The following is a 221,439-nucleotide window of genomic DNA, read 5'->3' on the forward strand; positions in this document are numbered from 1 at the left end:
GAAAGACACTGAGAGACCCGTGGGAGTGTGGGGCAGCGGCAGCCGTGGGCAGGATGCTCCGAGGCGGGAGGGATGGATGCTCCGGGGCAGGATGGGGTGATCTTCCAGGGCAGGATGGATGCTCGGGGGTGGGATGGATGCTCCGGTGGGACCCAGCTCCCACCCCTTACACTTCCCAGCTGTCTCACCGCCGTGGCCGGCGCGCTCTCTCTCTCCAGATGTGCAGCTCCACATCTGGAGCCGCCCACCCGCAGCTCCCGGGCGGCCGAGGCCGGATCTCTGCCTGCGCCCCACGCCCCCGCGCAGGATCGGGGCCTCGGCACCGCCTGGGTGGGGGGTCTGGGCTGCCCCAGCCCACCGAGCCAAGCCGCCGGCATGGGGATGGCACAGCTCCCGGCCCCATCAGCTACCGGGGCTGGCTGCCACAGGACACAGCCGCAGCTCTTTTCTCATTATTATCACTATTATTATTAATATTAACATAATTATTATTTTTAGCAGCAGGCGAGTCAGTGGGTAGGGGCTCTGGCAGGGCAGGCAGGAGACCCCTGGCCCTGGCACTGCCTGCTCCTGCTGGGGTCTTCCCTGTCCTCCCAGTTGGGAGGGAGTGGCCAGGAATTTTGTAAATAAAAAAAAAAGGGAAAAAAAAAAACCACAACCCCACTCCCCCCCGCTCCGCATCCCACCTGTGGGGGCGGCCCGTGTCCCCCCCTGCCCTTGTCTTGTGCCACTGTGTGCCACAGTGATGGTGACGCTGCCGTGCCCTGCTCAGTGTCGGCACGTGTGTCCCCCCCCGCGCTGCCCCCATTGCCCCTTGCTGGGCGCTGGGTCCTCACCCAATGGCCCCAGCCCCTGCCTGGGGTGACCGTGGGGGTCCCAGGGCCAGGGGCACCCCCCCCACACCTGCCCTTGGGGACAGGGTGCCCCTGCCGTGGTCCCGGTCCCCCCACAGCAGTGGCGCAGGACAGCGGTGCTGGGGTCCCTCAGAGCAAGGGGGGGGCTTTCTGACATGGAAATAAAAGGCCTTGCAGAAGGGCACCGGCTCTGGGGGGTCTGTGAGTGGGGAGGGGGTGACATGTGGGGACACCCCCAGGGACAGTGATACCGGTCCTGCAGCAGCAGAAGTGCGTGGGGGTCCCACATACAGCCCCAGGGAGGGGGGGGGGCTTCACCCCCACACCCCACCCTCAGCACCTAGCTGCCCTGTACTGGCAGCACCCACCCTGTGCCCCACAGCCACCCAGGGTCCTTCCCCTGCACCCTGGGGTGACTCGGGGTCCCAGCGATGGTCCCAGCCCCCCCCTCCCCCCCCAGCTGGAAGCGCTCAGCCCCGGCTCAGCCCCCCCAGCTTGTTCCCATTGCCAGAGTCCCGGAAAGGCGGGCGCAGTGCTCCCTCCCACGCCGGACCCACGGGACTCCCTGGGAAGCTGCCCCTGCCCCCACGCCCTGCGGGGTCAGACCCCCGGGGGATGTGGGGTCATGTCCCCCCCCCTCAGCCCCTCAGCAACCTCTCTGACCGGGCAGGTTTGGGGCGGTCTCCATGCCCCCCGCCGCTACCACCCAGGCCTGCCTGCGTGGGCAGCATGTGTGCGAGGACCCCCTCGAAGGCAGCTGAGACCTTGCAGCTCATTGCATGCTAGGGGAGCGAACAGACGCCCACCGGTACTGCTGTGGGGCTGAATGGGGAGCCCAGACCCCCCCACGGCCAGGGCCAGCCTATCCCAGCTGAAACTGCGGTCCTGATGGATCCCAACCCCCCTCCCCAGCCTGCTCCGAAGCCTCCAGGTGGGGACCCCCCTCCAGAGGTGTTGTACCCACGGGAGGGGGCACCAGTCAGTGCCTGCGGCAGCACTGCCCAAGACCCCAAAACCAGGGTGGGTCGGGGGCACAGCCCTCCCCTCCAAGAGCATTGCTGGGCACATTGGCAGGGATGGCTTGGGGGGGCTCTAGGGAGGCAGGGGCACCTAAAACGGGGGCCCAGCCCCTACCCAGGCACCCTGGGCAGAGCAGGGTGGGTAGGGGGCTGTGCTTCCCCTGGGACCCAGCATGGGGAGGTGGGGGGGAACCCCAAAATCCCAGCCCCTGCCACCTCCAGAGCCCCAGAGGAAGGAGCGTCACCCCCGACTGTGGGGGTCCCCGGCCGGCACGGCTGCTCCAGCCCTGCCAGGAGGGTTTCACCAACACGGCGGCATCTGGCAACAGGGGCTGGCAGGGCTCTGCTGCGATGGCTGAGCCTGGCGGCATGCCCTGGGTGTGAGCAAGGGGGGGCACGGAGCTGCCTTGGGGGGGTCCCGTCCCACACTTGGATGTGACCATACACGTGGCAGGGACGTGCACACATGGCACACGCCATAGGGACATGCACACGCAGTGGGGATGAGAACACGGGGTGGGGACGCACACATGGCACACGTTGGTGGGGACACGCACACCCACCCAGCCCTGCCCACCCGTGCGTTGGCACCCGTTTTCCTTAGGGAGCCACTGCCTGGCTCCTGGGAAGGTCCCTGCTCTGTCACCTCTCGTGTCCCCATGGCTCTGGACTCCATTCCCCAGCCCAGCCCAAACCCTGCTCCCAGGCTGTCCCTTGACACCCCGAGCCACCGAGGCAGCCCCACCGTGCCCAGCCCCCTCCCCAGCCCCCTCCTCCCCTCCCTCCTGGCTGGGGTCCCCTGGTAAGGAGCAGACCACCAGTGCATGCGTGAGCACCCGTCGCAGCTGGCAGGGGTGCAGCCAAGGGTCTCCCACCGGCGGTGACCCCAGGGGAGGGACGTGACCCCATGGGGCAGCCCCAGGGCCAGGCAGGGAGCCAGGGTCACCCAGCACCCCCAGGCTCTCGGCTTTGGCTCCTGGCACCAGCTTTGGCCTTTCCCTGCCGCCACACCTCCCGGTGCCGCCGGCAGCTTGCCCGGCACACGACGGTGCCGGAGGAGCCGGGGCGCTGGGGAACGGCGTGCATGGCCGCACTAACAGCCCCCTCCCATCCCACCGATGCTGAGAACATCTACCACCCATAAATATTTATCATCCCTGACACAGGCAGCGGCTCCTGGGGTGCACCCGCCAGCCCACCCAGCTCCCCCCGGTTCCCTTGGCTGGGGGGGTCCCTCCTGCAGGGATGGGGCATCCCATGCGAGGATGCAGGACTCAGTCGCACAACCAGGAAGGCGAGCACCACAGCCGGCCGGAGCCCCCAGCCCCATGCAGGGGTCTCCTCCAGCCCCTGGGGGACACAGGGGGCTGCCCCCATGGGGGAACAGCTGGGATGGGGGCTCCCGCGAGCCGTGGTCATCCCAAGGACCCTCCCTGGCCCCTCCTCACACCCCACCCCTTTGCAGGGAGGTCTCTGCCTGCCGGTCTGGGACAAGGCAGGGCAGGGAGGGGACCCCCACCTGGGGACCCCAGCGACACCCCTCCATCCTGCCCTGCCAGCATCCCCCGCAGCACACAGCCCCTCCAGCTGTGGGTGCCAGCTCCCGCCCCCAGCCCCCCCCGGAGCAGCGCAGCCGCGATGTTTAGATTAGAGGATAATGTGCTGGAAATAATTGCCTTAATCAAGAAAGGTTAATGAGGCTGCCTGTGCGTACAACGGTGGCGGGCTCCAGCACAGCCCGGGGTGAGCGGGAGCGTTCGGCAAGCAGCAGCCGTGGCACAGCCGGCACTGGGCCCGGTGCCGAGAACAAACCGGCAGCCCCTGCCCACGGTGGGCACCCGCTGCCGGCTGCTGCCTGCTAGGGCCCTCCTGCAGCCGCCGGATGCCGGAGGGTGGTGGCACGAAGCGTGGCACACTCTGGGCAACCAACACGAGTTTGGGGTCACCTCGTCCCCGTGACCGCCTTGAGGATGTGCCGCATCATTGCCACGGGACGTGGGCTGCCACCAAGGCCAGGCTGGGTTCTGGCAGCCTCAGGATGCTGCCACGTGCTGGGGGTCTGCCCCGGAGACCCCCCTGCCCACATGGGGATCCCCACCCTGCAGCCAAGGCATCCCCCTGGGGTGTCCGTGACCTGCTGGGTGCCACGGCTGTCCCCAGAGGGAACGGGGGCTGCGGGTGCAGCCACCCCCCGGCGTCTGGCCCAGCGCCGCGGTGCAGCTTGTGCCGGAATTGGCACTTCATGGTGAGCAAGCGCTCGATGGCTCTTCAGGCTGCACTCGAGGGAGCTGCGGCGCAGGGCGAGAGCTGGAGCGGGGGAGGACATGCCCCCCACGGCCCCTCGCTTCAGGGTACCGGGGTCCCCTCCTGCCACCCCCCCAGGACCTGCTGCCTCTGCCAGCAAGGGCCTCGGCTGAGCAGGGCAGGGGCACCCAGCTGCTATGGGGGTCCGCACCCCCCTGGGACCACCCAGGCCTGTCCCCAAATCCTCAGGGACCTTGTGCCACAAGGGGCTTTGGCCGGGCTTCTCCCAGGCTGCGGGACCCAGCGGGACACTGGAGCCAGGCTCTGGGAGAGAGCTGGAGCCAGGGGTCCGGGCAGGGACCCTGCTGTGCCCCAGCTGCTGCTGCCACCCGCTCCGCTGCGCAGGGCCCCGCACGCTTGCAATGGTGCCCCGCACGCTTGTACGCTGCAATGGGGTCACCCGTGCTTACATACTGTTCTGCATGCTCACACGCTGCAATGGTGCCCTGCACGCTTGCAATGGTGCCCTGCGTTTGCACACTGCAATGGGGCCCTGCACACTTACACGCTGCAGCAGCAGCACCCTGCGCTGGCAACAGTGCCCTGCATGCTCACACACTGCAGCGGTGCATCAGATGCTCGCAACAGTGCCTTTGCGCACTCATGTGCTGCAACCGTGCCCCTCGCCCATGCACCGCAGCGGCACACTGATGCTCGCAATGGCTCTGCGCACACTTGCACGCTGCAACAGTGCCCTGCACACTTTGCAAGCGGCAATGGTGCCCTGAATGTTCGCACACTCACAGTGGTGGCCTGCTTGCACACCCCACTCGTGCTCACAATTATGCTCTGCACACCCCCCCTGCTCACAGGCTCACATTTGCGCCCACCACACACGCCCCACTCACATGCTTGCAACAGTGCCTTCCACATGCATACTGCCCTGCACACAGCCCCTGCTTGCACAAGCACACAAGCTCGCATTGATGCCCTGCATTTGCACCCTACCTGTGTGAGCAATGTGCTCACATCGGTGCCCCACAAGCACACCCCACTCACGAGTACTGTGCTTGCACCCACGCCCTGCACACACAGCCCATTGCACAAGCAACACGCTCACAACAGGACCCTGCGCATGCATCCCACTTGCACGAGCACCGCACTCACGTCGGCGCCCCACACGGCACCCCGCTGACGAGTCGTGCGCTCACGTTGGCGCGCACGTCCCGCTTGCGCAAGCGCCATGCTCACGCTGGCGCCCTGCACACATCCTGCTTGCACGAGTGCTGTGTTCTTATCTGTGCCCCACACGCAATTCCCACTTGCACAAGCGACCCGCTCACCACACACACCCCTGCCAGTGCCTGCCCATCACCCTGGCCTCTGGCCTCCGCTCGGTCTCTGCAGGCTCCCTGGTCCCCAGGAACGCTGGCAGCGCGGCCCGGCGCTGAGACAGGGTGCTCAGCCACGCGTCGTGGGGAGAGCACCCCATCGCTGCATGTGCACGTGCGTGCGTGCATGTGTGCATGTGCGTGTGCACATGTGTGCACGTACATGCCTCCGTGCCCAGCACACGCACCCGCTCCTTGCGGCGGGCTGAGGAGGGACAGACCGGAGCGGGGCCCCGGGGGGCGGCGGTGCCCGGTGCCCGCTGAGCCCCCCACGGCTGCAGCGGGACCCACCGCTGCGGGGAGGAGCTGGAAACCCCACGGGGACACTTCCCCATCCCCGTCCCCTCCCCAGCCGCACCAGGACCACAAGAGGGCTGTCGCGGCCCGCGGATTGTGCCTGCACCCCTGCCTGCCCTTGCACCCCAACACAAATCCCTACCTGCATCTCTGCCCTGCCCGGCACCCCAGTCTGCACCCCTGGCTCTGCACCCCAACACGCAACCCTGCCTGCACCCCTCGTCCTGCACCCCTGCCCATGACCTGATGCCTGCGCCCCAGGCCACGTGCCCCAACCCGCACCCCGGCACGCGTGGCTTCGGGTCCCTGAAGCCGAGGGGTTCAGCTGGCTCCCCTGGAGATCCTGAGGGATCTGGGGGGGTCTGCAGGCTGGGGGCAACGCTGGGAGGGCAACATACCCGGCACAGCCTGGGCGCATCCACCCTGCACAGCCGTCTCGCTGCGGCTCTCCCACCCTGGAGCACCGCTCTCCCGTTCCCCGGAGCACCCCATAACCCTTCCCCGGAGCACCCCATAACCCTTCCAGCCGCCAGCCTGTGGCCCTGGAGGGCCCCAGCACCTGGCAGCCTTTGCCGTGCTGCATTTAAGAGCCATGCTGACATTTCCAGCTTTCGGGACGTGTCGGGAGCTCTCAGCCGCTCCTCGTGGCTCATTAACAGCCAGACGAGCTGCAGCAGTAATTGCTTTAATTTATTTGCTTACGGCTGGGGCAGAGGGGAGAGGCATGTGGCACTCGCTGCCTTTATGGGGACCATATGGAAAACATTTATCACCATTTGCTGCAGCGGGGCAGGCGAGGGAAGGAAAGACTTTTATTAACTCTCTTGTAACATCAAACTTTTCTTATCAAGCCCCTGCTGCGAGCAACGGGGCTGGCGACACGGCCCGTGGGCCAGAGCACGGCCAATGCCCAGGGGTGGCCGTGCGGCACCACAGAGCCGAGGAGGGGCCGAGGCAAGCGTGGGTGCTGCGGGATGCAGCCCACGCACCAGCCCCGCTCCAGCCCTTGCACGGCCCCACGCACCATCCCGTGCCCAGCCCTTGCCGAAGAGGGCAGGGTGCGGGGAGGGGGTGGCACGGATGCAGACCCCCAGCTCTCTCCTGTCCTGGGGCAGAGGTTCTCAGGGCGCAGGGGATGGTGCCCCGGGGCTGCTCCTTCTCCTCTGCAGAGCAGAGCCTCGTTCGAGCAGGGGAGAGAAGGCAGCACCCCGTGCCTGGGACAGTCATGGCTGGGGGGCTCAGGCCCTCTCCCAGCTCTGGGGCAACGTGAGCCCCTCACAGCCCTCAGTGGCCCCAACCACCCCAGCAGCACGCAAGCCCTGCGTTGCCAGCAGCCTCCAGGCTCCCACCGGTCCAGCATGCCCAGGTCCCCCCAACCCGGCACCCCCACCCTCAGGGTGCCCCATCCCTGTGGCCGACCCCCCCCCGCCAGGCAGCCCACCCCTGGGTGCCCAGTAGCCACCGGCCTCCAGCTGGGCACGCACCCACCTTCTGCCCCATGGCATCTCTTTGGAGATGAACAAACCAAGGGGGAGACGGCTAATACCCCACAGCTCATGGCCCCCCAGCACCCCTGCCTAGCGCTGACCACAGCAGCCCCCCTCACCCCACTGGCTCCATTACAGCCTGGGCTCTACAACGATTCAAGAGCCAGAGGGATTCGGAAGCTGCGAGCTCATCTCTCATGCAAGGAAACAAGCCATGTGCTAAAAAGCTGCACCCAGGATAAATTAATTTACTCCAATTAGCGAGGGCTGTCAGGCTGCAGCGTTGTTTTGCTGGGAACTTAACAGCAACAAACTGGGGAGGCGGCTGCACTGCAAGGGAATGCCCCTGGAGCCCCTGGGCCCTGGAGAGCAGGGTGCACGGGCCGTACGGGGTGCGTGGGCTGCACAGTGTGTATGGGGTGCGTGGGTTGCACAGGCTGTACAAGCTGCACAGGGCGTGTGGGGTACATAGGGTGCATGAGCTGCCCCGGGTGCTGGGGAGCACCCATCCTGCACCCTCCCGGGCACAGTCTCATCTCGCACCTTCGGAGCGGTGCAGAGAGGAGCAGGGAGGGACGTGGCCCCTGCCATCACCTCCCTGGAGGCATCCGTCTGTCCGGGAGCTGAGAGCCCGACTGATTCCGGCGCTGGCCCTGGAGCCGCCGTCCCCGGTGCTGCCCAGTGGCTCTGCTCTCACCGAGGCACCGGGGCTCACCGGGGGGCACAGGATGGGCCGACAGCGCCCATGTGGAGGGGCTGACCCCCGCGGCACAGGGGCTCGCCAAGACGCAGAGCTCTGGCAGCCTCTGCAGGGGATCTCCTGGCTGTGGGGCAGAAAGAGCACGTGTCCCCCCGATACCCCCCTGGAACCCCTCCCAGGCACGGGTCCCCCTCAGCAGAGGTGCAAGGAGGGGGTAGCTGTGGGGGCTGTATTGAGGCGGGGGGTCTCGGGCACCACTCAGCAGCCGAGCGCGAAGGCCCGGCCGGGCGGTGGCACCGGCAGATGCGTGACGCCGAGGAAGAGGAGGATGGGCGGGAAGAGCACGGTGAGGAAGGCGGCCAGGGCTGGCAGCAGGTGGGTGAGGAAGATGCCGGCGACGGAGAGCACAAGCACGGCTCTCCCGAGGATGAGCAGGGCCGGCGGCACGTGGTCCTGCAGCACAAAGAGGGGCAGGAGCAGGACGAAGAGGAAGAGGAAGGTGAAGCAGAGCAGGTCATCGAAAGCCGCTGTGAGGCTGAAGAAGAGGAACCTGCAGAACAGCCAGAGGAAGCTCTGGAGGGTGGCACGCATGCTGCCGGCTCCGGCTTGCTCCTGGCTCGCTCACGCGTGCTTGCTGTGCCTGGGAGAAGTGGAGACAGGGCTCGGTCCCCAGCCTGCCTGGGGCTGCCCAAGGCAGCAGTGGGGCCAGCGCTGCCGGGTCACAGCCCCTTTGGGACAGTCCCTGGGCTCACGTCACCAGGGGGGCCAGGGCTGCCCCCACCCACCTCTTACACAGACCGGCCACCACTGAGGCATCCCCCCTAAAGGCAGCACACTCAGTCCGTCCCAGGGGTCTGCAGCACCTGCTGGTGCTGGTGTGAGGCCACAGGGGCCACAGAGCAGCCAGGGATGGGGAGGGACAGTGCCGGTGTCCTGGGGCATGGGGACCATGCTGGTGTCCTGGGATATGGAGACAGTGCCAGTGCCCTGATGGGGACCTGCAGCAGGGAGTTCCTAATTCCCACCCGACTCCTCAAAAGGCTCCTCTCAAAAGTGAACAAAAGCTGCTGCCCTTCTCTCCTGGGGCACTGCGGTGGACGGCTCCCCCAGGACCATGGGAAGGGCCAGGATCCTTGTCCCAGGTGGTCAGGGCATCGCTGGCAGGTGGCACCTGCCCGCCTGCTCAGGGCCACCCTCGGGAGCCTTCACAGCCCAAAATCCCTGGGAATGCCACAGGGTGACACACTGCTCCCTTGGGGAGGGCACCACTGCCCGGAGGGCATGGGCATGGGCTGGGACACGGAGATGGGCTAGGGATGTGGACATGGTTTGGGGACACGGAGGCCGATTGGGACATGAAAGTGGCCTGGGGACATGGAGGCGGACTGGGATGTGGAGATGGGTTGGGACGTGGAGGTGGTCTGGGACATGGAGACAGGGCAGACCCAGCACAGGAGCCAACAGGCTGGGATATCTCCAGCCCTGGAGACGCGTGCTGGTCCTGGACAGGCGCACCCACGGAACACACCCCCGGCGTCAGCACCACCACGTGCCGGCGGGTCCGCCGGTTCACCGCGCCGGCGCAGGAGATGCAGGAGGAGTCCCTGAGCCAGCAAGCAGCGCAGGGGCAGGAGTGCCAGCTGTGGTGCTGGTAGACGTCGCAGGTGACATGCAGCAACTTTAATTACAGACGTCCTCAGGAGCCTGGGTGACCACAGAGGCAGATGATGACAGCGCCCATGGTTGTCCCTGTGGTCCAGCTGTGGTGAGGCTCACAGGACCCTCCTCTTCCTCCTGCAGTAGTAGACAGTCCTGGCTTTGACACCTGAGGGAGAAGTGGTGCTGTGCAGCTCTGCTTGTCACTGCTCCCACCCCCAGACACGGGGAGCGAGAGCCGGGACCCCTTGGCCGTGGGGCCAGTTGGCATTATCGCCACCAGCCTTCCTGGCACCGCCAACCCCTGCCCGCTCACCCCCCAGCTCTGTCCAACTCCCCCAGCTCTGCCTGGGGTGACCCCCGTGCCCAGCCCTGCCCCAGCCCCTGGTGCCTGACCCCGGCATGATGGGAGAGGGCTCCCCACCAGCCCCAGTGGTGAGCTACTGGTGGCCCCACGAGCTGTGGAGCTGACCCTGCCAGTATGGTAGCAGCCGATGCCAACATGAGACACACAGCCACCGCCGCTGAGCTGACCCCAGCACTGGGCGTCTGCAGAGCCAGCATCCCCGTGACCCCCAGCTGTGGGTGATGGAGTGGGGGGGGTGTTTGGGGCCACCAAGTGTGTTTCCAACACTTGTTCAGGACAGGGTGTGCACATCCCCGTTCACCCAGTGTGCACGTCCAACAGCTGTGGGGATGTGCGTGTCCGGGGTGTGCGTGTCCAGAGGGGCCCCATGTCCAGGACAGGGTGCGCGTGTGTCTGGGGCCAGTGGCTGTGCATGCCCACGGGGTATGCATGACCAAGGCCATGTGGACGTCCCCTACTCCTGCCACTGGTCCCCTGGGCTCCCTGTTTGGGTTCATCCCATCACAAGGTCCCAGGGGTCCGAGCAGAGCCCACACAGAGCAGAGCGCTCGGGGCCTCATGCTCTCTCCCGTGGCACCGCTGGGGCTGCGAGGGCCAGAGGCCGGGCACAGGGCACAGGGCAGCCCCCCTGTGCCTGCGGGGCTGCTCTTGCCCCTCCAGTACATCCCCGGGCAGGACCCTGCCACTCTGCTGACTCTCCCCCCATGGCCCCCCACCCACCCCATGCAACAGCTGCTTTTGGGGGAATCGCCCACTGCCGCTGCCCATGGGGAGCAGGATGGTGCCGGACAGAGCCCAGAGGGGTTGGAGGGACCGACTCTGGAGCCAGCCCTGCTCAGACCGTCCCCGGGCAGGACCCCATCAGCACTGGCTCCTGTCCCTGGCTGCTGCCCCAGCACCGTGGAGGTGGAGGAGAGGAGATGGTCCCAGGTCCCTGGGCTATCCCGGAGTCCTGGATGGACGTGGGTGGGAGGCGGTGGGCGGGCGACAGCAAGATGCTGCCTCCATCCAACACAGACCCCTGGCAGCTGAGCATGGCCATGGGCCCTCCGACAGGACGCCCTCACTGCGCTGGTGGCAGACCCCTGCCCCGGTCCCCAGAAGGGCCAGCTCCTCCATTTCACCTTTGGGCAGGGACCCTGTTTTGGGCAGGGGATGCTGCTGAGAGCATGCAGGGCTGGGGATAGACCTGCTCCCTGCCATCAGTGCCACGCTGCAGGGCGAGGAGAATGGCACCGTGGGCAGGGGAGCAGGAAGGGCTGCAGGAATGAGCGGCAGGGGCATGGAGCTGCTGCCAGGGCCAGGTGCCCACATCCACCCTTCCACCCATACCCAGCAAAGACACCACGCTGGTGAGGGCAGGGCTCCCTATTGAGCAGCACAAGCAAGATCCAGGGCCATCCTCATCTTCCTATGGGCTCTTTGAAGAGGAAGATGAGGGGCAGGAGCAGGTAGAAGAAGAAGAGGTTTGCCTGGCAGAGGCAGCAGGCCAGGACAATGCAGGCCACCACCTCCAGGAGCCTCTGGTTCTTGCCGTGCAACTCCTTCATCCCTCCGCAGCCCTGGGGATCGCATCCATCCTGCAGAGACACCAAGCCATGGAGCATCGCCGGCACTGCAGCCAGGGAGCCCTCCAGGGATGCTCCCAGAGGGCATCTGGCACCCAAGACCCCCCCCAGGACCCCCAGCCCACGTTCGGGCTGATACACATGCAGCTCTGCTCCTACTGGGGTCCCGGGTCCAATCCTGCAGCCGACAGCATCCCCCAGCCCGGCACAGTGGGGTCCTGGTGCAGGGCAGCAGTGGCCGGGGACAGCCCCGAGCAGCCAGGGAAGCCCTTGCAAAGCACCTCAGAGCCTCGCCACTCCCCAGACCACAGTGACCCCCCCACCAGCCCCCACCTCCATCCCTGCCAGCACAGGGCATGCAGGAGGGCTCTGTTCCACGCAGCCCGCCACAGAGCCCATATCCCCCCACTGTGGGACGGGGTGTTCACAGGACAGGGACAAGGAGAGATGGGGCCAGGCTGGCCCGAGGACCCGTCGCCCAGCCCTGGGACCCCTTGCCCAGCCCTGGGACCCAAGCACTTAGCCACTGGGCACCGCTGGGTGGATGTGGCATTGCCAGGTGGTTTGGGCACAAGTCCTGTGGCCGACCTAGCTGCTGCCAAAGCGTTTGCCTTGGCTGACAGCCCCAACCTCGGCAGCAGCCTGCGGTCCCCATGCCGGGGCAGCTCGGGGCAGCAAGCCAGGCAGGCAGCAGTACCGGCATCGGGTGCTGGGCACCGGCATCCCCCGGGGCAGGGTGCTGCAGGACCTAGCATGGGAACATGGGGCTCAGCCATTCCACGCCAAGAGAGAACCCCCCCTTTTGGGACACCCCGTCACTAGGGATCCCCGAGGGGCTTCTCCACACCTACGGAGATCAGCAGACTTTCCCAGGAGCACCAGCACTAGTGATGCCACCAGCTCCAATGCTGAGTCGGTGGGTTTGGCCCTGCTGCCGACCCCGCTCCGGCTGCGGGGTGCCGGTGGGGGCTGCGGCAGCCGTCTGGCAGTATCCCTGCCGGGACAGGCTATGGCGCCTTTAAGGCCTCTCCCGCAGCGGGAGCTGGCAGCCGTCGGCAGTGCGGACGCGGTCAGCTTGACTCCAAGCCAAGCTGCATGGGGAAATTCATAACATCCCTGGAAGTGCTGAGTGGGGCTGAATTGGAGCGCCGGAGCCTGCCGAGCTGTGTGCCTTGGCCCTCGGGGCAGCCGGGAGCGGGGCCAGCCTAGCTGGCCTCTCCTGCCTCGAAGCCAGGCGCTGCGCCCAGCACCCAGGCCAGGAGGGTGCAGGGAGGTGCCAGGTCTTCAGCAAACCTAGAAAGTCCCATCACGTGGAGGCTGAGTCACGCCAGCAAGGGCGGCCACCCCTCCTGGGCCCTTTCCAGAGCCCTCGGCAGGATGCGGGAGATGCCTCAGCTCATAGCAAAACCCTTCCCACCATTCAGCCCCCAGAGACCGGCATGAATCACAGAATCATAGAATCATTTAGGTTGGAAAAGACCTTCAAGATCATCGAGTCCAACCATCATCCATGCCCACTAAACCATGTTCTGGAGTGAAACGAAGCATCATCCTGCGGTCCAGACGCCTGGGCCCCGCGCCAGCGCCAGCCCGCTCCCAGCCGTCCCCTGCTTTCGGCCAGTGATGGAGAAGGAGCATCCCCAGGCGCTGCTGGGACGGAGGACCCCGTCCCACAGGAGCATCCCTGGGTGATACAGGGCTGGAGGACCCCGTCCCACTCCGCCCCCCTCAGCCAAGCACAGCACCCCCCCTGCTTGGTGCTGGCCCGTCCCGGGAGGGCTGCGGCCGGGTGGCCACACAGCCCCCCCGCACCTCCCCGAGTCCTGCCGCCACCTCCGTGGCCCCTGGGGGTCCGGGGACCGTGGGCTGGCTGCAAGTGCCACGGGCTGCGGCGGGCTGTGGGACAGCCCCGCAGGGACCTGGCGGGGGGGACGGACGGACAGGGTGTGAGAGGCTGAAAGAGTTAATGTCTCAAACGTCGTGGTGGGGCAAGTTCTGCTTAAAGACGGACTCTGCACAACAACGAAGCCTGTAGGCAGGGAACCCCAGGTGAAAAGAAAAGCCCATCAGCGCAGACATCGGCAACTGGAGGGGGACGGCGTGCCGGAGGGTGCGCAGCTCCCCGTTCTGATAAGCTGTTCTGATACAAAGATCAAACCGTGGCCACGTCTGCAGGGAAGGGAAAGTTACTCGCCAAACGACCCCCCAAGCCCAAAGGCTCACAAGCTGCTCATTAGCCTAACGAGTTGGGGTGCCCGCCCGAAGGAGGGGCAGGGGTGATAAAAGGACACAAACTGAAGCCCCACGTGCTCAAGCCTGCTGGGACTGGACCCCTCGGCTGACTACACCAATGCTGGACCCAGGACCGGTGAAATCTCTCTCTTTCCTTTCCTCTCTCTGTCTTGTTCTCTCTTTCCTTTTCCACAGTCCCTACGCCTCATCCCTTCAAGACATAAAACTGTTGCCCAAGTCTGGGACTAAGAGTGGATCCAGCTGCCCCCAGGGTCCTCTCTGAGGAGGGGTCTAGAAAGCCGGGGGGTCTGCTCTGAACCTCCTGACTCAATGGGAGGGATCTCCTTATTCCCTGAATTGATGTATATGGTTACCTGGGGTTACACGGTTTACAGAAGTAGTCTCATGCCAATTCTTGTTGTGAGAAACCCCACCACCTACTATCACGCCTCCCCCGTTCAGTTTGCTTCTGTCACGAACAAAATCTTTAACTGATCGTTTGGTGTCCTTTCACCTTTGATTTAGCCCGAGGGAATTTTGAATTCAACACTACTCCCTGGTCTGTCCATTCCGGGTCGTGACACGGGGATGGGGATGGGTCACTCCCTTGCCCACTCCAGCCAGGCATGAGCTGGGTGAACGCGGAGCTGCCACCAAAGGGTGCCAGTGGCCCGCGCCCAGCCCGCTCCCTCCCACCCCCTCAGCCCAGCCCTGTGCTGGAGGCTGTAGAAAATCCCAATAAAAGAAGTAAAAGTCAGGCTGCAAAAGTCCTTTCGGGGTGGAAAATGAGCTCATGGGAGGCTGGCAGCAGTGCCAGCAGCAGCATTGTGGCTTTTTAGAGGATCCTACTCAAGGTGGGCGGAGAGGCAGGACCCAGAGTCCTTCCCCCTCGCTGGGACAGAGGGCCCTGGGCACCCCGACCCGGACCCCCACCTCCCACCCTGGGCACCCCACCGGGCTGCCGACCCCTGCCCGCACCTTTGTCCTTGCGGTGCTTCGTTCCTTCCCTGCGGCAGCAGCCCGGGCAGTGCCGAGCCTGGCACTGCCTGCGCGGGGAAGCGAGTCCAGCACTGCCCGGCCAGCGGCTCCGGCACCGCACACACCTCAAACCTCACCGCGGGCTTCAGCCGGAGGGGCTGGGGGGCAGGCAGGGCAAGGAGGTGACCTGGGGCTCGGCAGGGCCTGCTCACACCTGCCGCAGTGCTGGCACGGCGTTTTGGCACTGCCCGTGCCCCCCCGCCCCGATGCCCTGCTCCCACAGCCCCACTGGGGATGCTCTGGGCACTGTGGGCACCACCTTCCCCAGGGGTCTGTCCCGGGCAGAGCACCGGGCAGGGTATCCCCACCGCCTGGCAGGGCCGGAGGCCACAGCTGGATCTCTCTGCTCGGCGCCTGCTGTACGCCGGGACTTGGCTGCGAAGGCCGGACAGACTCTGCTGCGTGCAGGCGGCTCACGGGGCCTCCCGGGTCCCCGGGCTCGGCCGGCGGCATTGACGGCTGCGGCGAGGCAGGGATGGCAGAGCCCCTCGCAGCCCTCCCTGCCGTCGCTGTGGGAAAGGGCTGACCCTCTCCGGCTGCCTCCGGCCGCCTTGGCTGTGAACGTGGCTGCCTTGGACCGGGAAGCGCTCGGGGTCTCCTGGCAGTGGGGAGCCGGGGCCGGGAGCAGGCGGGGGCCGGGGGAGCACGGCACAGGGCCAATGGTGTGCCCACCCTGGCACGGGGTGCAGCCGCGGCCACCCCAGGATGGCCCGGGGGGAGCGGGAGCAGGCTGGGGGGGGGGAACATGCCAAGCAGCTGATCCCAGCCGGGGAGGGTTTTGCTCCCAGAACTGCTGTGTAATCAGCTCAGGCATTCCGGCAAGGGTGGTGGTGAAACCCCATGGGCAGGCATCGCTGTGGGAACAGCCCCGCAGAGCTGGGGCACATTCCCCGCCAGAGACACCGGCAGCGCCAGGGAATGGTGGGCACCCGCCAGCCCTTTGCCCTGTCACCCCGCAGCCCCCCAGCCACAGCCTGGTGCCCCGGCACATTGCTTCCATGGAGGAAGGGACCGTGGGTTTCCTGTGGGACCGGGGCCAGTGAGTGGCCACAACCCAGCAGGATCCATCCCCTGGGGACTCATCCTGCCGGCGCCCAGCAGTCCCCTCCCCTGCACAGCAGTTCTGGGGGCTGCTGGCACAATCAGCCCCGGGGTGCCGGGTGGCTGGTCCCCTTCAGGCCTGGGAGCAGGGTCAGACGCTGGCTGTTGTGGGACAGCGGGGACATTGGGGGGTACTGGGGACAGTGGGAACACGGTGCAAGGGTGGTGGGGATGCTGCAGGGTGTAAGGACAGGGGGGACACTGTGCAGTGCTGGGGACAGCCAGGACATGGTGGGGACACGGTGCAAGGACAGCAGGGACATGGTGAGGACACGGTGCAAGGACAGCGGGGACGGGGTGGGGATGTGGTGGGGACAGTGCAAGGACAGGGGGGACACTGTACGGTCCTGGGGACAGCAGGGACATGGTGGGGGCACTGTAGGGTCCTGGGGACAGCAGGGACATGGTGGGGGCACTGTAGGGTCCTGGGGACAGCGGGGACATAGTGGGGACACGGTGCAAGGACCGCAGGGAGAGGAGGCTGGACGCGGTGTCCCCTGTTCGAGGGGGCTTTCGGAGCAGCTGGTCGCACGGGGCGGGGGCGGACAGTGCTACCCAACACCTCCGCAGACCCCCGGGCAGCCCGGCGGGACCCCTGCCCGGCCCGGCAGAGCGGGCAGCGGCGGGCTCAGCGGGGGTGGGGGCCCACGGGGGCGCCGGGGGTGGGAGCGTGCGTGACCGGCCCGGCTCCGCCACGGCCCCGAGCGCCCGGTGTGTGTGTCGTGTGTCCCACCCCCCCCCCCCCCGGCCCCGGGGGTCCCGGCCAGGCGGGAGCGGGCGGGGGGACGGGGGCGGAGAGAACGGCGGGGGAGGGCCGGTGCAGGCAGGGCCGGTGCGGGCAGGGCCGGGGGCCGCTCCGCTCCGCTCCGCCGCGGCCATGCCGGGGCTGCCCCTCGCCCCGCTGCTGCTGCTGCTGCTGCTGACCCCCCCGCCGCCCCCTGCCCGGGCGGCGCCCCCCGGCAACCCCCCCCGCCCCCGCGGGCTGGCGGCCGAGCCCGGCCGCCCCGACGCCACGGGGATGGGCACCCCCGCGGGGGCTGCGCCGGGAGGCACCGCGGCGGGACCCCCCGAAGGCACCGGGGCGGCCACCCCGGGGAGCACGGCAGCGGCGGCCCCCCCGAAGGGCACCACCGCCCGCCCCCCCCAAGGCGGCGGGGCGAGCACCTCCAAAAGCACCGCGGCCGCCCCCCCGAAAGGCGCGGCGGGGGGGACCCCCTCCAGCCCCGGCCCCCCCGAGCGCGGGAGGCTGAAGGAGGGGGGTCCCGGGGCCAAAGGTAGGAGCCGCGGGGGGCTGGGGGGGGGGCTGAGCTGTGAGTGTGTGCGCGCACACCCGTGTGCACGGCTCCGTGTGTCGGCGGGGAGTGTGTGTGCGGGGGAGTGTGTGCACAAGTGTGTGTGTGTGTGTGTGTGCACAAATCTGTGTGTGCACGGCTCCGTGTGCAGGGCTGTGTGTGCACAAATTTGTGTGTGTGTGCATGGCTCCGTGTGCAGGGCTGTGTGTGCACAAATTTGTGTGTGCTCAGCTCCCTGTGCAGGGCTGTGTGTGCACAAATTTGTGTGTGTGTGCATGGCTCCGTGTGCAGGGCTGTGTGTGCACAAATTTGTGTGTGCTCAGCTCCCTGTGCAGGGCTGTGTGTGCACAAATTTGTGTGTGTGTGCATGGCTCCGTGTGCAGGGCTGTGTGTGCACAAATTTGTGTGTGCTCAGCTCCCTGTGCAGGGCTGTGTGTGCACAAATTTGTGTGTGTGTGCATGGCTCCGTGTGCAGGGCTGTGTGTGCACAAATCTGTGTGTGTGTGCACGGCTCCGTGTGCAGGGCTGTGTGTGCACAAATTTGTGTGTGCTCAGCTCCGTGTGCAGGGCTGTGTGTGCACAAATCTGTGTGTGTGTGCTCAGCTCTGTGTGCAGGGCTGTGTGTGCACAAATCTGTGTGTGTGTGCTCAGCTCCGTGTGCAGGGCTGTGTGTGCACAAGTTTGGCTGTGTGCGCACAAGTTTTTGCGTGCTGTGTGTGCACGGCTCCGTGTGCAGGGGTGTGTGCGCACGGCTGTGTGTGCAGGGCTGTGTGTGTGCTGGGCTGTATGCACACAACTCTGTGTGTGCAGGGATGCGTGCATAACTGTGTGTGTGCACGGCTGCGTGCAGAGGAATGTGTGCGCACAAAAGTGTGTGTGGAGGGGAGTGGCTTAAAGTGTGTGTGCACGGGTGCATGTGTGGCTGTGTGAGTGTGTGCGTGCAAGTATGGACATGAGTGTGGTTTGTGTGTGTATCTGCATCAGCGTGTGTGAGTGTGCACTCTGTGTGTGCGCGTCTGCATTTGTGTGTTTGTGCGGTGTGGGCACGTGTGTGTGTACTGGGGGCCCTGCACACCTCCGGGGCTGTGCTGCAGCCTCTATAGGGTGAGGGGGTGCCCCAAGGGTGTCCCCATCAGCGTTGGGGATAGTGCAGGGGGGCGGGGGGGCGGTGTGCAAGAATGTGTGGGTCCCTGAGGGCCGACAGGCTCCTGCTCCGGGGTACTGCGTGGGTGGCCCTGGACCCCACCACCCCGGGGGTCCCTTTGCCCGTCTCCAGCCCCGGTGCCTCGGAAGAAGCTGGTGCGGGTTAAAGTCGTGAAGAAGAAAGTGGTGAAGAAGAAGCCGAAGGCTCCGGCCAAGGACTCGGCTGCTCCGCAGGAGCCTCGTATGTATGCTCAGCGCTGGGGGATGGGGCACGGGGACCTGCAGGGCCGCACAGGCACACACGCGTGTGCACATGCCTCCGCGCTGTGCCCACACCTCCACGCCACGCACGTGCACCGAGTCCAGCGTGAGCCGGGTGCTTGGTGCTGGGGTGCACACCCGCACACCTCGGCACGTGCACCCCAGGGTGTGGGGAACGGCCCCAGCCCTTTCCCCCCACTGGGGGGGACACACAGCCGTCACCCTGGCTGGGCACATGCCGCCGCACACACATGGCCCCCGTGCTGTCACACATGCACACCCACAACCGGCAGCGCTGTGCACGCACCCGGAGTGTGACGGCACAGAAACACCCCCTGCACATGCGTGCACGTGCACACGCGTGTGTGGACACACACCCATCCTGCCGTGGGGAGGGGCGTCGCTGGCAGGGCTCCCCCCACACACATCTGCTGTCCTCCCTGCCCCTCTGCGTGACGGGGAGTGGGGTTTGCGTGACGCAGAGTGGGGTTTGCGTGACGCAGAGCAGGGTTTGCCTGACACGGAGCAGGCTTTGCCCCGGCTGCAGTCGTGGCCGCAGCCATGGGGCCTGGCTGCATTCCTGCGCCGGGGGCTGGAGCTTGGGGTCTCGCCCACGTGTTTGGGTCTGGCCCCGCAGAGCCTGGGAGTGGAGCCAGGGTGGGCAGCAGGCGGGGAGCCGGCGCAGGCAGGGCTGCTGCTCCTTGCCGGACGGGCACATGTCCCGCGGCATGGCGTGGCACGGGACGTGCCAGGCATTGCCCCTGGGCTCACAGAGATGGGCAGCCCTTGGGGAAGGCCACCTGCGTGGGGGCAGCTGTGCGTGGGGGGTCTCTGAGCGAGCCCAGCCCCCTCTGCTCTGCCCCCAGAGTGCCCCCCCCTGGGGCTGGAGTCCCTGCGGGTGCTGGACTCCCAGCTCCGAGCCTCAAGCGACAAGCGCTATGGCCTGGGTGCCCACCGCGGGCGCCTCAACATCCAGGTAGGACGCGTGTGCGTGGCGTTTGTGCGATGTTTGGCACGCGCGTGGCGTGCGTGTGCTGTGTGCATGGTGTGTGCATGGCAAATGCAGTGTATGTATGGCGTGTGTGTGGCATATGTGTAGCAGGGGCTCTCCAGCATGGACCCCTCCATCCCACCGCGGCCGGTAGGAGCCAGGCCTGCTGGCAGCACTACGTCCATCTCCATGTTGGATGGGGGGGGGCTCTGCCACAGCCCCTTGAAGCATCCCATTAAACCCCAGACTTGGTCCCCCGGCCAAGTAGTGCCCGTGCAGCTCGGAGCACCGTCCTGGTGCCAGTGCCGTGCCGCTGCCATGGGGGCACAGCAGGGCCAGGGGCACGCAGGCGGTGGGGACGTGTGCCAGGTAGGGTCCTGCGTCCCCTTCCCATCTCTGACACCCCCCACACCACCCACAGTCGGGGCTCTATGACGGGGACTTCTACGACGGCGGCTGGTGTGCGGGGCAGGAGGACACGGAGCAGTGGCTGGAGGTGGATGCCCGCCGGCTCACCAACTTCACCGGCGTCATCACACAGGGGCTCAACTCCATCTGGACGTAAGGCGCCAGGCAGGGCCAGCCCTGGGGGGCCTGGGGGGGGCAGGTCCGGGACCCCACTGACCCTCTTCCCCACGCAGGTACGACTGGGTGACGTCCTACAAAGTCCAGGTCAGCAATGACACACACACGTGGCAGCCGTGCCGCAACGGCACCGAGGAGGCGGTAGGTGCCTGCAGGGTGCAGCCCTGGGCAGGGGTGGTGGGAGTGAGGACCTCCTGGCACCCCTAGCCCACCCAGCTCCGCGAGCAGAGCAAGGGCACAGGGAATTAACCATGCCAGGGGATTAATTGTGCCGGGGGGGTTAACCATGCTGGCTGGCGCTGGGCTGGGACCCAGCTCTGTTGCCTTTGGCCTCCCCACCCTTGAGCATCCTCCAGCGCTTCTCCCCACCGGGCACCAGGCACAAAGGCTGCTTGTCCCTGGCTGCCACCCCGGCCGCCTGCCAGGCTCCCCCGGTGCCCACGCGTGAGCGCGGTGGGGGCACGGCACTGCGTGGCACGGCCGGCTGTGCCGAAAGGCGAACACGGCAGCCTGGTGCTCAGGTGTGTGCCTGTGAGTGCTGCACACGCAGAGTCACACATGTGTGCGAGGACAGAGGGGGTGTGCAAGCACGCCGGTGCGTACACATGTGTGTGTGGGGAGGCCCGAGACGTGGGGGCTGCTGGGGCTGGGACCTGCCAGAGCTGGCCACGCTGTTCCCACAGCTAGCCCAGGCACCGGTGCTCAGGGTCCCTGTGCCAGGGCTGTGCCGGGGCGGGTCTGGGGGTCCCTGGCAGCGGCAGGTTTGTGGGTTTGGGATCCCTGTGCCAGGGCCCATGCCAGGGTCGGGTTTGGGGGTCCCTGTGCTCATTCCTGGGGACCGTCCTGGGGACCCTCCCCTCTGGGTGCTTGGGTGAGGGGTTTGGGGGGCAGAGCAGCAGCACGGGCGCCCCAGGCCCTGTGGCACTGTTAGGGCTCTGGTTCCTCTGTGGTGCTGGGCTCAGCTCCCCCCAGTCAGCCCTGTGTCTGCTCCTCATTAGGAGCTGGAGGGGGGCCAGGGGAGGCCAGGGCTGGATGTGGCTGCGGTGCCTGTAACCCTTTGGGCCCTGGTGCACGGCTCTGCTGCAGCACTCTCCTGTCCCCACAGCCCCCGGACGGGTTCCCCTCCCAGCACAGGGACTCACAGGGGCTGCATCCATCCATCCCCCCTCCCAGGTCTTCCCCGGGAACAAGGACCCCGAGACGCCGGTGCTCAACCTGCTGCCCTCGCCGGTGGTGGCACGTTACCTCCGCATCAACCCCCAGACCTGGTTCCAGAACGGCACTATCTGCCTGCGGGCAGAGGTCCTGGGCTGCCCGCTGCCAGGTGGGTGCCCGCTGCCTGCTGCCCCTCGCCCCGACCCACGAGTGCCTGGGACGGGCACACTCTGCCGGGGCCAACCCCAGGGCTGGGGTCCGGATTGTTCGCATGTCCCGGGATCTCTGACCGTGTCCCCCCCTTGTCCCCTCTATGCCCGCCCGGCTCCCTGCAGACCCGAACAACATCTACGCCTGGCAGAGCCAGCCCCTGCCCACTGACAAGCTGGATTTCCGCCATCACAACTACAAGGAGATGAGAAAGGTGCCTGCCCTGCAGCCCTGGAGTGGGGCAGGGGGGGTTCACACCCCTGCGGGCACCCTGGCATGGGGTAGGGGGTCTTTGCACCCCTGGGGTGCCCACGGACCCTGACCCGGAGCGCTGTGCCCTCGCCAGCTGATGAAGCGGGTGAACGACGAGTGCCCTGACATCACCCGCGTCTACAGCATCGGGAAGAGCTACCTCGGCCTCAAGATGTACGTCATGGAGATCTCCGACAACCCTGGGCAGCACGAAGTGGGTAGGTGCCCTGCGGCTCTGGGGCAGGCAGGGGAGGTGACAGCTGGGGTGGCCAGGGACATCCAGGCTGGTGCAGGATGGGGACGGGGTGGCCGGGGATGCCCAAGCTGGTGTGGGCAGATGGGGGGACGGGGTGACCGGGGATGCCCAGGCTGGCATGGGGCATAGAGGACCAGGGCGGCCAGGGTCCCCGCTGCCACAACGCGCTGTGCCCGGCAGGCGAGCCGGAGTTCCGTTACGTGGCGGGGATGCACGGCAATGAGGTGCTGGGCCGGGAGCTGCTGCTCAACCTGATGGAGTACCTGTGCCGGGAGTTTCGGTTGGGCAACCCCCGCGTGGTGCAGCTGGTCACCGAGACCCGCATCCACCTCCTGCCCTCCATGAACCCCGACGGCTACGAGACCGCCTACAAGCTGGTAGGGTCGGGCTGCCCGGCCCCGGGGTGCTGAGCACCGACCCGCCGCGGGGCGGTCCTGGTGCCAGTCCCCGGTGACCCCGCTCCCCCGGGGCAGGGCTCGGAGCTGTCGGGCTGGGCCATGGGCCGCTGGACCTACGAGGGCATCGACCTCAACCACAACTTTGCCGACCTCAACACGGCGCTGTGGGATGCCGAGGACAATGACCTGGTGCCCCACGAGTTCCCCAACCATTACATCCCCATCCCTGAGTACTACACCTTCGCCAACGCCACGGTGAGCCCAGCCCCGCGGGCACCCCGAAACCCACCCCTCCTCCTGCCCCAGCACACCTCGGTGATTCCCACCCGTGGGCGGGCTGTGCCTGGGACAGACCCCTGGGGTCTCGGCCATGCGCCCTAAAGAGCGGGCAATGGGAGCCTTTCACCCAGCCCGGCGCAGGTTCATCGCTGGGACCCGCCACGGCCCCTTCTGACATGGGGTCTCCCCCCAGGTGGCCCCCGAGACACGGGCAGTGATCGACTGGATGCAGCGGTACCCCTTCGTACTGAGCGCCAACCTGCACGGGGGGGAGCTGGTGGTCACCTACCCCTTCGACATGACCCGCACTTACTGGAAGGCACAGGAGCTGACCCCGACCGCCGACGATGGGGTCTTCCGCTGGCTGGCCACCGTCTACGCCACCTCCAACCTGGCCATGGCCAGCGAGGAGCGGCGACTCTGCCACTACGATGACTTCACCCGCTTCGGCAACATCATCAACGGGGCCAACTGGCACACGGTGCCCGGCAGTGAGTGGGGGGCTGGGAGGGGTGGGAGGGGTGGTGGTGGCCGGGGACCCCTCTGACACCCCCACCCCGTCCTGCACAGGCATGAACGACTTCAGCTACCTGCACACTAACTGCTTCGAGATCACGGTGGAGCTCTCCTGTGACAAATTCCCGCACGCCTCCGAGCTGCCGGCTGAGTGGGAGAACAACCGGGAGTCCCTGCTGCTCTACATGGAGCAGGTCAGGGATGGGGACCCCCCCCCGGGTGACACCATGCTCCTGGGGGGCGACACACACACACTGCAGGGTCCCACAGTGGACGTGGGCACTGAGGGGTCGGGGTTTCGGCAGGGGCCGAGCAGATGGCAGCAGGACACAGCTCGGGGGGGGTCCCCAAACACCCCCAAAGCTCCATGTCCCCCTGCACCCCCTCCCCAGGCATGGAGCGTGGGCTTGGCGTGTGAGGCATGTGTGTGATCTGCAGCATGTGTGTGCTCCGTGCTGGGGGTGGGGCACGTGCCCCAGTGCAGTGCAGATGTGCACCCCACACGTGTGCAGCCCACGGGGCACCCAGGCTCATGCACACTGCATGTGGCAGGGGCACGAGGGTTCATGCGCCTGGCATGCGTGTGCCGTCCGTAGCACGCCAGTGCAGTGGGTGTGTGCTGCCTGCCACGTGTGCCATGGCACCGTGGCCCACACCGGGGTCTGGGCGCACACGGTGCCAAGTGTGGCGCGCACACACACACACACGTGTGTACGCTTGTGTGTGTGTGCCGCCTGCGCACGTACCCACCCCACTGACACCCGCTCCGGCCCACGGTCCCCAGGTGCACCGCGGGATTAAGGGAGTGGTTCGGGACAGAGACACGGAGCAGGGCATCGCCAACGCCATCATCTCTGTGGACGGCATCAACCATGACATCCGGACGGGTACAGTGGGATGGGGACAGGGATGGGGATGGAATGGGAATGGGATTTGGGGATGGGGAGGGGATGGAAGTGGGTATGGGGACGGGAATGGGATAAGGTTGGGAATAGGGATGGGGACAGGAATGTGATTGGGGAGAGGATGGAGCTGGGAATGGAGTAGGGAGGGGATGAGAATGGGGATGGGATGGGGACAGGGAAAGGAATGGGGATGGGAATAGGATGGGGATGGGTTGGGATGGGGATGGGAACAGAAATAGGACAAGAATGAGGATGGGATGGGGACAGGAATGGGCTGGGGGATGGAGATGGGGCTGAGGTGAGGTTGGGGTTGGAGATGGGGATGGGATGGGGACAGGAAAAGGATTGGGGATATGAATGGGGTGAGGATGGGGGCAGTGATGGGGAAGAGGACAAGGGCCCAGGCTGGGGGTAGGCGTGCGGCAGCACCAACGCCCCCCGCGGCACCCGCCCCGCTGTCGCAGCCTTCGACGGGGACTACTGGCGGCTGCTGAACCCGGGCGAGTACGAGGTGACGGCACGGGCCGAGGGCTACGAGGCGGCCACGCAGCCCTGCCGCGTCTCCTACGAGAACGTGCCCACACCCTGCAGCTTCCACTTGGCCCGGGAACGGCGGCAGCGGCTGCGGGGGCGGCTGCCCGGGGGGGCCCGCCTGCCCCCCGACCTGGTGCTGCGGCTGCGGCGCCAGCGCCTGCGCCGCCTTCGTGCCCACCGCCGCGCGCCCTGACCGGGGGGCTGCCCCGGGGCCGCGGGCTCGGCGCGGGGGCCGGGGGCTGGAGCCCGTGCCGTCGGCGGGGCCGGGAAGGCGCGGGGGCCTGCGGGGGGCCAGATCCGGAGCAGGTGCTCCCGGCGTCGCCGCTGTGCGGGACGCCTTCCAGTAAAGTTGGCTGTGCTGCCTCTGCGTCTGCTGCTGGGCCTCTGTCAAGGGGACGGATCCTGCCCCGGTCCAGGAGTCAGGGGGGATGGGGATGGATCCTGTCCCACCCCGGGGGTCAGTGGGGTTGGCGTGGGGGTGGATTCTGCCCCACGTCCCAGCCTGGCCCAAGGTGTTGGTGGGGATGGGATGGAGACAGATCCTGCCCCACGCTCCAGCCCCGGGGGTCTGTGGGGATGGGATGGGGACGGATCCTGCCCCAGCCCCTGGGGTCGGTGGGGATGGGATGGGAACGGCTCCTGCCCCAGCCCCCGGGGTCGGTGGGGATGGGGACGGATCCTGCCCCACGCTCCAGCCCCAGGGGTCGGTGGGGATGGGATGGGGACGGATGCTGCCCCAGCCCGGCCCGCGGCTTCCAGCAAGCCCCGCCCCTCGTGAGCCCCGCCCGCGCTATGCCCCGCCCTTGCCCTAAAGGTCTATGGCGCCTCTACAGACGGAGGCTCCGCCTCCACGCCCTGGCCCCGCCTCTTTGCTCCGCCCCGACGGCGCGCCCAGCCTGCCCCCCCACCAGCTCCAATCCACGTGATCAGCTGCCCCGCCCGCTGGCGTCACCCCGTCTCCTCCGCTGGTCAGTCCCCGCCTCCCCTCTCTGGGCTCCTATTGGTTCGTGGAGGCGGGAGGGGCGTGCCCTCGGAAGGGGCAGCGGCCAATGGGCCGCGAGTCCCGTAAGCGTCAGGCGGGCGCTGGCGGCGGCGCGGGTGCGGGCGGGGGGTGCAGGAGGAGCGGGGCGGGGGGGGGGCACTGGGGGGCTCCGGGGGGTTTGCTGGGAGCATGGGGGTTTTGGGGGGTGCTGGGGGCATGGGGGCACTGGGGGAGTCCGGGGGTGCTAGGGGAATGGGGGGACTGGGGCGGTCCGGTGGGTGATGGGGGCACTGGGGGGGGGGCTGGGAGCATGGGTGCCCTGGGGGGGGTTCTGGGGGTGCTGGGGGCATAGGGGCACTGGCGGGGTCTGGGGGTGCTGGAAGGGTCCCGGGGGGGCTGAGGGGGCCCACGGGGTGCGAGGTGGGGGGACTTATGGGGAGGTGTGCGGGGTCACTCCTGGGTGTGCTGGGGAAGGGTCCTTTGGGGGACAGAGAGGGTTAGGACAAGCCCATGGGGTGCAAGGGGGAGTCGGGGGGGGGGGTCGGGGGGATGGGGGGGTCCATGAGGCCGGGGGCAGCTGGTTCCCTGCCCGCACCGGTCCAGCCCCACAGGCAGCAGGGCCTCACTGGCTCCACAGGACCCCCAAGCCTGCCCCAGCGATGGGGGTCACTTACCAGGGCTGAGCACCCCTCCCCACCATTCCCACCCTAGCGCTCACCATGGTGGAGTACCGGATCCGGCCGTACCGCGACGAAGACTATGAGGCGGTGCGGGAGGTCTTCGCCACCGGCATGAGCGAGTACGCGCCGGCGCTGTGCCTGCACGTGCTGCGGCAGCCCTGGGCGCTGCTGACGCTGGGCTGCACCTTCTGCCTGCTGCTAGCCAGCGCCCGCTCCCTGCTGCTGCCCGTCCTGGCCCTCACCCTGCTGCTGGCCCTGGCCCGGCACCTCCTGGGCTGCGCCTGGAGCACCTACATTGACCGCTGCCTCGGGGACGACCTGCGGGACATCGGGGCCGCCTACGCCGAAAGCGCCGGCGCACGGTTCTGGGTGGCCGAGGCGGACGAGCGGGTGGTGGGCACGGTGGGCGTGCGACCGGCCGACGACGGCGCCGACGGGGAGCTGGCGTTGAAAAGGATGTCGGTGCGGAAGGATTACCGGGGCCTGGGCATCGCCACGGCGCTGGGTCGCACCGCGCTGGCCTTCGCGCGGCAGCGCGGCTGCAGGGCCGTGGTGCTCAACACGCTGATGCTGCAGCACGAGGCTCGCGCCCTTTACGAGCGCCTGGGCTTCCGTCGGCACCGCCACTACGTCCTGCCCACCGCCTACGGCCGCCTGGTCAACTGCACCATCACCACCTACCGCTACGACCTGTCCGGCACACCCTGAGCCTCACCACAGCCCCGGGGAGGGTGGGCATCGTGCCCCGGCATCGGCACAGCCAGGCGTGCTCCCCACGTGGGGCCAAGGGGCACGGGGGGAGCCCGTGCCCGGAGCCCCGCGGTGCTGGCTGTGCCGCGGGCCGCTGCTCTTGACTGTGCCCGCCAGACACGGCGCTGCCACGGGGTGCTGGGTCCCCCTGGCTCCGGCCCGTGCCTCGCCGTGGAGCCACATGGGCATCGCTTCTCAGGGAGTGTGCCGCACGCCGGCACAGAGGTGGCACGGGGGGTAGGGACCCTTGTGCCATGCGCAGTGGGGGGTCTGTGGGGCGCAGAGGAGGGGCTGGGATGGCTGCTCCCACCCTGCCAGGGGGTGCTACGCTGCTCCCCACCAAGCCCTGCCTGGCTGTGCCTTGCCTGGCCCCGATACCTCCGTGTCCCCTGGGGGGCATGTGGGTGCCCGAGGGAGATCCCCTGGCCATGTCCCCCCTCATCCTGGCTGCTCCACGGTGCCTGCGGGTCAGGCACTGCCCCTGTACAGGCTGGAGAAATAAAGGACTGTGCGCAGCGCTGGGCTGGGTCATTCTTCCCGCGCTGGCACGGGGTCCTGGGGTGGCTGCTTCAGTGGGATGTTGGGGGTCCCCAGCACTGTGAGTCTGCCTGTGGCAATCCCCATTGGAAGGGTCCAGCACAAAGCTGGGGGGGGACAGCAGCAAACTGGACCCACGGGGCATCACCATAAGCCCATGGGGACAACCTTCCCATGTTTTCCCCCAGACCCACTCTGCTGGCAGGGGTCCCTGGGCAGGGGACGGTGGTCAGCTGATCGCTGGCCAGTCCTCCACGGTGAGGATACCCGCTCCTGGGGTCTGTCTATCCTCGAGGGCTCCTTGTACCCCCACCTTGGACCCTGATGACCTTCACTCAAGGGATGAAAGGTGACTTGGCCATAAAACGAGCCCCAGCCCTGCTGGCAGGGAGCCCGGCAGCACCAGGCACCGCCGCTGCCTGCGGTTGAGTCTGGGCAAAGTTCCCGGTGGGTCTGAGCTGGGTGAGTTCCATGGGGCTCAGCCCCATCGCTAAAAGGGGAGTTTGCGGCTGGGGTCTACAGAAGCCCTCGGGGGCTGGTAAAGTGGTTAAATGAGCCTGGCGGCCCCCCCCCAGCATCCAGCGAGGCTTCCCCCCACCGGGGGGGGGGTCCAGTGCCAAAGCATCTCTGCCTGTCCCCCACCACTGCCCACAACCCCCATCTCCGCACAGAAGCGCTCCCCCTGCCCCCCCGTTCACGGAGCCAAGGCTGAGCGTAACCCCATAACCTTCTCAAGACTCCGTTTATGGCAGCATCCCGGCATTAGCGGGCGCAGCACTTCCCCTCCGGCGCCTGCGCTTGCTACGTCCCCAGAGCCGCCGTCAGTCCGGGTAAGGACCGAGCTGGGGGTACAGACCGGTGCTGTCACCGGACCCCCCCCCACCAAAGCTGGCTGAGACACCCCTCCCCTTCCCCAAGGGTTGCAGAACGATGGGCTGAAAGCAGCCGACATCTTTCTGCGGCAGCGGCGGAAGCCGCCGGCACAGGCCAGCGTCAGGGCTGCAGGAAGCAAAGGCCCCCACCCTGTACAAGGGGGGGTTGCAGGACCCCCAGGGTCTGGAGAGGGGACTCCCCCCCCCCCCCCGTTTGCCTGGGGGACCTGCACAGCTGTGGTCCCTGGTTTAAGGAGCGGCAGAGCCGGTAGCAGCAGGCGGTGGGGGACAGGGAGTCTGCCAAGGGGGGGGGGATGCGGCGTGCCGGGACCTTGAAGTGGGGGGGCTGAGGTCACACTCCCTCTTAGCTCCCAGCAACGAGGCCACTGCAGACACCCACGGGGTTTTCAGAGCTTGGGGCCCCCAAACCCTTCCCTGGGGCAAGGGGTGCTGTCCCTGCTGGGGGTCCCCATGCCCAGGGTGGCTCAGCCCCCCCACCCTGAGCAGGGCCACAAGCCCATGGCATATCCCGAGCAGCCCCTGGGGGTTTCTGTGCCTGTCGTCCCCCCCCCGTGTCCCTTTGCCCTCCTCCTGCCATAGCACCATGGGGCAAAGGACAGGCACGCAGGCAACTGCCCACCTCTGCCCAGGTTTCATCGTGCCGCGGTTCCTGGGTGGCTGGCACCGCCGCCGGTGAGTGCCGGGGTCCCGGGGCTGCTCGGGAAACGGGAGGGGCAGGCACCCCCAGATCCTTCTGGTCTTCCCTTCGTGTCCCCCCCCCCAGGTCCTGCTGTCACTCCTGCATGTCCCAGCCTGAACCCACTCCCTGCAGCCTGGGGTGGGTGGGATCAATCTCTGAGGCCCCATCAAGGGGGGATGGGATCCCCCTCCCAGCCCACTTCGCCCCTGCCTTCACAGAGACCCCCCATGTGGGACCGACCCCTGGCATGGCCTCGGGAAACAGGGAAATCTGAGATGAGACGGGTGATGCTTGGAGGGGGTTCATGGGATCCCCAAGGGGAAAGAGGGGTGTGGGAAGAGGAGTGGGGCAGGGGGCGGTGGGCAGGGACCCCACAAGGGGCCAGAGTGCCCAGACACCCACCCCAGGCAAGGCTGGTGATGGTTATTTTTAGTGAGAAGAGGGTAATTATGCCAGCGGGGTGATGCAGACTGCAGGCTGGTGTCCCACCGATGGGAGCTAATGCGGCTGCACGGTGCTCGGGCAGCGATTCCTGCCCATTCGCCGGCTGTGCTGTCCCGGCGATGGGGTCTGGGGATACTCTGGGGGTCCCCGTCCGAGGCGGGCACTGCCCTGATACCCCCATGCCATGCCACAGGTTGCTGGCAGCCCATGGCGTCCTATCGCATCCGACAGTACCGGGACCAGGACTACGATGCCGTGAGGACCCTCTTCGCCCGCGGCATCTTGGAGCATGCACCAGCCGGCTACCGCCACTTCCTGCGCTCGGCGTGGGCGCAACTGGGGCTGCTGGTCTTCTTCGTGGCGGTGCGGGTAGCTGCCGGCTACTGGGTGCTGGGGCTGGGGGCCGTGGCACTGGTGCTGGCGGCCACCTGGCTCCTGGTCCGCTCCTTCAGCACCTCTTATGTGCGCCAGGCGCTGAGCACCGACCTCTGCGACATCACCGCCAGCTACCTGTGGGCACCCGACTCCTGCTTCTGGGTGGCGGAGGCTGGGGGGTCCGTGGTGGGCATGGTGGCTGTGGCACCGCCGCAGGATCCGGCCGAGAGAGGGGTGGCCCTGGAACTGAAGCGAATGTCGGTCAGCAAGGACTACCGGGGTCGGGGCGTCTCCAAAGCGCTCTGCGGGGAGGTGCTGCGCTTTGCCCGGGCACGGGGGTACGAGGCGGTGGTCCTCTCCACCTCCATGGTGCAGGTGGCAGCCCAGCGGCTCTATGAGGGCCAGGGCTTCAAGAAGGTGGGCGCCTTCAGCCCCTCGCTGCTCGGCAGCCTGCTCTGCTTCCAGATCTTCCACTACCGCTGCGATCTGCCCGGCCGCACCGCAGCCCCGCCACGCTAGGCAGTGCCGCGGCACCCCGACCCCAGCATGTGAGCCACCGCCACGGCACACCCGACCCCAGCCCCGGCACGTGAGGTACTGCCGCGGCACTCCCGACAGTGGTCCTGGCACCCTAAGCACCACTGGAGCATCCCCACCCCCAGCACACAAGGCACCACTGCAGCATCCCCGGCCCCGGCATGCAAGGCACCGCTGCGGCACACCTGACCCCGGCACGCTAGGCACGGCTGCAGCACCTGCATGGGGTGGGCAATGGGGGACGGAGGCTGCGCCTGGCCAGGCTGCCGGAGCCTTTCCTAGTTTTCTAGCAGTGAGAAATAAAGAGAGACCTGTGGGAAAGCCACGCGGGGTGCGTATGTGGGTACGCGTGTTGCGTGCATGTGCGCGCAAGTCTGCGTGTTGCCTGTGCGCGGCGCGCACGTGGCCGCCGGCAGGGCTGTGCGCACGTGGCCGTGCATGCAAGTTTCCATACATGCACGTGTCTGCATGTCTGCACGCCCGCGTGCGTGCCTGTGTGCCCGTGCGTGCCTGTGCCTCCGTGTGTGCCTGCACACGACTGCTGGCCGCCCGGTCGCCTCGCCTGGCCGCGGGGCTGTGAATAACCCGGGCAGGGATTCGGGGGCAATGCCCACCGGATCGGCAGTGCCCGCTCTGCCGGCGGGAAAGGGCCCAGGGCCATCCCAGCGTTATCCCAGACGCATCCTGGGGGACACCTCTGTTGTCCCACGAGCACGGTTCAGTATTCAGCGTGCAATAAGCCAACCTTACACACAGACCCGAGATATTTCTTTTATTTCATGTTTGCGCAGAGGTGGGTGCCAGGTGGTAACTCCGCAAGAGCTAGCACACCACACCGAAGAACCGCAACGTCTTTATCCTGTTACACCATTAGTAAAAACCCGCCTAAATGTACGCTCCTTGGTTCGTAATCACCACCCCCTCTGTTATTGGTTAGTTACATTTAAATTAGACTTGTTTGCTGTGTAAATTGGCATGCATGCTCCTTATGGGGGGGGGATGGCAGGGGGCAAGTCATCTTGCTCTGGATTTGAGTCTGTGGTCGCAATCTCCCCTGCCGCCTTTACCTCCCCCCCCCAGTTCACGTTTCTTGGGCAATCGCCCGGCTTTCGGTGCTTTTTGGGGCAGGATGTTCCCTTTTCATCAGTCTTCAGCTTCTTCTCCGAGGGTATAGTCCTTAGCAAAGCATATCTTGTTTGCACAAAGTAACCCAGCCTATACGATGAAGCTAGTGTTTAATGTGACACCCTAAATTGAGCTGTGTCATTACGACCGAGGCGTTAACCAACACGCGGGTTTAATTATTCTGCACCTCGGGGGGGGGGGGGGGGGGCAGGGGACATCTTGGGGGGGCAAGGGGACACCATGGGGGACAGGGACATCCCGGCTGCCCACGGGCAGAAGGATCCCCGTGCTGGGGACAGGAGGGACCAGGGACCTCCGGTGTGCTGGGGGGTGGGTGTCACCCAGGGATGGCGGCAGGGGACACCCCGGGGACAAGGGGTGACCTCGCAGCTCGGCAGCAGGCGAGCGGCCGTGCCCTCACTCAAGATGGCGGCGGCGCCGACCCGCCGTGCCCTCACTCAAGATGGCCGCGGTTCCCCGCCCTCTCCGCTGCCTTTCCCCGTGCCCTCACTCAAGATGGCGGCGGCCGAGACGGCGTCGCGGCAGGGCGGGGCGGGCGGGCGGGCGGAAGCGCAGGTAGGAACCGCGTCGCCGGTAGTGCCTGTCCCGGCCCGGCCCGGCCCCGCACGGCCCGGCACCATGGACTGTTACACGGCCAACTGGAACCCGCTGGGCGAGGAGGCCTTCTACCGGTGAGGGGGGGCTTGGCCCGGTACCGGTATCGGTACCGGCGAGAGGCGGCCCCTCCCCGTCCCCGGCCAGGGGGTCCCGGGGCCGGCCGTGGGGCTGCTCGGGGGGGTCTCAGGGCTGGTCATGGGTCTTGGGGCTGGCCGGGGGGGTCCCGGGGCGGCCATGGGTCTTGGGGCTGGCTGGGGGGTGGGCGCTGTCCCTAGTCCCCCATCCCTCGGTCTGCCGCCTGTGTATCCATCCGTCCATCTGTCCGTCCATCCGTTCGTCTGTCGCCTGCAGTAAATTCGAGCTGTACACCATGGAGTGGAGCCTGAAGGAGAACCTGCGGGACTGCCTGGTGGCGGCTGCCCCGTACGGAGGGCCCATAGGTAAGGGCTGGGACCCCCAGGACCCCACGCTGGGGCAGGAGCCCCCCAGGCACACGGGACAGGGGTTGTCCTGCACCCCCGGCAGTGACGGCAGAGGGGCCACAGCTCAGACAGACTGTCCCATCCCTCCCACAGCTCTGCTGAAGAACAATGCCCGGAAGGAGAAATCCCCCGGCGTCCGCCCGCTGCTGGAGATCTACTCGGCCTCGGGGCTTCTCCTGGCCAGCATCCCGGTGAGCTGGCCCGGGGTCAGCCACCCCCTCCTTTAAGCTGTGTTCCGGGTGCTCCTTGGAGGTCTGTGATGTGCCAGGGAGCTTAGGGCAGTCCTAGCTGCCCCTTGGAGAACGCCAGAGACTGTAGCGCTCTGCCCCTCGCAGCGATAAGCCCACGGGCTAGAGGACCGTGGAAGGGCTCACCCGTGGCACCAAAGGCTGGGTTACCAGCTGGGTGTTGTAGGTGAATCACTGGGCTGCAAGACCGGCAGTCACCTCTGGCTGTACCACTTGCTTGCGTGCTCTTGGGCAGCTTCTCTGATCTGTCTGTGGGGAAGCTGGATGCTACGACGTGTCTTCAACACCTTAAGCTCTCTGGGGCAATGGCTCTGTGCAGCTCCCGCAGCCCCCTGAAAGCTTTGGAGAAGCTGCTCAGAAGTGGTGGTGTGTGTAGGAGGTGGAGCAGGGGAGCTGTAGGGAGAAGGAGGCTGCCCAGCCCTGGCAGAAGAGGACAGGGTGGGGACAGGAGCAGCAGGGTTGGTGCCACAGGAGCATCCTCCCTTCCCTGCTGTTTGGGGCTGGGGCAGACGCAGGGCAGTGAGGACGTGGAGGGATGGGGAAAGCTGCCACAACCACAGGACCCTGCAGAACCAGGGGTGTCAGACCTCCGGATGCCCAACCGTGGCTGTTGGGTTCACGTATGTCTCCTGGAGGGACATCTCTGGGGCTGGGCTGGCTGGGAGATGAGCAGCCCTGTGGTACGCTCACGTGTCTCCTGCCCACAGTGGAAGAGCGGCCAGCTGGTGCAGCTGGGCTGGACGGCCAGCGAGGACCTGCTGTGCATCCAGGAGGACGGCACTATTCTCGTCTACAACCTCTTCTGCGAGTTCAAGCGCCACTTCAGCATGGGCAATGTGAGTGGGGCAGGACAGGGAGCTCAAGAGATGCCTGGGGTTGGGTTTGTGCAACGAAGTGAAATGCTGCACGGCTTCCCTGAGTGCTCCCCCAGCCCCACGAGGCACAGCGGGGCTCCTGGGGCCAGAATGATCCTCTCTTCACTGCAGGAGCAAGGCCTGTCTGAGCTGGAACATGTACCAGCAGTGCAGCAAAGGGTTGGGCTCACTCCTCCCTGGGGTGGTTTTGTTCCCAGAGCAGCAGCAGCATGGTGCTGAGCCCTGGCTGCTTTGGCCTGGGCCCAGCTCTCTCTCCGGTGCAGGAGGTGCTGCAGAACCATGTGCTGGAGGCGAAGGTCTTCCACACGGAGTACGGCACCGGCGTGGCCATCCTCACCGGCGCACACCGTTTCTCCCTGACCACCAACATTGACGACCTGAAGCTGCGCAGGATGCCTGAGGTTCCTGGTGCGTCCTTTCCCTGCTGCCCCCCGCTCTGGCCGGGTGCGGGGGCCTGACGCTGGTTCCTGGCAGGTCTGCAGAAGCCACCCTCCTGCTGGGCCGTGCTGTCCCAGGACAGAGTCACCATCATCCTGCTGGCAGTTGGACAGGACCTCTACCTCCTGGACAACACCTCCTGCTCTGTGGTGGTGAGTGAGCCGTGGCGCGTGTCCGTGGGGAGCAGCCTGCACTTGCTGGCAGGTCCTTCCTCCTGCTGTCCACGGGTGGATGTGTACAGCAGGGACATCTGGCCGCATCCTGACCAGGGACAAAGGGATGAGGGTTGGGCGGGCGCAGGTTGGGAAGGGACACCCCCGCTCTGACCAGTTCTCAGCACCTTACGCAGCATTGGTGGTGGTGTGTGGCATGTCCTGTGTCCCCAAGTGTGACCCTCATTCTTTCCCTGTCCCAGACCCCTCCTGGCATGAGTCCCTCCGCCGGTGCTTATCTGCAGATGGCCGTGTCCTTCAACTACCGCTGCCTGGCACTCTTTACCGATACTGGCTACATCTGGATGGGGTTGGCCACACTGAAGGTGAGCGTCTCCCTTCCCTCCTTGTGCTGGGGCATTAGGGTGTCAGCCCACCCCTCCTCTCCCAGTCTGGCAGACAGATCCAGCAGTGTGGGGTGTCAAAGCAAGTTTTCTCGGGGTCCCCGTGGACTTGGGGCTGCAGGTTGGGCTCACTGCCATCCTGCCATCAGGAGATCCACCCTCTTTTATTCTTTACCTGATTTTATCCCTTACTCCCACTTCTTCTATTTCTGCACCCATCTTTTTGCTGGCCTTGCACCTCCCTTTCTCTGTCCAAATTCCCCCCAGATCAACAGCCCACCACTAATTACTTTTTCTCCGCTGGTCACAGTTCTGCTACATCCATACCCAAACTTGCTGGACCTAGTACTATTTTCTGGGCAATCTGATACTTATCATCACTGCAGGTGTGGTCACTTTGGCATAGGGCCCTTGCTTGAGAGTCACGATTCCGCCTTGCAAATTCCACCACGCTGTGCGGCTCATGCTGGTGAGGTGCTGTTTGCCTTCCATGTCCTCCAAGACCAATCCTTGTCCTTTCGCCATTGTTCACTTACCAGACCTCAGTTGAGCATGAGCAATTTTTTGCTCTATGTGCAGGCAGGCTGTGTGCTGCAGCAATGGAGGAATGTTTTTCATGTTTGGTTTAAGCGCTCGTGCAGCATCCTCTCCCTTCGGCTGCATCAGCTGCAGCCCTGGCTGCCTCCAGAGCTAGAGACAGGGCTGGGTGCTCCTGCAGGACCTGCTCGCAGTGCAGCACCCATGCTCCCGATGCCCATCGCAGCCTGGACTGCGCTGTTCGCCCTCCCAGCATCTCCCCTCAGCACATGGCCCTCGTGCATGCGTGATGCCATCTGTCCCTGCACTGCCATCCCCCTGACCCAGCTCTCTCCCACCGCAGGAGAAGCTCTGCGAGTTCAACAGCAGCATCCGATCTCCGCCCAAGCAGATGGTTTGGTGAGTGGTCTCCCCGCTGGCCTCCTTTGCCTCTGGCTGTGCCCACCCATGCTCCTCTGGTACACCGAGCCTTTGCAGGGGTCCACTTGGCTCTGCGGCCACCCTCTACCTCCCTGGGGCAAGCAAGACCCTCTCACGTCCCCGCTCCAGGCATGGGGGGCTGCAGCGGTGCTGGGGTTAAGCCAGGGCTCCCTGGCAGGTGCATGCGTCCCCAGAGCCGGCAGCGTGCCGTGGTGGTGGCCTGGGACCGGCAGCTGATGGTGGTGGGGAACTCCACGGAGTGCATCCAGTATCCTTTGGGGAAGAGGGACCTGCATGGTTTCCGAAGGCCAGCCCAAATTGCGGGCCTCCGCGAGCCCTCCTTGGGTCACTGCCATCTCTGTCATGGACACTGGTGTCCCTGGAGGCCCCCTCGGTGTCAGCAGCCCCCCAGGATGGTCAGAGGAGATTGACCTTGTTCTCTCCTCTGCAGTTCTGCCACGATCTCCCCTGCCCCACCACAGCCAGTCTGGTCCTGTACAGCAGCGAAAGCCCCTCCTGTCTGCCCCCCATGGCCTCTCTTCCCTTTGTCCGAGCCTCCCTGCTGAGGGGAATCTGCTCTCCCTCCAGCAGAGCTGGAGCTGGGAGCCACCAAATCCCCCATGGCTGGGAGCGTTGGTCCTGCTGAGGTCCAGTCCCAATTCCCCGAGGGCAAAGGCTGTCATGGGTGGGGAGGATTCTTGTCCCTCAAAAGTGCCGATCCCATGCCCCGCTGCCTCTCCATGGAAAGGGGGTTCGTGAGCCACAGGCTCATGGGGACGGGGTCTCTGGGCGGTCATTCCATGGCATTGCTGGGGCTGGACTGGCCCTCGGCAGGGTTGGGCTGCACCCAGAGCCGCTTTCCTCCTGCGAGGCCTTAGCGGGGAGTGCAGATTTGTCCTGGATGAGGACTCCTACCTGGTGCCCGAGCTGGATGGGGTCCGGATCTTGTCTCGCACCTCCCACGAGTTCCTGCACGAGATTCCAGGTGAGATGGCACCGAGCGGCGAGGCTGAGTGGGAACCCCTGTGACTGGGCAGGCAGGTCTCTCCTGCACTGCTCGGTGGCCAGGATGCAGTCGGTGACTGTGGCCAGCTCTGAGTGTGGGGGTCCAGCCTGCCCAGCCCTTTCTGGAGGCTCAGGAGGTGCTGAAAGCCCCACGGCAGAGTAGAGCCATGCCTGAGCCCCACCAGCCATCCATTGCAGGGCTCTGAACCCAGTCCCTCGCCTGGCCCTGGGTTCCTTCCTTCCCCAGCACCACGCCAGTTCTGGTCCCCTCCTTTGCCAGCTCTGTCGAGCCCCTGTGTCCTGAGCAGGGCCCTGCAGGCTGCCACCTCCCCCTCCTGCTGCTAGGCAGGGGCTTTGAGCTGAGGCCTGGCACAACTCGGCACTCTGTTGCTCACCTCCCGCACTGCTGCCACCCTTGTGCTTCCAGAGCGGAGGTGCCCAGGAACTGCTGTGGCTCTGGTGGGGATAGTAGCTCCTCAGGATCTTGTGTGTCCTGGCAGCTGCTTCTGTCTTTTGGACCCTTGGGTTGGTGTTTACTGAGGGCTGGAAGAGCAGCCCTGAGCTGTCCATCGCTGCGGCTCTGCCCAGCTCCTCAGGCTGGCGGTGGCCATGCTACCATCCCAACAAAGGACAGTGCTGGCATGGGCCTTCCTGGGGTCCTGAGCTGCAGGCAGAGGTGGTGGGGGAGCAGGGTGCAGCGGGTGCAGGTGACACGCCTGGGCTGAGGCATCCTCTCACATGTTTCCCCCCCCCCCCATCCCGTATCTGCAGAGGCCAGCCAGGAGATCTTCAAGATCGCCTCCATGGCCCCAGGGGCACTTCTATTGGAGGCACAGAAGGAGTACGAGGTACGGCCCGCTGCCCCGCTCTGGGTCCTGCCTGCCCTGAGGAGGTTGGGGTGGCTCCAGTGCAAACCGCTGCCAGTGTTATCCCATGGTGATGGCAAGGGGGACATCCCGGAGGTCCCTGCCAGGGCCAAGGTGCCAGGGCGAGGGCTCCCTTGGCCCCTGGTGCCAGGGGTGCTGGGGCTCCCAGAGCTCACCCTGACAAGTGAACAGCCTGAAACTCACCCCATGGGCCATGCTCCCCTGCAGAAGGAGAGCCAGAAGGCAGACGAATACCTGCGGGAGATCAAGGACCAGAAGCTGCTCCCGGAGGCGGTGAGCCAGTGCATAGAGGCAGCCGGCTACGAGCACGAGCCAGACACCCAGAAGTCGCTGCTGAGAGTGAGTGAGGCGAAGGGAGGCTTTTGGCTGCGGCTGAAGACGTCTCTCTCCCGGGTTGCAGTCACACTGTGGCCGACACAGCCCCAGCACTGGATGCCTCTTGCAGGCAGCCTCCTTTGGGAAGTGCTTCATTGACAAGTTCCCCGCAGAGAGCTTCGTGCACATGTGCCAGGACCTGCGAGTGCTCAATGCCATCCGGGACTACCAGATCGGCATCCCCCTCACCTTCACCCAGTATCCTCTGTGGGATGGTGCATGAATGATGACCCTGGGGCGGGTGCAGGATCTGGCCCAAGCAGGGTCAGTGCTGTTAGGGGCTCCAGGCCCTGCTGGGGTGGCCACCTCATAAGTGGAGCGAGACAGGGTAGAGAAAGCTGCAGAGCTGCTTAGCTGCCATCCCTGCGGTGTTCGGGCACCAGCTGTGCCCTGGGCCCCATGACAGAGGTCTCTAGCTGAGACCTCTGTGTTCATGACACCCTGCAGAGCTGTCTTGTGGTGCTTGCAGAGCTGAGCTGGCCCTTCGGCCATATGTGTCAGGTCTGGCCCAGGGGTGCCAGGCAGGGATGCTGCCAGGAGAGGGGCAGGTGCCCAGCACGCGTTGCCTGCGCTCTGTGGGGTTTTGCAGTCCAAGATGTCCCTTGACTGTCTCCACAGATACAAGCGGCTCACCATCGAGGTCCTGCTGGACAGGTAAGGGTCCCTGCGAGCTGGGCACAACTCCAGGCAGCCAGGGCTGAGGCAGTGTCTGGCCACGCTGCAGTCCCCATCCCCACGGTCCCTGTCCCCCTGACTGGGTGCTGAGCAGGCTCCGAGTGCTCGGGACCTCCTGCGAGGCTGGCCGAGCTGCTCAACTCCTTGGACCCGTGTGGGGTCGTGTCGCTGACACCCCGTATGCCACACCAGGCTGGTCTTGCGGCGGCTCTACCCGCTGGCCATCAGGATCTGCGAGTACCTGCGCCTCTCGGAGATCCAGGGTGTCAGCCGCATCCTGGCCCACTGGGCCTGCTACAAGGTAAGGAGGCAGCTCGTAGGGCTCTGCCTGTCTGGGAATTTGCAGAGACGTCTCTGCTTCTGCCCTTCTAGGTGCAGCAGAAGGACAAGTCTGACGAGGAGGTGGCCCACGCCATCAACCAGAAGCTGGGTGATACGCCGGGCATCTCCTACTCTGAGATCGCCGCCCGGGCTTATGACTGTGGCAGGACGGAGCTGGCCATCAAGGTCTCTTGGCTGGGGCTGTGGCAGGTCCGGCTGGGCAGTAGTGGCGGTGGTGGCCGTGCGCTGACAACCCCTCTGCCGCTTGCAGCTGCTGGAGTATGAGCCGCGCTCCGGGGAGCAGGTCCCACTGCTGCTCAAGATGAAGCGGAGCAAGCTGGCCCTCAGCAAAGCCATTGAGAGCGGGGACACCGACCTGGGTAAGGGTCAGGGCTGGGTGGATGAGGGGGAGGGATTTGGGGTCCGGGGGAGCCTGTTCATAGCTTTGTGCCTTGTGGGATGAGGGTGGCAGGAGCTGCTTGAGCCCTGCGGGGCAGTGCTCGCCCTCAGCACGGGGCTCTGCCCTATGCCTGGACATACCCTCACTCCCCTCCCAGTGCTGCTCCCTGGGGCTGGCCATGTTGGGGGGCAGGAATCCATCCTCCCCTTCCTGAACCGTGCTGTCTGCCCCAGTCTACACCGTTGTGCTCCTCCTGAAGAATGAGCTGAATCGTGGCACCTTCTTCATGACGCTGCAGAACCAGCCGGTAGCCCTGAGCCTGTACCGCCAGGTAGGGAGGGCCACCACACGCCTGGACCCCAGGAGCCACTGTGGTGCAATGGGTGCTGCTCCCCATCCCCACATGCCCTGACTTTCCTGCTCCATCACTCCCCAGTTCTGCAAACACCAGGAGCGGGAGACGCTGAAGGACCTGTATAACCAGGACGACAATCACCAGGAGCTTGGCAACTTCCATGTCCACTCCAGCTACTCGGAGAAGGTCTGTTCCCGGCGGTGGCAGGAGGAGTGGGGAGGAAGGGCTGGTGGGCTCCAAGCTGGCTTCTCCTCACCCACGGAGCCACTTGGCCATCATCCCCTTGGGGCTCTGTGCTAGCAGACACCCAGCCCATCTTGTGTGTGCCAGGAGGTCAAGATCTCACCCAGAGCTAGGCAGGGCCCAGACCTCTGCCTGTCTCTGGGGATCAAAGCAAAGCAGTGCAGAGCCAGAGTTTCGCCTTGGCTGTGTCTCGGCCCCAGACACCTCTCCTGTCCCACCTGGGGGGGCTCTGAGGGTGCTGCCCCATCCCCGCAGTGTGGCATCTGTGCTGGCAGGAGGTGAAGTGGCCGTGCTCTCTATCCTCAGCGCATTGAAGGGCGAGTAGGAGCTCTGCAGAACGCCCTGGATGAGTACTACAAAGCCAAGAACGAGTTTGCTGCCAAGGTGAGCATAGCCAGGGCCGGGGGAGGGGGTGCTCCTGGGGGGGCCCTGCTCTCCTGGGGCTGTGCAGGAGCAGAGCTGGGCATCGCTGGCCGGCACGGGGCTTTGGCTGGGCCACCTCCGCTCTACGTGACACCGCAGGTCCCCCCACCTTGTTCTGTGGCCAAGGTGGGGTCGGCTGCTGCCATCGCTTCCTGGGGCAGGGACCTGCTGGGCCCCATGAGCAGAGCTGGGACAGGGACCCTTTAGGCTGGTGCTTTGTTCCCCAGGCCACAGAAGATCAGATCAAGCTCCTGCGGCTCCAGCGACACCTCCAGGAGGACTTTGACAAGCCCTATCTCGACCTCTCGCTGCACGACACCGTGTCCAACCTCATCCTGGACGGCCACCACAAGCGAGCAGAGCAGCTCTACCGGGAGTTCAAGATCCCTGACAAGAGGTCGGTCCCAGGGTGGTGGGGGGGCTCCTCTGTGCAGCCCTGGGGGCTCACGCAGGGCAGGAGCTGTGCTGTGGGGCTGGGATCAGGGGGCTGTGGGGTGCTAGCAGCTAGAGGAGCTGGCTTGACCTGTGTGCCCAGGTACTGGTGGCTGAAGATCAGCGCCCTGGCCAACCGCGGCGACTGGGAGGAGATGGAGAAGTTCTCCAAGAGCAAGAAGTCACCTATTGGGTACCTGGTAAGAGATTTCCCTGCTCGAGGGTGGGGGGGGGGCAGCCCTGCCCTGTGGGTGGCTGTGGAGCTGGGCCATGCTGTGGAGCAGCCTGAGAAGGCTGGTGTGGGGCAAGGGGGTCCGGGAGGGCCCAGCAGCCAGCTCCCCCCACCCTCCCACCCCATTCCTCTCTGCTTCAGCCTTTCGTGGAGATCTCGGTGAAGCACCACAACCGCTACGAGGCCAAGAAGTACGCGCCCCGTGTGACCCCCGAGCAGCGCGTCAAGGCCTTCGTCCTCGTGGGGTGCGTCTGCTCGCCCCCAACCCGAGGCAGGGGGGAAAGGGGGTGGCTGGGAGGCCAGTTTGGGGGTGTTTGGGGCAGGGTCAGAGCCTGCAGGAGCAGCTAGTTCCTCATGTAGCATCGCTGGGGTCTTGTGGGGCCTCAGGGCAATGAGACCCCCAGGAGCATATGGGGGGGGGGGGCACCCCGAGCCTTGTTCTCTAGCTGCTGAGGGCTGTGCGGGGTGCCTGCCCTTGCTGGGGCTGGTGTCTCCAAGAGGTGGGGGAACGGTAGCTGGGGCTGCTGCCCCCCTCCTGTCCCCACACCGCCCCCAGCTCCCCTGCTCTGCCACAGGGACCTGGACCAGGCGGCCGATGCCGCCATCGAGCACAAGAACGAAACGGAGATGAACTTCGTCCTGTCCAAGTGCACCGCCAGCACTGACGCCGCCGTGGCGGAGAAGCTGAACCGAGCCCGAGCCCAGCTCCTGAAGAAGTGAGCCCCAGTGGTGGGGGGCCCTGCCCTGGCCCCTTGCCCACCGCACGCTCCGGGGCAGGGGTGGCTCCAGCCCCCCTGTCCTGCCACTGGAGCCGCTGTCCTGTCCCCCCACGCCTCCCCCTTGCTCTGGGGGGGTCCGTGGACGAGGGCAGGGTGACAGAAGCGTGTCTGTGTCCTGCACCAGGCCTGGGGTCACCCTGGCAGCATCCCCCTTGCGGCGGCTACGAGGCCGGGGTCTTCCTCGCTGGCTGCAAAATACAGCGGGATGCCACCCCCCCCCCCGTGCCTGCGCAGCCCCCTCTTGCCATGTAGCCCATTCCCTTCTTGTTCAGTAAAGAGAAGAATTCGCTGTCCTGTCTCCTGCTGTAAAATGCTCAGCCCCCACCCCGCCGCCTGCTCAGCACCCATGATGAGGGGGCTCCCGGAGGACACCGGTTAGGGGGGGGGCTGGGGGACATTCATGGTGGGCATTGGGGTGCGGAGAGGGGTGCCAGGGGCCCTGGGGGGGCTTGGGAAGGGATCGCTGGGTGCCCCCCAAGGTGCGCGGCGGGTCCTGGCGGGGGGGGGGGCGGCGGGATGTCTCCTCCGTGCTCCGCCCGCCCGCCAGGGGGCGCCGCAGGGCTAGGGCGGGGGGTCGGCACCGCCCACTCCGCGTCACGTGGTACCGCGGTGCATTGTGGGGCGGCGAGATGGCGGCGCTCAGCGCGGGGCGGGCGGCGGCCGGGGTGAGGGGGGTCGGTCTGGGGTGGGGGGGATCAGTTCGGGCTGCGGGGGTCAGACTGGGTGGGGGGATTTGGGCTGGGGGTGAGGGTTTGGTCTGGATGGCGGTGGTCGGTCTGGGAGGGGGCGGTAAGGCCTGGGCTCCGAGGGTGAGGGGTCTGTCTGGATCGGGGGGGTCAGACTGGATGGGGGGGGGGTCTGGCTTGGGGGGTGAGGGGCCGGGCTGAGGGTGGTCGATGCAGGTCGGGGCGGGAGGGGGGTCAGACTGGGATAGGGCGTAAGGGCTGGACTGGGAGGTGTTCAGGGTGGGGGCTGTGGGGCCAGGGGGTTCAGTGTGGGCTGGCAGGAACGTGCAGGGGGTGGGGGGGTCAGCCCAGAGCATGGGGTTGGTCTGGGTTTGGCGGTGGGGGGCACCTCTAGGCTGGGGTGTCTCACCTTCCCACCGTTTCCACCCCAGGGTCTTCTGCGTGCCCGCAGCCTCAGGGCCTGGAGGGGCCTGCATGCCTCCGCTGCACTCCAGCAGATCCCGCGGGCCAAGGTGAGAGCGGGGGCCCAGTGCCCGCCCTGAGCGCAGTCAGCCCCTGGCACTCGCTGCGGGGCGCAGAGCTGCCGTGGGGAGCAGGGGAATGGGGGAGAGCGAGGGGTGGGCGGCAGCAGTTCCTGGGTGGTGGAAATGCTCCCGGGCTGCTTTTTCGAAGCAGCTTTTCTCACTCTCGGAGCAGCGTGTTCTCCCAGCAGTTCCGCTCTGGCTCCCAGCTCAGCCTCGCCTGCATGCGGGGAGTTGCTGGCAGGGTGGCGATGGCGAGTGTTTTTCTGCTGGTACAGCTAAAACCACTAGTGCAGCCAGAGTGCAGCATTGATTGCAGTAGTGAAAATCGTTTTGATCCAATCCTTGCTATTTAGTGCTAAATTTACTGTAGCTGCCTGTAGTAGTTGACATAAAATAACACAAGAAACAATGCAATAATTATTAAAGCGCAAATAAGGTAAGAGCAAGTGGTAGCTTAGCATGTTATTCAGGCTCTGTTGTCAGGAAATAAGACCTGTGATGGAGAGGTGAGTTGTTTTCTGTGGAACTAAGGGTGGAAGAAACAATCCAAGCACTGGCTGGGGAACTAACATCATGTTTGTCATGTTCAGACCAACGAGATTGTGGGTTCACATTTATAAGCGAAGATGTCTGATGTTAATATTTAAGACACTAAAGGAGAGGGCTCAGCAATGAGGCCGTTGTTTTAGCCTTGAGCTGGGGGGGCCCATGCCATGGTTCCCTCTGCAGGTGCTTTGCTGTTTCTTGAAATTTAGGTAGGTGAGGTTTTCTGCCCTGGAACTTGATTCTAAGATACTAAAAATCAAAAGTAAAGACTATCTCTTATTTCTTTTCTTACTTGCTCTTTCATTTTGCCTTTCCGTGATCACCTACGCTTTGTGTCACTGAGGCATGGGCATTTCTCAAGTCACATTGGCGTTGCTACTTGTTTATTCCTTTTGTTGTCCGATTAAGTTGTTGGGTGAATATGACTGTCTAGTCCCTGAGACTGGTTCTGTGAAATCTCATTCCTGGAGGTCAGCTCTGTACAGGGAATTACTGTCTAAAGAAGGTGGGGATTAGTAAAAGGACTGTGTAAAAATAGGAGGCAGCTATGGTTGGGGAGCAGGCAGCATCGATTTGGAGGTGGATCGCCTGTGGAATGTCTCAAGAATTATCTTGGAGACTGATTTTGTGTTCAGGACCAAAAAAAAAGCATGCTCAACAAAAAGCTGTGAGATGATGTGAATGCAACAAGAAGATGAGTCTCAGGCTTAGGAGATGCTGAGGATATGAAGTAGGAACGAGGGAAGTTTAATAACACAAGATTGGGCTATTAGCTCCCAGTAGGATGAATTTCTGCTGTACAGAGGGAGAAATCATACCTGGAAACGCTGTATGAGGAAAAGGTCTTTAGGTTGCCAGCGGATCACAGGATAGCAGGTGTCTCTGCTGCACGGTGTGTTCATAACAGCACAGGAGCAGAAGCTCTTTAAGTTAAAACTCACTGTTAGTGCTGCAGTAAATTTTTGTTACTAAAAACTGTGCTGTGGGTGCAGATATTCTTCATGTTGTAAGTAACCTTCCTCTAGTTCGCTGCTTGCAGGTTAGGTCTCCTGTTTGGGTCAGGTTCTGGGGTGCAGCAGAAGGTCTGACTCTTCTTTGCTTTCTATGCAGTCAGAAAATGCGAAGTCTGAGGGCACATTCCAGGTCACCATGCTGCCCGGAGACGGGGTGGGCCCGGAGCTCATGCACGCTGTCAAGGAGGTGTTCAAGGTAACGGCTCCGGCCCCTTGGTGGGATGGGGTGGACAGAGAAGGGAGGAGCAGCAGCTGCAGAGTTGGTTAAAGATGCTGCTGATCCAGAGGCCCTCCAGGACCAACCTGTCTGTCTCCTCTGGTGCAGAAGAAAGCCGGTTGTGAAAACCCTGGGATCTCACCCCTTCCATAAATAGGTTCAGCTTGAGCAGCAATCTTGCAAGCTGTCTCATTCATCAGCGTGAAAATATTCCCAGCCTGGGACCATGTCCTGGAGCCAGCAGAGTCTGGGTCCATCCCCTGCTCGGTCCTTCTCCCTCTGCTGAGCAGCAGCAAGCACTGGTGCAGTCCAGGCTGGTGATGGGGAGGACACAGGCCATCCTCACTGCTCCTGTTGGGAACGTGGCCACAGGGCTGTCATTGTCCACCTGTCCAGAACCCTTTATGTCCTTCTGACCTTCCTAACCTGCAATGAGCCCTGTCAGAACTCAGGGAGGAAGTCAGTAGTTAATAGTTGTGTCTTCTAAAAGACAAGTTCTGTCACATCAAAGGCAGCAAACATGGGGTTGTCTGCCAAGGTATAGGTTACGCAGCTGAAACTATAATTACAGTAAGGAAGGGGAGTCCTGGTGTTAATGGTGACAGAAAACATCATTGTTCAGTTGGAACCAAAGTGACCCAGAGGTCCAGGTTCAGCATTTTATGAGCCCAGTTCCCTTTTTCTCACTGAGCCAGCAGTCTGGCTGGTTTAAGGCTTCATGTCCCAGTTCTCCAAGCCCCCTGCCAGCAGCCCACTGTAACGTGTAGCGTAACTTCGCTGCTGAGTCTCTGATCTGACGGGGTGGTGGCTCTGTCTCTGCATCTCTTGCACAGGCTGCCAGTGTGCCTGTGGTCTTTGATGAGCATCACCTGAGTGAAGTGCAGAACATGGCATCGGAAGAAAAACTGGATCAGGTGGTTGACTCTATGAAGGAAAGTAAAGTTGCCCTTATAGGTAAGGACTTGTGGCAGTGGTCTGTCCAGCACAGAGGGGGTCTCTGCTCTGCTTGCAGGAAAGTTGCCTTATCTCAAACGCCATTAGGTGCTTTCAGAGGGCAGGAATTTTTGCGCTTAGGTCCTGGAGAAAGTACTTACTGAACTTACCAAAGGGGAGGTTATATCTGGCTTCTGCTTTTGAAACAAAATCTCCTAGTATGGCCCAGAGAAGCAAAGAGCCTTGTCAGGGTCCCATATAGTGAGAGATCAATCTCCACGCTTGGCTGAGGTTCTGCTGAAGCTCCCCCCCTCCCAACCCTTGCTGCTCTGTCATCTGGGCTCAGGCGATGTCGTTAGCATCTGTCAGCTCTGTGTTCTTACTCCTGCTCAATGTTGTCTGCAGGCAAGATCCACACCCCCATGGAGTACAAGGGAGAGCTGGCTTCTTACGACATGAGGCTGAGGTGAGCTCGGTCCCCTGCTTGGCTGCCAGGGCTGGGCACCGACACGTCAGTCGCTGGGAAAACTCTGTTGTGTTTGGTCATGGTGTTCTGCCACTGAACCGGGGGCTGAAGGAAGTGAGTCTAGACCAGATGGGAAATTAACGTGTCATTGGGAAGCAAAATATCCTGAAGGACTGTCTGTGGCCAGGAGCTGCCTCTCTTGAGTGTGGTCCTGCTGCCTGCTTTCTTGGGAGTCCTGGCGAGGAGGGGGTGGGTGGATGGAAAGCAAACAGTGGTGGCCTGCCTTGACAGAGGGTCATCAAAGCTGTGCTGTGACGAGGTGTTGCTGGCTCATGATCTGTGAGGGGAAGGGTGGCAGATAGATGGATAGATAGGTGGATAGGTAGCTATGGGAAGGTGTCAGGAGGTGGGGAGCTGTTGGCACCATCACCAGCTGTTACTCCCAGTACTTGTAGGGAACAGTCACTGCCCCAGAAATTGCTTATGATGAAATGCTGATTCTGCTGCTGCTTCACTCGCAGGCGCAAATTAGACTTGTTTGCAAACGTTGTCCATGTGAAGAGCTTACCCGGCTATAAAACACGCCACAACAACTTGGACCTTGTGATCATCCGTGAGCAGACGGAGGGGGAGTACAGCTCTCTGGAACATGAGGTACAGTAGCCTCCCTCCAGCACGCGGGTCCTCTGCTTGGGGGTTATGGCTGGCCTCGCTGAGGGACAGGGAAACCTGCCCCGGGATGTGTGGCCTTCCTTGTTGCTGGGGACATGTTCCCGCTTTCTGTACCAGACCTGTTCAGCACCACTAAGAAATTGGCTGGAGCAGCAGTGATGTACTAAGTGACAGTGATGGAATTAGGACAGTAGTGATAGGAATACATGCAGACCCAATAAGGATGGTGGTGGGCTGCAGGAGGGATAATGCCAGAAAAAAGGGATATGGGTGTTAAGGACCCTCTTGGTGGGGGGGTGATCCGGTGTCAGGCAAAGACAGCTCATCTGTCTTGAAGTGCTGGGACTGTCGGCATGGTGTGGGTTGGTGAGGCAGGGTGCTGGGCTGCATGGCATGTGCAACGGCTGCTCACGCTCCCTTTCCTGTCCAGAGTGCAAAGGGAGTCATTGAGTGCCTGAAGATCATCACCCGGGCCAAGTCGCAGCGCATTGCCAAGTTCGCCTTTGACTACGCCACCAAAAAAGGGCGCTCTAAGGTCACGGCTGTGCACAAAGCCAACATTATGTGAGTGCCACAGGAGCAGGTTTGGAGCGCTGTCTTGATTGTCAGACACGCTGTCACATCTGGGACATTTTTGCTCTCAGCTTTTGATCCCAAGAGCGCAGTGCCAGGCTGGTTCCAGAGAGGCTGGGCTTTCCCTGGGGATTGTGTTTTTTCCTCTCTGTATGGTCTCATTTCCAGCATGAGGCCTGACAGCTGCATCCCAGAGGCTGTCAGCTGAGAAGGAGAAGAGCTCTGGCATGGAAAGCTGATCCCTCATTGCTCCCCCTGGGCCCCGAATTCACCACCTGTGGGTGTGTGGTGGTGCAGGGTGCTCTAGGGTTGCTTGCCTTCCCCTGCCCTGCTGCGGTGGGACATTAGTTGCTATTGGATTACCTGCTGCTGTAATGAGTTCACTGCTGAAATGAGTTCACTGTCCTGCAAACCCTTTGATGTGTTTCTCATCTCACAGGAAATTAGGCGATGGGCTCTTCCTGCAGTGCTGTGAAGAAGTGGCAGAACTGTACCCCAAGATCAAATTTGACACCATGATCATTGACAACTGCTGCATGCAGGTGAGGATCCCGTTTCCCTGCCCCACTGCTGTTCTGCACCGCCCACTGCTGCTGGGCCTGCTGAGCCAAGCCATAAAGATCTGAAACCTGAAAAGCTGCTGCTGCCGACACCTTTGCTCCTTGCACAAGGCAGGAGCCTTCTCCTTGCTTTGCTCCAGCTGAGGGCAGGAGCTGCAGGGATTGAAGGTGGCAGGGGCATTTAGAATCATAGAATCACAGAATTATTTAGGTTGGAAAAGACCTTTAAGATCACCGAGTCCACCACTAAACCATGTCCTTAAGTGCCACATCTACACGTCTTTTAAATACCTCCAGGGATGGTGACTCCACCACTTCCCTGGGCAGCCTGTTCCAGTGCTTGACAACCCTTTCGGTGAAGAAATTTTTCGTAATAGCCAATCTAAACCTGCCCTGAGGCAACTATGTCTCATTTGGGCTTGCAAAACTCTACCAGGTGATGTAGGTCTGTGGCTCCTGAGCCATTTCAGCAGGGCTCCCCATGCTCCCAGCTGTCACGAGCACAGTTTGGGGATGTTTTCAGACACAGTGGGTTCTGATGCTCCACCAGATTTGTGCACGCTGCCCTGGCCCAAGGGCTGTCGAGCTGCCTGCAGCCCGTCTTGGGTGTGCAGGGCCTCACGTCCTCCTGTTCCCTCTGTGCAGCTGGTGCAGAATCCCTACCAGTTCGACGTCCTGGTCATGCCAAACCTCTATGGGAACATCATTGATAACCTGGCAGCTGGCTTGGTGGGCGGCGCTGGTGTGGTTCCCGGGGAGAGCTACAGCGCGGAGTACGCCGTGTTTGAGATGGTGAGGAATTTTGGCTCTCTGGAGGCTGCTGTGCCCTACCAGCACCCCGGGTTATTGGGGTGGGGGGCTGCTGGGGACAGGGGTGTGGAAAATGATCCATCACCATGGCTTCTCTTCCTGCAGGGCGCCCGCCACCCCTTTGCCCAGGCCGTGGGCAGGAACATCGCCAATCCCACTGCCATGCTGCTCTCGGCCGCCAACATGCTGCGGCATCTCAAGTGGGTGCCTTTCAGGTGGGGGTGTGGTGGGGTGGGCACCGTGGGCTGACGGAGGGACTGACCCACGGCTCCTTTCCTCTCACCAGCTTGGAATTTCACTCCAATTTGATTGCGGATGCGGTGAAGAAGGTGATCAAAGTTGGAAAAGTGAGTATTGGGCAGCTGGCCTTGCCACCTGTCTGTAGCTGCGTGAGTGTTCGTGGTAGCGAGCTGCTCTGTGTTCTCTCTGACGGACAAGGACGAGTCTCCGACCTCGTCACCCATTTCTGGCTCAGAAACCTCTGTGCGTGCAGCTGTGGCTGTAGTTGGCTGCAGTCAGCCCCTCTGCGCTTGTCCCGGGGTCACTCCTGCTGCCTGTAACAGTGCTTGCTGGCTAGGGAAGGTCTGGCAGGGCTGGGGGACGTCAGACGGCCTTTCTCGCGTGCTGCCCCGCTGGGGTCTCTGGCTGGGTGCACAGAGGGAAGCTGCTCTCCTCTCCCTTCTCACAATCATTTCACTCAGTTCACGATCACGTTTCTCCCTTGTTTCTCCCCTTCCCTGTGTTGGATTTTTAGGTTCGGACACGGGACTTGGGCGGTTACTCCACCACTTCTGACTTCGTGAAGTCTGTGATTGACAACCTGCACCCCCACTATGGTGCCTAGGAACCCCGCTCGCCCCGGGCAGTCGGGGACTTCACCCTGCAGCCGCTTCCCATAGCTTACAGCCCGGCAGCACATCCTTCCCCCTCGCTGCAGCTCGCCCTGGCCAAGGTTCCCTGCTGCCCTGGGGGAGGAGGAGGATGAGGATGGCTCTCCTCCTGACCAGTGCAGGGTCCCATTCGGAGCGAGGATCTGCGGGGTCCCTCCGGTTCGCGTAGGCAGCGTCTTCCCCCCACCCCGTGCCCTCCCTGCGAGGAGGGTGGTGCGGATCTCGGGGCCAGCTGGGGCGACTCGGGGATGAACGGGCAGCGGCCCAAGCTCGGCAGGCAGCTCCCAGGGACGGTGGGACCACTGTGACTGTGGGAGCCTTCCCCTGCCCACAGAGGCTTTAGCAATAAATGGGACCACGGGGCTGAGGCCCCGCAGCTGTGACCCCACAAGGGCAAGCTGCTCGTGCAGAGCGAGGGTTCCCTTTCCGGCACAATCCCATGGGTAGGGAGAGGCGGCTCTGAGGCTTTGTTGCCTCCTGCCTGCTGGGAACTGGTGCAGGGTTGGGGAGAGGGTGGCTGCTCTCTTTGCACATCCCCCCCCTGCTGTGAGTTTGTGGCTGGTCTCTGAGGGCCAGGGAGCACCTGGGGAGCAGAGGGCTCCGAGCTGAGCCCCCCAGGTAGGTCAGCACCTCTGTGCGTAGCCAGTCTTTGTCCCTCAGCAGGCAGCACCCTGAGCTCTTTGCCCAGCAGCGTGAACCCCTGGAGCCTGTGTGGCTCTCTGAGGGGGGGGTGCTGGGGGCCAGCAGCAGTGTGGGGTTGGGCTGTGAAAGCACATGGTGGGACCACAGAAGCACTGCCCTGGCCGGTGACTGCAGGGGCAGGGGACTGTGTGCGTGAGAGAGCGACTGCGACATGTATTTAATGCTGTGCTGTGTACTCATGTTTGCAAATAAAGGGTCCAATGCTTCCCCCCCCCACCACCCCTGCCCGCACAGGTGCCGTTTCCCCTCCACCCCAGCTCTGCCCCTGCCCCACACCACACCGGTGTAGCTCAGGGTTGGCCTAAGGCCCGAGGGGAACCGGGGCAGGTTGTGGAACAGCTGCCAAGGGGGCTTGGCCGGGGCCAGAGCCCAGGCTGGCAGCGTGCACAGGACCCTGCCTGCCATAGTGGGAGCACGGCTTTGGCTGGGGAAGGGCCAGGGCTGAGCCCCAGTCCCACACCACTGCTGCCAGCCCCTCACCGTCCCCTCCAGCCTGCTGGGACAAGTGAGCCCAGGGATCGGCTCTGCTGTGACTCCTCTGCTGCTTCAATTCCAACCCCCCCACTGCAGCAGGGGCTTGGTGTGCTGGAACCAGAGGCAAGAGGCCCGGTGTTTGTGCACACCCAGACACATGCACCAAACGGGGCGCACCGAAGCTCAGGGTGGCCATGGCCCCTCTCAGCTGGCATGGGGCAGATGGTCTGGACACCCAGCAAGGGCTGCAAAGTTGCCTCAGTGGTGGGCCTCCTCCTGCAGCGACAGCACCCAGCACAAGGCCTGGGGGGGGTCCCTGCTGTGCTGCAGGGACCCCCTCCCTCCTTGCTAACGCTCCCCTCTCCTTGCAGGTGCGCACGGCGGACATGGGGGGCTACGCCACATCCCTGGATTTCACCCAAGCCGTGATAGCCGCCCTGGATGTCTAGGGCCCTTCGTCTCATCCTCCCTGCTCCCGCCGTGCCCACCTGGTAATTTATTGCTTCCCTCTAATAAAAACAGCTTCTGCAGCACGACGGGGGTCTGCCCGGAGTGCTCTGAACACACGCGGCCCCACCACTTCCCTCCTAACCCAGGACAGACAGGGCAGCCCCTGTGGTCACCTCCTGCCAGGGCAAGGGAAGCCACAGCCCCTCCCAGGCTCCTGCCCCTTCAGCGGCAGCAGCGGCCACAAAACAAGACCAAAGGGGATCGACAACAACCTCAGCCCTTTATTGAGGGTCACTCATGCCAAGGAGGTTTCCTGCTCCCTGCACCAGACAGGCAGTGGGTGTAGTCCAAGGCCCCCCCAGGGGAAGGGGCTGGGAGGGGGGCCAAGGAGGCAGCGCTGCCTCAGGCTCCTGTGCCACCCAGGGGGCGGCAGGTACCTCGGCCTGTCCAAAGGGACTCACCCAAACCACCAGGTGCCAAAAGGCCTTTAATGCAGCTGCCCCGCTGCGCTACACTGCCGGGGGGGGACAGCTGCCGCAGAATGCCAGCGGCCGGGCAAGAGGCCGCACCGAGCTGAGCTCCCGTCAGTCTGTGAGTCCATACGGCTGGAGCACAGCCCGGCTCTCCTAGTCCTCTGCATCCTTGGCCTTCTCCTTCTTCTTCTTCTTTTTCTTCTTCTTCTCCTCCTCCTCATCAGCCTCTACCATTAGCTTCCTTTTCTTCTTGGGCAAGGCCTCTTCTTCCAGCCCGTTCTCCTCTGGCTCCGAGTCTGTCTCTGGCTCCTGTTGCTGCTTCTTCTTCTTTTTCTTCTTTTTGGGCTCGATGTCATTCTCCTGAGGGTAACGCCCGGGTCAGCAGGAGCCGTGCTTAACCCGGGGAGCCCCATGTCCCAACTGCCTCACCCCCGTGGGGCTGGGGCCCATCCCAGACCCCTCCCACCTGGCAGCCCCCTACCTCCACCTCCTCTGCGGCTGCAGCCAGGGCCTCTAGGCGCCGCTTCTCCCTCTTTTTCTTCTTCTTCTCCTTCTTTTCCTGCTTCCTCTTGACCTCGGCCACCACCTCGCTCGCCTGACGGAGGAGAGGGGGAGCTCAGCACCGCAGGAGAGGTTCCCAGCCCAGGACCCATCCCCACCCAGCACCGCTGGTCGGATCAGCCTCATTAAATCAGTCTTTTGCCTCCACGGCGGGTCAGGACAGCGGTTTGACATCACATCCGACAGCAGGGCCCTGCCTGTCCCCACACAGCCTCACCTCCACCACGGCCTCCTTCATCACCTCCAGGTTCTTGCGGGGCGGCTCTCCCGTCTCGTAGAAGGCCAAGCGCTCCTCCACCTGCTCCCGCAGCTTGTCCCCGAAAACGCTGGTGGGGATTTCTGTGGGGAGGGGAGAGGGGCTCAGCACCCCCTGCCCCACCCTCCCCCACCCCGCCCTGCCCCGCCCCGCGCTCTGCTCAGACCACAGGAGTCACCATTCACACAGTGAAATGCTGTTGACGAAAAATATTACCATCATTGCAGAGGCAGCCCGGGACCCCATCACCCCCTCCCCTGGCACCTGAGAAGCAGTCGATGCGGGAGGCAATGGTGCACTTGTTGGCCAGGTAGCGGGAGATGCGCCCCTTGTTCTTGGCGGCCGCTCGCCCGATGAAGGTGGAGTGGAAGATGAGCCCGTACTTGGGAGTGTTCCCTCGCGTCTTCAGCGCCCTGGAACCGGCCGGCGGAGCAGTCAGGGAGGGGACACGGGAGTGCCCATGGCCGGGGGCACCCCCACATTGAAGCTGCCACTGGCTGCTGCTCCTCCCCCAGTAGCCCCAGCTCTCGCCCGCAAGTGGCCTGGCACGACCCACTGGGACAGACGCCTTCCCCCACGGCCCTGCTAACCTCCAGGGGTGCCCGGGGGCATGGCCCCGCCAGGCGAGACACAAAGCCACAAAGCCACGGTGGTCGCTCAGACACTGGGGCTGGCTGATCACATGCAGCCAAGGCCATGGGGGCCCAGCGCATCACAGCCGGCGGCCCAGGGGCCTGCCATCACCGCAACCACCCCGCAGCGGTACCTGAAGAGGGCTTTCTCAGCCCCCAGGATCTGCACCGTCGAGGCTGGGTACTTGGCCAGGTTCGTCAGGCTGCCGGCATGGGAGATGAGGCGGGCACCCACCTGGGAAGGAGGATGGGGGTTAAGGCTGCCCCCCACCACCATGAGCCCGGCTCTGGGCCGCATGCAGTCCCCCAGGCCAGGGATCAGCAATAAAGATGTCAGCAGCACAGCTCAGGGGATTGACAGATTTGCTCAGACATCATCTCCACAGCCTGGGGCGACCCGGGGTGCACACACGCTTGCACTCACCACCTCCCCGATGAGGGCTGAGAGGCTAGGAGCCACCTGGCTCATCTTGGAGCGGAGATATTCCTGCAGACCCTTGCGGTACTCGGAAAGCGAGATGACACGGCTGGAGAAGCTCTCAATGTTGATGAGGTCGAGGGGAGAAATGTCCATCCCTGGCAAAATGGGTGTCGGGGGCTGAGCGGCACCTCCCAGGGCAGGCATGACCCCCTCCCGCTGCAGCTCACCCACCCTGGGAAGCGCAGCACTCCGGCGGAGCCACCGCCATTGCCTGTCCCCACTCACCCATGGAGGAGCGGGAGGCTTCCAGGATGGCCTGCGCCTTAGCACTGTCCATGACGATCTCCTCCAGCCCCTCCAGGCTCTCCTCACTCAACTCCTTGCGGTTCCCGATGAACTTGGCCAGACGGCAGTAGGTGTAGTTCTCAGAGACGATCTTGATCAGCTCAGGAAAATGGTACCCGTACCACTCCCTGGGGGTGGACAGGGGACAACAGCGTCAGTGCCGCAGCCCAACCCCTTGCCCCATGTGTCCCTCCAGGCATGCTCCGGCCGGGACGCCATCACCCCAGCCGGGTTGTGCCTTTGAGGTGCTGCTCTCCCTCCCCATTCTGTACAGGCAGCCAGAAGGGCGGCTGCCTGCGGTAAGCGTGGGGAGATGGGCCTGTGCTGCCCTTCCGCCCCGGGGACCCCCGCTCACCGCACGCGCATAGAGAAGGTGTTGATGTCCTTGTCCAGCTGGTCCAGGAGACTGATGGACTGGATGATCATGTTGTCCACGCGGTTCACGTTGAACTTCACTTTGGCCCGGGAGTAGCTGTGGCCGAGGCCCAGCTGGGCCTTAGAGGCCGATTGGGCAGTGAGGCCCTTCACCAGCGCATGGAAGTGCAGGCGGATCCCTGGCCGGGGAGCCAGCCGTCACCACGTCGTTGACGGCAGCGGGTGTCCCCCTCTGCGCGGCCAGGGCGTGCCCCTCACATCCCCTCCGCAGCTGGACTCACCCCGCAGGATCTCAGCCACGACCCCCCCGGTCTGGCATTGGTAGCCCAGCTCCTCCAGGATAGCAGCCCCGATCTTGGCATCGGCGACTCCCAGCAGTGCCTTCTTTTTCTTGGCCGGCATGGAGGTCTCCAGCAGGAGCCGCAGGTCCTCATGGAGGATCCCTGCGAGATGGGGGAGGGTGGAGGGGTCAGCAGGACCACGCAATTCCCCGTGGGGGAGGTTACGCCGGTGCTCCTGGCCCCACCGCAGCCCGCTCACCCTCGGAGACGGCATTGATGTTCTCCAGGGCGCTCTGGGCCGACTTGAAGGGGGCGAAGGCCACCAGCTTCACCACGTTGTGGAACTTGCCGATGGTGAGGACGCTCTCCTCCACCTGCAGGGGGTGGGTGTCAGGCCCCTGGGGCACACGGCGGCCACCAGAACGCGCGGCCCACGGGAATGGCGGCACCAGGGTACGAGACCCCCGCCCCAGCCCACCCCCCCCGGTTGCCCCTCCGCGTCCCGTACCTGCGGCAGCAGCAGGCTGATCTCCTCCACCTCCCGCACGGCGAAGAGCGCGTACCCGGCGGCGTGCTCGAACAGCACGTGGAGCAGCACCTGCACCGGTACCGGTCATCGGGGGCTCGGGGCGGCCGCAGGCCCAGCTCCCGGCCCGCCCCGCGCTCCCCCCCTCCCCCGCCCCGGCGCGGCACAGGAGCCCCCGGCCCGGGCTCCGCGGGGCCCCAAGCCCACGCACGCCCATCCCCGGCCCCCACGGGCACCGGCCCGGCCCGATGCAGGCCGATGCACCCGCTCCGGCCCGGCAGACACTCACCATCCTGCCGCTACCGCCGCTGCCGCCCGGAACTGGCAGCGCCCCGCCGGAAGCCCGCCTCACCAGTCCGCGGCCAATCAAAGCATGCTGTCCGCGACGGATCCGCCCCCAGCCAATCAAGTAGAGGAGCTGACGGCCCCGCCTCTCTTTGCCCCCTGTACCAATCAGGCCTAGAAAGTGCCGCGGCCTCCCGCCCCTTCCTCCCCTCCTCCCAATGGCGACCGCCGGCGCTCCTGCCGCCTCTTCCCGCGCTCCGCGCCACCGCCTGCCCCGCCCCACCCCGCGGCCGCACGTGGCGGGACCCGCCCCCCCCCGGTGCCCCGGTGCCGGTGCAGGAAGGCGCCGCGCCGCGGGCAGGTTCAGAGCAGCTTTATTCGAAAGCGGGGGCGCAGGGGGGGTGTCCCGGGGGGGCCGGCGGCGGTTTGTAGTGTCTGACAGCGCTGGCGGCGGCGGGAGGGTGGGAGCCCCCCGGCAGGTCCCGGCTCGCCCCCAGCGGGTAATGGCGGGGAGGGGGGAAGCGGCTCCGGCTACCGACCCACGCGTGGGGGGCGGAGGGCAGGGCCGGTAGCGGGGTAGCACCGGGCTGTGCCAGGGGACGCTCACCGCAGGGGTGGGGAAGGGGGTGTGTGTGTGTGCAATGAACCTGTGCGGGGGTGGGGGGGTCGCGGGGGGGGGGGGGGGGGGGGGGTGCTCCCGGTTTAGGAGATGAAGTAGCTCTGGATCTGGCGGAACAGCTCGGGGGTGACGACCAGCTTGTGTACTCGGCCCTGGCCCGGCTCGCAGGGGAAGGTCACTCTGCCGCAGAGCACCAGGCCCTCCTCCTTCTCCCGCTGGGCCTGCAAGAGCCGAACAGCTGGGGTCAGGATCAGGGTCCGGGGGGGGGGGGGGGGGCAGCTGGTCCCTGCGCCAGCCGGGGCTGCGGGGATGGAGCTGTCCCCTCTCCCCACGCTCCTGCGGTGGGGACAGGACGGGTGCCATGGGTCCTGGGGCCCCAAGCAGCGCAGCAGAGCAAAGGGGATGGAGCACAGAGGTTCCTGAGCCCCCCGGCCCTGTCCTTCGGCCGCTGCCCTAGGAAGAAGGGTCTCACCTTGAGGAAGGAGGGGGAGGGGAAGGTGCCGAAGCTGGTGGGGACGCTGGCACCCGGCTGCTGCTGAACCACCTCTCTCATCACCTCATCCTGGGGGAGGGACAGAGAGCAGAACAAGGTCACCTCCAGAACTGCACCGCTGCCCCACGGCTGCTCCTGCTGCTGCATGTGGGCTCGCTGGCCCCCCCAAGCCCCTCACCCCCCCCCAGAGCCCTTCACCATCCCAAATCCCTGGGGACAAGGCAGAGGGGTCAAACCTGACTTTGTTTTGGAAGGGGAAAGGGGCAGCACCTCATCCCCGACTGCCACAGCCAGAGGTGCCGCAGGGTGCACCTAAGTGCTGGCAGCACCGATGGGACGGCAGCACCAGCTACGGTGCTCACAGGGAGACATGGCCGTTCATTTCCCCCTCCCCAGGCCAGGGGAACAGGAGGGCTGGGCCTGGGGTGCCGCCGGGACACCCACCCTCCCGCCACAGTGCGGGGGGAGCCTGCCTTACCCTTAGGCTGTCGACGCTGTTTTTGAGGGCCAACAGGCGGGCTGTCTGCTCCAGCAGCTGTGCTGACAAGCTCCTTCCTACGGAAGACAGGAGGTGAGACACGCAGGCTGGCAAAGCACGGACAGGGCACTTGTCCAGCGCTCCTTTCCCCAAAAGACTCCAATGAGGAACACTGGGGCCTGCCTCACCCAGCCCTGATGGATGGTGAGCCCTGCGGCTGGGCACAGACCAGCACCACAGCATGAGCGAGGCAACAGCCACCGCTGAGCCGGCTTGTCCGAATGCCGATGCAGGGGAGATGGAGGTTTGCAGGAAGGAGAAGGAGGAAGGTGTCATCCTCCCTGTGGCTCAGGGTCCATTCAGCCATAGGCACACCGCACATGCAGAGTGCCGGCTCAGCCAGCTCAGGTTCTTTGTTACCGGGGGAGATTTGGGGGGGGCAACAGGCTCCTGGCTCAGCCAGCAGTGCCACAGGGAAGATGCTGAGCCACACTGACTCCAGGGAGCAGCTTCAGCCCCTGCGTGCTGAACCGGCGCCACCCTGTCCCCAGACACGAATGCCCGCAGCCAGGGGGATGGCCGCCTCTCAGGGGCACAAGGCCATTCCCTGCTGTGCAGGGAAGCCCCGTCAGCTCGAGCAAGCCGGGATTGCTGCCACCAGAGCAGACCTCTGGCAGGTAGGTCTGAAGGGGTAGGCTGGAGCTCTGCTCTGGAGCAAACCCTGCTCTGGATGCTGGCTGGATGGGAAGGTGCTGGTCCCTCCCCGGGGCAGAGGGAAGATGCGGAGGTTGCTCACAGAGCATGGGCCAAGCTCCCTCCGACTCACAGCTGCCCGTGAGCCCCTGCTCCCCAGGTGCTTCAGCCAAGGAATGTTCGTGTGGGACCTACCCGACTTGGTCTGCTTCAGGTCCACAACCTTCATGGTGGCACTCATATGATAGGCGGTTTCCAGGAGCTGGCTGGCCTTGCGGTACAGCGTCTGTGTGCGCAGACCTTCTCCCTGCCTGTTCATGAGGAGGGAGAGCTTGGGTACCTGCAGAGGCTTCAGGCTGGCCAGCTGCATCTTCATCTGGGCTCCCTGGGACCGACGGGGAGAAGGTCATTAGGGGCAGGGTGTTTATTTGGGAGGAATTGAGCAGAGAAAATGTGGTGTAAAGGCAGCAAAAAGGAGAGCCCAAATGGAAAAAAGGGACTTAAAACTATACTGAAAACAACCAAAGGGTGGATCTTTCAAGGGTGGGAGCATGGATGCCCACGGACAGCAGTGATGTCCCAAACGCACCAGGACACCAGAGGGAAGCCTTTGGACAACCAGCTGAGCATGTGTAAGACTTGGGGAGCAGGAAACAGGTTGGCACCTCAGTACTTACAGAACCGTAACTCGCCAGTGGCCACATATGTGACTCATTACATTTAAGAACTATCATTAACAGCTTCATAGTTGTGCATAATCATCTGCATAATTATATGTCTGTGAATTAATATTACTGGAATGTTATTCAGTTAATTAGATTACTTGCTGCTTTGCCAATTTCCTCATAGTGCGTTCATTAATCAATCAATGCCTTAATCAGTCTGCATCAGCTGGCATTTGGAGCCCCCAGACTGAAGTGAGGGACCAAGGCTAGGCAGCGATGCCACCAGCACCCCCAGCTCTGCCAGCCGCTCTGGCTCCCAGCTGCCAATGCTGCGCTCGGACCAAGCCCACGGCTCGGCCCCTTCCCCAAAGGAGCCAAATCTCATCGCTAGTGGAGAGCTGGCTGCAAGCTCTGCAGCAGAGCTGTGCTCCTGACCACCACCAGATGTGGTGGACTAAGTGCCCTTCCTCCAGCTCGTCCCACGCGGACCGCATCCCACACAGACCTCCCTGGCCTCTTGGGACATGACTTTGTCCAAGACCACCACCCAAAGGCAGGCACCAAGCCAGCACAAGCCCCCAGCCCAGAGCCTGCTGCTGGAGGAAGGCGAATGCCCCTGAGCAGTGCCGCAGCACTGCAGGACGGCCCTTCCCTCGGGCTGCCATGCTCCCAGGGCAGAGCCCAAGCCTCCCACCGCAGGAACAGGAACGGGCACAGCCATGCCCTGACTGGGGTCTTCGCAGAGCCCCTCTCTGTAAAGCAGAGTCCGACATGCCTTGCCATTCCTGTTTCTTTTCCTGAGGAAACCCACAGCGTGGAGGACAGAGCTGCTCTGCGGTGTTGGAGGGAGCACATCACCACCAGCAGTGCTGGCAGCAGCTGGACCCTCAGGCTGCTCTGCCCAGCGCCGTGCTGTGGCATCCAGCTTCCCCCAGCCCTCCCTCTTCTCCTGCTCAACCTCCCAACATACGGCATGTCCAAGCCGTGGGGTCCAGTGTGCCGGGACCCACTGGGACCTGCTCAGCACTGCAGGCACCCAGGGACCTGCTGTAGGGCAAGGCACCTCCCCACACCTCACCTTGAGCCGGCTGTTCTCGTTCCTGAGGTGCCTGATGCAATGCTGCAGGACATCAATTTGCTGGAGAAGAAGAGGCGAGTCCTTCACCTGGATGGGTCCTGAACCGCCTCCCGTCACCTGGTCAGCACCAACACCTGCAGACAGGCACCAACAGCAGCAGCATCACCAACCGTCACATGTGAGCGCGGGGCAGGACTCCTACAGCAGCACTGGATATGCAGACAGGCTCAGCAAAGGGACAAGTGTCTGCAGCATGGGGGGAAGCAGCATCTGCTTGTGTGCACCCAGGCACCGATGGAGCCATCACAAACATGCGGCACCTACCACGGAGAAGGCCAAGACGCCAGCTCGCCAGGGCAGTACCTCACCCCCTCCATGCCTCCTCAGCAGCCCAGCACCAGGCACTCCCGGTGCCCACTTCCCGAAGGCTCGGGGCTGTGCCACGCTCTGGACACTCCAGGGACCCATCTCTCCGCTGCAGGAGTCACACCACTCTGCACCCATAGCAGTTTCATGCTCACCACTCCCTTCCCGGACTCCTGGTACTGTCCAGGAGTGCACCAGCCACGAGCTCCCCTGCAGCACAGGCTGCTGGGGACCCGAGCTGAGCACTGCCCTTGAGCAAGACCTGCATCCTTCCCCCTGCTCCCAAACCAAGCCTTGTCCCAGGGCCATGCTTGGGTGTCTTGGGACGCTAGTCCCCCCCCGGCATGCACTTCTGGGGGCCAGAGGAGGCGGGGAGCACTGGCATGCTGGGGTGCAGTACCGTACCTCTCTGCTGTTCCTCTGCAGTACAAGGAGAGGAGCCAGAAGAAAGACAAGAAGAAGCAGAATTAAAGCCAAGGATCAAGTCTGAGAGGAGCCATGGCCAGAGGAGCTCTGGTCACCCATGGCTGTGTCCTGTGCTGAGCCCGGTCCCCTGACTCCGGGAGCAGCGACCATCCCAGCCGCCCTGCCAGGGCAGTGGGACTCCACGTGCTGCTGCTGCAGGATCTGGCCAGGGCCGGCGAGCCCCAGCCACATGCGCGGCTGTGAGCAACCCAAGTGGGACACGTGCACCCACGGCATGCCTCCTCCAGAGCTGCCCCACAACAGCCGCCTGTTGCTGTGGGTCCGAAGGCACGGTGATCCATGCTGACCTGCTCCGAGGTGCTCTATCCGAGCCTCCCTGTGCAGGGGCAGAGGAGCAGCTCCCGCCGACTGCCCCTCTGCACCGAGTGTGCACTACACCCCTGAGAGCTGGGGTCCCCTCAGGCTGTGCTCCCTGTGCCCCCAGCTTCCCCCTCTGAAACGCAGCACTCGTGAGCAGGCTGGTGCTGGCACAGTGCTCACAGCGCTGCACACACTGTTCGGAACTGAGAACACTCTGTCAGCGTCCCTGAGAGCCAGAGCTCATGGCTGCAGTGACTCCAGGAGCTGCTGCATCCAGGAGCCAGGCTGCATTCAGGTGTCACCCAACACAGATCAGGTCAAAAGGATCAGGAACCTGGACCCACTGGATCGCTGCCACTCTGGGGCCAGAGGACCAGGCTGCTCCACAGCCACCCTGGTCACAGTCCTAAAGGACACCGGGGCTCTCAGTTTGGAAGACCACACAACGTCCTACAGCCAGAGCTCCTGACAAAGATGCCAAAGACCTGGTCCTGCCACCAGGCATTTTTTGTAGGACATTTCCTCCAGAATGACAAGGAAGGTACTAACATCCCTGCTAGCCAGCACAAGGACCTGCAACCTCAGCAAGCACCCATCCTGCACCATCACCCACCCCTTGCTGCTGGGCTTCACAAGAGCCCAGGAGGCACAGAGAAATCAGGTCTCATTCTCCGAGCCAGCCAGGTCAGAGCAGCAGAGCCTGAACAGCCCATCCGTGCCCTGGAGAGGCACAGCAGCAGAGGCAGCAGCTGCCTGCAGCAGCAAGAATGCGCCAGCAGGCAGGCACCAACCACTGAATCTCCACGGGAGCATCCCCATGGGAGGACAGGCCCACAGGCTAGGCCGGGCAGTACCGGCATTCGCCTGCCCCCAGCTGCCAGAGCAGGGTGCCCTGCCACCAAGGGCCCCCCAGCCCCAGCCAGCTGCAGGGACACCACAAGGCTGGCTCCTTAGAGGTGACACCATTGCCCTGTCTGCCCAAGCATGGAGCTGCCAGATGCTGCTGGGGAGCTGCAGGCTCTCCGCACTCCCTGGTCATCATTACAGCCTGAACACCTCCTGTCTTCTCCCCTGCCAGCCACACCAGAGGCTCTGGCTTGCTGCGGGAGGGCTGGGCGGGCAGAGCAGTGAACTGTCAGAGCACCATTCCCAGTTCGAGCTCCTGCGCTGCCTCCCAGGCAGGCGTCACACAGACACTGCAGGGAATCCTCTGCACAGCTCCCGGACTCTGTGTCAGGAGGACATCCCAGGCTCCCTTTCCAGCCCGCAAATACCCCACAGCAGCTGCAGAAGTGTTCCAGCGCTCTGGGGACGCTGGTTACGCACCTCCAGCAATGCCAGACACGATGGAGGCAACTCCAGAGGCAGGGGCGCCACGCAGGCCCTCGATGGTTCGCTTTGACTGGTTGTTCAAGCGCTGCTTCAGCTCTACCTTCTCTGATTCCAGCTGGTCGATATCTGCCTGAAGAGCATCCATGGTCTCCTCAAACTCCCTGGGAAGAGTGTATAGAGTCACAGCTGTCACTGGACATGCTCCTCCAAAGGAAAGAGGCAAGCAGTCCAGGACTCGAGAGCTCCTGGCTTTGTCACGCATCCTGCTACTGCTGTGCTTCAAGCACAAACCTGCTGATCCAGGAGCTGGAGCTCCACCAGCCTCTACTGCAGATTGCAGTATAACACACAAAGAAAGTATTTGTCCATATTGAACACTTAGCCATTTTGCCCAGCTTGCAAGACAGTCCTCCCTCCACCCTGCAAGCCTGCACCTCCCTGCTTGTCTAAGGCCTTGCTCTCCCAATGGACCTGTGGCAAGAGACGCTTGGAGCACAGAAATGGTAGTAATAACATGCCAGGACAATGGCCCTTCCCACAAAAGCATTTGAACTGGACCTTTCCCAGGACCCTCTGCTAGCCTGTGCTCTGCCGTGCACCGTTAAAAAGTGCTGGCTCCCCTTCACCAACATGTCCCGCCGCTAAGCCACAAACCCTGCCAGCCAGCCAGCCCAAAGGACCACCAGCTGTCCAGTCCTCATCAATAGACCCTCCAACAGCAGCCCCATCTCGCACGCACTTCTCTTTCTTTTTGAGCAGCGTCTGGGTCTCATCCAGCTTCGTCTGTATCTTTTCCACACGGTCATCTGCATCCTTGGATGCACTGTCCAGCTTCTTCTCCAGGAGGCTGAGCCGCACATTTGCTTCACTGAGCTCCTCACCCTGGAGCGGCAGGAAAGAAATCAGAGCGCTCCAGGGCCCTGGGAATGGTGGGCCCTAGGAAAAGTTCCTTGCAGCACTTGGTGGGAGCCTGCCCAGAAATCACAACGCCTATCCGCTCTGCACCTATGCTTGGCACACGCACCCATCACCAACACTTGTCATCCCAGAACATCGTGGGGCAAAGGCCAGGACAGTCTCTGGCAGGGAGTCACCAGCCAGACAGCACCTCCCTGACAACTGGAAGAATATTTCCAGGAGGAGATCTAGTTGGGACTCGGGACCGTCAGCTCCACAGGCAACAAGTCACCTGGAGCACAAATGTGACCACTACAGCAGCAAACACCTCTTCACTGACCAGCCAGGAAGGCATAGATTGACTGAAGAACAGCTTACCTTGATCTTGAGGGACTTTTTCAGTTCTTTGATGACCGTCTCCCTGTCCTCCAGCTTAAGCCCCAGCCCCTCAGCATCGGTGATCTCTGCCCGAATAGCTGCTGCCCGTAGGTCAGCAGGTGGGGTGGGCTGTAACGAAGACCAGAGGAACATGATACAAAATCGATATTTTACGAAGAATTCCACTAATTGCAGATGGGGCCACAGGGCAAGAGGGTGACCATTCCCAGTCTCCCTGAATGTTGCAGGCAACTGCTGCACCTCCTCAGCTCTCTGCCCCCCCATCACACCCAGAAGACCCTCCAGCCAGGGGAAGCAGCAGCATGACTGTGGGAGATTATGGAGCAGCTCAGATGCTCTGGCTCTGCCTGAGGGCCCTGCCACAGCCAAAGCCCACCTTGGTCTGTGGTCTATCTGCATCGTATTCTCCCTCTTGCATAGCCGTGGCCATCTTGTTCATGGTCGCGATGAGGATGCTGCAAGACTGACGCAGACACTCATAGGGGTTGATGCCTTGGGTGCCGTAGATCTGCAAAGGACAGGAAGAAAGTGGCAGGTGCCCCTGGGCTGGGCTCACAGTCACCATTACAGCCCCCTCCTGACTCCCCACAATGTGCCACAGGCCTTGAGCGCCCGCAGTCCCTTTGGTGCAGCTGCAGAGCAAAGCCAGCTGCAGGGAAGGACAGCACAAAGCAGGGGACCACAAAGCCCTCCACATTTTGGGTTTCCCTGGCCGTATTCCCAGGAGTTTGTTCCCAGCCTCCACAAGGCTCTCCCATCTGGAGCTGCTCATGGGCAGGTCTGTAGCACTGGAGTGAGACGGTTCCTAGCTTTACCCTGCTGCAGCAGGGAATGAGGGGCAGACGGGAAGGGAGTTTCCTACCTGCTCGCTTGCTTTGAAGGCCAGATCCTCCAGCTTCACTGCCAGCAGCCCCTCATTCTCCGCCAGAGGAGCAATCATCTGTGCCCCAGCAGCAGCCACCTCCTGCAGCACGGCCACCACCCACGTCAGGTGCTTGCGGCAGTCCAGGAGCGTGTCCGACACCTGGAAGTTGGGCGGAAACAGGATGGTTAGGAAAAGCAGAGACAAACAGGTTGCTTTCCAGCTCGCTTCCCAGGCACAATGGCTCCTGGCTGCACAACACTTGCCTTGCCCTAGTCTGACAGCTATTGAGATTTTAACTTGCTTCTGAAGCATCACTAAGAAGATGGGAAACACCAGGAAAGATAGAAAGAAACTCACAGCTGGAGAAGATTAGGTGAAAAAGTCCATGTCTCTGTCCCGACTAGAAACACGAAGCCCAGAGACACTACCTCCCATCTCAGCTCGCACCATTTTCCTCCATCTGTGCAGCGGGCTGCTGCTCAGCTTAAGCAGGGCACACCAGCATGCTCCCTCCCTGGAGCCACCAAGGACAGCAATGATCTAACAGCGTTTGATGCTAGCCCAGTACAGCCCACAGCTCCCAGTATGTGGCCAAGATGGCCCCATGCGGGGCAGTGCTAGGGTGTCCTGCTCTGCCAGCCAGCTCACCTGCTGCCCGAAGCCCAGTGCTGCAGGGATACCCGGAGCGTCTGTCCCAGGCATGCGGCGCCTGATCTTCTTGCAGAACTGGCGAATATCACTGCACGAGGTCTCCAAGTCCTTGAGGAGGATGGCAAGGTCGGATGCCTCCTGCCCAGCCTAGGGTGTAGAGAAAGGACTTCAGAAAAACTGACATAGGTGAGAGGAACCCAGCACAACCCCGCAGAGCCACCCCAAGCATGTCCTACCTGGAGGAAGGATCGCAGCCGGCACACCTCCACCCCCATGCAGTCCAAGGCACTCTGGGTGAACTGCAGGGCACAAACAGCTACCGTCAGCTTGGGGCAAAGCAGAGACCAGGCAAGAGAGCTGCTCTAGGGCAAACTGGAGCTTTGGTCTTGGGCATTTCAGGGCGGACGCTCTGTACACCACCCTGCCACAACTCCAGGATTTACAGGAGCAGGAAAACAGGCTGAGGCATTCAGTCAACTTTTGTTTTACTCTGTGGGGCACAGGACACCAGTACTTCCCTTAGAAGCTCAGGGCAGTACAACACTCCCACTTAGACACTAGGTTCTCCACACTCTCCTTGCTGCTCTTCTCTTTCTACCCAGACATCCACAGGGCAAATTGCCCCATGTCTTCTTCCCCCTTCCGTGACCTGGGAGCCCTCATCACCTCTGTGCCACCACTGGCAGCAGGAGCTGGGGAAAAGTGACAGCACTGGGGAGAGGGGTAGAAGACGCACTTCAACTCACAAAGTGATCTCAGGGGGGAGCAGAAAGGGCAAAGGCAGAAAACACGCAACAGCGAAAGAGTCAGGTTATTTTTCCCCACTTCACCTTGATGTGGTCGGCCAACTGCATCGTGCAGTCTTCAGCCTGGTCAGCCAGGTGGATGCTGTACAGATGCTAGGTGAGGAGAGAGATCAGCAAGAGATCAGTACCCCTCAAACGTTTCCAGACATGCAAGCAAACAAACCAAGTGGGAAAATGCATGACAAAAAATCCCAAACATTGAGGGTTTGGCCTAATTTTTAATTGGAAGTGAAAACTCTTGCAGTGACCCCCACCAGATTCCCTCTGAATGCTCTGCCCTCCAAAAGAGCTCATGGCTCTTAACTCAAAGGGTCAGCAACCCTGGCCTGCAGCACAGAGGTACAGAAATCTAGGACAGGAGAACGACATCCTTTCTGTCTGTGTTCTCCCAGGGACAGAGAACACAGCCCCCAAGTGACACAATCACAGGCTCATGTCCTGTGTGCTCCAGGGGTGAAAAACATCCAAAGGCAAGTGCTTCCAGCGAGCTTATTCACAGCTTGTCAATGTGCCACATGAACGATGTATCCAAGGACATAATTTCCAGCTGTGGCACACGCTGGTGAGGTTGCACCGGTTCCCCACCCTGCAGGTCAGAAACGCCCCAAGCTTGGCCAAGAGCCTGTCGCTCTCGGCTCCGCAGACCCACCTGGTAGTACTTGATGGCTTTGGTCAGTGGCTCCACATTGACCGTCTCGTCCAGCTGGTCCTTGTGCAGCAGCTCGATCAGGAAGTCCAGCGAGCGCTCGTGGACACTCATCTCAGGGTATAGCATCCCCACCTTCTTGTACACCTCTACGCTGCATTTGTTCAGGGCCCTGGTAAGGGAACGCAGGCACAGTCGGCTTGGCTGGGACAGGTGCATGCTCCAGGGCTTTGCTGCTGGGTGCCAATCTCAGACCACTGGACCCCCCCCCAAGGACTGCCAGCCGGACCCCCAGGAACACTGTAGCTAGAGAGCAGCTAACAAAAGTCAAAACGTCTGCAGAAAACCAGGGTATGAGATAGGCTGCCTGGGTGCTACAGGAAGCCACTGAACAGAAAAAACACTCAGTTCTCTAGGCCAGAACTCAGTGCTGGAGGCAGGAGAAGACTTGCTACCTAGCACCATGTCCTGGTTTCGGCTGGGATAGAGTTAATTGTCTTCCCAGTAGCTGGTATAGTGCTGTGTTTTTGAGTTAGGTATGAGAAGAATGTTGATAACACTGATGTTTTCAGTTATTGCTAAGTAATGTTTAGTCTAAACATTTTCAGCTTTTAAAGCGCAGCCAGCAAGAAGGCTGGAAGGCCACAAGAAGTTGGGAGGAGACACAGTCAGGGCAGCTGACCCAAAATGGCCAAATGGGTATTCCACACCATGTGACGTCATGCTCAGTTTATAAACTGGGGGGAGTTGGGGGGGGGGGAATCACCACTCAGGAACTAACTGGGCATTGGTCGGCGGGTGGTGGGCAATTGCATTGTACATCACTTGTATATTCCAGTCCTTTTATTAGTACTATTGTCATTTTATTAGTGTTTTATCATTATTAGTTTCTCCTTTTCTGTTCAATTAAACTGTTCTTATCTCAAGCCATGAGTTTTACTTTTTTTTTTTTTTCCTGATTCTCTCCCCCATCCCAGTGGGTGGGAGGGAGTGAGCTGTTGCATGGTGCTTAGTTGCTGGCTGGGGTTAAACCACGACACACCAGCAATACACCAGGCGATCTAACGAGTTCATCAGCCATGCTAGTGCAGAAGCAAAGGGATGTCTCAGCGCCCTGTTTCAAACTGAGCCACTTTGCTGGGAGAAAAGCTGAGCACACCTCAAGGTGAGTACTTTCCCTGGCCACAGCCATTTTGGTGCCTGACAGCATTTCCCAGTCTCTGAGGAAAGCCCTGGCTTGGCGGTGCTGTCAGGGCACTGCCCAGCAATGGGATCACACTGATCAAGCGTTCAGGCTGACGCTCGGTGAAACCTTCCCCACAGGAGTAAGCCCTGGGCACTCGTGGAAGAGGGCACTGGGCTGCAAGGGAGAGCCTGCTCTTGGGGACTGAAGCCCAGAGCCAACCCCAAACACAATCAATCTCAGCAAGAGACTGCAATGCATCTCCTGGCAGGATAGATGGAAAAAAATTGGTGCAGCAAGGCTACTTCTGGCCTCAAGACACAGTCACAGCTAAATAATGAGCAACACATGCTAGAGGATTGGATCCCTTCACATGTCAATTTTTGGGAGGAAAACAAGGAAGGAGTTCTATTTACAAGAGAAGTAAATACTCCCATCACAAGGCAATAAACGGGATCCCTCAGCTTTCTTCCAGCCTAGCTGCCAAGATATCTTTAACTCCAGTGGGGACCAGGCCTTGCTGCGATGCTGCAGAACTCCTCCATGCTTCCAGATGGTGCAGCAGGTGGGGATCGAGGGTGAGGAGAAGGGCTGGGTACTCACTGTTCATATTTGTGCAGCGTAGCCTGAAGGAGGCTCAGGGAATAGACCAGCCCAGCAGCAAAGCTCAGCTGCTCTCCCGGTGCGCCCCTGAGGCCGGTGCGCTCTGCACAGTTTTCGTTCAGATCAAACTTCTCCTGAGCCTGTTTGCTGATCAGTTCAGCCTGTTAGGGAAGAGGGCAAACCTTCAGAGTCTTCCTATGCTTCCTCTGATCTGTTGCACTTAGCCACAGACCAGCCAAACACCCCCTGCACACTCCCAAAAAGCAAGCTTTCCTGGGAAAGATTTCTGCAGAAGAGAAGGGCAATAAAGAAGGACAGCAGACCACCAATCCCCTGGCCAGTGCTGCAAGACACCGAGGCTCACAGGCCTGCCCTGCCCGAACTGGCAGGCTCGACCCACCAGTACCACAGCTGGATGCTCCAACCACCGACCTACCACCACCTGTGGGCAGGGACTCCTGCTTCCTCCTCCTCCTCCCTCACAATTTCAAAAGTTCTCCAAGTAAACATTCAAAATCCCAACTTCGGCTGGGACAGAAAGGAAAGATATATTTCCCGCAGAGTCGCGGCACAGCCACTGACTCCTGGTTAGCCCCAGTGGCACAGTGGGTTTGAAGAAGACACTCCAAGCCCCATCAGCCCAGCGCAGGAAACAGCCCCAGCTCAAAGCTTCAAAGGAAGAATTAGCACAAGCTCGTGACGAGGCCTAACTCCCCCAGGCAGGCGGGAGCCGAGGCATCCATCCCACCTTGCAGATGAGCCGAGGGATGAGCAGCAGCACCAGGATGCAGTCATGGTCCCCTCCATGGCGCAGGAAGCTATCGGGCATGAAGGATGTGAGGAGGGAGACGTGCCGGTTGGCCTGCTGCACCTCCATCTGCCGCAGCTCCATCTCGATGGCCTGCAGGAGACACGGGGTCAAGGCAGCCCGCTCAGTCCCCTCCCCAGTCCACTGCGTTCCAGCCCGTTCAGTATTTCACAGAGTTGGAGAGTCTTTCCTGCCAGGACACAGCTAACACCTCACTCCCTGGCTGTCACAGGAAACATTTATCATTAGGACCAACGGGTGCTCTGTGGAGGTGCCCAGGGACTGCTCTGGAGCTCTGCTCTAACACCGGGTACAGGGTACACCATGTATCTGTGCTCACAAGCATTCTTTCTTTCCTGCCAGCATATCACAGTGTGATAAAAACAATGCTTACATTGTCAGCTCTGAGCACACTCTTTCACAGAAAACATCCCTTTTTGCACAGCAGTATTTGAACTTTGACATTTCTCTTAGGAGAGAGAAACATCCTGACAGTTGCCTCAGCCTGTTTCCACAGCTGGCACAAGCACCACAGGCCAATGCCAAGACCTGTGCCCCCAGGCCAGCCCCACTGCATGGGGAATACCCACTCTGAGCCTGGCACCCACATGCTGGTGCCGTGCCTCAGTGCCACTGCTTCAGGAGCCTCGCACACGGGAAGGAATGTACTCTGTTCAGTTCACACGCCTGGTGCACAGCTCTCCTGCTGGCCCTACCTTAGCATGGGCTTTCGTCTCTGCAAATTTAATCTTGAAGTCAAACATCTCGGGAGGAGGCTGCTGCTGCTTCTCAGCAGACGCTTCTTGCTGACTCATGAGTTCTCGGTTCATGTCCTGAGCACAGAAAGAAGCTGCAATTACACATAGAGACAAGCAGTACAGAGGAGATCTGTAATCCCACACCCTCTGCAGTACATAGACACCTCACCTCCCAATGCCCCCTTCCTGGGGGAGGGCAGGGGGGGATCACCGGGGGCTCATTGTGCAACACACACAATGATGGATGAAAGTAAGGAAGAGGAATATAAGTGCTTTCCAAATGCTCGGCTGACCACACAATGTATTGAAGCCAAGGAATCCACACAGACTCATTACCCATCTCCTTTCACTGCCAGCAAAGCCCAGGAGAACCAAGCCCAGTGCTGGAACAACCCCACACTATTCTGACTCATCCAGGACTTGGTTCCCAAGCCTGGAGCACAAGCAGCACAGCACAGTAAAAAGCTGAAGCAGCCATGTGTTCAGAAGTATTTTACAGTGCTGACTTCAGCAGGGGCTCTGCCAGCGAGCCCCATCTGGACACAGGCATAAGGACAGGCAGGGCTGTCAGAGGTCACAAGAAGCACATGTGATCTGGTACTGCTGGAGGTCCCCAGGAAAGCTCAATTAGGAACCTGCTCTCCAGCATCAGCCATCTGTGTTCTGCCGTGCCCATCTCCCACAAGAGCAGGAGGCAGTGTGCCATTCCTGCCCCCAGGGACCACCTCCTCTGGTAATGCTCTTGCCTACATATGCTCAGTCTCCTCGTCACCGAGGTGGGCTCCCAGAGGAACACGGCTCCAGCAGGAACTGCCCCGCTGCCATGCCAGGGGCACCAAAGGGCCGCACCTGAAGGCGTGCAGTCAGCTTTCTGTATTTTTTGATGGTCTGCTGGTAGTCGGCCACGGTCTCCTGCGCAGCCTCCACACGCTTCTCTGCCTCGCGGACCCGCGCCGACGCCATATCCAGCTGCTCCCGTAACTCCAGTTCTGTCTCCCGGGCATTTTCCTGCAGCTCGTCATTCATCTCATTCATGGCTTCCTGGCAAGGAGGAGGCAGCATGGGATGCGGTTACACCACAGCCTAGCAAGCGACAGCATTTGGGCATTTTTGGAGCAGGGCAGAGGGGCACCCCAGGGTGTAAGGGGCATATTCTGCAGAGCAGAAGGGTGCACTGTTGGGAAGCAGCACCAAGCGTAATTCCTGCAAAGAGGTTTCCCAGTCCCCTCTGGCACCGCTGCCAGGCAGTTCACAGTGCCTCGGGCAGCCTCACTGCCAGGTGTCGGCTGGACCAGCCCTTGCATCAGCCCAGCCACACACCAGGCATGAAGCAAGCGGCGCAAGCCCTCCAGTACCAGCCCTTACTCAAGAGGAGTCCGTCTTACCAGGTCCCCGACAGTCTCGCGCAGCTCCCGGACCTTCTCCTCCAGGTCTAAGTTTCTCTCCGTCAGAGTCTCCACCATCTCTTCAGCACCCAAAGCAGCATCCACCTGCAAGCACACACCACATCATCAGCACCCAAAGCAGCATCCACCTGCAAGCACACACCACATCATCCTCCAACCTGGAGCTCAACACGCTGCAGCAAGCAGCTCAAAAATCCTTTTATACCACTGGGGGATCACTCTGCTGAGCTGTGGGACATGGCTGATAAATCCATCTCCCCATCCTGAAGTGACAGTTTGCCAGACATTGCTTAAGCTCCCTCCTGATAGCAGAGAACAGCATCCCTCAGGAGAGCAAACAATTCAAACCAGAACGGCCAGCAGCCCCAGAAGGAAAAGCACATGAGAAGAGAGGCTTTGCTTTGGTTCTTAGAGATGTTATGGGCTCTTTAGCTGCAGCATCAGGGCACAAGTTTGAACGGTTCCAGGTCAGTGTAAGTGATGCTGACCTTCAGGCTGAGCCTTGGCAGACTTGTGACAATGCTTTCCAGGCAGACTCGTGACAATGCTTTCCAAGCTCCCTGTCCCCCCAACCTAGGCAAGCAGTTATACACTTAGAGTATTAATGGAGGAATGGGCTTTTCAGTCTTTGCATTTAAGAAGCATCACCTCTGCTAGCAGCCCACCTTCTAACCTAACTCAGGCTAATGCTCAGAGAACATGAGGCCAGCTTCCCTCCAGAACTGCAGTTCAGAGGAATTGCACAGGCTGTTCTGCAGAACCTTCCTAAGGGCTGCACCACACCTGCACCGACATCTCAGCCTAGCCAGGAACAAGCCTCATGAAGATCACCCAGGCAGGAAGATGTGATGGATCAGCACTGAGCGAGCAGCAAACACAGACTAGCCCTGGAAAGCCGGACACATCATCCATGTCCTGTGTTCAAGAGCCACCCTATGGCCAAGCAGAGTCCAGCACAGTTCCGCTGCTGGAACAGGGTTTGCTTTTACACAGGGACGCAGAAGTATTAGTCCCTGCAGATGTATTACCGAGCATGGCTCTCCAAGAGTGACTGACAGAAAGCGTTCTGTGCCAGGAGGTGACCCAAGCTTGCCTGACAGGAATTGCTCAATGCCCCAGATGGCCGCAAACTTCCCCGCCCTGCCTATCCGTCCCCCAACAGACTCACCTGCTCCTTTAGCTCATCAACCATTTTCTCTGCCTGCTTAACCTCTTCCTGAAGCTTCTCTCTCTGCTGACGCAGGGACTCCAGCTCTGTGTTTTTCTTCTCCATTTGCTTTTGAAGCTTCACATGTTCTTGCTTCTCTGATGCAGACAAGTCCCGCATCCTTTGACAGAGCAACCAGACCCATCACAAGCCCAGCAGAGACCCAGGTACCAGAGCAATAGAAGCCATTCCCTCCCCAGACATTGCTCTTGGTTGGCACCAGGAGAGTCAAGACCCCCTGCCTGTGCTGGCGCTGGCTGCCCATCAGCAGTGCGATCAGAGCTCCTTTGGAGCCTCTCAAAGCCCCTCCCTGGGGGGGACACCAGCAGCGTCCCCAGAGAACAGCTCATTAACAGCAAGGGATGGGGGTGAATCAGTGCCTGAGATGGCAACTTCCTTTGAAACAATGAGAGCAACAGCGGATGGAGAGAACAGAAGAGGAGAATGTGGAAAAATAGACAACAGAGACAGGCAGGAAAGAATAGCTGTAAATGGAACAGGCTAAAGCACAGAAAGGAAGAACCCAGTGAGCAAAGAAAAATAAGTCACATTCACAGCCTTTCACAGTGTAAAAGGGAAGGTCAGCAACAGAAAGAAGACAAAGCACAGACAAGGAAAGGTGCTTCATCATGCACTGAGAACAGAGCTTTGCTTATGTGTACATTGAGGAGCCTGTGCGAACAGCTCTGCTAACAGCCCCAAAGTGGCTCTGCCCAGGGAGTGCAGGTGCTGGGAGCTACTCTCACTTGGACCTTCTTTATGTCTCCCACCCCAAACACACACTGGTTTGGAAGTCCTTGCAAGGCAGTTTCTTGTGTTTCCCATCAGGAGGGGATGCTTCCACCTCCTCCACCTCTTCCTGGCCTACAGGAATAATTGTCTTTAAGCACAGGCTGTTCTCTGCACCAAAGGCAACACAGCACGCTGCACACACTGAACCACAGCCACATGGGAGGAGTGAGGTGGGACAGAAAGCAGTGGTGTGGTTACCAGAGGGACCCCACCTGAACTTCCAGAAAGAAAAGCCCCAAAGCCCTAAGCCCTGGCAGATGGGCTTGACCAGGGAAAGGCAACAACCAGGTCCCAGGCTCAAGAAACCTGAAGCAGGACCTGCACAGGAGGCGTCTGGAAAACTGTCCTGTACAGGCTGCTTGAATAAACCTGCAGCTGTGCTGGAGAAGCAGAGCACTGCATGCACAGAGGAATGAAATACAGAAGCTTTCTGAAGTGGATCATTTTCTCCCGATCTACAATAGTGTCCAGTGACAAGAGATTCCCCCTTCTCTGTTGCATGCTTAAAGGAGCACCAGAGCTCAGAAACAACCCCACCTAGCTAGCAGGTGTTACATTGGCTGCTCAGGGGAAGTATTTGGATCACTGCTCTGACACAAACTCCTATTAGGCTAAGAGAGCGTGAGATGCCATAGGAAGGAAGTCACTGGCAGCACCCCAGCCTTTGGGGAGCACAAGTGGTCTCCTACCTTACAAGAGCTTCCTTGAGTCTCGCATTTTGCTCTTCCAACTGTTTGACTTGGTAACTGGATGCTGCTCCATCTGAGCCTGCAGTAGAAAGGAAGCATTATTCTGCTTGTGTAGAAATAGCAGCTGCTAAACAGGTCCAGTTCTCTTAACACTAAGCGACATTACAAACACCAGTAAGAGGACAGCTACATCACACCAAGGGGAAACGCATCAGTCCCTCTCCTGCAACTGAGCAAAACTGAAGCCTGGTGCATACGACTGGTGTTCATAGGCTGAGAGACTCCCACAATGCCACCAAAGCAAGCTAGTGCAGATGAAGAATCACTGTACCAACCTACAGATTATACCCGAGCAGCCACTGGGCTATGGCAGTGGCACGACACTGGATACTGTGAGTGCTCTCAGCTCTCAACCCTCCTGGCCCTCACAATTCAGTGAAAACAAACTCAAATCAAAGACATTGCTCATGTCAGAAATTTCCACATCTCCCTGCAGACTACTCTTGTACTCCTGCGTTTTTCCCAGTTCCTTGACATGTCTACCTTTCTGTCACATCCCTCAGCCTCCCTGATCATCTGCTGCTTCTATGGGTTTGATTTTGTTTTCCAGTGAATGCCAATACTACAAGTGTTTAAAGGCTGGCTTGTTTCCTGCTGTGTATAATTTTAAAGCTCACCTTGAATACCAAGAACTAAGACGCCACAGGGGAATCAAAACAAGGGTAATGCACTGGTTTTGAAGCTGTGCTCAGTGTGAAACTGGGAGGTTGGATCAGTAAGGAACAAAAGCAGTTGTTACCTCCCACATAAAGTCTGTCCCAGTCAAACACTTTTTGTGGTGGGATCCACTGTCCCCAGGAAAATGACAAGCATTAAAACAAAGCCTAAGCTCCTCTAAGCCCAGGACAGGACCACTTGTCCCCAGACTCAAAAGCACAGCAGCACCATCTCTGCCCTTCTCCATGAGGCTGGGACTCCAGTGAAGATGAAGCTGAGCTGCTGCCTGCTGCTGACCTGCCCATGTGTGATGGTTGTACGTCTGCCTGCCAAGCAGGGCTGGGGACGCAGCAGAAAGCACGAGCAGCTGCCAGGGGAAATCACAGAGGCAAAGCCTCAGCCCCACCGCAACGAGCAGTAAGGAGCCACCACTGCTCCAAGGCAGTCAAGTGTTCTCCTCCCCGTTGGGGAGCTACCTTGTGCAGTGGGACCCAGGCTGAGACCACCCAAAAGCTGACCCCTTCCCACCTTTCTCTTCAATCTCATGCTTCAAGATCTCCAGGTCCATCGTGAGATATTCCACCTTCTCTTTCAGGGAGTCCACCTCCTGCTGCAGGGACTCTGCTCGCTCTTCTGCCATCTCCTTGTCCAGAGTTGCCATTTCAATCGCATCAGCAGTGTCTGCCATCTCCTCCATGTAGCGCTCCTTGGCTTCCAAGGCATCTTTGGCTTCCTGTGGTCAAGCACATATGGGTGAGAAGACCCTGGAAACCGAAGGCCAACGATGGAGAGACCCCTCTCACACACAAGGAGCCTTGGACAATTATGTGTCTCATGGCTGTCCCAAAGGAGGATCAACTCCAATTAACAACAGCTTATCTGGGCTGAGAGGGGAAGGCCAGTGCCAGTGCTCCAGGGTGCCCACCTCCCCTCTCCTGAGGCCTCTCCCCTGCTTCACACCTTCTCCCATCCATGAAAGAGCCCAGCAGAAAAACAATCTGCAGGTGAGGACAGACAGATATGAAGACAGAAAATATGTAGGCTTGTACTGGAGCACATAATCAAATAAATCACTGGGGAAACAAACCAAGAATCCACCCTGGAAAACTAGGACAGAGAGAAGCAAAAGCTCAGCTAGGTCCTGCTGTCTGCCTGGGAGCAGCAGGCACGGATGGGAAGAGCAGGTAACCTGTCTTTGGGGAGAAGGGAAAGAGGGAATTCACCAACCTGCAGCAGACATTTCAAATGACACCCCAAGGCAAGGCTCAGCAACAGCAGAGCAGCCACAGGAGAAATGCTGCTTGATAACGAGCAACGCTAAGATTCATTACCTCCAAAGCCCTGTGGCTTTCACTGGCAGTGACTCATATCAACCAGCCCCGCAGGGCAGGAGCTCAAAATGTGTTAGTTTAGCTAAAGGGAGATGAGTTTTAACAGATTAAAGTCTACACTAGACAGTCAGGATCAGGACCCCCCCCTCCAGGAAGCCACTGGAGAGAGGAACCCACTCCAGAGCAGACCAGGAAAGACACAGCATACGGGGAAGGGAGCACCCATTTACGCCCCTGTCACTGGGGCAGGGAGGACTCACGCCCAGCACCCACAGGGGCTGAGGTGGGCTGGGAGCCCTGCAGATCGTCTGCTCCAAGCCCTGCTCAAGCTGGGGCGGCTGAGCCAGCTGCCCAGGACCCTGTCTGATCATGTCTCATACATCCCCAGGGACAGAGACTCCAAACATCTCTGAGTAACCTGCTCCAGTGTTTGATCACCTTCACAAGGAAAAGGTTTTTCCTTATGTTTAAACTGAATTTCCTGTATTTCAGTTTGTGCCCCTTTCTTCTTGCACTCTCAGTGGGCACCACGAAGAAGAGTCTGGCTCTGACTTCTTACTTCCCCCATCAGGTATTTATACACATCGGTAAGACCCCTCACACACCCCTCAGCCTCCCCAGATACCCATCACTGCTTAGCTCAGATGAGACTCCAGGGGACTGGATCACCTCGTCACTGTTTAACAACAGCTCCCAAAATATTCCAGCTTGATTCAGCCCAGTTCCCAAATAGACTTAATGCTGATTATCAACTCAGTACAACAAAACAAAAGCTTATATTAATGCAACTTCCTCTTCAACTATCACAATCTTCATCCCCATCCATTAAAGGAAACCACCTCTAATGTCAACTTATCTTACCCTGCACAAGCATGAAAGTTGCACTGATAGAGGAATCGACTTGGGGACAGATCAGACGTTCCTGCCTCAAAGGTCAGGCTGTCTGACAGGTGGGGCAGGCAGGCAGCAAAAAGCAAAGCAAACCGTGGGATACACATCATCTCTGGTACCTTTGCAGGACTGTGCAAAGTCCACCCAAAGGCTCTGCCTGCTCTGACATGTCGTGTGGTTAGAGAACAAAGCTGTGACTTCAGCTCCAGGACAAGCTGCATGTGCTACCGCCATGATGGACCAGACCCATGCTCGCATGCTGCATTAAACACACAGCATAGTCTGACTGTATCTGGGATTTGCACTGGCAGCTCAATACCTAAATCAATATTTACACTGGAGAGAACAGTGTAAATGTAATATGCGAGGTCAGAGGCCATTTTAGGAGCTGGCATGTATTCAGAAGACAAGAGTCAAGACAGCACACAGTTTAAGGCTAGCTGATACTTCATAAAAAACCCCACACACATTTTCAGCAATTGAATTAGCCCTGGAATCACCTCTCCATATGCAAGCCCCAGGAACAAAGCTGCACAGCTCCCCAGGGACGCTTACCTTTTTGGCCTCCTTTAAACGTTTCTGGAGATCAGCCTGTTGTTCTTGCATTTTGCTCTTCCATTCCTGCACCTGCTCCAGCTGGATCTTGTACTTCTCAAGCTCTTTAAGCTTCGCTTTGTCTTCATTTCGCTTTATCTTCAGAGTCTCCAATTTCTCCTCCAGGTCCTTGACTTGAGAACGCAAATTTTCCTCCTCCTACAACATCAAACCAAGAATTACCAAAAGGAGCAGCAGCACCCTTTGGAGAGAGCTCCAGATACATTAATTTAACCCACACAGAACCTGACCCATCAGCTAGCCTGTATTTTGGCATTGTTACCGTGCAGTTTTAGAAGAACGCATCACTCTACACTTGGAGCTATAGAGTCCGTCTGTCATTTTAATCTGTTGATTTTTACTACATGTACAACGTGTGATAAATGTTCCTTGAGACACTGACATAAACCTTCTGGCTGGCAAAAGGTCCTGAGCAACTTGCTTTTGACTTCACTGCGATCTATGGATGCCTAAATCCTTTAAAAACAAAACCAAAAAAACCCCCACCACTAACATGTCCAAGTTCACCCTTCAGCAACTCTTCTCCTGCTCCTACTCAGAGTAGAGCAATGGCACGCAAGAAACACGTTTTCACAAACAGAACCAGATCTCACAGAAAGGTTCTATCAAAACAACATGCACGATGGTACAGACTTAGAGCAGCCAGTGGATTTAGTTATTAGCGTGTAATTCAGAAACATGCTGACACACACATGTAGGGTGCACCTCAAACTGCACATTCTTGCTGTGACTTCACTGTGCTCTGGGTGAGCTGCTCCCCTTTCTTCATCCCCCAACACCCAACCATCCTACAGAGCACGACAGATATTCGTACGGGGGGGTGGGGTGTCTCCCCCACGCTCCTTGCCCAGGGGGACGGTGCGCATTGTAACTCACAGTGTGTCAGACCCAGGGCAGCTCTACAAGAGCGAACCAGGTACAAGCCTAAAACCTGGGAATCCTCCTGCCCCGGCAGATTGACTCCTGAAAAGGTCTCTGCTGTGCGCCCCTGATCAGGTCGCACGGGCAGCCCAAGACCTTCTCCAAGGCTTTTCTAGCCCGTTACCCACACAGAGGCAGGTGCCTCAGGCCGTTCCCGCAGCACTGCTGGCTGGCCAGCACCCCTCTGCATTCACCTCCTTCTGCTCTAAGCGAATTTGGGCCACGTTAGTTGGGCTTCATCATGAAGCCAGCTCTACCCGTAGTAAAAGATACAGCTTGAGGAGGATACCAACACCAGGATGCAATGGTCCAGGAGTGCCTGCACAGTGACACAGCACTGCAGCTGGGTCCTGCAGCATTATCTTGAGACCAAAGCCAATGGTGGCTGAAATGAAAGCTGGCGCACGGAAAAGGGACACAGGCTGGAGATTTCCAACAAGATGCAAACGCAGCCCCCTCCGGGGTCGCAGCTCCCCCAGCTATAACGGTTCCCTGGCACAAGCCTCTTATGCTCCAAGGGCAAAGGCACACCTGACTCACCTTAAAACACAGGCAAGGTTGGCACTGTGTTTCTAAACAGCTATGCTGCAACTGCAGAACTGCTCATGCAGGAAGGGAAACACCACTCAAGCAGCACAAACTCATAAAGGTATTGCACAGCCACATATGAGCTGTTACTGCAGAGTGAGTTAGGTTGAGGAAAAACCCTTGGCTCCCCATTACGGAGCTGATGGGCCAATTTCCACATGCATGCTCATCAAACCAGAGCCTCGGGGCAGCGGTCACCTGGCCTTCATGGAGACACTGAGACACTGCCAAGCTGTTCTGGAGACAGAGAATACCATCAGTTACACTGGCCTGTCTTGAACACAAATCATACATCTAAAGTACACTTGTGTTTTACAGAATGGGACAATAACTGAGGTTGGAAGAGGGGAGCGGAGGTCTCTGCTCCACCTCCCTGCTCAGTCATGCTGAGCAGATGAGGCTGCTCAGGTCCTCATCCAGCCAAGCTCTTGCTGTCTCCCAAGGACAAGGTCCCACAGCCCCTCTAGACCCATGCCAGTGTTTGACCACCCTCACCATGACAGCTCTTCCCTAACACTGGCCAGAATGTCCTGTGCTGCCACTCATGCCCGTCACCCCATTCCCCATCACTGCACACCTCTGAGGAAAGTCCGGTGTCCATACCATTTAAAGAAAACCCTACCCGAGGTCCCATCTCTTTTAAACTCTGTAAATAAGTGTTGGTGCTGTACGATGCACCCAGGCTCCCCTTGGTACCTGGACTTTACAGTCCCACTTCCCTCACTTGCAGACTGCGCAGCTCCTGTGAGAACCCTCACAAAGAGCAGTGTAGCTGCCTGAAGCCAGGGCGATTCAGTCTTTAAGTGGCATAGCCCAGACAGCCCCTGCCAGAGATGGCCCTGTGCTCTTCGCCAGTGCCCACTTGATCCCACAGCAGCATCCATGTAATCCCCCAGTGAGCTCCCACCAGGGAAAACTGATCCTGTATTTCCTGGTTCAGCTCCTACGGGCAGAGAAAGGCTGATGCAAACCTGGGCAAACGGCTGCGAGCAAGGTCAGGAGAAGGGGATGCAATCCCCCTCTTCTGGCAGTAGCACAGGGTTAAAGCAGCCTCATGGCTAAAGCTTAAAAATCATGAAGCTGGGTGACATTAAGGAACAGATTTTGAAAAAAAATCCTACACAACACCAAGCAGCATAGGAAAGCCACACAGATTGCTCCTCTGCTGCTTTCTCAACCTTGGTCGTGCAGATGCCACCAGTTCTGCCAAATGAATGGTTTTTACACCCATTAGATAAACCTGTTACCAGAGTCCTCATGGGGAACCTGGGGGAGTGGGGACATCCCTTCCTCCCACCCAGTGGTGGCATTTCCAGCCTTTGCCTCAATATACAACCTCAGAGCGAGCTCTTTGTCCTCTCATGCTATTAATTCTTTGCCCTCATGCCCCAAATCTTTCACAAGCTCTAATTTTAACTAATTAATACAAAGCAGGATGGAGGTAATGAAAAACTATTTTAAAGATTGAAAATGGAATAACTATGCTGATATAATTATTAGAAACACCCAAGTTCAGGAAATACTGGACCTCTCTAAGTCATCTTTGTATCTGAAGGCAGGAGCATTCCCAATGCGCATCCACTGCTGGTCCCTCTGCTCCAGTTCACCCAACACCAGTGGGTGGAGCAGGCAGTGTTCAGGTCCTCCTCTGGGTTTAATGCAGTCAAGCTCTCCCCTCACCGGCAGGTTCAAGCTCCGACTCAGAGCCTCGGCCCCCAGCACGTTCACCTGCCAAACTGCTCTGATGCCACATGTATCCCACTGAGACCCGGGAAGGAAGAACGTGCATCAGGAACCAAATTAAGCTATGGCCTCTTCTCTTCAGGAGCGTCTTTCCAGCTTTGGTCTGTCAGCCTCTGCGTTTGTTCTTGGCCAACTCCCTGCCAAGCTGTGCACAGTCCTCTCTGTCCCTTGGGTGCCTGGCTGCTCTGCTCCTCCTGCAGACCGTGGTACCCACACCCCGCACAGCCTTATGGGCGGTCACACAAGCCCTGTGCAGCGACCACCAGCGGGACCCCTCAGAGGATCTCTTGCTCTCCTTCTCCTCCTCCTCCTCCTCCTCCCAGTGCTGGTAGCAGGTTTTCTCTTCTCCTCCCCTCAGGAGCTACCATCCTCCACAGTGGCAGAAGCCGACAGCTTACCTGGGCCACAGCTTACCTTTGTGGGTGAGGGAACCAGAGGTGCCACCGGAGAGGTCAGGGAGGGAGTTGGAATAACCGGGGCCACCAGCGGGGTCTGAGCAGGTGTGCTGGGCTCACTGCTGCTCATCTCCCCGCCGGAGGCAGAAGCTGAGCCCGAGGGTCCAGCCGTGCCGCTGGATGCTGCAGAATTGGGGGTCCGGGTGGGCTGCAAAACAACACGGTCAAGGGAGAAAGTCAGATGTGCATGTTTCATGGGAGACAACGCTTCCACGACCGGCCCATCTCCCTGCACTCTTTGAGACCACTTCATTTCTGGTTTCCTTTCACCAGGGTGTTTCTGTTTCTCCAGGTCAGCCACTGGAGCCACATTTCCAGCACAGATGAAACCCAGAGCATGGCAACAGCAGAGACATCAACAGCAAAACAGCTCTGGCTGGATGGAGTGCATCCGCGCCCTCGCTGTACCCAGACCTGCAGCGTGCTGAGGACCAGCACTACTGCAGAGACTCCCCAGCAGCGCGAACGCTGCGATCTTGCACTGCTCTGGGAGGAGTTTGGCTCGGCCAAAATTCACAGATAATCAGTTGTTGAAGGGAAAGGTAAAATTTTATTACACCACTGACAGTTAAAAACCCAAAATGGATCTTTTTCTGAGCACACAAGCCCTGCTTCAGGCCTGAGACAGGACAAGTCCCTCTCCCTCCTGCAGTAGCAGTGACAACAAAAGATTGCCTCTCCCTACAAACTGTGCTGCATTTATTTTCTTGTACTACCATATCTACCTACGCTGCTGCTGCAGGTACAGACCCATCTCCTTGCTCTTCATGGCAAGACCAGCTCGCACCCCGAAGTCCTGGGACATGAGGGCAGACCCTGCCTATCAAGTGAGCATGTCAGAAGGGATCAGAGCAGGGACTAACAAGGGCCCTCAGTAGTGTTCGCAGAAGTTTTGGTGTTCCAGCTCCAGAGGATGAGACGGCAAAACCCCAAAGCACACCGAGACGGGAGTGGGGAAGGTTTCACCCCGTCCATCGTCCACATCTGGGAACATGACAGGACACATCTGCTGCTCGGCTTTTGCAGGAGCCTGGGTCAGGTGCTGCTGTGCCCACGTGTGCCAGCACCACCGGCAGCTTGTTGGGCACGCACTGCGGCAGGCACCCAAGTCTGCACCCTCTCTCTGCAACTACACCAGCTGGGGGGAAGAAGCACCGAATTTTAGGGAAACAGAAGGAGAAAATGAAAGAATTCACCAGAGTCCAGGGAAAACCAGTGGAGCTTGGAGGAACCAGAGCAGCAGAGAGCTGCTTCATCAGTGCTTATGAGGCTGTTAATTGCTGGCTGGGAACCCAGCAGTGAAGCTGGACACGTAACCCAGGTGACCAAGGGAAGCCGATGTCTGAAGGAAAGTACCAGGTCCATTAGAAACCTCTGCTCTTTTCCTCCCGGACCTGTATTTCTGAGGCACTTACCTCTGTGGCATCTAACACTGTGTAAGTTAATTTCTGGACTTCTTATTTTACTCCTCAAGACTGGCTTTTTGGTGCATTGCAGTTTCCCAAGGCACATGGCTCACCCCAGGCTGGCCAGGCACATGCAAGGACACAGCCGGGACATGCGCAGCATCTACTCCTCTGCACCCGCCTGCTAAAGCGGCAGCAGGACATAGAAACCAGGCGCTCACTTGCCATGCTGTAGTCGGATCTTCTGCCGACTCCTAGCTTATTCTAGGCAAATCTGAGCTAACTCAACTGCGATAGGTAAAACACCCTGTGGACAGGAAGGCAGGTCAGCCCTCCTGTCCCAGGTGCGATCCCGGGCTCTCCCAGGGATGGTGCGAGCCCCTGCCTGGGAACAGTCTCCATGGCACCAAGCCACACACACGCTACCTCCAAGAAATACACTACTCAAAACAAGGACGTGGTTCTTGTTCCTGCTGCTTTAGGGATTAAAAACCCTTCACAGAGTGAGCTTTCAGCTTCTGTGGGGACAGAGCAGCATCACCAGGGACACACCTGGTAGCGTTCCACCGCTCATCACATCTGAAGAGGTGGAAACCTTCGGAGATGCGCAACTTGGCTTTGGCAGCTGAGGTCAGGGAAAGTCCAAGGGATGTACCTTCTTCCAGAGACGGCCAAAATGCAGCATCCCCTAGAGCCCTCTGCACAGCTACTGGACAGCCTTCACTAATGCTTCTTGTTGAAAATCCATTCCCAGGAGCCCAGGAAGGTCCAAGCTGCCAGAAAAAGCAGCCTGCCAACTGACCCAATCTGATGTGGACACATCCGTAAGCCCAACCAGAATAGGATGCAATGGCTTGAGAGGGGCCCACAATGCTGCAGAGTGCCAGAGCAGCTGGTCAACATGGGCAACAGCTCTGATCTCAACACGCATGCAGGAGTGTCTTCAACTCCATCTAATTCCTGCCCAGCATAGATGAGGGGCTAAAGGAGGAGGAGGTCACATAGGACATCCACTCATAGCTTCTCTCCAGCAGAGGTTGCAGAGAACAAGAACACCATTCAAACCGAGGGCAATGGTACGTGATCCCCTGAGAGCTTTCCAGGACTTGCCCTGGTAAAGGGTAAACTCCCAGCTGGGCCTGGAAACTGGCTTAAACTCCACACCAGCACACAAAAGCTGCTTACCTTGAGCTCACTTCTCTACCTCACTGCAAATGCATCACATGGACTCACAGCAAAATCCTTGCTGTGTCTCAAACGTTTGGGGAGGAGACATTTTAGAGGAAAATTTAACCTACAGAAGGAGTGGTGGACTCTCCTCCTCACACTGCACTCATATACTTCTGTCACACTTTCTTCTTCCCCGTGAGGTCCTACCTCAGCCTGGGCTCTGGCCCTACAGTGCCAAAATGACAGTTAACAATATTATTTTTCGGAGGGGAAAACTAGATGCCTGGCAGCTGGGATCCCAGCTGCCCTGGGACTGAATGAATCCATCACTGCCCTGGTTTGCGTTTCTTGTACAAGCCCGTGAAAATAAAGCCCTCCCTGCAATGTACCCCTTCACAGAAGAGAAAAAAAATTGTTCACCATTTACAAACCATAACTTGGCTATGATAGGGTTCTTTGAGGATTCATCTCCCTTGTTTGCTCTCCTTCAACCATGTCCCCCTTCGCAAGGCAAGTCCTGCTGGCTAGGGGCAGACCTCAAAACGTGAGTGATTCTCTGTGCTGGAATTAATCCAGTCCTAGCTGACACCTCTTGGCTCTCGCCTCTCCTCCAACAGATAACCTCAAGATCCCACTGAAAAGTAACCCACATAAGCTGGGAAACGGCAGTCAGTGAGAAGCAAGTAGTAACATTAACAGACACACCAAGCAGCATGCTCTGGGCATTACTACGCTGCTTTTATGCTCCACTCCATTAGATGAGCTCTGGCCAAGAGCACAAAGCTCTTCTATAGCCATCTTGCCCAGGCAGGTTGTCCCCAGTGATTTAGACACGCTCCAGAGGAGCACATGGCTCCTGCGAGCTCCTCCATGAGATGGAAGGACAAGAGCAAGCGCACGTTGTGGTTAGCACTCAGCAAGTTGATATTTAACACAGAGGGGATGCTCAGTGCCCCTGACCGCAGCTGCTCACCTTGGGCCGCCGGGCGGTGGTCTGGAGGGCAACAGGAGTAGAAGGCAGAGGAGGAGAGACATTCATACAGGGACAGACAGGAGCAGAGATACAGACCAGCAGCGCAGCAGCAGATGCAGCAGAGAACAAGGTAAAGGAAACAAAAGACATCACGGCAATTAGTGTGCATGGCATCAGGTGTACGAGCTCATTAACCCACGCTCCCAGGGCAGCTCCAGGTGGAACCCTGCTAGCAGAGCTCCCGCGGACACAGAGACACAGAGCCCGGCAGCAGCACAGCCTCCCGGTCAGGTTCTCTTGCCTAGACCTGAGATCGCTCATCGAGCTCCAGCCCCGCTTCTCTCCCTTTAGCAAGGTGCAGGACCACAGAGCTGGGGAGAAGGCCGACTGCCTGGGTTCACCAGGGTCTGCTGACAAGGAGTGGGTTTAACTCAACGCACCTTTCCGAGAGGCCACTTCAGTGTGAGATTGAAGGGGTTTTGGTTTTAGTTCTTTTTTTTCTCCCTCCCCTTACCCCTTTGGTTTTCTGAAGGCACCAGAGCATCACCAAACCAGCTGCCCACAGAGACGCTGGAGCCCCCAGGCTCTATTTCTCTTTAGTCATAAAACTCGCAGGAACAACATGGAGCTTCTTCTCAAACACTTCCATATTTTCTTTTCATTTCTGGAAGTAAATGCACCCATCTACTTCAAGGCAGGACCCTCCACCCCCTCAAATACACCCACCGTTTGCTCATGCAGCATAGCAGTAACATAACCATCACCAAGTCGGTGCTCTTGGGTCGAAGGCTGGGGAGGCCACACCACCCATCTCAGCACATCCTTGCTGTGCACTTACACATCAGTTAACAAATATTTTTCCTGTTAACAAATAATCCAACCGTAACTGATTTAACAACAGGTAACAGTGAAGCTGGCAGCACTCTTCTGCTGGCCGGCAGCGGGGAAAGCTGGACGGGCAGCGCTCTGGGTGCAGGCAGGGAGCCTTCAGGTGCTGGAAGCCATCTGACCGGGCAGAGGGAACTGCTGGGAGGGGCATCTGCTTTCCAGCTGCAGCTTTAAAACACTGGAGCGTGTTTTGAAGCTTTTCACATTCTGCTTCATTTTTTATTCTATTACCTAATCCACAGCTTAAAGTAACCAAGAACAGAAAAGATCAATAAAAACACTGCCATGTGATCCTACCCAAGGATGCAGTCATGAGTGAAACATTTGGTCATACCAAGCCCATCAGCAAACGCTCAGCCCCTGCAACCCAGCAGCAGACCCGTCCCAGACCAGCGCAACACCACACCCACCACCACAGCTTCTCTCTGATATTCAGAAGCAACGGTCATATTCCCCCCACAAGGCCTTGATAAACTAGCCAAGAGACCTTATAGCTACTTTTTTTTTTTTTTTAATATAGAACTGGATGGGTTATCACTTCTAAATAGCCGATTACCTATTGCATTACTTAGGCTAAATCCTATTTTGCTCACTTCCAGCCTTTTCTAAAAGGCTGCACTCAACAGGACGCTCATTTCAATACTGAGGGAAGATACCCATCTTCCATAACATTTTCTGCTTGGCAAAATTTGCCAGGAAAATGTAACGACAACAGTAAAAGCTTAAAACCCTCAGATAAATGCAGGGCTGATTTAGGAGCAGTGGTATAAGCTCTTCAGGAGTACTCCAACATCTTTGAAGAGTCCTGCTAAATAAAGATTACATCGAGTGGCACCAAAAATCTGAAAAACGCTCTGAAAAACCCCTCCCTCGGGGACTCTGCAAGCCACATGCAGGGAGATGCTTCCACTCCTTGCCAAGCACGTGCCTCCCAACGCAGCACGTTGTGGGGGAACTCCAGAGAGCCCCCACCACTGGCCACAGTGCTCCCTGCCATCCTGCTGCCTGCTCTGCACAGTCAGCACTGAAAGCACCCTGGTGCGTGGCAGACACAAGCAGCCAAGGTCTGGGGTGTTTCACATCAACAACCAAGTCTCTGCATTCAAAATACAGCTTAGTGCTGCCTGCCGCAGCAGCCGGACATCGGGGGAAATGCTCAACAAGCGACCACTGAACCTCTCCCTAGCTGGGCGATGGGGTGGGGAGACGCCGAGCATCTTCCCCTACTCGAACCACACCAAACCCTTCAAAAAGGGAGAAACCTCTAAGCCTTCTCTAAAAGCTAGCCACACTAAATGACGGAGATTAATCCTGGTTTCACACCTCCTCTGGTGTAAGGCCATTTTGGTCCCCCTCCACGTAACACCACGTGAAGACTATAAAAAGCTGAAGTGTCAGCTCTGAGATCCCCGGGTGAGCGGCTCCTTGGCGAGGGGCTCTGCTGCTCTCTGGCAGGACTGGACGGTGACCGGGCTCCCTGCCACCCCAGCCGTCCTCCTCTCCATCCAGCTGTCACACAGCATGCCTCGTGTCAGCAATTCACCCGCTGTGCTCCAGGGAACACTCGCAAGTGTCTGGCAGAAAGGCGGCTGGACTGGGACACTGGCTTCTCCCCCTTCTAGCCGTTAGGGTATGGCATCCAGCTGGCGAAGAGACGGCGTGCAGGAGGCAGGCAGCAGGACTCCATCAGCAAAGCTCTTCACAGCTACGGGAGCATCCAGGAGCCCTGCTCGGGAGCTGGGAGCAGATGCCCAAACCTCCACCAGGCTCCAGACTATGTAGTAGCTTAATACAAAAACTTTGGGCCTTCCTGGATCCTGGGATGCTCTGCACCACGCAGCTGTGGCTATTAGTATTTCAGTTGGCGGTTCTGAACTCTGCTGCATAATGTTGCTGCATAAATATTTGATGACATTACACAACCTTTGTTCCCTTGGCAGGTCCTGCACTCAGGAGCACGGAGAGCATCTGGGGCTCAGAACAGATGCACTCAGATACAAACTTCACTTCTAGCAGCAAGAACTCTGGCAAAAGTCCTCCCGGCTACCAACAACTGCCTGCGGTGGGGCTGGCATTGCCCGTCTCGAATGTGGGGCTGCAGATCGCAGGTCCCTCCTAACTCAGTTCTGTTCCGAGTGCAGGAGTCTTGACCCGGACCCAGCCGGGAGCACTGAATGGTGGCACTATCATGACTACGGATGAGCACACTTGTATTTAGCATCACCTTGCACCAGGCAGGACTGATACTGTATTGCTAAACACTTCTGCTGGACAAAGTTTGAGGGCTTCGCATGCAGAAAAGCAGAACTTCTCAGACTGCAACTGCTGCTGCAGAGATTTCCACGCAGTTTCCACAAGGGTTTCCAGCAGCGGGTGGAGGGGGCCAGCGTGCACCCCCGAGCAGGGCTGGCAGCTGCTGGAGTTGATGCCTGGGCATTAACTGAGCAAAGGCCAGCACTGCCCACCTGAGCAGGCAGGATGCCATCCTGCTCAGCGTCAGGGAACTCAGCCTCTCGGAGGAACCAAGCCTTCTCCAGACAAAACCTGTTGGCATTAACACTGTCTCTACCCCCACAGCACTCCACCAGCAGAAGGACAAGCTCCCTTGGGGTGTTTTTCCCACAGTGATGTTACCTGCGTTATTGCTGGGTATACACTACAAGAAATTTTGCCTTTTAAATAACCGGCAACACCTTGTGCATGCACTCTCTTACAGGCATGATCATGTACAGAGACAGCATGTGCAAGGGGAAGAAACAACAGGAAAAGCAGGATTAAATCAAGCGGCGGTCAGATTTGCAAAGCTCCCTGCTAGATAGACAGAGTGCTGAGCACTGGGCTGGCCCCACTGCTCCACCCTTCTGCCAGAGGCAGAGGAAAATCAGCGTTTGTAAAACTTTTCATTTGGAAGTGGATTAAACAGGAGCTCTTAAAGTAATCACCACATAACAAAGTATTTCACTGTATTTGGTGAGCTCAAGGAACCACAGACATAAATCAAGAGCATTTACTGTAATGTTAATAAAACAGCAAAGTCTTCTCGCTGACACAGCATGGTCAGTGAAGTTGCACGTTTGTGCCTTTGGTTATTTTTATTTTCACTTCTTCTTTAAGATCAGGCAAAAATTCTCAGGATTTCTCTTTAAGCTGAACAATGATATCCTGGTTATGCTAAAAATAAACATATAGGACACTACCAGAGCACAAACCAGAGTCCGTGCTGTAACCTGCAAATGCCAGCTTGACAGGGAATCCAGATACGACAAGCCTTTGGAAATGTTAAAAGCAGAACCCAACAGCATGGCTAGCATCACTAAGGCAGGAAAAATGTTATTATTAACATGCAACTTCAACAAGCCAAGCACCCTCTGGCAGCCAGGAAGCCACCGGAGCCCATGCTCCAGCCGAGCTGCAGAGATGCTGCATGCAACACAGGCACAGACAGGTGAAATGGAGAAATGACTTGAACGGAAACTTGAAAGGAAAAGCCAGACATTAAATGATGCTGCTTTCTCATTCAGCAACCTCCCCCCACCCTGTCTGTCCACAGGCACCTGAAACCGGGTCAAACTCACAATTAAAGCTCAGCAGCATTAACATACAAAAAAGGAAAAAAAACAGAGCAAAACAAGGTACGTTCAGAAGCAGCGTTAGCAATGACGGTGTGGATACAGCAGCAGATTGTACCTTCCGTGTTGCCGGGGCCTGCCTCATCATTGCAGAAAAGACAGTCGAGAGAGAGAGAGAGAGAGAAAGGGAAACAGGGAGGCAGAGAGAGACTGTTAGCACACTCGGTCACAACAATGCGGCTCTCGGCGGCTCTGTCTCGGGAGCACGGGCTGCCCGGCAGCGCTTGCAAATGGCTGCAGCTTCCCTCTATCCGCTCGCCATCTGCCCCAATAATCCAGCAAATGCCTCTCCCAAAGCGCCGGCTGCTACGGACGCGGCTGCTCAGCGGGGCTGCGATGCGCCGAGGCCGTGGGGGCCCATGCCAGCCACCGGAGCCACGGCCGCTTGTCCTCTCTCTGCCGGTGTCTCCAACCACCGCCCCGGCGGCTCATTACATCACCGCCGGTGGGTCTCTCCTCCCCGCGCCGTGCGCCGGGGATGCTGCACCGAGCCGGTGGCGGCAGGCGATGCTCCTCTCGGGTGAGGGGTCCTCAGTAGCTTAGCAACACCCCGGCTCGGCCACCTTGCCGGTGGGTCCAGCCAGCTCCGTCCCTCCGCTCGCCATTCACGCGTGCACAGGATGCCCTCCAACCTCTCTTGCCCACAGCCCAGCCCACCCCATGTCTACGCGCCGCCGCGGCCACGCCGGCCCAAGGGGCGGCTGGGACCTCGTGAGCAAATCCCCTGAGCCCGGACAGACGGACAGAGCTAAGCCCAGACAGACAGACAGATGTCTGCGCGGAGCCACGTCCATCTTGCGATGCTGCTGTTCACCACCCAGCCCGACTCCCACCCTCGCAGCCGCCCAGCTCAGCCCCAGCCACGCGCCTCCTGCCAACAAGGGGATTTTTTTCCAAGGAGCTCAATGCACCCCTGCCCAGCCAAGGATGCCAGCAAAACCCCCACAGCAGGACTGGCCTCGGAGAACCCCTGCCCTAAAAAAAACCCCCGCCAGCAAGTACTAGCACCCAGCACGGCTTCCGGCACGTCAGCCAGACGACTGTGTCTGAGTCTTATGACACTGCCGAGCTCAAACCCTGAATTCCTGCTTGGCATCCTTGTTGCCCCTGGACCAGCTCCCCATCAGAACCGCAACACGGGGGTCCAAATGCCAAAGGAAGCAGTAACACTCAGAGCAAGATCTCGCTGCAAACTCTTTACAAATCTCAATGCCCTGAGCCCACTGCACACTAGAGATCCCAGCCCTTTGGATATCAATTCCTTTTACATACACACACATCTTTTATTCTGTGTATTGTATTATATGTGCGTGAACACGGACCTTCTTTTCCAATATTGACAACTCCCATTCCAATTCCATTATTTTCCAATACCTCCACACTAAGGCAGCAGGAAGGAGGGGAGCTCAGGCTGACCCAGGCTCGCACAGAGCAGCAACTATCCTTCTTAAATAGTATGTACATATACAAACCTCTACACACAAAGCGTATTTTTAGCACCAATAGTTATGGACACTCAGTACAATGCTTGCAATCTCTTGGAAAAAGTCCTTAAAGGCAATTTTTACTGCATATACAAACCTCTACACACAAAGCGTATTTTTAGCACCAATAGTTATGGACACTCAGTACAATGCTTGCAATCTCTTGGAAAAAGTCCTTAAAGGCAATTTTTACCGGCAGGTTAAAATTTCCTGGAGCCTTGAGGCAGTCCCACAGTTTGCCATGCCACAGACAGTCTGCACGCAACTGCAAGAGCTATTATCTGCAGTGAGTTTTGATTTCTGAATTAAGAAAATGAACATCTGTTGTGCCTTGCACAGATGTTCTCCCTGGACTGAGGTTATGAAAGTTGAGAGCATTAAAATATGTATATAGATATACGTATCTAGGGGGTGTGTGTAAATATATATTCTAAAAATCAAACCCTGTGTTTTTACAAGACTCTTAAAAGTCTTCTAACCCAACAAAAGCCATCCCCCCCCCCCCAGTGCCCATTAACTTAATTTTCTCCAGAGACAGAGGACGGGAAGTTTCAGACTAAAAATTAGCATTTGGGACAGAACAGAGAAGCTGGAGTCAATCAGAAGGAGCTAAGGAAGAAAACTGCCAACCCTAAGACAACTGTGCGTGTGCGCCAGGTGCCCTAGTGTTTCTGTGGGATGGAGAAGCAGAGCTGAGCAGACCCAAATGGACCCATGCTGCTCCAGGGAGGTGTTGGGAGCAGGGGAAACGGTGTCTGCCCCTTCTCCTCAGCCTCGCTGCTGTGCCCATCCATGGGGGACAGCCAGCCACGTCCCCCGCTGCTGCAGGAACCCCCCAGGAACACCCCACAGCTGCAGCTCCCACAGACACCAGCCCACGGCACAGAAGGTACCTCCTGCACAAGGCGTCCCCAGGCGCAGGGACCTGCTGCACCTCCAACTCCAGCAGCACCCAGTCAAGGAGGGAAGGTGGCGGCCGCTGCACCCAGCCCCTGGAGGAACAGCATCACCTAATTTAACCATCACAGCAGCAAAGCAGAGCCCTCGCAGTTCCTCTCAGCCCTATGTTCCTGTTACACTGTAGGAAGCCTCCAGGATGATTCCACAAGAGCTTAAAAACACTTACCCTGCCCAAGGTAGCAAAATAAAGGCTAAGTGAAGGTTCAATTGCTTTGTAATTACATCCGAGGGGCGGACACAAGCAAAGGGAAAAGCTAAAGGGCAATTTGGCATATTAACCACAGGTAATAACTGACCAGGAGTAAACAGGGTGGGAATTAGGAGATTTCTTAACAGCAGAGTGAGACAGTTTGGAGACAGCCTCCCAAGAGCAGCCGTGGGGACAGGAGACCCCAGGTTCAGGCACCCGCTGACAAGAGGGGCTGCTGCACGAGGGTCCAAGTGCCACAGCCACATCCCGATCACAAAGCAAGTGGAGAGGTCTGGGGAGTGGGGACAGGGGCCAAGCAGACCAAGGCTCCCCTCCAATTTTTCTTCCCTTTCCTTCCAGCCAAAGTTCAAAACTCAGATACACCTTTTAAGAGACTCAAGGGACACTTCAGATAGCCCAAAATTCACTAGTTACATACATGGAATTTCCTACTCTATGAGGCTCATACTTGAAACATGCATATCGGGGTTTTATTCTGTTTGATACACTTAAAAACTCTCACAGTATTTTTGCTCTGAAAGTGATTTCAATACTTGTCAGGAAAGACAGCATGTCCAAACTCTACGGTGACGGTTTCCAAAATCTGCTCTTCTGGGGTCCTCCAGTCTCATAGTAAGTGGGCTGCAATTGTGCTACAGAAATACTGACTGGTACGGACTTTAACTGAAAGCCTGCACAAATTTCATGTCAGTTCACAAAAAACCCACCCTGGGAGTTGAGTATCATCTATTTGCCTGAAATATCTCCATCACTGCTGCTCTAAACTGCTGTGAAGACCAAGGCGACCGACTGCAGTGGCAGTGCAAATGCTGCACAGCCAGGAGCTGAATCACACACACATCTGCCCATATCCTCATTTTATTATTGGACTCCAAAGTCCTTGGGGTAACTGAAAAGCACTTAGCGCACTGAGTTCAGGTTACACACTCCAATCAATCGCCTAAAAAGGATGGCAGAGTCCGGGTTTCATTACACATTAAAACCGAGTAGTGCTGGCTGGAGAAAAGCTGCACACCGACCCCCCCAGGCCTCCCAGCACAGCCCGATTTGGGCCTGATGGGACAGATCACTGCCAGCTGCTCTGGTTAACGGGGGGAAAGCTGTCATCTTGCTGGATTTTACCTGGCTGAAAGAAAGGGTGAGAACTCCCCGTGCTGAAATGCCGTTGGGCCTGGACAGCACCTTTACCCTGTGGCCAGATGCAGTCTCGTTTTGTTCATCTCCATCACAGGGAAACATTGCCTGAGGCCCAAAAGGAAAATAAATGGTGCAAGGCTTCAGTAAATGTGGTACAGAAACACTGGTCATGGTGGGGGCCCGCTCCACCTGCGCTAGTTACAATCAGCAACTCCCACGCCAGTGTGGGGTTAGTCAGTCTGGGTCTTCAGTTCCTCTAAAACTCTCCAAGTCCTGGTTTTTGTTTTGGTTTGGTTTTAACCCGTGAAGTTCTTCCAGAGCCTTAAGTATCATTTAACTGGCAGCTCAAGCAGCACGTGGTTGGGTGCCAAACACAGAACAAGGGTGCAGCTTGTGAGATTTTCGCACAGGATAAAAGATTATGCCGCTGGATTAAGTCATAGAGCAAACGTGGATATCCCACAAAAAGAGTGAGAAAGATAATTAATGTAGGAAGCAAGGCATGTCATTTTGTTCTAATACTTCAAGCACTTTCTCTACCAGCAGCTAAGATTGATCACTGGTAATTTCAGTGATGCGTCCACTCTTGATCTACAGCCTGACGTCAGACCTTCTAGAATTACTGACCCTGGGACCCAACCTGCCCACAGTTTATAGTCAAGATCTCCTGTAACACATGTGGTCTTTTGTACCTGCGGGTGACTCCTCCATTCAGGATGAAGGCTGCTGTCCTCCCTCTATCGTGCAGTTTAGATGTGGCCATCCGGCTCGCAGAAGGCTGCCAGAGCCTCCGCCACACTCCTCGCCCAAAGGCACCAGTGAAGGAGGCAGGACTTGAGCGGTGCTCAGCAGGGGAGAGGGGATGACCCCAGAAGACCCCTGCAGATGACACAGCTGGGCAGGGGGTGAGGGTCCTTCCGTCTCACTCGCTGCTACAGAGCATCCTGAGGGAGGGTGAATGGCTGCACTGGCCGTTCAGAAGGGAGCACACATAAGCTTTGGTCCCTGTGCAAGGTACTTCTCCTTCCCCACCAATTTATCTCCCCAAAGCACAGGTGGGCTTTCACCAGCCTCCAAGCAGTTAAAACTGTCTCTCTTCAATCAACATCAAGAATTTTGGGGTATCTGGCAAGCCTCGAAGCATCCTTCTTGGCATTTCCCCTCTCAGCAGCACCTCTCATGCTACAGAGAGGATCACGGATTAAAGGCTGGGCTGTGTTGTTGGTACATAGATCTCCTGGCTTGTGCTGAAGAACCAGAGTCAGGTCAGCAACCTCCCAACTCCTTCTGCAGAAGATGGCTGTCAAAAACCTGTCTAACATTCATCCCAGATCCTGGTAACAGCAAACCCCTCCACGTTGAGGCCTCTTACCCAACCACCACTATATCAGACATGAGGTTTTCCTGGGGAACCAGGAGACAGTGATGGGTCACCCTGTGAAGAGACATGCTTTCTCTGTACCGGAGCAGGGACAAACGTACCTTCTACTGTTTTAACTGCACAGCAAATACGTGCAAACTTCACAAAATACATTAGGGTGCAAAAAGCAGGTGACAGTTGTATTCTAGATGTATTGTAGACCTAAGTTTATACAAAGGTGCTTCTGGCAACAATGGGGCTGCCTCAACCTTTGAGAATTTCTAAAGAAAGAAAAAAAAATTTTAAAAAATTTTAAACAGCTACAGAACATAAACACTGAGGAAAGACTAGCTCCTCCAGCATGGAGTTACTTCCAGCTGTGGTAACATTGACCTCTAGTACTTTCTATGCATGACAGGCTAAAAAAAAAGAATAAATGATCGTCCTCAAGAAAATGCCTCTGATCCCACAGCAATTTATTAAAACAAGCCAGATACTGTTCTAATGAGCTGAGAGATGGCTAAATATTCAGATCAAGGGCCAAAAGGAAGTGCTTAGGCAAGCTCTCAAAAGCTGAAGCACCAAGACAAACCAGCAGATTTCAGGAGTTAACCAAAAGAAGCGGTTTCAGGAGTCCAGACACCGCAGCACTCCACACCAGTGCTGCAGGCACAGCTATGGGCAGCTCAGACCTGCCCCATGCCCCACATGGAGACGGGAGCCAGATGTTTCTGCCCGTGTCAAACAACAGGTAACTAAAAGCCAGGAAGAAAGAGGCACAGCCCATGCCAAAGGCAGCGCTGAGCCTCAGACCCAGTGGGGAACCCTCCCTCCAGGAGCCACATCCGAGGGCTGGGAACCCTCCAGTGGTGGGCAACTCCCCTGGCTCCACAGCGCGAAAGCCCTGTGCAAACGTCCAGAGAAGAGGAGCTAAGAGTGCTGCCTCTCAGATAACCGGGGTGGGGATATTACACATCCTCACAGGCAAACAGACACTGCTCCCATTTGCAAAGTTAATTAAGAACAGAATTTATCCAGATAGCTATGCATACCAAGTTAGCCTAGTTTTTATTGTACTGTCTTTCACATAAGCCTAGATTAAAATCACTCCTTTTCAAGCAATTAACAATTTTCTGTTGCTCAAAGGAGAATGGCACTGGGTGACCCCAAAGGAAACTTGCTGAGGTTTCCCCAGGGGGATTTAAAGACACGTTATGCTTTCAGCACACCAGGGGCATCCTGCACCACAGCCCTGCTCCCCAAGGCAATGTGCGCTCTGCCATTTACTGCCTGCCTCCAGGCAGAGCCGACAGCTTGTGCAGACACACACCGCCTTGACTTCCAGACCAGCAAATACAAACTGGACCCGCAGCCCAACTGGATTTGTCCTCAGAAATCCGAACTCAACATTACAAGACTTCGACCACAGCCCACATGAGAAAAATCAATGAATACTCCAGGGAGCACTGAGCTGGCAAAAGCCATTAACTGTGTAAGGGCAGAGGTGGCTCACTCGGGATAGTTACCCGCTCACGCCATACCCGAGCACTCACTTTATCACCAGTCCAAGCACAGACTATTCTCAGTCCCAGCAGTGCTTCCCACCTGCCTGTGCCAAGCAGTTTTTCCTACAGTGAAGCCTTGAGTGTCCAGACAAGTTACAGACACTCACAAATTCAGGGCACCGAGGCAGAGAGCATCAGTCTCAAGATCTCCACTCTCACACTGGCTGTGGTAACCCCTCTCTTGCCTTGCACTTGGGTTTTCACTCTCAGCTCTGCTCCCAGCTTGCAGTTGCCAAACCTGTTGTTGGTGAGTATGCCTGAGCCTGGCGAACTGTTCTGTGAGACACCTGCTGCTGTGACAAGTCTTGTGCAAGGATCCGCTCACCACTGGGTTTCACTCTGCTCCTCTGGGATGCTCAGAGCTCTCTTTGGTTTCTGCATTGGCCTTCCAACCACCTTCAACGCTTGGGCTGCCCGGTCTGCTGAGTTGGGTCACACTTTCCTGGTAACAGATTACACTCCCAACCCATCAGGACCAGAGCGGCTCACCAGCCCCATCACCAGCCAGCTCCTTCCTCCTCGGCTTTGACGATGATTCTTCAGGGCTAGCAGAGAAAGAGCTTATTCTAGGTCAGCAGAGTCAGCCCATCAGTCCACAAAGGGCTGAATTGTCAGACAGGATGGTACTGCATCCACGGAAACAAAACACATCTAGTATCCAAACCTAAATGCCTTTTGATTCCTTGTAATTGGCTATGACTTATGCAGAGCCCCCATGGACAGTAAAAGGTAGCAAACAAATCTGAACACCGACGAGAGCAGAGGTCAGGATTCCACCAGCATCCCCTCTCCCCCAACAGCTCTTCTGCTGGCTGCAGATGGGCAAATGGTGTTAGCAGGGCAAGGGTTTCCAAGTGGCATTTTAAAAGCTCTATAAGCATATGTTAATGAAGAACCACTGAGTTTCATTGCCCCGAGCATGTCACAGTAAAGCCTGTTTTGGATCAAGAGCTGATTTATACAGAGATGGCTTTTAAGTTATCTGAAGGCATTCAAAAGCTCCAGTAGAAACTCTCTCCAACTCCAGATCGGCCCAGAGGACGTAGGCTTTCCTCTACCATGCAAGTTCAACCGTTACCCAAACTCGTCCGGCAAAAGGGCCACATATGTATTAAGCATTCTCAGACAGAAGCAACCTTGACTCGTGGCTGTAAGTCCCTTAGTGAACAAAGTGTCATATATATTGCTAAGGAGTCACATGAAAGCTTACACAGATTTAACATTCAGTTAAGAGAATTAAGGGTATTACAGTAAGGGGGGCAGGGCAGTAGCTGCGCTAATGAGCCAACTCCTCTCCTAATGCACATCTCTGTTTTCTAAATCTAGAATATTTAAATTCTTTCCACATCCAGGATTCAATAAACACCAACATGGGGCTGGCCACACACCTTGCAGAGCTGCCCACTTAAGCAGAAGCAGCAGATGAGAAAATGCAATTTAACAACGGGGCGGGGGAAGGTGTCAGATGCTTTAGGGCTGTCCTTTAAAAACGCTCAGTGGTATGTAAGAGAAGTTACTTATCTTAAAGCCATGCAGAGTAACAAGGAGCTTTTAGCACCATCACAGATAAGAAGATTGCTGAATCTTATCTGCGTTTAGAGCAGGAGCAGCCTGTGATGCTGCCGGGGTTAACTCCGGCTCATTTCCATCGTACCACCAGCTTGCGGCGCCAGATGCTGCTCAGCTCACAGCTCCGTAGGTTTGCTGGCCCTTCCCTTGATCAACAGCAAAATAACCACCATTCTGCGGCACGGACCTTGCCGCAAGTTCCCAAGAACGTCCCTCAGAGGCATGAAGAACTACCACGACAGTTTGTCAGCCAGCCAAGAGGAACACTAGCCGTGTAAAAATCGGCACACAGGTTCATTTAGACCCTTTTGTAGGACATGTTTTCTGCAGTTCAGATGTGAGGCACGTTTTATGAGATAATCAGATTACTCTTTCCTTTAAAGGATTAATAGGGCTTGGGTCGGCCCCTCTTCTTTAAAAAGAAAGCATCTGGAAGCAGATCGCCCCGTGCCCTCGTCAGGCTGAAACAGGCCATCTGCTCCCCGCACAGAGACACTGCCGCTGAACCCAGCTAACGATCGGGCACAATGACAAACGGGAGGACAAGAGAGGATCAGAGCAAGATCAAGTGCCCAACAGAGAGGGAGATGAAGTCATGCTCATTACAGAGCTCAAAACACTTGAGATCCAGCTCTGGCACACGGAATGCCAGCTGGGATGATGAAAGGAATGGGAATGTTACTGGAGCTGGGACAAAGCCAATCCATTAGAGGCGGGGGGGGAAAAACCAGGCATCAAACTGGCTTTAGCTCATGCTGTCACAGGATAGGTGACCTGTAGTGAGAGACAGCACCGTTGGGCAAGACAGTTATTTATCATCATGGTCACATACCTCAGGCATACAGGGACAGTGCTGGACGCATGTTACCTGTAGATGTGGTACTTAGGGACACGGCAGTGTTAGGTTTACAGTTGGACTCCATGATCTTAAAGGTCTTTTCCAATCTAAAGGATTCTATGATTCCTACTCCAGAGAAGGGCTCATAGCCACTCACACTTGAGCTTGCTGCAAACGTAACCAACAAACCCTGTGGGACCAACATTCTCCCACCTACCACCAGTTAAGAACTTGCTCCCTGCTTCAGCTGATCTGGGACTCCGCGCTCGGTGTCTCCAAAGATCTTCAGACACACCCAGGCACCGCAGACAAGCCCATTTCACCTGCGAGCTGCGGACACATCTCTGGGCCCGTTCCCTTCCAGCTGGAGCTCTGCACAATTCGACCATCACCGCACAGTCGGGGCAGGATTATGCTGCCCAGTGGGACCACGACCCAGGGAGCAACTGTCCAAACTGTGCCGGTACGGGACAGTGGAGGCTGAGCCAGGCACCTGGCACAGCCACATTACAGACCAGTTGGGACTAGACTAGGTAAAGCAAACAGGACACGACCCACTGAGAAGGCAGAGCGTGTTCAGACACTGGCATCCTTCCCCCGATGTCCCCACCACCCAGGCAGAGCTCATGGCACAGAAGCCATGAAACAGGGAATCCAGTGGTGACTTTTGGGGAGAAGGAAGCCAGCTCTCCACCATCATCCCACCAGCTGGTGCGTTAACACAGACCAGCTGAAGGGGCCTCTGGACCCCTGCTCCCACCCCACAGCCACAGGACCCCAGGGCTGAGTTGGAAGCCCACACACAAACAAGGAGCCACCGCGGTGCCAGCCAGAGCCACCATACCCAGGCCAAGGCTAGCAGCTCCCATCAGGATGGTGGTCGTGGCACCTTAGACCGCAGGGCAGAGCAGGGTGCCCAGGGAGGACACCTGAGGAATACTCTGGCTGCTCTCCCAGGCTCCGAACACCCGCAGCTCAAGGACTCCCCGAGCCAAATATAATTTACGTGCACTTTGTATTTCTTAAGATTTAACTTTAGAGAACCTGTCCAGTCCTTCTCTGCATCCCTGAAAGTCCTCACCACCCCCAGCATCCTGGGGCAAGAGTGGCGCAGGTTCGTCACACACGGGATGATGAAGTCCCCCCTCGGCTCACTCTCAGCCTGGGGAGGCAGGTCCCACCACAGCCCTGGGCAGTGGACCCAGCACCTCTGTCTCACTGGAAGGTGACACAGCATAATCCCAAGCACATCAGTAAGAGGCAGGCTCGCTGACCACACAGTCAGTTCAACGCCAACCCAGGTAGCACAGAGGAGATAAAGGAGCACACAACCCATTTCACTCTGAAACTTAGCAGAAAAACACCCTTTTACTGCTTTTTAAAAAGATATTTGGTGTTCTTCCCATCCCACCCAGCATACCAGCAGCCTCGGCAGCCCAGCCCAGGCAGGGGCTGGCAAACCCTTCCGAGACAGGCCAGCACCTCCCCACGTGCCAGGGGACAGCCTGGACCACCAGCTCCCAAGCAGCCGCTGGCACCCTGCAGCGATCCCAAGCAAGGTACACATGGCAGATGCCTGCGTGAGGAACGAGGATAGCCCCTGACAGCCCGCACCCCTACACAGCATCGCAGCTAACAGGAAGGATCTCCAGCTTCGGGTGGCCCCAGAGGTGACCCAACAGCTGCCCACCATGCTTTGGAGCCCCGTGGGGCTGCCAGCCCTGACAATAGCACAATCTGTGCGACCGACAGCAAAAGCCAGAACAGCCACACGACCTCATCGGCGAGAGGCCCTACCCCATTGCTCCCGACAAGCTCAAAGACAGTAGCAGAACCAAGGCAAACAGAGAAGGACAATAGCTGGGAGGATAAGGGCCATCTGGCACAAAAAAAGCAGCAAGCAGCAGCTTTTAATACGATTAAAGTCTATATTTAACATGCAAAGAGCTACCTTAATCTCATGAATAAGGATTTATGTGCTAATCATGTTAGTTATTTTGTGATCCTACCAACTGGACTGCAATTTTCACACGCTTGTGTAAGGTCAAGAGCTGCAAGGGAGGGGAGCGGAGAGCTGACAAATTTATTAACAGCCAAAAACTTAAATTCTGAGGCGACATCAGCAAAAACGTGGCACTGGCTTGTCCCTCTGAGAAAAGCTGTGACGTACGTGTCTGAGCCCATCTCCACACATCACTACTCAGGAAGGGTTCTCTGGACAGCTATTAACATACAACCACTTCTTTTAAAAGCAATACACAGCTAAAGCTCTGAGCAGATGGCAGCATACGTAGGGCAACCTGCAATCAACCTAACTGCCTGGAAACCACAGGTAACGGGGACGAGAAAGTAAAGAAATACAACATTCAAAATCAGAAGTTCTTCCCATCCACGTAACAGAGCCAGCTGGGTACAAGTCAGAGTTGCATGTGAAACAGCAGCAGTGACAGCTCGCAGGACCGAGACGCAGGGCAGATGCATGCAACGCCTGTAAAGCCTCAGAGACATGCAAAGACCTTGGACTAGAGGGGTTGTGGAGAGGGTCAGGAGAAAGAGGGCACCCAGTAATAGCTGTTCCTGGCCATCCCTCTACAGTGCCTTGGCAGCTTCTCCTTATGTTTCTGCATTGCTCCTCGCCTGTGGACTATCTGCATACAAATGCTGCTGTTTGGATCATCTCTCCACTCAAAAATCAAAATTAAAGTGGCTGGAAACAAAAGATCTGTCGAAGATACCACCGATCGGCATCGTGTACACCAAGGACTCAGCAGGTACCATACCAGTTTCTCTCTAGTGCTTGTACTGTGCCTGTTCCAAGTGTCGAGTGGTCAGATTTGCTCTTCTCTTGGCAAGATTTCCATGGCAAAAAAATATTCCCCAAACAGCCTACAGGAAATGATGATTCTATGCCAAGACCTTTGTAGTTTTAGTTCATTTTGGTAGTAAGCGATACAAAAGATTTTTGGCTTTGAGAAGTGTTATAAGCAAGCTGGTTGTGGAGTGTTCTTACCTTGGGAGAAGCATGGGAAGCTGTAGCCCCAGGAGAGGACAAGTACCACATATGAGCAAAACAGTGACTTGCCTCCAACTCACCAAAGCATATTACTTCTCAGCAGTGCAGTATCTTTTTCCAAACTCTTGGGGTTTGTTCTTTCACTACAGCAGCTCCCTGTTCTACCGCTGCTCAGCTACAGATTAGAACTGCTCATGAGAAAATTCATTAAGTAGTGTTGTCTTGTATTGTTTAGAAAACTGCTATATATTGGCCAATAATGGGCCACATAACAGCCCTGTGATAATGCACCTGGTTACCAAATTAGGAGTTTTAAATGTTTCCATGTCAGACAGTGAGCATGGAGGAGCACTGCTTATGCTTCCCCACAGCATGTAAAGCACTTAACCTGTAGCTGGTACTGCCAACACCCACAGGTCGGGGAACATACACTATATTAAAATGTTAGTTAAGGGAAGAGAAGGCAGAAGGCGGTGAAAGCCAGGCTGAGATGTGCCAGTCAGTCCTTCAGGTGGAAGCAGCAATACGTGGGCTGCCTCTGGTGTCCAAGACTTACAGTCAGTTGATGCAAAAACTCTGTGCAGATGTGTTGGGAGCGATGCTAGGCACAGCCCACGGGTATCACAGTAACCGGCACCCAGCGCTGACTTGAAAACACGACTGTGGTTAACTGGAACAGTAGAACATCTCACAATTGAGCATCAAGCATAAAGCTGGGTTGCCAGCCTCCGTGCCTCCCTCAAACAGTGGTGGGGCAGCAGTACCGCAATGCAAACCCTTTCCCCACGCTGTGGTCTGGCTCAGAAGCAATCGGTTTTGCTGCATTTGCCTCCCATCCTCTGAGCAAGCTGGGGGCAGGCGAAGGGGAGCACATGCAATGAGCAAACATGCAACGGTACGATGGAGGCACAGCAGCAATGGGTGACAATGAACTGGGATGCACTGGAGGGCTTTTCATGCGGCCAGAAGACTTGGCAACACACAGATTAATTGTCAAAAAAGCACCACCTTTTTAGGTTTCACTCCACGCTGCATGAAGAGGGAATAAAAGGGTACAAAGTTAGAGCTCAAATCATATCAACAGTGGTGATGAGAAGCGATCTGCTTTCTGTTCAAACATCGCAAGTTTCAGAGCTAGCTATTCATGGAAGAGAACATGTCTCAATAAAGTCATCAGGCTGCAAAAACATGTACAATCAGAAAGGAAAATACATTCAGGTAAATTTAAACAAATGTAAGGTGGCTTAAGAGAGGAAAGCAGACAACAGAGCTTCTTTTCAACCCTCCGATTTACGAGCTTTACTCCAGTGTCATTGATCCACCTTCCATTCCTCCAGCACAAAACCATTTTAGATGCTAAGACATATTCAGAGGAAAATAAATTCACTTAATGGTAGCCATCAGCACTTGCAAAGAAGAGTTAACCAACATGCTTAGCTGACCGAAACCTGGAATCCCTGGGGAGGAGGGATCCCACCTCAAATCCAGCTCTCATAAATACCACTCACCTCCCACACTGACCCACCTTGGATCAGACACTGCAAAGAGAAGAAGATGCTGTATCCAACTTTTTTTTTTTTAACATTTTTTATGAGTGCACTTCTGCCACACCTCAGGTCACAAAGACTGCTCACAACTTACAGTAACATGTTATTTTGCTTTCAAAATGCAATTTTTGATCACACCAAGGCAAAGCCCTGCATCAGCTGCTGCCCTAAGGGAAGAAATCCCATTTCATCCAAAGTGTGCTGGAAATCTCCTCCAGTTTCTTGCCACTCAGGGCCCCTCTACACGCAGGAAAGAAGCTCTATTCCCCATTTTCGGAAGTCCCCATGACACAGCCTGGTAGAGCAGAGGTAACACCTTCTTGGGTCCAGCCACGAAGGACTTGGGGTTTGATGCCAGGATCTCCCAGGATGAAGGGGAACAGGATGCCAGGGGACGATGGTCTCAAAGCAGGTACAGGGAGTGGGTCTCTGCCTCAACCACCGTGCTCGGCACCAGAGCGGCAGTCAAGGCAGGGTCCCACTCCCTGCGCCTGCTTTGAGACCTGCCAGTAGCATCCAGGAAGGGACGGGCTTTCCAGTGCTTTGGGCAGCGATTTGCCCTAGTGTAGGTGGGCTGCAGGGCAATGCTAGGAGAGCAGGAGAACCCAGTCCAGAGTTGGTGGTACCTTTATACTTTCTTCTTGCAAAGGCAGGTGAACCTGAGCCCAGATCCAGTGATACCTCTATACCCACTTCTTGCAGAGCCTTTATCATTTTTGCAATCCATGAGACTCCCTGGCTGCACAGACCAGCCTCGTCTGCTCTCCAGCCCACCCGGCTCCCAACAAAACCCGTTCCGACTCTCCTCATTTTTCTCAGATGCCTTTCTCGGAAGATGCAAACACAGAGCTGACAAGTCCTGCCACAAAGGCCCCCCACTCAATACCTGCCCTCGTGAGCGGAGGTGGTAATAGGAGTGAGTGACAGGTCAGCCAACGGCAGCTAGGGAAGGGCCAGCAAAAGCAGAGGTGCTCCTGTTTCTGTGGGATTTGCACCCAGAACACAGCAGACCACTTGTGAAAAGCCATGCTCCCACACTGCATGCAGCAGTGCCCACAGCCTCGCACCAGGCTGCTGCTGCGGAGCTAGCCTTCAGGAGCATCTAAGGAAATCGAGAGCTCTTGGCTGATTTTCTAGTTTCAGAGAACATGATGCAGTACCACAGAAAACACACCTTTTGCAGCAGCATTAAGTACGCATTCAGGACGGAAAACACCCAAAATACTGCACGGCAGAGGTTTTACTCTCAGAAAACAGCAACTCTTCCTTAGACAAACTGTGACAACGGTCACCATGTAGTCGAGCCAACACACATACGGATAAGGCAAAAAAGGATTGGGAGGACCACAGCCACCTCTGGGCCTGGAGAGCTTGGCCATTTTTCAAGGGGCAGGAGATAGCCATTCTCGGGGAGGGACAGGCTGCTGTCGCACTGCTGTGAAGTAACCTGCCCAGACTCTCACTACCTGGACTACAAACCATTTCAGCAAACAACCTCAGCACCCTTTAATAGGTCTGGAAAACAAATGACGCTGGAGAATGCTCACCCTAGAGCTCAGGCTTTGCACGAGGTAAAATTGTATCCCAGGTGTTCGTTTGCCTCCCATCACTGCAGCCTCTCTGGAAGGAGCAGGCTCTCTGCCTCTCAGAGGCACTGGCAGTGACTCCTCAAGGGGCAGCAGTTACTTTTGTTCCCTTCTGCAGCGTGCCGTGATGCTGGCTTGAAGATAGACTCTTCGGTGTTTGATCAGACTTGCACACAGGAAACCAGGACCCTTCACGGTGTCAGCATGTAAAGGACTGAAGGACTGAAGTCCTGCAGGACTATTCCCAACCCACTCTGCGGGCCCTGCGTTTGACAGGCAGCCAGCCTGTGAGCTGCACGTTCAACAGAGCAAAGATACCTGTTTGGGCTGAAATACTGGGCAAGTGGCTCAAAGCGCTTTTCCAGCACCTAATTTCCATGTTTCTGCGCAGCAGTTGCAGGAGCTCCTGGGAGGAGCTGTGTAATCCCAGCAGGGAAACAGCAAAGCCCAAATTCGCCTTTCTAACATGCAAGGCAGAAGACAAATCTGCATGTGCCCATCACAGTGGCATCGCTCAAGTTACCTTTGGGAGCCTGTCCCACCACCAACAGTATTTGAAAGGCAGCGGGATGTTCATTTTGAACTCTAGCATTTTCCATAATGACAAACCAGAGCGAATGTCCCAGAGCACAGCAGCGCATCAAGCAGCAGCACCCCAGCTCAGAACAGCACAGAGCTCCATCTACCAAAACATTTTGCTTCCAACAGTAGCCAGCATGAAATTCTCAACCTCTTATGCAGAAAAAAAAAAAAGAAAAAAAAAAAAGCTATGCTTAAGGACAGAAGGTACATTAGCTATTTAATCTGGGGTTTCTTAAACCTTCTGGGTGCAAACCCTTTTGGCTCATCTTCTTTCCTGCAACCTCCTCAGAATGTGAGCAGCATAAAGAATTTAAAGAATGATTCCTATTTTAGCATCCTGATTTCATGAACAATAAGATTTTTTCCACTTCATAAATATTATACTTGTCTTTTCATTCAAATGTTCTGAAACAATTTAAAAATTTCTCTTCCAACACTTCATGACACCCTTTTGCAGCCTTTATTTTAAGGAAGGGTAGTCTGGTCTGACCTCCTTTACAAGGCATGCTGTTCAGTTTCACCTAGCAACTCGCACATTAATTCCAGTGTATAATTAAAACAGGAGACTAAATGTCATGCATCACGGGCAGAGAACACAATGGGAAAAGATGCCACCAGTGCCAGAGGCCCTGCAATGGAAAAGGCCAGTCAGACCAGACATGCCAGTAGGTAAGTCAAGACCCACTCAGCAGAAAAAAGCACTCCCTGCAAAATTCTGCAAATCCCTTTAATATGACGAGAGGGATTTCTTCTCCACCCTCTACTCTGGCAGTCAGCTTGACTCAGAGTGCAGGCAAGGCACAACCTCCCAGGCACCTGAGCCCGATTAACCCCTGGAGCACCTCAAAGTGCTGGTCCATCACCCATTTCCAACTGTGGCCAAATCCCGACACTGCACAGGCTGACCAGGATCCACACACAGCTCTGCATCAAGGTGGGGAAAAGTATTCCCACTCCCAGTAATGACCTGAAACTTCAAGGAATGAGACTGGGCTCACAAGCTGCCCTAATGCAGAACTGCAGGTGTCATGCAGCTGAGAGGACAACAAGGAGAAGCCCCTTATCTCCAGATAAGCTATTTACTTTTTCACAGCTGCCAACACACAAGATGGACCAGTCTGTCCCTAAGAAATATCCAGCTTCTATCCCAAAGCACACACAAACCAAACTCACTGTGTTGCTCAGCACGACCACACATTCCTCAGTATCCATATACATGCATGGCCATTTTTGTGGTTTTAATCTTAAGTACCTATTTAATTGTGCTTGTCTGGGGATCAAAAGTATTTGAAGATAGGTACCTATCTCCAATTTTCTGTTCCGTAGGAAATACCCATCACATTCAGATACAACATGTACCCATTTATGCCTCAAGAGCTATTGAAATTTCTGGATAGTCAGAAGTATACATTGTTTTCTGTAAACCAAACATGTAAGCCAGAGAAAGCTAATTTCAAATATCCCGAGGAATACGCTCTTCCTGCAGGCTGTAAGGGTCATTCTTTAAAGAAACACAGCCAAGAGGCATGCAGGGCATGAATGTTGCAATATTGATTGAACTTAGATAAAACGTGTAATACAGGAAACTGTGCTGGGGTTTTATTCCTCCGTAACTTACTGATTTCTGGTCATTAGCTGAAAATTACTTTTTATATGGCCTTGTTTCCCATGGGTTTCAGAAGAAATGCACTTCACCATGGGCATTTTTATTATAGAGCACTGAACTGAAAAGGGCTAACTAAGAGACAGGCTGGCAAAACTGTGTCCTTTCTGTATGTTTTGTGTGTGTGTGTGTGTGTCTCCATGTGCTCTTCCTGCAGGGTTGAAAAATGGAGCTTTTAGAGAGGTGATAAAAGTTAATGGTAAGTCAGTAAGAGTGGCATGTGCGAGTCTACCTCTTCCCCTAATCATACGCTGCAAAGGGAATTTGTTTCAGCAGCCTACAGAGACATGGGCTCAGCACTCACCAGTTTGCTGGCTTTGGTGGCATCCAAGGAATCTGTAAAGAAAAAGAGAAACAGAACCATGAGCTTTGGCCCAAAGGATGCCTCTGGCCTGACCTGCATACTAAGTGTCTCTGCAGTCCAGGAAGCATCAAGGCATAGTGAAAGGACCGTTTACGCGTGTTCTTAGGGAAGTGGGCATGAAGGAGAGACCAGCATAAACCAGGAAACGGTAGTACAATAGGGTATGGGTTTGGAGGAACAGGGACTCCCTTATTAGATCTGCTGGCACAGTTTGAGAAAGCCAAACATTCAGACACATGTGTCAGAACTAGGTCAGGCTACACTGCTTTTCTTGAGTTAAACTACTGCAATTCAGAGAACCCCAAGCCATCTTCAGAGCACGGCAGTCTATCAGTCCATATGACCACATCGAATCAGCTGGATTCCAAATGAGAACCTAATGTGAGCATCAACAGAAATACAGGTCCAGAGACCATTTATTTCACACAGCAAAATAAAAGGTTTCCATCCCGGTCCGTATGTGGTCAGGAATCTAAACACGCACGAGGTCGATGTATAAGAGACCACTCGGAAAAAACCCCAAACTGACCAGCTGCAGCTCTGCTCCCTCTGCTCTCCACCTGGGCTCAGGGAACCTCCCCGAGCAGGGCACCCACAGCCCTGACAGGGCTCGAGCTCAGCAGACTGGTCCTTCCCATTTCTCAGAACGCAAACCTCCTGCGGCACAGGAGGCCGCCAGGAACAGGAGGCCGCCAGGAACATCTACCGACAATTCAGCCGCTGGCCTTCCCCAGGTCACTGAACGCGTGGGGTGCCGGCTGTTACGACGTGCTCCCATTTTATCACCCTGACAGAGGGCTGATGGAGCACCCCATTACAGAGCCTGGCTGTCATGGCAGGATGGCAGGTGTCAGTGGGCTAAACCCCAGTGCTCAAACAACTCCTCCCCCCCGCCCAAATTCAGGATCTCTCCCTCGTTCTCTGGGTTACTGGTGTGCACAGTTGGACAGCACAGTGAGTGCCACAGACATGACTGTGGAGGAACAAGATTGCACAATCTTGGCTTGTGTGCATCAGAGACACAGGTAACCACTGCAGATTTGGCTAAATTACATCCTCTGCTCCATTTCTGGATGTGCGGGGGGTCCACGAGCTGCTTGCCCCCCTCCTCTCCCAGCTGCAATTCCACCAGGGTTTAATATTTCTAACGGTGACACTGATCACCCCAACAGCAAACGCTGCAGAAGTGCCTCATAAAAAAACATAGGAGCTGCCCCCACCAGGTACCTCACACCTCTGCTAGCCTGGGAGAGGAAGGTGCTGGATCTATGGGAAGAGCAATCTCTGCATCACCCACCGCAGTCAGACTGCAGCAGCCGGCGCTGCCGTTTCCATGGAAACTCCTGGCAAGCAGCTGCATCCCAGCGCCCGCATCCCTACCAAAGAGCATCGCGGCCAACACCGAGCCTGCGTGTCTGGGCTCCCTTTTCCTCCCGCCACGGGACCCCGAGGGGGCTTGCCCCCCAAGACCTGGCCAGTGTTGACCCACCATGCCCCTGCTGCCTGGCCCGACCTGGTGCTGCTCTGGCACAGCCCCTTTGCTCACCAGTTCAACCATGGACCACTAACTGGAGCTCGTGAGTGTGTCCCACCCTCACAAGCAATGCCCCCTTCCCACAGTACAAGTGTCACTTGGTGGTACTCAAGGCCAGCTGCCTGCAGACAGCAGTGAAAAATGCTGGTGACACCCATCTTGCAACCCTCAAACCTGAGCTAAACACACCCATTTCTCCTCCTGCACGGTGTTCATGGGCTCCTGCCCCGAAACAGGCTCTGAGCAGCAAGAGGCAGAGGAAGCAATGCTGATCTGCACGCCAGGAGGGGTAACCTGAACTGCTTGTGCTTTACTCATTTCTCTATTTGAGTGGAAGAACCAGCAGCTGGCAAAAAGGGGCCAGAGCATCACTGTAGAAGTTCAGTGAATGCTGCTGGGCAGCAACAACAAACCTCAGCATGTACTGAGAAAGGAGAGACAGTACTGAAAATACTACACCGGTGTGCTGTGAGAAAGCAGCCGTACACCTCTGGATGCTGCAGTCACTGCTGGTTGCCCCAGACAAAGGTTTTAGAAGAACCAGAGACAACTCTGCAGTAGACAGTGTAGATTAGAGCTTTGGAAAGACTTCCAGATAATGAGGGGGTAGATGGCACAGGATTTAGAGATTCATTGTACAGACACACACAGAGGTAGTGAAATTAAAAGGCAGCAACATTTGCTGAAGAGCCACACTAAACCTGGAGGTTTGGTTTGTTGCTTTTTCCAAGGCTACCCTGTCTCTATGTAGTTAACATATTTCTGGTCTCTACGTTCCCGTCCGCCAGCTCAAGGAAGCATCAGCTGCTACTGAATTCTCAGGATGTTAAGTGAGGGTCTAAAGAGCCCTTGCCTTTTCTCCCTAGATCCTAATAACTGCAGGATGAGAAAAACGACAGCGGACTTCCAGCGCTGGAAGGCTTGTGGCTTTTGCACATGTTCAGCACTCAAAGGGGCGATGTCCACCAACACACATCCAGAAAACTCAGACCTACAGGAGCATCAGGGAAAAAAAAACGCTTGCATGGCTCCACACAAGCTCCTTATCCTAAGTGAGTACAGAATTCTAACAAGGAAAACTGAATTTTCAGCTGGAAAGTCTGAATTGAGAAAGAGTGAAAAGACCATAAAAACATTAAGGAATATTTTCATTGACTATTAATATCAAGTACATACAAAGAACAGGCTGAAGCTGCACATGAAAGGTTGGTCTTTCTTGCACTCTGGAAAAAAAACCCCAAACACTCAGACTAATATACTAAGCAGAAAAGTTTCCCTTTTTTTGCATTTAATTCAGGGGTGGGGGTTTAAACTGGCTTCCTTTAAATGTTTCTCTGTTCAGCTGCACATGCTAATCGCAGGATCCAAAGCAGAGATGAATTAAAGTGGCTGGGCTGTACCAAACCCAAGCTCTCCGCAGTGGCAGTGAGCTGTTGGAGCCTGGAGCTCCCTGCAGGAGAAGGTGAAGGCAGAATGCCAAAGGACATGAATGCCAATTCAAACTTCCCTTCCACTCATGGGACAGACAAAAATTAATGTCTTATGGGAACACCCCACTTCTCAGGCTAATCATCACCCCCTTCTGATGCCTTTGGGCATGTTTTATACAGCTGAAGGGTAGATTTCGTTTTGCCAAGCAAAGGGGAATTTTAGTTTCTACTGGCCAGGAGAGGGGAAAAAACAACAAAAAATCAAACCCTATTCTGAACTGTTAAGCATGTGTTCCACAAACGCTTCACACACCAGAAATCCCCAGCTTGGCACGCATTGCCGACAGAGCGTCCAGGACAGGAAGCTATCGGAGCTTTTTCCACAAGCTGCTAGGATCCCTAAGTGTACCACTAAATAATTACTCAACAAAAACAGACCTCAAAGGGAGGCAAGCCTGTCAAAGTACCAAACAAAGCGAGCTGTTACAGAGCTGCCTGACAATGGAAGAAGTGGAAGGAACGCTGAGCACAGAGCGGAAAGCATTCACTGCCAAAGAGGTGGGAATAAGGCACAGCCTGGAGGGACTAGTGACCTGTAAGCTGCAATTTCACAGCACCAGAGCAGTTCAAGTCTTCCTTCCATGTGCCTACCCCTCCAGGAAGGATTTCCCACTTGCTTCCCACCAGACAGACTTTCATGGTAAGGACAGAACTGCCTGGAACAACTTTTGCATGCAGTGCTTCCTTCTGTGGTCCCCAAAGACTACGTAGGACCATGCAGAGAGGACAATGGAAGAGGTGGATGAGCCGGGGGGAGGTGAGTGCATACCCAAACCAGGGACAGAGCCCCGGAATACAGGCTATTGCCCCTCGGCAGCTGGTGCCCACCTCCCCAGCGTGTGGACCCCTGACGCCTGTTCAGGAGTGGAACCTTGTCTGGTCCAGACCAAGGGAGAGATGAGGTTTCAGGGCAAAATGGACCAGCCATACCTCTTTTGGGGACTTTCAAGGCAGCAGATTCTGGCGTTTCTGGGGATGTTGTATCAGCTCCATCTTCAAAGACCTGGATCTGGAAAAAGTATAACGACTATTATTACAAACAAACAAAAAAAAATCCAGAATGTGGTCATTCACCATAAAAAAAAGTCAAAATTCAGGATTCGACAGCCCAGAACATCTTTAACAGTTCCATGATCACTTTACACGGAAATCAGTTCATGAATCTTGGTCTGACAGTTATTCCAAGTTACTGACACTTGACAGAAAGCTCTTTTTTTGTCTTTTTGTGTTGTCTTAGCAAAAGTTGATTTAAAACTCTTCTTTCTCTTCATAAGGAAAACTGTTTTTCTCTGAAACTGAGCAACTTCAGTGATTCAGAATGCAACACTGCCAACAGAGGGGGTTTGGTTTTGTTTTTTTTTAATCTGAAAGCTGCCCAGCTCTCTAGGGAACCTTAGGAGGCACAGACAGGAATACTTTCAGGTTTGAGCCCTGTTAAGCTATCTAAGGGTTGAAGGTTTAGGGTTTTCTCTTTGTTAACTATTTTTTGACACATTTTTGCTTGATAAATATAGAAAACAAGACTGGAAAGGATTAGATCACTTCTTGAGAACCATCCCTTCATCTTAGAAGATCAACACTACCCAAGTAGTTCCTGACAGGTATTTGCCCTATCCATTCTGTGACAACCTTAAGCCTGGGAGTTCAGTTTAAAAATAAAAATAAATCTGTAGACCTGTCAGTCACAGTTTCTATTTTGGGAAGATGCCCAAGTACCAGGAATGTATTCTTAAATTAAAAGAAGCAAGGAGACTGAGCAAAATTATGCCATGGAAATCATGACAACTGCACCAAGGCTGAGAATACTCAAACCACGGTTTTAAAAGCGAGGACAAGGCAAGTGCCCCTTGGATCCTGCTGGAAGTGGGTATCTGACACAGCCAGGCGCACCTGATCTTCGGAGTGACTTGGCAATGCACGGATTTTCACGTTTCACTAAACACAGCAGCGTGACAAAACCAGACCCAAGGACTATGGAAATGGCATCCCAGGGGATCTGCTCTACCAGGTCATGCACAGGAGTTTATCCAAAGCGAGGGTGGGATTTTGAGTGGTCTTTGGGTTCCCCACCAGGTACAACTCAGCTGGCCACACCAGACTTGCTGGGAGATGGATAATGACAAGAAGGTGGCAGGAAGCAGAACAGGGCTTGCTTTTGGGTTAGACTGGAGAAGTGCAACAACATACCAGATGTGCTGCTGCAGCAGATTTAAGCTGATGAGCTCCTATGCCAAGCAGGAGCAGAAAAGGAGTTCCACTTGAGGTCAAAATCAAGGATAATGTTTCCACACACCATAAAAGAATACTCATGTTCAAAATTAGTAGCCCAAATACAAGTCCCAGGCAGGCAAAATGTTAAGGTTGCCAAAAGATAATGAGCAAACACTTCGTTGGAAACGCCTGTCCATGTTGACACAGCTGCTCGAAAGAGTGCTCCAGCCCCCTGCTAACTGGAAAACAAGCAGGGAGGGGATGGTCAGAAGCAGAGAGACAGCAGCCCCTCCACGGCACCCACCCTCTGCACAGCAAGCCAAAACACCCCCGGCTCGGTCCCGCAGCCCAAGGCGGCGAGTGCCTCCATCACAGCTCCACTGAGCTCCAACCCCCCCGCAGCCAGCTTCCCTCCCCTCCAGCTGGCCGGGACACTGAGTAGGCTGCTCTCAGGGGGATGGTGTGACACGGCTATGGGACGGCCACTCTGCCAGGAAACATTAACATCCCCAGAGCTACCACACTTAAGAGTCTCCACCATGAAACTCTATACCACCTCTCAGCTAGAGATACCCACCCTGCTTCCCTGTAGGATGCTGCTTCAAGCACAGGCGCAACAGTGAGAAATGGTTTAGTGATTATTTCAGTTCTTTTGGCTCTCTACTTCCTTTAGAGCATGGCGAGGCATTGCTGGGACGCACACCTCCCCTGCAGTGGGCAGTAACTCCAGCGGTCTGGAGCAGATGCATTGCATAGGTTCGATCTATACGCTTGTTATATAGATAAAGCACAACATCAAATCCCTGTGTGGGATCTACTTTGATGATTGGATGAAACAGAGAAAAAATATTACCTAACATCTTTGAAATTTCCCCACCAGTACATTTTTAAAGCTGAAACTCCACAATGAAAGGCTAAGAATACTGCTAGGCTTTATTGATGCTGGTATTACTGGTGCTCATTTCTTGAAATATGTTTTTAAGTGGAGGGGAGAACAGAAAGTTACTTAATCTTGGAAATTCTTAAAAACACTTTACAAGTGTTTAACAAAATGTGTTTCCATTGATGCAGGTGATCTGCTTCATAAGCAATGAGAAAAACATTTCTCATTTATAAATTTTTTCCCCCCGAGAAAGATTATTTATTATTGACATTCAGTGTCTGACACCATGTGTAACCACAGGAAAGCCACCCACTATGCTGGGGAGACCTAGAAATGAAATATGGGAGGAAGCAGCAGACAGATTTAGAACGGAAAGCACAAGCAGATCATTAACTGTGCTGAAAGGGAATCCTGCCGTTTTCCATTTATATCTTAAACCCGGTTCTTGAAAAATTAATGCCTAAATCGTAATGGTCACTTAGGTGACCGGCCACCCACACCCTGGGCAGCTTCCTCCACCGCCTCTGCTGGGCTTCTGTTTTGGTGCAGGCTGACTCACCAGCTCACTAAGCCCCGGTGCTGGAAGCCCTCTGGGAAGCTGCGCTCTGCAATAAGAGCTTGAGAAAAAGGCTGGAGAGCACAGAGCCATGGCCCTGCGCCGATTCGGCAGCTGCTGCACAAGGCAGGTGTAGGAATTGCTGCGATTTGCAATCCATGCTGGATACGCTCTGCAAAGACTGCACTCCCCTGTGCTCATCAAGTTCACCTTTCCACACACATCATGGTTTCAGAGGGACGGTCAGTGCTACTGCCACTGGCACATCTTCTCCGCACACACACACAAACCAGGGATTTGCTCTTTTGCAGGGTCTTGCGGGCAGAGACAAACTACTCACCATCACCATGGAAAAGCAGCTTATTTTTAAGCAAACTGTGTGCTGCTCAGCAGGGGACACGTGAGACAAAGACCCCAACCGTTCCAAGACCAGAACAAGAAAAGGGAAGCACAACAAGGGGTGGCTGTCGGACCCTGGAACAAGCCTCAGCCCTCCTATACAGCTCCCTCGGGCCAGCTCCTGCAACCCAGCAGTTTTCGAGTCCCAGGAGAAGATACTACAGAGCACCCTTCAGTTTGACCCCCAAACACCCCAGTGCAAAGTCATACACAGGAACCTTTGCACCACCACCCTGCTGTCACCAGGAGATGAGATGGAAACTCCTCTGAAGGTCCCAGGCAAGCACAGCAACACTGACCTGCCCACACCAGCACCACGGGACATACGTGTACCACTGCACATCACCAGATGTCCGATGGGTGCAGAGGGCCACACTACACCTGGAGCATGGTAACTGCCCACGTATTTCCCCTGGTCTGCCAGCACTGGGATTTTGTAAGTGCTTGATGGGTAGAGACCTGCCAACAGGCTGCCCTGTGTGATGAGCTCCTCTCCAGCCACCCGGTCTGAGTGCCACGCGTCCTGGTCCTGCAGACCAAAACTTTTAATTGTAAACTACTTATTTACTTTTCCAGCTGGCAGGCCAGGCTGAGAGACGGAGCAAGGAAGCCAGGTCCACGAGTCTCAGCAAAACAGCCAGCAGAGAACATTCACTTCTCATCAGTGAACCGTTACTGCACCCCCTGACCACACGTGAGCTGAAGGCCCTTCTGATGGCCCGGACAGAGGATGCTGGGATCCACCCCAGGACTTCTGCTCCTAAAATCCCTTATTTCATGTTCAGCTTCCTCAGCTGCCCACTGCCAACGTCCTGGAAGCAAGTCACCAGGTCTGGTGGGGCAGAAGGAAGGTCTGCGGAAGTGGGAAGGAGCTCTCTTGGCACTCTGCTGCCGAGATGCGACAGGGTGGAACTTAAACAAGTCATTTTGTGCCAGGGAAGGAGAAAAGGAGTGTCTCTCACTGTGACACCGGGCTTGGAGCACACCAGCCTGTGGGACTCAAGAGCAGTGTCACTGTGCTGTGCTTGTGCTGTTTCAAGATTACACAGAGGAAATTAAAATGGAGGAGACTTGTTTGTACATAAACGAGCTCCTAGTTCCTACCTATGGTACATAAATGGCAAAAGCTCAACAACTAAACCCAAGTCATGCATTCTATATACCTTAAGGTAAACATTATTTAATTAAAATTCTGACTTTACTTCCAGGTAAATACCCAGATACTGGTCCCAAACTTCATCTGCTACAGATGATGCAGCTGGTAACTCTCTGAGGCAGCAGACAGTGGAAAGACTTTACTCTTCATTTTGGAGGCAAAATAAAACCATTCCATGCTCTCTGGAATTCACCAAACTTTTTTCACCCAATTCACCTGAAAATATTTCATGATAACCCCATGAACTGGGCTAATTGAGACACACAATGAAATGTGCAGAGAAGCTGCGTGTCAGACTGGAACAAACCACAGCTCTGGCAGCAGCACAGCCTCCAGGCAAGGCTTCTGTCCGCGTTTGGAGCTGTTTTGTTCCCTCGCACAATGGAAGATGGAGAATCCCAGAAACATCATGCTCTCTGGAAGCAAAGGAAACTTATTTTATCTCTCCCCACCTGGGTGCAAAGGGCTATTTTCCTCTATTTAAGCAAGCAACCCATGAGCCACATATACCCAAGACAAGCCCAGCAAGCAGAAGGAAGCATACCTGTGACTGCCGCACAAAGATGCCATGGTTTTCTTCACAGGTGAAGTATCTCCTGCCCTGCACAGTCCCATCGTTCTTGCCCTTTGCTTCATCCAGGATGACACCGACCCACTTTCCCGTGGCAAACAGAGTGGCACCGACATAAGCCACTGTACCGCGGTGCCCTTTCCCAATGACTTCGACTCTGGAGCCCACCTTCAGGGGCTTGCTGCTCCCTTCCACACTCATCCTGGTGCCGGTGCTGGATGCCTGAGGACAGAGAGGAGATGCGCAGCAAGTTAAACACAGCTAGTGCAAAGAGATGGACCCACGGTTCAGACGTCAGTGTCTCATTCCTCTCCAGCACCCTTCACTCCGGGCTCTGCAGGGTCCCACACAGCCTGAGGGGTTGGTCCCCATTCAACTCCACCAGCCTTTCTTTTCGGGAGCCAGCAAAAGGTAACTCTTTCCATTACAGCTGCCAAACGGGAATCACAAACAATGGCAAAAACACCATTAACTACTATTCTTCTTTTAATAGATATGCCAGGCTCACAAACCCAACTTATAAGGTTTTTTTTATAAGCTTTGGGGGGAAAAGAAAAAAAACCCAACCGTGAAGTAGCAGATGTTAGTGCAGTCACATTTGCCTTAACCTACACTTGCTCCATCCTTTTTTCATTATACCAGAAACTGCCGACAGCTTTCCAGCCTCTTGCATTACATGCTCAGTAACAGACAACCCATCTCTGATATAGTTTACTTTCCTACCCCGTCTTATTGTTGGGATTTAAGAGGACCTGGTGGCCCACCACCAGCCGCAGAGTTAGACCACCCGCTCACACCAGTTTCCCACTGTATTCCTGACACCCACTCTGTGCCAGGACTCTGGGGTGCCCATTGGTAACGGCACTTCCTATCAGGATGCTGATAAGCAGAAAATACTGGTAGTAAACTCATTAGGCTTTCAAGGCATTATCATCGTAAATATTAATCCACACTTAAATTTCAGTGTGCATCATTACATTTCAAGCTTGCCATCCCTGATACGTACCCCTCTGTTTAGAGAAAGTTAACTACACTGATCAATTCTTTTAGAGCATCGATAAGGTGATGGGTGTGAGGAACACGAGACTTAAATGAGACTCAGTCTTACTTAAATGGTAATGAGGTTGGGGGGGGGGGGGGGGCACAGACAAGTAAGGCATTGGGATCCTCCCCCTGCCCCCAAAGCCTCCTCCTCTAAAATAAGCCCAAAATAGATGATGTTTATACTGTCCTGCCATAGAGCTAAATTAACTATATGTTTTTAGTTGTTTAAAAGTCCCTCCCCAAATGTTGATGCCTTTAAAAGGCTACTGCTTTTAAATACAGTTAAGAAGGGAGAGGGTATTTGACTGCCTTGCTCAGCTCAAGTTCCATAGTTCAGTCCGACAGGGCAGCATTGTCCTTACAGCGGTCTCTAAAATGAAGCATGTTTGGCATTTACATCATCCCATTTGTCAGTAGTTCTGTTTATTGTGTAGAAAATATTTTGTTTTGATTGCTGCTGGGCTTGGCTTCAGTGAAAGAATATACTTTTTATTCAGATGAGAACAGAAGGCTGCTTTCACTCCCCCAAACCACGACACAGAAAACAGTTGAGGAAGGGCACTCTCAAGCTGATGGACGTGAAGACAAGTCTCAGCAGCAGCCAGACACCAAGTGGGGTTTTCAGCAGTTGCAATGGCAGGGAGGCTTCAGCCTGTACAAAGATCCAAGGGTATTTTGAAAGCTTCTGGCTGGCACATGCAGAAACCCGAATCACCACTGCTAACAGACAAACCAACAAATTATTGCCTTCCTTTGCATACTGATGCATTGGGTTTGAATACAGAATATACCCATCACGCTCAGGAGGTTTTGTGACTAAGAACTGTGACGCCAGTTTTCCACACAAAACTGAATTCCACTTTTCATCCAAATACAATTGGCAGAAATCAACAACACAAAATAATCTTTTCATAAAAACCAAAATCAATCACCATTTTGTAGCAAACAAACAAAAACAAGACCTCACATCTAAAACTTATGCCACATAAATAAATGTCTACCAAAATATTGGATCGTTTCAGTTGCCAGAAGGACTAGCAACAATATTCTGCAAAATACTTGCAGCTGTAAAATCAACATGTCCCACTTGCTATAAAAAATGAGACCAAAACTCTAAGAAAACAAGAAGCCAGGAAAAGCAAGATTCACCATTTGAATAGAAAGGTTCCTGCCTGGCAGTTTTAAAACCAATTGCTATCCTTTTTATCCATCCTGGTTTATGTTTGCCAGTTTCCTGGCCAGTCTGGTGGCCGTGGGCAGCTGCAGCCCAGGTAAGATCTATACATGTGTTAAACACCATGAGCTGGAAATCGAAGCTGCACTGCTGCGGGTAACACCTGCCCGGAGTATGGCACGGCTCCCCGGGCACACACGCTGCCCCAGGGATAAGGGACCTTATGCTTGTACTAACAGTTAAACGATAGTGGAAAATCCATACCATGAGTGTTCACACACGACTTCAACATGTGTTGGCTAAGGTTAAAACACGGAATGTGCTCACAGAGGAAATAAGGAAGCAAGATTATAAACTGAAGGTATCGGACTTGTACCAGCACAGTGTTGTCTCCACCGATTTGATAAATAATGCACCTAGTTAACAGAAAGCAGGAAGGTTTACTGCTAATTCATAAGGTAAAAGTGTCACACTGTCTTCCTGCAGCTAAGTTCAGCTCCAGTCCTGCAAACTCTTTTTTCAAATCATGGTATTTTGATTTTTGTTATTTTAAGGATGATACATCCCATCTTAGGTTCAGCTTGCACTAGTGACTTTCCAAATCACAAAACTGGGACATGTCTCAGGTAAACTTCTGGAGATGCTCCCGGCCACCCTCTCGCAGCTGCACTGCCAGGAGAGGAGCACGGACGGTGAAGCAGGACAAAACCACGTGTGCCAGCAGCAGCACGCAGAGCAGATGCTCACGACCAAGGAGGCAGCCGACAGCAGAACCAGCAGACAAAAGCCCAGGGACACGTTTCAGGAGGAGCAGAGCACGACTTGCAGGAACCAGCCTCTCAGCTGCATTGAGTGGGACAAGACAAGAAGCTCAGAGCACAGAGATAACCCAGCCAGGCTTTCACCTTACAAGCAGTATCGTTTGTATTTTTCTATAGTGTCAGTCTGTAGAGCGGTAGCAGATAAACTGGCCTCAAAAATCAACTACTTCACCGTTTCTGCTGCAGCAACATCATGTTTGGTGTTGTGGGCTGCACGTGGGCGTCTGGGGAACGCTTTCTGCAGAGCACTCGCATGGGGGCTGAGGGAGAGCTTGTCTTCCTCCCTTCCTTTCCAAAGAGTAATCCGAGTAAAAGCACATACTAACAGGAACCAAAACACCTAGATTTTTAAGCCATCAGACACAGGATACAGCATGGCTCCACATTACAGCTTTTCTGACAGCAAAGCCAATTTATGAGGCTCCTGACCTTCTCCACAGCTTCTCACCCATTCTCCATCATGGATGACCAGCCTCCCCAGCGTGCTGCCCCAACCGATTTTAAAAACACCATCTCACGAGCAGGTTTCGATGTGGCTACAGACAGACACCTGCAGACAGATGCCCACCACAAGGAAGGGACAGCTAGCAGAGCTGGAGGTGAGGAGTCTTGTAAGCCAGATTTGCCAGTTTGGGGCAATTACTGGTGGAGCCACAGCAGAAGAGCCCACCACCGGCCTCTCAGTGCCATTTTTCTCCTCATCAGCAGTCGCATAAATTCTCCAGGGAAGAAAAAACTGGGGCTTCACATGGAAAAAGAATTTCCTGATTTTTTTTAAACCACAAAAGCTCTTCAGGGCCTGTTTTACAAATTATGAAGCAGAGATGCATAATAAAGCAAGCAGCACATCTTTGTTCCTTGCAAAACCATCTCCAGAGACCATCTCCTAAGAATTAGCAGCAGAGTCAAACGAATGAATCACCCCATCAGCCTATTTGGAAGTTCCACCACATTTCACTTGCAATATGCTCCAGCACCGATTTTCTGCCACAGTGACTCCTTTCCATGCAGTTGTTTAAAAGAAAAGACCTTTTCCCCACATCAAACCGCCCTGAGATTGCAGCAAACTACCCAATTAGTGCAGTAGAAAGAAACTAACACCAGACTTTACTGAAAAGGAGAGTAAAACCATCATGCAGCTCAGTGCCTGGCAAGTCCTTCACACCCTAGCCGTCCTGGCACCAGAAAGCCTCTGCTCTGCAGTCAAGTAACTGGAAAAAATCAAAATGCAGGTAAAAGCCTCCAGGATGTGCAATTTTCCCGACTATAAATAGATACCCAGTGCAGGATTCTTCTCTGTAGTGGTATGAAAGGGTAGACCAAAATAATTTACATTACCACAGCAAAACAGAAAATTATGCAAATTACTGTAAATCTGTTGAGTAGTCTGAAAAAAATGCCAACTCAGGTAGCGTCCCCTTTGAAAGATTCATTTAAATGAGTTCTAGCATTTTCATTAGCAAATAAGACAGAGAGCTTCGTATTTCTTCTCTACGTACTCAGTCACACAGGCAAAGCATTTGAAGGTTACTTTTTACATGGTAAAACAACTGAAAATCCCCTAGGAGCCACAAAACCCCAATTTTCTCTCTGGAGGTGCCCACGGACAGCCAGGAGAAGGGGCTGCAGGTATTTTTTATATTTTATTTTGGGCACCTGTCCATCCCTCCTAGGCAATCCAGCCCCTGCTCACCCTGGGGTGGTAGTGCCGTACCCCGGTGAGCGTGGCCACCCCGGTGCACGCAGGTGAACTCAGCCCTCCGGGTCATCTCCGCTGGCAGAGACCTGAGCTGGGTAAATAAATGGCTTTTGGTACGCACTGGCAGGTAATTTATGGCTGCAGCATTAGGTTCAGACTAAGCCTCCAAGTCATAAACATAAAATTTCTGGGGGTGTTGACCTAAAAAAATAAAACCACACATATATAGATAGCTGTCCCAGCTGCTGTGTTCCAGTAAATCCCAAAAGGCACTTAGCTGCAATGAGCACGATGCGTCCAGTCCCGGACGAAGGACACTTTTTCCATTGTACTGCCTACTTCTGCAGTGTGTCCGCTGGCTTTGGCACATTGCTGTGTTTGTCCCAGGAACAACAGAACTTCACCCAAAGCTGCTGGTCAATAAAACCATGGAAATTCAGCCTTTGGCATCCGTTCCCATCTCTAATATTTGCACACTTCAGAAAGAGAGAACCAATGTCTGCAAAGCACTACTGAAACACTGCATCAGTCAAAAACAACGCCCAAACTAGCATTAGCTGCTTCTTAGCTCCTTTCCCTCAACTTACCTCCTTCTTTCCCAGCAAAGCCCTGCCCAGACCAAAGAGAGCATCTCCCTGCAGACACTGCCTGTATCCCAATGGGGTAACAGCATTTGTAAAGCAATGCTATGCTCTCACCTACCCAAGTGGGGCCAGCAGCAAAAAGGGCACAGTACAGACTTCACCAGGTCTGTGGAAGCCCAGCTGGGACCTCAGCTGCCCAGCAGTCCACGCACAACACCTCTGCTGCTAACAGTGCCCACGTTTGCTGGATTTAAAGTCAGCGGTGCCGGCATCCACAGTCCCACCGGCAGCGTGGACGTGCTCCCTCGACCGAGCAGAGCAACGGCTGCCTGTGCTGAGCCCAGGGACGGGGCTGGAGAGGCTCGTGAAGACACGGAGCCGACAGATCCATGTGCGTTTCAGTACTCCAGGAAAGACATGAGCATGCAACCCAAAACTCCACCCAAGTCCTGGCTGTCAGGCTTAGGGAGGGCTGCAGCCCCCTGCGCTCCACAAGCCACTGTCCACCTCCAGGTAACAGATTTATTTACCAATATTTCATTTCCAGATAATGGATTTCGTTAGCAATAGCAACATCTCAAATAAGTTTTGTCTTGGTTTGCCTCGTGACTCCCCTCAGCCTATATGAACATGGGTCAGTCTCAGGGTTTATTTGTCACTCAGGTCATTAGTTAGATGTTATAATTAACATAGCAGCCAATTAGTAACATATGGGTATGCATCACCACAAGAAAGTAATAAAACAGGTCGTTAACATCTTTCTCGCATGTCTGCGATCTCATTAGTGCTGAATAAGGAAAGTTAATGCAATTAAATCTGCCAAAAGTAGATAACCATGTTTTCAGTCTCAAATATAAAGTTATTATAATTTTATAAATCTATCAAAAAAGGTTTCATTTTAAAAAACAGAATGCTTATTAATTCCATGGTATTCTTGTGCCGTGTTCTCCCTTCCCAAGAAAGCCCATAATTTGTAACATCAGCAAAAAAGCATTTCAGAATAACTTTTTCCAAACACACTTTGCTTACAACGTCTCGCCAAGGAACTTTCGGAGTAGTGTCCTGCCCCAGACAGTGTCCTGCCCTAACCCTATTCCCCAGTTCCACTTCCTAAGTGGGACCTCACTATTCACAAAATGAAGAGGTTACAAATCACACTTCAAAAGTCCAGAAGCTCCTTCTCCACTGGCACACTGTGACTTTTGGGAATCTAGAAGATAACTTCCACCAATACAAAACTCATCCCAAATAAAATGGCAACAATAAGACTGATTATAAAGGAAAATTCATAAGATGCATATCTACCAGAGCAAGGATTTCCTAATGTAAGTTACTGCTCAGCCCCACTTGAGAAAAAAGAACAAAAAAATAAATTTGCCAAGATAGTTAGAGAAGTTAAGGGCTGCTGGGCATTTGAGAACAGAGCCCTACCTATAAAATATGGCACAATCATCACTGGGGAGAAGGAAATTCCTGGACAGGCACATGCAAGGCACGCAGCCTGGCTTCTGCAAAGCCACGTGCACGCAACACGTGGATCGATGCAGCTCTCTGAAACTGTCTGTAGGAAACGTCCGCCGGGTCAAATGTGTTTCCACCCCACAGAAAGCTCCCATTCTGCAAACAGACAACCAGTGTGAGCCCCCGGCTGGGCAGGGGGTTGATGGGGATACGGAGGGTATGGGCAATGCACGGTACCTGCCTGTGATGTGCTCCTCCTTCTCCTCCTCCTCAGCAGGAGCCAGCAAGCTCCCCCAGGCAGCTGGGCAGCCCGAAGCAAGTGAGTGGCCCCTGCACAAGAGCACCTCGGCCTTCTGCCTCCTACGAGCAGTTTTTACAAGTTTTATGATGTTCTCCAAATAAATAAATAAATCGGGGTGTAGAGCCCACACTCACACATCCTTATGTGGTCAACTTGACACAACGATGAAACTTCCTTCCGTCACTCAGTGATCATATAAAAGGCCCTTCTGCAGTAACAAAGGGAGTTCTGCAGGGTCAATGGGGTGGATGTGGTGCTAACTGGAAAAAAAGGTCTGTTTCTCTACTTTACAACGCCTGTGAAGGTACGCGAGTATTCTGTACTCCCTGAACCTGCTGGGACACAGCATGAGGGGTAGAAAAGGACTTCAAGGGGTTCAGCAAGGTCCACCCCAGAGCTTTGCACCACGGCTTCAGCTTCCCAGGACCCAGCAGAAACTGGACCATCCCAAGTCTATCCATCTCTCAGCGGGAAGGACAGACTGCTGCCCATCTAAGGCCAGAGGGGTTCAGAATGGACACCATGGTGGGGTGATAGGTACGGTCACAGCCATTACAAAGGGAACAAATGGAACACTTGCCCCAACTCACATCAACACCGAAACACCTCCTATGCCTGGGAAGGGCTCTTTGCATGGCCACAGAGTTCGAGCAGAAAGGCCAAGCCTACTGAGTATAACACCATCACAGCATGCTCCCACAAAACGTCCACAGACCCTTTACCTACAGGTCTTTTTTTAGGGCAGGATCTCAACCATCGTTCCACAAGATCATTAATGTCACACCAGGGCCTTCACCTGCTTCTCCCAGCACTGCTCACTGCAGTTCAAACTGAGAAGCACCACGCTCCTTGGCACCAAAGCAGATCTCACACCAACTGCCCCACTCAGATAGCCTGTTCAATACACGTGTGATTGCTGCAATATCCATTCTTAAATTCAGTAATTCTTCTTGAGCTTAACAACAAGCTATGCCTCTGAAGAGCACAGATAACATGGAGGTAGTGCCATACGTTCTACAAGTAAGTCTGGCCGCTACAGAAACCTATCAAAACTTACATCCTGAAGGTCCATTTGTCAATCAGCAGTAATTTTAATAGAAATGTTTCCTGAATCCTTAACATTCAGGAAAGAAGGGAGAGCACAGAATAAGCCTCTAACATACTCATGCCCTTAAGACAAGGCGATGGCTCTGTAACTTTTGTTTCTAACGAGAAATAAGACAGTAGAACAAGTTGCACTTCTCCAAAGCAAGGATGACAGTTCACACCGTTCACCAGCATCTCCATGTTCTTAAGGTCAGGAGCTCACCATGCTCTTCCCCCAGTGCCGGGGAGCACAGTTTGGTTAACACACACAGCTTTGCTCTGGCCAAAACTGTAAGTAGCAACTCAGACCCAGAGCTACAAAGAGCCCGGTCAGCCATGGGTCCAGCTCCCTGGCCAGGGATCACTGCTGTCCCTGCCTTAGGGCAACGCACCAGCATCAACATTTTCTTCCTCTTGTGTTGCAGCTTGCTGGGTCCCACACTGCTGTCAGTATGTCGGACTGAAGCAAGGATCAAGCTGACTTCTCCGATGACTCTGTCTTGCCTCAGCTCTCCAGTGTTGTTGGACGAGCCAGGGTCTAACCTGCCTGGCTAAACCAGAGACTGCTATTCTCATGAAGACTCAAAACAACGTGATGACCACAATTTCAGATTTTAAAAGGAGAGAAACTGTCCAAGCTAGAAATAGTGCATTCCCATCTACCTTCCCAGCCGGATGACCGTGGACTGGGGACCCGATGGCCTTCCCGAGCAGAGGTGGAAGGGTAGAGCCAGGTCGGTGGTGGGCCAGAGAGGCTGGTGCCCGCCTGCAGCTGTTCCTCTCAGCTGTGGTCACAATCCCTTGCCAGCTGCAGAGGAAGGAGGCAGGGGTGAGAGATACAGCAAACTTAGGGTCAGTCATCCTTGGGGACACCAGAGCACAACAGCACGACACAGCAGCCGGTGACACAACCCAGAACGTCCTCGGGTCTCCAGACACAGTATGATACACCGGCTCCTCGCTGATCTCTTCCTAAGAGCCAGAGTGTGTCTCAAGAGCCGCACCTCACACACCACAGGGTCTGCCCTCAGCTCTGGCGGGCTCCGTCTCCAGGAAAACCGACAGATGGAACTTCAGGTGGGACTGAGTTTTGGGAACTTCTCCCCTGCCACCAGTGACCAAAATGTCATCTTCTGCCAGTGCCAAATGAACAAGGGAAGTATGAGCATCCTCTCCGGCCACACCAGCCTTTCCAGCAGGACACACCAGTGCTCTGGGTACCCAAATTCTGGGCACAGAGAGCAAGGTGGTGATACACCAATGGCAAATAAAGAGGACAGAGGAGCACAGAGCTGTAGGAAGCTCCCACGGACACCAGCCCACCGGAGGAGACAAGGAGTACACACACAAGGCCAGAGAGTTACTCCCTAGGGCCACTCACCCACTGACAGACTCTCCATTAGGCAGGAGCCCTCGGGAAATCTGTGCGAGCATCAGTGTGGACAATTCATAACAGCTCAATCATCACTCCCATGCAGCGATGGTCTAAAGGGTGAATAAGCTGCTAAATTACATGAAATGAGAAATTAGTGCACTCTGATAGCAGAGGCAGCATTCTGTCACCCCACTCTCCCAAACCTACACCGTAGGGTATCAACGGCCAACTCGGGCTACAGGGGAGGTGGTGGGGATTGGGCAGCCGGAGAAGCAACCAGGAACGCTGACCTACCAGAGCAGCCATCACTGCCCGCACAGCACCAGGCCGGGCTGCGGCAGGACAGTCCCTAGGCAGGTGGCTTGGAGGAAGCCATCATGCTTGGAGGAGCACATTGCACAGCCCTGGAGGAGCTCCTCGTCCCACTCACTGAACAGGCAGGGACAGGGCTGGAGAAGAAACCTCCTCCAGGCGAGGAGCAAGCCATGGGGGCTGCGCTTCGACTGCCCACCTGCTCCATTAATAGAAGACCTTGCTCCGCATAACTGCCTACCTGGCACCACTCAAAAACACGTTTTGCCATTTTTACCTGTGTTTAAAGTATTACACACATTTACAGACCATTTCCTCAGTTCTTTGAAAATACTGGTTATTAGTCACTGAAAAATGGATGCAATTCCAAGTGACTTGACTTATGATTTGAGCATGATTTGGGTCACTACTATGTTTCATCCAAGCATGACGGTTTCAGTGTTTTGCTCCATTATAGCAGATAACCCAAGGAATATTTATTGTATTCCTTCCAGAAGCCAGACTCACATCATTACGCCGGCACACAGGGACGCCTCCCTCTGTGCAGATATGACTAATTGAACCTCAAACTGTCATTCAAAATACAGATCAAAAGTTTCAACCAAACCTTGAACACAGCAACCACCTCTGAAAAGCCCCCATGACAAGATTCATGACCACAGGTTAAAATGCTTCTAGCCTCAAATTCAAGATGTGACGCAACACGGCTGGAATACGGAAAGACTTGGAAAGAATTCTAGTTTCTGTTAAGTCTAGTTATTACCAGATAGTGTGTGATGCTGCCATACCATCCCTATTGAAAGGAGGGGATTACCCCAGGATTAAGAGCAGACCCGTCACCCGGTGACACGGTGGGGGTGGCTGCTGTCTCACCCAGCAAAAGCTGGAGCAGCGTGGGTCTGCCGCTGTCAGACTTGCAGATGAGCCAGCAAGGCGTCACCAGGATGAAGCCCCCACCGTGCAAACACCGCCATGGTACTGGACTCATTCTGCTCAAATCTGGGCAGCAAGAAGTCAAATGCAGATGGTTCACATGTTTCCAACAGCAACGACACCGGCCACAGCACTGGTGTATGACCACACGTCCCTATAACACTCGTACAGACACTGCCAGGACAGCCGGTCGCTCCAGCCCAGCCGGAAGGTCTGGCGCAGCTTTGGTCCCCACGGTACCGATTTCAAAATGCAATTTGAGTAAAACGCAGATAAGCCTGCTCGCATCCAGGAGACACAGCTGCTGTCCTGCCTGACCGAAATTCAATGCAGTTATCAGGACAGAACTGCCAAGACTCAGTTTGAAATTTCACCTCCTTCGGCCCACTCCCCCCCACTGAAAACAGCAACATTTAGCAAACACACAGCCTGGGAAGCTCAAGCAGTCTGCCTTCGTACGCCTGCAGACATAATTTCCCAGCCCAGGGGCGTGCTCCACAGCCGCATCTCCGCACGGAAACACACTTTGACCTGCACAGGGTGGATAAAGCAACTTTCCAGCCACACGCTATCGCCGGCAGCCCCAAGCCTTTTTCTGAATGGCAGCTGCTCCGTTCAGCAGCCTGTGACTACGCAAGCAAATTGTTTCGGCCAGAGACCAAATCACACATGCACGCCCCACCGGCAACGGGCGGCTCTGGGCTCCGTGCTCTTGCACAACGCCCTTGCCTGGGCAGGCAGAGCAGTCGCAGGTCACACTCCTCCACGGGGGTTTTTTTTGGGCAGCCCCCGGGCTGGACATAAACCTGGTGTAAGGCAGGCGGTGGGAAGGGGTCTGCCCTCCCCGGCACTGCCAAAGTGCAGCCCTCCTGCCCCTGCAACCAGCCCTGGAGTTACAAAGCACTCTGCCAAGTTGGCAAGCACTAACAGAGATGCCGAAAATGCGCTGCCCGGTCCCCAAAACAGCAAGTGTCTGGGACACAATGTCACCACGCCGGCGAGGAAGAACAAAACGACAAAGAAAGAAACTCCAAAGAAAGGCCTCGCTGTAGGGCCAGTGCCCGGCTCCGGTTCTGCTGCCCACCGCACAGCCCAGGGTTAACTGCAATACGGTAAAACCTGGAAATGATTTTCAGGCACTCGGAAGCTCAGTATCTCACCATGAACCTGGAAAATAAGCAAAGAGGAAGGAAAAACACGATGCAGAAAGGAAAACAACCCCGAATCTTTGTGATGAAAAGCCCTAGAAAGATTCTGTCATCACCGGAGGCTCAGCTGATGCCTCGTTGCATTATCAGTGATAATTAACAGCAAAAGCAGACTAACTTAAATCAAAAGGACACGGCCGCTAATATAATTCAGACTATTTATCCACCCACTGTACATCATAACAGATATTGTTAGTGATGAAGCTATCAAATTCCAGAAACATGAAAGCACAGGAAACACAATCTAGATTTCAGTATAAAAATAGATATATTTTTCATTGCAACAGATAGCATTAAGATACATTACAATATTATCTAACAGCATAGCCGGGAGTTTGTAAATAAGTTTCCCTCCCCCCCAACTTACCCGGCTGTATGTGTGTCTCTTGCTCTGGGCCATGCTGCCGCTGGCTTCTCTCTTTATTTTAAAGATTTATTATTTTTAGATAATGGTCTCAGTTCATGGCCAGCGGTAAGTCAGCAGAGGTTTTTCACATTTCAGCCGATCTAACCATCGCTGTGTCCCCCTGGCAAGGCTCTGCTGGGTCGCACAGAAAGGGGAAAAAGCCCTTCTCTGGCAGAGGATTCTTTAATACAGGGATATACAAAAATCCAGCCCAGCTGATGGAGACTACTCTGCGCTAGTGCTGCTCCAGACTTGTCACCGGCACTGCCAGCTCGCTGGGTCCTAACGCTACCCGGCTCCTGGTAGAGCCGCAGGAGGAAAGGCAACCGGCCTCGGCTCAGCCACGGTAAGGCCCCGGCATGGCCACTGGCACAGCCGCCGCTCACCCACCCGCGCCAGGGCACCAGGAAGGACAAAGCCTCCTCCTGCTTGTCCTGCTGTGCAGGCAGCACCCACTGCTGGGTGCTGGGCAGGGGCCATCCTAATTTCCTCCAGCCTGGAGCCAACCAAGACACATCTGGACACCACCATAGGAGCGCTCAGCGTGCCTCCCGTCCCCCTTGCCGATTGCTAAGGTTTGTCCCCATCAGCCATACCTTGCTCTTCCCGCCTGCCCTGACACCACATCCCTCCATGGCAAAGTTTGAGGGAAAATAACACCATGATGCAGGTTCTCTCCCCAACACCCCCCAGCCACGTACAGCACCCCAGCACCGCTGGGTAAAGGTGTGCACGCAACCACAGCGCAGGCAGATGGGAGGCATGGAGACCAAACAGTTAATCGTGGGGCATATTTTAAAATCAATAATTGTTCTTTCCCTGATTGATCTGAATAGATGTCTAATTGAAGTCATCAGCCCCTCTTCTCAGAGCTGTCTGCATGGTTAATTGCTGCCTGTGAAACAGCAAGCGAGGCTAACGGAGGAGCTTTGGCAAGCCACCATGCCCAGCCACCTCGTGCTGCAGCTTCCTCCACAGCTGCAAGACACCAGAACCCACCAGCAGCCTGGGACCCTGCACCCAGCCGTCCCCTCCCGGGACACCAACACATGCGGCCATCTCCAAAACAGGGGGTGCACCATGAATTTTTATGACTGTTTCCATCCTATTTTAGCACCTGATTGCAGTGACCATAACAAAGGCAATGAACTACCTGAAGGGAAAAACCAATGTCATCAGGAAGTTTTTAAGAGGGTCAAGAGGAACCTGCTCGGAAAGTTCTTGATAGGTCAATATGGGGGCTGAATTTTTCGGAATCCTTGTATTAATGAACATATCCTCTGATCCCTTGTTTCCTGCACTGCTGCAGATGACTCCTAACTATTCCATGAAAGGCAAGTAAGAATCAGCTATCTTGATGCCAGTACCTGCGCTGAAACTTTGCTTTAGGAACCAGGCAGAAAAGTTTGAAAACCAGTTATACACCAAAAAGGCAGAGCATGGCACTGAACAGGGGGTGGCACATTCAGACAGACGAAGACCAGAACATCTCACAAAATTAAGCAGGTGGTCTTCAAGGATACAGCAATCACATTCAAAGGAATGAACTTTAGACATACGACAGGGATGAACAACAAAAACTTAGCTAGAAACTAGGACTTTATCACAGGAACAACCAAGAACTCAACCAGAGCAATGCCAGACACTCACTGACCATCACAGCTACAAACTGCCCACGGTGAGCAAACAGAAAGATAACCACACCTGCCGAGCAAACCAGGAGAGGCACTCCCCGACGGATGGGAAAACCCTGCCACTGCTCCAGGAGCTCCACAAGACCGCTCTGAAAAGCTACAGGGTTTTGTCAAAGCACAATTATATTTCTCATGCAAAGCAAAGGTTAATTTATCCATTGGAGAAGCACACTGCAGTCAACAGACCTACTCCACGTTACTCCAGTCAGCCAGCACAAAAGGGAAGTTAAAACCTGTTCGTCACTTCCTAAGTCTCTGAGAAAGTTACAAAAAGGCATGAGTGTCTTCCCACTCCTTTCAACTCTGTCAGCTCTAGGAGAGATCAAGGACATTAGATGCCAAAACCTGCATTATTTGAAGAAAACCCAAGTCAAACACAACCAAAACTAGTCGAACACAATGAAATTATGAAAAACTGAGACTAGCAGCAGCTCAGGTAACCCTGCACCTGTGCGGCTGAGCCAGTGCAGCAGGAGGAACCCAAACTCCAGCCTCTCCCAGCCTTCCCACGCATTGTAAATACTTTTGCATCTGCACAACCTGTCAGGCGAAGGTTCCCAAAGCTCTGCATGACACCCTCCACTCCAGAGAAGGACAGGCCAAACCACAGTGATCACCAGAAGAGAGGAATGCAAAGCAACACCAAAGAGGGCTGGAAAGAGCAGACAGTGATGTGTTGGCTGGTCAGAAACAGGCAGTTTGTCCCAGATCAGGTCACTCTGTCTTTCTCTACCGACTGCAGTATGACCAAAGCCAACCACTTTGGGAAGAGGATCACGGTACTCCCCCTGCACTGATCCATAAATGAAACAAAGGAGGGGTGGGAGGCATCACTGCTGCAGCCCCCAGCAGTGAAGATGGTTTTGGAGCATGGGGGGGGGTCTCCCGTTCACATCCAACAAATCCAACAGCTGTGGGACAAAAAAAAAAAAAAAAAAAAAAAAAAACAGGCTAGAAACACCCCTTCTGTCAAATCTCCCTCATTCCTCTACAAGGACTGTGCACGCTCCCTACTCTGCTCAGGCTCACAAGACTAGGACTCTTGTGGTTCCTCTCTAGTAAGTATTAAACCAAAATTCTTCCCTTTTAGAAAATCTGTCAAGTGCTGCTTTTAACCGCAGAGGGAAGTACCAACTCCAGCTTCGGAAGTCTCCAGCCACTCACTGCAAGAATCTGGGAGGTTACATTGGAGGAAAAATCCATATTTCACCTTTTTCTAATATTCTTCTCCTCTGCAGTCGCTACTGACCACCGTTAAGACAGGCTCCTGGCCAAGATGGGCTTTTGCTCTGACCCAGGACAGACACTGTGCCATGCTCTTCTCTAGCACGAACTACATCCACTCCATTTATTGTATTTTTATTCCTTTTTAGCCAAGGTCCACTGGATTTTACCAATGAGGGAGCTATCTATCTACACACTGCATCTCTGCAGAACCAGGCAAGCCCTGAGCACTTCCCTCAGACTGGGAGATGCAGCAGCACACTTCCAAGTCTCCAGGAGAATGGAAATCTGGTACGTGCCTAATCATAGAACCCTACACACAGCTCAGCTTCAGTTCTGGCTCAGGAGCAGAGGCTGCTACTTGTCTGCCCCAGAACAACAGCAGCAAACTAGCTCAAGATCGGATGATGGCAGAGTAACTCAGAGCTGCACCCCCGAAATGGAAGAGAAACCCGTTACTGGCGTTGGGGATGGGAAGAGCCCCGGGGGAAGTGCTGATTCAGGCTGCTTTCATACATGTAGTTTAATATAAGAGGAAAAAAGGTTCTTGTGATCAAGGTGCGGGACAGACTCAGGAAATCTGGAATCTAAATACTAAAGTTTTTTCTGTTTTCCCGTGTGACCTGGGCCTCCAAGGCTGGGGCAGAGCCAGAGAAACAGCTGGCTGCAGCACGAGACATACGAGAACTGTGGACACAGCCCTTGGCTGAACAGAGGACATGGCCGTCTTGCACAAATATTTGAAGGGTGCTAACCCCAGCAGAGTGACAGTGGTGTTTATATTTGAAGGAGAGGCTGGAACGTCAAGCAGGGACATGAAGTTAAAGAAACCCTTCCTCTAAGTACGAAGGAAACTGGGAAACAGCCACAGAATGTCAGAGGGACTTCAGAAAGTGCAGAAGGGTGAATGGTCCTGTAGCAGCCTGGGAACGGGTGATGTGGGACACTTCCCCCCTCAAGGGATGGGAACTTACCACTGTTCTTCCCACAGAGCCCTAGGAATAACAGGACATACGCTGAAACAAGAAAAAATACTATTAAATATCAGGAAGGCTTTCCTCCCAGCAAGACCAGCTGTAGCTAAAAGAGTATTTTTCCCTTTAAAAAGAAAATGGCAAATGCTACACAACTAATTTCTCCCTCCTCCCCAGTCCTAGTTTTCCATGTTAAACCTGAAGCACAAGGGAGTTTTTCCCACATAAACACACAAATTTTCCTCCGAAGCATCCCAACAGAGCCCGCTCTACCAGTCAGCTCAGCAGCCAGTACCCGAATGACTGACAACGAACTGGCAGGTGGTGGGGCACCGCAGACACACCTGGGCTTCCACCACTGGCATCAATGAACAAGCTTACATCAAATTGCCCAGTTTCCCCTCAGTATCACCCACAAACACAGCAGTGATGGAAATCAAACCTGGGTGAATGAAGCAACACAAAGGAGTATGCAGTAAAGGTATTTCCAGTAAGAACACATATTGAGTTTCTAATATCCAATTAGGGACTCATTACAGTTTCATTGGAAAGCTAAAAACAGTTTTGCATAACTTGAAAATGTTTTACATTTAAAACAAGCCTATGATTAACCCCAAGAGGGACCATAAGTTCGCAGCAATTTTAAGCCTCTGCAGTCTATACAAAAGCTACCAACAAAGAAAGGAGAAGAAGCCTCAATTTCAGGTCACTTAAAGCTAAATTAAAGTATTTGAGAACATTCAAGCTACTTGCTCGAGCACGGGCAGGCTCACAGCAATCAAAGCACACTCTCTCTTTGTCACTACAATGCCAAGGCTGGAACCTGCCTTCATTTTCAAAGGACCCTCTTAAAATACACGATGCTACAGAAGGACTGGAACTACGGCAGACAGTAATGACTGCCAGTGATGCTCCACCAGAGCTCCCCAAAAGCTTCCCACAGAACACCAAAGTCCTACAGCTACTGAAACAGGTCAAGAACGAGAACAGAGCCACCTATACCTCATGCTGATGGGCGCACCTCTGCCATCCAAAAACACCAGCCCTCAAGGGATGCCAAACTTCAGCACCCCCCAAGCCACCCTAACTGGCCCAAAGCCAGCGGGCCAGGCGGCCACCCAGGAAAAGCTGCAACAGCAGCAAGAAACGCTTGTTCCCTCCGAGGGCAAGACACAGGAAAGAGATCCCAACAGCAGCGCCCAAAAGTGCCGGAGCCCAGCACCCAAAAGTGCTAGAAGCACCACACTAGAGCCAATGCACACTGCTGGAGCAGGCTTGCCAGGAGCCCAGGCCACCCGGGGACCACCGACCCCACAGCACTAGAGGGCTCTGCGCTCCCTCCCGCTCAGGGACCCCAGCTTCCCACACCCACAGGACAATGGAGGACACATCTTTGAGCCCAGACCCCACGCTTTTCGCAACTGTACCAGCGGTTCTTCTGTCTGCCAAAAGGCACTTGTGCCTACCCATCCTTCTCCTCTCACCCTCACCACTGGAACGCGGTGGTCAGAAGGTGGGGCATGTGTGGAGGCTGCTCGGCTGCAGCATTGGAGGGTCTTTACAGCCCCAGACCACAGCAAGGACATAAAACGTACCAACTCCAACTCTTTGCATTGAGATTTCCTAAACCCATACTGAAATAAGTACAAACAAAAAAGCAAGAGCCTTTGAAAATGCATTTGTGAACAGATGGAGGCTGAACACTAAAATCACTGTTTTGCCAACCAGGAGGATATAATATCACCACCTTCAAGGAGATACCATTTCTTAACATAACACCGTTATGTAGCACCATTCACCATTTTCTGTTTTAATTTCTCATTTACTGTGTGGAGTTTGGATGAAAATTAAAACTTGACAGAAAGACAAGAAGCCAAGGTTAGACAGTAGTTTTATTAGTTAACTGAAACTGCATTACATGAGGATATGTAAAGCTGTCTGTAATTAAAGAACTTTGAGTCGGTCTTAAGCAATCAGTGCAAACAAGAAAAATATCCTTAAGATGAAGCTGGCTGTTGGCTGCTGCAGCCTCTGTAGAACCAGTAGATTTCGGCCCAAAGCCTGCTCTATAGAGAGGAAAACAATTTAATTTTTTCTCCAAACTCAAGACACTGTCATTTTTGGATGAACTGCTGTTTCAACCAAACAAAATAACTACGATGAATAAATCTTCCTGGCATTTCCAGAGGCTGCCACAGCTACCAGAAAATACAGCATCCCCTTTTCCACAAAAACATACCCAATTAGAGGCTGCCACAGCTACCAGAAAACACAGCATCCCCTTTTCCACAAAAACATACCCACTTTTCTGATTCATGTTAAAGCTTTGAAATAAATTTACTGTTTGAAATAAACTTAGTTTAGCAAATCATAGGAAACACTAGCCTTAATAAAGACTATGGTCCCTCCTCCTACTGCCTGATCCCCAGCTGCACTCAAGGCAGGTCCTGCCCGGTTCATCTCAACTGCACACAATAAACCCCAAGCCTCTGACAGTCCACTGGCATAGTTTATTCCCAAGCAACATCAGTTGCCGGGCAAGCAGATTACCTGCCTCCAGATCCACCTTCACCTTTTAGAGTACTGGCAAGAACATTTCTTGTTATAATAGGGCACTGTGCATCCCAAGCAGGAATGGTTCTAGCAGACCTCCTTGCACCCTCGGTGCTGAAAAGCCAGGACTCCGGAGCAAGGACAAGGACAGGCAAAGGCAGCGTGTTGAGCAGGGGCTGGCACACCAGGGAAGGGACCACTGCAGTGAGCAGTAAAACCCCAGCACAGCCCCTTCTCCAGCATTTAGGTGTTTATTAGGCGATAACACATACCATAAAAGCTGCCTGTGTGTTTGTTCACAAATCCAAGTCAGAGAATCTCAGGAGACATGTATTCACGTGGGAGACCGAACTAGGTCAGCTTGGGGAATACTTCACACATCAAGGTCATTCTTACCCAAGTTTGGGGCAATCTTCATTCACCTGCAAAAAAGTGGCAAATGTTACAGATCTCTGCACATCACCCTTTATGGGTAAGGCACCGATGCTGCAGCACCCTTCCTCCCCAGGGACATGGGCCATCCTGCATGCTGTTCGCAGCCATAGCTTTGCTAGGACCCACAATTGTCTGGTAGCTGCCCAAACTTTCGAGGTAATAATCATCATTACAGAAAAACTATCATAAAAAGGGCAAGGAACATTGAGTTTAGAACCTTCAGACCTTTTGATGAAATCTGGGATAAGAAACAGTCCACGCGCCAGGTAGCTTGAACACTAACAGCTTACTCAGTTTAAGCAAACTGAGCAGGAAGTTTCAAAAACCTGCAGAAAACTCCCCACTATTTATTTAGGAAGAGCAAAATTCCATCTTAGTATATTTTTTAAAATATATATATTTTATATACACACACATCCCCCATGAAATTGCTTCAGCAAAGCTTCTTTTTGATTTATAAGCAGCTTAGTTTTCCAGCAAACTTGTGTTCAGAAAAGAAATTTTAAAAACAGCACTTCAGGGTTCTGTCTTATATTGTGTCAATATAAATCCAGATCGAGTTTGCTGAGTTTAAGACTTTTTTAATTAAACTCTAAGCTATGCATACTCCCCCAGGTGACCTGGAAGTCAGCCTGGCTTCTTTTCTGTTCTTGCCTGAGAAGTGGAACGATTGCATGGAGAACTCGATCTGCCCAGTTATACCTGTACCAGCTCCTTCCTCTTTGAGGTTTGTTCTCAGTTATGAAAGTCAGCACTGTTCAGTGTGACGGGCAGGTATATGAAAGGCAAATTTCAGCCCTGTGGTTGGTGCAAGAGCCAGAGCAAATCTCAACTCCAGCTCCTGTTCCAGCACTGCTAGTAGGAATACAGTCTTATTTCTGTCTCCCAAGAGCCACCTACATGGGCTAATAATACAGAGGAGAATCTGCTGAGCCATTAAAAACCCTGAAGTTCTCCTTTGCAATGACATCCAGTAATGGATGACTGATACTGTGTTGTTATAGTGAGACTGAAGTCCACCACACTGACCGTTACTTCCCCATAAATTCTTCCTATTTTCCATGTGTCCATATCCCAACATGTACTATTTTATATTTAGACTGTGTCTTTTTGGAGCACAGAGCATTGCTCGTCCTGTCCCCTTACACCTACGGCACAGGAAGGTTCTCGTCTGCAGCTCAGGCTGCTGTAGACCACAGCGATGCAGGCACTAGACCAGCCACACAGCCGCTCCTCTATTAGAGGCGTTCACCACCTAAAATAAAGCACTTTAGCCTGTGTCGCTTGTAAACAACATAATCCAATGCATTTTGGTGTTTGAACCACGACTGCCTGACGATAAGAGACAGGGCTTGCAGGGACAGGCACCACCTTTGAAGAGAAAGCAGAAAACACCCAAATCTTGTGCCCCCGCACCCCAGCGCTTGCCACAGCACCCGGGACACAACAGCAGCTCGCCCACTGAAGGCCACACTGCCACCCAAGCACCAGGAGAAAAGTTTTCCAGACCGCTCGCTTATTCAAAAACAGGTCATCAGAACCGGGTGTCCAGCGCAACGCTACCAAACACCAGCCCGGCACGCAGCCAGGCCGCTGGAGGAGGGGACGTAGCCGTCGCCCAAGCCCAGTGTCGGGCTTGCCGCAGGGCACCCACACCAAATTTCCAAGCCAGAATGGATCCAAGGCACTAGGACCCGGCAGGCAGGCGCTGCGAGCCTGCGCCCTGCACAGCTGCACCACTGCACAGCCTCAGCCGCACCGCAGCCGAGCCAGGCAGACGCCGCTCAAGGACGCAGGAGCACCCTCCGGTTGATGTTTCTTACACCACAAATTTAATTCTTTTCTTTTTAGCTAAAACTGAAACTCTCCGGATTGCAATCAATACACCAGCAGCACCACCCGGGAGATGGTAACCATGGCAACGGACCGAAAAGCAAAGGATGCTGCCGACCAGCCCCGGCTCCCCGGTAGCAGGAGGAGGTCAGTCGATTTTAGCTCATCTCCATCAAAACAACTCATTCATTATTTCACAGCTGAGCACCCTTCCACAGTCACCCAGTCCCAGCCATCAACGCGTCTGTGCCATTTAGCCTTCCCTGGGTTTAATTACATCAAGAAAAGCTGATTTAAATATATGCCTGCTCTGCTTTACTGCTCAAAGATTTAGAACAACCAAAACTGTTTATCCCTTGTGAGACTTTGACCAGCTTCTGGAAAAGCAGCTGGTGCATTTCAGCATGCATACAACTACCTTTTCTTTCTTTTCTGAGCAATTATCATCATTAACAAACTTCTCTCCTTCACTCATTATGGAATTCCCAGCCAGCAAGCCCCCTTTCCCTCACAGGGCAGGTAACTGAGGGCACCCACAGTGAGGCACAATGCCCCCCTCACCAATCTGCGGTGGCATTCTCTGGGGCTGCGAGTCATTTTACCATCCATAAAAAACAATCAATCAAAAACCTGGCAGAAGAGCATTCCTCACTGCACCAGGAGGAAGATCTAGCCAAAGAGCTGCGTGCCTAGCTACGACAGTCCCTGCAGGTTCACAGCCCGTTTTCTTCCTTACTGTTTTGCATTCTTTAGGTGTTTTTCAAAGAAACAAGACAGACTTGCAAACTTTTTAGGAATGGGTGCAAAACCCCCTGCAATTTAGCTTCTGCAAGCCCGGCTTGGTATTTGGGGCTTTATTGTGCATTAGTACAACACAACTGCCCAAAGGAAAGCCTCAGTTCCCAAAGCCGTAGCTCCTGAAGCCTCCTTTCTATTAAAAATAAACTAAAATTGCTCACCGCTCCCCCTCAAACATTTCTAAGGAACTTAAAAGTGCCTTGCGTTTAATTTAGCAAGACACCCTCCTGAGTGCCTGGGAAGTAGGTCACAGTCACTGTCTCAGCTTCATGTTTGGGAACTGAGGGAGAAAAAAGGGAAAGAAGAAATTGGTCCAAGGTTACGCAGCAAGACCTTGACAGGATCTTAAAAAAAAAAACAACCCAAACATAACACCCACATCCTATTTAAAGACCAGCCCTTCCTGGTGAAGTCAACAGCTAACAGCAGGGAGCTCCACCAGGCATAGCGCAGGGAATCTCGTGCCAAACATAAATGAACTAGGAGTTTTGTTAACAAAAACACAAGAAGCGCTGTGCTGACTTTTGTGCTTGTCTCTGCAATGCTGCAGAATGCAATGACTCTATGCACAGAGAGGTTTTGCTTGATGCACACTGCAGGAGCTTATCCTGTCTGTGAAACCAGCTGTGATTTACTGACATAGCATGTTGTCAGCAAAGCCACAAAGAAAGGTATAATTTAGCAACAAGAGGTTTAGAATCAAGAGGCTCTCACCTGGCAGAATGGCTGGGTGCAGCCAGAGGGAACGACCCCCAGACAGTTCAGCTGCAACAGAACAGCAGCGTGTCACCACCCAAAACTTACTGCCTTGACACAATGAAAGACCCATTTAACAGCAAAAGCCTGGCACAGCTCCTCAGCTCAGATGCAACTGGCAAATGTTTTGGGGAAACTCCTCTGGGGGAGGCTGGCGGAGTAGGCAGCAGCGCCAGTGAGCAGGGAAGAGGGATTACACTGATGTCTCTGGGAAGAGAACACGGTAGCGCCGGGACTGGTCTCCTCTCTGAGGGTTTGCACCCTCTTGGAGCACTGCTTTACCCCTGGAGCAGAGACATGGCGCTCTTCCTTCGCATATCCACCTCTCTGCACTGCCAGGGCACAGGACTGGCTCTTCCACTGGCCCCAGCACGAGGCCACGGCAGACGTGGGGTGACACCGCAGCAGTGCCAGCAGTGCGAGGCAGTACCACCACAGCCATGGTACGCTTGGGCTGAGCGTGAGGGACGCTCCATGACACAGTTCAAACGTGGGGCTTGTGTCCCTCACGTTGCAGAGGGGAAAATTTGTTCCTTCAAAGGCAAAAATAAATGCATTGATCAGAAAAATTGGAAGACACTGATTAAACACAGCAATGCTAAGCACGAGTGTTACACGTGGGCAGACACACAGCTTTTAAAACACACCGTACAACCTTGCGGACTACAAACAGAAGTACATGGCCCAGCCTTAATTTGATCAATTATTCAAATATTCTGCTGACTAACGAGGGCTCCAGTTTATACTTTCATGTACCCAAGAGACAGAATTCTCAGCTAGAAAAGCTATAGTGGATCTTTACTAGACTACATGAAAGGAAATATTTGGCCATAGCAATTCTGCTTTTCTTCTTGGCCGCTAAACAGCCATAATGCACACATGCAAATTAGCCCACTTATCAATTATCCAAAGGCTGAGTCACTCCTGCCCCTCCTCCAAATCCAAATTTTTCCAATCCAAAAGCTGGTCCCTCCAGCTTGTGCAATTTCCACTCCTTCTTAAATGCTATTTCTTAAATCTTCTCTTCTTTTCTCATAATGTTTCAGCTCAACTTTTAATTTCAAACCAGTATTTCATGCAGATGGGGAAGATGCAGGTTATCTGTACAAACTTCCTGTTCCCCAGCATAGACACCTTCACGGGTCAAAACAGCTCTGCAAGCAGTACCTGCTGCCAGGAAGGGCTGGAAACCACGCTCTGCTCAGAAGCGAGATTTCCTTGCATTTCACAAATAAGAAGCTCCAGCTTGGTGAACATTTAAAGTTAACATTAAGGGTTACAACTGCAAAACAAGCTCTGTCTTTACTGTACTAGCAGAGGAGTTTCCACAGGCAATCCACAGTGACTGTGTGGTTTTTTTTTCCTGTGATGCAGATTCCTTCATCCCAAACGAGTCTGCCATGGAACTGTTCTGCCACACCCTGTGCAAGGAAGCCGGCCACCATTTCTCAGACAGACTGAAGGTTTCCAGCACCACACTGAGGAAAAAGGTGAATTACACTGGAAACAAATCCCAAAACATGTAGCTACAAACAGCAGTTGATTAAACTGAAAGGTGACACTTTTTTTATAAAAAAAAAAAAGTTAATGTGAGCGTCTCTGAATACTGACAGCTCTGCTCCTGTAACACTTCTCAAGGCCCACTGGCCTCTTGGACCTGTCCTCATTGGTCTTTCTATTTGCTGCTGGAAACACCTGCATGAAACAGAATCTTTGTTTCTAGGGGCGACTCACGTGTTTAGTCCCTGGTCTCAGAGGACCGCTGCCGTTACCTGCAAAGGTTTCCTTCTTCCAAAAGACCAACCCCCCCCAAGCCGGGCAATGCTGTCAGGGCCGTAGGCGCTTGTGCCACAACAAACGGCTGTGCCCAGCCTTCCCCAGCAGTCCTGCAGCCCATTGAGGGGTCGGGGGGCTCCAGAGCAGGGAAGAGGAACAAAGATTCTGCCCGCAGCACCGCTGTGAGCCCCATGCTGCCTGTGTGAGCACAGTGCCGGCAACAGGGACCCCAAGGTGGGGGGCTCAGTGCCCACCAGGACAGGCGCTCCCCCTCCCCACAGAGCTGCTCCCCGCCTCTGTGGTGGTAGTGCCCAAATAATGAGAATTGGGGGGGAGATGCAACAGAGCCAGGACGCAGCCTTGCTCTGTAGCTGCCAGTCCCCCCACTCAGCACAGCCCCCCCGGACACCCCGTGGGGGCTGGAGTCCCCCAGCACTGCCCCACACCAGACACCCCATGGGGGATGGAGTCCCTCAGCACTGCACTCCCCACCTCCCAGAAACCCCACGGGAGTTGGGGGTCCCCCAGCACCAACCTTCAGCATCTGCTCCACTTCACGGGGAGCACCCCAACACCGAGCCCCCAACCCACGGGAGGGAATGCCCCCCCCGAACCAACACCACCCCCGCCACGGGGAGGGACACACTTCACCCACCCCAGCACCGACCACCCCTCACACAGCCACCCACGCACCTCAGCACCAACACAACACCCCCAACCCCCCCAAAAAAATACACACACCGGGGAGGGGGGAAATTTCCTTCCCCCCCAACAAGGCCACGCCCGGTACCTGCCGCCCGGCCGCTCCCCAGCGCCGCCTCAACCGGCCGCCTCACCCGGCCGCGGCGAGGCCCCCGCGAGGCCCCCTCGAGGCCGCCGCTAGGCCCGCCTGTCCGCCTCACCGCCCCCCCCACCGCGCCGCCGGCCGAGCTTCACGTCAGGCACGACACAGGGCAGCCCTCGAGGGCGTCAAGAAGGGCGGGAATGGGGAGGCCCTCTCCACCCAACGCGCATGCGCAGTCAAGGTAGCGAAGCCGAACTGGGCAGGCCGCGCTATGGCGGGGGCGAAGGGATATAAAGGGCGGCGGGGCGGGCCCTGGGGCCCAGCAGAATGGGGTGCGGCGGGGTTAGGGCCGGGCAAGGAAGCGGGACGGAACGCGGAACCGCTGGTAAGTGCTCCAGGGATCACCACCACCCCCCATTCCTCCCCGGGGGGGGGGGGGGGGGGCGGCACATTTGGCCTGTGGTGCCACGTTTTTTTCCCCCAAAACCCGAGCAGACCCCCTGGGCCTGGGTGTAGGCCGCGCATACACCCAGGCAGGCTTTTCTCTGCTCGTTTTTTTTTGTTGGGTTTTTTTTTTTCAGAAACGGGTTTTAAAGCTCCCCCAAAATAAACCCGGGCCTTAAGAAGTCGAGGCGCCTGCTGCGGCTCAAGTAGCTCAGGGCCCGTGGTTAACTCTGAATCTGGCTTGGCCGGAGCCCACCGTGCTCAACTGTCTTTCTCCCACAGCAGCCAGATGCCCAGGAGGAAGGGGGTGCCGGCACTGGGCAGCCTTTGCCTGCAGAGCCTGGTCCAGCACATGCAGAGCGTCTGGGTGAAGGACTACAGCGAGAACTACCTGGATGAGTACCAGTTCCGCTTCATCATGGGGCCCTTTAACGACCTGGGTGAGACGTGGGGTCTGGGGACCCCCTCCGTGAGGAGGAGGATGGGTGAGCGGTGCCCGTGCGCTCTCACTGACCTGCGACCATCCCCACAGCCAGCAGTTTGGTGCAGGACCTGATCCGGCTGCTGGGCGAGAGCCGGCGCCTGACACGGGCGGCACTCCACCTGCTCCTGCTGCCTCACCTGCGGGAGCTGAGCCTGCGCCCTTGCTCTGGCCTCGCCAGCAACGCCATTGGCCAGCTCGTCGCCCTGCGCTGCAAGGTCAGCAGGCTGGGGGTGCCTACTGACCATTGGGCTGCAGTGAGGGGGGCAGGGGATGCCCACCCTCCATGGGTAGGTGCAGGGGGGGCAGAGGGGTGTCAGGGTCCCCTTCACCCTGCTGAGGGGGCTCTGTGTGCTTGCGGCAGAGCCTCAGCTCCCTGGACCTGCATGGCTGCAGCCGACTGTCGGCGGACATGCTGGTGGACCTGGTGGAAGGGCTGCCACAGCTGAGCCGCCTGGGGCTAGCGGAGACGCAGGCCAACATCCAGGTGCTCTCGGCCGTTGGCTCCTGCTGCCGGCGCCTGCAGGAGCTGGACGTGTCCCACTGCAAGAAGGTGTCCCCGCGTGCCCTGCAGCACCTGGCCTATGACCCGCTGGCACAGTCCCTCTGCTGCCCCGTGCTCCGCATCCTGCTGGCCCGTGGCCTGGAGCCCACAGAGGATGGTGGCATGGTTGCGGTGCTGGCCTTCCTGCTGCTGGCCCTGCCGTGCCTGAAGTTCCTAGCCCACAGTGCCGTGCCGGATGCCCTTTGCCTCCTCCACGGTCGGCAGCTGGACAGTATGGGGGACACCGAGGGCTTCCCCTCGCTGGAGGAGCTGGGGCGGTGGCGGGGGGCTGCCTCAGGGGGGCCCTGGCTCACCCTGCCCCTGCGGCAGGTGGAGGAGGTGGAGGAGCCTGCCCTGGCTGCCATCCATGCTGTCTGTCCCCAGGCCGAAGAGGTCAGCGTGTGGCTCGGGGACAGCCCAGCAGGCGGCTGGGAGCTGCTGGGCTGGGGCTCCCTAGCCCGGCTGACCCTGGGCTGTGCTGGGCGGCAGGGCCGGGTGCTGGCAGAGGTGCTGCCGCTGGTGCAGAGGCTGGGCCCCCGCCTGCAGACCCTGGCCCTGCATGGCTTCTGCTGCCAGGACGAGCGCTCCTTGGCCGCCCTCCTCGCCAGCTGCCCTGGCCTGCAGGCCTTCAGCGCTGAGCTGCATGCCCTGCCGGACACCAACCCTGACAGGGAGACCCTGGCCAAGCCACCCCACTGGGACACTGACCTGCTGCCCCACGGCCTCCCCCAGCTCCAGAGCTTCTCCCTAGCCCTGGCTGGCACCACCGGCATCTTCTCGGCCCAGCATGGGCTGGTGCTGCGTGCCACGCTAGCCTCACTGCTGTGCCATGCCCCACACCTACAGACCCTCCGCCTGCTCGGCATCCCCTTCCCACTGGACTCAGTGTTCGAGACAGTGCTGGCGGCACCGGGGCCGCCCCTGCTTGAGCTGCAGGAGCTCTCGCTGGCCGAGAGCCGGGTTTCCAGCCAGACTGTATGGCTGCTGCTGGCCTCTGAGGGCCACCTGCACCGCCTAGACCTGTCCCACTGCCGGGACATCCACCGGCGGGACTACGACAGCTTCCTGCAGGCGGTGCGGAAACAGCGGCTGGATCTGGACATTGCCTGGGAGTAGCTGGTGCCGGCTGCACAGGGCTTTTTAATAAAGCATTTACACTGCAGCTGTCAGCACAGTCTATGCGCCATCACAGCAGCTGTCCTGGTGTGGCTGGGCCCTGTGGCCCCTCTCCCTCTTGGGAAGGGGCTTTAGGGCCTGTGCCTGAGGGGCCAGGGGGCTAGCTTAGGTGGGGTGACCCGCCCCTCTGCTGTGCTTTGGGGTGCTGGCACCACTGGGGCCGGGGCAGCTCCCTGGTGGTGGCTGTCCTCCACCTGCATGGCACTGTCCCCCTGGCAGCATCTGACCCCATGTCCTGGGGAGACCGGGGGACCCCAGCACAGCAGCTGGCAGCACCAGGTGGCACTGCCATGTCCCCATGCAGAGCTGCCACCAGCTCAGTGCTGGGGGCCATCAGTGAGCCCTGTCAGCCGCTCTGACTCTTCCCAGAGCTTGCGAGCGAGGCCAGCATCGCGGGCAGCCATGGAGGGCAGTGTCAGCCTGCAGTTGCTGTCGAAGTACTTGCCGGTGATACCGGATACCTCCTCTGAGACGGCACAGTAAATGGTGCTGATGGCTCCCTGCTCTGCGGACTGCCGGGTGAAGGCGGGTGAGGAGGGGGCCCAGCTGCCCCCCGCCCACCCCACCACTGCTGGGGCTGTGGGATGGGAGGCCTGGACAGGATCCGGCCCTGCCGTTTGCCCCCGCTCACCTTTATGAAGGGGCGGATGAGGGTGAAGAGCACCCGGACGGCCCAGCTGAAGTGGTGCATGATGCTGGTGCTCACCACGCCAGGGCTCAGGGTGTTAACGATCACCCCTGCCAAGCCACACCGTCAGCGCTGTGCCGGGGTGTGGGGCTGGGGCCACAGGGACCCTGGCACGGGCTGGGCCCCAGTCCCTGCCTCCAGGGTCCAAATCCCTCGTTGCCATCCCACCTGTAGCTCCAGTAGCCCCAAGCCCAGCCTTGGAGCGGGGGCTCTTCTGTGCCCCGGCACCAGGGCCACCTTGGGGGACGTGGCCATCGCTGGCCAGGAGTCTCCCACCCACGGGGAGCATGGGGGTCCCAGGGAGTATCTACCAGGGCCGAGACCACCTCAGCCCCATTGTGCGGCCCCCGTGTCATGGCGCAGCAGCATGGGGTGGTTGGGATGGGCAGATGGCCCTGGGGTGCAGCCCTCCCTGGGAGCCCCATGGCATGGCACAGCATGGGACGGCTCTGCATGGCATGGCATGGCAAGGGACAGTATGGCACAGCCCAGCGTGGCTCAGCCCAGCACCCACCTGTGCCCTGCAGGCGCCGCGCCAGCTCGGCGGTGAAGAGGATGTTCATCAGCTTGGTGCTGTTGTAGGCGGCATCGAAGCCACCAGGCCACTCCTGCCCGGTGAGGTAGCGGCCGTTGGCAGTGCCCGCACTGTGCCGGAAGGACGAGACGTTGACGACACGGGCGGGCGCTGACGCCTTCAGGAGGTCTGTGCAGAGCAGGGGGTGAGCGGGGAGGGGTCCCCAGAGCCCCCCAGCCCCAGCAGCCCCCAGCAGCTCACCCAGCAGCAGGTTGGTGAGCAGGAACGGTCCCAGGTAGTTGGTGGCGAAGGTCTGCTCCAGCCCCTCTGGCGTAATGGTGAAGGGCAGCCCTGGAAGAGGGGGGCGTGGGGCACCGTGGGGCCGGGAGCCAGGCTGGCATCACCTGCCACAGCAGGACGGGGAGCTGGACCCCAGCCGGGGCCAAGATGTGGGCAGCGGATGCCTGACCCTGACTCCAGCACGTACCTGTGAGGCCAGCGTTGTTCACCAGCACGTCTAGCCGCTTCTCCTCCCGCAGCACAGCCTGGGCAAAGGCACGCACGGAGGCCAGTGATCCGGTGTCCAGCAGCTGCAGCAGCACCGCGGGGTTGCCGGTGGCTGCTCGGATCTCCTCCACTGCTGCCTGGCCCCGCTCCCGGCTCCGGCACGCCAGGATGGTGCGGGCATTCCTGCGGGCCAGGTCCAGGGCCACACACTTGCCAATCCCTGCAGCGTACGGAGCGGGTGCTGGCTGATCCCTGCTGGGTCCCCACGGCAAGGGGTCCCTGGGGGTCTGTGCCCCCGTTCCCAGGGTCTGGACAGCCCATGGGGCAGGGCAGGGCGATGGAGGGGGACCTCATCCCAGGCAGCTCAGCCACTGCCAGGAGCCTAGCACCAAACCCAGGGTGCCCCAGCACCAGAGTGGGAGGTGGTAGTGGGGGGCAGTGGGGCTAGGTTCCTGGCTCTGCAGCACAGTGTGGCTGTGTGGGGACGGGGACAAGGCAGGACAGCCGCCGTGGGGTGTAGGAAGGAGCTGGAGGTGGCAGCTCGCCACAGCTCGGTCAGTGGCTCACCCTGGACCCTGTGAGCAGGATGGCTGCCATGGCCACCAAACCCACCCAGCAGCACTGTACTGGTATGGCTCCACATCGGTGCTCTGGCGCAGCGGGAAATGACAGGCACCCGGAGGGGGACAGACCCCAACACACATGGGGCACCCTGTCCCTGGGCACACAGGAGGACACCCCAGTGCCCTGCATGCGGGGGGACACCCCAACACCAACACATGGGCTCCACTGCACCCCCAGCCCTGCAGGTCCAGCCACCCCCGGCTGTGGCAGCCCCCGCCCCGTACTTTGCAGTGGGATGCGGGTGGGAGCAGCGACCCCATCCCCGGCACTCAGCTCTGGCTCCGGTGCGGTGTGGTGCCCATGGTGGCTGGCAGTGCGGTGGTCGGCTGGGACACAGCCAGCAGCATGGTGGACTTGGCTGTCAGTCATTAACCCAGCCGGGGCAGAGTCCAGCCGTTGAGGCTGGGCTGGGGCTGTGGGTACGGGGGTGCCCAGAGCCCAGCGAGGCCGAACTGCTCCTGGGCAGAGGACGCCAGCCAGCCGGAGCGGCTCGCCAGCGACCAGCTCCCGATCGTGGGCAGAGGATAGCTGATGGCACCCGGAGTGAGCATGCTGTGGGCATGGGGCACCGGCAGCGCATTGTGCATGCCAAGGGTCCAGCTACCAGCCACTCCTGCAGCCGCTTGCACCGCCAAAGCAGAGGCTGTGTGTGGTCCAGTAGCTGGAGAAGGGGGACCCATGTCCCCAGTGAGCCACCCCACAGCACTATCCCATCATGCCGTCACCCACAGACATGCCCCCAGCCCCTTGTCCATCCCGGGGGAGCAGGGAGCTGCCACCACCCCCGGCTCCAGCTGCAAAAGGAGGGTGGCTGGGTCCCATGGCCAGCCAGGACCCACAGCCCTGCACCCATGTCCTGCACGCCCCCGCAGCCCGACAACCCCCGCAGCCCAGCAATCCCCTGCCACCAGTCCCCGCTCACCGCTGTTGGCTCCAGTGACAATCACCGTCTTGCCAGTCAGGTCGGTGGGACACTTGCGGGGGTCCCAGGCGCGTCTCCTCCTGGCCCAGAGGAGCAGCCCCAGGAGCAGCGTGAGCAGGAACCAGCATGGGTGGCTGCAGGCACTCGGCAGCTCCATGGCTGGGGCACGGGCTCCGGCCGGGGCGTGGGGTCCGGCTGGGGCACCAGGGTGTAGCTGGGGGACAGAGTCCGTCTGGGGCCGGAGGTCAGCTGAGAACCTTCGCCCAGCCTGGCAGCCCTGGTACGGCACGGTCCTCTCCTGCTCACCAAGCCTCCAGGAGTGGAGAAGGGACAGCCAGCAGGAAAGTGGCTCACTGGGCACTTACCTTGGGAGGGGCAGAGCAGGCAGGAGGCTGAGCCGCACGTCCCTTGTGCCATCCCAGGGCTGCTCGCCCACACCAGCTGGGGAGCGCCCTGCCAGCCCCGGGGGCAGCCGCTGCAGGAGGGGCAATGCCCACTGGGCAGCCCCAAGGTCCCCGTCCAGCCACGCAGGGACACTCGGCCATGAGCCAGGGCTGGAGCCACGGCCCCTGTGGGAGCAGGGACCTACTGGAGGGGTTCACCGGGATGGGGGGGCAGCCCCAGCAAGGGACGCCACGGTGCCACGCAGCACCCAGAGTATGTGGGGGATGGAGAAGGCCACAGCCCAGGGGTGGCTTCATGGCACAGTGGGTGTCCGGACAGACCCTGCCCACCCCGTCCCACCAGTGCAGCCCTGACTTGAGGTCCCCATCCTCCTAACCAGGCTGGCAGCCTGGGAACGCAGACACGGCTCTTCCCTGGGCATTCTCCCAGCTGGCCCCTTCTGGGGGTTTTAGCAGCCTCAGATGCTTCGCGAAGGAATGGGTCCAGCTTTCCTGAGGCTCCCGCAGCCTCTGAGCCTCCAGCACTGGACGAGCATTGCTGGCCCCAAGCTACAGCTGGACTCGATCTTAACTGCTTTTTCCAACCTAAATGATTCTATGATTCTAAGCTGCTGCTGTTCCCTGGCCACACCAGCCTCAAAAGCCTCTGGCGTTTCCCCAGCACCGATCTCCTGCCCCAGATGAGCCATCCCTGACCTCAGCTGTCCCTGAGCATCACCCCACACCACCACAGCCAAAAACGGGTTCTTTATAGAAAAAACTGGGGTGCTTGTGCAGCCAGAGCACTGTTGCAGCCAGCAAACAGCCCTGCGGTGGCTCGGCCCCGCCAACACCAGTGGCTTTGGGTGCAGGGAGGATAGCTGGGGCCACCCATTGGGGCTGCAGCCAGGCATACTGGTTGCAGCAGGGTGCAGGTGGCCTGGGCTGCACAGGCAGAGCGGCTTGGAGGCGGCCGTGCCTGCAAGGGCAAGGACCTGGGCCAGCACCGCAGCCCGGGAACATGGGGTGATGGCAAACCCCAGAGAGAGCTGACGCGGTAAAGCCACTGGTGGCAAATCAGCTGCAGGGTACCAGTTGCACATGGCTACAAGCTGAAAAACAGAGGGTAGGTTGTTATGTGATGTGTGCCGGAGGGCTGGCGGCTCCATGGGCTGCTGCGGACCATGCTCCCAGCCCTTGCTCCGGTGCAGGAGCTCGTGGTGTGAGACCCACAGGGCTGGTCTTCAGCATGGGACGAGAGCTGAGCGACGGAAACCTCTTTATTTTATTTCTGTTTTCTTTAGCAGCTCGGCCTCGCCAGCAGCTGGCAGAGCCCGCGCTGCTCTGCGACACCGCATTGGTGCCCTGCCCTGCACCAGACCTGGTGCTCATGGTGGTAACTCATGGGGATGCAGGGTCAGGTGGGGACGCAGGGTCAGGTGGAAACGTGCCAAAAGCCACGGGCAAGGAGCCCGCCTAGGACAGGGGTCTCTCCTGGAGCTCGGGCATCCAGCCACCATGCTGAGCTGCAGGGTGAGAACAGCACCCAAACAAACACCCAGCCAAGGAGCTGCTGGAGCCAGTTTCCCAGCAGATGAGCTCTGGGATCGGGCAGGTCTGCTCCCCGGGGTGCAAGGGGGACAACGGAGGGGAAGCCCATGGGACACCACCAGCCTCCCACAGCACCGTGGCTCCTGCCCGGGGCAGTGGCTGCCCTGCCAAAGTGGAGACACAGCACATGGGGAGCCCGGGGGGAACCCGCCCCAGCTGCACCCTCACACTGGGGCTGCCGTGAGCAGTGGGGATGATCCTGGGAAACGCATGGGACACGGCGAGGAGCCAGGCAGGACTGCCAGGGTGGTGGGGACCAGGAGGGGGCTGGTGCCAAGCAGGGGATTCATCCCCCACGCCGCTCACAAGCCTCGGGGCGGTGTGGGGGGTGTGCTGCCTTCAACACTCGCCATCGCCCGTGACCTGCCTGGCCGCAATGGCCGGGAAGGGCACGGTGGGGCAGATGGGTCTCAGGTCCCGCTTGGCCTCCTCCGTCTCCTCACCGTGCGCAGGGATGCAGAGCCCATGCTTCACGCTGCCATCCCGTCTGACGGTCACACCAGGGGCCAGCCGAGCGGAGTCCAGCAAGGAGCTGAGCTGCCGGGGCATGGGGCTGGGGAGCTGTGGGGATGCCAGGGGGGGTGGCTGGAGCTGTCTCCTCCCTGCGGTGGCCAGCCCCTGGGGCAGCCGCCAGCTGCCCAGCTCCGGTCCCTGGCTGCGCCTGCCGGCACCCTGGGGACGTGCTGGCAGCTTGGTCTCCGTGCCCGGGTCCAGCACCTCCACCTGGGGCCTGATCCAGCGCTCAGGCCGGCTGCTGGAACCCCGCCTGGGGACCCCCAGGACGGTGCCAGACCCCTCTCGCTTCGCTCCCATGCTGCGCAGGGGCCTCTCTGACCGGATAGATACCAGGCTGGTGCAGAAGGGAGGCGTCAGCGGTGGCACACGGCTGCTGACCACCACTGCACTGCTCCCCTCCACATCCCCATGGGAGGTCCATGGTGGACACTGTCCCTGCTCCGGCTGCCCCAGGGGCTCAGCCAGGCTTGGGGGTGGGCAGAGGGCTGGTGGCCTGGCCGGGCAGAGCGGGGCTGGCCAGGTGCGGGGAGGTTTTTCGTCAGGGAGACGGGGAGCGATGGCTGCCTTGTCTGGCAGCAGCTCAGGGCAGGACGGCCCTGGCACGGGCAGGACGGTGCTGGTGCTGGTGACCTGGCCGGGACACAGGGTCTGCGTGGGGGGAGCTCCGGCCTCATCTGCGGTGGGGGGGTCCTGCCTTCCGTGCTGGCATGGAGCCTGCACGCTGGAGACCTGCCCAGGAGGGAGCAAAGGGAGACCTGGTGTGGGCTGGGGGCATCAAGGTGCCCGATGGAGGTGACTTGGTGAAAGCAGCACTGACCCCCCGGCCAGCACTAGCAGACGGTGCAGCCCCGACCTCCTCAGTGCACGGGAGCTGTGTGGGTGCTGCTCCTCACCCATGGGAGCTGACAGCTCAGCCATCGGCATCACGGTGCAAGGAACCGTCCCGGCAACAACCAAACACCTCCCAGGGCAGCCCCAGTGAACAAGCCAGAGGTCCCCCTTTCCCCCTGCCCATGCATGCTCCCCCCTGCCCACCTCAGCACGGACCCCCCCCCAGCTCCTCGGGGGGTGTTTAGGGAGGCTGTGCCTTGGCAGGGGCTCTGCAACACCACCCAGAGGACCCCCCTGCCAGGACCAGAGGCTCAGCGGCTGTCCCACAGGCCCAGAGCAGCCCAGGCTCAGCCCTTCCCCATGGGGCTCGCTTGGGACCACAGGGGTGTTTGGGGCACATCTCACCTCTCCCTCACCAGGGGACAGATTGACGCGCAGGACGGGAACGGAGCCCTGCGCCCAGGAGTCCATGGCGCAGGGCTCAGGCTCCTCGTCCTCCTGCCAGGTGCCATCTCCTTCGGGGTCTGTCTCCCCCTCGTCCCGTGCCAGGAAGCGCCACTGGACGATCTGCAGGAGGGCATCCCGTGCCTGGCCCACAGTGAAGGCCACAGTCTGCAGGCAGAGGCAGGGATGAGCCTCCGCGCTCTGGCCTGCTCGGCACCCTGCGCCCTCGGGCACCATCCCACGCCACGGAGCGGAGGCTGCGGGGAACCCACACTCGTCCCGGGTGCCCGGGATCCCCATAAAAGCAGGGTCTGGGCATGCTCACCTGCCGAGCCACATCGGCTTTTGTGCACTCGTCCATCACGCGGCCCAAGAGCTCTGCGAGGATGTCCCCGGCATCCCTGTCCCTCCGTTCAGCCTCGAGCAGGGAAAGCCATTCTGCCTCAGGCAGGCGCCCGGGGACGACGTCTGCTCGGGCAGTGGCGACGGTGGGCAGCCGGGACTTCTCCCCACGTGACTTGGAGGTGGCCACCCGCTCCCGGGGGGTCATTTTCTGCAGGGAGACACGACAGCCCTTGCAGCTCCCATGTCTCCGCACGGTGCCAGGGGAGCAAGAAGAGCCCCCGGGTCGGGGCACCCGCAGCCCAGGGCAGGACAATGGCAGAATGGCCCCAGGGCCATGCGTTCCTGGCCACGGATATGGCCCCCCCTCAGCTTGAGAGGGACCAGAGACAAGGCCCCCCTTGTACATGGCCTGGGGGTCTCTGCTTCCCCAGGTCCCCGGCAGTGACACCGGGGTATGGGGGGAGCAGGGGGAGCCTCCATGCCCTGTCCCAGGGCGGGGGGGGGTGTCTCTGACATGGCATCCCGGTGCCCTCCCTGGCACCTCCCATGTACCTCAGCTCGTCCCAGCACACCCCAAGATACCCCAGTACATCCCAATACACCCCAGCTCATCCTACCACACCCCAAGAAACCCCAGCACACCCCAAGATACCCCAGCGCATCCCAGTACACCCCAGCTCATCCCAGCACACCCCAAGATACCCTAGTACACCCCAGTACACCCCAGTACACCCCAGCTCCTGCCAACCCACCCCCTCGCCCCCCCCCGGCCGTACCCCCCCCCTACCTCGGCCATTCCCCCCCCTCCCCCGAAGCGGGAAGCGTCCCAGTACCCATGGCAACGCTGACCGCGCCCCCGACGCACGGCGCGTGGTGACGCCACCGCTGCGCGCCGCCCGTGACGCCATCACGCCGCGCCGCCGTCTCCATGGCTGCGGCGGTCACCCAGTGAGCGAACGTGGGGTCTCGGGGACGGCGGGAGTCCCGGGAGCGGGGACGGGGGGAACGTCCCTGGGGGGGCGGAACCCGGGAGGCGGGGGACGGGGAGAGCGCTGGCGCAGGGACGACCCTGCCTGGGCCGCTGCTGCGGGGAGTGCGCGGCCGGTGTCTCCGGCGCTGCCCCGGTGTCTCCGGCGCTGCCCCGGTGTCTCCGACGGTGCCCCGGTGTCCCCGGTGCTGCCCCGGTGTCCCTGGCACTGCCCTGACGCCGCCCCGGTGTCCCTGACGCCGCTCCGGTGTGCCTGAAGCTGCTCCGGTGTCCCTGGCGCTGCCCCGGTGCTGCCCCGGTGTGTCTGGAGCCGCCCCGGTGTCCCTGGCGCTGCCCCGGTGCCGCCCCGCAGGATGTACCGCAAGGAGAAGAGCATCCAGCTGAAGAGCAGCAGCGCAGCGCTGTACAACAACCTCAGCGTGCTGCGCCCGCCCGGCCGGCAGCTCGCCTGCTTCAGCGCCGTGCACGGCCCCAGCCTGAGCGTGGTCAGCGCCGACGGGCTCGGCTTCTCCCACCGCCAGCTGCAGGCGAAGGAGGGCGGGATGGCCGTCAGCACCTCCATCCTCACCCAGGTAGAGGCACCCCTTCTTGGGCTGTGGAATCCTCCACGCTGGGTCGTGCAGCTCGGGGAGAGTGAGCGAGCTGCCGGCCTCATTAGCTGCTGCCTTCTTGCTGCCGGCCTTCCAGCAGAGCCCTCGCCGGGGGGGCTGCGACACGCAGCAGCTGTTTAGACAGCTCTGCTCCCCCAACAGCCTAACGGGAAGCAGGTTCCATAGTCTGGGCCGTAAGCAGTGCCCTGCTGCCTCCAAAGCGGAGCCGGAACAACCCTGTAAACTGATTAAACAGCTCCCAATGTGATTGCGGAAGAGGTGGTGGGGAGGGATGGCTGCGCGGAGCGTAGGCGCTGGGTGGAAGGAGCGCGGTGCTGCTGGCAAGTTCACCAGAGATGGTGGGAGCCGAACGGGACAGCATAATGTGACAAAGGGTGCCTGGGGTTTGCCATGACATTGTTTCGCGGTGTTTGCTTCAGTTTCTGTGCCCCGGTGAGGACGATGCTCACCTCGGTAGGGTGCCTTGGCCTTAGCAGAGGTCTGCGCTTTAAAGCCAACCTGCTCTAACTGGGGTGGATGGGACGCATTGACCACAAGGCCCAAACGGGCCATCTGCTGAGTGCAGGGAGGAGCTATGGAGGGGGAAGGAAGGGCCTTCCCAGATGAGTGCACGTGGCTGTAGAACTGCTAGGACAGAAGAAGGAGCCTGCAGTGTCCTAATTACAGGGAAGGGGGGAGGGAATGAGCCTTCTGAGAAGGTTTGTGAGACCTTGGAGAGGTCCTTGAAGATGGTAGGGATCCACCTCCTGTAACCCCTGACAGGAGCCAGAAACACACCCATCTCTGGGTGACTGTGGACTGTCCCTCTCCTGGCAGGTGGGGAGGGCTTTTGCCCTGTCTTCCCCCTCCCTGGAATCCTGCTGAGCTGCCTTTCCTTCCAGGCCGCGTGGTGCGTCCTGCCGTCACGGGTCCTGCTGGTGCTGACCTCTCAGAAAGGGATCCAGGTGAGGTGGTTTTCCACAGAGAAGCAAAGTCATAACGCTGGGAGGATGAGCTTGCTGTGAGGACAGCTGGGCTCCTGGGGACACGGGGGAACCTTCTGGAGGTCCTGCCATGCACCCAGAGGGCTGTCACTCTCGCTTGAAGACCTCTCGGGGCAGCGGTTGAGCCTGAAGCCATAAGAGAAACTTCCCCACCCTCTTAGGCCTTACCTTGTCACTTTCTCTCTCCAGATGTACGAGTCTGATGGCTCCATCATGGTTTATTGGCACGCGCTGGACGTCACAGAGCATCCTCCGGGTAAGTCCCACGGTGGGAGTGGGGAGGAGCCCCCCAGTCCCTCTGCCCGCTCTCCTCCCCTGCATGTGCATGATACCTGTAGTGCAGCCCGATTCCTCCTGGCCTAGAGACCCCCTGCAGCCTTGCTCCTGGACCTGTCTGGGATCAAGCCAGGACAGTCTGACACAGCAGTTTAGCAGAAGGGTCTGGAAGAGGTCATAGTGTCACCCTGACTACTCTGTCCTGGCCCATCGGGTGCCCAGAAAGGGGCTCAGAAGTGTTCTGGCATGGCAGCTATGGGACTAGCCTTAAAGATGAAACTCAAACAGGCACCCTGGTGCCTCATGCCACTGCACCGGTCTCCCCGATCCTGGGAGGTGCTTCAGGTCATGACCGGCTCTTGGTTTCCTTTCAGCACAAGCAGTGTTTGCTCGAGGGATCGCTGCAGCTGGTGGACGCTTCATTTGCGTGGGTGAGCCAAGCCCGGGAGTTTGGGGAAGGACGAGAAGGGGGGTGGGTGTTGCTGAGGCCTAGGGATGGTGTAACAATGTGGGGTGCAGCCAAAGGGGCTGGGTTGCCCTTGGAGCTGCTCTGTAGGAGTGTCTGTGCTGAAAAGAGGGGCAGGTCGGCGAGCGGCATCTGTGAGGAGCGGCCCCGTGGAGGCAGCAGGTCTCAGGGGGAGCGAGGAGCCCAGCTGCAGGCACAGCAAGAGCAGGAGGCTGAGTCCCAGGATGGGGTGGGACAAGTCCATGCTGATGCCTCCTCTGGCCTGTCCGCAGGGACGTCCTCTGGGCTAGTGCTGGTGTTTGACATCCCCCCCAAAGGGACGAACATCACGGTGAGCGAGGTTCTGGAGCAGCACCACGACGCCATCACCGACATTGCGGCAGAGTTGGGCCAGGCTCCGGTACGTGTGCGCTGTCAGCAGCCACTTGGACCAGAGGAGCCAGTGGGGTCCCTGGTACTGGGATGGGGGGCGGATGGGGACTCCGGCAGTCCCCCCAGCCCCACGGCTGTCTTGGAGACGCCTCGCAGGTGCCAGCTCTGGGAGCTGAGGTTTACCCAGGCCCTGGCCATGGCTGAACTGATCCCAGGGTGCAGCCCCTCACCCCAGGAGCCAGTGCTCTCCATGGCCAGCCCAATCCCCGCTGCAGGCAAGCTCTGGGGAGGCTGTGATGTGGCAGAGCTGCCCCAGAGCTGGCTGCTTTCCACAGCGCGGGAGAGTGGGTGACTCTGCCATCCCTCCCTTCACCAGGGACATTGGCTTTTCTGGCTGTCTCTGCAAGAGGAGGGTCTCCCCTGTCAGGGTAGGATACGCCTGGGGGAGGAGGTAGCTTGGGATTGCCACTTCCTTCAGCCCCTGCTCCAAAGAGCCTGTGAGCCATCCTGCCATGGCTTAGTGTGGCATCTCGAGGCGAGGCAAGGCTAACTGGAGTCAAATGTAGTTTAAAACACTACACTTGTACACTGTGGTATTTCAGGGCTGTTCCCTTTGCTGCCCAGGCAGCTGGGAGCAGCCACGCCATCGGTTATCCCACTGTCCCAGTTCCCATTGGCATTCAGCCTGTCTCTGCCTTCTTAGCACCTCAGTCTCCATGTTCTCAGCTGACTGAATCTCAGTCCTGATCACCCAGGCTCTGGGAACGCAAATGCTGAAGCAGAGAGGGGCAAGAAAGGTGGTGAAGGAGCTGATCCCACACACACAGCGTGGCTGCGGGAGCGCAGCTTGTTGCTGGCCCAGAGTATCCCGTGATCCATCAGGCTGAGTGCCAGAGCACAGAAGAGCTGTTGAAGCTAAAGGCCAGTTGTGGTACAAGAGCAAAGGAGCAAAAAAACTGGCTGTGAATTATCCCATGCTAAAGTTTATGCTCCTGCCATCAAAGCAGTGAGATACTACAGCAGACCTTCCTAGCAGGAGTGCGGTGAGAGGAGGGCATGGGACATGTCCTGCCCACGTCTCCGGAGCCATCCCAGGGTACTGAATGGCGGTACAGGACCCTGCTTCTCCTCCCCAAGCTGGGCCCAGGGAGGGGTTGGTGCCTGTAGGTGTGAGGAAGCTGAGGGCAGAGCCATGCCCGCGGGCTAGCTGAAGGGATGAGCCTTTCCCCCCTCATCAGCGGAGGGAGGTAACTGACCCAAGCTGCCAGCAGTACCAGTGACCTATCTCATGGCAGATGAGATAACCACCTGATTACAGAGCACAGTCTGGGAACGGGATGGGGCTTTCTTTAGTTCAGCTCACTCCGGTTGACATCTCTGCAGGTGCACTAATTGGCTGCTTCATTATTAGCTGCTTCCTTCCCAATGAGGACACTTCCTTATACTTTCTCTAATTAGTTACATTTAACTTTCTCTGCATTTGGGACTCCCCTGAACAATTAATTGCTTAGAACTGGTTCCCAATTAGCCTGGATATGGAGCTTGTTTACACAAAAGCTGTTCTGTCATCTACCTCTGTCTGCGGTTACTGTCCTATAACGCGCCTCTCTTGGACTTTGCACCATGGTTTGTTTAAAGACTTCCTAGCGAGGGAGAGATGGAGCCTAGTGTGTGAAATCCCAGGCGCCTGTAAGGTGAAGAGTGAGTGTTGAGACTCGGGTGCAGAAGGAGGGGATGCAGTCATTCTTCCTAGAAATTTATCCTGGGTATAATTAGCGTTGCCAAACACAAACATGTTTGAACTGCAGTGCCTATGAGTGATCCCAGCCAAGCCTTGCTTGTTCACAAAATGTGTCAGCAGTTTCTGTGAGCTGTTAAACTTTAAGCTTGTTCTGCTGCAGGCTCTGGCTTTGCTTTGCAGCAACTTTAGTGGCGCAAGCAACTGGGGCAGCAAGAACCTTCTGCCTGGTGTGAGTCAGCTGCTCGCCACCACTGGCGAAGCCGGCTGCCCCACGAGCAGTGCCGGGGCAGAGGCTGACCCGCCTCTGGCTTCATAGGATGGGGCTGGTGACCTAGTGACCGCCGATGACGCCGGGACCCTCTGCATCTGGAGCACAGGGGAGGAGTTCACCCTGCTCAGCAAAATCCCAGCCTTTGGGTAAGCCCGAGGGGCGGATGGAGCGACACAGCGGGGTCCCATCAGTGGATGATGGCAGGCATCCCTGGTCAGACTGCCTCAGTGTCACACGAGGGACGGGAGGGTGGCAGGAGGGGGACACCCGGCACCAGCTCCTGGCATGTGGGTCTGCAGCCGGGAAGGGAGGAGGTGAAACGTGCCCCTGTGCCCAGCTGCTGCTGCGCCTCTGTGAAGCTGTGGAACGGGATCGTGGCTGCTGGCTATGGAAATGGGCAGATTCGGCTGTACGAGGTGGCGACTGGCCTCCTGCGTGCCGAGGTCAACGCTCACGCTCGATGGATCTACGCCCTGGACCTGGCGCCACAGACAGGAAAGGTACAGCTGGCTGCACTGGGGCACCCTAGCCTGTGTGCAGCATCCCGCCCCGGCATCCTGCCGGCCTGGAGCATGGCAGCTCGTGGATGGCCAGGCAGGGGCTGCTCCCTTGCCCTGGCACACAGCACTGCCACCTCTGTGGCATCCCTGCAGCCTCCTGGTCCCCACGGCCTCTGTCCCGCTCCCTTTGCAGCTGCTGTCGGGCGCAGAGGACTCCTTTGTTCACGTCTGGAAGCTCAGCAGGAACCCGGACACCGACGATGTCGAGGTGAGTCTGGGCAGCGGCAGCCCTCACTGGGGAGCCCGCAGCAAGTATGCAGCACCCCAAGCCGTCGCTGCCCTGTGGGGTCACGGCACAAGTGCTGTTCTGTCCTGCAGCCTCCGGTGAGGCACAATGGCCACGGAGAGGGGCTCCACTGCTCAGTGGAAACCCAGCCGGGCCCAACTGGAGCTGCTGTGGGGTGGCACAGTTCTCCTCTTTCCTCCTGCTATGATCCCCAGTCCTGTCCTGGACTGGTGGAGGTGCAAGCCAGCTGTGGTGGGTTGTACTTTATTCAGTCTGTGCCACTGTTCTGGCTCTTCTCCCTGCTGCAGATCGAGCACTGCCATGCCGAGTGCGTGACTGACACCCAGGTCTGCGGTGCCCGCTTCTGCGACCCCGAGGGAAACTCCTTTGCCGTCACCGGCTATGACCTGAGCGAGATCTACTGCTATGGCCGGGCGTAGGCTGCGAGCTGCGGGGTCTGTCCAGGGCAGCACTGGGGCCACGCAGGGAGAGCTGGGCTACTCCAGCACCGCGGTGCATCGGCACCGAGGCACCGTAAGCAAAGGGGGTTCAGCACAGACCCCCAACTTCTGCTCCGTGGGGCCTGGGCAGGGGCGGTACAGGGCTGTGCCCCCAGCGGGGTGGTAGAAATCTGTGGGAAGGTGGAGCTGAGCCAGGATCCCCCTCACTCCCAAAGCAAAACTGCCCTCGGCGTGGTGTGTCCAGGCACAGGGAACATGGGCTTGGAGCTGCTCTGGCTATGCAGGACCCTGAGCGGGTCCCTGGGCCAGGTGTTCTCCTGCCTGGCCCCCCCCCCCCCCCCCGCCTTCCTGGAGGGAAGGAGGCAGCATGGCTGGGAGCAGAACTGGCTCCCTTCTTCCCAGCGGCAGCTCTCGTTCAGACGGGAGAGGATCCAGGGCAAACCTGTGTTACACGCTGCTCCGGCCAGGAGAGCCTCAGGAGCTGGTCCCAGACGGGGCGGTGGCACTTCGTGGGTGCAGCACCCATGGGGCCGCCCTTCCCCGGGGCGGCATGGTTACCTGGGAGGAGGAGAGGAGCCTCTTCTCCTGTCCGGGGTGCCGTGGGGACCCGTGGGTCCCTGTGGGACCTTGCATCCCAGTGGCTGCTGGCCAGATGTGCAGGGCCGCAGCTGTGCTCTTGGGCTGGAAAAGGCAGAAGCAGCTGCACCGCGCTCCCTGCCAGGACACCCCAGGGACAGTCCTGCGGGTCTCCGCCAGCGGAGCCACCATACTGTCCCCCTGTTCTTGCCCTGCGCCCCCCCCCCCCAAGCTGGCTTTGGCCCTACCTCTTGCCCCAAACAGGCTGTACTGGAAGCAGGGGGGGCAGATGCTGTGCTCAGACTGCTCTGCCTCAGCCCCCCCCTCCCCTGCAGCACTCAGCCCCTTCCCCTGGGGTCTGCCCTGCCCCAGGCCTCCTGTCCCAGCCACAGGAGCTGACCATGGCCCCAGGGACGAGCTCGGTCTCCGGCTCCGCTCCCAGGGCCCTGTGGGGCTGGGGGTGCACAGAGGGCCCCAGCCCCGGTGCTGTAGGGCGAGTTCAGCCCTGGGCAGGGCAGGGGAGAGCTCCCAGCCTGAACCTGGCCCCCACCACAGCCCCCAGCCCCTCCTGCCACACTGGGGTGAAGGCTGCAGCCAGGAATCCAGCTATGGGGCACAGACACACACACCCCCATGTGCCCCAGTCCTTTTTTCCCCCCAAACACACACCACCTATGAGCTGTACCCCCTCAGATAGAGGTCAGTCCCCCCCATGCTCTACCCCCCCACGCTGTGTGCTGTATATCCCCCCAGCTATGGGTCAAGACCCCACGCTCCTGTTCCCCACCCACCCCATGTGCTGTGTACCCCCCACCCATGATAAATGCACCTGAATAGAGCCCCTGCTCTGTCTCTCCTTCCTGCGTGGGGGTGGGGGGCGAGAGCTGAGTCCAGGCCCATTACAAAAGGCTTTATTAAAGGTTAAAACAGCCGATGCTGAGAGGCATGGGCAGCCCCGCTCACAGTGCCGGGGCAGCCGGGGCGCGGGGGGGCCCGAGGGCCGGTGTGCTCGTGGGGCAGGGGGTAAAAAAGTGTAAAAACGGTTGTGCAGTTCAGCCCGGGGACCCCGGGACACCCGGGCCAGGGACGATGGCCCCCACCACAGGGACACAGCCCGTGGCCCTGCAGGGGCACGTCCAAGGCACAGAGATGAGCTGGGGGGGCCGGGCCACCCTCCCCCCCGGGCAGGAGCAGCTCTTACAGCCACAAAAGCACCCAGGGACCCCAGGGACCCCCACGCCCATCCCACCCTCCTGCCCCGCTCACAGCTTGGTGTCCCCCCTCCCCCGCCTCTGTCGGGGAGGGGAGGGGGGAGAAAATACAGCACCGGAGAGCCCTGCCTGGGGGAGCACCTGGCATGGGCTGGGGGACCCCCCCGGGAGGAGGAGGAGGAGGAGGCCGGCAGAGCCCCCGCTCCCTGCCTGCCCCCAGCCTGACAATACTGCTCGGTCAGAGGTAGCACCAGCGTTGGCCGGGGCGGAGGGGACCTTGCCAGCACGGCGCAGCACGGCACAGCTCAGCATGGCCAGCCCCTGCTCCCGTGCCGGGAAAAGGCACGGCGGGGAGAACAGGCCACAACCCAGCGAGCGGCAACGGCGAGCAGCGCCTGTAAACAGCCGGGATGGGGGGATGTAAACGGGCAGCGGCCGGGGAGGGGGGACAGTAGCCCTCGGAGGGGAGAGGGTCCGAGCGGGCAGCCCCCAGCCCGGCCGTGCCCCCCCTCGGCTCAGGAGATGTGGGGCGAGGGCCGCCAGAAGCACCACTTGCTGCGGGTGTGCTGCTTGCGCTGCAGCTGCTCCTCCCGCTCCCGCTCCTTCTTGGAGCGCAGGTACAGGTCCTCCTCCTTCAGGTACCAGACCGGCGGCCAGCGGTGCCGCTCAAAGTGCGCCTGGTTCTCTGCAGGGGCACGGCACCGGCGCGTCAGGGCACGGCATGGCACGGTCCCCATCCCGACCGCGTTCCTGCCCTCGACCGTCCCCCCGCACCGTACCTGGCGACATGAACTTCATCTCCCGGGGGAAGCGGCGGCAGACGCTGTTGTAGTTGGTGCAGATGTAGTGCAGGCACCAGGCGGCCAGCTGCCGGGCGTTGTGGAACTGCGGGCGGAGACGGGGCTGAGCCGGGCACGGTGGGGGCACGAGATGCCGCAGGCTGTTGCCCACACCCCATCACCGGCAGCCCCTGCCCCGCCACCGCCTGCCCCGTGGGGATTTGCATCCCCCCCCAGTCAAGCTGCAGGGCTCACGCCGCGGCAGCCCCTCTGCGTACCTGCGTCATCTCCAGGTAGATGATGACCTGCTCGTCGATCTCCACCCGCTGCATGAAGGCTCGCAGCAGCTCATCCACGGCGTACTGCTCTGGGGGTGGAGAGGGGGGGCTGTCAGCGCTGGAGGGGGGCCGCACACGCTGGGGACGTGCGCCCCAGCAGCCGGGCTGCACCCCGCGGCTAAGCCAGGCTCATCCAGCTCTTACATAAGGACCCCGTTAATGACACACTGGGGACGCATCGATCCCCATCCCAGCAGTTCCGTAATTGTATTGGCAGGTGACGTCAACAGGGGCCGTGGCGGGGGGGGGCCGGGGGCACCCGGGCCTCACCTGTGAGCGCCTGCAGCCGGGGCAGGCAGAGGCGGTTGGTGAGGATGAGGAGCTCCATCGCATCCAGGTCGGGCGTGGGGGTGAAGACGCCAGTGTAGAGGAAGTCAAGGACGGCGCGCAGGCAGGCACAGTTGGTGCCGGGCAGGGAGACCTGTGGGACAGGGGTTCTGGGGGCTGGTTCGGCATGCAGAGCCATTGCCGGCAGCGGGACAGGCTCAGCAGAAAGGACAGACCCTGCCCAGCCACCGGCAGCGCCTGCCACGGCACAGCCCCCCCCACCCTGGGCGCAGCCCCCTGCTTTCTCTCCAGCAAGAGGGAAAGCAGGACTTGCGCATGCCAGGGCCAGGGGTCCAACCCAGCCCCCAGCAGAGCCAGCACTGCCAAGAGACGCCTGTCCTCCCAGCAGCCCCATGGCAGAGCCAGCAGTGATACCCCTCCCGCTGTCCTTGTCCCTCCATGGCCCCTCACCTCGGCAGCATAGCTCTCCCGGAAAGCCCCCCGGAACATGGCCATCATCCAATCGCAGCCAGCGATGAGCAGGGGCTTGTGTGCCGGCACGGCCCCGTCATCCACACGGAAAACCACATCTGGTATGGCAAAGGGACGGCCTCAGTGCAGGGATGGTCACCACTCGGCCACCCCAGCCCCTGACACGGCTGGCCCAGGGACACACACCCCAGGCACTGCCTGCAGCCCCCCCCCCCCAACTATGGCTGACCCAGCCCAGGGAATGTGGCACTGCCACCTGGGTGCCGGGGATGGCACAGTGAAGGGATGAGGGCTCCAGGACCCCAGACCACAACGGCCTCGGTGGAGGGAGAGGGATCAGGGTGGCCGGGAGCCCCAGGTCCACGCAGGGTACCGTGGGAGCTGGGACACCCGGCTGGAGGGGAAGGAGCCGGTTGATGTCCCTGGCCACAGCAGCCCCAGCTCTGCCATCCCCCCGGCCAGGGACCCCCCTACCTGCGAAGACCCCCTTCCCCAGGCACTCCTTGATGCGGTTGGCGCGACGGACGTGGAAAGCCTTGGTGATCTCCTGGTTCATGAAGCTCTCCTTGTTGAGCACGTTGGCCACCATCATGCGCAGGTCGAAGACCTCCAGCAGCTCAGCGATGGTGGCCACCTGCATCAGGTCCCCGCGGGCCTGGTCCAGCCGCCCGGTGTAGAGGTATTCCAGCACGGCGCGGAAGGGTTCCGCCTGCACCCGCCGGTCCATGCACACCACCGCCATCCGCTTCTCCCGCCCGGCCACCGGGTCCGCCACCAGCTCCCAGCGCATGCTGACGAAGCCGCGGCCCCAGGCCGACAGGTCACGGCCGCTGCTGCCAGAGGCCACGCCGTCCCCCGTCGTCGGCCGCAGGGCATCGTCGCTCTGCGAAGTCCGCAGCGGGGCGCGCGCCCCCTCGGCCAGGGCCCCCCGCTCCCCGTCCAGGCTCTTGGTGCGGGCGGCCGGCTCCTTGGCCCCCCCCCGCGGCCCCTCCAGGGTGAAGAGGTCATAGAACTTGGAGCAGGAGGTGGCCAGGTAGACGCGGTGGGCGAAGACCCGCTGGCCGCCCTGCAGCTGGAAGACAACGTCGGCGCAGAGCGGGGTGCAGAAGAGGGCGGCAGGGCCCCAGCCACGGCTTGCCGGCGGGTCGGGGACCTGGATGACAGGTGGTGGGGGCTTGGGGGGCAGGAAGGGGGCCTGCAGCAGCGGCCGCTGCATCTTCTTCAGGTGGGACTTCCAGAACTGGAGGTGCCGGCGGGAGATGAGGGCCGCCCGGATGGCATTGTCGAAGACGTCCTTGATGCCGAACTGGGCCACCACGCTGGTCTCGTAGTAGGGTACCCCCAGCTCCTTGGCCACCTCATGGCCCCGCTCCGGGGGCAGGATGTCCGTGGGCTTGATGGGCCTGGGGGGGACAACACACGGAGTGGGGCTGTGTCATCGTGCACAGAAGGGCCCTGGTCCCCAGCCGGCCCCCCGGCCCCGCCACCCCCCACCCGCCCAGCGCGGCAGCCTCACTTGGCCAAGGGGCGCCGGGCCCGGTTGACGGCCTCCAGGTCGGCATAGCGCAGGTCCAGCTGGCACCCCACCAGCACAATGGGCGTCCGGGGGCAGAAGTGCTTGATCTCAGGGTACCACATCGTCTTCACGTGGCGCAGGGAGTTGGGGTTCGCCAGCGAGAAGCAGAGCACGACCACATCTGACCTGCGGCCAGGAGGAGGAGGAGGACGAAGAAGAAGGTGAGGGCAGCCCTGTCCCTGTGTGACCCACAGTCACCCTGCATCCCCAAGCCACCCTCTGCATCCCACCTTGCTCAGAGAATGGCACTGGGGTCCCATACCTGTCCAGGGACACGCAGCCTGGGACACCCCACCTACCCCGGCAGAGCTCTGTCCCACAGACCCGGGGAGCCTGACGACCCCCGAGAGCCCCATGGCTGCGCATGGGAGCAGCCAAGACCTTGGAGGGAGCCGAGGACACCCGGCTCTAGGTCACCACGGTCGGCCAAGCCAAGGGCTGCCCCAGCTTGGGTACGGCACAGGGCCCCAGAAGCACCCTGCAGAGCACCGGGGCAGCAGCCAAGCACAAGCGGGTGCAAGGAGGGGCCCACGGAGAGCGGCCCGGTGAGTGCCAGAGCGTGTGCCGGCCCCTGGCACCGGCAGGGCTGCAGGGACTGACCCTGCCTGGATGCCCCGAGCCCCTTCCCTGTGCCCAGCATGGGGCTGTCACACCACCGCTGTCATCCCAGCCCTGTGCCGGCACTGTCAGTGGCTCGGGGGAGCCTCCCCGGGCAAGGTGACAGGGGACGCGCGGGAGGTGCCAGCAGCACCCAGGTCCCCACAGCCCCCGGGGCCTTATAAGGCGGCCGGGAGCAGCCACGTGGCCCCAGACCTGGTTTGTTTTTAGTCTGCGCCTTGCCGAGACGTGACCAGGAGGCGCGTTTGGAGCCGGGCCCGTGTCAGGGACCAAGATAGATGCCACCCGCCGCCTCCCGCGGGCCCCCGGCCAGCACAGGAGCCGTCGCTCACCCACAGGTGATGTCGGCCCAGGCTGGGACCCAGCACCCACCGCCCTGCGGGGTCAAAGCCAGCAGTCCCAGCGGGGCAGGCAACACCGAGCACCTCGGGCACCTGTGGCTGGGGCAGCCCCCCACATCCCCCCCAGCCAGGGGTGCCCCCACCCTGCGGCCAGTGCCCCGGCCCCTGGCCCCGGGCAGTGCAGACGGGAGGTTAGAGTGTGCTGAGCCGCGCTGGCACGGTGTGGCAGGCGATAAGAGCCTGGACGTGCCAGTGGCCACGAGGAAGGGGGGTGTTTACAGCACAGGGAGCGTGGGGGGGGCTGGGGGGTGGTGACCGTTCGGCCATGGCCCAGGGGCATCTCCTGCTGCCAGGCCAGCACTCCCAAGGGAAGGGTCCCAGCACCCCAACCAGCACCCCAGAGCCACCCCCCCCTCCCCAAACCGGTCAACCCCGGCGTGCCTGGTGCCGGCTGCCCACCCAGGGAAGCCACGAGTACCGGCGTCTCCCTGCCCCCTGTGGGGGGCTGTCGGGGCCCACAGCCCTGCTGCTGTCCGAGCCGTGGGCCATGGTGCCCCCAGGGTGCTGAGAGCAGCCCCTGGCCGGGGGGTTGGGGGCACGCCCAGCTCCTCCCGCGGGTTTTGGGTGCCAGAGCTGCTCTCTGGGTGCTGGCAGGAGCCACGGGGGCCCCTTCGGCTCCACGTCCCCCCAGGGAAGGCAGGGCTGGGGCGGGGGCGGGGTGCCGGGGGTGGTTTGGGGTGTGGGTGGTGGGCGAGGGTGCCAGTGGTGGGATGGGGCGCTGGCAGTGGTTTGGGGTGCCAGTGGCAGGGCTCGGGGTGCCGGTGGCGGTTTGGGGTGCCGGTGGCAGGGCTCGGGGCGCCCGCGGTCCCACCTGCCATAGGCGAAGCGCCGGTCCTTGTGGTGGTCCCCGAAGGTGTCCCAGAGGCGCAGGGAGACGCTGACCTCGTCCACCACGTCCCGGGAGCGCTCCAGCACCTGCCCGCACAGGGACCGCCGCCGTCACGGCCCCGGCCCCGGGGCCCCGGAGCCCCGGAGCCGTCGTCCCCGCCCCCGCCGCCCCCCGCGCCCCGGTGCCCCGCACCTCCTGGCAGACGCGGTACTGGTCGATGGCCCAGACGGTGGGGACGTGCGTGGCCAGCAGCTGGTACTGGCTGAGCGTGGCGTTGCAGGCGCGGGCGCAGATCAGCCGCGTCTTCCCCACGGCGTTGTCGCCCACCACCACGCACTTGATGGTCTCGACGTTGGGGCGCTCGTAGTCCACGTCCAGGTCCATGGGCGCCGCGGGGACGCCGGGCCCCGGGCAGCGGCCCCGCACGGAGCGGCCGCGCTCAGCGCCGCCCCCCGCCCATGCCCGCGCCGCTCGGCCGCTCCGCCGCCCGCCGCCCGCCGCCGCCCGGGCCCGTTACCCCGCCCCGCCCCGCCCCGCCGCCAATCCGCGCCCGTCTCGCCGCTCCGCCCCGCCCCGCCGGCCCCGCCCCGCCGCCGTCGCCAATCCGGGACCGGGCCGCCCGCCTCGCCCCGCCCCGCCCCGCCCCGCCCCGCCCCGCTGCCGCCAATCCGCGACCGCCCCGCCGCGGCCCCGCCCGCGCGCGGACAAAGGAGCGCCGCCAGGGGGCGCCGCGCCACACGTGACTGCTCCCCCCTCCCTCCCTCAGCACAAACCCCCCCCCCCCCGCCCCGCCCCGCCGGCCCCCGGACACGCCCCCCCGCCCCCCTCCGCGGCCGGCTGCCTTCGGCGGCCACGCCCCTCGCGAGGGGCGGGGCCGGGCACACGCCCCTCTCCCACGCCCCGCCCACCCGCGGGAGAGAGCGGGGACACCGGCGGCACCGGCGACAGCGGCGACAGCGGCGACAGCAGTGACACTGGCGACAGCAGCGACACCAGCAGCACCAGTGACAGCAGTGACACCAGCGGCAGCAGCGACAGCAGCGGCAGCAGCCACAGCAGCAGCACCAGGGACACCAGCGACACCGGCGACACTGGTGACAGCAGCGACACCAGCAGCACCAGGGACACCAGCGACATCAGCGACACCGGTGACAGCAGCGACAGCAGCAGCACCAGTGACAGCAGCGACACCAGCAACAGCAGCAACAGCAGGGACACCAGCGACACCGGCGACACTGGTGACAGCAGCGACAGCAGCGACACTGGTGACAGCAGTGACACCAGCGACACTAGCAACACCAGTGACACCAGCGACAGCAGCGGCACCAGGGACACCAGCGACACCGGCGACACTGGTGACAGCAGCGACACTGGTGACAGCAGTGACACCAGCAACACTAGCGACACCAGCGACACCAGCGGCACAAGGGACACCAGTGACACCGGCGACACTGGTGACAGCAGCGACACTGTTGACAGCAGTGACACTAGCAACACCAGCACCACCAGCGACAGCAGTGGCACCAGTGGCACCGTTCACCCCCCGCAGACCAGCCTCCCGGTAGAGCCAGCGCCCACCTCTCACCAGTGCACACCACCATGAGCAACCAGTACCAGTACGCACGACTGGGAAGAGTGACACCACAGCGCTCAGTACATACCAGCGACACCAGGAACAGCACCAGTCTCCAGCACTGCCCCGTGTCCCCAACACTGCCCCGTGTCCCCCCAGCACTGCCCCGTGTCCCCAGCACCACCCCCAGCCCCATGGCCCCCCACCCATCCCAGGGCCCGGCGGGGAGCTGGGCTGTGCCCACCGTGGGTCTGATCCTGCCCCCCCCCGACAGGCTGCCGACGGCTCCCCCCGCGCCAGCACCGTGACGGTCCTGCCACCCCACCCCAGCACCCATGACCCTCCGTCGGGACCCCCAGGACCCACCGGGACCCCCAGGACGGGCGGCAGGCTGGGTGCAGGCCCTGGGCAGCGGGCGATGGCGGGGGGGGGGATCTTGGAGGGTTAGTGGCCACTATGGGCTGGTGGCCTTGGGTTGGTGGCTGCAGCAGAGGGGTCCCCTTGCTTGGGGGGGGCTGAGGCACATGGGACCTGGCCTTGGGCTGGGGGCATCCCCGGGCCCCCCGGGCTCATGTTCGTGGGCAGGGGAAGCCTGGGGACACCCCCAGCCCCAGGGCCCCATTTTCCAGCCACGGTGAATATTTTCCCTCTCTGGGGCTTTGGGGTTTGGAGGCCGCGGTGACCAAATAAGGGAACGGGCCGAGCGCAGCTTCTCCAGGATGGGGCCGCTGGTGCCCGATGGGGGGACAGGGGACAGGGACCCCCCCCAACGCCAGCCCCAGCCTGGGCTGAGCATCCTGCATCCCAGCTTGCCCACATGGCCCTGCCTGCAGTCCCGCATGTTGTCCCTCTGGGACCTGCACAGCACCCACGTCCCAGTGGGACCCACTTTCCAGTGCTGGATCCTGGCACAGCATCCATGCCCCAGCATGGGACCTTGCACAGCACCCACATCCCGGTGTGGGACCCTGCACAGCACCCATGTCCCAGCACAGGACCCTGTCACAGGACCCATGTCCCAGCACAGGACCCTGGCACAGCACCCATGTCCCAGTGTGGGACCCTCATCCCAGTGCCAGACCCTGGCACCGCACCCATGTCCCAGTGCAGGATCCTACACTGCGCCCATGTCTTGCTGTGGGACCTTGAGACCTGCACCCACATCTCAGCGCAGGACCCTGATGCAGCACCGACATCCCGGTATGGGACGCTGCACAGCACCCCTGTCCCAGTGTCAGACCCTGATCCTAGTGCAGGACCCTGGCACAGCACCAGCGTCCTGGTGCAGGATCCTGCACAGCATCCGTATCCCAGCATGGGACCCTGGCACAGCACCCACATTCCAGTGTGGGACCCTGGGACCTGCACTCTTGCCCCAGCACAGGACTCTGGCACAGCACCCACGTCCTGGTGCAGGACCCTGCACAGCACTCACATCCCAATGGGACCCACTTCCCAGTGCTGGATCCTGGCACAGCACCCATGTCCCAGCATGGGACCCTGGTACCGCACCCACATCCCAGTGTGGGATCCTGGGCAGAGCACCTTCGTCCCAGTGTGGGACCCTGCACAGCACCCACATCACAGTGTGGGATCCTGCACAGCACCCACATCCCAGTGTGGGACCCGGGGGCCTGCACTCGTGTCCCAGCACAGGACCCTGGCACATCACACACGTCCCGGTGCAGGACCCTGCACAGCACCCATGTCCTGGTGTGGGATTCTGGCACAGCAGCCCTGTCCCACTGTGGGACCCTCATCCCAGCGCAGGACCCTGGCACAGCACCCACGTCCCGGTGCAGGATCCTGCACTGCACCCATGTCTTGGCGTGGGACCTTGAGACCTGCACCCGTGTCCCAGCGCAGGACCCCGGCACAGCACCCCTGTCCCGCTGTGGGACCCTGGCACAGCGTCCGCCTCCCGGTGCCGGGTGTCCCGGTTGCCTCCGGGCGGCGGGTCCCCGCCCCGCCCGCCCGCCCGCCCGGCGCCGCCGCCGCCGCCACCGCCCCCCGCCCCGCCCGGTGCCGCCCGGTCCCGCCCGTGGGCGGCGGGGCGGGGGCGGGGCGGGCGCAGGGGCGGCGGGCGCGGGATGGCGGCCCCGGGGCTGGAGCGGCACCGGCTGGCGCTGCTGGCGGCCAAGGAGGACGTGGGCAACCCCCGGGCCGGGACCAACTGGTGAGACTGGGGACGGGACCGGCAACAGGCACCGGTCACCGGGAACGGCCACCGGCACTGGCCACCGGCCACCGGGAATGGGCACCGGCCACCGGCACGGGCCACCGGCAATAGGCACCGGGCACCGGGAACGGCCACCGGGAACGGCTACCGGCCACCGGGAACGGCCACCGGGTACCGGCACGGGGTGGGGGGCTCCGAGACACACCGGACACCGGCACCGGGACGGGGCGGGGGGGACGCGGCGGTCCGGGACACCCGGCCGGGACGCGTGGTGGGGGGTGCCGGGGTAGGGGTTGCCGGGACGGGCCCGCGGTCCCGGGGCTGAGCCCCGCCCGCCGCTGCGCCCGCCGAGCCGCTCTGGGAACCGGGCGCCCGGTCCCGCCCCGCCCCGCCCGGCCCCGCCGCCGCCGGGCTGGGAGCGGCGCCGCCGCCCGGGGCACGGCCCGGAGACGGGGGCGGGGGGGGGGGAGACCGCACAGGGGGCACTGCCGGGGCGGGGGGGGGGGGGGGGGGGTTGCGGCCGGGCACCGGCTCCTGCCGCCGGTCCCCGGCGGGCCGGGGCTGGGGAAGGGGCCGGGACGCACCCGGGGGTGCCCGGGGCGGTCGGGGCGCCCCGCCCGTCTGCACCCCCCACCCTGCCCGGGCAGCCCCCCGGGGGGGAAAAGAGGGGGCGCAGGGTCCCGCCCGCGGGGGTCCCGGGCCGGTCCCGTGTCGGTGCCGCGGGCGCGGGGCCGGAACCGGCCTCCTCCCGGCACGGCGGCCGGGGCCGGGGGGGGCCTCGCCCCACCGGGCTGACATCGGGGCGGGGGGGCGACGGCCGCGGGGCTGCGCCGGCCCCCGCAGCCGCTGCCCCTCGCCCCGCGGCAGCACACCGGGCTCGCTCGGCCCCCGGGCCGCCCGGGCGCTGCCCTCTGCCCCCAAACCGCCATCCCGGGCAGCGTGCCGCCGCGCCGGACCTCGGCTGGCCCAGCTCCGGCACCCGCGCCTGCCGCCGGACAGGCCGGCCGCGTGCGGCCAGCGTGCTGCGGCCTGTCGTGGCGTTTCGTGCCATGCCCTGCCACGCCGTGCCCTGCCCTGTCGTGCCATTTCGTGCCACGCCGTGCCGTGCCGTGCCATGCCATTTCGTGCCGTGCTGCACGTGTGCTCCCAGATCCGGGCCGTGTCCCAGCCGGCACGGCGCGCGGCGTGCCGCCACATGCGCGTGTAATCGGAGCCACGCGGAGACAAAGAGGCGGCAGAGCCGATGGGGAATGCCCGGCCGGGGCCTCCGCCAGCGAGGGGTCCCTGGCCGCAGAGCCTACCCCCCGGCAACAGCCACGGGCAGGGGGTCCCGGCACAGCCGGGGGGCCAGGGCTGCTCCCCCCCTCTCTGGGCAGGCAAGGGGAGGACGGGGCCGGCGGGTCGGGGTCTGCCTGGCCGGTGGGGAGGGGACCCGGGCACCCTGCGAGGTGCCAGCCTGGTGACGGGTGACACCAGCATCGCCCTCGGGGGCTCAGGCCAGGGGCAGCCGGGGGGGGGGCCGGGGGGGGCCCCGTGCTGCTGCGGCACTTCCCGCGGCCCCATTGTCCCCAGGGCGGATGCTGCCGGCGGCACTTCCACGAATTCAAGCCCGGGTGGGCGGCACGGGGTGGGGGGTGCCCCTGGGCTGGCGGGTCCCCGGGCTGCCTCCCCCCGGCCCCCCCAAAGTTCTCCCCGGGGCAGCTCCCAGCTCCCTCCCCCAGGAGAGCCGCTGCCACCGGCCACGCTGCCCTGGGTGGGGGGGGGGCACCCACCGGCCGGCGCTGCCCAGAGCAGGTCGGTGGCCACCGCCTGCCACAGCCGGGGACGTCCGGGTGGCCGTGCTGCCGGCCACAGGTGACCTTGCCAGGACAAGGGCAGCTGCCCGTGCTGCTCCGCTGCAACCCCCAACCCGACCCCCCTCTCCCCCCTCAGGGCCGTCTTTGCCTATGAGAAGCACCATGACCTCAAGCTCCTGGACTCCGGAGGTAACGGGGAGCGATGTCGCTGGGGCGGGTACTGGGGGGTCCCACTGTGCCCACCTCCCCTGACCGCCTCCTCCTTGTAGCTGGGGGTCCGGATGAGCTGGCTGAAAAATTCTCCATCACCAGCATCATGTACGGGCTGTGCCGTCTCCAAGACCCCAGCACCGGCGCTCACCGCATCGTCCTCATCAATTGGGTGAGTAGCAGGGCTTGGGGGGGGGGGTGTCGGTGCTCAGAACATCCTACCCCTCCGCCCGGGATCCCGGGGGACAGGGACATGGCACGAGGTCCCAGCCTAAGCAGTGCATGCTGGTGCCAGGTCGGGGAGAAGGCACCGGAGTCCCAACGTAAGGCGTGTGCTGCGCATCTGCCCGCCATCAGAGCTTTCTTTAGGGTGAGTTTATGGGGGGCACGGGACCCAGTTCCCAGCCCCGGTGCCCCCCAAAGGGGGGCACCGGGGCTGGGAACTGGGTCCCGTGCCCCCTTGTGTATTGTCCCCCCCCCCCATCCCAGCCAGCCCCGACCTTTGCTTGCTGCGCCGGGTGCATTCCTGGCTCTGCTGACTCAGACACTGCTGTTCCCAGTTCCCAGCCTTGGCCGACGATCCGGGGTTGTGGTTGGGCTCCCTGCCCCCCCCCCACCCGCCCTGGCCGGATCCTGCCCTTGCTTGGTGGGATCCTGTGCCCCCCCCCCCCCCCCCCGCTTCTGCTCCCATGTCCCAGCCCCCAGAGATCCGTCTGGCTCCCACATCTGGATCTGGCTCCCACATCTGGATCTGGCTCCCACATCTGGATCCAGCCCCACATCTGAAGCTGGCGAGCTCGGGCAAGGGAATGGCGCCAGGATTCCCTGGGGAGGCTGCAAATCTGTCCCAGGGGGGAGTAGAGCATGGGGGGGGGGGCTGTGGGTGCTCAGGGCGGGGGATGACGCCGTCCCGTCTCGGCGGCAGGAGGCCAGCGTGGTGCTGAGCGCCCGCCGCGCTGAGGAGGTGACGCAGGAGGGGCTGAGCCGAGCGCTGGCACAGATGGCCCCCACCGCCGCCCCCGCCAGGAGGGTGCCCCCCCCAGATGCCCAGGAGCTGGTGGTGAGTTGGGGGTCCCGAGGGGGGGGGTGAGGTGCCCATGGGGATGGGGACCAGCCAGGAGGGCACCTGGTGGGGTGATGGGGCTCTCGCCCACCCTTACCAGTGCCCTCCCTGGGGGTTCTGTGGCTGGGGAGGGGCCCCGGGGCTCCTGCCCTGAGACCCCGGCTCGGTCCCCGCAGGGCACCAACTACCGCAAGACCAACCCGGCGCTGGAGATCCACCGGACCAAGCGGGACTCCTTCTGGGCCCAGGCTGAGGTGAGGGGCAGGGGGCATGGCGGGGGGGCATGGGTGAATCCCTGAGAGCCCCCCCGGCATCTCCGGGACCAGGGTCCCGGCTGCTGGCTCAGGCCATGAGGGTACCGGGGGCTGAGCCCGGCGGGGGTCCCGGTGCTGAGCGCGGTGCGGCCACAGCGCGAGGAAGAGCAACGCAAGGAGGAGGAGCGGCGGCGGGCGCTGGAGGAGCGCAAGCGCTGGGAGCGGGAGCGGATGGAAGAGGAGAGGCGGGAGGCAGCCGAGCGCGAGCTCCGCTTCAGGGAGAAGGAGCGGATGATCGAGGAGCAGCGGTGAGGGCAGGGGCACGGGACGGGACCCGTGAGCCTGGCCCTGGCACATGTGCCCATGGTGGGACCCCCAGCCCCCTGCACCCCACAGCGCCCCCAGCCCCATCAGCAAGCACTCTCACCACGGGTGCCCATGGTGGGACCCCCAGCCCACCGCACCCCCAGCTTCCCCATCCCAGTGCCCCCAGTCCCACGTGGCTCCGAGCACGGAGACCCACAGCAGGACCCAGAGGCTCCTGCGCCCCACGGCCGCTCCCCCCGTGCCCCCTCTGACGCTCCCTGCCCTCGCAGGAAGGAGCAGGCACGGCTGGAGGCGGAGGAGCGCAGGAAGGAGAAGGCACGATGGGTGAGCGAGGCAGCCGGGCTGGGGGCGGCCGGGGGGGCCGGGGGGGGGGGGGAACGTGGGCTGCCCCACTGTGCTCCGTGCCTGCAGGAGCAGCAGCAGCGGGAGCACGAGGAGGCCATGCGGGACCGCGGCCGGCGCAGCGAGTCCATCGAGAAGGCGGCCGTGAGTGCCGGGGCCGAGCGCCCCGTCCTGCCCCGTGTGCCCCCAGCCGTGCCACAGGCTGTGCCGCAGGCCGAGCACCCCGCCAGCCGTGCCGTGGTGCCGCACGGCCGTGCCGTGGCCCCACTGACGGGTCTCCATGCCGGCAGGAGGCGGCTGTCCTGGTCTCCCAGCGCTCGCAGAACCCCCGGGATTTCTTCCGGCAACGCGAACGCTCGGGGTCCACTTCTGGCACCCCGCTGCCAGCATCCCCCGTTGGCACCAGGACCGGTAGGTGCCCCCATGGCGGGAGGTGACGAGGCCAGGTCCGGGGGTGTGGGGCAGCAGTGGGGGTCGCTGCCCCCCCGGGCGGGCAGGGCCGGCTGCTGACCCCTGCCCCGTGCGTGCCCCAGGTGCCCGTCGGCCATTCCTGCGGTACCAGCGCAGCCTGACGGAGTCAGCCTTCATCTTCCGCCGGCCGGACCCCCCACCCTCACCCGGACCCCTCCACCCTGGGGCATTCAGGGCTGCACCCCCCCCCAGCCCCCACCGACCCCAGCCTCCCCTCCCCACCAGCCCCACGGGGAGGGGGACCCCTCCTTGTGCCACCTTGGGGAGCCCCCCCAGCCCCATGGGGACAGGGACACCTCAATGTGCCACCACTGGGACCCCCACCAGCCCCATAGGGAGGGGGATCCCTCCTTGTACCACCTTGGAGAGCCCCCCCAGCCCCATGGGGACAGGGACACCTCAATGTGCCATCACTGGGACCCCCACCAGCCCCATAGGGAGGGGGACCCCTCCTTGTGCCACCTTGGGGAGCCCCCCCGGTCCCATGGGGACAGGGACACCTCAATGTGCCACCACTGGGACCCCCACCAGCCCCACAGCGAGGGGGACCCCTCCCTCTGCCCTCACCGGGAGCCCCACAGGCGCTGTGGGAAGGGGGACCCCTCCCTGTGCCACCCTGGGGAGCCCCCCCAGCCCAGCCGGGGCAGGGCCACCCCATGCTACCAGCCCCACAGGGACAAAGCTCCCTCCCTGTGCCACCATGGGGATCGCCCCCAGCCCTGTGGGGACAGGACCCCCCCCTCTGGCCAGCCCAGCAGGGGCAGGGTCCCCCCTTGATGTGCCTGGGCCAGGGTCCCTGCTCCCCACCAGTCCCCCCAGGACGGGGTGCCCCCCTGGCCCTCTTGGGTCGGCATCCCCTGACAGCACTTGTGGGGCAGAGCCGCTGCCCCCCTGCAGCACTCTCGGGCTGGGGCCCCCCGGCAGCCCCCCCTGGCAGCCCCCTCTTGGCATCGAGGAGGCTGTGACTCTGCCTCCCCCCAGCCCCCCCGGCACCTCCCAGGATGAGGATGGACCCCCCCTGGACACCTACCCCCTCCCCAGCCCCCCCGCATGGGTGTCTCTGGGGCTGTTGGCGGGGACAGGCGAGGGGGTCCCGAGCCCCCGGGGGGGTTCCCCCTTACCCGGGCTGACACCTGCCCCGGTGCCCCACACCGGGACCCCCCCGCGCAGCCCCAGCCCCCCCAGCCTGCCGGAGGATCCAGCCCTTCCCTGCCTGGCACCCCAGGAACCGCAGCCAGGTGGGTGGCAGGGGACCCCCGTATGGGTCTGGTGGGGCTGATTCCTGCACCCCAGACCCCCTGCCCAGATGTGGGGGCTGGCGTGGGGCTCAGCCTGCCCCTCTCCCCATAGGGCCTGTGGGGCAGCAGGGGCAGGAGCCAGTCTGGGGTGACTCGGGGCACAACAGCATTGGGGGCCAAGAGCAGGGGGGCTGGCCGGCCCCCTGGGAGCAGGACCCCCCCCCGAGGCAGGTATGGCAGCGGTTGGGGCAGCGTGGGGCTGGGGGTGGCGGGACGGGGCTGGGGGCGGCGTGGGGCTGAGGGGTGACGGGGCTGGGGGCTGAGGATGGGGGAGGATGGTTTTGGGACTGGGGGCGATGGCTGGGAGGGGGCAGGTGGGGGATAAGGCTGGGGGGTTGGTTCTTGGGGTCAGGATGGGGCTGGGGGAGATGGGACAGGACTGGAGGCTGAAGTTGGGGGGCAGGGTGTGGGGGACAATGCTGGGGGGGGCAGGATGAGGTTGGAGTCAGGGGCAGGGCTGGGTGGTGGGGCTGGGGGGAGTCCCCTGGGCAGGGGGACAGGCACAGGCATGGCTGGGCATCCTGGGGACCCCTCAGGGCCCCCTTGTCTTGCAGGGAGACGAGGACGACAGCATCCTCCTCCCGCAGCCCCTGCACAAAACCAAGCCAGGTACCCCCCAACCCCATACCCCCCCTCCATACACCCCCCCAGTACCCCTCTGCCCAGCTCAGCCCCCATCCCTCTCTCTGCCCAGGCTTCGCCCTGCTGCTGGCCCGAGACACCCCCCACCCGCAGCTGCCCGGGGGCACCAGCCCCCCCACCGAGGACGAGGACCTCTCCCCCCACGCCGTGTAGCCGGGGTGGGGGCCGGCAGCCACTTGGGGGAGTCATCTGTATGGCACCACGGCCACCAGTCCTGTGCCCCCTTGGAGCCCCTTCCCCACACATCACAGCCCCCCCCACTCACCCCCAGCACTGGGGCTGCAGCTGCAGCCCACCCCCAAAACCCCTGGTTTGCACCCCAATAAGCAGCTTTGGGGGGGAGCTGGTGCCCCCACCCCCCACCTCACTGGTGTCAGCACGGGGGGGGGGCACAGACACCCCCCCCCACTTACCCTCAGCCACCCCCCAATCAGACAGAGCAGCTGTTAAATAAATTTTAATGCATATTAATGAGGTGGCAGCTTTGGGTCCCTGGCCTGGGGGGGCCAGGGCTGGTCCCTGCCAGGGGACTCTGCACCCCCCTCCCAGGAGGGGCTGCCCCCAGGGTTAGAGGTGAGGGAAAGTGGAGCTGGGGGGGTCCCTGCACGCCCCCCCCACCCCAGGGTTAGACCCGCACCCACTGTACATGGGGGTTTGCCCTGAGCACCCCCCCGCCCGGGGGAACCCAGCACCCACACTACAAGGGGAGGGGGTCAGCCCCCAGCACCCACGCTGGGGGGGGGAACAGCCCCCCCTCCCCCCCCCCCAATTCTGGGTGGGTTCAGCCCTGAGGTCACCCTGCAATGGCAGTGTTGGCCCCCCGGCCCCCCCCCAGCACAGGGTGGCAGAAATTCCAGTTTCTCCCCAAGAAAAGAAGCTGGGAGCCCCTGACCGCCCCCCCCCCCCCCCCCCCGAGCACGACCCCCTGCAGTGTCACCCCTCCACAGCCACCCTGGGGGCTGGAGGGTGGGGGTCATGCCCCCCCCCGCCCCGGGTCCTGCAGGTCCCCAGGCTCAGACCCGGGACTGGAGGGGGCTGGGGGGCATGGGGGGGTTATGGTCCGTGACCGGGCTGCTGCTGCCGCTGCTGGAGGAACCGGAGCTGGGAGGCGAGGGCCGTGGGGGGTGGGCTGCCTGCCGGGACCCCCGTCCCTTCAGGGTGCTGAGCTTGGCGTCGAGGGAGAGGGTGCGGGGACGGCCCCAGGGGCGGCGGGCAGGGGGGCTGGGGCTGCCCGCCCGGCCGGATCGAGGGGCACGCGGGGGGGGGCCCTCGAAGAGGGAGACCCACGGGGGGGTCCCCGGCACCCGTCCCCCCGCCCGCCGCGTCAGGATGTCCGTCACCGCCTCGATGTCGTCGGCCGGATCAATAGCTGTGGGGAAAAGCGGGGGGTCAGCCGGACTCCCCCCGGACCCCCGTCCTGCTCCTGCGCCGTGGGGACGGGACCCGCCAACGGCCAGGACGGGGCGGCCCCATGGCAGGGACGTGCCCCACGGCTGGTGGATGTGTCCCATGGCCGGGACGTGAACCGGAGCCGGGGCAGCCAGGACACGCTCTGTGGCCAAGGTGGCCGGGATTTGCCCCACGGCTGGGACGTGGCCCGGTACGTGCCCTGTGGCTGCTGGGACACGCACCGGAGCCAGGGCAAGTGGGACGTGGCCAAGATGGCCAGGATGTGCCCCGTGGCCGGGCCATCCCCACGGCCGTCCCCAGCGGTGCCACGGGCCGTGGCACGGTGGGCTCACCCCGCCGGCCCCCTGCCCGTCACCTGTCGCTGTAATAGGAGGAGAGCAGAGCTCGGATCTCCGCCGAGACGGCGTTATCCTGCAGCAGGAGCCCTTCGCAGGCGGAGGGGGGCACAGCCGGGCCGGGCAGGGCTGGAGCCACCGGAGATGGGGGGACGGAGAGATGGGGGGACGACACAGAGAGACAGCAGGGACAGAGGAAGGCAGGAGAGGACAGAGGAAGGCAGGAGTGGGGACACGGGGGGGGGGGGGGGGGACAGAGAGAGAGATGGCGGGGACAGAGAGGCAGTGGAGAGAACAGCGACATTAGGGAGATGCCAGGGCGGCGAGGACGGGGCCGCCTGGCAGAAGGTTAGCGGAGAGCAGAAAGGAAGGAGACAGAGGCAGAGCCCCCCCAGTCCCCCCCGGCCCCAGCGCTCACCCATCTCGTGGTAGAGCGAGCCCTGCCGGGGCAGCATGGCGGGCGGCCGGCGCGGCGGCGGCACCTCGATCCTCATCAGCTCATCACAGCACTGCTTCCACTGACCTGGGGGCACGGGGTAGGGGTCAGCGCCACCGCGACTGCGTCCTGTTGGGTTGGGGGTCCCGCCGGGCTGGGGGGTCCCACTGCGCCTCCCCCGTCCGCGCTCACTCATGTCGTAGAAGTGCTGCCAGAAGGCTTCCATCCATCGCTGCGCCTCGGCCCGGCTCTCGGCCAGCAGCGTGTGGGTCACCTCCTCGCCACCGTAGCGGTTGGTGACGGCCATGCCGTGGGGCTGCCCGCGCCCCTCCCGCTCTGTCGCGCGGATGCGGGTCTCCTGCGGTGGCGGCAGCCCTTAGACCCTGCAGCCTCCCATGGCCCCCATAGCCCCCCAGCCGCCCCGGCTGTACCTTGTTGACGGCGATGGTGAGTGCCGGCTCCAGCCCGGCCTCGGCCTCGCCGGGACCGCGGTAGCAGAGGAGGTCGGTGCCGCGCAGGACGCAGTACAGACGGGCCCCGCTCTGTGCCTCGGCCCCCGGCTGCTGCCCGTAGAGATGGCACCGTCAGCGTGGCAGGCGCCGGCGGGCACCGTGCCACCCCAGTCCCCCGGGGTCATCCCCAGCCCTACCGGGACCCCCAGCCCCACCGCACCCCATCCCCTGCCCGGCCTGGGGGGATGGAGACAGCCCCCTCCCCAGCACAGGGATCCCCCATTCTCCATCCCCACCCCGGTCCAGAGCCCACCAGCAGGGACTGCCGAGACCCAGTGGGCTCGTGCCACCACCCGTCGCCATCCTCCTCCCTGTCCCCATCCCGTCCCTGTCCCCATCCCTGTCCATGTCCCCGTCCCCACCCCTGTCGCATTCCTGTCCCCGTCTCCCGCGCTCACCTGCAGCCGGAGGAAGCCGCTCGTCACCGGGGCGGCCATGCAGCGGGGCTGGGCAGCCAGGCGGCAGCACATGCTGCCGTAGAGGGGCAGCCAGAAGGAGCTCTCCTCTGGGGGGGGGGCACGCTCGCCTGGGGCGCCTGGGCACGGACCCCCCACCTGCACACACCCCACAACCCCCCGCAACCCTGCCGGGACCCCAGACCCATCTCCCCACCAAACCCACCCCCCGCCACGCCAAGCCCCCAGACCCCTCTCCCCACCGCACTGGGCCCCCAGACTCCTCTCCCCTCCAACCCACCCGGGACCCCCCAGACCCTTCTCCCCGCACTCCATCAGTCCCCAGACCCCTCCCTCCCCACCCTGCCAGGACCCCAGCCCCATCACCCGTGCCGCGCCGTGCCGCACGCTCACCGTTGCTGGTGATGGCGAGGTCGTGGGTGCGGAAGCCGTCCTGCACCTCGGCCAGGGAGAGGACGGCGTGTGCCAGCAGATGGAACTTGGGACCCCTGGGGGGACGGCGGGTGAGGGGAGGGGGGGCATAAGGGGACACAGAGGGGGGGACAGTGGAGGGACAGGTACTCACGGCACGCTGGGGGCTGGCAGCAGGAGGGGGCTGGTGGCCCCGTTACCCGGGGGGCTGCCGGGACCCCCGTCCATGGCGGCGCGCACCCGCTTGCCGGCAGAGCGTCCCAGGGAGGTGCTGAGGCGGGTGGCCAGCTTCCTGGGGGTGCTGCCCTGCGCCGCCCCCCCCCCGCCAGCCCCGCGCTGTACAGCTCCACCTTCAGCTCGAAGTCAGGTCCGGCCTCTGAGCTGGGGGGCACGGGATGAGCGGGGTGGCCGTGGAGTGTGGGGGGGACACCCCTCCCTGCCCCACCGCCCAGCCCGGGACCCTCCGTGCCACCCCACAGGCTGGGGATCCCTCCCGGGGGGAGGTGGGAGAGGGCAGGGGTCCCCCCGGGGAGCACCCGCTCACAAGAGGACGGCGCTCTCGAAGCAGATGTCGGTGAGGGTCCGGTCCACCAGCACCATGGGGGTGTCGTGGATCTCCGCCCCGAGCTGCAGCAGGCAGAAGACGGCGCAGCGGTGCAGTTCTGGGGGGCGGCGGGGGGGTGTCAGGGCAGTGGTGGGGGTGGGGGTGGCGATGCTGCCCCCCCACACCCCCACTCACCTCCCTTGTTCCTGAAGTACTCCGTGTCCTTCCACATCAGCGGGATGCGCAGGTCTGGGGCAGGAGGTGGGTGGTGAGGGGGGCTGAGCCCCCCCGGGGCGGCCCCATGGGGACACCCAAGGGCCCCTCGGTGGCCACCTGCACCCAGGACCCCCCCCCCACCAGCCCCCCACCACGGGAGTGTGCACGGTGCTGGGCGCACCCGCTCCACCCCGGAGGGAGATGGTGGGGGGCAGCCGGCAGGACCCCCCCTCCGCCGTCCCCATACCTGAGACGCAGACGGTGCCCCGGCAGGGCAGACGCTCATCCGCAGGGCCGGCGTCCGAGGGGCTGCGTGGGGAAGCGGGGAGCAGGGTGGGAGCTGTGACGGCCGCCCCAGCAGCATCCCCCCCCCTCATCATCCCCCCCCCCCCCCCCCCCCACACACACCCGGGGATGCTCACCGCCTGGCCGTCCGCCGCAGCACCTGCGCTTCCTTCCTGCGCTGCAGCTCGGCCATGTAGGCCAGGACGCGGCTGTTGCAGACCAGGAGGCTCTTGGCAGCCTCCAACGCCTGCTCCCGACGGCTGCAGGCAGCCAGCAGCTTGCAGGCCCCCTCCCGCAGCCGCAGCTCCCGCTCCATCTTCCGCTGGATCTCCGTGTCCTGGGGAGGAGCGGGGGGAATGGGGCTGGGGGGGGTGGGCTGCGTGGACAGAGCTGGCAGGGGAGTGGGGGGGGGGGGGGGTGTCCCTCCCACTGGGTCCGGATTGGGGCTGCCACGAAGCCACCCAGCCACCCCCAGGTCTGCACGGTTTGGGGGGGGGGGTCCCAGATGCGCACCCCTGGCTCAGCGCAGCTCAGGGGGCGCCCCAAGCGCAGGAGGGGACACCGGGACCGCCGCACAGCTCCGCTCCCACTGGTGGGGACCGGTCCACCCACCCCAAACCAGCCTTCGCTGCAGCCACCAAATGAACACCCTGCGCCCCCCCAGAGCCACGCAGCCACCGGCTCCTGGGGGTCCCCCTCCCCGGCCACCCCACAGCCACCTGCTGGGGTCCCCATCCCACCACCCCAGAATGGCCCCCAGCCCTGGGGGCTGCAGCCCCACTGCCCCCCAACAGCCCACAGGGTAGTCGTGCACCCCACAGAGACAGAGCGTACCCCACAGATGTGCCACGCGCCCCACAGATACATCACGTTCCCTGTGGGGGAACCATGCACCCCACAGATGTGCCACACACCCCACAGAGACAGCGTGTACCCCACGGCGGAGCCACACACTGCACGAATACATCATGTACCCCACGGGGGAACCACACACCCCACAGATACAGCATGTGCCCCACAGGGGAATGACACACCCCATAGATACACCATGTACCCCACGGCGGAACCACGCACCCCACAGATACATCACGTACCCCACAGGGGAACTGTGCACCCCACAGATACATCACATACCCCACGGGAGAACCATGCACCCCACGGATACATCACATACCCCACGGGGGAACCGTGCACCCCACGGATACATCGTGAACCCCCACGGGGGAACAGCACACCCCACAAGTACACCATGCACCCCACGGATGTGCCACGCACCCCACAGATTTGCCATGCATCCCCCAGACGTGCCACGTGCCCCACGGATATATCGTGCACCCCACGGGGGAACCACGTGCCCCACGGATGCACCACATGCCCCACAGATTTGCCACGTGCCCCCCCAGACGTGCCACACTTCCCGGGTACCACAGACACCCCCAGCGCGGGGGGACACACACACACTGACCGGCTCCCCCCCCCTCACTCCCCCCAGACCCCCAACTCACTGCCGGTACCGGTTGCTGCTCCATTCCGGTACCGGCTGCTGCCTGCACCCCCCGCGCTGCCTGCACCCCCCCGGGCCCCCTGCCCATGGAGCCGCAGTGACGTCACCGCCTGCTATAAATAACCCCGAGCAGCGGGCAAGGGGGGGGTGGCAGCAACCGGGAACTCTCGTTCCCCCCCCCAACCTGCCAGGACCACCCCCCCATCATCCAGAGGACCCCCCTGGTGGGATGTGGGGGGATGCTCCCCCCAAGGAGAGGATCGGTGGGGAGTGCTCTCTACCTTCCCAGGACCCCCCGGGATCCCCTGGAGCCCCGGACCCCAGGGAACCCAGGGTCCGGAGCTCCGGAGGGTCCCGGGGGGTCCCGGTGGGGGCCCCCAATTCCTACCTGGAGGCTAATGGCGATCTGTCGGATATAGAGCATGTTGAGATCTTCCAGGATCCGCAGCTTCTCCTGCATCTGAAGGCGTTGCCCCCTCCCCGCCACCTCCATCGGGACCACCGGGACCCCCCCGGTTATTCTGGGGGGGCTGGGGGGGGTGGGGGGGGTTTCCCGCATCCACCCCGGCTCCCCACCCGTGGACCCCACTGCATCCAGCGCCGTCAGGAGTCGGGTCTTTCTGCCTCCCCCCCCCCACTACGGCTGCGGAGAGAAAAGGGCCCTTTCATCGCCCCCCCCGAGTACCGGCTGCCCCCCCCACCCCTTCCCCTCCCCTCCCCACCGGGCACCGGCCGCCCCCTCCCGCCGAACAACCGGACACTGTGCGGGAAAGGGCAGCGGGGGCGGCTGGGGGGGGGGGGGGGGGGGGCTGGGAAGGGGGGAAGGGGGAGAGGGGAACGGCGGGGTGCAGGGAGGGGATCAGGGGTGCAGGGGATGGGCGACAGGATGGGGTGCGGGGGACAAGGTGGGGTGCAGGGGAGGGGGTGCGTGGGCAGGACGGGGTGCAGGGTTCGGGGTGCAGAGGAGGGGGTGCAGGGGTGGGATAAGGGGTGCAGGGGTTGGGGGACGGGATGAGGTGCGGGGGATGGGAACAAGGGGTGCGGGGGTCAGGGTGCAGGGGATGGGGTGCAGGGATGGGACAAGGGGTGCTGCGGACGGGGTGCAGGGACCGGACAGGGCGCGGGGGATGAAGGACAGGAGAAGGGGCGCAGGAGATGGGGTGCAGGGGACAAGATGGGGTGCAGGCACCGGTTGGGGTGTGGGGATGGGAGAAGGGGAGGGAACGGGGGGACGGGATGGGACAGGGGACGGGGGGGGCTGGGGAAGGGGAGCGGGAGGGGGACGGGGTGCCGGGGATGGGGTGCAGGGACGGGACGGAGGGTGCAGGGGACGAGAAAAGGGGTGCTGAGAAGGGGGGGCGAGGGTTAGAGTTAGGGCGCGGGGATGGGACAGGGGGTGCAGGGGTTGGGGGGCAGGGACAGGACAAGGGGTGCAGAGTGGGGGGTGCAGGGGAGGGGGGACAGCAGCCGGGACGGGGTGCAGGGGACAGGAGGGGGTTGCGGGGATCGGGGTGCGAGGAACGGGGGGGGCACAGGGATGGGAAGAGGGGTGCAGGGGTTGGGGTGCAGGACGAGGGGGTGCAGGGGTTGGGGTGCAGCAGGCGGGGGGGGAGGGGGGCAGGACTGGGGGAGGCCGGCGCCGGTTCGAGCTGGGGGGGGGTCGGGCTGAGGAGCAGGAGGACGGATCGGGGTGCGGGGAGGGAACGGGACACCGGTACCGGTACCGGTACCGACACCGGCGGGGGAACGGGAGGGGAGGGAACGGAGTCCCGACACCGGGACAGCCCCCCCCCCCTCCCCCGCGCCGAGCCGGTCCCGGTGCCGCCCGCCGCCCCCTACCGGCCCCGGTGGGCGCAGCAGCGCGTGCCCCCCCCCCGGTACCTTCCGCCGCTCCCGCTCCGCCGCTCCGCCGCGGCGCGCACAGGAAGGCGGCGGCGGCCGCCCGCCCCCGGCCCGCCCCCCCCCCCCAACCCCCCCCTCCCCGCCATTCCTCCGCCGGCTCCGCTTACAGGGGCCGCCCCCCGCCCGCCCCCACACACGGCGGCTCCGGGATACCGGGGCCGGGGGTCCCCTGGCGGGGGGATCCCCCCTCTGCGAGTGCGGCCGGCACCGGGCGACCGGGCCCCCCCGGGCGCATTGAGACCCCCCCCCCCCCCCCATGTGTGGCCGGTACTGGCGACTGGTCCCCCCCAGGTGCACTCAGATCCAAACCCCCGAGTGCAGCCGGTACCGGGTCACCGGGCATCGAGACCCCCCTGCGCCTCGGGCACGGTGGGGGGTGGGCGAGGGTCCCGCTCCCCCAGCCCCGTCCTCTCCCTCGGCCCGGAGCCCCCCGCCAGCGCAGACCCCTCCCCGGGACCCCGCAGCCCACGAAGGGCACCGGCGCGGATCCGGCCCTCGTGCGGTGTCGCCATGCGCCACGCCAGACCCCGGCCCCGCGGGGCTCCCGCCGAGGCCCCCGCCCCGGCACCCCACCGGACCCCAGAACAGGGGGCCCAGCCGGCCCCCCCTGTCTGGGCATCAGCGGGAGAGCCAGGGGGTGCCGGGACAGCGGTCCCGCCACGCCGCCCTGGCACGCTGCCGGTGGCGAGGGCGGCCATGCCGGGGGCACAGGCGATTCCCGCTCTGCCAGCCGGCTGGTGTGGCGGGAAATCCCGGCTGGGCCGGTGGCGGCCGGTGCTGCCGGCGTGACGGGCAGGACGAGGGTGACGGGTGCCGGGAGCAGGGGAGCGGCTGCCGACGTCCTGCCCGTCCTCCTGCCTGCCTGACCGGCCTGGGCGCCGGTGCTAGCACCGGTGCCGGTGCCGGTGCCGTACCTGCGCAGAGTCGGCCAGGAGGCTGAGCCGGCAGCGGCCGCGGCGGATCTCCATCTCCAGCGCCGAGCCACGGGCCACCGTCACCCGGCTCCGCTGGTTGCGGCAGAACATCGTGCCGGTGCCGGTGCCGGTACCGGTGCCGCGGGAACGTTTCCTCGACTCCAAGCCTGGAGCAAACCCCTCCCCGGCCTTGCCGCACCTGGCACGGGGGCGGGACGCACCGGAGTGGCGGGAGGGAAGGGACGGCACCGATCCCGGCCGCCACCGACCGACCCGCACGGGTGCAAAGCTCCCCGGGGAGCGCCGGGGTGACCGGCGGGAGCCGGGGCTGGTGCCGGAGCCGGTACCGGGCAGCTCCTGGCACCGGCGGGACAATGGTCCCAGTCAGAGCGGGCAGCTGTGGGGATGGGGACGGGGGGGAGGGGGGGGGGACGGGGGGGCTGTGCACGTGCTAATTAACGCAGGGCCGCGCGGGCTGGGTGCGCACACGCGTGTGCACCGGCGGCGCGTGCCCACGGGCAGCCCTGAGGCGCGCGCTGCCCGGGCGGAAACCGCCTCCGCGGGCCCTTTGAGCCCGCGGGGGCGGTTTCCGCCCGGGCAGCGCTCCCCCACCCCACCCCACCCCACCCCCCTTGCCCACTTCAAAGATGGCGGCGGCGGCGCCACACCCTCCCCTGCCCATACCGGCTGTGTTCCGCAGAGCCGGGCGGAAGTGGGTCCGCCCGGAATTGGTTCCCCCACACGGCGGGACACCAGCACCGGCGACGCCGGATGAGCAAGGCCTGGCGGCGCGGCAGGATGGAGGGCGGCGAGCACGGTGAGGGCTCCGGGTCCGGTCCGGGGGGGCTGGGGCAGCCAGGGAACCGCAGCTACGGCCCCGTTTGTCGTTCCCCACCGGGACCGGGGCGGGTGGCGGCTCCCCCGGGCCTGTCTAACGGCTGTGTGTCGTCGTCGTCGTCGTCCCCCGCAGGGGAAGAGGCCGAGGCGGGCGGCGGACACGGTTCCCACAAGAAGAAGCACAAGAAGCACAAGAAGAAGCACAAGAAGAAGCACCACCACGAGGCGGTGGGGCCGCCCCCCCCCCCGGCCCCCGAGCCCGCCGCCGGCCTGCGCAAGCCTCAGCTCAAGCTCAAGATCAAGCTGGGGGGGCAGATCCTGGGCACCAAGAGGTGAGGGGGGCCGGGGGGGGGCCGGCCGGTCTCCTCCCCCACCCCACAGGCACCACGGTCCTCGCTTGGATGGGTGTCCCCATGTCCAACCCTTGCTGGGGTCAGGTCCCCCACGTCCCGGTTGGCCCAGCCCGGCCTCACCGGCTCCCCCGCGCTCTCTCTCCGTAGTGTGCCCACCTTCACAGTGGTCCCCGAGGCGCCGCGTTCGCCCTCCCCGCTGATGGTGGTGGATGAAGAAGAGGAGCCCACGGAGGGGGTGCCCATCGAGCAGTACCGGGCCTGGCTGGGTGAGCCCCGGGGGTAGCGGCACCGATGCGGGCGGCAGGGGGCTGCGAGGGAGGGTTTGGCTGAAAGGGAGGATGGTGGGGAGGCCTTGGAGGGCTGGGGCTGGAGGAGGAGCCTGCAAGGACACCCTGGTCCCCTCCGAGGGGGCAGGGACGGTTCCTGCGGGCTGGTCCTGCTGCCCGGGACAGCATGAGTCTCTCTGTCACGGCATTGGGGGTTACAATCCCCCCTCCTGGTGACTCTTCTCCTCCCCGCTGCCCGGCCCAGATGAGGACAGCAACCTGGACCCCTCGCCCCTGCCGGACCTGGACTCGGAAAGCTGCTTTCCTGCCCGCGAGGAGGAGGAGGAGGAGGAAGAGCGTTGGCTTGATGCCCTGGAGAAGGGTGAGCTAGATGACAACGGGGAGCTCAAGAAGGAAGTGGATGAGTCACTGCTGACAGCCCGACAGGTGAGGGGGGGCCACAGAGCCACCTGGGGCAGGGCTGAGGGGTGCAGCCCGGCCTGCCGGGGCCGTAGGCCTGGTGGCCCCAACACTGTGTTGGCTTGGCTGCCCGCTCGGGTGAGATGGTGTGCTGCGGAGGTCCCAGAACTGGTGGGGAGCCAGGTCGGAGCCCTCGCAGGGGCAGGGAGGGCCCTGTCTGGGGTTGTGACAGTGCCCCCATACCCCCGCAGAAAGCCCTCCTGCACAAGCAGCAGAGCCAGCCACTGCTAGAGCTACCCATGGGCTACAAGGCAAAGGAGCTGACGGAGGAGATGCTGGTGAAGCGGGAGGAGCGGGCCCGCAAGCGGCGCCTGCAGGCGGCCAAGAAGGCAGAGGAGAACAAGAACCAGACCATCGAGCGCCTGACCAAGACCAACAAGGCCAAGGTGAAGACGCTGCGAGAGCGCAAGGCCAAGCAAGCCCCCTGCCCCGTCGTCCACTACTGCAACGCCACCGACCGCATCACCGTCTCCTTCCCTGCAGGCATGGCCCTGCCGCTGCTGCCCACCCCGGCCCCCCCTGTGCCACTCCCAGTCCTCTGCGGCGTCGCCGGTTGCTCCAACCACAAGCGTTACTCCTGCTCCCGCACCGGCCTGCCGCTCTGCAGCCTGGCCTGCTACCGGAGGAACCTCCAGCTGCAGGAGGCCGCAGCGTAGGCTGGGGAGAGGGGACACACACACCGGCCCCTCCGCCATGGACAGAAGGGGGGCCGGGGGCTGTGGGGCAGCCCCAGTGGGGACTGAGGCGGGGGGCTCCCCGGACAGTGATGGGGGTCCTGGGGCTGGTCCTACGGTGGTGCCGCTGCCCGGTGCCGCGGAGCTCATTAAAGGCTGTTGGAGAAGGAGCCGTGTGTGGGTCCGCCGGGCAGGGGGGAGACCCTGCCCCCCCCCCACCGGGAGGGCTATGGGATAATCCGGCCCCCCCCCACCGGGAGGGCTATGGGACAGTCCGCCCCCACCACCACCGGCGGGGGCTATGGGACAGCCCGACTTCCCCACCCCTCCACGGGCGGCGTTATGGTGCGGCTCGCCGATCTCGGGGGCGGGGCAGCGGGAAGATCTCTGCCGCAGCGCTCATTGGCTGGGGCTCTGCCCGGCAGAGTGCGGTGGTGCTGGTTGGTCGGCCGTTCCGCCAATCACGCACCAGGGTCGTGGCTGCGCCCCTTCGTCGGGCGTGGCGGCGCGCGGCGAGGCCGTTGTTGGCCCGCGCGCCCGTCAGTCACCGCCGGGTGGGCGGGGCTCCGCCTCCGGTTGGCGGCGGTGGCCGCCAATCCTGGCGGGGGTGGGGCTCGGTCCCTTTGTCTCTGTTGTTGGGCGTGAGGCGCGGGCAGACGGCGCCCGATTGGCGGGGGCAGGGCGGCGGCGGCGGCGCCGATTGGCTGGTGGCGGCGAGGCGGTGTCGGATTGGGCGGCGGCGGCGGCGTCAGGGGGCGGGAGCTTCGGCCCGGGCGTGATGGCGGCGGCGGAGGCTGCGGCCCGGGAGGCGGCGGCGGGCCGGGCGGCCGGGATGGCGGCGACGGCGGCGGCGACGGGGCAGCGGCTGCTGCTGCGGGCGGCGGGGGCCGGGGCCGGGGCGGCCGAGCCGGCGCGGGGCCGCGGCAGGCTGTAGGCGGCGCCATGGAGCGGCCCGGGAGCGGCGGCGCCGAGGGGGCCTGGGCCGCGCTGCTGGGCCGGCAGCACCAGCAGGTACGGCCGGAACCGTGACCGGGGCCGGAGCCGTAACCGGGGGGGGGCGGCCCTGCTGCCGGCGGGCTGGGACGCGGACCCCCGGGACCGGGGTGGCGGCCCCCTTCCCGGCCGGCGTGACGGTGTGGCTGTGCCCGCAGGCCCGGGAGTACTGCCCGGGGGTGAACAACCAGCCCTACGTGTGCGAGACCGGGCACTGCTGCGGGGAGACCGGCTGCTGCACCTACTACTACGAGCTGTGGTGTGAGTGCGGGCGGGGGCTGCGGCCTCACTCCCTGCCGTGTGGGGTTTGGGGGGGGGCGGTTCGAGGGGAAGGTGACCCCGCTCTGCTCCCCGCAGGGTTCTGGCTCCTCTGGACCATCCTCATCCTCTTCAGCTGCTGCTGCGCCTACCGGCACCGCCGGGCCAAGCTGCGCCTGCAGCAGCAGCAGCGGCAGCGGGAGATCAACCTCATCGCCTACCACGGTGCCTGCAACTACCCCGCCTCCATGATGGACCTCAGTGAGTGAGGGGCCCCCCCCCCGTGTGTGTCCCCCTCCCCGTGTCCCTCCTCCAGCCCCACGTCCCTCCCCCCAGGCTCCTTCTGGGGGCGGGTCCCAGTGGCAGCCTGGGTCCTGGGGGGCTGCCCTGACCCACGCACCCCCCTGCTCCCCTCTCACAGGGATGCTGGCTTCCTTCAAGCTGCCTGCCTATGAGGAGGTGGCTCACCGGCCCAGCACGCCGCCGCCGCCGTACAGCGCCATCCTGGCCCAGCTGAGTGGGCCCCGCGGCCGCCTGGGCTCCAGCAGCCTCACCCTCTCGCCCAGCTCAGAGAACTACACCAGCTGCTCCTGCGAGTCGAGCTGCGCCACGTCCCCCAGCAGCACCTCGCTCTCGGTGCAGGTGACGGACGAGACGGAACGTAGCCGGGCCAGCACGCCCAGCGAGGAGGGTGGCACCAGCAGCACCGGTACTGGCACCAGCTGGGATCTGCCCCCCGAGGAGGCACCAGCCCGTGGGGCCCCGCACAAGCACGCCCTCTTCTCCTCCACCGTGGACTTCTTCGAGGCTGACTGCCACCCCTGCTCTGACATCGAGGAGGGCGAGGAGGAGGAGGGTGGTGCGGCCCAGGAGGAAGGTGGCAGCGGCAGCGAGCATTTCCGGCACCGGCGCCTGACGGGGGACTCGGGCATCGAGGTGGGGCGCTGCCAGGAGGAGGAGGAGGGTGAGGGCGAGGGCACCCACCTCCTGGGCAAGGCTGGCCCTGCGCCCCCCTCCCGTTGTGGGCTGCCGGGCCAGGGGGGCGGTGAGGGCCCCAGCTCGCCTGCCCTGCCTGTCTGAGCTGGCACCCGCCGGCTGCGCCCTGCCCTCCCCACTGCCTGCTCGCTTGCCTGGCCCCGTCCTGCTGTCTGCTCCCCCGTCCCCCGTCCCCACCTTGGAGCAGCTGGGGGGGGGATGGGTGCAGCAGGGGTAACACCCCCCCCCCCCCTCCCTCCCCCGCCCTGCTCAGAGGGTGCCCGGTGTGGGGTGGAGCAGGACAGGTGGCACTCCAGTGGGGGCTGCCTTCTCCCTCCTGCTCCCGGTGCTGCCCCGGGGTCTGGACTCTTAAGACAGAGCCCCCGGGGGCCCCTCGCCCCAACTGACTCCCCTGCCCCGTGCCCCATCATGTCCAGTACCTCATGGAGCACAGCTGGGCCCCGAGGGGGTGGCCCCACTCTTGGCGTGGTCCCGCCGGAGCCCCCTCCCCTCTGAACTGCTTCCAGGGGGCTGCAGCTGCCGGGGGCCCTGTGCCCACCCTATCCTGTCCCGGTGCTGCCGGTGCCGTGGGCCCTGGGGCCAGTGCCGCTGCCGGGGGGAGGGGACCCATCTCCGCCAGGGGCCAGGCAGTTCAGGCAGTTCACGTAGCGTTCTCTCACCATTAAAAGAGATGTGAAAGTACGGCAGCCCTGTGCCTGGTGGGGGACACTGTGGGGCGGGGGGAGTGGACAACAGGCCTGAGCTGGGCCCCCCCCAACTCCACAGCAAGGGGGCATGGCCCCCCACCCTGGCCTGGGGGATGCTGCCCCAGCCTGGTGCCAGGCTGGGGAGGGGAGGAAGGGGGGAGGAGGTAGCTGGAGCTATGAGCCCCCTTGACAGAGGCAGCAACAGGCCACGGTGGTGGAGGTTTATTTTCGGGGAGGTAGGCTCTGTGCCTCCACCTGCACCTGAGAAAGATGGGCAGGGCTGGTGGCGCAGGCAGCTGCCAGCGCCGCGGCCGACCCCAGCGGCCCTAGTAGTCCTCAGCCATCACCAGCACAACCAGTGCGGACCAGCCGGCGAAGGGATGGCAGCCCTGGCCGCGGCCGGTGCTGTCACTGTAGTGCTCCCAGAGGAAGCCGCTCTCGGTGTACTGCCGGTACAGGTTGGCCACAAGGTTGTGGCGCAGCTCCTGGTAGAGTTCTGCCGCCTGCTCCCGCTGCGGCCCCTCAGCGTCGGCGTAGCTGCGCAGTGCCCGCAGGGCCAGGTAGTTGACGTTGACCCAGATGGAGCCGCGCCAGTACGGGGGGTCGTGCTGGGTGTTGCGCTGCATGTAGAGGGGGCTGTCGCGGGCCAGGGAGCGCAGCCCAAAGGGCGTCCAGAGCTGGTGCTCGCTGCGCATGGCGGCCAGCATGGCGGGCAGCCGCGGCGAGTCAGGGCGCAGGAGCTGCAGCAGCAGCGGGAAGAGGCTGACGTAGCCCAGGGCCCCCACAAAACGGGGCCGCGGCACCTCCCGCACCTCCCGCACCAGCCGGGGGGCCGGGGGGGGCTGTCCCGGGGCCGCCGGTGCCACCCGCTGCCAGCGCAGCCCCACCGCCACGCTGTGGTTGCCATAGTCGGCGAAGGCACCCAGCTCCGGGGCCCAGTGCAGCTGCTCAAGCAGGCTGTTGTCGCTCAGCACCTCTTCCATCTCCCAGTAGGGCCTGGCCGGCTCCCCCAGCCGCTCGGCCACCTCTGCCAGCACCCGGGAGGCCAGCGCCATCCAGCAGCGCAGGTCCAGGTGCCGCTCCTCGGGCGAGGGGTGGGAGGCACGGGGGTAGTCGTCCAGCCCTGAGGCCAGTGTCTTGGGGTTGAGGAAGCGCTCGAGCTGGGGGTCACGGCCACGCCAGCGGAAGGTGAGGGGCAGGGGTCCGGCCTGCGTCCGGTTGTACCAGTCATACCAGGCACGCAGGCGGGGGAAGAGGCAGCGCAGGTAGGGCAGGGGGGCAGAGGGCAGCAGCCGCTGCAGTGCCAGCAGCAGGGTGGGGGGGTTGGCCGTCTCGCTGTGCTGCACGAGGAACTCGGGGGGCACCTTGGCCCGTGCCTCCTCCCCCAGGATCTGCTCGCGGGGGATCCAGCCCTCGGCATTCATCAGGTCCAGCCAGTGGGCGATCACCTCACGGCTCAGGGCCGGGTCCCAGCGCGCCAGCAGGAGCTGGTGGAAGCCCTCGTCCCAGAGGAAGCCACGGGGGAAGAAGGAGCGGGAGGGGACAGCGGTGAAGAGGGTGGCCTCAGGGGCAGGCACGGGGCGCTCCTGCAGTGGGGACTGCACCAGCGAGCGCCCGTGGAAGTAGCCCATTCCCCCCAGCAGGTCACTGAGGGCAGCCTGGGCGAAGCGTCGTTGCGGCAGGGGGAAGCCCTTGCGGCCCAGCCCGAAGGTCTCCTCGAAGCGCCGCTCAAAGGTGGCCGCGTGCCGCGCCAGCGCCGCCGACAGCGCCCCACCCGCTAGCCGCCCAGGCCGGCCCGCCACGCTGCCCGACTCGAAAGTCACCTCCACCGTAGCGGGCGGCTCCAAAGTCACCTGGTGCAGCAGCAGGCGCCCGCGCGGGGGCTCCCCCGGCAGCCCCCGAAAGGTGTCAACGGCGAAGAAGCGGCGACGCGGCCCTCCCGGCGGGGCAAAGACGAAGCGGTCGCTCAGGCTGCTCCTCACCACCTCGGTCAAGCGGTGCAGCCCCGGGCTCGCCGCCTCCAGGTAGTTGTAGCTGTGGAGGGAGAGAGGGCGTCAGGGGACAGGGACATGGGTGGAGGGGCGGGGGGGGACAGGGCCGCAGTGGTGAAGCACCTGGCGTATTTGGGGTCCTCCCCGCTCTCTGCCATGGGTCGGAGGAAGGTGAGGGTGAAGCGTCCCAGCTCCTCCGTCGTCCCCATCACGGCAGCCAGCCGTGTCCTGTTCTCCAGGTGCGGCTCCAGCGTCCCCTGCTCGTCCGTGGCGACGTAGAAGAAGAGGGAGAGGAGGGGGGCCGGGCCGCCTGCGCCCTGCAGAGGAAGAAGAGGAGAGATGTCAGGAAGGGGGCTGCCTGGCCATTCTCCCGTCAGGTGCAGCCCCTCTACTTCTTCCCCTCACCTCCATCCGTGCGGTGATGCGCCAACTCCAATCCCCTCCGTGTTCCCCACCCGGTCGTTTAACGAATTCAGTTTTCAAGAACAATCCTTCGTCACGGATCTCCTGCACCCCGAAATTTTCCCCGTCGTGCATCAACCAGCCGTACCGCGACAAACCATCGCTCTGCTCACAGGTGTGACGTAAGCTGCCGCCTCCTTCACGTTGCTGAAGCCACATGAGTCCTGGGGATACCGGGGAGGTGGAGTGGGGGGGTTCAGGGGTTCAGCCTCGGTTCTCGGGGCGGGAGCGGGGGCAGGCCGAGCCCCGGGGCAGGGCAAAGCCCTGCCCCGGGGCTCGGCCTGCCCCCGCTCCCGCCCCTATCCCTCACCGGTAACGAGAGCCCGTGGGCTGCGTGTCTTCATCCCGAAGTAAACGTGAGGCCGGTAAGTGCCCCAGAAACGTTGGGGCGAGGCGAGAGGCCCGGTAGAACCCGGGGGAAGAGCGGGGGGAGCGGGGTGGGGGGTAACGAGGAGGGCGGCCGCGTTCCACCGTTTCCATTCAGCCGCCGCCAGGCCCAGGGCCAACGCCGCCGCAGCCGCCGCCGCCGCTATCACCAGCGCTGTGCGTCCCCGGCTCGATCCCCGTTGTTGTTCCTTTTCCCGTTCCCGCCGGGTCCCGCGTTCCCGGGTTCTTTCCCGGGGTCCTTCCCCGCCGCGTCGGCGCCGCTCGCCCGCCATGACCCGTCCCCGCCGTTGGCGTCATCACGGCGCGACGCGGCGGCGGCGGCGGCGGGAGACAGGCGCGCTGGTGCGGGGGGGCAGTGGCGCCCCCTGGCGGGCGGGAGGGGAAACGGCAGTGTCGGTCCTCCACTGCCCCCCCCACCCGCGTCAAACCCGGCCCCGAGTGGACAAGGACCCCCCCTGCGACCCACACAGGCCAGACTCAGCACGTCTTTGGAAGCTGCTTTATTGTGTCCCTTCGTCGACCCCACAGCCGGGCCGGGGGGGTGGTCCCAGGGCAGCCCCACAGACAGGCAGGGGTCCCGGGCACAAGGCAGTGGCTGCGGGGGGGCTGGGGCTGCCCCTGCCCCACGGAGTGGGGGGGACAGCAGGCTCTGCCCCCCATTCCCCTCAAACCGCCAGCCCGCTGCGGGGGGGCCGATGGCCAGCAGCGCCCCGGTTCACTGCTTGACCTGTCCCCCATCGCCCTCGCTCATGAAGCGCTTCCGGCCCCTGCGGAGGAGGAGGATGAGGATGAAGGGGGGGAGCACACCCACGGACCCCCACCCTCCCACACAGCTCCCCCGGCACTGGTACCTGGCGGGGCAGGCATCCCGCAGGGCCCTGGTGATGATGCCGCGGTCGAAGCAGAGCTCCACCAGCCGCTCCAGGAGGCTGTGAGCCAGCGGCACGTCCAGGCTGATGTCCCCCAGCTCCTCGTACACCCGCTGGAAGCCCTGGGAGGGGGAGACACACACAGCAGTGTCAGCCCTGGGGGTGGGCTGCTCACCGCCCCCCCCCACGCACACCCCACACTCACCCGGTTCATCTGGTCCAGCGTCACCAGCCCCGTCTCCCACAGCACCTTCAGAAGCGTCACCATCATGGCCACGGGCCCCTCCCCGGAGCCTTCCAGCACCATCACCACCGCCTGTGGGCAGCGGGTGTCAGCAGGGCTGCAGGGGGGGACCCCCCCAAGACCCCCGGGACCCCCAGCCCTCACCTTGTACACCAGCTCGTGGTGGAAGTGAGGCACCTCTACCCCCCCCCAGGACCCCTGGGACCCCCAGACCTCACCTCATACACCAGCTCGTGGTGGAAGTGAGGCACCTCCAGCTCCCGCAGGCAGTGCTCGGCCTCCGACACCTCCCCGGAGAGCAGGTATTCCCGCAGCAGTAGGTTCATCTGGGGACAGAGGCAGGTGGGGTAGGGGCACGGGGACATGAAGTGGGGATGGCTGGGGGGGGGTTTGGTCCTGACGTGGGGAGGGCACAGGGACAGCCAGGGTCACTGCTGCCCTGGGTAGGCACGGGGACGTGTCTGGGGGGACGCCACAGCCAGGGTCACATCCCGAGGGACATAGAGGGGGGTGTCCATGGGACATCTGGGGGCAGATCCAGAGGCGAGGGGGTACAGGCACGACAGACGGAGCAGGGGGATGCGTCCAGGGGACCAGGACACCGGCAGGGATGGGGGACACAGTGTGGAATGCAACTGGGGGGGTCGGACAGGCGCTGACCTCCTTGACGAGGTGCTTGACAGGGCGCTGGCCGCCCCCCACGCCCCAGACGTTGTCCAGCCGGTTGACGTCGCGCTTGATGCGCAGCAGGACGGCGGCGCGGTCGAGGGCGGCCCTGTGGGAGAGGCGGGTGAGGGCGGCACGCGGTGGGGGCGGCGGGGGCCGGGGCGGCGCTTACCTGGCGTGCTCGCAGTCCACGCGCCCCTTGTAGCGCTCCAGGAAATCCAGGGGCAGCGCGTGGTCGGCCACCGCACGGGCGATGAACTGACCCAGCATCTGGGGACGGAGCATCAGCACCCTGCCCTGCCTAGTCCCACTGTCCGTCTGCATCCTACAGCTGCCGGGCATCCCCCAGCACGGCCACGGCCCCCCCGGTGTGGCTGTGGCTCCTCCGAGCATCCCCCCAGCATGGCCACGTCCCCTCAGAGCATCCCCCGGCACAGCCGTGTCCCCAGCCCCAGCACGTCCCCATCCCATCCCCACGTCTGCTGACACCTGGGGGGCCTCGGGGGTGTCGAGGATGAGGTCGGGCAGGTCCCGCAGCATCTTGTCGAAGGCCCAGGCAATGTCCTCGGGGGTGACGACGTGGCCCACCAGGTCGGAGAGGAGGCGGGAGGTCAGCTCGCGGTGGCTGGCCTTGCCCTCCAGCGCCAGGGCCACCGCCAGCGAGGGCACCGCGTGCCGACGGCTGCCCAGGTTCAGCCCCCGCAGCAGCTCCTGTGCCCGGCATGTTAGTTACCCCCCACCGGCCGCCCCAGGAGACCCCCAGCCCCTCCTCAGGGGACCCCTGACCTCCCCCAGGGACACTCCCCAGCCCCAAGGGACCCCCTTCCTCTCCCCCAGGACCCTGCCCCATGCCAGCCTCGCACCCCTGAATGTCCCCATCAGCAATGGATCCCCAGTCCCTCCCCAAGGGACCCTTCCCCGTCCCAGCCTGTCTGTCCCATCCCTGAGGGTCCATGTCCCCAAGGGACCCCTGTTCCCTCCCCAGGGACACTCCCCATTCCCACAGGACCCCCTTTCTCCCCTGCACCAGTCTGACCCCCCTGAAGGTCCCCACCACCAAGGGATTCCCCCTCCCCAGGGGCCTGTGCCCCTTCCCGAAGGGTCCCTATCAGCAATGGACCCCCAACTGCTCCCAAGGGACCCTTCCCATCCCAGTCTCCCCGTCCCTAAAGGTCCTTGTCACTGAGGGGCCCCTGTCCCCTCCCCGAGGACCCCAACCCATGCCAGCCCACCCCGTCTCGCAGACCCCTGCCCCGACGCACCATGACCTCGCTGGTGTCCCCATGCTCAAAGTACTCCAGCACCATGGGCTGCACGTTCTTCTCCAGCTCCCCCTCCTCCAACTCAGGCACCACGGTGGCATAGACTGTGTCCCCCTGCGGTCACGGGACGATGCCACCCCTGCCTGTACCACTGCCTGCAGCCGGCCGGCCCCTCGCTGGGGCTGCCTGTGAGGGCAGGGGATGATGCAGGGTTGGGGGGAGGCCTGGGGCCGTACCTGAGCCACCTCGTCGTAGTTGGGGTCACGGGCATCAGGCTCCTGGTAGCCATAGACCACGCCGGGGGCACCCCACACACCCTTGCCTCCGGCACCGCCTGCACCAGGCACATGCGGGGTGAGTGGGGGCTCGGTGGCGGGGGGCACTGAGGCCCCCGAGTGGGGCCCCCCCGAGGTGGGGACTAAACCTGGGGCACTGGGAGGGAGCTCAGCCCCACAGGGGATGCAGGAGGGGTCCCAGCTCCATGGGGAGGGGAGGGTGTCAGGAGGGGAGTGATGGAGCTATGTGGGGTCCCAGCCCCACTGGGGGGGACAGGAGGGGTCCTGCCAGGCGCTGCCGCCCCTCACCTTTCTTGGGCAGCCCGCGGCCCTTGCCCATGCGGGACCTGCGGTCGTGGGTCCTGCCCTTGGGGCTGCCGGGCTCGGGGCCAGGCTCGGCACCTTCGGAGAGCGACTCGCGGGCCGAGTCCCGGGAGGAGGTACGCCGCAGCCGCCGCTTGGCCTTGGCCTTCAGCCGCGCCTCGTGCAGCAGCTTCTCCTGGGGGGTCCAGGTGCGGGGACCCCCGGCCCCCAACAGCTCCTCGTCCCCATCCTCCTCCTCCTCCTCCGCAGCCGCCGGGCAGGGGCCCTGCACACCGTGGGCACCGTCACCGCGTGCTGGGGCACCGCGATGGGACCCCCCCATGGGACCCCCACCACGCACTGTCCCCAGGACCCCCAAGGGAACCCCACCACGCCAGGGAACCCCCCCCCATCCAGCTCCACCAGGGACCCCCGAGCCCCACAGACTGCCCCACCAGGGACCCCAATCAATAACCCCCACCATGGACCATCCATCCCCCCCCCCAGAGCCCCCACCGGTCCCGGTCCCAAGCGGGGCTCAGCCCCCAGGGGAGGGTGTGTGTGAGGGGGTTGCTCGGTCCGGTCCCTGTCCCGGTGCCGTTACTTGCCGTAGCGAAGGGGACGCGGTCAGCGGCGCCCAGCTCGGCGGCGGGGACGGCCATGACGGGCGGCACCGGGGCCGCACCGGGACCGGGACCGGGACCGGGAAGGGGAGCTCAGCTCGGCCGGACCCCGCCCCGTGACGGAAGTGACCGGGAACGGCGGCATCATGGGAGCCGTAGTCACACCGGGGGCTCCGGTATCACCGGTCCCCGACCCCCTCGCCCGGGCCGCCGGGCTTCGGCAGCGGCGCCGGGGCCGCTGCCGAAGCCCGGCGGCCGGGGCGAGGGGGTCGGGGACAGGTTAAAGCCCACCCCACCGCGTACGGGGGCCGGTTCGAGCATGCTGCAGGCAGGAGCGATTGCGGGCAGCAGCAGGCAGGAAGGTGGGAGCGATGCTCCGGCCATGCTGGGGATGCAGGAGCCCGCCGGGGGCCGGAATCCACTCCCACCCGTAGCCGGGGACAGGGAAGGGGACGGAGACGGACACAGAGACGGGGACCCCCGGATCAGCCCCTTTATTGCCACCGCGCGCGGTCAGGACTCGGGGCTGTTGCCGACGCAGGGCAGTCCGGGTACGCGCCAGCGCCGGGCCCGGTGAAGCCGCAGCGACAGCCACTGCTGCTGGCTGCCCGACAGGTAGGACTCGGGGACGCCGCTCCGTAGCCGTGCCGGCACCTCGGCGCTGCCGGCGGCCGGGGGGGTCCCCGCTGCTGCCGCCGGCGTCTCCAGGGTCTCCAGGCCGTGCAGGCTGCCCGCGCCCAGCTCCTGTGGGTGGGCACCGTCGTCCGAGCCTGGCCGGGGAGAGAAGATGGAAGTTGGGGGGGGGTCGAGGGATCCTGGACCCTCCCTCCTGGCAAGGGGTGCTCCGAGAAGCAGCTTTTGCCCCCCAGGCCGCGCTCCCCAGAACCAGGACTGCTGTCTGCCGCGGCCTGGCACGGCCACAGCCCGCGGGTCAGCCAAGCGTGGCAGGTGGGGGGGCCATCACCGTCCCCCCCCATGACTCACAGCAGCGGCGCAGGGAGTGCCAGGGGCGGGGGGCCCCCCCGGCCGCCCCGCCGGGCTGCTGCAGGAGGCAGAGGATGGCCCCGTCCATCTGCTGGAAGACTCGGAGGGAGAGCAGGGACTGCCGGGTCTCGGGGGCCAGCCCGTAGCGCTCCGACCCCACCAGCTCCCGCACCAGCTCAAAGTCCTGCCGCAGCTGCAAGGCTCCCTGCAGGCTGGGGGGTACCGGTGGCGCTCAGCCCGGCCGCCCCGGCATTGCCCGTGCCGGCCCAGCCCTGCCGCCACCGCCACCCGTTACCTGAACTTGATCCTCTGGGCCAGGATGTGATCCATCCAAGCCTCCAAGAAAGCCGTGGTCACCCGGGCCAGGGCGGGCGCCTGGGCATCGCGGGGCAGGAGCTGGGCACCCTGCAGCACCTGGCCCAGCACCGCCTGGGCCGCCGCCGCCGCGTACGCGCTGGGGGAGCTGGGCAGGTCTGCAGGGGGGGGGGGGGAACAGGACACCCGCTCAGCCCTGCCCGCAGCCCTGCCTGCAGCCCTGCCCGCCACTGAGGCACCCCTACCCACCGGCACGGAGGCCGACCCTCCAGTGCTTGCCCAGCGGCATGGTCTGGTCGAAGATCTCCGCCGACATCCGCTTGCAGTCGGTGGAGAACATCTTCAGCACCTCCCCTGAGAAGAGCTGGGGGCAGAGCGGGGGGAGCCAGTGTGCCACAGCGGCCCCACGGCACCCTGTGGCTCCCCTGGCCGTGCCCAGCTGGACCAGAACCACCGGGGCCCAGCACAGCACGGCATGGCTCCAGCCGGCTCCTATGGTTGGGCTGTACCTGAATGCTGGCAGCCATGGAGTGAATCTGCTGGCAGAGCTGTTGCTCCTGGTGGGACAGCAGGGCCAGAGGCAGCTGGGGGGGGGCATCCCCAGGCTCCGGGAAGGTCCCGCTCACCAGCACCACCAGCCTCTCTGTCTCCATCTTCAGCAGCTGGAGGGAAGAGGGGCGAGAGGAATCCTACCCAGCAGCCAGCCCCACAGCCCAGGCTCCGCACCCACCCATGGGTCCCTGTCCCCTGCGTACCTGCAGGTCCCCCTGGGTGACGAGCAGGAACTGGGGCAGGGCCCAGGCCGCCAGGTACCGGCAGGCTCTGCCCATCAGCCAGGAGCAGGCAGCCTGTGCCGTGGCCAGGCAGCGGCCCAGCACCTGCAGGCGCAGGCAGGGCGAGCCAGGGGGACATCCTGGGGGAGGCAGGGGATGACATGTGTCACAGGGGCCGGGGGGGAGCCCAGAGGGGATCCCCGACATGCTCATCCCCACCCCACGAGACCTCACTCACCGGGCAGGCAGGCAGGCAGGGGCCGCAGGCATCGCAGGGCGAAGGCTAGGGCTGGGTAGAGCCGCTGCAGGCACCACGCCGTCCTGCTCCGCACCGGTCCTGCCACCAGCACCGGCTCCCCCGAGCACTTGTCGGACAGACCCGAGCCCAGGGCGCAGGTGAAGTCTGCAGGGGGGCACCAGTCAGCAGCCCCCCACCACCCTCCTGCCCGTACCCCCCCACCCTGTACCCCGTACCTCTCTCCCAGCTCCAGAGGACGCCCCAGCAGAGCAGGCGCAGGCAGAGCCGTCCCAGCTCCTCCTCGCACTCCCGGGGGACACGGGCTGCAGGGGAACGGGGCGTGAGGGCCAGTGCACCCCATGGTGGCACTGGAGGGATACTGGGGAGCTACTCCTCGCCCCCACCGCTCTGGCCCCCACCTACCCTGGGCAAGAGTGCGGCTCAGCTCCCTCGCGGCGGCCACGGTCCTGCCGACCCCACAGTGTGGCAGTCCCAGGCGGTGACCCAGAGCAGCACCAGCAGTCCCCCAGAAGAGCGGGCGGTACTGGGCGTGCAGGGCCTCGGCCGCTGGCGCGCGGGAGGCGTCCAGCCACCGCACCGACTTCCAGCCAGTAGAGCTTGGCCTGGCAGCCGTGCCTGGGCTGGACGCCGGCAGTTCCAGGGGCTCGGGGCTCGCTGCCGCTGGCTTCTCCTGCTTGGGCCCGTGGAGGACGTGGTGCCAGAGGCTGTCGGCGGAGGCCACCAGGCCCCCCAGGACGAGGCCCATCAGCTCCTCGTCCTCCCTGCACAGTGCCTTCAGCTCCCCAGCGAGGCCCGGCAGCTCCTCCCGTCCAGAGGGTCCCGTATCCGCCGCCACCGTGGTGCTGCGCTCCGGGGGCCAAGGCACCATGGCATCCTCCCAGCAGACGTGTTCTGCCCCGCCGCCACCGTCCCATGGCTGCAGGAGGGGCTGGAGCCGCTCGGCCACCAGCCAGCCCCGCTCAGCCGCCAGTATCCCCAGTACCCTGGCTGCGGGGAAGGCATGGGAGCGGTCCCCCGTGACCCCGTGGCAGCCAGCAATGCCAGCAGGCAGGCGACCGGCGGTGCCCAGCTCCAGGGCCAGGTCGCCCACCACCTGGTTGTAGATCTCCAGGCCCTGGAAGAGGTCAGAGAGCAGCGCCGGAGAGGGGGCAACGGCAGGACTGGCCCGAGCCAGCCCCCGCAGCCGCACCTCGGCGTGGCGCTCGGCCAGCCGCGTGGCGTGCAGTGCCAGCAGCAGCAGCGCCCGCCGCATGTGTGCCACCAACTCATGCCTGCGCAGCAGCAGCGGCCGCAGCCACGGGTCACTGCGCATCCGCCGCCGCAGCCCACTCCAGTGGCCAGCGTGCATCCGCAGCTCCTGGCAGAGCCCCCGCAGCGGCCAGCCGGCCCCCAGCTCCCCCGTCGGCGGCTCTGGCTGCTCCGCCAGTGCCAGGAGCTGGCGGAGAAAGTCAGAGGCGGCCTTCAGCCGGCGGCTGTAGTCGCGTGCGAGGCGGAGGTAGTGGCGGTGCTGCAGCAGGGCATGAAGGGCGGCGCCACGCTCAGCCACACGCGGGTGGACGGGGTGGTAGGAGAAGGCGGCGGTGCCATCGCCAGGCTGGGGCCGCACGTGGCCCCGGAAGGTCTCGGTGCGGGGGTCCTCCCAGACGCAAAGGCAGCGGCGCAGCCCCTGGAAGCTCTGCTCCAGCGGAGCCAGGAGGGCTGGCATTTCTTCCTCCTCTTCCTCCTCTTCGTCCTCGCTGCCGTCGTAGCCGCGCTGGCGGGGCCGCGGGGGCAGCAGGCGCCGCAGGCCGGGGCTGACGCAGCTGCGCAGCATGGCCTCTGCCTTCTGCAGGGAGCGGGCCAGGCCCCCCAGAGAGCTGCTGCCTGCAGGGACAGGGACCCTGGGTGTGGGGCAAGGCCGGAGGGGCAGCCCCTTCCCACGGCCACCCCGGCTTTGCCTCGGTACCCAGAGGGGATGGCAGGACAGCCACACTGCTCTGCAGCCAGCCCAGCCCTGCTAGCATTGGTTCTGAGACCCCCCAGCCCCTCCTGGCACAGGACCTGTCCCAGCGGGCTGCCAGGTGCCAGCGACACTTCTGGACGTGTTAGACGTTAATTCCACGTTAATTCCACGTTAACTGTGCAGCGTTTCTCCCCTGTCCTGCCCCCTACAGCCGCCCACCCCTCTCAGGAGGGTCTACCTCATCAGGGTTTCCTCTCCAGCCCCCCTGCTGCCACGGGTCCATGGGCGATGGCGGGGATTAGCCCCGCCGGGCCCGTACCGGAGAAGGCCCCAGGGCCGGGCTCTGTCGTGTCCCCCCCAGACCTGGGCCACCCCCTCACCTGTCTCGGCGGGTTCCCCCCGGGCAGCCCCATCCCCCGGGGGGAGCAGGGGCGGGCGGGCCGTCCGGAGGAGGAAGATGAGGCCGCTCAGACCGGCGCCATCGCCTTCACCCACCTACGAGGGTCCGCGGACAGGTCAGGACCCCCGCAAACCGGCCCCGGGAGTGGGCTGGGGCGGGGCTATCGGCGAAGGGGCGGGGTTAGCGGGGAGGGAGGCGTGGGCCGGGGAAAGCGGGCCCCGCCCTTCGCCGCTGGCAACCGCGGAGTCGCCCCGCCGGGGCCACGCCTCCCAGTTAGGCCACGCCCCCATTGGGCCGTTGTCAAGGAGACGTCGAGAGCGGCCTCGGGCCCGGTGCTGTCGCCCGGCGGCACCGGGCCCAAGGCCCAGCCGGTGTCCCCGGTGAGCGGCCTGAGCCCGGGGGGTCTCCTCGTCCGTTCGGGGCCTCACCTGCAGGCAGGGCTCCCCGCCGCGACGCTCAGGGCCGCCGTCCTCCATGCTGGGCCATCGCCGGGGGCGGTGGGAGGAAATAGGCTTAGGCCGCGCCCGCGCTAATCCGGAGGAACGGGCAGGGCTGACCCGCTGCGAGGTCAGCGCCGCCGTCCCCGGTGGAGGCGGGGGGGTGGTCCTGAGCAGCGGAAGGCGGCCGGACCCGCGGCTTGAGGGGAGGCGGTGATGGCGGGCGGGGACGCGGAGCCCCGGTGCTGCTGGGTGCGGGCCTCGCGGGCCGCCGTCCTGCCCGCACCCAACATGGCGGCCGGGCAGCCTCAGCCGGCGCCATGCCCCACTTCCGGTCCGCTTCCCTTCCCACTTCCGGTCCACGCCCTGCCCCACTTCCGGCGGCGGCGGCCCGGGGCGATGCGGGGGGCGGGCGGGACGCGGGACCCGGCCGGGCTGGGCCTGGGCGCCTCCAGGTTGGGGGCCGCCCCCGCCGCCTGTCCCTGGGGCTGTGTGCTCGGCCCCGGCGGCTGGAGCGGCGGTACGGGGCGGGGAGGGGGCCGGGGGATCCCGGGGCAGGACCGGCGGGTCCCGGGACAGGGTCCCGCAGCGACGGGAGCCGCGCTGTGAGCCGGCCCGCCGGGGCCAGTGCTCGGTGGGGCGGGGAGGGGGTGCCCGGTGCCGGTGAGGGTTGGGGCGGGGGGGGCGGTAGAGCGGGAGGAGCCCGGCCCCCGCCCCGCCGCCGCGTTTCGGTTTCGTTTCCGACGGCTGAGGGCTGGCTCCGCTCCCCGCAGCGCCCTTCTGCCCCCGGCACTGCCTGCCCGGCGCCGCCGAGGCCGAGCATAGCCAGCGGCAGGTATGTGGGGGGCCGGCGGGGGCTGGGGCCGGGGGCTGGCTCCCGGGGGCGGCTGGAGCCCCGTGGGAGGCAGCGTCGCCGCCGCCGCTGCAGCTGCCGGTGCCGCCGCAGGCCGTCTCGATGGGGGAAGCGTCCGGGGCCCGGGCCGTCTTCGGCCGCGGTGAGTCGGGAGGAGTCACCAGGCGGGGCGGAGGGGGGAGCTGCCGGGGGTCCCGGCGCTCGGGAGCCGCCGCTGACGGCCCCGGTTCTCCCTGTGCAGGCCCGGGCTTCTGGTACTACCCCAGCCGGCTGGAGGAGTCCAGCGGGGAGGATGATGAGGATGAAGAGGAGTGGATAGACTTTAGCCAGCACTGGGACGTTTCTAGCGAGGACAGCGACCCCCCCTACAACTTCTGCGGGTTCAAGAGCTCTTTCTTGTACGAGGGGGCTCTGCCCACTCAGCCCCCGCCAAGCGCTCTCCAGATGAAGATGCACAGGCTGCCTGCGCCCTGGAGGCACCAGCTTACAGCCGAGGTGAAGGCACCCTCCCTGCCCGTGGGCTGCCTGTCTGCTGCCTGTTTCTGCTCCCGACGGTGCCCCCACCTCGGCCCTGTCGCATCCTCCAGTCCCTCTTCTCCCATCTCCTTGGGGGGGGTGGCTGGGAGCTGGCAGCGTTGCCCACACCCGGGGCTGTCCCGCTCTCCTGGCCGTGGCACGGTGCCAGGCACTGGTGCTCACAGCGTCGCTCCCCCAGGAAGCAGAGAGGAATGCGCGGGAGCTGGTGGCGGAGGAGGAACGGATGAAGAGGAAAGCAGAGAAAAAGAAGCTGAAAAAGAAGGTGGGTGCACCCCGCGGGGGGGTCTGCCCTGCCAGCCCACAGCATGCAGGCAGCTGCCCGCATTTCCCATTCTCTTGAGCCTTGCTGTTGCCCTGGGAGGGAAGCACATCTTGGGGGCAGGCCGGGGCTCTCTCCCACCCCCACAGCAGCGCTGAGGCAGAGCTGTGGCATGGGACCGGGGTGGGTCTGCGCTGCTCTGCCTGGCACCTGCTCATGGCTCACTCTCCGGTTTTCAGAAGCAGAAAGACCGGAAGAAACGAGAGAAATTGGGACAAGAGCTGAAAAGCAAGAAGGAAGCCGAGTTGGTGAGTGACTGCGCTGACGCCTCACCCCAGACCCTGCCTGGCTGTGGGTGCCGCAGCAGCCTTCAGGGGTCCTGTATGTCTCTGAAGGTGGGACGCTGTGGGGAGAGGGGTGGGCAGGCAGAGCCCCGCTGTCCTCGGCTGCTGTCTTACTCCTGCTCTCTTCTTCCAGAGCACCTCATCCCTGAGCAGCCCTGCAGGCGCTGAGCACCCGCAAAACAGCAATGCTGAGGAGCAGGAGGGCTGGCCGGGCCCCAGCCATTCCCCATGCCTTGGGGGCAGCACAGCCTCCTCGGAAGAGGAGAGAGGAGGCCAGGAGGCCAAGGCTGAGGAGATGGAGGTGAGAGCTTCTGGCATGGGTGCCAGCCTAGTGCAGGGTCTGCCCTGTGGATGGGCCTGGGGGTCTGCCCGCCTCGCCCACCCTGCCTCTCCCAGGATGAGCTGGACTTGAGCTGCACCTTCGTCTTCAAAGCCCGGCAGAAAGCAGGCGTGAGGCTGCCGGCACCTGGGAAGGAGAAGCCGGCCAGGATGGACAATGCAGAGCTGGGCAGGAGACCACCGGGGAAGGTGAGTTGGAGCCCACAGGGCCCTGGGGAGTGACCTGCCCGCTTGATGGGCACCTGAGCCCTCGCTGCCCTGCCTGCCCACCTCACAGGAACCCAAAGCCTCGCTGCCCTGCCTGCCCACCCCACAGGAACCCAAGGCCTCGCTGCCCTGCCTGCCCACCCCACAGGCACCTGAGCCCGAGACTGTGCCCTTGGACACAAGCGTGGTGGAGCAGAGCCTGATTATCGCGGGTCAGTGCCTTAGGCTCCCCCCAGGTTGCGAGGGAAGGGGGTGGGCACATGGGGTCTTTGCCCTGCTGCTTCTCGGCTCTGTGGGTAGGTCTGCCCCAGGGAGGTCTGTGCCAGGGCTCCCCTCTGGCACGGCTCTTTACAGGCCGACATGGCTCTGGCCTGTCCCCAAGGCACCTTTCCCCTGCGGCTGGATGATGGCAGAGCCACCAACTCCTCCGCCGTCCTGCTCCCCTCTGCTCATCCCCAGCAAATGCCCGTGTCCCCGCTGCGGGTGGGGGCACAGCTCTGCTCCCCGGCCGGGCCGGTGGGTCGGCAGCGGCCGATGCTCTCCCCGCAGGCCGTGGCAACGAGGCTGCCCAGAAGGGCCGCTACGCTGAGGCTGTGCAGGCCTTCACGGAGGCCGTGAAGCTGAACCCCAGGGAGCACCGGTGAGTGAGGGGGGCCGGGGAGCAGCATTCCCCGGGGACTGCAGGTCCCGGGCAGCAGCGATCCTGGTCTCCCCACAGGCTCTTTGGGAACCGCTCCTACTGCTATGAGAAGCTTCAGCGTTATGAGGAGGCGCTCAGGGATGCACAGGTGTCGCTGGGGCTCCAGCCCGGCTGGCCCAAAGGCTTCTTCCGCAAGGGCAAGGCGCTGCGCGGGCTGAAGGTACCGGGACTGGGCAGGGGCCGTGGGGTGCCGGTGGGGCTAAACGGGAGACCGTTGGGTGCCAGCGGGGCTGGGTGGGGGGCTGCAAGGTGCAAGTAGAGCTGGGTGGGGGGCCAGAGTGAGCAGCAGAAGCTCAGCCCCTCTCTGCTGGCCCCAGCGCTACGCCGAGGCCATCAGCACGTTCGAGGAGCTGCTGCGCCTGGACGGTGCCAACGCCGATGCGGCCGCCCAGCTGGAGGCCTGCCGGGCCCTGCTGCGGGTGAGTCCCAGCTCTGGCATCCCCGGCATCCCCAGCTGCCACACCGCAGGGCCTGAACCTTGTCTCACCCCACAGCAAAACAGCTCCTGTGGCCGGCACAGCCCAGGGGGGATCCCCCTGTCCCCATCCCTGCTGGAGGCTGGGGAGCCACCACTGCCTCTTTCCGGTAAGGGACCTCGGCGCCGGCAGCTGTTTTGCTTTGGAGCTGTTGGCAGAGCTGACAGCCACAGGGTGCAGGGGGACCTGGGTGGTGGTCTCAGGACAGGAGAAGGTCTTGGTGGGGCTGCTAGGGCCATGCTGCTCTGTGGAGCCAGCTGAGCCCATCCCTGCTTCTCAGCAGGGGAGTGGGTGAGCAGGAGCTGCTGGGACACGGACACAGGTGGCTTCGTGACCGTCGGGAGCTCCAGGAGCCAGGCAAGAGGCCAGAGCCGGGCTGCGGCCAGCAGCCAGCAGACGCTGCCTCCGACCCATCCTGCCAGGTAGGGCCGCGGATGGTGGGGCTGTGGTGGCCCCATGCCCCTCTGGGATGGTGACTGGTGCTCGCTGGGGGTGGTGGGCAGGAGCAGGTGCATCCCAGAGCTCCCATGGAGCTGGTGGTGCTGGGGCAGGGTCCTCAAACTGGTGTGTGGGACAGAGCTGGCTGCTGGTGATGCTGGTGTGGTTTGACAGGGACTGCTATCCCCTCTGGGTGGGGAACATCACTGCCAAGATCAGCGAGAAGGTGCTGCACAGCTCCTTCAGCCGGTGAGCATGTCTGCCTGCTGAGCCCCCGCAGCCCCCTGGTGCCCCACCAGCCCCTCGCCCGTCCTGCCTTGCGTTGCCGTCCTGGTACCAAGATCCCACGCCCTGCATCCATCCCCGTTCCCTGGTGCTCCTGGTCCTGTGAGGGAGGCATGGGGGGGGGGGGGGGTGTTGTCTCTCTGGGGTGGGTGCTAACACTCCACCCCCTAGCTTTGGGCAGATCCGCTTCATCCGGATGCTGCCAGAGCGACGCTGCGCTTTCATCAACTACACACGGAAGAAGGCGGCAGAAGCAGCCTATGCTGCCATGCAGGTGAGCTGGGGGTGGGCGCCGTGCCCTGGGCCCCTGCAGCCCCTCAGGGCCGGAGGAGGGGGCCGTGGTGCCCTGTCCTGGGCTCAGCCCCCCCCCCCGCCCTTATCTCTGCCCCCCTCTCCCCCCCTCCAGGATGCCGAGGTGGAGGGAAGCAGGCTGGCGCTGCAGCTCAAGCACCCCTCCCACGCCACCCCGTCCCCCCGGCAGCACCTAGAGCCCCGTGGCAAGGCGGGTGCCCCCCTCGGGGGGCTTCTGTAGCCGGGGCATCTCCTCAGCTTATGGCAGTGGAGCCGGATCCTGCCTGGGGCTGCCTGCTCTGCCTGCCCCCTCCCCAGGGGGGGCCGGGACCTGAGCTGCCCAACCCCGGGAGGAGCTGGGGTACCGGCTGTGGGGTGCCTTCTGCTGGGCAGGGGGGCTGGCAGCGGGGGCCCCCGGTACCGGGGCTGAGCCGGGGCCTGCCTTCACCCTGCCTTCACCCTGCCTTTGCCCTGCCTGTGCCTTTTCCCTCTGCCGGCAGCGGGACGGGGCTGTGCCCAGGGACAGCTGTTCCCTGCGGCTCCTTCAGGGATTTGTACCAAGTTTGGGGTTCTTAATAAAACTGAAAGCCAACGGCGGCTGTCTGTCCTTCCTCCGTGTCCCCCCGGCTCTCTGTCCTTCCCCGCCCCCGGGTGACTGGCCGGTGTCGGTGAAGCTCCTTTCCCCGTCCCCCGCCTTCCCTCCGCCGCCATCCCGGTGCCGCCGTCCCGGACACACACTGCCCCACCGGCGGCCAGCAGGGGGCGGCCTCGGCCCGCGCGGCGGCTCCCGGGACCGGTTCCGCTGTGGGGCGGTGCTGGGCGGCTGCTCCCCCCGCCCCGCCCCGACGGGGCTGCCTTCCCCCCCCACTGGCCCCGACAGGGCTCCCCGCGGTGCCCCAGGGCATCCCCGGGCGTCGGTACCGGAGCCCCAGCACCGGGTGTGCAGTAACTCCCTCCCCCCTCCCAGTGCAGAACCCCCCCGGGACACGTCTCACCTCCCACCCCCCCAGCCCTCTGCACCCGTCCACCCTCCCACGGGGCCCCACAGTGTGCTCGGGGCACGGAGGGAGACAGAACCGGGGTTTGCCCGGGGACCGGGACCACCCGCTCTGCTCCGGGGACTGCCTTAGCCCGGGGAGTAATGGGGACCCCCCCCCCCAGCTCCGCGGCCGCGGGGGGCTCCCGGGGCTCGGCTGGGAGTCAGGCAGGTCCGGTACCCGGGCTGCGGGGCTGGGCCAGCCCCGAGGCGACGGTGATAGCCGCGGCGCGTCCTTCCTGCCGCCCTGTGCCGTGGCCCCGGTGGGGGAGTGGGGGCGGACAGAGCCCGGTGCCTCCGCCCTGGGCCCCGGCCCCGCTGTAATGTCACCTGCAGGTGACGGGAGTCGCAGGGGCCGTGGCAGGGAGGTGACAGGCAGGCCATCAAGTAGAATTTGATTAATATGCAAATAGGCAACAGGGAGAAGGAGCGCGGGAGACAGCGAGTAATTAATCACTAGTTAAAAGAAATTAATACCAACAGCAGAGGTTGTCAGGAAACAGCAGTCGAGTTAATCATCCAGAAAATTGGAAGAGGAAAAAGACGAGCGTGCGTGGGGAGGGGAGAGGCGGGGGCTGAGCCTGACAGAGCCCCCGGCACCAGCAGTGCCCACCGCCGCGGGAGCTGCCCCGAGGCCCTGGTGATGGGCACGGCCTGCCCTGGGGTCCGGCAGGTCGCTGAGCCGGGGCAACCTCTCTGGGGGCCGATTCCTGCCGGGCAGGGGTCGGTGGTCCCCAGGGAACCACGGCGGGTGCTGGCTGGGGGACACACGTGGTCACCATGGGTGCTTCTGCTGTGGGTGCTCCTGCAACTGCATGCGGTGCCTCGCAGCCCCAGGCTCCTGTGTGTGCATGTCCCGATGTCTGTCCACATGTATGTGTCCACGTGTCCCCTGCACGGTGCCTGTGCCAGCGGTGTGGGTGGGCTGGCCGTGCCAACGGTGGTCCCAGCAGGCCTCGCTGTGTGGCTGCGTGGAGCGGTGGGAACTGGCAGGACATGGGGCTGGCGGTGGCAGCGTGCCCGGCGCCTGCACCGTCTCCCGCCGCAAAACCTCCCGTGGGGCGGCCGGCGGTGACGCCAGACGCTGCCCGGCCAGGCTGACGCTTCCGCCCGCGATTAGCTGCCCAGGAGGGGCTGGCATGGGGCAGGAGGGGGTAGTGGAGCTGGGGGGGGGCGGGGGCAGCAGCCCAGAGGCCATGGTGAGGGTGCTGCGCCAGGGAACTCAGTGTCCCTCAGCTGCCCTGTACCGAGAGGGGACAGAGGTGCTGGGGGACTGGCTTGCACTGCAGGGACAGGAGAAGATCCTGGGGGCCTGAGCCCCTTCCTCTGAGCCAGTACGCTCATCCCTGCCCTGGGTGGGCCCGTAGGGTGCAGGGGTGCGGGGCTGGGGCTGAGGCTGTGGGGTCCCGACCGCGCTCCAGCAGGCTGCAGGGGGAGAGGGGTCTGGTGGGGTTGAACTGCCCGGCTCTGAACACAGTGGTGGGGGCCGAGGCGGCAGCGCGGGGCGCGGAGGTGTGATCCTGCCAGCTGCTCCCTTGCATCAGCCTGATGGGAACGAGCCGGAGCCGTGAGCTCATCTCCGGGGCTGGCCCCGGCCGCCCCCGCTGCTCCCATGCCGGCATGCGCATGTCCAGCACTCACGCATGTGCCTGCACACAGGCGTGCACGCTGCACACACATGTGCATGCCTGAGCGTGTGTGTGTGCTGCCGGTGAACGCTGCTGGGGCCAGGAGTGCAACTGGAGCAGCTGGGCCAGCGGACCCATGCTCAGCTCTGCTGTGGGGCCAGGGGCCATCACCTGGCCCTGCCCCATGCCAGGGCCAGGCCGTGGGGTGACACGGCCGTGGGGTGACACAGCCATAGGGTGACATGGCTGCGGGCTGACACGGCCACGGAATGACACGGCCACGGGGTGACCATGGCCTTGGGGTGACACAGCCGCAAGGTGACACATCTGTGGGGCTAGTGGGCCCTGTCCCCCGCAGCGGGAGCTTTTCCATGCCCAGCTGCGGTGGCCACCCTGCGGCTGCGCAACCGCCGGGGTCAATGGGGAGCTGCTGGCTCGGGGCTGGGGCTAAACCCTCCCTTTGTGGTCAGCGGGGGGGGTGTCACAGCCCGGGAGTCCCCCGCTGTGATTCTGTGCACAAACCCCCGAGCTGGGGGGGGGGGGGGCGTGTGGGGGGTGCCGGGGTCAGGCAGCCCCGGGGAGGTCCCAGGCACCGGAGAGAGGGAGGCAGGATGGAACCCCCGGGGATCCTCCCCCCCATCTCTTTCCCCCTCCCCAGGGTATCTGTCCCTGCCTGTCCCTGCTCGTGGGGTCCCTGTACCCGCGGGTACGGTCGTCGTCCCCCTGCTCGCCGCGCTCCCGCGGGTGGCCCCCCCCGGCCTGTTACCGGAGGCTGCCGGGCAGCCCCGGGGGGGACACACAGCCGCGCATGCCCCACGCGTGCGCCCCCGGGCCGCTCCGGCCTGTCAAATTCAAAGCAATTCCCCCCGGGGGATGCTCAAAGGCACTTTCAGGCTAAATCTCATTTCTCCCCCTCCCCCCCCTCGGCCGGGCGGCTGCGGCGCGGGGGGGAGGGGCGGGACAATGCAATTAAAACCGGCGAAAAATACCGGGGGGGGCGGCTCTGCCTTCGGAAGTTCGCACCGGCGTAATTAGATCAGCGAGGGCTCATATGGATGCTGGAGGGACTCGCAGCCGAGACACGCATAGCTGCGGTGACAGGGGCCCCGGGGGACCCCCGCCAAGGGCAGGGAGCCGCCAGCTGCCCGACACCTCCCGCCGCCGCCCGTCCCCGCGGCCTCCGGGCGCCCCGCGGCACCGGCGGGGGGGGAGGCTGTCCGCCATGGAGCCGCTCATCGGGCGGGGGGGGGGCCGCACCCCTCCACTCTCCCCCGGCCGGAGGGTCCTCCCTGCCGCCCCCCCCCCCCGAACCGCCCCGCTCACCTCGGGGGCGAGGCTAAGAGACGCTCCCGCTCATCCGAGAGTGACATCACCGCTTCTCGCGGTGACGTCACCGGGGCATGACGTCACGAGGGGCGGCGCGGACTCCAGCGGCCGGGGCAGGTGCGGGGTGGGGGGGGAGGTACCGATACCCGGCGCGGCACCGACCCCAATCTGATCACGCGTGGGGCAACGGCTGGCAAGGCGCCGCCGGAGCGGATCTGCCACGGGAGGACGGGTGCTGCCCCCCCTCCGAGTGCGCCCCCCGCGCGTGTCCTGCGCCCCCCTGCAGCCGGCAGGACGCCGTGCCCGTGGGGCTGGAGACACGAACCCGCACGCACCCGGACAGACACACACGGACTCGGACACCCCCCCCGCAGCCGGGACCCAGCGCTCGGACCCGCCTTGGGGGCCGGTGCCGGCAGCCCCCCCCGGCTGCTCCCGCCCCGCGGGGTCGGGACCCCCCACCCCCCCGCCCGGGTCGGTGCCGGGTAACATCTCCCCCCCATCCCCGGCCGTGCCGGACCCCCCGAGGGGACCCTTCTGCTCTCGGACGCGGGGCAGTGCGGGGGCGCAGGGGGCCGGGGATGGGCGCAGCCGAACCGGGGGCTCCGGGGGGGGGGGGGGGCTCTGGTGCTCCGGCGAGGCCCCCCAGGCCCGGGTAAGCCGGCAGAGCGGAGCATCGCCCCGGTGTGTGCTAGCGGTCCGGGGGGTGCGGGGGTGACCGTCCGTCCGTCCGTCCCGCCGCCAGAGCCCCTCCGCGCTCCTTAATAAGGTGTCGCCTTTATTCCAAATATTTACACCCGGCCGGGCCGGGCCGGACCCCCCCGTGCCCCCGGCTCTCGGGGCGGCAGGGCCGCGGACGGGCCGGCGGGACAGACACGATAGAAAATAAAATTAAAAAAAAAAAAAAAAAAGGAAAGACGGACAAAAAAAAAAAAAAAAGAAAAAGAAAAGCGAAAAATTGCACCAATTCCCCCCGGGGCGGGGGCAGCGCGGCCGCCCCGTCCAGCCCGGCGGCTCGGTCAGTCTCGGTGCCGGCCCGGGACCCCTCCCGGCCCCCGCCGCCGCCTCAGTCCCCCACGTCGATCTCTTCCTCCGAGAGCTCGGCGGCGGCGGGGCCGGGGCCGGTGCCGGGGCCGGGGCCGGGGCCGGGGCCGGGGCCGGTGCCGGGTCGGGGGGGGTCGGGCAGCGCCGCCAGCTGCTGGAGGGCGGCGGGGGGCAGCGCCTGCAGCGAGGCCACGTCGGCCCGCAGCTCCTCCAGGTCCCGCTTGAGCTTGGCGCGGCGGTTCTGGAACCAAGTGATGACCTGGGCGGTGCTGAGCGCCAGCCGGGCCGCCAGCTGGTCCCGGTCCGCCGGCGAGAGGTACTTCTGCCGCAGGAACCGCTGCTCCAGCTCGTAGATCTGCTGGTTGGTGAACGCCGTCCGCGACTTGCGCCGTTTCTTGCAGGCCGGGCGCTGCCCCAGGGCGCCCAGCGGCTCCCGACCTGCGGGGAGAGCGGCCTCAGCGCGCCGGCACCGGCGCCGGCACCGGCACCGGCACCGGCACCGCGCCGAGCCGAGCTTAGCTGAGCCCGTCCCGTCCCCGCCAACCCCCGCCGCTGCGCGCCGGCCCCTTCCCAGCCTTGAAACGCCGAACCCGCGCCGAGCCGAGCCGGCCCCGGCTCAGCCGTGCAAACCGAACCGAGCCCCGGCCCTGCCCGTGACGCCGACCGGGCCCGGAGCCGCTGCAGGGTCCCCGGTGCCGGGAGCACGGGGCGGCCCGGCCTGGCCCGACACGGCCCGCCGCTCCCGCGGGGCCCCGCGCCGTTCCGCAGCGGCCCCCGGTCCCGCCGGAGCCGCCGTTCGCTGCGGAGCGGGGCCGAGCCCACCCGTGTCCCGCCGGCAGCGCGGTCCGGCGGTCCCGGGGCTCCGGTCCGCCTGCTCCACCGCCGGCGGCTCGCCCCGGCCCCGGCGCCGGATCGGTCCGTGACCCCGGCCCGCTGCCGCGGGGCCCGCACCGGGAGCCGGGAGCCCCGGGCGGCGGGTCCGGCCCGGCAGCACGGAGCGCGCCCGTTCGCCCGGCCCCCCCCCCCCGGCCTGTGCTTCGGCTCAGCCATTTTCAGGAGCCGCCGGCGGCCCCGGGGATCCCCCGGGGTCCCGTCCCCGCCGCCGCCGCCGGCGCGGCCGCGGCCCCGAGGCCCCGATCGGGCGCTGCTGCCGGCGGACGGGAAGAGAAACCTCCGGATCGTGTCCTCCCGCGGCACGGGTAACGGCTCCGCACCGGCCGCAGGGTCCCGGTCCCGCTGCCCGCAGCGGGGGCCCCGCTCCCCGGGGACCCCCGGCCGCCGCCGCCCCGACCCACCGGGGGCTGTCACCAGTGGGTCCGTCCGTGCGGCGGCCTCCGTCGCTCGTTACCGGAGCCCCGGGACGTCGCGGCCGTGCCCGTGGGTCCCACCGGGTAACGGGGCTTTAACTCAGTCCCGGAGCCCCCGATCGCTCCCGTTTTTGTCCGTCGGGGCGGAGGGGTTGGTTTTTTCGTTTACGGCGGGAGCCCCGCTCGGCCCGGCCGCGTCCGTCTGTCCGGCCGGTAACGGGGCTTCCCCTTAGTGACGGGGACCCCTTTCTGTCCGTCTGTCCGCGGTCCCGGTTCCTTTCACCGTTGGCCGCGGGGCCGCCGTCCCGCCCGTCCGGTAAGGGACCGGTGTTTTGTTAATGACGGGACTCCCGCTCGGCCCGGCCGCGTCCGTCTGTCCTGCCGGGTAACGTGGTTTTCCCTCCATTCCGGGAGCCCCGATCTGTCCCGTTTCTGTCCGTCTGTCCGGCCGGGTAAGGGGATTTTTTTTCGTTTATCGCAGGAGCAGCGCTCCGCCCGGCTGCGTCCATCTGTCTGGCCGGGTAATGGGGTTTTTCTACCTTAATCCGGGGAGCCCCGAGCTGTCCCCTTTCTGTCCGTCTGTCCAGCCGGGTAAAGGGGTTTTTTACCTTAATCCCGGGAGCCCCGAGCTGTCCCCTTTCTGTCCGTCTGTCCGGCCGGGCAACGGCTTTTTTCGTTAATTACAGGAGCGCTGATCCGCCCGGCAGTGTCCGTCCGTCCGTCGGGGTAAAGGTTGGTTGACGTTTTTTTTCGTTAATCACGGGAGCCCTGCTTTGTCCGTCCGTGTCAGTGTGTCCGTCGTTAATTACCGTTCGTTCGTTAATTACCGGAGCGCTGCTCGGCCCGTCCCTGCCCAGCCGGGGAAGGGAATTTTTTTTCGTTGATTACGGGAGCCCTGCTCTGCCCGTGTCTGCCCGTCCGGCCAGGCAAGGGGTTTTTGGTTAATCAGGGGAGCCTCGCTCCGGCTGTCCGTGTCTGTCTGTCCGGCCGCGTAACGTGGTTTTTTTTCTTCGTTAATTACAGGAACGCCGCTCTGCCCGTCCCTGTCCGTCTGTCCGGCCGGGTAAGGGTTTTCTTTTTTCTTTAATCACGGAGCCCCGCTCTCTGTCTGTCCGTGTTCGTCTGCCCGTCCCGGTAAGGATTTTTTTTTCGTTAACGGCGGTCGCCTCGCTCTGTCTGTCCGTGCGTCCATCCGTGTAAGAGATTTTTCGTTAATCACGGGAGCCCCGCTGTGTCTGTCCGTGTCGGTCTGTCCGTCCCGGTAAGGGTTTTTTTCGTTATCGGCGGCCGCCGCGCTCCGCCCGATGGAGGATTTTTGTCTGGGACGGGCAGCCGGGTCCCGGTTGCCGCTCTGTCCCTCCGTCCGCCCGCTCTCCCGGCGGGTTTCCCCGGGGGGGCCGAGCCGGGGACCAGCGGGGCCGGTTCGTTCCCGCGGGGACAGCGACCCGCCGAGTCTGCCGGGCCCGGTGCCCCGGGGGAGCCGCCGCCGGTCCGGGCCGCCCGCGGGCAGCGGCGGGGAGCGGGGAGCGGCTGCCCAGCCCCGCCGGGAACGGGTTTCGGCCGGAGCCGCCGTCCCCGCCGCAGGAGCCCGCCGGGGCTCGGGGACGCCGGGGCCGGTAACGGGTTTTCGTTGCCGACGGGACCGATCCGCCGTTCTGCCCCTGCGCTCGGTCACGGTCACGGTCAGGGCTCGGCGGGGCCGGGTGCCGCCGCTCCGCCCGCCGCAGCTCGGCCGCCGCCGCGGGACCGATCCGCCGCCCGGTACCGCGGCTGCCGAGGCCCGAGGCCGGGTCGGTCCCCCCCGCCTCTCTCGGTAAAGCTTGCCGGCTCCGGCCCGGCCGGTCCTCCCGGAGCTCCGGTGTCTCGGTCCCGGTCTCGGCTCACCCGCCGCCGCGGAGCGGCCTCGGCCGGGGCTCGCTCGGGCTCCCGGTGCCCGGCCCCGGGCCTCTCCTTCCCTGCGGGCCGCGGCCGCGGCTCCGGGAAGCGGTGCCGGGGCTGCCCCGGCCGGGCTGCCGTGTCCCCGCGGCCCCGGGCGAACACCGCCCCCCCCCCCCCCCGGCCCGCGGCCGCCGGGTCTCTCGGCCGCGCTCGCCCCTCCGGGACACGAAGGAAACTTACCGGGGCCACGCCGGGCTGGGGGCGAGGAGGGACCCCGGCCCCGGTGCAGCCCCGGCGCCCCCCTGCCCCCCCGCGCCCGCCGGCACCGGCACCTGCCCGGTCCCCCCCCACCCCCCCCCGGTCCCGGCGGACACCCCCCCCCCGCCGCCCCGGTACCTTCGGCCGCCTGCAGCACGCCCAGCTCCAGCCCCTGGAAGGTTTTGCTGGCGAGCTCCTCCAGCGCGCAGAGCGGCGAGGACGGGGCGCAGCCGCCGCCGCGGGGCCCCGCCGCCTTCTCGGGGAGCCGGGCGGGGGGCGCGGCGGGGCCGGGGCCGGGGGGGCTCCCGCCGCGGGGCCGCCCCAGGATGTCCTCGATGCCGAAGGGGGTCAGCGGCTTGTTGGAGTTGGCGGGCGGCGGGAGCTGGTCCAGGGCGCTCCGCCGGCGGCCGCCGCCCGGGGGGTGCAGCGGCGGGGAACCGGCCGCCTCCCGCGCCGAGGTCATGGCGCGTCCCCGCTCCCGCACCGGGGCCGCCTCAGCACCGCGCCCGCCTCATCCCGCCGGGGTCCCCCCCCCACTTCTCGCCGCCGCCGTCCCGCCCGCGCATCAAGCCGCGGCCGCACTTAAACCCCGCGGGCGCAGCCCGCCCCCTCGGCGGGGGCCCGGCGGCGGCGGCGGCGGCGGAGGGGAGCGCTCGGCCTCCCGGCGCCGGGAGCCGCTCGGCGGGGCTGGGCAGCTCCGCGACCGCCGCCGCTTCCCCCCCCCCCCCCCCCAGCCCCGCGGCTCCGGTGCCGCAGCCTTAAAGACCCGGGACCGGGGCGGCAAATTGGGCACCGGGAGGAGGAGGAGCCACCGACGGGGAGGGGGGTGGTAAGGCGGGGGGCACCGCTCCCTCTCCGCTGCTACCGGGATGGAGACGGGGCGCAAGCGCCGCGCCTCCCCCTTGTACAGCGATTTTAATATATTCCCCCCCCCCCCGCCCCGGGGGGCGACCGGTGAGTGCCCGCTGCCCCCCCGCACCCCCCCCATCCTCAGCGGGGCTTTTACCGTCGCAAAAAATTTATTAGCTCCCCTGCTCTAAAATGCCCCATAAAAGCACAGGGGCCGCCGCGTCTGGGAGTGATTAGGCCGCTTCGGGTGGGTTTTGGGTTTCAGAGCGCGGCCCGGCCATAAATCCCCCCCCCTACCCCCCTGCCGCCCTCCCCAGTACAAATAGCTCCGGGATCCCGACCGCTCGTAAAATGCCCGGGGACGCCCGCACACGCAGGTGAGCCCTGGCTGCCGACACCGGGTCCATATCCTCCAGCGGGATCGGGACCGGGGGATGCCGAATTGCCTGGAGGGGTGATTCGGCATCCTCCGGTCCCGATCCCGCCCAGTGCCCCCATGGGTCTGTTGCTGGGATGCTCTAGGCCTGGCAAGGGGTGGGGGGGGAACGACACGGTGACGGTGAGGAGGGCGCAGGGGTCATGGCGGTAATGAGAGAAAACGAACCTGTGAGCGGGGGGGCCGGGGGAGAACCGTGCCGGGCTGGGGGAGCAGGTGCAGGGGGACCCGGCAGTGCCGGTGCCGGGAGGGGTTGGGGGCTTCCAATCTTGCTGACAAAGGCAGAACGCGATCCCCCGGCTGGAAATTGGAGTTAGACAAATTCAACCTTGAAATTTCCCAGCAGCCGGAGCAATTAAACGCCGGAGCGGGCGGCGGGCGGGGGCGGGGAGGGGGCTCTGGCAGCCTGGGATCGAACCGATTTGGGAGAGGTTTGCAGGCTTGCTCCGGGACGTGCCAGCTCGGGAGCGCGTGGCCACCCTGGCGTGGTGCTGCCAGATGGGCCCTGCTCCGGCGGGCACACAGGGCCCCTCGCACGCCGACATGCGGGGCGCGGCAGGCCGGCACGGCAGGCCGACGCGGCGGCATTTGCACGGCTGCCTCGCACGCGGCTTTTGTCCTCTCCGGAGGGCTCGCTCGCCTGGCTGGCGGCAACATGACGCAGGGAGGTGAGGGGACCCGGTGGAGCTGCCGCTGCTGCATGTGCTGCCGGCTCCCGTGGCACGGTGCCTGTCCCAGGGTGCAGGCGAGCCCCGTCCCCCGCTCCTGCCCTGGCTGCTGGCCCCAGAGGATCTGCCAGTGGACCCAGGCTTGGCTGGGCCCCTGTGAGCTACGGTCCCCTCCAGCAGCACCACACAGCATGGTGTCCGTGCCGGACACAAGGCCTTGGGCACCCAGCGGGCAGGGGAGGGGGAGGGGCGCAGCCCGTGCACAGCCCTTCTCGCCCCGGTCCCAGCCCTGTGAGGTGGCCGAGGCCCGGCTGGCACCCGCGCCCTGGGCTCCGTCCCAGCTAATGCCCTGTGACATGCACCAGGAAATTGCCACTCGGGATAATTCCTTGTTCTTGCGCTGATCGGGTCTCGCAATCGCCCTGCCCGGTGGAGCAACCCCCCCCCCCCCGCAACTCCAGCTGCTCAGGGACCAGAGGGAACTCAGCTGCCGAGTGCTGGGCCAACAGCACCCGGAGCACTCCAGCCAGGCTGGGCCCTGGGCACCAGGCAGGGCAGGCAGGAGCTGGGCTGGGACCCAGGAGGATCTCCAGCTGCAGTGCTCACCCAGATGGAATGGGACGTTGCCCCTGCCCCATTGCCCCTGCCCATCGCGCTGCAGCAGTTGGGGTGAATCCCCTGCATGGCAGCTAGGTGCCCAGGGCTGCTGCCGGGGAGCAGTGCCAGCACCTCCTTCTCTCCTTGACCCCCCCACTCATGCCACATGAGCTGCCCAGTGAGGCAGCCCAGGGCACTGCCAGGGTGGGCCAAGTGGCCCAGATCCTGCCCAGATCCTGGGCAGCACTGAGCCCCCAGCAGCCATTGCAGGCAGGGTGAGGGCACAGGCACAGCCATGGGCAGGGCTGCAGGGACGCAGTTCAGGTGTGCTGCCTGCCGAAGCAGTGCTCCCCACTCCTGCGGCAGCCCCACCACCCCCCGGCTCCCAGCCCCAGCGCAGGGCGAGCCTCGGCCCCCGGCTCACCGCTGGGCAGGGGAAGCGTCAGCTCCAGCTGCCAGGAACACAGGATGGGAAGCGCTTTTCACCCCAAAGCAGGACACACAGTGGAAAACAAAAAGAGACCTCAGAATTTTTGCAGGAACATTGGTGTTTCCTGCGGAGCGGAGCAGAGTGCCCTGCGCTGGCCGAGCGCCCACAGCCGGCAGGGATGGCGATGGGTATGGCTGCTTGGATGGAGCTGGGGGCACCCTCGGGCAGCACACCCTGGCGTGGCACTGCCAGCCCCCGCCCTCCGTCCCACTGGGGCTCGGGGTCCGTGGGGGTCTGGGACCGCATGCAAGGCCTGGTCCCTTGGCTCCCCAGCTGGTCCCCATCCCCCTGCGGCTGCTGCCAGCCCAGCCAGGGCAGGCGGCTGCGCCTGGATGTGCCGGGGCCGAGCCCCTCGTGTCCCTTCGGCCGGCAGCCATGCCAGGCTCTGCACTCCTTGCATTGGGTGCAGGGCGAGCAGCACCTGGGCATGTGCATGCGTGTGCGTGCGTGCATGTGTGAGGCTGTGCATCCACGCATAAAGGTGCGTGTGCACATGTGAAGGTGTGTCTGCATGCATGAGTGTGCATGCTCTGGAGACTGTCCGTGGCCAGTGGCTGGGGCTGCCCTGTCCCCCCACTCAGGACACCCCATCTCAGGGTCACCCATGGCTCCAAGCACCAGCAGCTCCGGGCACCCCAGCTCAGAGTCACTCACGCTGGGGGCACCTGGGGCTGCCTACCCCTGTGCCCCAGTCCCCCTGCAGCTGGCTGAGGAGCAGGCTGGTGGGGCACCCTGCGCCGCGCTCGGGTGCCTGCACCATGCCGGCAATTCCCCACGCTGGGGTAACGTGATTAGGGGTGGGAGGCGGCGGCTCAGCCCGCTAATACGCTTATGCCCCGGCACCACGCTCTGCCCCTGATCTATTATTTAGCGGATCCATTTCAATAACGCGGCTCCGTGCCGAAGCGCCTGGCAGTAACTCGATTAGGGGCGCTCCCAGCCCCGCGCCGGAGCTGGAGCTGCAGAGCAGTTTGCACATGGAAATTGCTTGCAAATGAATTTTCCTTTAATAAGGGGAATAGCTTGGTGCAAAATTAAACCGTCAGTAGCGGAGGCAAGCGGAGCATCATCGGGGGAGCCGCCGGCAGCACCGCGCCCCGTGCCGGGGGAGGAGACCTGGCCAATTATTGGCAATAAATCCTGACCCCGCTTGCAGGGCCGGGGGCTGCAGGCGAAGCCACGACTAATGGGATTACACCTCGCCCCGGTAAACTGGGATTAATGTGCCGGGAGCCGGGGGATGCCGGGGATCCCCCCCCAGGGGCTGTTGGCAAATGATCTATTCATTAACACGAGCCGACCTCGCCCCATGCGTGAGTGCAGGGCTGACCCCGGCTTCATTACACAGCGAGCAGAGGGTAGCGGTGGCAGGGATGGGGATGGCCCAGGGGGAGAGGCGTCGGGGGCTCCTGCCCCCCAGGAGCGCCAGGGTGGTGACGGGGCTGTGGGCACATGGCACGTGGGGCCCCGCGCACCCCTCGGCTGCTCCCACACGTGTGTGCCGGTGCAGGTGCAGCCTGTGCAGGCGGGCGCTCACACTCAACGTGCCTGGTGTGTATGTGTGCGCACAACCACTGCCCCCCCGGCAGACACCCCGCAGCCGTGTGCGCAGGCATAGCCATGTGCAGGCGTGTGCAGGCATGCAGCGGCCGTGCACGGAGGCGCTCACGGAGCACCAAGATGCCAGCTCGCGTGCAGAGCTGCCACATGCGTGTGCAGGCACACGCGCACAGATGGAGGCACATGTGCCACTGCCAGGGACCAGCCGGGCTGGGGGCAGGAGCAGGACACAGCCCCTGGGGGGCACCCAGACAGGGATGGGGGGAGGCATCGTGGGGATCCCAGCCCAGCGCCATGTGCGGGGGAAGCAGTATGCTGGGGTCAGGGGGTCCCACCGGCCCTGGCCCCAGCTGCAACCCGCCCCCCCCGCGGGACCCCCTCCCCGCTCCCGGGCCTCCATATGGGCCTGGGCCAAACTCCAGCCAAATGGGCTGGGGGGGGGTTGCATTTCAAAGCCTTCGGCTGGAGCAAACGCTGCTGCCCCCCCGCCGGGCTGTCGCCCGCCCGCGCCCCCTGACCCCGACACGGCAATGCTGGCAGGGACGGTCCTGTCCCCTTTGCCAGGGCTGGTGGGGACAGCCCCATCCCCACCACTGCGGCTGGCACCCACGGAGCCGTGTGGCAGGGGTTGGGGACCCGCTGGTGAGGGTCGGGGTCCCTCCTGGGGTTGATCTGGGGCTCACGGCCGTGCTGGCTGGAGAAGAGGGGCTGTGGGGGGACAGGCGGCTGGGGGGAAGCCAGCTGGGGCGGTGGGTCGTGGGAAACTCATCCCGCCATGGGGCAGAGCCATTGTGTGGGGCCGTGTGCCCGCTGCCCGTGAAGGCAGGGGGGCTATTTGTGACGGGGCAGGCAGGAAGCGGGCAGGCAGCACCATCTCACTGCGGCCGCTTCCTTCCCCGCGCCGCAAATAGCCGGGACGGGGCGGCCGGCGGAGGTGGCCGGAGTAGGGGCTGTGCAGGGCGGGGGGATGCCGAGGGTCTGCTCTCCTGTGTTGCCCCAGGCAGCGCCCCGGCAGGCACGGCATGGGGAGCGGGTGCTGCTGAAGACCCCTGCCCGCTCTCACTGGGCGCAGCCGGAGCAGGGTGGGGGGCTCTGGCCGTGGTCCAAGGGGTGCCTGCATGTGGGGCACACCGGCCCCTGTCTCCTGTCCCCCCCCCCGATTGCCCCATGGCACCAGGACCTCTGGGGTGACCCAGGCGCCGAGGGGAGCGGGTACCTCCCGGGGCTGGGAGCGGGGTGCGGTGGCGAGGCCGGCGCGGCCATGCGGCCATGAGGATTCAATTAGGGCGCGAGCGCGGGGGGCTCGGCTCGGCCCCGCGCCGGGCAGCGCGGTGAGGAAATGGCTCGTCTGAGCCGCTGACAGCCAGGCCCCACGCCCAAGATGAACGACCGACGGATTAAAGCTCCGCAGGCTGACAGGGCGCACCTGAGCGAGGAGCAGGGCCAGGGCGGCCACGGAGGGGGCTCGGGACCCCGGCCCCGGCGCTGCCAGGGGGCCGCCGAGAGGCCAGGAGGGGGTCCCCAACGGCCCAAGGGGTGGGGGGACATGTCACCAGGGGGGATGCACCCTGGGGATGGGCACACATGGCCTTGCCGGACCGGGTGATGGGTGGGTGAGGGCGAG

At 61.5% G+C, this 221,439-nt stretch overlaps 21 protein-coding genes and 2 non-coding genes across 45 annotated transcripts; 11 read left to right on the plus strand and 12 right to left on the minus strand.

Annotated features, from left to right (window-relative positions):
- The first annotated feature begins 16,767 nt into the window (after positions 1–16,767).
- On the plus strand, positions 16,768–25,718 carry CPXM1 (carboxypeptidase X, M14 family member 1). Its single transcript, XM_049831204.1, has 15 exons — positions 16,768–17,228; positions 18,523–18,630; positions 19,517–19,626; positions 20,063–20,202; positions 20,283–20,367; positions 21,400–21,550; positions 21,717–21,805; positions 21,938–22,061; positions 22,280–22,476; positions 22,573–22,752; positions 22,970–23,267; positions 23,347–23,486; positions 24,077–24,179; positions 24,662–25,149; positions 25,565–25,718. Exons 1-14 carry the CDS (start codon positions 16,832–16,834, stop codon positions 24,922–24,924), a joined length of 2,385 nt encoding a protein of 794 aa, XP_049687161.1. The 5' UTR covers positions 16,768–16,831; the 3' UTR covers positions 24,925–25,149; positions 25,565–25,718.
- A 541-nt stretch (positions 25,719–26,259) lies between these two features.
- LOC126051723 (probable N-acetyltransferase camello) lies at positions 26,260–27,651 on the plus strand. The gene has a single exon (XM_049831310.1). The coding sequence runs from the start codon at positions 26,433–26,435 to the stop codon at positions 27,099–27,101; it is 669 nt and encodes a 222-aa protein (XP_049687267.1). The 5' UTR covers positions 26,260–26,432; the 3' UTR covers positions 27,102–27,651.
- A 753-nt stretch (positions 27,652–28,404) lies between these two features.
- LOC126051712 (N-acetyltransferase 8-like) lies at positions 28,405–31,905 on the plus strand. Of its 2 annotated transcripts, XM_049831297.1 has the most exons (3): positions 28,405–28,510; positions 29,203–29,245; positions 29,890–31,905. In XM_049831297.1, the coding sequence occupies exon 3, from the start codon at positions 29,904–29,906 to the stop codon at positions 30,588–30,590; it is 687 nt and encodes a 228-aa protein (XP_049687254.1). In that variant the 5' UTR covers positions 28,405–28,510; positions 29,203–29,245; positions 29,890–29,903; the 3' UTR covers positions 30,591–31,905. The 2 variants fall into 2 exon arrangements, with proteins under 2 accessions (XP_049687254.1, XP_049687245.1); XM_049831288.1 differs by lacking the exon at positions 29,203–29,245 and having other exon boundaries at positions 28,408–28,510.
- A 372-nt stretch (positions 31,906–32,277) lies between these two features.
- On the plus strand, positions 32,278–42,325 carry VPS16 (VPS16 core subunit of CORVET and HOPS complexes). Its single transcript, XM_049831192.1, has 24 exons — positions 32,278–32,425; positions 32,703–32,791; positions 32,927–33,024; positions 33,789–33,917; positions 34,220–34,364; positions 34,431–34,546; positions 34,810–34,932; positions 35,831–35,886; positions 36,086–36,175; positions 36,798–36,892; positions 37,684–37,760; positions 38,007–38,138; positions 38,245–38,372; positions 38,793–38,828; positions 39,042–39,150; positions 39,222–39,356; positions 39,442–39,550; positions 39,804–39,901; positions 40,007–40,111; positions 40,475–40,552; positions 40,819–40,988; positions 41,127–41,223; positions 41,397–41,500; positions 41,831–42,325. The coding sequence occupies exons 1-24, from the start codon at positions 32,373–32,375 to the stop codon at positions 41,973–41,975; spliced, it is 2,517 nt and encodes an 838-aa protein (XP_049687149.1). The 5' UTR covers positions 32,278–32,372; the 3' UTR covers positions 41,976–42,325.
- A 306-nt stretch (positions 42,326–42,631) lies between these two features.
- IDH3B (isocitrate dehydrogenase (NAD(+)) 3 non-catalytic subunit beta) lies at positions 42,632–53,154 on the plus strand. 3 transcript variants are annotated; one of them, XM_049831278.1, is made up of 13 exons: positions 42,632–42,699; positions 43,152–43,232; positions 44,901–44,999; positions 45,854–45,974; positions 46,359–46,419; positions 46,941–47,073; positions 47,522–47,655; positions 48,104–48,206; positions 48,870–49,016; positions 49,140–49,234; positions 49,321–49,381; positions 51,472–51,591; positions 53,068–53,154. In XM_049831278.1, exons 1-12 carry the CDS (start codon positions 42,664–42,666, stop codon positions 51,547–51,549), a joined length of 1,149 nt encoding a protein of 382 aa, XP_049687235.1. In that variant the 5' UTR covers positions 42,632–42,663; the 3' UTR covers positions 51,550–51,591; positions 53,068–53,154. The 3 variants fall into 3 exon arrangements, with proteins under 3 accessions (XP_049687235.1, XP_049687217.1, XP_049687226.1); XM_049831260.1 differs by lacking the exon at positions 53,068–53,154 and having other exon boundaries at positions 49,789–51,633; XM_049831269.1 differs by lacking the exon at positions 53,068–53,154 and having other exon boundaries at positions 51,472–51,633.
- Positions 51,812–55,961, minus strand: NOP56 (NOP56 ribonucleoprotein). The gene is made up of 12 exons (XM_049831248.1): positions 55,710–55,961; positions 55,403–55,492; positions 55,154–55,268; positions 54,895–55,056; positions 54,594–54,792; positions 54,179–54,366; positions 53,897–54,048; positions 53,607–53,707; positions 53,105–53,253; positions 52,802–52,923; positions 52,505–52,618; positions 51,812–52,383 (listed from the first exon to the last, which is right to left on the minus strand). Exons 1-12 carry the CDS (start codon positions 55,710–55,712, stop codon positions 52,177–52,179), a joined length of 1,602 nt encoding a protein of 533 aa, XP_049687205.1. The 5' UTR covers positions 55,713–55,961; the 3' UTR covers positions 51,812–52,176.
- LOC126037568 (small nucleolar RNA SNORD57) lies at positions 52,698–52,766 on the minus strand. Its single transcript, XR_007505749.1, has one exon. It is a non-coding gene; the product is annotated as a small nucleolar RNA SNORD57 (small nucleolar RNA).
- LOC126037569 (small nucleolar RNA SNORD56) lies at positions 52,997–53,067 on the minus strand. The gene has a single exon (XR_007505750.1). It is a non-coding gene; the product is annotated as a small nucleolar RNA SNORD56 (small nucleolar RNA).
- Positions 55,962–56,178: 217 nt separating the features above from the next.
- DCTN1 (dynactin subunit 1) lies at positions 56,179–141,268 on the minus strand. 11 transcript variants are annotated; one of them, XM_049831381.1, is made up of 32 exons: positions 141,173–141,268; positions 115,905–116,153; positions 111,086–111,164; positions 107,072–107,103; positions 102,398–102,418; positions 89,311–89,328; positions 84,736–84,756; positions 81,146–81,334; positions 77,420–77,617; positions 75,171–75,375; positions 73,926–74,004; positions 72,406–72,565; positions 71,217–71,321; positions 70,681–70,872; positions 69,790–69,906; positions 69,014–69,166; positions 68,266–68,426; positions 66,483–66,651; positions 65,858–65,926; positions 65,264–65,326; positions 65,025–65,174; positions 64,374–64,535; positions 63,888–64,019; positions 63,491–63,619; positions 62,955–63,097; positions 62,210–62,376; positions 60,503–60,517; positions 59,732–59,865; positions 58,184–58,373; positions 57,296–57,372; positions 56,797–56,886; positions 56,179–56,545 (listed from the first exon to the last, which is right to left on the minus strand). In XM_049831381.1, exons 2-32 carry the CDS (start codon positions 116,130–116,132, stop codon positions 56,408–56,410), a joined length of 3,786 nt encoding a protein of 1,261 aa, XP_049687338.1. In that variant the 5' UTR covers positions 116,133–116,153; positions 141,173–141,268; the 3' UTR covers positions 56,179–56,407. The 11 variants fall into 11 exon arrangements, with proteins under 11 accessions (XP_049687338.1, XP_049687322.1, XP_049687303.1 ...); XM_049831365.1 differs by having other exon boundaries at positions 141,169–141,237; XM_049831346.1 differs by lacking the exon at positions 141,173–141,268 and adding an exon at positions 135,053–135,339.
- A 140-nt stretch (positions 141,269–141,408) lies between these two features.
- LOC126035849 (uncharacterized) lies at positions 141,409–143,820 on the plus strand. 2 transcript variants are annotated; one of them, XM_049794874.1, is made up of 4 exons: positions 141,409–141,547; positions 141,889–142,046; positions 142,139–142,305; positions 142,452–143,820. In XM_049794874.1, the coding sequence occupies exons 2-4, from the start codon at positions 141,896–141,898 to the stop codon at positions 143,745–143,747; spliced, it is 1,614 nt and encodes a 537-aa protein (XP_049650831.1). In that variant the 5' UTR covers positions 141,409–141,547; positions 141,889–141,895; the 3' UTR covers positions 143,748–143,820. The 2 variants fall into 2 exon arrangements, with proteins under 2 accessions (XP_049650831.1, XP_049650836.1); XM_049794879.1 differs by lacking the exon at positions 141,409–141,547 and having other exon boundaries at positions 141,576–142,046.
- Positions 143,752–147,219, minus strand: LOC126035867 (retinol dehydrogenase 13-like). The gene is made up of 6 exons (XM_049794888.1): positions 147,063–147,219; positions 145,497–145,736; positions 145,271–145,360; positions 145,010–145,198; positions 144,439–144,545; positions 143,752–144,319 (listed from the first exon to the last, which is right to left on the minus strand). The coding sequence occupies exons 1-6, from the start codon at positions 147,217–147,219 to the stop codon at positions 144,125–144,127; spliced, it is 978 nt and encodes a 325-aa protein (XP_049650845.1). The 3' UTR covers positions 143,752–144,124.
- A 1,420-nt stretch (positions 147,220–148,639) lies between these two features.
- On the minus strand, positions 148,640–151,598 carry C3H2orf81 (chromosome 3 C2orf81 homolog). Its single transcript, XM_049797288.1, has 3 exons — positions 151,173–151,598; positions 150,809–151,015; positions 148,640–150,301 (listed from the first exon to the last, which is right to left on the minus strand). The coding sequence occupies exons 1-3, from the start codon at positions 151,596–151,598 to the stop codon at positions 149,396–149,398; spliced, it is 1,539 nt and encodes a 512-aa protein (XP_049653245.1). The 3' UTR covers positions 148,640–149,395.
- A 587-nt stretch (positions 151,599–152,185) lies between these two features.
- Positions 152,186–158,126, plus strand: WDR54 (WD repeat domain 54). Its single transcript, XM_049795925.1, has 9 exons — positions 152,186–152,752; positions 153,673–153,735; positions 153,964–154,030; positions 154,425–154,481; positions 154,789–154,916; positions 156,946–157,046; positions 157,238–157,400; positions 157,594–157,668; positions 157,995–158,126. The coding sequence occupies exons 1-9, from the start codon at positions 152,534–152,536 to the stop codon at positions 158,124–158,126; spliced, it is 1,005 nt and encodes a 334-aa protein (XP_049651882.1). The 5' UTR covers positions 152,186–152,533.
- A 1,498-nt stretch (positions 158,127–159,624) lies between these two features.
- LOC126035638 (rho-related BTB domain-containing protein 2-like) lies at positions 159,625–165,683 on the minus strand. The gene is made up of 9 exons (XM_049794354.1): positions 165,427–165,683; positions 165,217–165,320; positions 163,327–163,512; positions 162,285–163,213; positions 161,790–161,908; positions 161,322–161,472; positions 160,992–161,080; positions 160,714–160,819; positions 159,625–160,619 (listed from the first exon to the last, which is right to left on the minus strand). The coding sequence occupies exons 1-9, from the start codon at positions 165,616–165,618 to the stop codon at positions 160,450–160,452; spliced, it is 2,046 nt and encodes a 681-aa protein (XP_049650311.1). The 5' UTR covers positions 165,619–165,683; the 3' UTR covers positions 159,625–160,449.
- Positions 165,684–168,886: 3,203 nt separating this feature from the next.
- Positions 168,887–175,860, plus strand: LOC126035880 (drebrin-like). Of its 4 annotated transcripts, none has more exons than XM_049794952.1 (15): positions 168,887–168,983; positions 170,919–170,971; positions 171,052–171,164; positions 171,288–171,362; positions 171,918–172,052; positions 172,232–172,309; positions 172,466–172,617; positions 172,906–172,960; positions 173,048–173,122; positions 173,269–173,389; positions 173,512–173,847; positions 173,950–174,687; positions 174,800–174,918; positions 175,284–175,356; positions 175,442–175,860. In XM_049794952.1, exons 1-15 carry the CDS (start codon positions 168,898–168,900, stop codon positions 175,540–175,542), a joined length of 2,310 nt encoding a protein of 769 aa, XP_049650909.1. In that variant the 5' UTR covers positions 168,887–168,897; the 3' UTR covers positions 175,543–175,860. The 4 variants fall into 4 exon arrangements, with proteins under 4 accessions (XP_049650909.1, XP_049650898.1, XP_049650880.1 ...); XM_049794941.1 differs by having other exon boundaries at positions 173,512–173,707; positions 173,810–174,687; XM_049794923.1 differs by having other exon boundaries at positions 173,512–174,687.
- Positions 175,861–176,320: 460 nt separating this feature from the next.
- Positions 176,321–182,101, minus strand: RTKN (rhotekin). The gene is given in 13 exon segments (XM_049795013.1): positions 176,321–176,758; positions 177,553–177,657; positions 177,763–177,928; positions 178,002–178,133; positions 178,481–178,587; positions 178,892–178,986; positions 179,064–179,230; positions 179,233–179,290; positions 179,454–179,571; positions 179,649–179,702; positions 179,917–179,978; positions 180,092–180,291; positions 181,847–182,101. Coding segments are annotated over 13 exon segments (1,791 nt in total). The 5' UTR covers positions 182,018–182,101; the 3' UTR covers positions 176,321–176,402.
- A 2,870-nt stretch (positions 182,102–184,971) lies between these two features.
- INO80B (INO80 complex subunit B) lies at positions 184,972–187,054 on the plus strand. Its single transcript, XM_049834406.1, has 5 exons — positions 184,972–185,091; positions 185,245–185,443; positions 185,612–185,730; positions 185,996–186,177; positions 186,402–187,054. Exons 1-5 carry the CDS (start codon positions 185,046–185,048, stop codon positions 186,864–186,866), a joined length of 1,011 nt encoding a protein of 336 aa, XP_049690363.1. The 5' UTR covers positions 184,972–185,045; the 3' UTR covers positions 186,867–187,054.
- Positions 187,055–187,760: 706 nt separating this feature from the next.
- Positions 187,761–189,805, plus strand: WBP1 (WW domain binding protein 1). Its single transcript, XM_049796014.1, has 4 exons — positions 187,761–187,895; positions 188,036–188,138; positions 188,235–188,396; positions 188,557–189,805. Exons 1-4 carry the CDS (start codon positions 187,827–187,829, stop codon positions 189,213–189,215), a joined length of 993 nt encoding a protein of 330 aa, XP_049651971.1. The 5' UTR covers positions 187,761–187,826; the 3' UTR covers positions 189,216–189,805.
- Positions 189,806–190,024: 219 nt separating this feature from the next.
- MOGS (mannosyl-oligosaccharide glucosidase) lies at positions 190,025–192,938 on the minus strand. Its single transcript, XM_049795679.1, has 4 exons — positions 192,581–192,938; positions 192,214–192,434; positions 191,932–192,125; positions 190,025–191,851 (listed from the first exon to the last, which is right to left on the minus strand). The coding sequence occupies exons 1-4, from the start codon at positions 192,927–192,929 to the stop codon at positions 190,144–190,146; spliced, it is 2,472 nt and encodes an 823-aa protein (XP_049651636.1). The 5' UTR covers positions 192,930–192,938; the 3' UTR covers positions 190,025–190,143.
- A 204-nt stretch (positions 192,939–193,142) lies between these two features.
- Positions 193,143–197,095, minus strand: LOC126053372 (programmed cell death protein 4-like). The gene is made up of 11 exons (XM_049835544.1): positions 196,885–197,095; positions 196,283–196,562; positions 195,935–196,032; positions 195,699–195,812; positions 194,926–195,147; positions 194,609–194,706; positions 194,431–194,545; positions 193,989–194,096; positions 193,732–193,842; positions 193,509–193,648; positions 193,143–193,424 (listed from the first exon to the last, which is right to left on the minus strand). The coding sequence occupies exons 1-11, from the start codon at positions 196,936–196,938 to the stop codon at positions 193,373–193,375; spliced, it is 1,392 nt and encodes a 463-aa protein (XP_049691501.1). The 5' UTR covers positions 196,939–197,095; the 3' UTR covers positions 193,143–193,372.
- A 282-nt stretch (positions 197,096–197,377) lies between these two features.
- Positions 197,378–202,104, minus strand: CCDC142 (coiled-coil domain containing 142). 2 transcript variants are annotated; one of them, XM_049835477.1, is made up of 11 exons: positions 202,001–202,094; positions 201,553–201,667; positions 199,633–201,093; positions 199,446–199,532; positions 199,210–199,374; positions 198,954–199,111; positions 198,708–198,860; positions 198,448–198,562; positions 198,179–198,356; positions 197,884–198,095; positions 197,378–197,669 (listed from the first exon to the last, which is right to left on the minus strand). In XM_049835477.1, the coding sequence occupies exons 1-11, from the start codon at positions 202,046–202,048 to the stop codon at positions 197,413–197,415; spliced, it is 2,949 nt and encodes a 982-aa protein (XP_049691434.1). In that variant the 5' UTR covers positions 202,049–202,094; the 3' UTR covers positions 197,378–197,412. The 2 variants fall into 2 exon arrangements, with proteins under 2 accessions (XP_049691434.1, XP_049691442.1); XM_049835485.1 differs by lacking the exon at positions 201,553–201,667 and having other exon boundaries at positions 202,001–202,104.
- Positions 201,610–207,345, plus strand: TTC31 (tetratricopeptide repeat domain 31). 5 transcript variants are annotated; one of them, XM_049835532.1, is made up of 17 exons: positions 201,610–201,687; positions 202,783–202,844; positions 202,956–203,004; positions 203,104–203,357; positions 203,578–203,661; positions 203,898–203,966; positions 204,136–204,303; positions 204,399–204,530; positions 204,619–204,760; positions 205,098–205,188; positions 205,267–205,408; positions 205,566–205,667; positions 205,743–205,833; positions 206,005–206,146; positions 206,337–206,411; positions 206,619–206,721; positions 206,854–207,345. In XM_049835532.1, the coding sequence occupies exons 1-17, from the start codon at positions 201,630–201,632 to the stop codon at positions 206,977–206,979; spliced, it is 1,890 nt and encodes a 629-aa protein (XP_049691489.1). In that variant the 5' UTR covers positions 201,610–201,629; the 3' UTR covers positions 206,980–207,345. The 5 variants fall into 5 exon arrangements, with proteins under 5 accessions (XP_049691489.1, XP_049691457.1, XP_049691463.1 ...); XM_049835500.1 differs by lacking the exon at positions 201,610–201,687 and adding an exon at positions 202,146–202,529; XM_049835506.1 differs by lacking the exon at positions 201,610–201,687 and adding an exon at positions 202,146–202,529 and having other exon boundaries at positions 206,008–206,146.
- A 4,413-nt stretch (positions 207,346–211,758) lies between these two features.
- On the minus strand, positions 211,759–215,743 carry LBX2 (ladybird homeobox 2). The gene is made up of 2 exons (XM_049791208.1): positions 215,354–215,743; positions 211,759–212,210 (listed from the first exon to the last, which is right to left on the minus strand). Exons 1-2 carry the CDS (start codon positions 215,676–215,678, stop codon positions 211,795–211,797), a joined length of 741 nt encoding a protein of 246 aa, XP_049647165.1. The 5' UTR covers positions 215,679–215,743; the 3' UTR covers positions 211,759–211,794.
- Positions 215,744–221,439: the final 5,696 nt, after the last annotated feature.

The sequence above is a fragment of the Accipiter gentilis genome, chromosome 3 (assembly GCF_929443795.1).
Source record: "Accipiter gentilis chromosome 3, bAccGen1.1, whole genome shotgun sequence".
Lineage (NCBI taxonomy): Eukaryota > Metazoa > Chordata > Aves > Accipitriformes > Accipitridae > Astur > Astur gentilis.

What these genes read in the sequence shown, in the direction of transcription:
- NOP56 (XM_049831248.1), bottom strand. An exon ending in CATCAATGCCGTCTCCGAGG is followed by an intron (nt 55,057 to 55,153) that starts GTGAGCGGGCTG and finishes CCCATCTCGCAG; the next exon opens with GGATCCTCCATGAGGACCTG. An exon ending in ACCTTCTCTATGCGCGTGCG is followed by an intron (nt 54,367 to 54,593) that starts GTGAGCGGGGGT and finishes GTCCACCCCCAG; the next exon opens with GGAGTGGTACGGGTACCATT.
- LOC126035638 (XM_049794354.1), bottom strand. Translation starts at nt 165,618, where the DNA reads ATGGACCTGGACGTGGACTACGAGCGCCCCAACGTCGAGACCATCAAG. An exon ending in AGTACCGCGTCTGCCAGGAG is followed by an intron (nt 165,321 to 165,426) that starts GTGCGGGGCACC and finishes CTGTGCGGGCAG; the next exon opens with GTGCTGGAGCGCTCCCGGGA. An exon ending in GATGAAGTTCATGTCGCCAG is followed by an intron (nt 160,620 to 160,713) that starts GTACGGTGCGGG and finishes GTGCCCCTGCAG; the next exon opens with AGAACCAGGCGCACTTTGAG.
- WDR54 (XM_049795925.1), top strand. Translation starts at nt 152,534, where the DNA reads ATGTACCGCAAGGAGAAGAGCATCCAGCTGAAGAGCAGCAGCGCAGCG. An exon ending in CAGAGTTGGGCCAGGCTCCG is followed by an intron (nt 154,917 to 156,945) that starts GTACGTGTGCGC and finishes CTGGCTTCATAG; the next exon opens with GATGGGGCTGGTGACCTAGT. An exon ending in TGGCGCCACAGACAGGAAAG is followed by an intron (nt 157,401 to 157,593) that starts GTACAGCTGGCT and finishes CTCCCTTTGCAG; the next exon opens with CTGCTGTCGGGCGCAGAGGA.
- LBX2 (XM_049791208.1), bottom strand. Translation starts at nt 215,678, where the DNA reads ATGACCTCGGCGCGGGAGGCGGCCGGTTCCCCGCCGCTGCACCCCCCG. An exon ending in CGTGCTGCAGGCGGCCGAAG is followed by an intron (nt 212,211 to 215,353) that starts GTACCGGGGCGG and finishes CTCTCCCCGCAG; the next exon opens with GTCGGGAGCCGCTGGGCGCC.
- LOC126035849 (XM_049794874.1), top strand. Translation starts at nt 141,896, where the DNA reads ATGCCCAGGAGGAAGGGGGTGCCGGCACTGGGCAGCCTTTGCCTGCAG. An exon ending in GGGGCCCTTTAACGACCTGG is followed by an intron (nt 142,047 to 142,138) that starts GTGAGACGTGGG and finishes CCATCCCCACAG; the next exon opens with CCAGCAGTTTGGTGCAGGAC. An exon ending in TCGTCGCCCTGCGCTGCAAG is followed by an intron (nt 142,306 to 142,451) that starts GTCAGCAGGCTG and finishes TGCTTGCGGCAG; the next exon opens with AGCCTCAGCTCCCTGGACCT.
- LOC126053372 (XM_049835544.1), bottom strand. Translation starts at nt 196,938, where the DNA reads ATGGCCGTCCCCGCCGCCGAGCTGGGCGCCGCTGACCGCGTCCCCTTC. An exon ending in CCGCGGGCTGCCCAAGAAAG is followed by an intron (nt 196,033 to 196,282) that starts GTGAGGGGCGGC and finishes TGCCTGGTGCAG; the next exon opens with GCGGTGCCGGAGGCAAGGGT. An exon ending in ACCACGAGCTGGTGTATGAG is followed by an intron (nt 193,843 to 193,988) that starts GTGAGGTCTGGG and finishes CGCTGCCCACAG; the next exon opens with GCGGTGGTGATGGTGCTGGA.
- LOC126035880 (XM_049794923.1), top strand. Translation starts at nt 168,898, where the DNA reads ATGGCGGCCCCGGGGCTGGAGCGGCACCGGCTGGCGCTGCTGGCGGCC. An exon ending in CAAGCTCCTGGACTCCGGAG is followed by an intron (nt 170,972 to 171,051) that starts GTAACGGGGAGC and finishes TCCTCCTTGTAG; the next exon opens with CTGGGGGTCCGGATGAGCTG. An exon ending in GCATCGTCCTCATCAATTGG is followed by an intron (nt 171,165 to 171,287) that starts GTGAGTAGCAGG and finishes TGCTGGTGCCAG; the next exon opens with GTCGGGGAGAAGGCACCGGA.
- TTC31 (XM_049835500.1), top strand. Translation starts at nt 202,226, where the DNA reads ATGGCGGGCGGGGACGCGGAGCCCCGGTGCTGCTGGGTGCGGGCCTCG. An exon ending in CCCCGGCGGCTGGAGCGGCG is followed by an intron (nt 202,530 to 202,782) that starts GTACGGGGCGGG and finishes CGCTCCCCGCAG; the next exon opens with CGCCCTTCTGCCCCCGGCAC. An exon ending in CCAAGGCTGAGGAGATGGAG is followed by an intron (nt 204,304 to 204,398) that starts GTGAGAGCTTCT and finishes TGCCTCTCCCAG; the next exon opens with GATGAGCTGGACTTGAGCTG.
- CCDC142 (XM_049835477.1), bottom strand. Translation starts at nt 202,048, where the DNA reads ATGGAGGACGGCGGCCCTGAGCGTCGCGGCGGGGAGCCCTGCCTGCAG. An exon ending in CCATGGCTGCCAGCATTCAG is followed by an intron (nt 198,563 to 198,707) that starts GTACAGCCCAAC and finishes CTCTGCCCCCAG; the next exon opens with CTCTTCTCAGGGGAGGTGCT. An exon ending in GCACTCCCTGCGCCGCTGCT is followed by an intron (nt 197,670 to 197,883) that starts GTGAGTCATGGG and finishes CTCCCCGGCCAG; the next exon opens with GCTCGGACGACGGTGCCCAC.
- VPS16 (XM_049831192.1), top strand. Translation starts at nt 32,373, where the DNA reads ATGGACTGTTACACGGCCAACTGGAACCCGCTGGGCGAGGAGGCCTTC. An exon ending in AACTCCACGGAGTGCATCCA is followed by an intron (nt 36,176 to 36,797) that starts GTATCCTTTGGG and finishes CGGGGAGTGCAG; the next exon opens with ATTTGTCCTGGATGAGGACT. An exon ending in ACTCCAGCTACTCGGAGAAG is followed by an intron (nt 40,112 to 40,474) that starts GTCTGTTCCCGG and finishes CTCTATCCTCAG; the next exon opens with CGCATTGAAGGGCGAGTAGG.
- WBP1 (XM_049796014.1), top strand. Translation starts at nt 187,827, where the DNA reads ATGGAGCGGCCCGGGAGCGGCGGCGCCGAGGGGGCCTGGGCCGCGCTG. An exon ending in CTACTACTACGAGCTGTGGT is followed by an intron (nt 188,139 to 188,234) that starts GTGAGTGCGGGC and finishes TGCTCCCCGCAG; the next exon opens with GGTTCTGGCTCCTCTGGACC. An exon ending in CGCCTCCATGATGGACCTCA is followed by an intron (nt 188,397 to 188,556) that starts GTGAGTGAGGGG and finishes CCCCTCTCACAG; the next exon opens with GGATGCTGGCTTCCTTCAAG.
- IDH3B (XM_049831260.1), top strand. Translation starts at nt 42,664, where the DNA reads ATGGCGGCGCTCAGCGCGGGGCGGGCGGCGGCCGGG. An exon ending in CGGGGCGGGCGGCGGCCGGG is followed by an intron (nt 42,700 to 43,151) that starts GTGAGGGGGGTC and finishes TTTCCACCCCAG; the next exon opens with GGTCTTCTGCGTGCCCGCAG. An exon ending in TTGACAACTGCTGCATGCAG is followed by an intron (nt 48,207 to 48,869) that starts GTGAGGATCCCG and finishes CCCTCTGTGCAG; the next exon opens with CTGGTGCAGAATCCCTACCA.
- LOC126051712 (XM_049831297.1), top strand. Translation starts at nt 29,904, where the DNA reads ATGGCGTCCTATCGCATCCGACAGTACCGGGACCAGGACTACGATGCC.
- LOC126051723 (XM_049831310.1), top strand. Translation starts at nt 26,433, where the DNA reads ATGGTGGAGTACCGGATCCGGCCGTACCGCGACGAAGACTATGAGGCG.
- INO80B (XM_049834406.1), top strand. Translation starts at nt 185,046, where the DNA reads ATGAGCAAGGCCTGGCGGCGCGGCAGGATGGAGGGCGGCGAGCACG. An exon ending in GCAGTACCGGGCCTGGCTGG is followed by an intron (nt 185,731 to 185,995) that starts GTGAGCCCCGGG and finishes TGCCCGGCCCAG; the next exon opens with ATGAGGACAGCAACCTGGAC. An exon ending in CACTGCTGACAGCCCGACAG is followed by an intron (nt 186,178 to 186,401) that starts GTGAGGGGGGGC and finishes ATACCCCCGCAG; the next exon opens with AAAGCCCTCCTGCACAAGCA.
- DCTN1 (XM_049831321.1), bottom strand. Translation starts at nt 128,329, where the DNA reads ATGGCCCAGAGCAAGAGACACACATACAGCCGG. An exon ending in TGGTTCCCTCACCCACAAAG is followed by an intron (nt 77,618 to 81,145) that starts GTAAGCTGTGGC and finishes TTGATGTTGTAG; the next exon opens with GAGGAGGAAAATTTGCGTTC. An exon ending in AGCTGACTGCACGCCTTCAG is followed by an intron (nt 69,907 to 70,680) that starts GTGCGGCCCTTT and finishes TTCTGTGCTCAG; the next exon opens with GACATGAACCGAGAACTCAT.
- C3H2orf81 (XM_049797288.1), bottom strand. Translation starts at nt 151,598, where the DNA reads ATGTACAAGGGGGGCCTTGTCTCTGGTCCCTCTCAAGCTGAGGGGGGG. An exon ending in AAGCCGATGTGGCTCGGCAG is followed by an intron (nt 151,016 to 151,172) that starts GTGAGCATGCCC and finishes CTCTGCCTGCAG; the next exon opens with ACTGTGGCCTTCACTGTGGG. An exon ending in TGTCCCCTGGTGAGGGAGAG is followed by an intron (nt 150,302 to 150,808) that starts GTGAGATGTGCC and finishes CCTCCTGGGCAG; the next exon opens with GTCTCCAGCGTGCAGGCTCC.
- MOGS (XM_049795679.1), bottom strand. Translation starts at nt 192,929, where the DNA reads ATGGCGGGCGAGCGGCGCCGACGCGGCGGGGAAGGACCCCGGGAAAGA. An exon ending in GCATCACCGCACGGATGGAG is followed by an intron (nt 192,126 to 192,213) that starts GTGAGGGGAAGA and finishes CTTCCTCTGCAG; the next exon opens with GGCGCAGGCGGCCCGGCCCC. An exon ending in GAGGACCCCAAATACGCCAG is followed by an intron (nt 191,852 to 191,931) that starts GTGCTTCACCAC and finishes CTCCCTCCACAG; the next exon opens with CTACAACTACCTGGAGGCGG.
- LOC126035867 (XM_049794888.1), bottom strand. Translation starts at nt 147,219, where the DNA reads ATGGAGCTGCCGAGTGCCTGCAGCCACCCATGCTGGTTCCTGCTCACG. An exon ending in GAACAACGCTGGCCTCACAG is followed by an intron (nt 145,361 to 145,496) that starts GTACGTGCTGGA and finishes CCCCTCTTCCAG; the next exon opens with GGCTGCCCTTCACCATTACG. An exon ending in GCGGCGCCTGCAGGGCACAG is followed by an intron (nt 144,546 to 145,009) that starts GTGGGTGCTGGG and finishes GTGGCTTGGCAG; the next exon opens with GGGTGATCGTTAACACCCTG.
- CPXM1 (XM_049831204.1), top strand. Translation starts at nt 16,832, where the DNA reads ATGCCGGGGCTGCCCCTCGCCCCGCTGCTGCTGCTGCTGCTGCTGACC. An exon ending in CCCTGGGCAGCACGAAGTGG is followed by an intron (nt 22,062 to 22,279) that starts GTAGGTGCCCTG and finishes TGTGCCCGGCAG; the next exon opens with GCGAGCCGGAGTTCCGTTAC. An exon ending in CAACCATGACATCCGGACGG is followed by an intron (nt 24,180 to 24,661) that starts GTACAGTGGGAT and finishes CCGCTGTCGCAG; the next exon opens with CCTTCGACGGGGACTACTGG.